The sequence below is a fragment of the Mauremys mutica genome, chromosome 7, assembly GCF_020497125.1.
Source record: "Mauremys mutica isolate MM-2020 ecotype Southern chromosome 7, ASM2049712v1, whole genome shotgun sequence".
Taxonomy (NCBI): Eukaryota; Metazoa; Chordata; order Testudines; family Geoemydidae; genus Mauremys; species Mauremys mutica.
In genome coordinates this window covers 35,169,460-35,457,817 of record NC_059078.1, presented here as the reverse complement: position 1 = coordinate 35,457,817, position 288,358 = coordinate 35,169,460, and the positions used below count along the sequence as shown (strand labels likewise).

At 43.3% G+C, this 288,358-nt stretch overlaps 1 protein-coding gene across 2 annotated transcripts; it reads left to right on the top strand.

Annotated features, from left to right (window-relative positions):
• Positions 1-87,736: 87,736 nt before the first annotated feature.
• FBLN2 (fibulin 2) lies at positions 87,737-288,098 on the top strand. 2 transcript variants are annotated; one of them, XM_045025338.1, is made up of 18 exons: positions 87,737-87,891; positions 138,648-140,111; positions 220,953-221,064; positions 228,864-228,993; positions 234,530-234,716; positions 243,448-243,654; positions 249,302-249,418; positions 249,864-249,965; positions 252,242-252,382; positions 260,360-260,494; positions 264,139-264,276; positions 264,641-264,784; positions 269,017-269,145; positions 269,636-269,761; positions 272,267-272,383; positions 275,239-275,367; positions 285,115-285,238; positions 285,975-288,098. In XM_045025338.1, exons 2-18 carry the CDS (start codon positions 138,725-138,727, stop codon positions 286,330-286,332), a joined length of 3,783 nt encoding a protein of 1,260 aa, XP_044881273.1. In that variant the 5' UTR covers positions 87,737-87,891; positions 138,648-138,724; the 3' UTR covers positions 286,333-288,098. The 2 variants fall into 2 exon arrangements, with proteins under 2 accessions (XP_044881273.1, XP_044881274.1); XM_045025339.1 differs by lacking the exon at positions 252,242-252,382 and having other exon boundaries at positions 87,739-87,891.
• The last annotated feature ends 260 nt before the right edge of the window (positions 288,099-288,358 follow it).

Sequence of the window (288,358 nt, the reverse complement as noted above, 5' to 3'; positions counted from 1 at the left end):
TTTGCTAAAAGGAGATTGAGAGGCAGGCCTTCCTTGCCCCCATGACCCAAGACTTACTGCTTTATAGGCAATGCCTTGAGTTTATAATTCAGGTAAGGAGAAATGTTTGGGGACCAGCTTCCTTGTTTGTTTTTGTTTTTCTGGAATTGGATTACTGTACTCTGGTAAAACTGACTCTCACTTCTCAGGTTCCAGTTGCAAGGCCCCGACAAATACGAGTAGAATACGCACAGCTTGTTATGAACTGTAATTTTTTTCTATCCTTCCTCTATCACATTTAATAAAAAGACAAGTTCCCTGGCCCAAAGAGTTTTAAGTGTGACTAGATGAGCAGGAGTAGGGAGAGGATGGGAGAAGGCAGGACCATGGCTTTAGCAATGAGATTACATGGTAGTTCAAGCTGGCCTGTTCTAAATGGTTGAATTACAAGTTTGTTTGGTTATTAATTATAATTGACTCTCTGCTACAGATTTCAATATCTCTGTCAGCTCTTAGAGCAAACTGAATCTCTGTATTCATTAAAAAACAGAGCAGCCATAGTGCTTCCAAATGTGTGGGACTCAGAAGAGATCCAGCCAGTCATTCTGGGTAGACCCTCTCATTTGAACTCTGCCCCAATACACTTGAGTGGAGGGAGGGACCTCCTAATTCAGCTTGAATGTGGACTCCTGGGATCTCTGTTGCCTTGTTTCCATCTTCATAATAATATAATCTTATTCCTGCCCAAAGTCCAAACCCAATTCCATCTGTAGATTACCTGCAGTAATCCCTATGCTATGTTCTTCTCTTTCCCTGAAACTATCAGGTCTGCTGTGTTCTGACACTAGCATGCTCTGAATGTGGATAGAATGAATGTATATTTTTAGCACTGGACAACATTATTAAAAATTAAATTATTTTGGCATGGCTTTAAGTTGATGTTATAATTATTTCCTCGGGGCTTAACAGTGTATATGAATCTAAAAGATTTCTGGCAATGAGATAGACAGTGATTCCCAAAGTGGGGACCACAAAGGGTTATGCAGGGTCTGTCCTTTGAGCCAGGGCCAAAATGTGCCGGAATAGCATTCTGGTACTTTTTCTGCCTGGAGGATGCTATGTTGTGTGAAAGGCAGTGCTAGTGGGGGGTGTTCTGGTAGTACCAGAAATGAAACAGGGACAGATGCCAAAGGAGTCCTTGTGGGGGAAAAAGCTTGGGAACCACTTAGCTACCGTATGTCACTGCATAAAGTACACTGTATTCTGTACTTATAACCCATTAAAGATATTTTCTGAGCTTTACAAAAGGGGTCTTCTCAATATAATATTTCATTTTCTTTTGTGTATTGGTGCTTGTTTAAATTCTGCTTACAATCCAGGCTAGAATACCATGAGAGAGGTTTTTTTTAAATAGTTCCAACTATACAATAATTCATAGGTTGAGATGAGTGTAAAAAAGCTTGCAGGTATCATGTTTATCAGGTAACTTATTTTAATAATTAGAGCACATAGTCAGTTGCTCTTTTCCTGAAGTAGAAGAGTATAGTTTTGTTCCTGAGGCAGGAAAATATGACAAGTATGCTTTTCTTAAGTTATGGCGAGGAAGGAGGGAATAAGAGATTTCCCATTGACTAATTTAAGGAATACGCGAATTGGCTCCAATATTTAAACAAGCTTCTTCATATATATATATAGCCATTTTTCAGTAGAAATGCAATGCAGTGAATGGTTTTCCATGCTTTATGCTGGCTGGACTGCTGTTGAAGTCAATGGAAGTTTGGCCTCTGTGAGGAACCATCAGTACCTTTGCCAGGTGAAATATATCATTCAACAAAAGCTACTTAAACTCATATTTGGTGAATCCCACAAGCTAATATAATCAAGGACACAGAACTGCGCAAAGCCTGCTGAGCTGTTTGTACAAAAGTAATGCCTTTTACAGCAGGAGCATAAATTCCACAGAAAAGAGAGTGGCTAGAACAATGTGCATGCTATACTATCCTTTAAAAAGCACTCAGCGGCCTGTCTATGTAGACATCAAAAATAAGAATTATAGGACTATGACAATCCTGAAACAAAACAGAGAGGCAGTGAGTTGAAAAAATCTCCCCTCTGAGATTTTAGAGAAGCAGCAGGATGAGTTTATATAAAAGCAAAGTCCTATTCAACCCTAGCCTTACCAAGTGAAACGTTGAGAGGGTAACCCCAGAAACAGCCCTGAGAATATCAAACATTCATGATAAAGTAGAAATTAATGATGAACTATCCTTAGAACTCGAGCATTTGACCTGATGATGGGATTGTGATGTGCTGACTAGGGACTCTTGATAAAGTTCTGCCACCACCAACCTGACAAGCAGGTTGGAATTCTTTCTGATGGATTTAAAACCTCTTTCTGGATATTGATAAATCACCTGTTGGAGATGACTTATCCCTGCTTCTCAAGAGTAGTTTAAAAAACCCCCGAAAAGGGCCAAAGTAGAGCAGCTTTGAATTGTAGACTGGAAGCAATCCGATCTAATGCCCCTGTTCAGGAAAGCACTTAAGCATGTGCTTGAGTCCCATCAGCATAGTTAAGTGCTTTCCATAATAAGGATTAAGAGTTGATCAAAAAGTGCCAATTAATTTTTTGGAGGGAACAGTGCCTAAAAGAGAGGAGGGCCCTCTGGCTAGTCTGGGCTGTAAACCCAAAATGAAGAGAGAATTCCTCTCGCAGTGTGACTCTTGAAATGTAAACTGGTGATCCCATCCAACTGCCTGGCTAATCCAATCACTCACTGTGAGAATGTGGGCACGTTGCTTGTTTTCTGTGTGCCTCTGTCAATACAGATGTAAAACTGGGCATTGAGCAAGATCTCAAAAAACCCACAATACTGCAACAAAGAGAGGCTTTGACAGGCAAGTACAGTTTTTAAAATGTCAGTTTACTCAAGCTGAGCTGCATTACCTAACTCCTCCTAGTGTATGAGTAGTCTGGGGATTCCTGCAATTGTGCACCTAGTCTGTGTATTCGTTTACCCCAAACACACATACAAAGTGGAGAGGCATCACGGCTAGACGTTTAGATGGGTGAATACCTGACTTGCTCACACAACTGTGGCAACTTGCAAGTGAGGCGCAAAATTACACTGTGAGGTCTCCGGGGCAGGGACTGTTTTTGTGTATGTATTTGTACAGTGCCTAGCACAATGGGGACCCAGTCCATGACTCAGGCTCCTAGGCACTACTGCAATACAAATAAGATTATGTGCATTTTGTACAAGGTTTTGGACTTCCACCTTTTTGAAAATTAGACCCCAGGTGTCAAAGTATGAATGTTTATTAACGCTTGTGAGTGGTATTCTCTTGACTAGTGGAATAAGCAGTCTGTCATTGACAGTTACTTTTGCCACACATAAATATGCTTTAAAAGATACTTGGTAGCTAGGATATTCAACCTCAGAGAAGCATGGCCCTGGACAGGCCATATCTCGCTTGCTTTTTTATTCCTGAGAGGAGAAAAGAAGCTCATGTTCTTGCATGGTACAATAGAAATAGCAGTTGCTTTGCAAATACAGATTCACTGTTAAAGGGAAAGCCGGTTACTAAGCCACCTCAGTAGCCTACTTCAAATCTCTCCTTAAACTCTCCTTGGCCATGAGGCCCACAAAAAACTTGACCAGGGCTAGGCAGCTGGTGTGCTGAGACCTTTGCCAACCATGCTGATCATTAGTGTCTCATTATTTATTTGTCCTCCCCTGTCTATGTCTATCTGTTGCCTCTTGTCTTATACTTAGATTGTAAGCTCCCTGGGGCAGGGACCATCTGTTTTTTCTGTGCTTGTACAGCATCTAGCGCAATGGGATCCTGGTCCATGACTAGAGTTCCTAGGAGATCTGGTAACACAAAGAATAAATAATAAGTTACTTTTGCTCTGGTATCTTCGTCCACCTCCAAATCCTAAACAGTATAATGGTAGAGAAATGTGATTTCTGTGAAAAAACAGGTTGTAAAAGGTGGGAATTGTTAGCACAGTGCTAGCTGATTTCAGGACCAATATCTGCTTGATGCACTCCAAGCATCTCCTAATGTAAATGGAGAGGTTCCCTTTTTCTTTCTTACTCATCCTTACTGATGTTTAGCCTACAAATTGTCGCGTGATAAAAAACACCAAGTGACTTGCCAGCTAGGGAGTGCAGATTCCATACTTGTTCTAAGACTTAGTGAATGAAGAGACTGTCTCACACACTGTCACTTTTTCACTGTTTTAGCATTTTGGATGGACACTATGGATTGCTTTTGCTGTCAGCTGTTTCTTTTTGAGTGGATATTACTTTCTGAAGGACCATTTGCCTTTCCTGCAGCCTCTCTCACCCCACTTCCCTTGCTAATGCTGCAAAGGCCTTTATGAGAGGACCTGGTTAAGAGAGAGAACATTTGTGTCACCTAGTTCCTACCCTTCTCCAATCCTGTATTGTCCTCTTGCAAATGTTTCCAGCTATTACATAGTTATTTTGCCAATGGCTTCTTAGAGCAGATGTTACCATCAGTTTACTCCTCCTTCTCTGTACTGGCATTTTTAAACATAAACAACAGATTGCAATCCTGCTGGCCTTCTAATGGAAAGAAAATATCCAGCTCCAATCCTATTTGCTTTCTTTTAATGGTACTTGGCAGCAGTGGTGCATGAGAGCTTGCAACTCTCTCCTGCTCCTGCTGGCGGATGTTTTCTCTGGCCATTATTCTGCAGTCTTTATTTCTCCATGTGCCTGCCTTGTTTGTCTTTCTTCACCATTGCTTACTAACGCAAAGATGAGAGATGCAGCCTCCCTAAGGGATGAGGTGCACATATAGCAGTCAGAAGGATACGGCAGCAACCATAATCTTTCTGCTTACTGCTGTATCTGCCTTGTGCATGCCCGTTTCCTTTCCAGTGGTGATTTTAGGGAATTGTGACCCTAGGAACCCCTGTATTCACACCCTGCACACTACTGCAACAACAGTTGTATACAATATGTCTTGTAAAATATCATCTGAAAGTTAATAACACACTGGTTATTAATATAATTGTAAAATGTATGTTACCCTTATATGTGAAGTTATGAATTCCCTCTGTATGTTACTAGAACACGTATAAGACCAGGCAGCCTAACCTAGATACAGGTGATGAATAGGTCTGTCCTTGACAAAGGAATCTGGGTTTACCTCAGTCTACATATTAGCCATAAACAAAGCAATCAGGCTAAATCAGCAGGGTTTATACTGAGCCTGAATTTGAGAGAACGAATTAACCTGGCTCCTGTACCCCAGAGAGACATAGCAGACTGAATCCCCAGGAGGCCTTCTTGATCCTGACTTGGAAGACAAAGACATCCCTTTGGGCTCATAAGGAGCATAGATGTCTTATAGATATCTTAGATGTCTGTATACTAATGCAAGAAGTATGGGGAATTAGGAGGAAGAACTCGAAATGCTAGTAAATAAACACAACTATGCCATGGTTGGCATCACAGAGACTTGGTGGGATAATACGCATGATTGGAATATTGGTATAGAAGGATCTGGCTTGCTCAGAAAGGACAGGTGGGGAAAAAAGGAAGGGGGTGTTGCCTTGTATATTAAAAATGTATATTCTTGGACTGAGGTTGATATGGCAATAGGAAACAGACTTGTTGAAAGTCTCTGGGTAAGGATAAAAGGGGTAAAATACAAGGGTGATGTCATGGTAGGGGTCTACTACAGACCACCAAACCAGGAAGAAGAGGTGGCTAAGGCTATTTTTTAAACAACTAACAAAATCATCCAAAGCACAGGACTTGGTGGTGATGGGGGAGTTCAACTAATCAGACATCTCTTGGGAAAATAACACAGAAAGGCACAGATGATCCAACAAGTTCTTGGAATGTATTGTAGACATTTTTTTTTATTTCAGAAAGTGGAGAAAGCTACTAGGGGAGAGGCTGTTCTAGATTTGATTTTGACAAATAGGGAGGAACTGGTTGAGAATTTGAAAATGGAAGGCAGCTTGGGTGAAAGTGATCATGAAATGGTAGAGTTCATTATTCTAAGGAATGGTAGGAGGGATAACAGCAAAATAAAGACAATGGATTTCAAGAAGGCAGGCTTTAGCAAACTCAGGGAGTTGATAGTTAAGATCCCACGGGAAGTAGAAAAACAATTGAAGATAGTTGGCAGTTTTTCAAATAGACATTATTAAGGGCACAAGAGCAAACTATCCCACTGCATAGGAAAGATAGGAAGTATGGCAAGAGACCACCCAGGCTTAACTAAGATCTTCAATGGTCAAAAAATAAAAAAGGAGTCCTACAAAAAGTGGAAACTAGGTCAAATTACAAAGGATGATTATAAACAAATAACACAAGTATGTAGGGAGAAAATTAGAAAGGCCAAGGCACAAAATGAGATCAAACTAGCTAGAGACATAAAGGGTAACAAGAAAGCATTCTACAAATACATTAGAAGCAAGAAAAAGACCAAGTTCAGGGTAGGCCCGTTACTCAATGAGCGGGGGGAAATAATAACAGAAAATGTGGAAATGGCAGAGTTGCTTAATGACTTCTTTGTTTCAGTTTTCACTAAGAAGGTTGATGGCGATTGGACGTCTAACATAGTGAATGTCAGTGAAAATGAGGTGGGATCAGAGGCTAAAATAGGAAAAGAATAAGCTAAAAATTACGTAGACAAGTTAGATGTCTTCAAATCACCAGGGCCCGATGAAATGCATACTAGAGTTCTCAAGGAGCTGACTGAGGAGATATCTGAGCCATTAGCAATTATCTTTGAAAAGTCATGGAAGACGTGAAAGATTCCAGAAGTTTGGAAAAGGGCAAATATAGTGCCCATCTATAAAAAGGGAAATAAGGACAACCTGGGGAATTACAGGGTACCCAGAAAGATAATGGAGCAAATAATTAAGCAATCACTTTGCAAACATCTAGAAGATAAGTAACAGTCAGCATGGATTTGTCAAGAACAAATCGTGTCAAACCAACCTGATAGTTTTCTTTGACAAGGTAACAAGCCTTGTGGATATGGGGGAAGCAGTAGACCTGGTATATCTTGACTTTAGTAAAGCTTTTGATGCTGTCTCACATGACCTTCTCATAAGCAAACTAGATGGAGCTACTATAAGGTGGGTGCAAAACTGGTTTCCAGAGAGTAGTTATCAGTGGTTCACAGTCATACTGGAAGGGCATAATGAGTGGGGTCCTATAGGGATCAGTTCTTGGTTTGGTTCTGTTCAATATCATCATCAATTATTTAGATAATGTCATAAAGAGTACACTTATAAAGTTTGCGGACAATACCAAGCTGGGAAGGGTTGCAAGTGTTTTGGAGAATAGGATTATAATGCAAAATGATCTGGACAAACTGGAGAAATGGTCTGAAGTAAATAGGATGAAATTCAATAAGGGCCAATGCAAAGTACTCCATTTAGGAAGGAACAATCAGTTGCATACATACAAAATGGGAAATGACTGCCTAGGAAGGAGTACTGTGGACAGGGATATGGGGATCATAGTGGACCACAAGCTAAATATGAGTTAACAGTGTGACACTATTGCAAAAAAAGTGAACATCATTCTGGGATGTATTAGCAGGAGTATTGTAAACAAGACACGAGAAGTAATTCTTCCACTCTACTCCACGCTAATTAGGCCTCAACTGGAGTTAGGGTGACCAGACAGCAAGTGTGAAAAATCGGGATGGGGATGTGGGGTAATAGGAGCCTATATAAGAAAAAGACCCCAAAATAGGGACTGTCCCTTTAAAATCGGGACAGCTGGTCACCCTAACTGGAGTATTGTGTCCAGTTCTGGGAACCACATTTGAGGAAAGATATGGACAAATTGGAGAAAGTCTAGAGAAGAGCAACAAAAATTATTAAAGATCTAGAAAACATGACCTATGAAGGAAGATTGAAAAAATTGGGTTTGTTTAGACTGGAGAAGAGAAGATGGAGAGGGGACATGATAACAGTTTTCAAGTACATAAAAGGTTGTTACAAGGAGGAGGGAGAAGAATTGTTCTTCTTAACCTCTGAGGATAGGACAAGAAGCAATGGGCTTAAACTGCAGGAAGGGAGGTTTAGGTTGCAGGAAGGGAGGTTCCTAACTGTCAAGGTGGCTAAGCACTGGAATAAATTGCCTAGGGAGGTTGTGGAATCTCTATCATTGGAGATTTTAAAGAGCAGGTTAGAGAAACACCTATCAGGGATGGTGTGACAGGTTGGATCACAGAAAACCCCTTGGGAACTGACAACTGATGTGTTGAGACTACCTCTGCCCCTGTTTTCTTGCCCTGGCAGCTTGGAACTTCAGTGTCCTGCCCAATTTGAGCCAGACACACTAGCCAGCTGCAAACCCAGACCCCAATCTGAATCACATCCCCTAACAGCTGCAGGCTTAACTGAAAGTGGCTTAAGAAGTGTTCCTGTCTTTAACACTCAGAGGCCCAACTCCCAATGGGGTCCAAACCCCAAATAAATCCATTTTACCCTGTATAAAGCTTGTACAGGGTAAACTCATAAATTGTTCGCCCTCTATAACACCGATAGAGAGAAGTGCACAGCTGTTTGCCCCCCCAGCCCTGGTATTAATACATACTCTGGGTTAATTAATAAGTAAAAAGTGATTTTATTAAATACAGAAAGTAGGATTTAAGTGGTTCCAAGTAATAGCAGACAGAACAAAGTGAATTACCCAGCAAAATAAAATAAAACACGCAAGCCTATGCCTAATCCAGTAAGAAAACTGAATACAGATAAAATCTCACCCTCAGAGGTGTTTCAATAAGCTTCTGTCACAGACTGGACGCCTTCCTAGTCTGGGCACAATCCTTTCCCCTGGTACAGCCCTTGTTCCAGCTCAGGTGGTAGCTAGGGGATTTCTCATGATTGCAGCCTCCTTTGTTCTGTTCCACCCTCTTATATAGCTTTGGCACAAGGCAGGAATCTTTTGTCTCTCTGGGTCCCTCCCCCCCGCCCCCGCCCTTCTAAATGGAAAAGCATCAGGTTAAAGATGGATTCCAGTTCAGGTGACATGATCACATGTCACTGTAAGACTTCATTACCCACTTGCCAGCACACAGATATAGAGGAAGACAAGTAAAACAGAGCCATCTACAAACAATTGTCCTGGTTAATGGGAGCCATCAAGATTCCAAACCACCATTAATGGCCCACACTTTGCATAATTACAATAGGCCCTCAGAGTTATATTTCATATTTCTAGTTTCAGATACAAGAATGATGCATTCATACAAATAGGATGAACACACTCAGTAGATTATAAGCGTTGTAATGATACCTTACAAGAGACCTTTTGCATGAAACATATTCCAGTTACATTATATTCACAGTCATTTAGTATATTTTCATAAAATCATATAGAGTGCAACATCACAGATGGTCTAGATAATATAGTCCTGCCATGAGTGCAGGGGACTGGACTAGATGACCTCTTAAGGTCCCTTCCAGGCCTATGATTCTAAAGAGACTCCATCTTTATCCTTTACCTCAGGAGATAAAGAAACCAAGCGATTTGATCTCTGTGATGGATATTGGCCCAGCTGGTCAGTAAAAAGCTGGAAAGGAGACTGTGGGTGAGAGACACCATCTTGAACAAAGACTTTATCTTGCCAGATTATATTTTAGACTTTTATATATGTTTTCAGTTTTATTTGCTTGTAACCATTGCTACCTTTAGTTCTCTTCCTTAGTATCACTTAATCCATGCTCTTTTGTTAATATATTTGTTTTACTTTTACTATAAAGTAGTTCAGTGCTGTGTTTGAAGGGAAGGGTTAAATTAATAAACTGTGATGTACTGACTCTTTAACAGAGCTACAGACTTAATTCCCACTGTGAATGCACAGTGGTAGGGGCTGTACATTGAGAAGAAACATCTCTGAAGAGCTCAGGGGCTGGAGTTCACTGATTATTCTGTGCTAGGTGAGGTCAGGGGAGTCTTGAGGAGTTTGCTGGTGTGGAAGACAGTCTGGTATGGCAGGGAGCTGATATACAGTCCAATTGTCAGCAAAACTCACTTTTGCTGAGGCAGAGAGATAATACAGTGGCTCACGGCACCCTGGGTATCCCCAGCAGCGTGTTACAGGAAGCAATTTTTCATTCCTCTCCTCCTTGCAGATGCCTCTCGAGATGAGAGTAGAGTGTCTTGGAACATGTTAAAACAACTTGCATATCATGGCTTCAGAAATTCATAATGGTACTGAAGAGAGAACATGAACCCTGGTGGGGGGATGCTCCTGCCTTAGATACATTGGTTGGTGGATGTTATCTCACTCCCTGAGGCACCATGTTTAGGGGAAATGATCTGAATATTTTTGAGTCACGTGTGCATAGTCTAGTAGGTTAGGAATCCCACAGCAAGCTCATGTCCAGGGCTGACACCCATGAAGCTGGAATTAAGATAGGAGTATTCTCCTTAAAGGGTGATTGAAACTGGGAGAGGGGTGGGCTAATCTTTTTAGCAAACATTCTTCAATTTTGTGTGATAAAAATAAATCACAGAATTCCATAGCAGCCATAATGATACATAAGTGACAGAATATTGGTGCTAGTTATACCCTGTTTGCATTGGCATTTAAAAAGATGGAAGTGCCTTTATAGCAAGCTTATGCAGGGTTCTCTAGAAAGGTTGATTGATCTAATTTAGATAGATATTGGATTTATATAGTGCTTACCAATGTAGGTGCTTTTGAAAAGTTCCACCCGAAGTGGCACGGGGCACAAGTCCCATTGACTCACTGAGGGGCTTTGGAAAAATCCCACCTGTATTGTCAAAGAGGGCATGACCCTGCACCAGTTAAGTCAATGGGATTTTAAGGCTTCCATTGCTAACACAAATTCAAATCTTAGCATAAACACAGAGCTGAACGTAGACACGAGAGCAAAAAAAAAGGAGCTTTGAAGAAAACAAATAGAGCCCAAGAGCAGCATCGGGACTTTTGGGGGGCCTGGAGCATGTCTTTGTGTTTGTACCAGTGCCATATAAATTTTCATCTCCAGATAAATGTAATATTAATATTTCATCTAGCTCCCAGTGCTGTTCTGTTTCTCCTACAAGAAGTCAACTGATATATATTCTTAACGGGGGAAAGCATACTTTTAAACTTGATTAATAATCCATGGAAAAACAATGTTTTCCTAAGGATTTAAAATGTTTCATGCTCCATCTAAAAGTAGCTTGAAAAGTCTGTATCCCACTCTCTGTATTCATGAATAAGTTATGGAAATTTATGGTTTACATTATGTCTCATATAGCATTATTGCCAGTTTCTTTGCTATCCCATTGCTGAATCAAGAAACAATACTCTTTTTTTTACAGATAATAATGCATACAGATTAAAAAATGACTCTTTGAGGCTTAATTGGATCAATACCTTTCTCAATTCCAGCTATCACAACTCTTGTTATGAATTTGCTCCCCTTTCTTCCTGCAGGCTTCACTACTACAGTGCATGTGCCTGATTCTCTATTAAAACATAAAGGGGTGAAAAATTGGCTTAGCTTTAGTGACTTCATAGTCTCTATATCTTATTGCCCTTTTCCTGAGCAGAAGCAGATTTCAGGGCTTTGCAGTGGGTTAGTTCCCTGTTGGGAGAACAACTGGTGACATAGATTCAGGATATTTTCTAATGTAATTTAGGAATCAAACATTTACAGTCCTTACTGCTTTGGAAAGATGTGGTCAAGCAGCAACAGAATGGCACACAGGCAGTTCCACTAGTTGAAACCCCAGCTAACATCTAACTGGGACAAGATCTGTATGCAAGAATCAGTTCCCTCTTTTTGTCTGTTCCTGGGTTCTACCTGTGCCCTTTGTTTACTTGGGAAACCCTTCAGCCCAAAGTCACTTGCCCTTTGCTGCATAGAGTTGTTTTCTCCATGAGCATGAACTAACTGGGTGGCCTGGACATTGACCTTTCTTTTGTCCAGCTGCTCTGACAGAGAAGGATTTTCTCAGATAGGTTTGGCTAAGCCCAATGCACACTGTAGCTTTTGGCCTGCTAATTTCCTTCTAGGCAAATGCCATTAGCAGGGTTTGAACTGGGGAACCCAAGAGACCAACACACAAATTTCTATTTCTTGAGTAAAAGTAGTGATTCTATTAACCAGCACCCGTCGCAGGCTGTTGCCCTCTGTGGACTAGCTACTGGAGAGGGATGCAACACATTCAGTACAAACATGTTACAAGTGCTTAAACTACATATCCCACACAATGACTGTTTTGGTTACGGTAGTGTTATAAACAGATAGTTAAGGGTTAAGGTCTCTTTTACCTGTAAAGGGTTAAAAAGTGTTCTTAAAATGGAAAAAATCTTGTTGTTTACATAAATAGTAGTATATGTAATGGTGCATGTGTTTTATTAATCTGTTTATTTTAAAGTTCTAGGAAGAAATCACCGCCAGTGTGGTTCCCCCACTGTCTGCAATTTGGGGGGCGTGTCATAAACAGATAGTTAAGGGTTAAGGTCTCTTTTACCTGTAAAGGGTTAACAAGTTCAGTAACCTGACAGACACCTGACCAGAGGACCAATCAAGGGACAAGATAATTTCAAATCTCTGTGGAGGGAAGTCTTTGTTTGTGTTCTTTTGTCTCAGTTCCAGTTCTTTTTGTTGCTTTTCCACTTCCCTCTTGTGGGCAGCTTCTTCCCTGGCCATTTCTGCATTAATTAGTTCTATCCGTCTCCTATGTTCTTTGTCTTTCTCTGCTGCTTCCAGCTTAGCCAGTTCTAGTTGAGATGCTCTCCTGGTACTCATGTTTTCTGCTTTCTGGTGCTGGCCACAGCCCCCTGCAGTCAGTGAATTGACTGTGTTGCTTCAGCTCAGGTTGCTTGGTTTACAGTTTCCTAACCTTTCTATTCCCGACTGAATAAAAAGAAAACAAAACTTTTCATTTGCAAATGTTTTTTTGCTGATGTTTGCTGGCTCACAAGAAACCAGAAAACCTGGTTTGTCCTGTTTCTAGCAACTTGCTAACTACCTTCCAGTTTAGCCCAGCTGGAAATCTCCTTCTAATAATACCTTGTTAGAAAACTGAATACCTCTGCACCCCCCCCCACAGAGATTTGAAATTATCTTGTCCCTTGATTGGTCCTCTGGTCAGGTGTCCGTCAGGTTACTGAGGTTGTTAACCCTTTACAGGTAAAAGAGACCTTAACCCTTAACTATCTGTTTATGACAGGTAGGTATAGACAGTCCTTATGGGGTCTCCTGAGCAAGACACTCTGGATTCAGCCTTATAGAGTTTCATATCAAGTATTATAGTGTTATCGCTTTTCCATAACAACATCATGACTGTGTGAGTGAATGTGCTTTCTGTCTGAGTCAGCACAGTCTGTCTGACAGAGGTTCAGTTGATGGTGTTCATTCTTCAATGTACATTTTTTTTCAAGTATCAGAGGGGTAGCCGTGTTAGTCTGGATCTGTAAAAGCAGCAAAGAATCCTGTGGCACCTTATAGACTAACAGATGTTTTGCAGCATGAGCTTTCGTGGGTGAATACGACAAAGTGGGTATTCACCCACGAAAGCTCATGCTGCAAAACATCTGTTAGTCTATAAGGTGCCACAGGATTCTTTGCTGATTTTTTTTCAATGCTCATTAAAGGGGCACCAGCCTGGGGAGCTGGCTGACCTGGAAGGGAGCGCATGCTGCACCTTTGTTGGTAGATGCAACAATGACTGCCTTTCTCTGAATACCTGGAGCTCCAGGTGGTGCTGTGGCTTCCTGAGCTCCCAGTGCAGAACTGCCCTGCCCTAAACTCAGGCCAATATCGTAGACCAGGGTTTTTCAACCTTTTCCTTTCTGAGGCCCCCCCAATATGCTATAAAAACTCCATGGCCCACCTGTGGCACAATAACAGGTTTTCTGCATATAAAAGCTAGGGCTGATGCTAAGGGGTAGCAAACAGGGCAGTTGCCTGGGTCCTTATGCCACAGGAGCTCCCACAAGGATACATTGCTTAGGCTTCAGCTTCAGTCCTGGGTGGCAGGGCTCAGGGTCCTGGGCTTCAGCCTCATGTGGTGGGGCTTCAGCTTTCTATCCTTGGCCCCAGTGAGTCTAATACTGGCCCTGCTTGGTGGCCCCCCTGAAACCTGCTCACGGCTCCCCCAGGAGGCCCAGACCTCTGGTTGGGAACCACTGCCCTAGGGTATGACTACACTGCAATCTGAGAGGTGATTACATCACGCATATACATGAATCATAGAAATGGCGGGCTGGAAGAGACCTTGAGAGGTCATCTAGTCCATCCCACTGTGCTAATACAGGAAGACGTATACTTAGACCATCCCTGATAAGTTTTTGTCTAACCTGTTCTTAAAAACCTTCAATTACAGGGATTCAACAGTCTCCCTTGGAAGCCTATTCCAGAGCTTCTTTACCCTTATAGTTAGAAATATTGTCCTAATATCTACTCTAAATCTCCCTTGATGCCAATTAAGCTGATTACATCTTGTCCTACCTTTGGTGAACATGAAGAACAGTTGATCACTGTCCTCTTTATAACAGCCCTTATATTTAAAGCCTGCTATCAGGTCCCCTTTCAGTCTTCTTTTCTCAAGATTAATTATGCCCAGTTTTTTAAATCTTTCCACATAGATGAGGTTTTCTAAACCTTTTTTCATTTTTGTTACTCTCCTCTGGACCCTCTCCAATTTATCCATCTCTTTCTTAAAGTATGTTGCCCAAAGTTGGACACAGTACTCTAGCTGAAGACACCCCAGTGCTGAGTAGAGAATGACAATTACCACTCGGTTCTTACATATGATACACCTGTTAATGCACCCCGGAATACTAGCCTTTTTTGCAGCAACATTACATTGTTGGCTTATATTCAGCCTGTGATCCACTATAACCCACGGATCCTTTTCAGCAATACTACAGAGGCCAGTTATTCCCCATTTTGTAGTTGTGCATTTGATTTTTCCTTCCTCAGTGGAGTACTTTATACTTGTCTTTATTGACCTTCATCTTGTAGATTTCAGACCAGTTCTCCAGTTTGTCAGGATCTTTTTAATTCCTATCCTTGTCCTCCAAAGTGCTTACAATCCCTCCCAGCTTGGTGCCATCTGCACATTTTATAAGCAACTCCATTATTCAACTCATGAATAAAAATATTGAATACTACTGGGCCCTGGACAGACACCCTGCGGGAACCCACCAGATATAGCCCCCCAACTTGACAGTGAACCATTGATAAATACATTTTGATTATGGTCTTTCAACCAGTTGTGCAGCCACCTTGTAGTAATTTCATCTAGACCACATTTCCTTAGTTGGGTTATAAGAATGTCATTTGCAGTTGTGTCAAAAAACCTAGTAAAATCAAAATATATCACTTCTGTTGCATCCTCCCACTCCATCCACTAGGCTAGTAACCCTGTCAAAGAAAGAAATTAGGCTGGCTTAACATGATTTGTTCTTGACAAATCCATGTTGGCTAATACTTACCATGAAGGTCACAATTTTGGTGTGGAGGTCACAGTGTTCACGGTAACCTTGAATTGGAATTAAATCTGTGACCCCCACAGCGGTGGCTCCTTTCCCCTCTTGGTATTGCGATCTGGTCCATGTGGTCGCAGCACCACTCAGATATGGTGCATCCATCATTCTGGAGATGGAGGGGCAGATGTGCCAAACCTACTTTGAGCAATGACCCCATGCACTAGGTCACAACTCCAATCACATTTGGCCCTCTGCCCCGTCTACAGAGGGGCTTGCCAAACCTGAGTGGCATTGCAACTATGTGGGCAAAGTTGCAATGCCTAGACTTGGAGCCCAGGCCCACAGGACAGGACCTGCCATTGTGACATGATTGCAAGGTGGGCTAGCTGTCCAAGTCCCCCCATAGGGCCCATCCCCCCACTTTCCATGACATATCTTTGTTTTCCCACACCTCTGACATGAAATTTATTGAGATTTTCCATGAAAAAATCATAGCCTTACTTATCACTCTGTTATCCTCTAGGTACTTATAAACTGTTTAATCATTTGTTGCAGTGTCTTTCCAGGTATCAAAGTTAGGCTGACAAGTATATAATTCCCTGGGTCCTCTTGTTCCCCTTTTTGAAGATAGGTACCATGTTTGCCTTTCTGTGAACCTCAGGGACCTCACTATGAGTTCTCAAAGATACTTGCTAATGTTTCTGAGATTGCTCCAGTTAGTTCCTTAAGTACTGTAGGGTGAATTTTGTCAGCCACTGCTAACTGGAAATACATTTAACTTATCTAAATATTCTTTAACCTGTTTTTTCCTTATTCAGGCTTGTGTTCCTTCCCCCTTGCTGTTAATATAGATAACAAATAACAAAATACTGTTCAAAATTTGTCAATGTTCCAGTGCATGAGATAAAATGGTGACTTCCTAGAGCCCACCTACCTGTTATTAGTGTTCTCTAAGCTGCTGAAGGGTGCGCGGTCTGTTTAGCTTCAGGGGTGTAGAGAGGTAATAAACAACAGAGGTGCAAAGGCAGAAGGCGAATGAGACACTTCAGAGATGAGGCAATTGTGGTGAGTAATAGTGCAAGTCATGAAGTAATTGATGCCTAAGCCTCATGTCTTCTTGTTGACAGAATGATTCATTGCAAAGGGTTTTAAACTAGATTTTCACAGACTTTAACAGTGTAGTTTGGTACTTATAAGATATGGAAGATTAAATACAAAACTGAGTTGGGATTAAAAAAGTCTGTCCTTTCCATAGCATATGTATTTGAAAAAAATTATGTGAATGTTTTATAAACATAAAGGTTTCCTGCTCCACTCCAGGGCAGCCTCAACTCAACGCACCAAAATGGATCTGGTTGGGACACTGCTGATGTTCTCATGCTGCCATTCATCAGCAGACGTGGGCTAACCTAATGCCTAGTGTTTGCATTTGATTTTTGTTTAGAGGTAGTAGGAGAAAGCCAATTGTTAACATTTGGTTCACACAGATCTGTATATTTAAGCTGTGACAGTAGCAAAATGAATTCACATCAACTTTCCCAGATGAAAACAGGTACATGCATCTACAGAACTCAAATGTGGAACCCTTTTTAGAGAGATGCATCGTGTTGCGCTGAAGAACTTTTCTTTTGGACTTTTATGACTACAATAAAAGGGCACCCATGATGTTGATGCTGGTCACCTCAATTTTGAGGACGATGTTGACAATCATAGTTTGCACTAATGGGTCTTCACATGACTCCATAGACCAATTTGAGAAAAACATTTACCGCACTGGCCACAGAGCCATATACTTAGTTGTGTCGATTTGAGCTGCGTGTTGTTTCTATACGTGGTGCTGTGCTTCTAGCTGCTTTATGTGATTTTTCTCAAAGTCATGGACACTCTCCCTTATGGTATAGTGCCATGCAATGCGATCAATCAGCAGTTGGTCAAAGGTTGAGTCACAGGTTTGTGTTTGCAGATTTTGTTTCAGTGTCTTTGAAGCATTTCATCTGCTCTCGTGCTTACAATTGCCAGACTGAGTCCCCAGGAAGCCTTCTTGATCCTGATTTGGAAGACAAAGACATCCCTTTGGAGTTATAGGGAACAGAGAGAGATTCCATCATTAGCCTTCACTTCAGGAGGATCTCTGTGATGGGTCCTGGCCAGGCTGGCCAGTAAAAACTGGAAAGGAGACTGTGGATGAGACAGTCTTTGTTCAAGATGGTTTATCTTGCTTGTTTAAGTTTTAGACTTTAAGATGCATGTTTTCACTTTTATTTGCTTGTAACCATCACTACCTTTATCTGTTTTCATTGGCATCGCTTAATCCATTCTCTTTTGTAATAAACTTGTTTTACTTTTCCTATAAACCAATTCATTGCTATGTTTGAAGGGAAGGGCGTATTTACCCCGGTTAAATTAATAAACTGTGATATACCAATTCTTTAACAAAGCAGTGAACTTAATCCCTCCTGTGGCTGCAGAGTGGTAGGGGCTATGCACCGTAGAGAGACATCTCTCAGGAGCTTGGGGGCTGAAGTTCACTGAGTGTTATTTGCTAGGCAAGGTCGAGGCCAGAAGAGCCTTGAGGAGTGTGGTGGTGAAGACAGACTGGTGTGGCAGGGAGCTGAAACAAAATCTAATTGCCAGCAAAACTTGCTCTCTCTGAGACAGAGAGGTAACATGCAGGCTCACAGCTCTGGGTCTTCCTGGCAGCATATTATACAAGGTGTGCAGTGTAGCTTTGGATCTGGTAGTCACCCCTGTTTACATTTTCCCCCTTTAAGCAAAATGCTCACCTGGCTACATATACCAACATTAATAATTGGGCACAGTTGACTTTCCTTCTAGGGATTGAGGGTATGGGCATTTTTAACCTTTCTCACTGCTGTGCAGGGTGCACCAGACAGGACAGTTGGGTCCAAGATGAAGCAAATCAGGGATGTCGAGCATTTTTTAAATTATTATTAAGAAATGAGACGTCATCCCTGATTTGTCTACAGTGCCTACCACAATGGGGCACCAACCTCTGACTGTGGCCTCCAGGTGCTACTGCAATATAAAAGGAGTTTTCACATGTGCTGGGAAAGACTTTTTGGCCCTTCTAACAGTACAAATTGAATACATCCCTTTATTTTTTACATCATAACTTGAGGAGTCCTCCCACTCAGAAGGTCCCACCGGTCCCACTGCTACTGCTGGAGCATGAGGGATACACTGTTACACAGCTGATAGCTGTGATAATACATTCATATTGGCTCCTAAGCATTGAAAATGGAGAGATCTGTTTCCAAGAGCTGAACAGCTTTGCTGAAACTACAGCACTGAGCTGCCAAATTTGTGGTGTTCTACCACAGAAATGCATGATTTCCCCACAATAAAGAATTTTCTTTACATCAGTAGTGCAACTCCAGGGGTGTGTGTGGTTATTGTGAGTTCATGTCTTTTGAGACTGTGAAATGTCAGGCTGTGCTCAGTGTCTCTGCAGATGTGAGACGATTATCTCATGATTGATAATCACACAAGTCCCTGTTGTAATGTCATTCTTAATAATTTATTCTTTAGGATAATTTTAGGTAGGGATCGCATTGTTTTAAGAGGACCCTGGAGATAGTTGAGGCTCTAAGTGATATTATTAGTCGCCAAGATTCTAGTGCTGTATATGCCATTAAAGGAAGTAGGTGTGATCAGTTCCTGAACTCAGACAAAGTGTGTAACCAGAGACTCAAATAATTTCCAGTTTGATCCTTGGCTGTTAATGTGTAAACCACTAATTTCATTAAGTAGGGTCCTGAGAGATTGACTAAGAATACCCCTATTATCAACCACATCTGGTAATAAATAAACAAAAAGGAATGATATGAATATAGTTATTTGTGAATATTCCTCCCTTAAATATGTGCAACTGGAGGCAGGAAAGGTTGCAGCTGCAGCAGGAGTGGAAGTGTATGGGGAAATGACTCACCTCCCATGGGCTAGCACTGGATTTTCAACCAACCAAGCCACAGGAAGGACGACATTAGTGACGGCATTGTGTTATTTTGGGGATGCATAGCACAAAAACAAAATGTCATGTCAAAGGGTTGCCGCAGGTTGGGTCTAATGTTAATAATTTTGCAGGCTGTGAAGTAGGTGTTAATAAGGAGACACACTTACTGTGTCATTATAAAAGGTCAAGTGTACTAAACATCTGAAATTGCATATCTAATATGTACTGCGGTTAAAATTAATATATAATCTGTATTCGTTTCAGGTAGGTAGACAGATCTAACTGTGCAATGAAGAGTTGAGTGAAGTACAAAAGAAATACCAGAATCGCCATTTCCATTATACTTATTAGAGTGGGCAGGACCTTGAAGTGTCTATGTTGAAACAGTGCCACCCACTACCATGGTGACACATGGTGGCTGCTAGCATGGTTAAATGGGCGAATGTGGACCAGGATCTTATTTTTCTATACTAGCATCTGTGTTACAACAACCTTGTTTATGGTAAAGATCTGTCTAAACAGTTATTAGTATTGTTGAAACCATAATGCAGACAAATCCCTCTCCTACATAAGAATGTCAGACTGAGCCTGAAAGACATTGATCATCCTACTGAGATACCATACAAACCACAAGGTAAGCAAGAAAAAAATCAGATAAAGCCTCCATATTTCCTCCCTTTTCCTCAGCTCCTGCAACTGGGAGTTAAGAAGATGGGGGCTGGGAGTAGCATGGAAGATTCCATACAGGGCATTATTCTCCAGTAGGCCTCCACCCCCACTCATGACCCTTCAATAACTCTGTGGCTTCTGCTCTATTTTTATAACAGCAGACCAAAAAATCCCAGATACCCACACATAATTCACAAAATAATGCAAAAGTTCTCACCAGTTCTCACCATTCCTGAAATCACTCCATGTGTGCACTAAATTTCAGCCCAAAGAGAATTTTTATACCTGACTTATAGGCCGCTGAAATAGGATTTTATTATGGAAGCATGACATAACTTTTATAGCAATGCAAATACACCACTAGACTACAACTGCTTTATAGCTTTTTTATGAGGTGTATGTGTATATATGATGTGACATCTACATGCAAGTGAAGCCTAAGGTAAATCACTTGTACATTTCCAGTGGGACAGCTAGCTCACCACAAACTGTGCCTAATGGCAGAAGAATTGCATTGAGTGTGTTCTTAAATAATAGACTTGTGATGTGCTGTCCTACAAGGGAAAATGAAGTATACTGAAATAGATTAATAGCCTCAGTGATCAAATGCTGCACTTGGTGTGAATGGGCTGGGGGAGAGAGCTTCTAGGGAATTCAGTGGAATGCATGAGCATATGAGAACAGAATTTGACCAAAAAGTCAATTTTTCCCTCTTCAGCACTGAAATTTAAAAATGGCAGAACCATTCCATAGATGCCTCTGTTGCCTGGAACTCAACCTTTAAAAAAGCTCAAAAGCTACAGAACTTGTTCTAATTTCTTTTAGAAGAAAACCAGCCTACTGCATGAAATGGATGAGCCTCTTATTACTCAAAAGCAGCAAAGAGTCTTGTGGCACCTTATAGACTAACAGACATTTAGGAGCATGAGCTTACGTGGGTGAATACCTACTTCGTCGGATGCATGTAGTGGGTATTGCTGCTTTTACAGATCCAGACTAACACGGCTACCCCTCTGATTCTTATTACTCAGACAGATGAATTTTAAATCACACAGTTTGGCAAAGAAGGGACATGAAAGAAAATCTGACCTGTTTGCCAGCCTGGAATTTGAGCTTTGTACAAAGTCCCAAAGAAATACCAGAATTCCTACTGCCATCAGTCATTTTACAAAATGTTCCTGAGCTGGTTCATTCATTTTCAGCGAAACCTATTTAAACAATCTGTGGGATGTCTCCTGTGATCCTTGGGCTATGCTGAGAAAGTGAAAATGGTACATTTGTTGTTAATTCTGGGTCATTGCTGCTAAGGAAAATCTTTTTGTCACATGATTTGTTCATACCCCGAGAGATAGCCAAAGTGAGATTGGAGGAGAAGAAGGGGTTCTTTGTAGGCTAATACTGAAGTTGCAATAAGACATACATAATCTGGCGTAGAGTTTAGTTGGCATATCAGAAAACTTAAAAATAAAGTGGCCATATTTTCAAAATGAAAAAATGGAATATCTTGTGGCAGCATTTTTTTTTGTCATGAATTGTCATAAAGACATGCTTTCTTTTAAAAAAAGCATGTGCAATTGTCATTAGTGCCAGCTTCTGACACTATAGTGACATGAGCCTTTCTTTCAGAGTGAGAGTTTTTTCTAGTTACTTGGTGTTCTTAAGGAGTTTATCCTGAAACACTTAAGTGTCATTAACAGTCACTTTGAAAAAAATAGTTTCAATAGCATCCATGGTCATCTGACTTTTCTCGTCACTCTAAATATAGTTCAACACATTGAACACTCATTCCACTGGACTGTTTGTTCCTAGTGAACATGCAGTGAATGCTACTCAATACAGCATTACATCTTGAATGAACATTTTCTAACTATAAAAAAAAAAAAAGAATGAGACTGATTAAATGAAACAAACAAAAACCCGAGGATGTTTCAGGTGTCCCAAAACAAATTCCTGAGCAGATGAGATATCTTGTGGCGGGGGAAAACACTGTCCTGGGAAAACCAGAATACATGGTCACTTTAGACAGACACATAATACAGCATGTATGGAAAAAATAGAGAAGAGGGTCCAGTTTCAAAACTTGTGTCCAACTCAGCATTTGGGTGCTGTAATGGATATTCGATATTGTTTACAATAGTTATTCTAATAGTCTTACTTTATTCTGATGGTAAAGACTGATAAAACCTATAAACTTTGTATTATAGTTACATTTTTGCTGGATGGGTATGGCACACTGTAATAATACAATTTATTGGTTTTTTTAGTACGTATTGTTAATTAGAATGGCATGGTGTAAAAATTCCTGACTAAATTCCTGAATGATTTATTGCTTTCTTTTAACATCAAAAAACTTATTTTCATGTGGAAAGGTTGCCAAGGGAATACAAGCTGTTAATTATACAAAGGTGACAGCAACAGCAAATATTCTGATTGGTCTTTTAAAAAGATACACCTGTTTTCATACTTAATAGTTCCTTTATGTACGGAACTGAATTTTGAATAGGGATCGTGATGGGGGCATTTGTTAGCCAAGGATGAACAATCAAGAATGATTAATCTGATGTGCTCCTACGAGTTTTTTCTTATTCGTATTCACAATACAGTCCTGGCAAGTTGGTAGAACTTGTGCATACAGAAGGTGAGTAGAGTTTTATACTGCACTGTAAAATCATTTTAGATTCACTGGTATGCTCTGGCTGCTATGTTTTGCTTTGGCAATGCAGAGTAGCTGTGAACTTGCTGAACCAGTCATTTAGTTGATAGTCAAGTCTGGCTGTCTTGTATTGCAAAAACAGCAAAAAGATTCAGGTCTGTACCAATGAATCTTGGCCATTTTCTGATATTTTCTCACAAGTTGTTTATAATATTGGAACATATTATCTAAAAGACAGAGAAAATTTGTGGCAAGTAATTTAACCTAAGAAAGGAGAATGATTTTTTTTTCTTTTGAAGACCATCCAAATAAAATAAATATAAACATTGATTAAGGAGCAAGAAAACATTTTAGATGAATGGTGTGAAAAATCTTTTGGGAAGAATTCATGCTTATCTCTCAACTCCTGAGGCTTGCAATCAGAATTCAGAGGCCAGTGGTACAGATGTGAGGGACTAAAAGTGAAAATAGCCGTCTTGTAGAGCTCTCGTATTCTATAACAGAGCCATAGAGAGGTTGGAAGGAAACATGGCTAGCACCCCCATATGTCCCTTTTAAATGCTTTACAGTCTCTCAATGTGACTAGAAGAACATTGCTAACCACAGCTTTAATTCTTTAGGGGTACAGACCATTCTTTGGAAGAAGTTGTTTAAAGTGAACATGTGTTTCTGTACTCCATAGGGACAACAGAACTGCTAGCAGGTTGTGTCTCACAAATAAAAATCTGGATGTTTGGATCTTTTGGGAGGAGTTTGTAGCTCTGCACTCAAACATATGTATCCACTGCTAAATCAAGGGCTTCTGTTTGCTTGGAAAATCCAAATTCCCAATAAACAATCCAAAAGATATTTTTTGTGATGGATTTCTCCTGACAATGACTCCAGCTTGTATTTTCGTGCTGTATCTCCACTGTCATGAATGAAAACACAGACTCTGATTTGGGAAAAGCTCTTTGGCTAGTGAGCTTTCATTAAAACCTTTGAAGAAAATGAATGTTCTTACAGCATCTGGTTGCATGACATAATTCAATTAAAGTGACTAGAGGAGATCCGCTTTCTAAAAAGTTTTAAGAAAAATCTCATGTCACTAGTGAAATTGGCCCTTTTTAAACAAGTTTTATTTATCCTTTTAATACAAGAATTATGAAAAAACACTTAACACAGAAATGTGAAAGTGTGAAGTGAAGGCTGAATGATATTTTCAACTGAGCCAGGGTATAAAGTTCAGTGAAGATCCATGGGCAATCTTACCAGATGCTGCTCTGCAATCCCTTTCCTTATGGGAAGCACTTGTGTGTTTCATGCATAGAAGTCATTTCAAATAGTCCTTTCCCCAATGCATCGAGTTCTTTTCATACGGAAGTGACTAAAAAGTAAAAATCACTGAGACATCCTGGGCAAAATCTTGGCCCCATTGAAGAAAATGGAAGCTTTGCCAGTGACTCCAGTAGGGCCAGGATTTCACCCAGGATGTTAGTTTTGCTTGGCAGATGTTATCATGTGATCAGCACTTTTTTGCTGGAGCCTTTTTCTATGATGGCAATGTGCCAGACTATAAAAGGTGGTAGTAAACGAACACAGAGAGCAGATCCCTACATCATTAGGTCTACATCAGACCCACAGAATACATGTTTGACTCCCTTGACTAGCGGAAAAAGACCAATGACTGTTGTCTTGTGTTATCCCTTGGTGCTACTCCAAGTAAAACAGATTGTTGCTCCTGAGATTAGCTGATCAATAATAGACAATAATAGTTTGTACTTATTTAGGGCCTTTCATTGGAGGAACTACAGCACTTTTCAAAGGTGGGTAAGTTATATTATCACCATTTTATAATGGGGATGCTGAGGTAAAGAAATGAAGTGTCTTGCCAAGGTCATATATACAGAGTCAGACAGAGTAGGGAATAGCACCTAAAAGTCCTGTCAACTCACAGCACTAACCTATTAACAGCACTGCTTTCCTTTACAACAGTCCTCACCTCTTCTGTAATATTACTATAAACTTGAATGCCTATGCACTACTGAGTTCTGAGGTTTAAGCAGACTTTAAAATACTGTGTTCAGGGGATTCAAAAATTATATGCAGCCCTATTGTGAACTGGATAAAATACCCAGGGGTTGCTTCTCTGACAAAGATTCATAAATCAGGTGAGTTGTACAGCCAGGAATAATATGTAGTAGAAAGCTACTGTCTAAAATTTGGAAGAAATCAAATGTATGCCCTATATATGTTTTTTCACCTAGAATTGTATGGTTTTTAGTAAAGCTACAGAGATTTCTAAGATATTTTCTTTGCTATAGAAAATCTATAACTCATGTAAATTGCTATAACTTTCCTTGAACTATGTTTTCACACATGTATTGGCACAAAGCACTGTAATTAAAAGCTGTTATATTTGAAACAACCTTTGCACCTTTTACTTCAGATTTTAGGATTTTGTTTACTTAAATCTCGCCATATGGGGTAAAGCAAAATACTGTACATATCCTCTGGGGTATTATAAATAATTGTATTTATCTCAGGAGTCTTACTTACTGTGGTGTTAAAGACTCAAACATTATCATTCAAATGATGTTCAGATATTGCACTAATACATTATTTTTATTAAAAAAAAAAAAGACCAGAATGTCTGAAGAAGGTGCACTATATACATCTAGTAGCTTTAGTTTTGCTATTCTTGGATTAATTTCTGTAAGGCAAGATGAATTTGATATGTATGGAAGCAGAGGAAAGGTAGGAGGAGAACAGAAGTGAGAATGAGCATTGTTGTGTGTTTGATAATCCATAAATACTTACAAATTGTAATATGCTTGTATAAATGTTTATATTACAGTAATACCGTAAGTCCTTCCAAACTCACATCAGCAGAATATTTTTTCCAGATCAGATACAAATGCAGAAGGTGACAAGCATCATTGTCTCACTACTTTTCTTTGCTGTGTCTTTCTATGCTGTAGTCTGATAGAGTGGTCCCAGAACACCAAGCTATAATCTAAGGCATCCCTAGCCTTTAACTTCCCTGAAAATTTGAATAACATTCTCCACACACTACAAAACATTCATACCACAGAGGGGCTGCTAACAGGGAGGTGGTTAAAGCTCCCTGATTTTCTGCCCCAGCCTGGTCCCAGAACAGACTATCTGTAACCAAATCCTGTTGATTTTTCATATCTCTATGTTCCCTACTTTCCTCTCTGTCCCCATGGTTAAATTACCTATCTATAATCCTTCCCCTCCTTGACACGTGCAGTCTCCTCTCTGGTCTCTTGACATTCATCTTGCCCCTGTCTGGTCTGTCCAAAATGGCACTGAGGTCAGTTTCACCAGCCATTATGACCCATGCCGCCATCTCTTTGATTCCACTCACAATTCCAACCTGGTCTTTGAACCTGAGTAGCTAGCCCATGCGGCCAGGACTTCACTCCTATTGTTATTCAAGCTGCCTAGATCAAAGCGAGTTAAGAGTATGTCTACACATGCTGCAGACGCACCTCTGACTGCAGAGTAGACGTACCTGAGCTCTGTACCACTTTCTATGCCACCCTGTAGGTCTGAAATACTCTTCCAGAGCCTCTCCACTCAACCACCACTCTCACCTCCTTCAAAGCCAGGCTAGACTCACCTCTTCCACAAAGCTTCCCAGCAGTGAGCTATCTGCAAAATAAAACTTGAACTTTAAAATAGAGAGGGAGAAACAAAACTTCACTAAAGGCTGCACAAGAATCAACTGGGTCTCCACGTGATCATATTAATGTATCCTCGACCTTCCTATAGCTTGTGCTCCCCCTACACGTTTCAGATGATAGACCCTCATCCTGCAGAACCTATTGCATGTGAGTAACTTTATGCATGTGATTTAGGCTCATTCAGCACTATGGTATTACTCATGTACATGCATCTTTATAGGTTTGCAACTCCAGACTGTAAAGTCTTCAGAACAGGGAACTTAGCATCTATTTACCTAGCAGTTCTTTGGCAATGGTATAAAAATAGTATAACAGAGAACGTTCTACAGATGCCAGGTTCTGACTTTGTTATTTACATTAGAGCTAAAAGTTAGATAAATCAAAATATTCAGGAATTATTTTGTTTCCAAATGTCTGAATAGGGAATACTTTTCTCATTAGATATGATTCATTTATAAAAATCTAGCTCAATTAATTATACTTACATAACAAATCTTTTCCCAGAAGGTTATTTAACTAGATAACTATGCAAACCAACAATTATAACATAATTTCTTCTGTTTTTCATAATAAATTTTCCTGTGTTCTAAAGCTTAGCCAATCATGGTTTATGCAACAACTAAACACACAAGACAGAAAAAGTGTTTAACAAAATAATGATGTGGTAATACACCCTGGATGAAATTTTTGCCCCATTGTAGTCAACAGGAGTTTTGCCATTGATTTCAGTGGGGCCAAGATTTCACCCCCCAAAGTGGGTTCTAATATTTCCATTATTTGCCCCTCCCCACTCTTTTTGCCAATGGATTAATGACATTCAAAGGATCCGCCATCCGGCTTGTGTACTGTCTAGGACTCTCTTAGACGCGTATCAATAATACATTAGTAAACAATCTTCTTAAAGTAAAAGTTAATATGAAACTAGTCAACAGTGTTTTTCTAGCCTTTCCTTTCCCCTGAACAATAATCGGTGGGTGGCCTGATTATCTGAGATGTGACCAGACAGACTTACACGGTTAGTCATTTCTTATCTAACTAACTAAATGTCAAATGATCTTTTTCTGACTTCAAGGCACGAAGAACAATACTCCTCTTACTTGTTCACACACTGCTCTAAGGTCACACATTCCAGCATCTTAATTCATAAGCTGTAACACACTGTAACAAGGAGAATGCAGCCTCCTTGCATTAATTTGACTGTATAGACTGTAATTGTTTTGCACAGGCCCTTACTCCAATTTCACACTGATAGTTGGAGCGGGCACTGTAATTGTTTCCAGTGCTGCTACCCGAGTGGACGTCAGGCTCTGTGTGTGTAGGGAAGCTGTAACAGTTCATTATAGTGAGCTGAATCTTAAGGGTAAATGTATTGGAGGCTACAACTGGAATGAAGTTTTCATTAACCTTCAGGGCAATTGGCTAGTCTGTCATCTTGTTCTCTGTTTCTGTCTGTTTACGGGCTCAACATCTAGAATAGCTTTAGCCCATAAAACACAGTGTGTATCCATTCCAAGTCTTATATCCAAGTTATTGGTTGGACTTGCACACCCAGGCTGTGACCAAATAAATTTGTAGTCATCCTTTAATCCATTCCTCAGTGGATTTATATTTTTTTCAGTCCTTCCTCTGTTGCATTTTATGCCCCTATAGTTAAATACTTCAAGGTAGAAGATCTATTTTCATTGTACACAACTCAAGAAATCAATCTGTGTTTCTATGTCTTAACACCAATGCTGACTTTACTCTGTATCCATCCCTAATACAGTCACAACCTAGAGAAAGTTTGCTATGTATTTTGATAATGCTAGATCATGCTAATGTTATAGGGGTTGATCTTTTGATGTATTAGGTACTCTCACAAAAGTGACTAACCAGAACCCTGGTGGATTGCCCTATTAATTGATCACAGCTGAATAAAACAACAAAGCAAAAATGAGATCCCTGCTTCCAGTGTTTTAATCTTGACCTTTATACAGCTAAATGACGAATTACCAACTATAAATGCCCTTTCTTTAAGTCTTTAAGGGCAAATCAGAAGTGTGAAAACAGGACAATCTTTATTCATCTGTCCTCATACCCTATTTTTACAGGTGTTTGGAATGCAAGGGTAAATCATGAATTATTTTTATGGGAATGCTGGCAACACTTGCATAGTGTTATTTCTGTTTCATGATAAAGTCTGAGGTACTGTTTACTGTGAAAACAGTCACAGCAAAGGATTCTGCCATCCCAAGGACCATAAGCCCCAGTCCTGCAAACACTCAGGCACATGCCTAACTTTCAGTCACTGAACTCAGTGTGAGCGCTTGCTTGCTAAAAGAAAAACAATCAGGTTCTTAAAATAAGTTTATTTAAAAAAAGATAAAAGAATCACCTCTGTAAAATCAGGATGGAAGATAACTTTACAGGGTAACAAAAAGATTCCAAACACAGAGGATTTCCCCTCTAGGCAAAACTTTAAAGTTACAAAAACAGGGATAAACCTCCCTCATAGCAGAGGGAAAATTCACAAGCTAAAACAAAAGATAATCTAATGCATTTCCTTGCTATTACTTACTATTTTTGTACTATTAGATGTTTAGTTCAGATATGGCTTAGGGAGATGTATTTTCCCTGCCCTGGCTCCTTGCTGATGGGGAGAGAACAAAGGAACATGAAAACAAAAACCTTCCCCTACAGATTTGAAAGTATCTTCTCCCCTTATTGGTCCTTTTGGTCAGGTACCAACCAGGTTATCTGAGCTTCTTAACCCTTTACAAGTAAAGGAGAGATTAACCCTTTACAGGGTCAGGAGGGATTTTATGCTACCCTTAGCTGTTTATGACATGAATATAGCAGCCAGATATAACTGAATCAAATTAATTGGGGATACCAAAACACAAACTTTTAAAAAAAGAGACTTAGCTAGAAGTGGACGTGATATACCTGATCAACCTCCTTTGAGTTTTGTGTTTTCCATATTTGAGAACCAAATGCCTACCAAGAGCCATCCCTTTCTAACTGCACAAGCTCAGTGATACCTAGGTGGATGGAGGTGCCTTCTCTGGTGTTCAAGATGATCATGCTCAAAACTCCAAGTGAACCTGCCTGCAGGGGTTGCTTTGCTTATAACCCTGTGAACCAAACTCTAGGATTTGCACAATGCTAGACATAACTGCCTCAACTCTGGTCATCCAAAGGGTGAATTGTAAGACTCTTCAAATATAATGAGGACAGAACACTGATGGCTCCCTGCGTGTATCTGCACCAGCAGACACCACTATCAATAGCATCCAGTGCTTGGTGGAAAAATAGATGGTCTACCCAAGTCTAAATAATGTTATGTTGATTTCTTTTCTCTAGAGAGAAGTTTGAAGTTTCATTTCTCCAAAATGTTGTGTACACCTGTTCTTAGCTTTGACAAGAGCCTGATGTGTACTGTACAGCCAGAGTGGAGCACCATCAAAATATACCTAAAAGAACCCTCATTAATGTTGCTGACAGTTCTGAGCTGGTCATTCAAGTTGCTTGGTGTTTTCTGAGTAGCTCTTTTGAAATTTAGTGTTAAATAGTTAAGGGAGGTCTGTGGAACTGCCATTTTTAGTGAGGTTTCAAATGGCCTATTTTTGTGCTAAAACAGATTTTAATAATTGCTGTAAGTATGCTATTAGTCAAAATGAAGCTGAAAGAAACCCAATTATTGAAATAGACTGCTGTGATTGGAATCTATAGCTGATATATTAAAGCTCCACTGTCATGCTTAATAAGTGACTTAGCCCACAGGCAATTTTGGAAAGGAAAATGAACATTAATAATGAGTTAAACTGATCATTATTTCTTTTCTTCATGCTATTAGAACAATATCCTGTAGTGTACCAATTAATCACTACAGTAATTGTATTATGTTCACCATCTGTTTTTTTCCCATGCTCCCCCACCTCCCTGGCACCCTTCTTATATAATTAAGGGCAAATGCTTTTACCAAAGTCCCCATTTTCTGGGCTGGCAGGTGTGAGTGTGGAAGACCCAGGGAACTGTCAAGGTATGTGACTGTTGCTTGAGGTATTTGAGTTTTCATATGAACCAAAATGAAATACTCCAGGTTCAGATGGTCAAGTGCCCACAGGAAAATACAGTCCTGCCCTGATTTCTGATTGCTCTAATCCTCCTGGTTGCTTGACCTAATAATGGCAGAATAGAAAGAATCTCATAGAATCATTGGAAGGGACCTCAGGAGGTCATCTAGTCCAACCCCCTGCTCAAAGCAGGACCAATCCTCAGACAGATTTTTGCCCCAGATCCCTAAATAGCCCCCTCAAGGATTTAACTCACAATTCTGGGTTTAGCGAAAGTAACTAGCAGGTTACTAAATACTTCAGTGAGAAGACCCTCTCTTATTATAACTCCCTGCTACCAGAAATAGGCTCACATCCCTCAGTAAAGTTTGGAGTCTCATTCTCCCCTGCTTTTGTAGGTGGGATGGCTATTAATAGGTTTATTTCTTCTCTCAATAGGCACCAGAGAAGCGTGTGGGTGACCAGCTGGCTTTCCACTGCAGGAAGGCATCAGTTCATAAAGCCTTCTATACAGAAGTCTCCTGAAAAAGTGCCTTGGACAGGTTAGTTGAAAACCCACATTCATCTCCAGTTCCTGTCCTTGACCCTATATACTTTAAGGGGAAATCTTTCTCTCTTACAGGGAGGAGAGATGGACTTGTGGTTAAAGTACAGGATTGGGAGCCAAGAGAGCTGGATTATACTTCCAGCTTTGTTATAGACTTCCTGTGTGGTCTTGAGCATGTCACTTAACTTGCACCTCAAGGTATGTCTACACTGCACACTCCTTATGGCAGCATGTTGAGAACCTACGCTACACCCAGCACAGGTATAAAAGGCAGTGTAGACAGTGAGTCACTGCTTAGGCTAGTATAATAAGGACACTGCCTGAACCCTGTGGGTACCCGTCCCTATTCACCCAAGCAGTGCAGTCTACACTGCTGTTTTTAGCATTATAGAGTCCTGCTGCCCTTTCCCTGCTGCCAGGAGCTGCTGAGGTCTTTCCCCATTGCAGGGAAGGGGTCCAGCAGCAGGGAACGGCTCCAGCAGCTCCCTTCTTTTCCCTGACGTGTAGCTACATGCCACAGTGTGGACACAGCCTGCTTTTCCCTGCAGCATGTAGCTACTCTTGTAATTATCAGGCCTAAAAATTTACTTTTTACAGTTGATCATAAAATTATGTATGTGAAAGTTCATAAGATTTAACAATAACCTACAACATTTTGCCTGCTTGGGAATTAACCATGGAAAACAGGTCAGGTTGTTGTTAATAATGAACAAGTGCAAGAAAATCAGAGGGACTGAATTAATCCAAAAGGCCTTCCCAAGAGGGAGGTCATCAGGTCTTGCTCATGTTGAAAGAACTTTTTTTTTTTTACCTGTGAGTCCTGAAAGTCATCATAGCATTTTGACACCCATTCCTCAGCCCTTTATGGAGATGCCAGCACTGCAGAGATATGTAAAATCCTGTTCTGTCTCCCTTCTTTTTTATATCAGAGGGGTAGCCGTGTTAGTCTGGTTCTGTAGAAGCAGCAAAGAATGCAAGTCATCCGAAGAAGTGGGTATTCACCCACGAAAGCTCATGCTGCAAAACGTCTGTTAGTCTATAAGGTGCCACAGGATTCTTTGCTGCTGCTTCTTTTTTATGTTCTTTTCTGCCCCCTAGTTCTTTCCTTCTATCCTCTCTCTCGCTCTCTCAGTTCTTCATCAAATCCTGAAATCAGTTTCACTGCATCAGCACAGCAAGCTGAGATGGCCATAACCCTGCCCTGTCTAAGGAGAAAGGACCCAACCAGATGATGTTTCAGAATGAATGTGAACCAGAGTCCAAGCATTAGGTGTAGTGGTCAACCTGCAAGCCAAAGTATTCATTCATAACCGACCAACCACCTAATGCTCCAAAAACATCAACAAAAGCTGTATTTCCCCCACCTTTTCTATCCTATCTCTCCTCCAGCTTCTGTCTGCCCATTTGTGACAAACAGGCGAAGTGAATACCCTACACACATCATTACTGAAAGTAAAATTAACCCTTTCCTTTTCATCAAAGAAAGGTTGTTAATGAAAATGAGAGACTGATATTTTGCCTCCAAAGGAGAGACTTTAATAGGTTTTGATTGCTTTGCATAATCATTCAAGTTCTGTTTCAATATATATGCTTGTTTTAATTTCCTGTTGGTTCTTGTGTTTGATCAATAAACTTTCAACTTTAGAATGAATGCTTTTGAGTGTTTGCCTAGAAATTGAGTAAACCAGGGCCTCTTTGAGAGAACAACCCAAACCCATGTATCACTACTTTAATGTTTGGACAGTGAAAAAGAGTTTCACACACCTTTAACTCTTTTGACCCTTGAGATGAACACAACATGGCATATACCCTGTATATCACCACCAGTGGTGTGCAGTGTAGACCTAGCCTCTATTCCCTCATCTTATGTACATGACCCTGTCTCCCAGCACCATTGTATGTCTACAGTGCAATCCTGGGGTGTGATTGCAGCTGAAGTAGATTCATCTGAGCTAGCTTTAATCTAGCTAGCTTGGGTCCTGGAGCAGTGAAGCTGCAGCAGCCTGCACTTCAGCTTGGGCTGTACGAGCCCATCCAGAACCCTGGGTAATTACTTGTGGGGCTAGCCTATAATGAAGCATGTGCTACCATGGCTTCACTGCTCTGGTATCCAAGTTAATTAGACTAAACCTAGCTCAGGAATGCCTACAGAAGCTGCCGTTCCACCCCATGATTGCAGTATAAATGTACCCTACATTTATTAATGTTTGTAAGGCACTTTGTGATACACAATGGAAAGCATTGTACAAGTACAATACATAATCTCAAACTGACTATCACAAAAGAAACTAGCTCAGCAGATTCCAAAGTCTGCATACATTTATGGCAGATCCTGAACACAAATTTCAAAATTTGCTGAGCCAACTCCCCCAGATCTTTTGGGTGCCCCAAAATCTTTGGATAATCTAGATTCTTTGGTGCATTTCCCATTTGGTTGTTTTCAAAAGGAAAACAGTGTTAATCCAAATAGAGAAGACTGATCTTTGTACTGTACAAATATCCATGTTCGCATGCAAGCAAGGGTATTTGAACAAGAACATTAATTATTCGTTATTCACTATTTGCTATTACAATAATATTATTTAGCTCATCTGTAGCACTTTTCATCTATACATCTCAAAGCACTTTACAAAGGGGGTAAGAATCATTTATTGTCAAATAACTGGTGAGGAAACTGAGGCACGAAAGTGCAGTGACTAGCCCAAGGACACAGCACAGGTAGGTTGACTCCTAGTCTGGTGTCCCCTCCACTTGACTGCTCTGCCTCCATTAATAGCTTCACTTAGTATGTTACAATAATTCACAATTAAAAATGTAAAGAATTGTTATAGCAACTTATATAGACAAAGCTACAACAGTGCTCCTCTCTTCATGTTGTTTAAATGTTTTCCCCTCTGCCCTTTCTCTGTGAGTGCATTTATGTTCTGTTTACCCTCTCCCTGGCCCAGTGATAGCATTAGTAGTACTGACCTGTGGCTGTACTCCCTTTTACTTCTTAATTACAAAACAAAATCAAAACTGGAGCTTCATAGCACTCCAATTAAGCTGTGGCAGGTATGCTTCGCCCTGGATATAAGGAGGTGGGAGTGACCTTCTAGGCAAGAGGAAGTTGGATTTGATAACAGGAAGAGCCAAGTCTTAGGCTGATATTTTTACTATTTACATTGTTAATACAGCCAAACCTCAGGAAAGGGGCATGAGTGGACTGCAGGTGGAGGGTTTACTCTTTTTCCAAACATGATGACAAATCCAGCTGCTTACAGGTAAGTAAGTCTGTAATGCAGCTGGATATTTTTCAAAAAGCAAGTGTCTTAGGCCAGATCTCACTGCAAAATTTTGCCAATATTGCTCTGTCAGTCAGGGGTGGGAAGGGTATGATCTGTTACTGATCTACTTAGTGCCAGCAAAAGCCCCTAGTATAACTACAATGATACCTGCAAAATGACTTCACTCAGGAGAGCCAGAGGAAACTCTGCCAGCAAAAGCTCCACACTAGGAGCATTTTGCTGGTATGGTATACTGGTATTGCTACACCGGCATAGGCCTTCTAATGCACAAAATATTATATGGACAAAACATCACAAATATGTTAACTACACTTGTAAATTGGAATCCAAGTGATGATGTGACATTGGCTGTTAATCAGAACTCCCTATTGAAATTCCAGTGCTTAACAAATGATGGCCCCAAGTGCCTCATTTGACATCAGTTAGGTAAACAAATAACCAAGCAAAGCAATTTATCAATAACAAAATTATGCAAAGAAGCAACATGATTATGGGGCCACATCAGAGTTACATGATTCTTATGCCCATAAATGTACAAAGGGAGTACATTGAAGCTACTGGTGAAATTTTTCAAGGAAAAAGAACTTGACAAAATATATCACTGTCTGACCATTTAAGCTAACATTGCAAAGTAGCATGGTTCCACTCTGAAAAGATGGTAAGTATCTACTCCCTGGGTGCAGATCTGTTGACTCTTCTGAAAGGACTTAGGCCCAGATCCTCAAAGGCATCTGGAGTTAGGCACCAAAATACCTTTGATTTGGGTCTTACTGCTTGTTTTTACTCTAGCTGCAAAGCTAATGGAGCCAAGAGCCAGTGAGCTGGATTCAGTTCCTCCTTGTATCTCCTCAGTGGAGTTGGGTATTAACACAGGTGTGAGTGATCAGAAAGTAATGAAAGAAATAGAACTGTACAGGTGTCACTGAGGGCATAATTTGGTCTGAAGAACCTTTTCACTTGTGATGCTCCATATATGAGAAGGAAAGAAACCCAGTCTCAGAGCTTAGGCTAATTCTGCAAAGTGAACAGCCCATTTGACAGGGTAAGCAGTGATTCACAATAAGCATGGAATTCTATCAGTTCCTTTTCTGAAAGGAGTTATGCTTTTAGGGGTCTTATGTTATCAAGCCTCTGACAGAAACTAAATCTCCACCCCTGAGATTGTCCTACAGTGTAGCCACCATTAAACAGAAGTCCTGCTGAAAAAAAATGTCCAGTATGAGCCTTCTACTCCGAACGTGTAGAGCAAGAGATAAAATATAAGAAGAGTGCATAGGGAAGAAATCATGTGGCAACTCGAAGGGGGAAAAACAAGTAATGCTAGTGTTAAAAGATGAGCTTGAAATGTAATGTATTTCTATTACCATAGCTCCTAGGAGCCCTAGACATGGACTGGGATCCCAGGGTGCTAGGCACTGTATGAACACAGAACAAAGAGCTTACAATCTAAGTATAATTAACTGGTTGTAAAAGCCATTTGGGGGTAGTATTTTTATATTGGGGGAAGCTGTGATTCATTTATTAAAATGAATGTTACAATTGTTTAAAGCTCTTTTCCTAGCTTTACTAGATGTTTGTTTTTTCCGAAGTGTTTAAAGCATGCAATGACTCATTGCTGTTGAGGATGTTTACTCTCTAAATGTCTCTAGCTAAATCCCCTGTTGCTTTATGTTTATCTGCCTTTTTTCATATTTAGTGGCAACCTGTGAGAGCAGGTGTGTGTCACAGGAAGTACTGCCAATTAGATTATTCATTTAATTCTAGGTAATGAAAATATGCTTAGAAACATATAAAATCTCTGGTGGGAGTCAATGCGTTAATTTCTTATTAGATTCCTACTGGCATTCCATGTAAATAGTATTCATAATTAATAAAGCAAAATAATAACTAGAAAAGGGTAGAAGCCCCAAAGGGGACAATGCATTCCTTAGTTAATATGGGTTTTAATTGACTGATGCATCCATTGCCTTTGCAATCTGCTAAAAGAGTCCCAGTTTGAGTACTTGACTAATTAGTTCACTGTGCACTTCATATAAGAGCTATAGCTAAAGGAAGATCTAGCTTTCTATTAGATGAGGTGGAGTAGTAATTTCAAATAATGTGTCCGATGAACTTTTTCCCAATCAAAGTTGAATAACTTAATTTTGAGTAAATATCTTCATTAGCAGGGCCGGCTCCAGCTTTTTTGCCGCCCCAAGCAGCGAAGAAAAGCCGCGATTGGTGGCACTTCGGCGGCAGCTCTACCTCGCTGCTTCATTCTGAGGGACCCACCGCCAAATTGCCACTGAAGACCCGGACGTGCTGCCCCTTCCCGTTGGCTGTCCCAAGCACCTGCTTCCTGTGCTGGTGCCTGGAGCTGGCCCTGTTCATTAGTAGACAGATTCATGGATTAAAAATAGATGGTTTGGGATTTTTTTCCTCCACCAATCACTGAAAAATTATTCCTCAACTATTATTTTTTTTTATTATTGAGCCAGCTCTAGTCTGTCAGGATAAAGTGAAATATGCAGCAGTCCAAGAAGAAAATCTGTAACTCTATTAAAATCCATGAGGGCTACTTCTTTCATAGCCAATCATTTGCAAATATAGTCCCCTAACCTGTAAATCCTTTTGCATGTGTCTAACTTATTGAAGTCAATGGGGCTACTCACCTAAGTGAATTTGTCTGTATGTACGGATCCCAGTTCTGCCAGATGCTTGAAGCACATGCCTGACTTTAAGGCTGTGAGTAGCCCTGTTGACATCAATGGGGCTACTAGTGCCTTAAGTTAGCCATGTACTTGCGTACCTTGGTGAACTGGGGCCATACTTGTGTTGGCAGGAACAGTGAAAGAGAGCCTGAGCCTGCCCCTATATTCCTTCAACACCCAAGTTCCTAGGAAGTCAGTGGGAATTTGGGGTGCCCAAAGAATAGGGGTAGGGCCCATCTTCTAGGGAAGAATCTTGCAGTGGCCAAGAGATGGTCTTCAGTGACCTCAACTATTTTTAGCTATAATTTTTTTACTCCAGTACAATGATCTCTGCTTTTTAGAAGCCAGGAGCAAAGGATGAACTGTATAAAATTAAGATTGCTGTTAAGTGTACAAGTGAATAACTTTTCTTCAGTAATAATTGAAACAATGCTAAATAGTTTGTCAAATCAGAGTCTGGGTAGAGATTGGTTTCATCTAATAAATTGGCTAAATCTCATCAGAATGGCTTTTTGGAGGAGTGTTTGGTTGTGTCCAAAAAGACTCATTCTAATTTTGAATTTAACCCACAGCTGTGGAAGCAGGTTCAGAACTTGCAATTCAAATCTGTCTCCTTTGTCCCCTGAAATTGTAAGGGAGTTTGGCCCATTGATAATTTTGAACAGTTTGCCTCTGAGAGCCATTAGATTTTTAATTGTTAATAATCCCATTTTTCTCTTAAGGATCATCCCCCTAATTGCACCGCACTCCTAAGTGTGCATCAGTTTCATTCTATCAAGTCACTCAATATAAGAAAAATCAAATTTTGATGGGTAGGGTTAATGGAAACACACTGTAAATCAATGGCTTCCTGTCTATTGCAATTATTCACTTTCTGATCCATCTGCTGGAAGGAAGTTCTTAAATGCAGTGTATCGGGAGATGAGAATTTCTTTTTCTGTATGCAATCTGAGTTCCACACGTACTTCAAAGATGTATTTGGGGTAAACATGCATAGTATGCACAATTTGTCTCATACACCTCAGAAAACCATTACAGTTGGCTAATCTAGAAGAGGAGATAGACCATGCTGCTATAAAGAATTCCAGCATGATTTCAACAGCTAAGTGAGAAGGAAAAGAGCCAAAGACCAAAAAAAGAAAAAGTGAAACTCAAATGCCTCAAAGATATCTAAAGCTATTTTGATTGTGTAACTTGATCAAAGATGTCAAATGAGGTAATACAACAGTCAGTGTGTTCAAAAGATTATGATCAGAGTAGCATACAAGGAAACTTTTAAGGTAAAATACAAAATTTGAAAACTATTTTACAAAGATGCAAATCATTCCTAGAAGTTCCCCCCTCTCTGGCCCCAATTTGAGAATGAATGATCCCCAGTTGAAATTGTACGGCTAATTCTGGTCTAAATTGTGCTTTCAATCACACAGGCATAAATTCAAAGAAACTAACTATTGAATTCAGTTGAGTAATTCCAGATACACACAGGTGTCACTGAGAATGGGATAGAGCTTTAGTTATGTGATGTTCAATTGAAGAATAACACCTTGTGATTTTTGAACATAGGGGTTGACCCCTAGGTGAGAAGAGCCAAACATCAGACCTAAAAATATATCCAATCTTCTCTCTGTACGTATAGCTTACACTTCCATATTCATTGACTTTCTTCCAGTGATGCCTGCAATGGAGTATTCTGTAATAAATAGGCCCTGATCACTCAGTCATTCTCCATGTGGGCACCAGGCTCTGCTTGTATGGAACCAATTGTGGGACTGGGGCCATAGTTTGTTAATACGACAACCTGGCCATTTGAGGGAGCCAATGCTTCATTATTTCACCTCCAGAAAACCTGTAACATTTTTCCCACCTCATCTCCCAAGTGTATAATTCACATCTTGCTGCTGTCTTTGGCATCTGACAGTCCATGAAATCTTCACAGAGATTTTCGTTTAATTCCTTACAATAAGTCAAGTAGAACACTATGAGATATGCCAGGGAGGCCATGTAGTTACAAAGTATCTCTGCATTTGTATTATAGCAAATTTAAAATCATTTTATGATTTATTTTTTTTAAAGTGACCTGAGTGCATATTTGGGTCTAACATGTTCCTCTACTACTCGTATGTTGAATCTTTAAAAAAAAAAAAAATTCTGGGAACTGAACTTTTCAGACTCTTGAAATGCCATTTCAAATGTGCCATGCTTGGTACCTGGAGCCCCAGGCCTGGATTTAGGGAATGTTGAGAAATACTTTCTACTAGTAACTGCATGATAAGACTTTTTTTCCTCCGATTGCTTTGCTTGACGTACAAATGCTGTCCGCAGCATTCCATCAAAGAAATGGGGCTCTTATCAGCTGGGTGACATCCTGATTCACTGAGTGTCTGGTTTGCAGCTAATTTTTTTTCTTTGCTTTTTAAATGATTGATAAAAAGAAACCCCTCAGTATCTAGAACCTGGGTAGCATACCAATCTTTACACATCTTGAGTGAGTATGGTATTTTGATTCTGTATCCACCTCTAAAGTGTGTACCTATAGGCATGCAGCAATGTCATGTCTTTGCTAGAAGTGGTACTCCTTGGAATGCTGCAAGCATGATGGGTAGCTTCCTTCCTGTTTTTAGATAAAAACAGGATTCATCTAATGTTTTATGTTCTTATAGAGCAGAGGTGCCTTCATATTAGTAGGTACCAACACATTGGGCAGTGTTCCTAGTAGCCTTGTGAAGGAATTTATTTATAAAGCTACTCCATGAACTTAATTTTTTTAAAGTTTGTAGTGCTCACTATTCTGTGTCTCATGGTCCCCTATATGTAAAGGTGGCTGTGAGAGAAAGGATGGCCTTGTGGATGAGACACTGTACAGAGAATTGGGAAATGTGGATTCAGTCCCTGGCACTGCCCTAAACTTACCCAACGTGCCCTTCCCAAGATCCCACAGTATGTCTACATAGCAATTAAATGTCTGCGGCTGGCTCTAGTCTCATGAGTTGGACTCATGACTTGGGCACTTACCCCCCCTATGGGGTCCCAGAGCTTGGGCTCCAGCCCAAGCCCAAATGTCTAAACCCCAATTTTACAGTGCCACAGCCTGAGCCTTGTGAGCCTGGGCCAGCCACTGGCGTTACAATTGCTGCGTAGACATACCCTTAGTCTTTGTGCCTCATCTGTCCAATGGGGATAATACTACTACTGTGATGGGGTACACAAACATCATATTAGGCTCAAAAGGTTTCAAAGGCAATCCTGGGTCCAGGTAGCCATGCCCCCCTGAGCATGTTCTGACTGGCGGAGGTCAAAGATTGCTCAGAAGCTCAGGCAAAGGGTGATGGACAGGCTGCAGGACAGAGGAATCCTTCTTAAGGAAGCCAGCCAGAAGAATGAGCCTGAAATGGGACCACAGAATGGAGAAAGGCCTCAGGCAGAGCCTCCTCTAATCACCACTTTGAAAACTTGCAAGTCCAGCAGGGCCCTCCTCTTGGTTGTAAAGTGCTGGATGATTTAGGCTATATGAGCCATGCCCCAAACTGCATGGATCTATAAGTAGGAAGTAGCTCAAGGAAGTAACTTAGACTCACTGCAGGAAGGACCCTGCCAGTGTTGCTTCCCACAGGGCCCTAGGCTGGGACCTGGTGGAAAGGGAGGGCCCAGGTCCCCCCATCATACCCCTTTAAGAGCCTAAACCCAGATTTTGTGGAGGAGGGGCAGCCGAAGATCCCCAGTTTAAGGTCAGGAACAGGTACCTCCACTGCTCTAAGAGGCAAGGAGCTGGAAGTCGGGTGCTCTAACCACTGAGTCATTTGGCCCTCCAAGCCCCCTATCACAACAACCTTTTGCCCAACCTTTTCCTCTCTTGTCTATTGAGCTTGAAAGCTCTTCAGGGCAGGGACTGTCTCTTACAATGTGCGTGTGTTTTTGGGTGGGGGGGACGTGTGGTTTTTTTTGTTTTTGGTGGAGGTGGAGGGGGAGATACTATGCCTGCCACAATGGGTCCTGATCCCATGGGTCCTTTACATTGGTATACAGCTGCTGTATTGCTGGTGTGCATGCAGACTTGGCTGCTTGTGCAGTCACTGCATACTCACCAGGAGTGCTTGTGTTAGTGCAAAGGGCAGTGCACAAGTGTGGTATCCTAGTATGCCACATGCTGCAGTCTGGCTCGGTGCTTTCTTGGAAGTTTTTGCAATGTGCTCTGGGAAAGAAATAACTTGCCCAGGGATCGCTGGGAGCTAGGGGTCAAGTTCTCAGCATGAAACTTTCTACATCCCATAATACCATCCATATCCCATTTTAAAAAAATCATGGAATTTAAGCTCCCACGAACCTGCGTGACACTGTTGACCATCTGTGACAGAAGCATGGAGCCTACAAAGCCTATGAAGTTCTGTGCTATTCTCATGAATGTTGTGAATTCAGGATATATGATTCTCTCGTACTATCAGAACTGCAACAATGCGGGTCATGATGATTTCTTTCAGGCCAGTTTGTGAAGGACATAGCAAAATACAAAGCAAGGTGATTGGTGGTCATGAAGCAGCTGCAGATGGTGAAGCACTGCTTCTGGGTTGGAGCAACAAGCACTGACTGGTGAGATTGCACCATAATGCAGGTTTGGGACGATGAGCAGTAGCTGCAGAACTTTCAGATGTGAAAGGCCACGTTCCTGAATCTGTGTGCCGAGCTCACGCCAGCCCTTCAGGGAATGCACAGCAGAATGAAAGCTGCATAGACAGTGGAGAAGTGAGCGGCAATTGCACTCCGGAAGCTTGTAATGCTGGATTGCTATGGGTCATTGGGAAACTTTATTTTGGAGTTGGAAAATCTACAGTGGGGGCCATCGTCATGCAAGTGTGTAGGGCCATTAATCCTGTCCTGCTATGCAGGTCTGTGACTCTCAGCAATGTACAGGATGGATTTGCAGCAATGGGATTCCTGAGTTATAGTGGGGTGATAGACATATCCCTATTTTGGCACCAGCCCACTTTGCCACAAAGTACATCAACTGAAACGGCTACCTCTCTGTGATTATGCCAGCTTTGGTGGATCATTAATATCAGTGTGGGCTGTCAGAAAGCTGCAAGCAGGGATCTACTTTCTTGACTGGTAGATTACAACTGGCAATGCTGAAATGCCAAAAGAGATCCTGGGAGACCCAGCTGATCCCTGGCTCACAAAGCTGTATGCTGGCCACCTGGACAGCACCAAGGAAAGATTCAACTACCAGCTCAGCAGGTGCAGAATGATGGTTGAATGTGCTTTTGGTAGATTGAAGGGATGCTGGCATTGTTTACTACAAAATTTGATCTCCGTGAGAACATATATTCCAATGGTTATAGCTGCCTGTTGTGTGCTGCATAATAAATGTGAAACAAAGGGGGGAAAGGTGTCATGGGGTGGAGGGCAGAGGTGGAGTAGCTGTTTGAGTTTGAAAAGCCAGACATGGGGGCCGTTACAAGAGCCAGGCATGGAGCTATGTGGTTGCAGGAGGCTTTGAAAGAGCATTTTAATGGTCAGCCACATGAATGTGCTGGGCTTGGCTGTGCGCTGGCTCTGAAGGTTTGTAGTATACATTTATGCATGTAACACTCTTATAATGAACCTACGAATTATTGTGTTGCTGTAACTATTCCACTGTTTTTCACTGACACTATGAATTATGTGGTGCATGCAGTACACTTACACGCCTGACTGGGTTTTATTCTTGAATATTCAAGTTCTGTGGTGCTGTACACTTACAAGTACTTTGAGTACAGCTATCCATTCTGCAGTATGTGTGGTGAACTAATACAGATTAATTCATTGTTTTTAAAATAGGATTTTATTGACTGACAAACTTGGGGTGGGGGGGGGGGAAGAGGGGAGGAACCCAATGTGCAAATAAAAAAAAAGGACAACACAATACAAAGTTCAGACATAAATTAACCAACCAAAACATTACAGTTAGAAAGGCAGCAAACAGTTCTGATGTAGTGCACAAATGCAGGTCATCTTGGCTGCACCTAGGGGGAGAGAGAGCTCAGTGGTTTGAGCATTGGCCTGCTAAACCCAGAATGGTGAGTTCAATCCTTGAGGGGGCCACTTAGGGATCTAGGGCAAAATCAGTACTTGGTCCTGCTAGTGAAGGCAGGGGGCTGGACTCCATGACCTTTTGGGGTCCCTTCCAGCTCTATGAGATAGGCAATCTCCATATATTATTTATTTATTACCAACCGTGCATCTCATAGGTCAGGGTATAGGGAAGTTGTCAACATGGAGGCTCCAGGAACTGCCATGGGTGGCAAGTCCATGATTATTGGCCTTGTAGGTGAACTAGAGCATGCAGCATTTGTGTTTGCTGCCTGAGAAGCCCCATTATGTCCTGGGGCATCTCCCTTTCCTTCTCCCTTTCCTGATGGGAATCTTGGGTCTGTCTCCATTTTTCTCCTGTCCTCTCTGTCCCTCTCAATGCCATCTGCCATGTTGGCCTGCTAGGCCCTTTGTTCACAGTCTGATGAAGCCCTGGCTTGTAGGATCTCACTGAACATATCCTCCCTACTCCTTTTCTTTCTTCTCTGCATCAGGTTCAGACATTCTCCGGGTATGGAGGGGGTACCCCTCCAGGCCACGACGGCAGCAGCTACAGATAAAACAGACAGATGTAGCATTGTTTTTACAGTCACCGTGGAAAGTGAAAGTTTAATTTCAAAAGTCCCTGTCCTCATTCCCCTAATGATTTTTATTGACACGTGCCCTGTGGAGCACCTCTGCGCAGCACTGCTCTCCAGCCCCAGCCATGGTGACTGTATCTCCCATGAATGGCTGGGGAAGGAGGAGGGCATTAACATTTTTGCTTGCATGAAACAATTTGTTCCCTATTCCCAGGGATACAAGCATAGAGCAATGGCACTGAATACTGGCACCATTTCCTACAGGCAGTGATGACTTTTAGCCGATATCCCACTCCTGCGGGTAACCAAGGCACAGGGAATGCAGCTGCTGCTTGCATCTTGAAGCCACCTGGTACTTTATGGTACTAGCCTGTTTACTGCAGTGGTCCCAGCCAAACTCATTGTGGAGTGGTGTGGGAAAGTGTCCTACCATAGAGGAAGAAATAAGTCAGCCATCCTAGAAACCTTCAGGAGAGGATTGCAAAGTGTCTCCATGAAAGTTTCCTCAAGATCTCTCAGGAGGGTACAAGGGATATTGCTATGTACATCAACAAACTACTCCACATGTCTCCCTGCCACCCCTAGTTCTGCAGTGGAATGAGAAGCGAATAACCATTCTACCTCTATTTGTTATACCACTACCTCTCCTCATACAGGTATAGACTCTTCATTGTTATACTTGTGTCTTGGTAACTTGGGGATGGGATGGTGGGATGGGTGCTACCTTCACATTTAAACATTATAAGGGAAAATGCAGGCACACACTTCCTGAGGTTCTTTCGCCTGCATTGGGCTCATATGTGCTTGGCTAGCTAGACTGTGGAGGAGTCTTGAACAAGTCCTGGCTCGCAGCATGCCTGGATCCCCCTCTGTGCCCCCTCCCCCTTGCTGTTCACAGCAGAGTTCTGTGTTCAGGCTCCACTCAGGTATCCATGGTGCTCTGGTGGGGTTTCCACCAGAGAAACCCCTAACTTAGGTATGTTGACCTAACTTTGTAGTGTAGACCAGGCCTTAGTGTGGTCCACTGAAGTCATGCAGCTTGTGGTAAAACCGACAGGTCTGTGATTCAGCACCAGATTAACTGTTGGTGTCCCTGGCCTTGTGGTATTCCTGCTGCAGGTCCTTCACTTTCATGCAGCACTGATGCTGATCCCTGTTGTACACCTTATCTGCATCCCTGTGCAATCTTTTCATAGATGTTGTCCATGTTTCTATGACCAGTTTGTAACTATGCCTGCACAACCTCTTCTCCCCACTGACTCAGGAGATCTAGTGTCTGCTGTATACTCCGGGGAGGAGCACATCTAGAGCTTGTAGCCCAGTGGTTCTCAACCAGGGGTACATATACCCCTGCGGGTACGAACAGGTCTTCTAGGGGATATGTCAACTCATCTACATATTTGCCTAGTTTTCCAACATGCTACACAAAAAGCCCTAGTGAAGTCAGTACAAACTAAAATTTCATACAGACAATGACTTGTTTATAGTGCTCTATATATTATGCACTGAAATATAAGTACACTATTTATATTCCAATTGAATTTTTTATAATTATATGGTAAAAATGTGAAAGTAAGCAATTTTTTCAGTGATAGTGTGCTGTGACACTTCTGTATTTTTATGTCTGATTTTGTAAGCAAGCACTTTTTAAGTGAGGTGAAACTTGGGGGGTAGACAAGACAAAGCAGACTCCTGAAAGGGGTACAGTAGTCTGGAAAGGTTGAGAGCCACTGGTGTAGCCAGTATGGTTGGTTGGGCATCTCTACTCAAGGGAGAGCTACTAGATGTTCTCACCAAGCTGGGCAGTCAGAAAAAAGTATTTTTTTAAAAATATGCAGGGCATTTTAAGGGTGTATGAGTGTGGGGGGTGGATTCATGGCTTGTGGTCTCCCTTGTTTCTGGGCAGTGGAGTTCACAGTTGTGACCAGAGTGGTCACTGTTGGGCATTGGAGGACTGTTAGGGTCAATATAGGTCACGCAATCTCTACACTTGCACTGTGTTGACCTTTGTAGGTTTTCTATGGATCAGTGCTGTTTGACTGCGTTGCCATAATGGGGCACGTATATCAGCAGTAGACAAATTTGCACGTAGATGTGCGCGTAAATAGGTTGATGCAAGGTGGCTTATGTTGACCTAACTTTGTAGTGTAGACCAGGCCTTAGTGTGGTCCACTGAAGTCAATAAAAGTATGTCTGTTTGCACTGGCTGAGGTTCTAGCCCACAATATTTAGTTTTACAGAAATTAAGGCATTACTGTAGGAGGTATTCTGCAAACACTTATGCCAATGTAGCATATGCTAAAAGCAACAAAAGAATCTCATGCAGCAAAAAACTACCACCATTTCTTCAACAGCAGAGTTGCATAACATTGCATCTTGCTTTTAGAAACATGAAAGTGACTATATAAGAAATGGATGAGTATGGAGTATAGCTAACAAATCTAAATGTATTTCACTTGGTGAAGCATAAATATTGTTTACTATGAAATGTCAAAATATTTGGTTGAAGATGTAGTATATAGCACATATACCATACTTTCCCCAAAGGTTTACAGAACCCTAATGGCCAGATTCTGATGCCCTTACTCCTCAGGTAGCCTTATTGACTTGCCTGGTACCTTGTATGGAGTAAGGTACTATCCATCAGGAGTAAGCATAGCCTCTTCTTATACATCTTAATTTCTCTTCTGCAATTCGACTCTGTAAATAATTTTGGATTTTAGTTTGTATGGCAGACTGAACAACATATAGCTGTACTATAAAGACCATGAAGCACCAGGTGAACTCAGTAAACAGAATGAAAGGCCAACCCCAAAATGAAAATTCTTTAGGGCAGGGACACTTCCTTTGGTGTTTTTATGTAATTACATAAAGGTTCAGCACTCTTTAAGTGAAGATAATCTTAAACGCTTCTCTAGTGAATAATGTCATGGGATCTTCATAACATCCACAAGTAGTTAAGATGTTACCTGTATCCTCTTTCAGATGTGTGTATCCCCAGCAGTACATTGCCCTCTAGCACCAGACTGGAGTAGAAGTCGGGGGTATTTTATTCAGAGCTATTTAAAAGGGATGAGGACAACCTTTTTCTGTTAAGTTTTCAGATCTCTCATCCAACAGACATAACACATTTTATTCATATACTATAGACCACCTGACCAGGATGATGATTGTGAAATGCTCAGGGAGATTAGAGAGACTATAAAAATAGAAAAACCCAATAATAATGGAGGCTTTCAACTATACCTCTGACTGACTGGGTACATGTTACCTCAGGATGGGATGCAGAGATAAAATTTCTAGACACTGTTGATGATTACTTCTTGGAGCAGCTAGTCCTGCACTCCACAAGAGGAGAGGCAATTCTTGATTTTGTCTTAAGTGGAACACAGGATCTGTTCCAAGAGGTGAATATAGTTGAACCACCTGGTAATAGCAATCATATTGTCATTCAATTTACCTTCCTTGGTGGGAGAGGAGAGATACCGAAAAAATCCACAATGGTAGCATTTAATGTCAGAAAGGAGAACAACAAAAAAATGAGGAAACTAGTTAAACGGAAATTGAAAGGAACAAACATAAGGGAGAAATGCCTGCAAGCTCCATGGAAACTTTTTTTTAAAAGGTACTCTAATAGCGGCTCAAATTAAATGTATATCCCCAAATTAAAAAAAAAAAGTAGTACCACCAAAAAATGCTGCCATGGCTAAACAGAGTAAAAAGTGGGTAGAGCAAAAAAGCTCTCTTTAAAAATTGGAATTCAAATCCTACTCATGAAAATAGAATGAACCATAAACTCTGGCAAGTCAAGTGTAAAAGTATAACTAGGCAGTCCAAAAATAATTTGAAGTGCAACTAGTAAAAGACTCAGAATAGACTTATCAGACACATACCCAATTTGTTGAGTCAACACAGCTTTTGCAAAAGGAAATCATGCCTCACGACTCTATTAGAATTCTTTGAGCAGGTCAACAAACATGTAGACAAAAGTGATCTAATGGATATAGTGTATTTGTCAAAGGCTTTCTGAAAGTCTAATGCCCCGCACCAGAGGCTCTTAAGCAAACTAAGCAGTCATGGGATAAGAGGGAAGATCCTCCCATGGATCGGTAACCAGTTTAAAGACAAGAAACAAAGGGTAGGAATAAATGGGCAGTTATCAGAATGGAGAGAGATAATGTAGCCTGATCTATAGATTATGTATTAATTTTAAAAGCAGCAAAGAATCCTGTGGCACCTTATAGACTAACAAACTATAAGGTGCCACAGGATTCTTTGCTGCTTTTAAAGATCCAGACTAACACGGCTACCCCTCTGGTATTAATTTTATTGATTACTTAAGAATACCCAGTTATCACTTTGAGGGTTGATAGTTCTTGTTCCAAGATCAGGCCCAGTATTATTAAAATTACTATATAATTGTATACCCTGATGTGCACCGTTGTGACACTCTCACACTATAGGAACTCTTCTATACTTATATATAGTTTATTAATATATCTAGCAAAGTCAAACACTCTAAATCAGTAAGGTAGATAGAGATAATACAGACTGTACATCTGAACATCCATATACTCACACCATCCCTTGCAGGACAACCTGAAATATTAGCCATCATCTTCCTCATCACCATCACCTTCATCACCAGTGGCCGTAATTCTGGCTCCTCCCAAGGGCTACATTTCTCTCCTACTGCACACAGATTGAGATGTAACTTTTATAATATGTTATGCTGATGCCATTATATCTAATGCATATTCAGTAGGGGTATTTCCCCTCTTCCTTATTTGTATTTCCTCAATTTACTAATGTTGAGGTGTCCTTCTTGTATATGTTAGTATATTAATACATGTAACTACCATTTCAGCTCATGATAATACCTGTCACTTCTTGCTTAAGTGGATTTGAAGTTATTACTTTTATGTTCCTTGCGGTAGCATGTACAGGAACATTCTAACTCATACCAGTGAGCAAGCTCTTCTTAGTTCCCAGAATCTAAAGGTAACTGTTAATCTGTGCCAAGGGTTATGATCTGCTTAACCACACTTTTACATTAGCTGAAGTGTAAGTTAGCATCTTAGCCCTGGTCTACACTGGGGGGCGGGAGGGCTCGACCTAAGATATGCAACTTCAGCTACGCGAATAGCATAGCTGAAGTCGGCATATCTTAGGTCGACTTACCTGGCCATGAGGACGGCAGCGAGTCGACTGCTGCTGCTCCCCCGTCGACTCCGCTTCCGCCTGTCGTGAACTGGAGTTCTGGAAGCATGTTCGGGGATTGATTTATCTGCGTCTAGATGAGATGCGATAAATCGATCCCCGATAGATCGATCTCTACCCACCGAGCCGGCGGGTAGTGAAGACCTGCCCTTAGAATCATAGAATATCAGGGTTGGCAGGGACCTCAGGAGCTCATCTAGTCCAACCCCCTGCTCAAAGCAGGACCAATCCCCAGACAGATTTTTGCCCCAGAGCCCTAAATGGCCCCGGGGGGAGGGATAGCTCAGTGGTTTGAGCATTGGCCTGCTAAACCCAGGGTTGTGAGTTCAATTCTTGAGGGGGCCAGTTAGGGATCTGGGGCAAAAATTGGTCCTGCTAGTGAAGGCAGGGGGCTGGACTCAATGACCTTTCAAGGTCCCTTCCAGTTCTAGGAGATTGGTATATCTCCAATTATTATCTTGCCCCCTCAAGGATTAAACAACCCTGGGTTTAGCAGGCCCATGCTCAAACCACTGAGCTATCCCTCCCCCCGGGATATAGCCTATAGGTTTCTTGTGTTATGGCTGAATATAATGAAAGCAGCTAAATATAATGTATTCAGTGGCTTGCCTTCAATAGGCAAGCTTGCCCTATGGGCTACAGTAAATAGAAGTGTCCTCCAGGGATCTTTACGGGGACCAGTGCTGTTCAACATATTCATAAAAGATCTGGAAAAAGGGGTAAAGGGGTAAAGAGTGAGGTGGCAAAGTTTGCAGATAATACAAAATTACTCAAGCTAGTTAAATCCAAAGCTGATTGTGAAGAGTTACAAAGGGATCTCACAAAACTGGGTGACCAAGCAATAAAATGACAGATGAAATTAAATGTTGATAAATTCAAAATAATGCATATTGGGAAAACATCTCTACTATACATAGAAAATGATGGGGTCTAAATTAGCTACTACCACTCAAAGAGTCATTGTAGATAGTTCTCTGAAAATACTGGCTCAATGTGCAGTGGCAGTCTTAAAAAAAAGTTGTCAGAATGGTTTGGGAACCATTAGAAAAAGGATAGATAATAAGACAGTAAAAATCATAACACCACTGTATAAATCTATGGTATGCCCACACCTTGAATACCATGTGCAATTCATATCACCCCATCTCAAACAAGGTATATTAGAATTGGAAAAGGTACAGAAAAGGACAACAAAAATGATAAGGGGTAAGGAACAGTTTCCATATGAGGAGAGATTAAAAAGACTGGGACTGTTCAGCTTGGAAAAGAGACCTAAGAGGGGATATGACAGAGGTCTATAAAACCATGAATGAGATTGAGAAAGCGAGTAAGGAAGTGTTATTTACCCCTTCCCATAACACACAAAGCAGGGATCACCCAATGAAATTAATAGGTAGAAGGTTTAAAACAAAAGGAAGTACTTCTTCACACAACTCAGTCAACCTGTGAAAGTCATTACCAGAGGATGTTGAGAAGGCAAAAGCTATAACTAGATTTAAAAAAAAAGAAAAAGAAAAGAAATTAATGGAGGATAGGTCCATCAATCGCTATCAGCCAAGATGATCAGGCAAACAATCCCATGCTATGGGTGTCCCTAAGCCTCTGAGTGCCAGATGCTGGGAGTGGCCAGCAGGGTATGGGTCACTTGATAACTGCCCTGTTCTGTTCATTCCTGTTGAAGCATCTGACATTGGCCACTGTCAGAAGACAGGATACTGGGCTAGATGGACCACTGGTCTGAGCCAGTATGGCTGTTCTTATGTTCTAAGACAGGGGTGGCCAACCTGTTGCTCCAGAGCCACATGCGGCTCTTCAGAAGTTAATATGCAGCTCCTTGTATAGGCACCGACTCCAGGGCTGGAGCTACAGGCGCCAACTTTCTAGTGTGCCCCAGGGTGCTCACTGCTCAACCCTTGGCTCTGACACAGGCACTGCCCGCACTCCACCCCTTCCCACCCCCTCCCCTCAGCCTGCCATGCCCTCGCTCCTCCCCCCCTGCCCCCGAGCCTCCTGCACACCATGAAACAGCTGATTGGGAGATGCAGAGAGGGATAGACGCTGATCAGCAGAGCTGCCGGTGGGTGGGAGGTGCTGGGAGGGGGGAGGGAAGTTGATGGGGGGGCTGCTGAGGTATTACTGTGGTTCTTTGCCAAAGTACATTAGTAAATTCTGGCTCCTTTTCAGACTCAGGTTGGCCACTCCTGTTCTAAAACCTGACAAGGTCTCGCCCCTATTGCAATGGCTACAGATGACCCAAGAACTACTCTTTATTTTGGTAGATTCAGGGTCAAGGTGGGCAGCTGCTTATCTTTTTACTCCAGTTATCTGTAAGTTTGGTAGGGTACTTGGGAGTAGTTGTGCTGTATTATAGTGTATGTAATAATACAGATTGAGTTAAATTGGGGATATTGGACATAATCACTATCTAATTCCTTACATGTAATTTAATCCAGTTTGGATTCTTTATATCATTATTTGAACATACTAATGAGATTCTATTTATTGTTGTCTTGATAGGATTTATAGCCCTTACATTAATGAAATGTTGGGATCTGTAAATAAGATTTAAAAAAAAAAACCCTATCACTATACAAAAGTGATTAGAAGGCTACAGTGTGAGCCTCCCTAAATATCTCAGGAATATCAAATAACATTTTATTAAATGGAGAGCAGCCACAATAACAAGTTTACCTTGGGTCACTGCACTCCTAAAGCAAGTGTCAACAAACAAAAGGAAAGACCATGCTGCTACTCAGAAACAGCTGATCACTATCTCCTTTACAGCCCCAAGAGTGTTATAGGGGATATATTTTAATGGGTGATTGATGAAGAGCTGCTAGTATTAGAATATCAATTAGGATAGTTTATTATTAGTCAAGACTTTGCAAATTAAGATTGGCGAGTGTTTGTGTTCACTCTGATTTGCTAAATTAGTTGAGGCAAAATTTAAAATCTGATTTGCTTGGGAGAAAGGAGACCCTGTTCTGAGTTATGGATGACCTTTGAGGGCATTATCTACTGGGGTACAAGCAGCGCTGTATTCCAAAGAGATTGTGAATGTTTGGGAAATGAGAGTTGAAAAAAACAACTAATAGTTGCATGAAAATATATAGAAGATATTAAGAAAAACACCTGATTACAAGAGAATGAAACATCACTTGAACTGTACTGGATCCAGGGACACTGAACAACCCTAAAACGATAGAAAGTCTCTGAGACGACAGGGTCAGAACCCCTGCTGCGTTGCCTTTTAAACTGGCTTAGCAGGTCACTTGAGGGTTCCATACCGCACAGAAGAATGTCTGGGTGGCACAGAAATACCACAACCACTTCCTCATCCCTTGATGCAGGGGCAGGGCCAAAGTAAAGGAAGCATGGTCAGGGTTTGCTATGGCCCTTGGGCAGCCCCTGAAAGACATAAAAGGCTGCTCTAAATTGTGTTGTGGGACTGAGTCAGCAGCTCTGCACCCCCTTCCTTTCTAGTACTCCTTGGACACAACTCAAAATGTGGACTCAAGCTTTCATATCTGATATAAGAAAATATAACCCATGGGCCTGCTCCATCAATATCTGTTCATGCATGTAGTTTTTGCTCAGTGCGATCACTTATGTGAATGACTGTTGCAGGAGCAGGCTCTGCCCTCCCGCATGTAGGCTCTCAGCTACACTCTTATTAGGGAAGGAAATTCACCCCTTTAAGAGTGGGATGAGCAGTTCTAGAAACTTTTCAGAGCACCATTCCTGCCTTTCTTCTCTGTGTAGCTTGAAAGCTTGGACCTTCCAGCTGGTCCACTAAAAGAGATACACACACACACACACGATAGAAACAACAAGGTAGGTGTGGTAGTGTGTGTGTGTGTGTGTGTGTGTGTGTGTGTGTGTGTGTGTGTGTGTGTGTGTGTGTGTGTGTGTGTGTGTGTGTGTGTGAGAGTGAGAGAGTGAGAGAGAGAGACACTTGTCTCAGTGAGCCAGTAGAATCTATTTAAGACCGTCAACATCTGCTAGCAGGGTAGTGTGTTCTAGGCAAACACTGTTAATCTGTTAAAATCCTCAACTAGTCTCAAGTAACATCTAAAACTGGCCCTTTCTGACAATATTAATCTAGTGATCCCTCCTAGATGAGTTTCTCAGGCCACCAGTGATGCTGATTTCTCCACTCACCAAAGAGTAACAAGATACTTTACTGAAACAAAAGTGGAACACACATTTCAGATGTGCAAATACCAAAGAGAGAGACTAACAGAGTAAAAAGGTGAAGTAACGTGACGCTAAGGAAGGGAAAATTTACATTTTTGTATCAGACAATGTGTCCCTAGGGTGCTATTGATTGGCCTGTGACAAGGGAAGTGGTGGCAACCCCATTGCTGGGTACACTTAAAACTGGGATGGACAAATCAGTATCAATGTACAGTCAGGAACAACTATGCACGGACAGGGAAATGGCATAGTATGCCAGCTCATCCTTTTCCATCTCTAGAGCTATGATATCTAATCCAAGCTACCGAACTGAGATCATTTAGATCAGTGATATGAGGTATATATTGACTACAGACCAGGTTCATGATTTAATATGGAAGTCCTTGGACTCAGAAGAAATGCCATCTTTCCTTCTTGTGCCATCTTTCCTTGCTTCATACATAGCCACAAAGGCTTGTACCCAATCAAACCTGTAGTGCTTTGGTATGGCTGAATGCCATAGTATTTGTAACAGGGGCAGTCATGAAGTCCAACAGGAAAAAGATGATTCTGAAGTCCATTTCCAAGTTTACACTTGACTAGAAGCTCTTTCTATCAAATCGTGTTTCAGAGCCATGCACTGAACAAAAAGTGGAGCGGTTTCCCTTTTAACTCCACAGGAATGGGCTGACGTGATTTTTTTGACACTGCAGGAGGATTGGAAGGATATGTTGACATTGTCATTCAGTTCTTTTGTGATTAACAGCCTCAACACCTTTCAGAAAAATCTCTTTAAAAGCATAACGTAAGCTTCCTTTACAGGTTTGTCATCTTAATCGATGTACTAGGAAGTTGATTTTATTTTCCACTTTAAGCATTCACATCTCTTCATAGTTCATGGTTTTGAATGTGTATGAAAACCCTGCCTTGAAGAGATGGCCTGTCAGTGTAACTCTCATCCTATGGAAATGATGCGTCCAAGAGAGCTATTGGTTTAATAGTTTTAGGGTTTTCCTGGTTACTTTTTTTCCTTAAAGTCCAAACCGACTGAGAAGACTCTTACCCACTTTACGTTGCATCACAGAAAAAAATTCATTCCTTCAGACATCAATTTGCAAAACACTGTCCCTATTGCAACCAATTCTGCCAAATAAAATGTTTGTCTATTTACTGATCTAGCAGTCTGGCACTTGGAACAGGCTCAGTGGTTTCAGACCCACAGTATTTATCTTTGGAAATACTAAGGATCTGAAAGAGCATTATAGATGTTAAAAATGCTTCACAATCAGGCCTGGTCTACACTAGGACTTTAAATCAAATTTAGCAGCGTTAATTCGAATTAACCGCTCAACCGTCCACACCAGGAAGCCGTTTAATTCGACCTAGAGGGCTCTTTAGTTCGAATTTGGTACTCCACCCCGACGAGGGGAGTAGCGCTAAATTCGACATGGCTATCTCGAATTAGGCTATGTGTGGATGCAAATCGAACTTAGTAGCTCCAGGAGCTATCCCACAGTGCACCACTCTGTTGACGCTCTGGACAGCAGTCCAAGCTTGGATTCTCTGACCAGCCACACAGGAAACGACCCGGGAAAATTTGAATTCCTTTTCCTGTCTGGGCACTTTGAATCTGATGTCCTGGTTGGACATCGGGGCGAGCTCAGCAGCACCTGCAACGATGCAGAGCTCTCCAGCAGAGGAGTCCATGCAATCCCAGAATAGAAAGAGATCCCCAGCATGGACAGACCGGGAAGTCCTGGATCTGATCGCTGTGTGGGGCGATGAGTCTGTGCTTTCGGAGCTGCGCTCCAACAAACGGAATGCAAAGACCTACGAGAAGGTCTCCAAAGCCATGGCACTCAGAGGATACAGCCGGGATACAACGCAGTGCCGCGTGAAAATCAAGGACCTGAGACAAGGCTACCAAAAAGTCAGAGCGGCAAACGGACGCTCCGGAGCCCAGCCCCAGACATGCCGCTTCTACGAGGCACTGCATGCCATTCTAGGTGGGTCTGCCACCACTGCCCCACCAGTGACCGTGGACTCTGAGGATGGCATAGTGTCGACGGGCAGTTCCTCGGCGATGTTCGCCGATAGGGAAGATGAGGAAGGGTTTGTGGAGGACGACGCAGGCAACAGCGCTTACAATACCGCTTTCCCCGACAGCCAGGATCTCTTCATCACCCTCAGAGATCCCCTACCAACCCTCCCCGGCCGTTAACCCGGACTCAGAATCAGGGGAAGGATCAGTCGGTAAGTGCTATAAACATGGAAACATTTATTTTTTAAAAAACAGGAATAAAAACTATATAAAAACTTTTCCCTATAAAACTGTATAAAAAGAAGGTCCACACATATAGGGATGGAACAGAAATCCTCCTGGGACACTTCCACGAAGCTCTCATAGAGGAGCTCGAAAAGTCTCCGCAGGAGGTTCCTGGGGAGAGGTGCCTTATTTGGTGCTCCGTGGAAGCACACTCTTCCGCGCCAGGCCATCCTAACGTACAGCGGAATCATTGCCTCGACCAGCATGGCAGCATACGGTCCTGGTCTGTGCAGGGATTCTCGCAGCATCCTCTCTCTCTCTCTCTCCGAGTGACCCGCCTCAGGGTAATCTCGTTCGGCGACTGCTGCATCTAATTAGGGCAATTAGTGTACTGTTACTATTGTGAATGCTTGACTTTTACTTTGCATAGCAATGACCTTCGTTTAACAGCCACGTGTTGGAGGCCGCAGAGGAAAAGCATACAGTGATCTTTCCCGGGCACAGCCGCGAGGGGCTGGAACAGGGTCAGACTTTATGCTTTCCAGATTGCCTTCAGCGGGAGGGCACAGCTATCCATTAACTGTTAAGCAGCCTATAGTGTAGTGCTTACCAGGCCTGGCTGCTACACGGATTCAGCTGTACCGCCCCGCTTGTCCGATCTCCTGTGCAAGACCGCAGCCAATGAAAGCGTATTCCGAAATCTCGAACTTGTCCTGAGAGCTCGTGAGACTAGGTGCCCTGTATGGTCTTGTTCACAGAAACTGACTAGACTGTGTTCAGTGTTCGCAAACATGTATCTTTTCAAGGAAATCACTTCCTTTTTCCCATCACACAGCTGCGGCTCTTTCACGAACTGCCCCGGCATCCCCCTCACAGAGGCTGGCGCAGATTAGGCGGCGAAAGAAAAAGACTAGGGACGACATGTTCTCGGAACTGATGGCCTGCTCCAGAGCCGAGGCGGCCGAGCAGAGACAGTGGAGGGAGACCCTATGTCAGCACCAGCGCTCACACAGCGAACGGGAGGACAGGTGGCGGCAGGAAGACCAGCAGGCGACTCAAACGCTGCTTGGGCTAATGAGGGAGCAAACGGACACGCTCCGGCGCCTTGTAGATGTTCTGCAGGACCGCAGGCAGGAGCAGAGAGCCCCCCTGAACTGTATCTGCAACCGCCCTCCCCCGCCACAAAGTCCTGTCCCCCCCTCACCCAAAATCACAAGAAGGAGGGGCGCTAGGGGCTGTGAAAACTGTCACTCCACCCCAGCAGAGCGGTCATGTACCAAACAGCTCTCATGCCATAAATTTTGAGAAGTGCTTCCCTTCCTGGATCACCCAGTCCCAAATCCAAGTTTCATCCCCCCCACTGTGTAGTTGAGTATTAAGAGTAGTTTGTTGTTATTCACTGTTTCCGTCACGTTTTCCTTGTCAGAAGACTTTGTGGAAGGGGGGGGAGGGTTTTTTTAATTGCATAGGACAGCCTCCATTACCAGGGTACAGACTTGGGGGCAGGATCAACAGCAGGACACACACAGACTGCAGTCACTAGGCACCAGGGTCAGTCTGTGAGGTGTATGCTGCCCTGGGTCAGTCTGTGAGGTGTATGCTGCCCCGGGGTCCTAGCGCCTGCCATCCACAAATGGCAAGGCAGGCTGCCCTTACCATGCCCTTCCACCCTAGCCACGAGCCTCTCCGATGCCCTGAGCCCCAGCAAGAGCCCTCATCCACGGACACATACTCACCCTTCCCACACACCCCTCACCCCTTCCTACGCCCCAACCCCCAGCCCAGAGCCTGCATCCAAACTCCGTCCCAAAGACGGCACCCCTCACCCCTTCCTGCAAACCCACCCCTTCCTGCACACCCACCTGCAACCGTCCTCCCCCCAGAGACCGCTGTAGGAGCAGGAGCCTGTCATTCCTCTAGTGTAGAAGCGGTCTGTACATCAGTGCACACCGTACCCACCACAGTCTGCGTCCATGTTTCAACCCTTGAACAGGAATTCATAATTAAAGAAAACTTTGTTAATAATCAGTGTTCCATTAAATTTATTTTAAAACGTGTGTTGGAAGGGGGGAAACCTGGAGAACGGGGTATGTAACCGCAGATCGAAGTCAACAGTCACTGAAACAGGCTCAGGTTCAGCTTCTCTGTAAATCAACTGGAGAGTCATAGGTTACCCTGCTCTCCGAGGAACCTAGCTTTCAAAGCCTCCCGGATGCACAGCGCTTCCCGCTGGGATCTTCTATCGGCACGGCTGTCTGGCTGAGCGTAATCAGCAGCCAGGCGATTTGCCTCAACCTCCCATCCCGCCATAAAAGTCTCCCCCTTGCTTTCACAGAGATTGTGGAGCACACAGCAGGCAGCAATAACAACGGGGATATTTTTTTCGCTGAGGTCCAAGCGAGTCAGTAAGCTCCGCCATCTCCCCTTGAGACGTCCGAAAGCACACTCCACCACCATTCTGCACTTGCTCAGCCGGTAGTTGAAGAGTTCCTTCTCACTGTCCAAGACGCCTGTATAGGGCTTCATGAGCCAGGGCATTAGCGGGTAGGCTGGGTCCCCGAGGATCACTGTAGGCATCTGCACATCCCCAACCGTTATTTTGTGGTCCGGGAAGAAACTACCTGCCTGGAGGCGTTTAAACAGACCAGAGTTCCTGAACACATGCGCGTCATGAACCTTGCCCGGCCACCCGACGTAGATGTTGGTAAAACGTCCCCTATGGTCCACCAGTGCTTGCAGCACCATAGAAAAGTAGCCCTTTCGGTTAATGTACTGGCTGGCCTGGTGGGCCGGTCCCAGGATAGGGATGTGAGTCCCATCTATAGCCCCACCGCAGTATGGGAATCCCATTGCGCCGAAGCCATCTATGATGACCTGGACGTTTCCTAGAGTCACTACCTTTGAGAGCAGTTGCTCAACGATTGCGTGGGCTACTTGAATCACAGCAAGCCCTACGGTAGATTTTCCCACGCCAAAGTGGTTCGCTACTGACCGGTAGCTGTCTGGCGTTGCAAGTTTCCAGAGGGCTATGGCCACTCGCTTCTGCACAGTCAGGGCTGCTCGCATCCGGGTGTCCTGGCGCTTCAGGGCAGGGGACAGCAAGTCACAGAGTTCAAGGAAAGTGCCCTTACGCATCCTGAAGTTTCGCAGCCACTGTGATTCATCCCAGACCTGCAGCACTATGCGGTCCCACCAGTCCGTGCTTGTTTCCCGGGCCCAGAATCGCCGTTCCACACCATGAACTTGACCCATTGCCACCATGATCTCCACTGCGCGGCGTACCCTGCTTTGTGAGAGGTCTGCGCCACTCTGACTTCCTGTCCTCACCGCGCTGACGGAGCCTCCTCGCCCGATTTCTCAGCAGCTGACTGTGGAAGAGGTGGACGATAAGGTGCGAGGAGTTGACAACGGCCATAAGTGCAGCGATGATCGCAGCAGGCTCCATGCTCGCAGTGCTGTGGCGTCCGCGCTGTAACCGACCAGAGAAGGGCGCGAACAGATTTCCCGCCGGCGCTTTCAGGGAGGGAGGGCGTGATTGACGGTTCAATGATGACAGTTACCCAAAACCACCCTCGACACAATTTTTCCCCCAGCAGGCATTGGGGGCTCTACCCAGCATTCCAATGGGCAGCGGGGAGTGCGGGAACTGTGGGATAGCTTCCCACAGTGCACCGCTTCCGAAGTCGACGCTGGCCCCGTTACTGTGGACTCAGACAGTCGAATTAGTGTACTTAGTGTGGATACACAAATTCGACTTCATAAGGTCGATTCCACAAATTCGAGTTAAGTAGATTCGAAATAGTCTTGTAGTGTAGACGTACCCTCAGGTAGAGACAGATTGGATAGTTGCAAAGGGAAAACAGGGGCTCAGTATGATAAATGGCTGAGAGATTTATTTGATGGAACTTGATTAGAAGTAAAGTGGATGCAGAAAGAGAGAGCAAAGGATGAAAAATCCAGAAAAGTGAGTGACAACAGGCATCTTGGGGGGCCAGAGTATAGGCTGGAAAATGACATATGTGGGAGGGGAACAAGGTGGAAGATAGAACCAGAAGCTTCACCTGCCTCTCCTCTATCATGGGAAGTCTTTGTGCATTTTGCATTGCAAATTCATTTAATTTCAGAGAATTTGACAGTGATATAGAAAATTTAGCAAAATGTTCTGATCTTGTGATCAGACATGGATTTTTCATTGCTGAAAGCTTCGTTTGTTTGTTCTTTATTTATACTGCTGCTTATTTTTCTCTTGGTACGTATACAGTGGGGGTTCAAATTATGGTAAAATCCCAATCTTCATTTACTGCACTGTTTTTAAACTAAGTCAATACAGCTCTGTTTCTAGAAGAAGCCAAACCTTGCTAGAAAATTGAGGGTCTTCAAAAAGAGCTAAATCTTCATAGATATACTGTGTGTGTGAATAATATATATAAAATGCCTCCAAGGTCACATGGACATTTCAAATTCTCTCATCACCAATTTTTAGCTGCTGCCAGTAATGGATGTGTATGGAAATAGTACTGGAAGTGAGACTGGAAGACTTTTGTTGCTGGAGCTTGAGAACGTCTCTTCTGTTCTGTTACTTTTTTTTAAACCAGGAAGCTGAGTTCGGATGAAAGACCTGAGTTGTTTTTCAAAGAGGTTCTTTCCTTTACCCACTTTAACAATAAGATTGAGTAAGAATGCTCAATTGACAAATCCTACTCCCATTACCTTCAATGGGAGCTTTGACATTGATTTCACTAGGACCCAGATTTTGCCCTAGGGAAGTAAAAAGATTTGCCACAGATCAGAAAGTAGCACCGTGAGTCAATGGCTCCATTAGCTTGAGATCCACGCTCCTCCTCACTCATAGTCTTTTGCTGTAACTACTAGACCACATGAGCCTCCTTACTATGTTGTAACATTTTTTGCACGTGATTGAAGTCAGTAGGTGATTTCTATAAAATCCTTTAGCATGAGACAGCCTTTGGTGTTACCACAGAGGGCAGGTGGCTGGGGCAGTAAGGTATATGTGAGGATCCACGGGTCTTGCACCCGGGTCCGTGGGTCTCCAGGTAACCCTTGTTGCCCAGCCACCAACCAGCAGCTGCTTGTGGTGGGTGGGCTGGGTGGCTAATGGAACCTTAGACTGCCTACAGGAGTCCTGATTGGAGGACTGTCTGGTCCCACCAAGTTGTCTGGCTGCACCATTAAGCCAGAAAGAGGCACAGGCAATTGTTTATGCAGCTAGGTAAGTTCCCGGCTAGCTGCTACACTGGGCCCAATCTTCTCACCCTGACTCCTGAGCCCTGCTTCACTGCTTTTTCCCTGGTTACTGCTACCCTGCCTTGTTCCAGGGTCCTGTCTTCCTGCCACATTCCTAATTCATGCCACTGTTCTCTGACTCTGGGTCCAGCTCCAACCCTTGGCCCTAGCATTTGGCCTCTGAATCTAGTTCTGACCCTCAGTCCATTTCCCAGGGCCTGACTCCTGCTCTGACCACTAGACATGACTGTCCATGTCCCTATCCATAATAGGGTGGCATGGATAGAACCTTGCCCAAAAGAGCATGGAAAGAAACAATTATTTACCACTGACATAATGGAGAAAGGATGGGAGATTTTAAAATTCAGATTAAAGCATTTTGTTCCCATTCTGCAGGTGAGAAACATTAGATATTGTAGAATCTGTATATTGTCTGACAGAATTAAATGTTGCCAAGTGGCTTTGCAGGAGTATATGAACAGGTATTGAGACAACCAATAATGGATGAGGGGAATAAGTCACGTAAGTGAAGTGGTACCAAAAAAAAAAATAAAAAAAAAAAAGACAAAATATGCCACTATTAAATGATTGTACACTGTCCCTTTAGTTTCAAAAATGTTTTAAAGTAATAGAAAATAGATCCTGATGGGCAACATTTCATAATTAAATACAAGAAGATATTGTTCATGGGGATGTAACTTCTTCAGCAAACACAGAGAAGGGAAAATAGAAGACAAGGTTACAGGAGATAATTCAGAAATGCTGCTAGATGCTGATATGTTAGTTCAGATGACAGTGAATGACAGCTCTGGGCAAGTTACTTTATAACCTTCTATACATGTGAAGTGTGTATGTGAAGTACTTGAATACATTTTAGAATTATCTAAGTTTCAAAAGACGTAAGGCTGTGAATGATGGATGATGTCCAGACAAAATGAATTCACTCAATATTAGAGGGTGGGCCGAATTCACCCCTGGTGTAACTCCACTGATTTAGCAGTGATGAATTTTGATCAAGATCTAAGGCATGAAGGATAAGTCTGATCATGTACTCGGCATTACTTCAGACGGCTAATATTCACTTCCAATATTCTGTGGATAGTTAGTGAAATTTAGATGTTTGGAAAAAAGTTAATTTGAAAGTGTACTGGAACATTTCTTGGACCAGACGACTCTATTACTCATGCATCACTAATCCCTTAAAGTATTAAGGGAACATTTCTTAACATGGGGCCCTAGTCTTTAAAGAGACATTAAGCAAATTGGGTTGTTTTCCTCTTGTTTAAACCATGATTTAGCTGCATGTGCATTTCAGGAATGTTTAGTAAAATGTTACTAATCTGCATATTAGTCAGCAGATTACCATGGAGCATTGGCGCAAAAAATATTTATTTGGAATTGCAATAAAGTCTGAGTATTGGATTCTCTTTCATTTAGACTATATACAGTGTAGTGTATATCTCCATGATGTATTGGTCCCATAATTACATCTCCTAGTAAATACTAATGCGTTTTAACACTTGTATAGGGCTTTTCATCTTCACAGCACTCTATAAAGTTCAGGTTCCATGCTGCATCCCTTGTGCACCTAAATCTCCCATTAACTTCAGTTGGACTTTTGGGTATGCAAGGAAAGCAGAATCACGCTCATAAAGTAAGAGCTTGTCTACATGGTGCAGCAGTGTGCTCTATGGAGATGTGATTTCTTAAGTGTGCTGTAGGTGTGTGCTGTTGGGGTCGCCCCTCTCTGGGGCGGCTGGGAGCCAGGCCGCCTCACTACACAAGTCCGGTGAGTCGGTGAATTAGCCTGGTGGGGCAGGACACAGTCAAGGGCTCAGGCCCTCAGGCAGGGGCGGAGCACAGAGTTCAGTACTAAACCCAGGCCCTGGGTCAGGGCAGGGCAGCAAACAAACAGTTCAAGAGCAAAGCCCAGGCTCTTGGTCCTGAGCGTCGGGGTGAGGGGGAGACTGCCACCCGTGAGTGGGGTGGCAGGGGGGACGCAGGCCCGCCCACTCTACTGCATCCCAACTCAGGGCCCTGACTGCGGCAGGCGACCTGCTGCTGTGTCAGTGGGGATCCTGGCCGCAACACACTGACATCAGCTCTGGGTGTGCCACAGCTAGACTAGAGTCAGCTGCCCCCAGGCTACTTCCGACCTCCCCCTCTAGCAGTACCTGCATCTGGTCAGCATTCTCCACAGCATCGAGCACCATGGGCTCCTCGGGGTACTTCGTGAGCGGTAAGCTGGGCAGCTCCTCTGGGTCCCTTCTCACAGGTAGGCTTACTGGCTTCTCCAGCATCTGGTCGGTGTCTGGCCTCAACAGGTATGGCCAGTCCTCGGGGCGGTCACAGGCAGCAGGAGCTAGGGCACCAGCGTCCAGCATCTCCAGCAGCCAGGCAGCTTCTGAGCCCTGGGTTGGGCTTTTATACTTCCTGTCCTGCGCCTTGACCTCTGGGGGGCGGGCACAGGCTCCAGTGGCTCTGCCCACTTTGGCATCCAGAGGGGCTCGTCCCTCTCTGGGGCGGCTGGGAGCCAGGCTGCCTCACTACATGTGCTAACATATTGTGCACTAATCGGCACATGCAAAATGCACTAGGAAACTTCTACTGTGCACCAGCAGGGTCTACATGGGCCAGTTAGTGTGTAGAGCATATTGCCGCACCTTACAGACAAGCCCTGGAACCATAGCTACCTTAATGAACTTGTGTGTGTGTGTGTGTGTGTGTGTGTGTGTGTGTGTGTGTGTGTGTGTGTGTGTGTGTGTGTGTGTAAAAATAACATTTTCCAGTATAGATTCGCTTGTTTTTCAGGCCTGTCACTGTCTTGTCACTTTCATCATGTTCATTATTGTGATGCAAGAAACGGGGAATTAAAACCAAACCTTGTTTTTCCACTTGATGTATACTGAAACACACTTATTAGGGTTTATCTTGCCCTCTGCTTTATAGATCCAGTTGTGGCTCCTGTGAAACTGACTACAGTATATAAGACACACTAGTTGGAATAAAGTTTGGAATGAAATAGATTTACCGTAGATGGAGACAGAATTTCTGTGGGCAAATGGTAGCTATCCCTCTATGGCAAAGTTGAGCCACATTGGTGCTGCCTATGATAAACCTGTCCAAAAATAAACAAAGGACTTCAGCCTCCAGGCTGTCAATGTAGAAGTTGTCATATACACTAAATGTACCTAATTCTTTGTAAATATCAGTAGCTGATATTTCTTCTTATGTACTTAGTGACACATGTAATGTATTGGGAGGACAAGACTGGATCCCAGATCCTCAAAAGTATTTAGGCACCCAACATCCACCAATTTCAGTGGGACAGAGATACCAAAATACCTTTGTGCATCTGGGCCTGAGTCCTTAAGGTGCCACATTTGGGTATCTGCAAAACTCAGAAGTAGCTGATCATTTCAGTCTCAGTACTCTTGCATCTGTATCCTCATTATCATTCAAATCAATCAACCCCACAGAATGAGCATTTTACAACAAATGTAACCACGTCAGTTAGTTCTTTCCCTCAGACATCCTGTCCTTTGGAGATCACCCAGCTTGGATTGGAAGTAACCCTCTCCTTCCTTGTTTACATCTTGGGGCAGATCCTCAAAGGTATCTTGGTATAAATTGGCATAGCTCCATTGATGTCACAGAACTATGCTGATTAACACCAGCTGAGGCTCTGTTCCCCTTTCCATACAATCTCTCTGTTTTACTAAGTATTTCTGACTTTGCCAATACCAATTTATATTTTTGGCATGTACTTTCTTCCCCTCCCCTACGTTGATCTGTATTTGCCAAGCCTTAATCATAAAAAAGGGCTTTATTCTGCATCACAAAAGTCAATGAGAGTTTTGATGTTGATTTCAATTGCACAGGATCAACCTCAACAGCTGATGTAAATCAGCATAGGTCCATTGAAGTCACTAAGCTGGCTTTAAATGGTACATTGTTCATTATACAAGGGTTATCTATAAAGTAATAATCTTTCCTGAAATAACACTACTATTCTTATTAGATATTAACTAGAAAGATTACAATGTCAAATCCATTTTAGGTCTGATCTATCTAATGTGTAGGGCCCTACCAAATTCATGGTCCATTTTGGTCAATTTCATGATCATAGGAATTTTTAAATGTCATGGTTTCAGATATTTACATCTGTAATTTCATGGTATTGTAACCGTGGGTGTCCCAACCCAAAATGGGGTCATGAGATGGGGGGGGGGGTTGCAGTATTGCCACCCTTATTTCTGTGCTACTGCCTTCAGAGCTGGGCAGCCAGAAGGCAGCTGCTGGCCAGGCACCCAGCTCTGAAGGCAGGGCCACCTGCAGCAGCAGCAGTGCAGAAATAGGGGTGGCAATACCAAACCATGCCATGCCACCCTCACTTCTGCGCCACTGCTGGTAGCAGCGCTGCCTTCAGAGCTGGACTCCCAGCCAGCAGCTGCAGAGCTTCCGGCAGCCACGGGAGGTTCCCAGAGATGGGTCTGACCCAGACTTGGCAGCAGCCCATTCAGAGGAAGAGGAAATCCTGTCCTTCCCTATCCCCTCCAAGACTAGCAGCTGGAGCTCAGCGCTTGGGAGTTAAAGGGACCTTGGGCTGGCTGTGTGTATGTGTGTGTGGGTGACCACTCACTCACCCGTAAGGCCAGCCCTGCCCCCTCCCTTCCACCCCCCAAATACCATGCCACCTCACTTCTGCGCTGCTACTGGCAGTGCTGCTACCTTCAGAGCTGGGCTCCCAGCCAGCAGCTGCCGCTCTCCAGTCACCTAACTCTGTGAAATCTGGTCCTTCCTACAATAGCCAGGTTTCACAGGGGAGATCAGATTTCATGGTTCGTGGGGCATTTTTCACAGCCATGAATTTGGTAGGGCCCTACTAATGTGGAAAGCCATTTTCTGTACTGTACTCTCAGCAGAAATCTAATGGCTGTGGAAAAACCTTTTGAATATATACTTTTTGTGTGTGTGCATGTGTGCTATGGTAGAAATAAATATACGCTAGTCTCAGGACCACATAGGACACTTTCAGTAATGTACTTTCTATTCTTCCATAGCACTTACATCTTGAATGGAGCATTCTCATCTTTGAAGGTCATTTTAAGATGAAACTGACAATCTGTAGTGAAAAGCCAAAGGTCCTTTTAAAATGACATAGGCCAGATTTTGTCTCATTAATTACTACTCAGCTTGTGTAATTCTGCAAGTAACCCATTGAGGAAATGTAACTACTCAAAAGCTGGTCCCTTGTGTATCATTCACTGCAAATACACTTAGCCCCGTGCACTCTGGGTGAAATCCCAGCTCCATTGAAGTCAATGGGGCCAAGTTTTCGCCTTCTGTATTTAACATGCATGGGTAATTGAAGATGGCAATTGCTGATTTGGACAAACCATGTAACTTCATGCTGTTCAAGAGTGAAATTCACCCCTCTAGAGGGCCAGAAGTGCCCTATTAATAGGGCTTAAGCAGTAAATTTCATCCCAAGAGTTCAGTTGCTTCACTTACATTTGCCCTGAGAATTAAGAGGCTGACAGTGATTTAGAACAGCTGGAAACTCATATTTTCCTCTGTCTTAGCAGGAAATGTTTAGACATTTTCATTGGTTATACAGCTTCCTTTTTTTTTTTTTTTTTTTTTGCAACTGGAAATATCTGTGATGTGTAACTGTTTGGTTTATCATTCTCTCTTTCATGGTACTAAATGACTGATCATTTGTGGTCTACATAATGGGTTTCCCTCTTGTGCCTTTTCATAAAAAGGTCTCTTACAGAAAATGGATGAGACTATTTTCTATGGTAAAAAGGATTTTTAAAGAGTGCACGGATAATACATATTATACAGTAGATAAATCTTCAGTGGAATTTGATGTGACTTCTAGAGACTTGTTGATTTGAGGGGTGAATGTGTTTGGGGAGAGGGAATCAAACTGCTAATTAATGTTAAAATATAAATGCTGCTCAGGTACAAAACCAGGATGTCGAAGGACTTCAGGGAGTTTTAAACAAGCACTATATCACCATAATGTATTTTAAATTTAAAAACTTGTCAGAATAAATGAGATATCAGAAAGATAAAGTGAGGCACTCCTGTATGGAACTTGCTGTGTGTTTAACTGTTTGACATCCTACTGCTACTAGATAAGCTAGGAAATTCAATTACTATATTTGCAGGAAGCTTCTAGTCTATGGTATGCCATGTGGATATTAATTCCTTCAAGTTGTGACAACCCTAGGGAGTCACTACTAAGGGAAGAAAATTATAGGCAACATATTAACCACAGTAGGTACTTCTCAGCTGTGAGGGACCACAGGTAGCAATTGGTACAAGGATCTCTGTCATAAGAAAGCCTGGGATCTTGCAGCAGTCTATCACCACCAGTGGTGGAACAAAGGAAAAGGAAAAACACAAACAGAAATAAAGGCAATAATGAAAATGCTTGACATCAAAGAGGTCAATACTGCATTTTTATCAACTGGATTAGGAGTGAAAACTCAGATATGCTTTGAATATATTTGCAGAAATACAGCAAGTCTATAGCTGTGTACTGCTAGTCTCCATGCAACTTGGATGGTTGATATGTGGTAAGTATGCCCTGGCCTGAGCTTAGATCTTCAAATCGCTTTCACAAAACCTGTTTAGTAAAGAGGATAACTGATTTTTCTGCCACATGGTTTTCAATTGGCATTCTCTTACTTTGACTCTATAGCCCTTTCTGTGTGAGGATCTCAAATGTTAATGAATTCAGTTTCACAACACTTTTAGAGATGAGGAAACTGACAAAGAGAACCTCATTTAAATTGATGGCAAAATGTGTTGACTTCAGCAGAGCCAGAATTTCACCCAGAAATATTAGGTGAATGGCCCAAAGTGTCGCTGTGTGAAGTGGTTATGATTGGTTTAAATGGGTTATGCAGAGTATTATGTGATGTGGCTGTTCTCCACCCCTCCCTTACTTCCTGTTTTAGTCAGTGGGAGCCCCCCTCCCACACTCTGTTTTGATGTATTTAAATAAAGCAGCAAGTTCCCAGTCTGCAGCCCTGTGAGCTTACTTTTCTTGCACTGAGTGGTCCTTTATAAAATTGGCAATGAGGAAGAAACATAAGATGGAAGAACTGAAGAATTTAATACAGAAAAGAAGATGTGCAAGCACTATATTGAAAGATTGGGCTACTGTTTTCTTGCAAATGGCAGAGCCTGGAATAGAGCCTGAGTTGTCCACTCCTCAGGCCAATGTATTAACCATAAGGCCATCCTTTCTCTCTGTGTTGCCCCATGTGAAGGCTATGAAATACTGCTTTGCCCTCTTCCCAAATAAGGCTTATTACATCAATGGGTGTCTGTTACTCTGTCACCTATAGAGCAGTGACTAGCTCATAGACTGTATACAAGGTCTGTCTCTCACCGCAGCATGTGCCAGGTTAGGGCAAGGTGAGGTTAGCTAGAAGGACTGCTTCTCCGCTGCCTGGCCTTTTGTCTAGTCACTTAGACCTGTGCAGAGCCAATATAATCCATTAGATTGGAATGAGTATTTTATACCTACTTTGCACTTGGCTACGCATAGTGCAGGATAGCAGTCAAGCCAGCAGCACCCCAGAAGCTATGGTTATTGAAACCACTTTCAGGAAACAATTCCATCTACCCCACCCCAGATTCACAGTTAACTTTTTTTCCTAAATAAGGGGTTTTATCACTTCTCACTTAAATCAAGAGTAAAACATATGGGTCAGATGATCACCAATTGACGTATTCTTGATTATTTAAGCAGCATCAATTACTCACAAAATCCGTAATTCTGGGTATGGACCATTTTGTATACGATTGCAATACATCTAGGCCCTTACTGCAATTAAAAGTTAGAAATCACTCTGCTAGCAATTTGATGAAGAATAAATAAGCACATCATTAAGCTAATGAGACCATATGCTCATACGGTAAAATAAAAATGAGCTAAATGCAATGAAAACCCAAGAAGCAGATGAATGAACCACTGCCTACATCCTTAAAATGCTTAAAATAATGCTTAAAAATGCAAATATTGATATTTGTCACACTTTTTTCTCATGTAAATCATGGCTAAATAAGGCATCTGGTGGAAGAAAATGTATTTCTGCCTTTGAGCTCACTCTCAAATTAATGAAACAAAACTGACTTGAGAGAGTACCTACGGGCTGCGACAATTACTCAAAATTGCAGGCAATCGGCTAGTTACAAATGAGCTTGTCGTCATGATGGAAATTGAGCTGAAAAGCAATTTATACAAAAATCTGCACAAACTCATCTGTTAAACTTTCTCTTAAAGTCTAAGCAGCTGGATGTGGAATTTGGGAAGCTGCAGAGCCCTCCTCTCACAAAAACATTTTGAAAAAATAGGTGCACTCTGACAGTATTTTAATGCCATGGAAACAATATATCCCCCCCTCCTTTTTCTCCCCCCATTTCACTTAAAAAAAATTCATGTATCTTGTTGCTTGTTTGGAGGGTTTGCATGTGGAAAGAGATTTCCCTAGCTTTTGCCTAAGAACTGGGTCTCTTCTTGATGTCTTGAATTAGCTTTTCTGGTGCTGACAGCGCCTGACTGTATTCTGTGCATTACAGTACTAGACTGAGTGATTAGCACATCTTTCTTTACCAAAGACGTCATTTGGAAATGACTTGCAAATTTTTGTTTGCTGAGGACTAGCAACATCAGGCTTTGCTCCAGGAACAGAAACGCCAGAAACGTATTGACATTCCCTCAGTAGGTGCCAGTTTGAACTGTTTGCTCTACCTGCTTGGGTCAGGTTGACTGGACTCCCTGGCCCTTATCCCAAATACATCCTTTTCTGGAAAGAATCTTCATAGACTACTGGCTCACGGCTGCCTTGGCTGAGGCACAGGCGTAGAAGATGTGACTGTATTGCTGACTATAGTGGTTGTTCCTATAATAGCACAGGGCTGCTCATGAGCGCTGGAGCTTATGATTAAGGGTTGGATAGCTGCAGGTAACTGATTTGAGGTCTGTTCCAAAGGCAGCCAAGATTTTCTGGTCTCAGTAGCTAGGGAAGGGAGATACAAGGAACTTTTAGAGCTTCCTGTGAAGCTCAGAGCTCACATGACTCTATCGCTGCATCTCCCCTGCCCCCTCTGCCCTAGATCTCTTGAACCTAACTTGGTTTTTAAATGATCTCTTTTGGTAACTGGGAAAACTCTGAATATTCATCATGCTCAGTTTAATTAATGTTGGCCTCCCGAATGGAAGATATAAATAGCCAGCAGATGGAAAAACTAATGTGTGTCTTTTCCTTCAGGAATTTTCACTTTACAAATTAAAGCTTTCCCTCTCCTCCCCCCCAAATCAGTGAACAGGAGCATAAGCTGTGTTTGGTTCGGAATCTCTGCTACAATTTTTTTTTTAAATTGTAGATTTAAAAAAAAAATTGTAGATTGCCTCTGCATGCAGCCTCAAACTTGCTGCATGAAGCTTGCAGTTGTTTTCCCTTCCCCCTGTAGTGGAGAAAGTAAGTTTAAAAAACTATTTCCCATCATATTTAGGATCATGGAGATGCAGATAAGTGTGTCAAATGGTATTTTTCAAAGGTGCCTAGGCACCTAACACCCATTGATTTCAGTGGGAATTAGGGACCTAGGTTCTCTTGAAAATCCCACTCTCTTGAAGAGACTAAAACCCTTTTATAAAGCTGACCCTGTGATATTAAGAGAGTTAGGGACACACACTGATTTTCACCAGCTATCTCCACATTTTTTAATGGAACTGTGCCAACTAGCTGAGGATCTGACCTTTAACTTTTAAACGTTTCCCTGATTACACACGTTTTACAACTCCAAATCAAAATTCTTTGTCATACCAGCTGCATTATGACAGCTTCATCTGAAAAGTTTGTAACCCTGTCAGTCAGCAGTTGACACACTCTCCCTTTCGGAATGATTTTGTGTTCACTAGAAACACTAATGTACATCAATGGTATGCAAACCTCATACAGGACTAACAGCCAGCACACTAGTTGAGAGCCCATGCTAACCCTAGTGTAAACATACAGCCAGTTATGTGAGAATTGCTCCTATCACAGTGAAGTGTGGAGCTGGGGAGGGTGGGAGGGGAGGGCTGTCTCAAGTGATAAACTGACCTATGTGCATTTTACCACCGGTAAAAACAAGAATATGATTTGACTGAACTCAGATGAAAATCCCTAGTTCCCATTCCTAAATCATCATGACTTAAAGTGAACACTCACTTCATATTATTTGACCTTTTAAAAATGAAAATCTATATTGGTGTATTTCTCCCCAGAAACCCTATGAAGTTTAAGTGCTGTAAAATCCTATTAAATATTCTAATTATATGAAACATGTTGGTTAATCTTTTTTAAAAATAGTGTAACCTTTCCAGTCTCAGCTGGCAAATAAAGGTGACATGAAGGGTTAATTTGCAATGTGCATTATTTTACAATTAATGCAACTCTCTCCTTCAGGTTCCGCAGGGTCTTTTTATCTCTTTCTGCTGGTTTATCTGAAGTGCAAAGGAGAATCATGGAAAGAACATAACTGTCTGAAGACAACAGCTCAGTTCAGATAACAAGTTTTTTAAACTATTATTATAGCAGGGTCTCTAATCCAGTGCCATGTAAATCCCACACAACACCAGAGCATCCCTTTTATCTTTAGGCCTCTACACCAACTAAAGAAGATGCAAGCTATTTTGGGCAATTCTAATTCAGGTCCCCACATGTTATGAAGCTCCCAGTAGTGGAAGAAAAACAAGAATTTGCATCTCAAATAGGCTTACAGCAAATAGCAAGGAAGTCAGACACAAACACAACCCTCTCCTGTCCCCAAACACACACGCACAAGTTGTACAAAATGCTTTGAACACGGCTAAATCTCTTGAGAAACCAGCTGGTAAATGACGGCTTGCAAGCCCAAATTTAACATAAATTCCAGCATCTAAGAATTGCATTGAAAGATTGAAGTTCTGATAGATAACTCTAAAGCTGAAGACGTTCACACTTGTGAGAATGAAATTATTAGTTTGCACTTACACGGGGCCTTTCATTGTAGCATCCCAGAGCACTATATAAACACGAATTAAACATTACAGCTCCCCCAAGAGATAAATAAGGGGGAGCTGATAGCTCAGTGGTTTGAGCATTGACCTACTACACCCAGGGTTGTGAGTTCAATCCTTGAGGGGGCCACTTAGGGATCTGGGGCAAAAATCAGTACTTGGGCCTGCTGGTGAAGACAGGGGGCTGGACTCAATGACCTTTCAAGGTCCCTTCCAGTTCAAGGAGATAGGTATGTCTCCAATTATTATTTTTTTAAGGGGTCACCTGCCTTTGAAATACAGCCACCCCTAAGGTGAAATTCAACAGTAGTCTGCAGAGAAACGTGACATAGCAATTTAGGACAGGATATTAACACTAATAGTGCATCAAGCAGAGATGGAAAGGAGACTTTAGGAAGCCAGAATGGAGTCATTTGAACTGGAATTAGATTAGGACACTACAGTGACTATCCTGCAACAAGTGCCCTGGGTCCTTTATTTCTACACAGCAAGCAGGATTCCACAGCAGCAAGACTCAGAGCCCAGCTCTACAATGGGAGCTATAGGTTGTATTAAGGAAGCTTTCAGGGTGGCACTCTAAATTTCAGGATATTGGAGGACATTAACTGAAAACCTATGAACTATGAATTCCCTTACTTCTCCCTTTAATGTGTGTGTTAGTACAACAGACTCAGCTGGGCTTTAGCAAAGGAAGAACCTTGGCTTAGAATTCCTAGACGGGCCCCACAGAACTAGCTCAATTGCAGGGCAAGTCATAGAGCTGCCCCTCCCACAGCAGGTTTGGGCTTTTCCACTGGCAAACCCCCTAGTGATCAACCTGCCGGAGAAGCAAAGAAAGGGGTGGGGTCACACGACTCATAAGAAACTAAAGCCATGGAGCTGTTTCAAAAGTATTTTACATGTGGAAAAGACCTATCTTGTTACTCAGTCCATCCCCTTTCTCTCCCTCATCACTCCAGGGTCAGTGCAGGATTGCGCTCCACGGCGCTTTCAAGTGTTTTGTACAGCCTGGTTTGAAGTGTCTCTCACTTCTCTTGGGAGACTTGCCCAGCCTATTTTTTCTCCCAGATAGAAAATGTAACTTTTGCTCCCAGTCTCAGCCCCTAGTACTGTCCAAGTTTATTTCTCTCCTCCCTGCAGATATCTGTATTCTGTAATTCTGCCCCCTTAACTTTTTCTTAACTAAACTAAATATGTTCAGCTCTTTTAATCTTCCACCATAAGGCAAACCCTCTAGCCTCCTATTTATTTTTGTTGCTCTTCTCTAAACCCTTTCCAAGTTATCAGCAGGCACCTCATTATCAGACTGAACACAAATGTTCCAGGTGTTTGTCCTATTAGAGGCTCATTCAGAGAGATTATTACCTCCCTCTCCAAGATGTGCTGTCTCTGTATGTGTGGCCCAAAACATCCCAGCCAATACATGTCTAACTTGTTTTTCACGACCACTCCAAGGCCCCTTTCAGCGTTACTGATCTCCAGGTTCTCTGCTTCAGTTTAAGCCTATTTGCTTTCCAAGAAGTATTTGTGTTGCAGAGGATTTTTCTCCAGGGGTATTTTCTTGCTTTTATTCCAAGTTTCATCTTTCGGTTATTTTCTGCCCATATTTCTACTCTGTCTAGGTCTCTTTGTATTGTTCCTCTGTCTTCATTGCTAGCGCTTGCTGTACCTCCCCGTTTTTAATCATTGCAGGTTGCAATGCAACTGCACATACAAGGGAGCAGAGTAGGTTGTTAGAACGTGTCTAATGGCTAAAGAGGCTAAATTTTGGCATATAGCCACAGACCCATGTTAAAGATGTTGTGGAAGGGCACCCCCAGCAGGAGCTCCTGGAGAAGGCTCTGTGCCTGAGATGAAACGCCTTCTGAGAAGTACAGGCTCTTTACCACTGTTATGGGTAAAGTACTCCTCTCCTGGCTGGCTAACATGTGGGGAAGGAGGTGTGTGTGGGGGAGACAGTGGGCAGTGAATCCTCCTTGCTCTCTGTCCAGAATCTAGAACAGCTATGGAGCCAAGAGGAAAAGGCTTATTCTTTCCCTCCCTTGTTCACCTATGTAGGGGCTGAATACAACCTGGACCTAAAAATTCAGGGAAAAAGCCAGAGGTTTAGTAGGCAGCATATGGTAAATGTAGCCTGTCTGCTGAGGCCTTACGTCAGCACCGTAGTAAGCCGGGGGTTGACTTTTTACAGATCACATAAGAATGGCCATACTGGATCAGACCAATGGTCCATACAGCCCAGTATCTTGTCTGCTGACAGTGGCGGGTGCCAGATGCTTCAACAGGAGTGAACAGAATAGGGTAACTTCTCAAGTGATCCATCCCTGTTGCCTAGTCCCAGTTCTAGCCAAAGAAATATCTCAAAAGCGAGATCCCTTTGTGGCCCATCTCCTTTCCCAAATTCCTGATTCCCACACCCCTCCTCTTCAGTGCATTGTTTCTGCTCTAGACCACCAAAGAAGGCTATATGGACAATTGGTGATCCACAGGCCACAGTCTGAAAACTCCTGCTTTACATGAACACTTTCCCAGGAATTGTGAAATGCTGAGGGGAAAGGACCACATTGCTACCGTTTAGCGCTTCACAGTAGTTTTTTTTTTTTTTTTTTAATGACGGCCATAAACCAAAGGGCCACATTTCCCTTCTCTGTAGCGTTATTAAGAAGAAATAAGAATAACTCCAAACTGTTCACATCTCTGTCCTGGCTGGATATTTTCCCTCAGATCCAGCTTTCAGAAGAAAAATTGCTGACAGCTGGTAAGGGGGTGTGGCTCAAAGTCTATTTCACAAGAGTCATCTACTCCCTTTGCTAGAAAAGTGAGAACTGCATCCAAAGCACTAGTATTTCAGCACAGTTGGCCTTTGAGTTGGAATGAGCCAAGGAAGCATAACAGCTCTAATCTTGTTACTTCCTTATACACTCAGGGTTTGTGAATGTCAGCAAAGGAGAATACATTTTAACAGGGATGCCAATTAAGCAGATTCAGATCCAAAACTCTAGTCTCAGCCAGGATGGGGGGGAAAAATGAAGGCAGCTGTTCACACTGTCTGTACTGTGTAATAGCTAAAAACAGAATCACCTGGTTTGAACTCTCAAACTGTATTGTTCTGGCAGTGACAGATATCTCCAAGTACCCTGGGTGGAGTTCAGGAGAATGGATTTCTTGCTAGTGACTTGTCTAGCTGCAAATATGGGGCTGCCCAACAGGGATATTTCATCTCCATAGATGATGTAGTTGCTGTCAAAGCAGTTGCTGCCAAGCAGCACCAAGTACCAACCCACTCAATGCAACCTAGCAGCACTCCAGCTTCCCTGGAAGATTTACCCTTCAGGTGCCCATGTTCACTCTGGCTATTCCTAGCCCCATGCCTTATCAGCTGGGAAAGGACCCTGGTAGCATTTCCTGTCTGGAGCAGGGGCTGTAAGTCCTCTAGCATTATAAGTATCCATCACCTATCTCCCCACAGCAGTGGCCCCTATTTTGTTTAAGAGATCTAGGCTGTTACATGCTGCTCTGGATCAGAATGTATTTTAAAGGTATTGGAAAGCAAATAGAAAGCGATTAAGAATCCTTAGCAGGACAGTTTCTAGTCAAAGCTTGATTTAAAAACAAACAAACAAAAACTCAGTCTATTTTTCTTTAAAAAGCTGCCCTCTGTCTGAAAAGTCTGTTGCTGCTTTTTCTGCCAAAGAATATATTTTGAAAAAGGTTGAGGGTCAGCACTCCCTGGGTGCCCTGGGCTGCTGCAAATAGTTTGGCCCTGGTGTAAATTAGAGCAGCATCAGGGTTGTTCTAATTTATGATGGCTTGTAATAGCCCAGTAGGGCTATCATGCCCCTGATGCTGAAAGGGGTGCATGGAGCCAGCTAAACCAGCTTTATGTCACTGGGAGATTTCCCTCATGCTGGGGCAATATCCAGCTGTCCATTTAGGGCATCTTTTTTTAAAATATTATTTGTATTGTAGCAGGGCCTAGGACACTAGTCGTAGATCAGGACCCCATTGTGTGAGGCACTGTAGAAACAGAACAAAAAGACATTCCCTGCCCCAAAGAGCTTAGAAGCTTTATATCCCCTTTGTGCTGCTATGGTGATGCAAAGACCAAACAGTGTGGAACAGGCTCTGGCCCTTCACGCTTGTTTTACCTATTTATACCCAATGTAAACCAGTGCACAGGCCTACTTTTAGCTTTAGGGTTTTTTAATTCTTTAGTTATTTTTTTATTACCATTATAAACTCCATCTGATGTTTGTAATCTCCATGGTTACTGCTACATAATTTAAAGGCCCAGAAATGCTGCCTGTAGACTTTTTAAAGCTCTATGCTAGTTACCACACAGATGACAATACCCAAAGTCACTGCCTGTGTCTGTTTGAGAGTCTTAGTTCCAGTATGACTGCTACAGAGCCCAGAAGCCCCAGACAGACGTCTGTGGATTTCCTAAACTCTGGACGGACCACTATGATGTCTCTAAGTAATTTATCAGTCATTCTGTAACTTCTGTGATCTTTAAAGGTAACTCCATGCCTTCTTTGCTCTGCAGCGACTGCTAGGGAACCATAAGTTAATATTTCATAGTTGTTTTTTAAATTAATACTATTTTAATAATCTAAGGGCATTCACAGAAGTCTTCCTTAGATAATCCAGTGTATAAATAACTATACATTATTCTAGAGCACATTATTAGAATGATTCAGTTATACACACAAGGTAAGGCGATATCTGTTAAGGTTTCTCTGCAAGCCTTAACTCTGACCCAGTCCTTTCCACCACAGTTTGGGACAATGGCAGTCTGTGGTATATATTAAAGGAAAATGTCACGTCCTGACTTTTGTAACAATGCACCTGAATGGGTCATCTGTGGGGCCTGGAACTGTGAGCTCAGGGTCTAAAACAGGAGTCTCTGCAGCCTGAGTTGAAGGATTGAATCTATTAGCTTGGCAGCAGTAGCAGACTCCAGCCACCAGAAAGGCACAAAGACTCACACTGGGTTAATGAGGGTTCTCCCTTGCCAAGGAAGCTCATCCTGAGCATCACAAAACTGCAGCAGTTCCAATACCCTGGTCTGCATGGATAGAATTGGGAGACTTGGGATCTAAAAGCATGGACTTCCACTGCTTCTTTTATACCACCAGGCCTCTTAGCAAAAGCTGTGATCCTACCATAGCATTTTCACTGGACCACAGTGCCTGCATTTGTAACAGAACTGTTTCTGCCTGCCTCTGGGTTCCTTTAGCTTGAGCCTGGGTACTTGTTTTGCACTAGTAGCTATTTTGGTGGGTGCGGGGGGGGGGGGGAGAAAGGACAGCTGCCCAGCCTATTTGGAGGCATTTCTTTAGGGTTAGATCTGTTTCTCTCAATCTCTCATTTGAGCTGGAATTGCAAGTCCCAGAAATGATCCCGTCTCTACGTAGTGAATCTTTTATGTCTCCAGAGTGACACGTGGATGCCAGAACTCTCAGCTCTGTAATGTAAGCATCTGTTCCTTCTTCTGTTTTGGTGTTTTGGGTTTTTTTTTTTAAAAACCCCAACATATCTTTCTATAGTCTCATTCTGTCTGTGCTCATCAAACACCTATCAGATGCTCCAGAGTTTTGTGTGGTGTTCTTGACAACAGTGTCTCTCTCACTTCTCATCCTTTCCCCCAGTGAGATAGTGTTGCCTTCATTTTTTCATCTTTATCTCCCTTTATACAGGTACAGACTCAGTTCTTCTGTCCATGCCTGTGCAAGGTTTTTGGTCTGGAAATCCAGCATTCCCAGTGGTCTGAGGCCCTCCAAGCTGCTTGTTTGCTCTGTCCTAGGTGCTGCTTTGTTTGCCTGTTCATCACATTCTTCCTTGCTGTGTGTCTCACTAGCCTGACCGCTTCCACCCTGTTTCATGTACTCGTGTAGTAACATGAAAGGACTCCATATTCGTACAACTAAACTGGCTCTTTACTGAGAACTATTTACAGAGGTGACACAACTGTGGCTAGCATTCAACCCATGTGCACACAGACAGGCTTCCTGTTGCCTCCTGCAACCTGTGCTGCTCCCTGTAGGTTCCATGCAGTTCATGGGTGCTGGAACTAGGAGCGCAAGGGGTGTTGTAGCACCCCCTTGCTTGAAGAGGTTTCCATCATATACGGGGTTTACGGTTTGGTTCACTGGCTCTCAGCACCACCCCTGCATAAATTGTTCCAGTGCCCCGATGCAGTTTACTACACCGCCTACTATTTACTGATAACCATGTACCTATTACTTAGGCCTAGATCTGCAAGCTGCTCTGGGTTGGCTGACTCCTGAGCTGGTACTCCTTGGTATTTTTTTTTAATGATACAACTGACATTTCAGACATTTTCGTTCATTTTAAATTAAAAGCATATTTGAGAATCTTAATGCAACTGTTACTCAGAGCATAACTCAGTGCAGTGAAGCATATCAATGGTCACTTTTATCTTGGGTGGGTATGTATGTATGTATTTTTATTACAACCTGCATATAATTTGCTGCACCAAACCTCAAGTGGAATTTAACAGGCTGTGTTACTTAACTCACTTCCAAAAGAGAGCAAGCTTTGTATGTTCTCTGCAAAATTGCAAGGTCAAGATTGGAACATTTAAAAAAAATATAGAGCTTAGATTGTCTTCATCCCTCTCCTCACTCACTGCCATAATTCACAGATACAGGAGTTTCTGTGAGAGAAATTGTGATGATAAAGAGGCAAGAGGAAATTTCAATAGTGGATGGCTGGGAAAATGAAATGTCTGCAGGCTGAATGCGTGTCCCAATGTCAGATTTAAACTGCTGTTCCATAATGACAGGTCCATTCTAGCTAAGACGCATTTGACATGTTCCCCCATGCGGGCAAACTACTTCCTTGAAACTTGCTTCACAGATGCTAAATGTTAGGCAGCTGATCTGCAGGAGGGTCATGTAATATAAGCGGATGAGACTGGGGAAGTGAAAGGCAGATTGCATACCATGTTAGAGCCATTACCTCAGCAGGATCGGCTGGCTGAAAGTTCACTGGATAATTAACTTTTCCTAACATCAAAAAGGTAATTTGACAGATGGAATTCTGCATTTTCTTGTGCCGAATCATCGCTGAGATATTCCCTCTCCCACCCACAAAAAAAAAAAAAAAAGCATATTGGCTGCCCGAGTATCCTCACCATGCCAAAGTTCACCAGCACAGCATTGCAGATTTACTGATTTTGAAAAAAAAAGCTCCAAAACAAAGAGTAGTCTCCACTTAGTCTAATATCAATATTATTTCCCTGCAATGTGTACACTAGAGTCTCTTGTTCTTGGTTTGATATTTTTGCCAGGCTATCAGAACATAGATCACTATATATTGTTGATTATAATTGGTTTTCCTTTGGCAATACATTAAATTAACAGGAGCTGCAAAATTGCTGTAGGGTGCACTCAGTAGCCATACAACAGACTAACCTCTGCCCTGTTCATATATGCAACTTTGTTTCCTTTCAATGGATTGCATGGGTGTAACAGCCAAATTTGGCCCAGTACCTGTTGAAAAAGACGCTTGCTGACAAATGAAGGGTGGTGCTGTTTTCCTCTAAAATGTCCAAGTACATAATTCTCATATTGTACTCATTCAGCACAGTGGGAATCCTCTCTTGTAAGCTGTTTCTTTAACTCTCCGCTGTTAGAGTTCAACCATTTAGGTCACAGCAAATCTTAGCATGCACTGAGCTATCAGAAATTGGGTAACACCCACTTCTTAGCAGAGCCTCCTTCTGCCGGGGTGCTTGGAATAGACTTTTAAAATTGAATGCTTTGGGTGGGGGTGTGGAGAGGGTTCATCTTTAGATCTTGTCATTTTTCTCCCATTTAAAATGTTAGAATAAAGATTGGCATTTCAAAGCAGACGGTGCTGCTAGCATAACTTCAAACATAATCTATAGGTTTCCCCCCCCATTTGTAATTCTGCAGCAACAAAATGCAGACTTCCATCTGTCAGATGATCTTTCTGAATATCTGTTCAAATAGACTTTTTGTTTTCTTTGCTTTGTGACTTCACCCAAAGGTCTAAAGCTGCAGTCAGATGCAAAAAATGTGAAACTATATTTCATTCTGGGTCCACCCACATGTGACAAATGTTCAACGCTGCTCAGTGGTTAGTCAACAAAAGTAATGTTAGTAGAGCCTGGGAGTAAGCTATGTGGATCACACGCAAGAGATGTGGCAACACACACATCTTAACTAAGAATTTATAGCTCGGAGACACAAAACAGCAATGGGTACTTGATGGTAGATCTAGACGTCATATTTGTTTTGCAACTAGTGAATCTTTGGTTATGAATTTGTCTTGCTGCTTCTTGTACAAGGTCAGAGACTGTGGTAAATCTCTCTCTCTCTCTCTCTTTCTCTCTCGCCTCCTAGAAATTTTGTTTGGAAAACCTCCAGCTGCTTAGTAGTGTAGGCCAGATAATGCTTTCGAGGGTGATGCATGGTGAGCCCTCTTCTCCATGCAGATCTACTCTGGACCATGGGAAGGGGAGGTCAGAGAATCTGTAGCACTCTCTCCTCTCTATGGGATCTGGGGATCTATACCTTTGGAGGGGAGGGCAGGGGTCTGGAACTAGGGAGAGTCTGGGAATGCACATTCTTTTAATTCCCAAGCCCTGTGGGGAAGTTTAAAGTGCCGGATAACACAGCTTTTACTGTAATGAGGTGTTGGTACCTAATGGGAAAGGAGCAGGATTTCAGGGGGCTCAGGGGTTGCACAGAGCCCATGACTCAGAGTCCCAATAGAACATACTTGTTGACATATTTAACCTCTAGGAAATAGTCAAATATCTAAAGAATGGGCCCTTTAGGCCTCCAAAACCAGCTTCTTAAAGGAGTATGTAGTGATCCACACAAGAGACTAATGCAGTTGCATATTCTGTGCAGAATCACATGATCTGTCTTGCCCACTCAGTCCCCAAATGGACAATTTTTTTCTGCTTGTTTGGCTTTCCTTTTCAGGAATGATGGATATTTCCTTCTTTTTTGGCTTTATGAAAGCCTAGTGTATTTGCTGTAAATGCATTTTGGAACAAAAGCAAAACACTATAGCGTGCACTTATGCAATGCAGGCCTCTGGAGACCTCTAGACGTACTCAAGTCCACTGGATCTTGAGATTTTTATTTTGGGGCCCCTTGTGTGTGTGTGCCTCTCTCTTCCCCTCCCCACCCACCCCCGTTGGATCAACTATTGCTGAGCCTGATTCTTACTCAGGCAAAAGTCCCACTAGGTGAGTGGAAGCACTGCAGGTCTGGATCCTCCATGTTTGAAAGTAGGGTTCTCATGGTTTTTCTGGCTCAATAGCATAGTGCTCTCCTAGGACATAGACAAGACAGTCCTCCATTAACAAATACTACTTTATGGTGCTATTCTGAAGAATTCATGTGCTTTACAAAATGCCTTGCTGAGGGAGCTATGTACTATTATCCATTTTATAGATGGGGAAACTGATGCACAGAAAACTAAAGTGACGTCCCCCGCCCCCCAAGGTCTTACAGGAAATTATTGGCAGAGCAGGGAACAGAACCAGGTCATCTGTATCCCTGCAGTGGGCTTTAATGACAAGAACAGAAAAGTGGCTTAGAGAGGGGCAATATCCTGTTAGGTATGGGCCACTGGATGCAGACTGAGACCCTGAGACATGGCTTACTACCTTCCAGAAGGGTTGTCTACATTAATTTTTTCCCCCAGGACATAGGGCTACCATCAGTTCAGCTCTACCTGTAGTAGTGACAGTGGACATGCTACCGTGCAAAAGGTGCCAGATACATTTTAACCACCTGCTTTAGAGCAGATCTAGACGCATGAGAGTTAAAATTCTGGTAGTTGCTAGTATCTTGTTTACTGCACTAAAATTCCAACCAGGGCTAGCACTTGTCGAGGCAGCTATAGAAAACTGCAGGGGGTGGCGGGGGAGAGGAGAACCTATTGTAGGGAAAGCCTAACGTAGCCCAAGATGCGACTACTACCCTAGGCTTAACAGTTATTTCTCAGCTCTGCTGCTAACCTATTGGGTGACCCTAGGCAAGGCATTTCAAGGCCTCTGTTTTTGCTCCTGTCTTTTGTCTCTTTAGACTCAAAGGGGTTGTCTACACAGGGACACCAGGAAAACTTAATCTGAATTAACTAAAGGTGTGAATTTAAAATGGATTAGATAAAGTGCAATAAACTCCTGTGTGGATGCTCTCATTTAGAAATTAAAGTGGCCTTAATTCAGTTAATTTTATGAGTTACCGGTAAATTTCCCTGTTTATACAAGCCCTAAATTCTTCAGAGCAGGGACTGTTGCCTTCTATGTCTTTATAGATTACCCAGCACACAGGTGCCATGGTTTTGCTGGGGTCTCCAGCTGCTACCATAATACCAATAACAGAATGAATTACACTCAAGCAACGGTCTCTGCTCTCTGGATATCATGGTCCAAGTTCTGTTTAGATCATAAGTAAAATTATTTTGGTGGTTAGGTGAGATGACTCTTCCCCCTCCCCAGTGGGTGGGTCATTTATACATAATTAAATACAAACAAATCATTTTCCTGATAAGCTTGGCTCAGTACTGGAACAAAGAGGGTGCTGTGATCCAGCACTAAGGGATGGTGGATGGGGATCTATCTGTCTTCTCCAAGAGCAACAAATACACCAAAATATTACAAACCAGATAAGCAAATTCTGCCTAGAAAGCACTATTCTTAGTTTAAGTTAACTAAAGTGTGCATAGTGTAGGTTAACACCTGAATACCAACATCAAAACAAGTGTCAGTAACTTACCTCCAGAGAATACTTCTACGTTATTAGCAGCAGCATGTGACTGTGGCATATGAGAACAGTGACATAATTTGTTTGAATTACTATACTTTGAAACATATATTTATCAGTTACTGTGCTATTGAATTACAGCATTGGGCCTGAGCCTGAGGTTTTTGGAACAAGACATCTGTCCCTGCTCAGGAACTAATTGGTCAATGGTTGTCTGGCCACTGATTTTAAAGGGAGCAGGATCGAGTCCTCAGCACTGGCTCCAGTCATTTTTCCATTGCACTAAATCCTGAACTATTTATTCAGACTTGACTTAGTCCAGGCAAATCTCCCAAAGAAAGAAATAAGAGCTTGGGCTGAACAAAGGACTTCAGCATTCGGCCCACTATTAGCAAGATGCTATTGCTATGATAAAATCCCAAGTTACATCTTGTGCTTTCTTGGACTTGACTGCATTTAATTTTGTTCTGGTCTCTTTCTGCTAGGCTTATACCATTGCCTCTCTTCTGTGTGCCCAAACAGTTAGTTTTGTAATTGGTTGACAGCACTTGACATTTAATGATGAATGTAAACCAGGGATTGACGATAACATAAATGCTGTGCTCACTCCTCAAGTGCTTGAGGCATATCACTTTGGAGATAGAAAGCAATCTGAGTCCTGAGGCCAACAATTCCCCTGCTCTTTCCTAAGCTCTGTCCTTTTCACCTAAGAAAAGATCATTTTGGGAAGGAGAGGGAAGGGGGCTTGATTGTTTCCTCACAACCTCAACAGTAATTTTTTTTTTTAAGTTACACAATCATTTCATATAATTACTCAAGCGATTACCAAGGAGGGTCAGAAAGCATCCTGGGGGCGGGGAATGTTGCACAATAAGGCCCTTAAATGCCTTTTCTCTCCCATTGGCTTGTCAGAGACAGGCATTATTCTGTTTGCCAGAAGCTGGGAATGGGTGACAGGGGATGGATCACTTGATGATTACCTGTTCTGTTCATTCCCTCTGGGGCACCTGGCACTGGCCACTGTCAGAAGACAGGATACTGGGCTAGATGGATCTTTGGTCTGACCCAGTAGGGCTGTTCTCATGTTATTATTCAGAGATGGAAACTCTTACCCTTTTATAGTTGTATGCACATTTCCCATTCAGCAGCACTAAGCTTCTGCCCCCATGGGGATGGGGGTGGAGAAAGCTGGGCAGGGGCCCCTTTGGACCATGGACCCGGTGCCATGGTAAATCCAGTGCTGTGTGGGGAGACACAGGTGGCTTAGAATGGGATCCACAAAAGCCAGCACCTTAGGCGGGGAGCTGCCTCAGCTAGCCAATGGGAGATGCTATTGAGAGGAGGGTGGGCTAACCCCTCAGAGATAGGTGCCTGTCTCTGCACCGTGATCCACAACTGGGGAACCAACTCCTAGAGTCAGGCACCTAAGAGTTTCCTGCAGGAATGAATCGGGCACCTGCCTCACTCCTCAAAAAAGGGCTGGAGAAGGAGGTGGTGGTGCCACTATTTCATTTGCAAAGAGTGAAGTGGAATGCAAGTTAAGTTGAATAAGTGGAACTGTTGTTCTGTCTACCTGGCTGAATTGCTTCCAGCTTAACTCCCCATGTTCCTTGATCCTGTCAATAACAGTTCCCACATGGGCCCTTTGACTCCATTTCCCCGATCGTGACACACCCACCTTAAAACTTTAAATCCAGCCCTTAGATCACTCACTGGGGATGTGGTGGATCCAGCTGCAATCCCCTCTCTACTTGAGACAGACAAAGTATTTGAAGAGGGGCCACCCAGAGCTCAGGCAAGGGTGCTGCTAACCCTCAAGCTCTGGGATATTCTGATGTGGGGCTCCTTCCGTCTCACCTGTTGAAACAGTTCCACTGTGACTAAATAATGAAAGAATGATTAGAGCAGGAGGGACCAGAACAACAGTCTCCCAGCTTCCATGTGGACGCCCAAACCATCAAGCTACACAAAAGTAAGACAGACTCTGTAGTCCAATGGTTAGGGCCACCCACCTCCTTCTCCAATCACTCTTTTATTGTTTATAGGGGCAGGCAGTGGGGAGTTGCTGGAGTCTTTTCCTGCAGTGGGGAAAAGCTCTGGCAGCCTGGAAACCGTAGGACACTATGCTGCTAAAAATAGCAGTGTATATGGGGGAGCCCTGTTTGGGTGTGTAGGGTACATACCCTAGTTTTCGGGCTTGTCTGCACGCTACCTACCTAAGCAGTGCCTCACTGTCCAAACCGCTATTTATATTTGTGCTGTGTGTGCACTCTACACCTCCCCATAAGGAGTGTGTAGTGTAGCTGTCCCCTTAGAGCGAGGGAGCAGAGTGCATGCCCAGAGGCAGAAGTGCAGAGGGAACTTTTAGCCTGAAACCTTAAGCACCAAGTGAATTTAGGGACCTACAGTCAGGGCCGGCTCCAGACCCCAGCGCACCAAGCGCGCGCTTGGGGCAGCATTTTGCCAGCAGGCGGCTCCGGCGGACCTTCCGCAGTCATACCTGCGGGAGGTCCCCCGGAGCCGCGGGACTGGCAGCGCGCCCCCTGCGGCATGCCGCCCTGCTTGGGGTGGCCAAATTCCTAGAGCCACCCCTGCCTACAGTGAGAGTTTTGTGGATCACAGTGGAGCCTAAAATGGGGATTTAGGTATCTAAGTACCTTTGTGGATCAGGGCCACAGAGATTACATTGGTTTGGCCAAGGGGAGACAGGAAATGGCTCCCCTGGTCAATCCGTAGCCAACAGCCAGCCTCCACTGGCTGCCTCTGGAAAGTTGGTTTCAGCTTGCAGTGAGAAATGCGTGGCTGAGTTATCCTGCTTTTGAAGGCTATCAAAGACATTTTCTTGATGGGACATAGCACTATAAGGATTTTGTTCTTTGCCTAAACCTTGTCTTTACTTTATAGCAGCAAGCATTTCTCCAAACAGTCTGTATTTTCACATTAATTTGCTAAGTGGAAGATCTGATGTTAAGGTCAAAATCATCCAATGCTGCAGTCATGAGTTACTGCAAGGAAAGCAAACAGCAGCCTGGATCTCTGCAGTCAGCAGTGGAAAATTAACAAATAAACATAATAAAATCAATCCTTAGCAGAACTTTTAAGCAGACTTTGATTTAACTGACTAAGCTTCTAACCTCGGAAAACCAATACAGCCAGGCAGTTTTGCATGGAACCGTGAGCAAGGTTTGGGGGGAGGGAGAGACGGGGAGGTTGTTTAACTTTCTTCTTTAAAAACCAGGAAATATGATGCAGATTTTCTCCTTCTCCAGGAGAATGTTATAAAACAGACTGTTTCATTGTTTCAATATGTGCAGCTTTCCTCTTGCTTTTTGAGTGGAGGGCGCTACAAGCAGAGGGTCCAGGCAGGCTGCTGGGGATTCACCTCGTTCCTATTAGAGAGAGTAAATATTTCCAGGTTTTTCCCTTTACCCTCCCCCCTTCCCTCACCGGTCTAAGAGAGGGGGGAAATGGCCTGGTTGGTTCCACCTCTGGTTAGGTCTCTCTGGTTAGCGCCTTTGGGGTCTGCAAGTCCTTTCCCCCCTAAAGACGTTTAACTAGCGAGGTGGAAGGGAAGCGAGGCTTTATCCCCAGATAGTTCAGCAGCAGGGCAGCCCGGCCGTCTCCTGCGGAGGGAGGGGGGGTCTCAAGGGCCTGGTAATTAACAATGATTGATGGGCCATCGCCCCTGGGTTTCAGGTTAGACAAACACTTCGCGCAGTTGGTCAGTTTCACAGAAACTTTTGGTCCCTCCCCTCGGGTGCTCCAGGATCCCCCCGGTACTAACCAGCTGCAGCTACAGCAGCAGCAGCGGCGCCCGCCGGCCCCGCAGAGGAGGGTAAGTCGGTCTGGCTTGCGGGAGGGAGCCGGGCGAGCAGCAGCAGCTCTCCGCAATTGAGGGGCGTGTCAGTCAGTGCTGCGGACCGGGGGGGCCGGGCCCCCCACCCTAGGGGAGTTCCGACTCTGCAGCTGTAGCTCTGTGCCAGGTCCCCAAGTTACTCTCCCCTCCTGCTCATCTGGGAGGTCCCCCTCTCCACACACCCTGAGCGCCTGAGCGCAGCAGCCGCGCTCCATCCACTCCCCGGCGCTGCACGGACAGGATCGTTGGGATGTGCATGTTACTGCTGCTTTGCCAGAGCCCCTTGACCCCTCCCGTTTGCGCGGATGGTAGAGCCACCGCCTTGTGTGAACATTTCTGGCTCCTCTAATAAGTCAAAACAACCAGCAGGCATCGCGCTACCCTGTTCAAAAATCCTGTTTTCGTTCTCCCCCCTTGGGAACGTGCACGGAACAAACCCTAGCCCAGTTACAGAGGTTCAAGCTGCTGCTAGCATTGAAGTAATTAAACAGCATGTGGTCCTCCTAAGTGACTGAGTGCACTGGAGTTGTAATGGAATATATAACTCTGCAGTCCTTCAGAATAAGCGATATGATCCAAAAACTGTTTCCTGGCTACCAGGACAAATATGCAAATATGTGCTTACATTTTGGTGGTGGTGGTGTTCTGAAAGTGGCAAATTGTCAAAAAATACTTGAAATGTTTCAAAACTTTTGCTTTATTGAAAACAACTCTCTGAGTGGAGAGAAAGAACTGAGAACAGGCTGTGGTCTGGTGGGGGTTTGCAAATCAAATTACATTTAGAACAAGGGGGAAATTGGCAAACAAACTTTTTCGTGAAATTGTTCTCCAAGTTGTGCAGACTTGCTAGCCTAGTGTGAGCTTAACGAGACCCGAGAAGGCGTTTAAAAGGAAGATTGTGTATATATAGGACAGCTAGGGGAATACTATGGGCTTCTTAATTTTGCTGTGGACTTTCTTGGTATAAATCTACTGTCTAAATAGTGGCATGTGACATGCTCAGCAGATAGGCTGGCTGTGGCAAATACACTGCAGTAGTGAGAAACATCCAGATTCTTGAGGAGGGAGATATGTGACAGATATTTGCTGGGAGGGGAAAGGAAGAGGAATGGGCAGTGGAGGGAGAGATTCCTTCCACTGACAGGAATAATATAAGAATCCTCAACAACATGCTCAGTACTTGAATCAGCCAATCGCGCCTTTTCTCCTACCCGCCCTTTCCCTCCTCTCCTTTCCTCTTATCTCTTCCTCTTTGCAACTCAGATATTTTGCTGGACTCTCTCTCTAGCCATGTCCGGAGTTGAGGAATCTGACAGGTGGGTGGAGGGTGTAATTAGACATGCACATTTGTACCACCTGCTGCAAGTTCTTTTATTCTTATTGGCTCTGTGATAGCAATTGGCCTTTCTCAAATTCTTCAGCACAGAAAGAAAAGATGTTATTCAGTCACTCAGCACCTAGCAAGATGGTATTTGAGAGTATTATTTGTCACTGTGGCTTCTGATAGATCAGCAGCATCTAACTTTTCTATATTGTGAAATCTGCATTCTCCCTTTGGAGGGCTTAATTAGATATTCTATATTCCAGATTGTCTTTCTAGGTTTCAGGGAAGGAGAAAGATTCCAGGTATGATCGATTTTTTTTGGATCAGTATTATATCAGGTGTGTGATTTTTTTTTTAACTGAAATAGCTATTCCAGTACAACCCATAACGTGCAGACATTACTACAGGTATAAAAGTGCATTATACTAGTATAGCTTATTTCCTTTCTTGTATACGACTAGTTGCAAGGCTAGAAAGCATACTTGGGCCACTATATCTGCATCCTCACTAAGGGCTAGTCTACACTAGAAAAAGTTTATACTGCTTAATTATGCACATGCGTCTGACGAAGTGGGTATTCACCCACGAAAGCTTATGCTCCAATACGTCTGTTAGTCTATAAGGTGCCACAGGACTCTTTGTCGCTTAATTATACTGTTATAACAGCAAACTCTCCTACTGTAGGTGCAGTTTATACTGCAAAAAAGTGCTGGACAAAATAAGCTATACAGGCAAAAGCACTTTCCTGTCATTATAAATGTTTCTACCCTGGGGGTGTGTGTGTGTGTAAAATCTCACCACAAAACAAAACCGAAAATCCATATGGCACCCCAAACTGATATTGCTATAATAGGAAAAGTTTCTAGTGTAGACCTGGCTTAAGGTGATTGTACAGTTTTAATTATACCAGTATAATTAAGAAGTACAACTTTTGTATGTAAACAAACCCTAAAATGCTGCGACAAGTACTACTTCAAACTTATCTGGCTGAAGTAGAGCAGAAATGGACACTGCAGTCTGGGAGCATGTATAGATGATGGAGGAATGTGTTTGTAAACTTTTTTCTTTCAGGTTAGCGGAACCCTCCACACGCTTAACACCCCTAGAGATACAGTTTAACAGTTAAGACTCCCACCTAAGGCAGTCGTGACAGAGCTAAATGGATTGAAAAAAGCATTATTTTATTAGCTAGACAGGGCCTTTGTGTTTGTTCTGTGGTGGCATTTGTCTTGGGTTGCTAACTTTGGCATATTGCAGCATGTTCACTGCTTTTAAGGGGTCACTAAAGTGATGTGTTAATGTGAGTTCTAGACTTGTCACTGCACATTCCTGGGTACATGGATACAGCCAAATTCTACTCTGTTGCATGTGCACAGCCCTATTTTCCATCCGTTATATGAGGAAAATGTATCTGCCAGATGTATGGGAGGGGCAGTTGAATTTTAACCTTGCTGCACATAGGTCACTGAGAGTAGAATTTGGCCTGTCACATTTAATAAATGTGTTGAGAAAGTTCTGCAAACACACACATGAATAAATGCACTGAACTACTCACAGGCTTCTAGACATCTGAGGTTGGCTTTTAACATTGCTAGGTAAAGTAAGGGAGGAGATTCATTGATTCCAAGGCCAAAGGGGACCATTGAGATCTAGCGCGGTGGTCCCCAAACCACGTTGTGCCCCCCCATTACTCCTGTCTGCGTCCCCCTCCAGGAGTCGGGGCTGGGAGCGGGGCTGCGGCTCTGAGGGAGGGGAAGTGTGAACAGCAGTAAGGGGGCCAAGGCTGGGGCAAGTTTGGGGCTGGGAGCAGGGCCATGTCTGGGAGCGGGAGCAGAGCGGCGGCTGAGGTCAAGATGCGGGGTGGGGGGTAAGCCAGGGCTGCTGCTGGGGGCAGGGCTGGGAGTGGAGCTGGGTGGCATGTGCTCCCTCTCTGCCCCCATGGAAGCTGATCTGAGGCCTGTTGCGCCCCCTGAACATTCCTCCGGGGGTGGGGGGATGCCCCACAGTTTGGGGACCACTGATCTACTGGATAACACAGGCCACTGAACTTCTCCAAAATAATTCCTAGAGCAGATCTTATAAAAATACACCCAATCTTGATTTAAAAATGGATGGAGAATCCACCACCACCCTTGGTAAACAGTTCCAATGGTTAATTACCCCTCACTGTTAAAAATGAACACCTTTATTTCCAGTTAGAAGTTGGCTAGCTTCAACTTCCAGCCATTGGGTCATGTTATACCTTCCTCTACCTGATTGAACAGCCCATTATTAAATATTTGTTCCCCATGTAGATACTGATAGACTGTAACCAAGTCACTTGTTAACCTTCTTTTTGTTGGGCTAAATTGATTGAACTCATTGAGTCTGTCACTATAAGACAGATTTTCTAATCCTTTAATCATTCTCATGACTCTTCTCTGAACTCTCTCCAATTTATCAACATGCTTCTTGAATTGTGGGTGCTAGAGCTGGACCCAGAATTCTAGCAGCAGTTGCACCAGTTCCAAATACAGAGAGAAAATAACCTCTCTGCTCCTACTTGAGATTCCTCTATTTATGCATCCTATTTAGCTCTTTTCACCACAGTATCACACTGGGGGCTCATATTCAGTTGATTATCCAGCACAACCCCCAAATCTTTTTCAGGGTTACCACTTCCCAGGATAGAGTCCCCCATTGTGTAAGTATAGTCTACATTTCTTTGTTCCCAGACGTATACATTTACATGTGTGTATTAAAACACACATTGTTTGCGTGAACCCAGCCAAGTGATCTAGATTGCTCTGAATCAGTGACCTGTCCTCTTCATTATTTACCACTCCCACAATTTTTGTATCATCTGCAAACTTTATCAGTGATGATTGTATGTTTTCTTCCAAGTCATGAATAAGACTGTTAAATAGCCTAATGCCAAGAATCCATCCCTGCACGATCCCACTGGAAACACATCTGCTTGATGATGATTCCCCATTTACCGTTATATTTTGAGATCTATCAGTTAGCCAGTTTTTAATCCCTTTAACGTGTGCCATGTTAATTTTATTTTGTTCTAGTTTTTCAATCAAAATGTTGTGTGGTACCAAGTCAAAGCCATACAGAAGTTTAAGATGGTCTGTCATGTGTTTGTAAACTAGTTGTCATTCAGCACTGGTACTATGCTTTTTTCAGAGTTTATTTTTGTTTTTCTGGACAGTTCCTTGGCAAGTGGAAGGGGGGCTTCCATCAGGTCTGGGGGATTGTGCTGTGGAACCAGCTTTTCCAGGCAAGATCCATGGATTTCAGCTCCCCTCCGTTTGCAGAGGAGGAAAAGAGCATTCAGTTCCTAGCTTGTGGGTATAAGCCACTTTCTCTTACAGCTTACCCCATGTTGTTTCTCAAATCACTGATCCCTTTCCAGATTTACAGTTAAATGCATTTTGCATTTATTTTTCTGTTTGTGTAGGTGTTTGTACAGTTCTCATCACTGGAGTATCTGCTTCCAGATTTTTTCAAGAAGTGTCTAAGAAATGTATATGTGCATAGGAAGAATACACTTTTCCGCTCACTGTCTTTGTCTTGTGGATATTGAGTATTTAGCTTGGCTATACTGCTTTAATCGAAGCACTGACTGCCTGGTTAGGGGCCTTTCCTCTTCCCTGAAAATAATTAAATAAATAAGCAAGTAAGCAATTGGGGGCCATTTTGTAGTTCTGAGTTGGGGCCTGATCTTGTAGTTCCTACACAGGGAGTACTCCTACAGAAGTCAACTTTATACCTGACTGTCCTTGATGTTTTATTTTAAGGCCTTCTAGTTGGACTAGTTTGGGACCAAAGGGCTGGTTATGGGCTCCCTCTACATATCTCTAGTTTTCAGTCCAAGAAAAAAAAAAAGTCATAGCAGGGTGGCCTGCTGTTAAGGGCCAAGAGGCCTGGGACTAGCCAGCCCTGTTCAATCAGCCCCACCTGTGCCATAATTAGCTGCCTCCCAGCCTAAAGGGCAGGGCTAATTGGGGTGGGGGGGGGAGCCTGAGAATCACCTCGGCCTTATCCAAATGGTGGAGAGAACTCTGGTGGGGGGAGGAGAAGAGAATGGAGTCACAGGGAGTAAGTGGGGCTTGTTTGGAAGAAGCTGGGGACTCTAGGGAAGCAGGCTATCCCAGAATAGGGAAGGCTGAACGGTAGTCTATAGGGGCTGAGGCTACATGCGGGACTCTGGGGAAGCAGCCTGGGAGTTAGTGCTCTATCTAAGAATAGAGAGACTCAAAGGTAGCTTGGAAGAGGTTGGGAGTGGGTCCCAGAAGGAGGGCTGAAGAGGAGCCCACGCTGGGTGGGAAAGCTGTGTGTGTGGATTTTAGTGTTGCCCTAGAAAGGGTTACGTTTTAGTGACTGACTTGGCTGGAGGACAAAGCTGTGGCAACGGCTCCAGCCTGGGTGGGAAAGGCTGGAGGGACCCGCCCTTGGAGGAGGAAATGGAGGCAGGGAGCACCTGCATGCTTTTTATTCCCCCAGATGTTACAAGTCTAGCAATTAACCTCAGCTGATGAGACCAGGAGTTTCCCTGTTAACTTCTTAGTGGCTGGAGTAACCTGGGGTTTATACACCCTGGGACAATACCCTGCTAAAACTTGCCCTGGTTTGGCTATTTTCTCTTTCTTTGTCTCTCTCTGGGGCTGTTTTGGGGGTTCTGAGATAGAAATGCGGTTTGAACTTTTGCTGTGTCAAACCCTCTCTTGGGGCTTTTCCTGTGCGGGGGAAAGAAGTTTCAGCTTGTGGAATAAGAACAAGGAGTATTTGTGGCACCTTAGAGACTAACACATTTATTTGGGTATAAGCTTTCATGGGAAAGCTTATGCCCAAATAAATGTGTTAGTCTCTAAGGTGCCACAAGTACTCATTGTTCTTTTTGCTGATACAGACTAACATGGCTACCAGTCTGAAGCTTGTGGAATGTCCATCTCCTTGGTGTGGGGGTGGGACTGGGGTTGAACTCTTCCCCAGGGAATAAGCAGGGTTTCACTCTCTTCAATCAGCGGCTATCCCAAGCTTGTGGTGAACGTTGAGACCCATTGGGCCTGTGCCTCAGGCTGTACTTTGCCTCACCTGAACCAAGGCCTTCTGGCAGCCTGGGTCCCGAAGGAGCCATGCTGCCATTAGCTGAAACTCCCATAGTTGATGCGGCTCAGTCATAAAGGTGGATTCATGGGTTTTGATATTGCATGGTGAGTGTCCCAATGTAACATCTGCAGGGGCAGCAAGAGAGCATCCTAGGGAAAGGGCTGAGTCGCCCCCTCTTGTTCTGGATGTCCTTTCCAATCAAATATGGAGGCTCATCCACAGAACTCAGGGGGAGACGTGTCTGTGAGATTCCCAAGAGGCAGGTAGCATCCTGCATAGCTGACACTTTCCTCAATTCTTAGTTTACTTTGGGTATGTCTACACTACAAGACTATTTCGAATCAACTTAAGTCGAATTTGTGGAATCGACCTTATGAAGTCGAATTTGTGTATCCACACTAAATACACTAATTCGACTGTGTGAGTCCACAGTAATGGGGCAAGCGTCGACTTTGGAAGCGGTGCACTGTGGGAAGCTATCCCACAGTTTCTGCACTCCCCGCTGCCCATTGGAATTCTGGGATTTCCCCCCAATGCATGCTGGGGAAAAAATGTGTCGAGGGTGGTTTTGGGTAACTGTCATCATTGAACCGTCAATCACGCCCTCCCTCCCTCCCCGAAAGCGCCTGCGGGCAATCTGTTCGTGCACTTTTCTGCTCAGTGACAGCGCGGGTGGCACAGCACTGCGAGCACGGAGCCTGCTGCAGTTATGGCCGTTGTCAACTCCTCGCACCTTATCGTCCACCTCTTCCACAGTCAGCTGCTGAGAAATAGGGCTACTTTTCAATGGTGCTGTGAGCACTGGTGGACCATGGGGGACGTTTTACCAACATCAACGTCGGGTGGCCAGTCAAAGTTCATGACGCGCGTGTTTTCAGGAACTCTGCTCTGTTTAGACGCCCACAGGAAGGTAGTTTCTTCCCGGACCACAAAATAACTCTTGGGGATGTGCAGATGCCTATAGTGATCGTCGGGGACCCAGCCTACCCGCTAATGCCCTGGCTCATGAAGCCCTATGCAGGCGCCTTGCACAGCGACAAGGAACTCTTCAAGTACCAGCGAGCAGCGTGACCTGTGACTGTTCAGTTTCTTTACAGAGAAGCTGAACCTGCCCCTGTTTCTTTACCAAGTTACTGTTGACTAGCATCTGCAGTTACATACCCCGTCCACCCCGCTTCCCCCACTTCCAACACACGTTTAAAAATAAAATACATGTTCCACTGTAACTTTACAAAGGTTTCTTTATTGATGACTTTGGTTAAAGGGTTGAAACTGGGACGCGGACTGTGCTGGGTAGGATGTGGAGTGATGTAAAGACCGCCTCTAAACTCGAGGAATGACAGGCTCCTGCTCCCAGAGCGGTCTGCAGTGCCGGACTGGTTGTTTCAACGGAGCCTGCCATCCCTCCTTTTTGGGACTCTGTGTGCGGGGGCTATGTGGCCTTTTGGCGGGGGAGGACGGATACAGATTCCTCTGCTGCGTGGCTCTGTGGTCCAGGACAGGGACCGTTGCGTGAGATCTGTAACTCCCCCTCCCCCGCTACAAAGTCACGTACCCCACCACCCACACAGAACCTGCAAACCACCTCCCATACCGACCAGGGTGCGTACTGACTGCAGTGTGTGTGTGACCTGCTGCTGATCCTGCCCCCGTGTCTGTACCCTGGTAAAGGTGATTGTCCTGTCCAATTACCAATCCCCTTCCCCCCCTTCAAACACAGTCTCCTCTAAAAGAACATGACAGAAACAGTAATTAACAGAAAAGTATTTTTTATTATCAACTAGACAGTTAGGGGATGAAACTGGGACGGGGGGCTTGGGTGAGGCGGGAAGGAAAGGACTTCTCAAAATTTAGGGTATGAGAGCTTTTGGGTACTTGAGCACTCTGCTAGGGTGCAGTGACAGTTTTCACGGCCCCTGGCGCCCCTCCTTCCGGTTATTTTGGGTGAGGGGGGTATGGGACTTTGTGGCGGGGGAGGGCGGTTGCAGATACACTGCAGGGGGGCTCTGTCCTCCTGCCTGCGGTCCTGCAGAACATGCACAAGGTGCCGGAGCGTGTCCGTTTGCTCCCTCATTAGTCCAAGCAGCGTTTGAGTCGCCTGCTTCTCTTCCTCACGCCACCTCTCCTCCTGTTCGCTGTGTGAGCGCTGGTACAGAGAGAGGGTCTCCCTCCACTGGCTCTGCTGGTCCGCCTCGTCTCGGGAGCACCCCATAAGTTCAGCGAACATCTCGTCCCATGTCTTTTTCTTTCGCCGCCTAATCTTTGCCAGCCTCTGTGAGGGGGATGCTGTGGCAGGTCTGGAGACAGTCGAAGCTGTGTGATGGGGAAAAAGGGAGTGAATTCCTTGCAAAGATACATTTTTGCGAACAATGAACACAGTCTAGTCTGTCTCTGTGAATTCTAGGTTGAGATCCCAGTGCCTGATGGGGCAAAAACCATTTTCGCGGGTGGTTCTGGGTAAATGTCGTCAGTCATCCCTTCCTCCGGGAAAGCAACGGCAGACAATCATTTCGAGCCCGTTTTCCCTGGATTGCCCTGGCAGACGCCACAGCGTGGCAACCATGGAGCCTGTTTTGCCTTTTGTGCCTGTCACCATATGTGTACTAGATGCCGCTGACAGAGGTGGTCCAGCAGCGCTACACATGCTGTGTGAAAGCCAGCACAAACCAGGGGCCTATGCAGCTGTGCTCGGGGAGGCAATGCTCCCTGAGTACCTCATGAAAGCCTGGCGCGGAAAAGTGTGCTACCACGGAGCACCCAATAAGGCAGCTCTCCCCAGGAACCTCCTGTGGAGGCTTTTCGATTCACTCCTGGAGAGCTTCGTGGAGATCTCCCAGGATGATTTCTGTTCTATCCCCATATGTATAGAGACCTCCTTTTCACATACTTCAGATTCCTGTAATATTAAGAATAAAAGTTTACATGTTTAAAGCACTTACCGACTGCTCCTTCCCCTGATTCAGGGTCCGGGTTAACGGCCGGGGAGGGTTGGTAGGGGATCTCCGTGAGGGTGATGAAGAGATCCTGGCTGTCGGGGAAACCAGCGTTGTAAGCGCTGTCGCCTGCTTCGTCCTCCACAAACCCTTCCTCATCTTCCCTGTCCGCGAACATCGCCGAGGAACTGGCCGTCGACACTGTCCCATCGTCAGAGTCCACGGTCACTGGTGGAGCAGTGGTGGCAGGCTCCGTAGCGTCCGTTTGCTGCTTTGATTTTTTGGTAGCCTTGTCTGGGGTCCTTGATTTCACGCGGCGCTGCGTTGCATCCCGCCTGTATCCTCTGTCTCTCATGGCTTTGGAGACCTTCTCGTAGGTCTTTGCATTCCGTTTTTTGGAGCGCAGCTCCGAAAGCACAGACTCCTCGCCCCACACGCCGATCAGATCCAAGACTTCCCGGTCAGTCTATGCTGGGTCCCTCTTTCTATTCAGAGATTACATGAACTCCTCTGCTGGAGAGCTCTGCATTGCTGCCGGTGCTGCTGAGCTCGCCCCGATGTCCAACCACGAAATGAGATTCAAACTGTCCGGACAGGAAAAGGAATGGGCTTTTCCTGTGTGGCTGGTCAGAACATCCAAGCTCGGACTGCTGTCCAGAGCGTCAACAGAGTGGTGCACTGTGGGATAGCTCCCGGAGCTACTAAGTTCGATTTGCATCCACACCTAGCCTAATTTGACATAGCCATGTCGAATTTAGCGCTACTCCCCTCGTCGGGAGGAGTACAGAATTCGAACTAAAGAGCCCTCTATGTCGAATTAAATGGCTTCCTGGTGTGGACGGGTGCACGGTTAATTCGAATTAACGCTGCTAAATTCGAATTAAAGTCCTAGTGTAGACCAGGCCTTTGATACCTAAACCTCCTCATACCCCTCCCCTTCCCAGAGTGTTGAATACACTTTGTGATGTGAATGTATCTTCCGAATGTTGTGTGCATACAAGAAGAGAAAAGAACCCTGAGTCTTATTTAGTCCAACTCTTATCTCATCTTGCACACACCAACAATCCATGTGTTTAGACCAAGGCCTTGATATAGTGATATGGTCTCCCATTTGCTTTAGTTCTTCCCCTCATTTTCTTGCCCTTGCGGAAGTTTGGATTTCCTGCTAGCTCTGGGGCACAATGTTAAACTATTTCTTTTTGGCTGCTTTGAGCCCAAAAATGAGTCGGGCTGGTCTGCCAGGGAGTGAATTGTTTGCGCCTGATTATACCATTGTGTTCTCCATATAAGAAAGTGAACTGTTGAAACAAACAAATATAATGATGTCCTGCTAAGAATATGGTGTGATGATTTTTTTCGGGGGGAGGGATGGCATCTTATCCCACTGCAGTCAATGAGCCATTAAGTTCTGTTATCTTTTGGACTTGTGTGTTACAAACCTATCATATTACTATTCATGAAAATAAAGCTGTACTAATTTAACTTAATCTTCCATTCTGCTTTAAGAGTTTTATACATTCCTATCTGACTGACTTGCTAATGACCTCTCTACATGGATTGCTTCCAAAATCAGACAGAAGTTTAAATATTGCCCTTGATCCATGTACATAACTCCCATTGACTTCAGAGTCCAGATGTGACCTTCGGGCTTTCCAAGTAGAGGCAATTTATGGAAGTATGTTTTTGACTGAGATATGACATTATTTCTGGGTGCGCAAGAAGCTGTGGCTTTCAGCAATGTGATCACATTTTATGAATGGGTATAGGCAATGACAGCTGAGCTGAGCTGTCCAAATCTGTGCCAAGAATACAGCATGCAAGGGATACAGGCTGAAATGTAAGCTTGAGAAACATTTCCATTATGGACAATAGAATAGCAGACTACTATAACTCCTGGTGTGCCTGCTTACTCTGTTGTTAATACAAACTGCATTTCCCTCCTTGAAGGGTAAAGGGGTAGTAGGACAATAAGGCTTTGTCTACACTGGCAACTGAACGGCAAAACTTTTGTCGTTCAGAGGTGTTTTAAAAAAAACTACACACCCTGAAAGACAAACGAAAAGCACTGGTGTGCACAGCGCTTTGTCAGCAGGAGCGTTTTCTTGCCGACAAAGCTACTGCCGCTCATTGGGGGTGGAAGTTTTTTGTTGGCAGGAGAGCTCTCTCCCGCTAACAAACAGCGGCTATACTGTGTGGCACGTCTGTAGCGGCACAACCGTGTTGCTAAAAGCTGTGTAGTGTAGTAGACATAGCCTAAATGTTCCAAAAGTCATAAGCTGAAAATGTTTTGAGGTGTACTTCTCTGCAAAGTGACTAGGTAAATATGTGTACCTTCTGACTTGCTCCCCGTCAGAGTCCTCTTTAGGTCACTGAAGTAAAACTTTTATTTCTTTTTTACTCCTGTTAGCCCTTTGGAGCAACATAACTCAGACAGAATGAGCTGGATTTGATCACTTTTTGTGCATCAACAGAAATATTTAGTAGGGCCTAACTGGTTACACTCAAGGAAACAGGGCTGCACTGGGGTCAGCCAGGGCCTACTTTGACATAGAACCTGTGTACCAGGATGAGAGAAGGAAAAAATGCTGCTTGACTCTTAGGCTTTGTCTACACTGGAGAACTGAAGCCTTAGTTATAGAACTGTAAAAGCAGCAGAGTCCTGTGGCACCTTATAGACTAACAGACGTATTGGAGCATGAGCTTTCGTGGGTGAATACCCACTTAGTCGGATGCATGTTATAGAACTGTCTGTCCTGAACCAATGTAAGCTCAGTTGTTTCAGTGCATCCATGTTCACCGAGCTGGATTGGTTTAAGATGCACCTTGCATCCACACTGGTGCTGTGCTAAACCATTTCAACCAGATACTTATCCCAGTATCCAAGCTGAGTTCTTGGCTCAGCTTTCATTCACAGTGCATTCTGAGAGATAAGATCATTGGTATACTGTGGGCAGCAGTGGGGGGAGGGCTTGGGACCAGTGAGTGCAATACCCAGTAGCAATAAACCAATGCAGACTGAACTAGTTAGTCTTTAACCAGTTATTAAACCTGCTGAAAGGCAGTCCTGGCAGATAGAAAAAACATCTTTTTGTTTTTTTGTCTGAGTATCTTTAATATGAAAATCAGCGAGATCCAATAAGTATAGAACCTTCACTGCTGTTATTACACGGTACCTTTCCCAAAAGAACCACACTTTAAATATATGTCAGGGCCTGGAAAAATGCATTCCTTTTACACATACTAGGGTGACTGGATGTCCTGTTTTTGTAGGGACAGCCCCGATATTTGGGGTTTTTTCTTATATAGGCTCCTATTCCTGCCCACCCCCATCCTGATTTTTCACAGTTGCTGTCTGGTCAGCCTAACACATGCTGATTTAAGAAATTAAAAATAACCATGTAATTCATTTGGCTTTGTTTAGAAAAGAATTGAGTATCTTAAAAGATTAAGAAGTTTGTCTGCTTACAGTGATATTGCAAACGATTGCATTTGCTTATTTAGTTTGTTTTAAGGTTTGCTTTTTACTGGATCATTAAACGTAATGGACTCGTTCCAGCTGACTTGCATGCGTGCGTAACACCACTGAATTTTGCATGCGAAAGGAATGCCAGATCTTAGTTTAGATACAAAACCCTCTGTTTATTTTCTGTTATTTATTTATTTTTCTTTTATATTTAAAGTTATTCTTTCAAAATTTCCTTTACAGCATAAACAATTGGCTTTGTTGGAGTTGGGAGGTGACTAGTGCTAGTTGTATTGTGTAGAGTCACATTCTGCCCTGTTTTTTATACCCTGTGCAATACCATTGATTTGGGGGTTGCACAGGGTGTATGCCAGCACAGATAACGGCCCTTCTAGTGAAGTCACTAATCCAAGGCCCAAATCACACTTTCTGTAGTGATGAGAATTGCCCCAGTAAATGACTCGGACTCGGTGGCTGTAAAGAAGGCAACAAGATCTAGCCTTAGGTGGCTCCCTCCTTCTAAAAAACCCTTTGTAATCAACAGGATCTACCAGCCCAAAACCTTAACAGAAATAGAAAATTAGGGATAATGTGAGTTACATTTTAAACAACGCTGGAAACTTGAAAGGGAAATCACTTGAAACAGCAGTGGATTTTCCTATGCAAATAGCTTTGGTGTTTACCTCTGGATCCTGCATTGATAAGTAATTGTCAATGGATTCATTCAGTAATATGAATTGTAGTATGTTCTAATATGCTGCAATTTGCCTTTAAACATGGGGGGCAAAGCTGTAAATACATTTTGCTTTCTGGAATGCTTTTGGGTTACTGACATGACACCCTGCTTTGATGCTGGAAGAATTTGCCCTGAGGAAAAAGCATGTTTAATCTTTTGGTTTTTTTGTAAAATGTCAAGATTAATATCTGGAGCACATCACTAGAGAGGGATATGTCCTTTTGGGATTTTACATTCATTTCATATTATTTAGGATCACTTTGATTTCTTCCTCATAGAACAGTGTGACAGAGGATGAGCTGAGTGTTTGAAATCTGTATTCTGTTCAATAGGGAACTTTTATGAGTCTCAAATATATAAGACGTGTTAAGGTACATGAGCAATTATATTTACAGCTTCTCTTCTTGGCTCTGGGCTGTCAGTTGCTTGTTTTGAAATTTAGGAATAAAATAGCACTGTCAAGTTAAACACAACTATATACCAATACATTTCCTTAGCTATGTTACTGGTAACAGCTTAGATTGTTAGTGTGTGTTCTTTTTAAATATCTACTTTACTTTTCACTGTTTTCTACAGATCTTTCAACTTAGACCCCTCTTACCCCCCCCCCCCACCCAACACACCAAAAAACCCAAGTCAGTTTCGCTTTTGTTATAATTTTTGGTTAGTTTGTTTTATACTTAGATAACAAGTTCCCAGGGGCTGGGACTGTCATGTGTCTTGTGTAATGCCTAGTACACTGGGGTCTTGGACTATGATTGGGGCCTTAGCTACTACTACAATCATCATCAACTTTGGCAGGTTCTCATGCACTAAAATAATGCGGCAGTGATTACGTTGCAAACTGGGGAATATTCTTTCATTAAAAAGAAAATAGCCTCTACTGAAATTATTTTAAAATAAAATATTACCATGGGTTTTAATTGGTCTTGTAGTTCTGTCAAAACTTGTTGATCTGAATCAAATATGCTGCTATCCATAACATCCTTGTGATAGGAAACTACTGGACTCCAGTCCTACAGTTGATAGGATGTAGGTGGGCTGCTGTGCTTCAGTGAGGATGCCATTTTGCTCAATGAAATTCTGAGTGAGTGCAGCGGTTTGCCCGTGTTTTATAATTGGCAGGATTGGAGCCTGGTGTATTAGGAGTGTGGTGGCTCTTTTGTTTTTGTTGTCCCTTCTCCTCCCCCACCCAGGTCTCTCTGCTCTACTTCCTGATCACTAAATTATAGATGCTTCCATTAAAGGGAACTGAGTTCTAGAAAAATGACTTCTCTGGGTGGTCTCCTGTTTTATTCTCTTTTTATTATTTAGAATTTTAATTTGCAGGAGTGATTGTAATCAGTATAAAGCTACTTACCCCCCTTCCTATTGACATGGATATTAGAGCTGTGAAAAAAGTCTCACAGCCGGCAATACGGGACTGGAAAATCAAAAGTTGAATGTTTTTCTTGAACGTTTTGTGGCTTCTCCTCAAATTCTTTTCCCTAAAACAAAGGGTATTCTTTGTTTTTCTTTAGCCCATTGTGAAATTCTGCCATGTCATCACAGATTTGCTGCTTTTGTGCTGAAAATGGCATGAATACTCTGGAAAAATGGCCCTCTTACCCGAGGTGAAGGAGGAACATTGCAAATTGTTCCACGGTGGAGTTGTGCCTATTTTGGCAATGAAATATCGTCTGCTGGCAGAACTGTGCACTCAAAGGCAAAATGTCAGTTATTTTGAAATTTGTGAAAACTGATGATTTCCCACAGCCCTAGTTTGGAAGATGTCAAGGGTCTGACTTTTTGTTCTTCAGCAAAGCTCCTGCTGAAGCAATGTTTGGAAAAGCAGTATTACGCTTTCCTTTTTAAAATGCCATTGCATGGTGTTAAGTACTGTCCTAAGGTTATCTATGTAGTTTATTTTACTGTGGTATATTTGGGGTCAGATGTAAAATGGATTAATTGTTCCATTAAAGATCAAATGGGTCTTTCCTTAAAGATTTACTTATTTGCATTGCAGTAGTGCCTGGAGGTCCCAGCCCAATTGTACCAGGCATTGAACAAACATTTAACACAAAAAGATGGTCCCTGTCCCAAAGATCTAATAAGATGAGACAACAAGGGGCTACAGCAAACAGAGGGGGGAGAACAAGATAATAATGAGGCAATTCAGGTCAGTGTGTTAAGCAGTGGTCACAGCACACTAGACTCCTGACTGTTGTCAAGTCATTGGGTCTAATGTAGGCATCATAGCAGAGGTGGGATTTGAAGGAGGACTATATAGTGACTTTGTGGATTTTTATTGAGAACTCTTCTCAGGCATTAGGGATGGCATGAGATGGAGCATTGAAGGTGCTTGTTGGGGAAATTTGACAAATAGGCAATGAAGACTGTCGTCATTGACTACCATCCTCCATTCTGCCAATGTCCCCATTGCGCAGTAGAAAATGGGTAGGCCATGAAGGGCCTCACAAGTCTGTAGTGTGTTGGCATGATATGGGCACAGGCAATTACATTCCAACTAAATTTCTCTGGGACTTTCAGCTCATTGTGTTTTTGTTTTTTACTTCTGTGAAATTAGTTAAATAGCTGCTGATTTCCACCCCAGAACTGACTGCATTTTGGTGAATCCTCAAGTATCTCTTAGTTACTCACAGAATTAATGTGAAAATTCATCAGCTCATACACTGCTTTGAGATCCTTAGATGAGAGGTACTACAGAAGTACAAGGTAAGAATCATAATTTCAGCAAATTCTAGTCTGGCACAAATGGCTAATAAAATTAAGCATTTCTGAATTATTAAGTGTGAGTTTTCTAGATAGGATGGTGATCAGACTCTCTCTCATGCTCAACAGCTTATTGATTTAAACTCTGTCCTGGAACTACAGCAAAAATGAAACCTGAAGCTAGTAGGGAACAAGCTGTAAGGTCTTCACCGTGTCTGAACTTGGCCCTTAATACTGTAGGCCAGCAAAAGTCCCCAGGGAGTTGTACTCACAAATACCAGATCTGAACTTGGCTCTAAGAATCTATTTTGACTGTCAGCCATTCAGAGCAGGCTGACTTTAGTCTATTTCAGTTTGTCGAGTGCCTAGAACGGTGGGCCCTGATCCTGACTGGGGCCTTCAGGCAATATCAAGATGTGAATAAATAATCATAATAAACATGTTTGATTCTCTCTGATGCCAGGAGAGGAATGTGCTCCAGCAACAAATAATAGAGAACTGCTGTGTAAATGAACAGTAAAGGAAGATGTACCTAGTACAGTGGAGTTGCATCTTACGCGGGGGTTAGGTTCTAAAGTCAGCGTGTAAGGCAAAAATAGTGTATAGCCAAAATTACCCTTAAAAATCCCTTAAATCGCACATAAAGTACAGTATACTGTACATGGTTTTGTGTATACAACCCTGTACAGGAATATGTATATTGTGTACAGTAATGTACATTATATAATAAAGAGTACATATGCAAAATATAATTTTACAGTACTGTATTTTTAATTACGGGGGTAATTACAGGGGGTAATTAGGGCTTGATGTCGATCCAGGAAACGGAAGTGATGGACAGCTTGGGTGACGGAGAGCGAGTTGTAGATGAAGTGGTTGGCTCTGGTTCAGCTCGAGAAGTTGATTGCGTAGGCTCATCTGCTGCTGGTTGTTTTTCCTTGAAAAACATGGTGATTGGCAACTGTCGCTGTTGTCTCTTGAGCTGGTCAAACATTTCTTGATACAGTCTCAAGTCGTCCATTCCATTCAATGAAATGAGGTTTCATTCCATAGAGGGATCGTATTGAGAAATTAAATCATTCAGGTGTTTCGCTGCTTGGAACACTTCAGCACATTTATGAAGATTCCAACTTGCTGGCTCTTCCTGTTCGTCGTCGTCATCTTAATCTTCTGTAGACGATTTTATCAGTTCCTCTAACTCTTCGTTAGTCGATGTTTCTCTATAGCTCTCAATTCCTTAATTTCTTCCTTAAGGATGTCGATGAAGCCATCACCACTCACTTGCCTGGCCACCTGAACAATGCATTTCACTTCTTTGTCAATGGTCAGGAAACTCTTAAAATCATTCACACATTCTTTCCATAGGTTTCGCCAGCATGCATTGACTGTTTTAGGCTTGATTGCATCCATTGCCTGTTTAATATAAGTGATGCAATCAGCAATGTTGAAGGACTTCCAACGCTCCATCACATTAAGATTGGGATCAGCATCCATAGTGCTACGTATCCATGAGAATGTAAGCCTCGCGTACATGGCCTTGAACCAGAGAATCATGCCTTGGTCGAGAGGATGGAGGTGGTATTGGGGGGGAGGAGAAAAATGACTTCAACGTCATTATGTGCAAACCGGAGTGCCGCAGGGTGGCCAGGCACATTGTCTACAATCAGCAACACTTTAAAGTCAAGTCCTTTCTCTTTGAGGTACTGCTTGACCTCCGGAATGAAACACTTGTGAAACCAATCCAGAAATAATGCTGCCATCACCCAAGCCTTTTCATTTGATTGCCAGAACACAAGCAGGAGATTTTTGTTCTTGCCTTTTAGGGCACGGGGATTTGCAGCCCTGTAGAGCAAGCCCGGCTTTATTAACTGCCCAGCCGCATTGCCACAAAACAACACAGTCACATGGTCTTTAGCTGCTTTGAAGCCAGGGGCTTGTCTTTCTGATTTTTGAAATGTAAGTGTGGTTGGGCATTTTTTTTCCAGAAGAGCTCAGTGTCGTCAGCATTAAAAACTTGTTCCGGAAGATAGCCCTTTCCTTCTATGATTTTCTTTAATTGTTCGGGGTAGGCTTTTTGCTGCCTCTTCATTGGCAAATGCAGCTTCACCAGTAGTCTGCATGTTTTTGAGATTGAAGCAGTTCCTAAAACTGTTAAGCCAACCTTGGCTGGCTTTGAATTCCTTCTCATCAGAAGGCTGTCCCTCTTCGGCAGGAGGTTTGAACAGCGCGTAGAGGGTAAGACCCTTTTCTCGCAACGTGTTGCCATTGATAGGCGCACGTTTATGATCCATGTCTTCCAGCCATACGTTTAATGCCTTTTCAGTCTTCGCTAAAGTCTTATCATGCACCTGGCTCATCATCTTAGCAGTTGTTGGAGCACTTGATGCCACGGCTTGACGAATTCCTCTCTCTCGAATCTTGATGGCATGGATGCTAGATTTGTTGTGGTCATATTTACGTGCCATGTTGGAGACCGACATACCATCTCTCAATAAGTACAACACAGCCAGTTTTTCCTCCAGCGTTAGAACAGATCGCTCTTTCTTCAGTTGAGCATCAGATGAAATAGTTGGCTTGCGTTTAGGGGCCATGTTGTATGAAAAATATGTATCTTTAAACACTAGAATCACACTCAGCACGGCGAGATGCTCATACTATGAGAGGCATGTGGGAACTGAGACCGACTGAGGGAACAGCAGATTCATGTCTCCCATCTCACACTCACTCTGGGGCATATGCTCATTGGGTGGAATTGCCCGCACTATTTACAGGTATCATGTTTTTCTTTTTTTTTGCCGAGTGCGTATAGTTGAATTCGCGTAAGTTAAATGCGTGTATCATGCGACTCGCCTGTATGTGCAGCAGTGAAGGTGAGTATTGTGCCATTAACATTATCTAGCGCAGAAGGAGTTAAATTGTCATTCTGTGGCCCTCTAAGTAAACAGTGAACTCCTTGACACTGGGGCACTCCACAGCTTGGGTTATTGGTTACACAATCTGGATCCTTCTAGAGCACTGGTTGAGACACGGAGCGATCCAGTGGCTAAAAGTGATTATCATGTGATGGCTGCTAGGCAATTTGAGACATATACTGGTGGCTTCAGTAAAGTTCTTAAACAAGCACTTACATCCCAGAAATCACTGATTACTTGTGCCTTGCTGGTCTCTTCTAAGCAAGACTGAGGCATGTTGGTAGAGTAGCAAGTTGCTTTTCCTGATATGTAGATTAAAAATGGATTTCTGTTTTTAGAGATGTCTATTTGTAATTATTCCTAAGCACGGAAATCCCTCTGTCTACTCCCTTTTTTGTTGCTTTGTAGCCTATAAATCATTATGACTGAGCAAGATAAGAATTCTTGAATGGTGATATAACTCTTAAATCCATTATGGAGGGTTTCTACAATTGTTTTTTTTTTCCTGAGCAGCACAAATAAGCTAGTTAATTAATCAACTGGAGGATCTCCAGTCACACACAACTAACGCCTTCACTTTAGAACAAATCGGTTTCTCTCGGTAGGCTATAGTATGAGGAGCTGGGCAGAAGGGAAGTGAGTTCATATGTTACGTATATGGCGCTTCAAATTATCTTATAAAAAGCAGGTGTTACCACCAAGCTCCATTAAAAATGAATGACAAAAAAATTAAAAGCAAGCAAATCCCTAGTCATAATTGCTTTGCTTTGCTCTATTCTGGCCAAGAGTTATTGTTCTCAGAGTTTTTATATTTCCTGTTTGTTCCGTCGCCTTGATGTCTCGGATTCTCCTTCCTCCATGATCTCTGACTGTTGCTCTCCTTTAATCTTCTGTTGCAGCTGTTCCTTGGTGAGCATTTCAAAGATGATACAGCTTTCCCTCCATGTCTCACTGTCTTAGCCTGGCTGCGAAGCCTCCACCCCTTTGCTCGTGAATTATTGCCAGATAGGGTTGTATCCTCTTTGCTTTGCTTGTGTAATTTACTTGAAAATGTATGAGCAATTGGGGAGTGGCAGGGTGAAAGTGATATTGACAGTGGATTACTTTACATGCTATTTTTTTTGCAAGTGTCTTTCTGGAGCAACGAGATCATCAGTTTCTAGTTCTTACTCTTTTCAAGATATCTAGGTTATGTATTCAACCACACAGCGGCATCAAATTTTCATAAAATTATATGGGCTTTAATTCTGTGCTGATTATGACCATTGTTGTTTGCTGGATTAGATGCCAAGGAGGGGTTATTTTGAAGTTCCAATTTCACTGATCTCCTGTGCCTGCTTTGTGCAATGCGGGCAATGTGAAGTAGTCATCAATCCAGTTTATTTGACCAGTTAAATTGGGTTTAGGACTCCTTTACATTGCTGGAGTGGAACAAAACTGCTGGAACATAGCAGTGAATGTGGTCCCAGATTATTAATGTGAAGAGACAAAAGGATGTCTTATGACTGTATTCTCCCACTCAATGACAAAGTGGTAAGAAAATGCATCAACATGGAGTTTTCTCAAGACACTGAAGAGGGGTAAAGCTACTGTGCAGCATGCTCCCACTTTCCCTCCAGCGTACTTGTTGGTGGTACCAGGGGATAAACAACGTGTGATTTGCAACATGTCATTTGTAGGTGGGATAGTCCCATGTACCTTCTTGGTGTAGATGGGGTCATGGGGCTGATGAAGCAGGTTTTTTTTCCTTGAGCTATTTCTCGTGTAGTTCTTCCCTACTCATAGAGTTGCCTATATATTGAGGTACGCTATCTTCCCTACATATATAGGTGTAGCTCCATACTGAGGTACGTTATCACCCTTAAAGAGGTATATGGTCGGAAAGAGCTACGTCCACCTCTCCATAATTCTGCTCTACAGGCATTGAATCATTTATACTTGATTTTTGACTATTTTAATACAAAGAGAATCAAATACAAAAAAGAAATGTAATAGAAAAATGTCAACAGCCAGAAGAAAGTGGCCTGATTTCTCAGCTAGAATGTTGCCAGCGTTTGAAGAGTCCATTGATAGTATGGCTCCATTTTGCTTTTACTTCCAAAATGCACAGGTAAACTGATGCAAAAGGAATTACAGTCGAACCCATTTATCTCGACCTCGGTTAACTTGCCAATCGTATTAAGTCGACGTTTTAGGAGTGGAACCGCCAAACTCCCTCTTTGTCTTATCGGTTTCTCATCGGTTATGTCGATTCTTTAATCTCGCCGAACCCTAATATCTCGAGCACAGAAGAGCGCCGAATTTGCCACTTACCGGTAAACTACTAACTCCGGCGGTGGCCCTGCCCGGCTCCTGCCGCATCCCTCCCCGGCCATGCGACTCCTGCCCTGACCCCGCGTCCCCGGCCGCCCGGCTCCCTCCCCGGCCGCCCGGCTTCCGCCCCGCGTCCCCGGCCGCCCGGCTTCCGCCCCGCGTCCCCGGCCGCCCGGCTCCCCAGCCCCGGCCGCCCAGCTCCCGCCCCGCGTCCCCGGCCGCCCGGCTCCCGCCCCGCGTCCCCGGCCGCCCGGCTCCCGCCCCGCGTCCCCGGCCGCCCGGCTCCCCAGCCCCAGCCGCCCAGCTCCCCGCGTCCCCAGCCGCCCGCTCACCGGCCGCCCAGCCCTGCATCCCCAGCCGCCGGCCCCCCGGCCCCGGCTCCCCGCGTCCCCGACCCCCGCGTCCCCAGCCGCCCGGCTACCCGCATCGCCGCCCGCCCGGCCCCACTTCCCCGGTCCCCGCCCGGCCGGCCGGCCCCGCTTCGCCGCCAGCCCGCCCGGCCCCGCTTACCCGCTCCCCGCTTCGCCTGCCGCCCGGCCCGCTTACCGGGTCCCGCTTCTTTGGCTGCCCGGCTCCGGGTCCCCGTCCACGGCCGCCCGGCCCCGCTTCCCCGTCCCGCTTCGCCGGATCCAGCCACGTGCAGGCAGCGCGGTAAGGGGGCAGGGAGGGGGTGTTGGAGAGAGGGCAGGGGAGTTCAGGGCTGGGGGGGTGGATAGGGGTTTATCTCGATCATCGGTTATCTCGACGCTTTTTGGCAAACCCCTAGGCCGGCGACATAACAGGGTTCAACTGTACCACCAAAGGGCTATGGGTGCTACTGGAGTCAAAAGGCCAAAGTTCATTATAGAGGGTGAAATTATCACTGTCTTTAAGTTGGTAACCCAGCCGCTTGTGCTCCAGGCATTCAGATACTAAGGTGATGGGCACAAGTTCAAAACCCTAAGATAGAACATGGGGGCGGGGGGGGGTGAAGGAGGGGAGATGTGCTGTGCTTCCTCCACTCCACACATCACCAAAGAGTGCTGGTCAGTGTGTGTTGAATGTCTTCCTGTTTGTCCCATACACAATGGATGTGAGTCTGTTTAAGCTCCCACCTGTAGAGCCTAGATTTTTAGTTCAAGCTATAAAGGCTTGTGCTGGTAATTTAGGGTCCCCAGTTCAATCCTTAGTGCTGGCCAAGCTGATGATTGTCACATTTACTCTCTCCTCGAGCAATAAGTTAGCCCTTAGGCTGCTAATAAGAGTTGGTTTCTTCCAGGCTGATCCTGCAAGCCCCCGTGTGGGGACCTCCTAGAGAAGTCCGTGGGAGTTTTGCATATGGGAGGACTGAAGAATCAGGCCCTGGGGAAGTTTATATTAAAACTATTGTAGTTTGTAGTAATATCAGTTTCTGACTTCACGATGCCAAATGAAAGTCTAAACTACCAGATACAAAAGTACTGCCTCTCATTATACCTGGATCGACAGGACAGAGAACAGTCCTTTGAAACTCAAAGCTGTTTCCTTACAAATCACAGGGGGTAAGAAGTGAATTAACCATATCATAGGCACATGGTACTTCCCTGCTCAGATTACACCACAAAATCTGGGCAGTTCCTAGGATAGAGCTGGGAAAGGGAACTTGTGAGTGTAAGAAACACTTGGAAACAGAGCACTAGTAACATGACTGCAGACAAAAGGTTATAGGAAAATTTAACTGCATCTACAGTCCTGCACATCTACAGGTTAGCAGAAATCATGGTTAACTAGATGCTTGTAGTGAATTTATTGTGACTGGTATGAAATAACTTGGCTTTAGCTTTAGTTTTGCTTTATATTATCTGTTTTGCTTGTAGTAGAGATTATACCTTACTGTGTTATCCCTTAACTTTGTACTGACTTTTTGTTCTCCAGATTTACTTTCTAAATGTTAATCACAGTTTTAAAGCTATTGTTTGATACAGTAAAGACTTCAGCAGACTTGGAAGGATTTACTATTGTTCTTTTAGCAGTGTATTAACTAAAAGCTATGGCTACACTGCACATGAACAAAGCTCTTTGCAGTAGAATTTACTGCAAAATACTTCATAAACAAAATGTGTGTGTTTTGTATTTTAGTCAGAACTCAAGTGAGCTATTTTTTTCCGTTCCTCACAAGTGAGCGTCTCAGAAAAACAATTATTTCTAACACTGCTTCTGGCCTTTTGACTGTGAATTCAGAGAGGATTTTATCTCACATACTGAAGTGAAAATTAAGTTTTGTTTTTGTTTAATGCAAGTCAAGAAGTAGTCATGATTCAGTGTGACAGGCTGAATGTAAGCCATATGAGCTGAGCTATATAAGCATAAAGGATGATTGTACTGCAGAATACCTCCAAGTAATTGTAGATTTTTGACACATTTACCACTTCACAAGTTGTGTTTTAGTCTCTCCACCTCCCCCCCACTCTCAAGAACCAAATATCTGATGTGATGAAAAATGTCTGCATTTTTTTGTGGGAATAATATTTTGGTTAAATTTTCTCTGCTACAGTGAATTTCTCATAGGAATATGGAATTTTCTCCCTAAGATATAATGCGAATGGAGTAATCCAGTATTATATGTACGTGTCCTGCTTTGCTTAAAAATGACTTTATAGAAAACTTGACGTGAATCGACCTCTGATACTAATCATTATCACTAGATCAGGCTATTAGCTGGAGATATGTCAGTAGTTTCCTTGACTAGCTTTTTTACATGTAGTGATAGGGTACATGGCAGTCTTTGGTTATTAAGGATTACATTTTCACTGTGGCATGTGGTGCGTAGCTCACTCGACTCTCATTAATGCCACTAACTGGAGTTGCATGTTCATCGAGATCGATGTTTGTCCCTAGGAATCCTGCAACATCAGGCAGATTTCCATAGCTAGGCTTTGTGTGTGTGTGTGTGTGTGTGTGTGTGTGTGTTTTTAAAGGGCCATCTATTTTTGTCTTTGATATTTCTTCTATATTTGTATAATATATCACTGTTGTATAGATGACAAATGAAAGACCGTTTTAATTCTAACTTGAAATATTTGGGTTAGTAACAGAATTGTTGATTTAGTCCTATTACTGGTAAATCTCTGTATCTCCTAGCATTTGTGAAGGTAGCTGATCATTTTGTAACCTAAACATTTCAGCAATGGATACAAGTTAAGGTCCATTTATGAATTACAGGCTAGTGCTTCTTTCAGATGTTGTGAATGGTGTGTGTGTGTGTGTGTGTGTGTGTGTGTGTGTGTAAAATTGTGTGTGTGAAATTCATATAAGAACAAGTAGCATAGATTAGAATGTAGTAAAAAAATTGATCAGCTTAATCTACAGGGTCAAATTCTGCTCTGTTACATCAGGGTGACTCTATCCAAGGAGTTCTCTAGATAAACACCAAGGTATATATGAGAGCTGAACTTGGCCCAGATTAGTGGAATAGTTTAAATGTCACTGGAGTTAGTGGAAAGCCGTTCCATTGACTTTGATGGCAACAGGGTCAAGCCCATTATGATAGAAGGTGGTCCAGATCATGGTGTATTTTTTGCTGCTTAACGTTGTGTGTTAATACATATTGGATACTGTTTTGTTTTTTAAGGCAAATGCCAATAAAAAGTCTATTGTTAGGCTCCAAATTATCCCTTACTCCACTTTCACAATAAACTAGCCAATATGTGCTCTGAATAGATGGAATGTTAAATAGTTTCTGGCATTAGTGTGCCCTTGCAGGAAGAACAGATGGTACTTAAAACAAGTTTTGCTATGGGATAAAATGTTCCCAGTCCCTGACAGATCGTATCCATCTGCAAGGAAGAAACAGGATTTGTGTAAAGTAAACAGGGTAGATTCAAACTATTTGAAATCAGCCTCAGAAGGAAAAACAGGTTTTGTGCGCTGCTGTGGCGGAAGCACATTGCTGTATTTGACCAGGTGACACATATTATTATTTTTTATTTATGTATTATTTGTATCTACTATAGCATCTAGGAGCCCTAACTGTGGACAAGGATTTCACTGTGCTAGGTGCTGTACAAACACAGAACAAAAAGATGGTCCCTGTTCCCAGGTGCTGTTTATGTTCTCCAGAATGGGGTGTTGTTTTTTTCAGGTGGATCTCAAATGGGTGATTGATTTATTTATTAAAGAAATGGAAGACAGTGCTCAGTCTGTAACAAAGTAGTTCCTAGAAAACAAGAACATCTATATTTATTATCAAATAGGTATTAAGGGGGATATGATCCTCTTTGGCCATAAAACCGTGTGGAAGCGGGAAGTATCAGTCCTTGCAGTCACACAGCTATTCTTGGCCAGAAGGTGGGAATAACATCAGATGAGAGGGCTTGGGCAGTAGATTGAGTGAAAGAATGAGAGCTGCATAAATGAGGGCAGTTTCTGATGGTGTCAATTTATCCAGGCTCCAACTGCTTGCCCCTGGTATAGTCCACCATGGTTCTTCCTCCCCTACAGTACGAGTATAGCTTTTTGTCACCACCTCACCAACTACCTTTCACAGACCCCTTCACAGTTTGGAAAACTGTTGGGGAACCAATGTTAAGAGGCTTTTCTTCTATAACCCTTTTTGGTACTGTAACTTGAACTGCCTTCGGAGGGGCATGTACTTTGTAGAATGTCCTAGATTTTCCACCCTTCCCTCAACTTATGCCTCTCTGGCTATACAGAGCTGATCACCCACATTGGAGCCACCTAAGGACTAGATGGGGGTGTAGTTGTAGGGCTGCTGTGTGGCTGCTTTTCCTCTCCTTGTACCCAGATTGCATTCCATGTACATGGGTCTCCCTCTTACTTACTCAGCTGTGGGGAGCATATGTACCAAAAAACAATATGGTGGGTCCTGATCCTGTTGTTTCCATGATTGGACTATCCTTATAATAACCCTGTGAAGTAGGGAAGTGCTGCTGTCCCCATGTTGCATATGGAGACAGGTGCAGAAAGACTGATTTGCTCAAGGTTACACAAAGTCTGTGGTGGCGCAGGGAATTGAATCTTGGATCTCCTTAGTCTTGAGCTATTGCCCTTAACTACTGGACCATCCTTCTTCCCTTTCTGATATCTCTACCCAATTCAGGACTGACCTGGATTTTCAGATGCACCTATGGGTACGTCTATACTGCAGCTGGGAGCATGCTTCCCAGCCTGGGTAGAGCAAGATGCTTTATCTCAGCTTAAGCTAGTGCACGAAAAATAGCATTGTGGTGGTTGCAGGACAGGTAATGGCACGGGCTAGCCACCTGAGCTTGGACCCAGGGGGTCTGAGCAGGCTGGTGCTGTACAGTGGTTTCCCCAGGAATTGAAATTGGGGGGGAGGTTGAATTTACAGGGTGGGGGGTGTCAGGGCCGATAAGGAGTGAGACTGAGGGTGAAGGTGGGCTGTATGGCACCATAGCAAAAACTGAAAAATGTTTCATGACCATTTTATTAGATTTAACTCATGTTTTTAAATCATCACACCAATTAAAGTTGGCTACTCAAGCCTTCTATGAAGCACTATGTCTACATCCTTCTTGGTTTCTTGTTATAATTTTGCACAACTCTGTTAATGAACTTCTTGAATGCAATGCGTTAATTTTTGGTGGCTTCTCGTGTGTCCGGTACTTCCATTCCTTCAGCTGATGTGCTCATCAGTTCATTCACATGATCAGGCAGAAGCAACTTTTTTCAGAACACAAAATTCTATTCAGTGATGAAAAAGAACGCTCATCTGTAGCTGTTGTGACTGGGAGTAGCAAGAGATGAATTTCTACTTCTTTCATCCCAGGAAACAGAACACAAAGATCGAGTCGAGCCACTAGTGATAAAAAATAAGTTGAAGTCAAATCTTCATTCATTCATCGTATGATATTCCACTCAGTGTTCAAATTCTCTAGTCTGTCCTGATCACATGGCAGCCCCATTGCTGGTAGTGCCTCACTCCACTCAACTGTTGGTGTTTTATAGGACAGGCATCTGTAAAAGCTACGTAAAGGTTGAGTAGAATCTAGAAGTCGCTGTAGTAGATTTTTTAAGAATCAAGTCTGTATACTTTTTCAGTTGTCTTTACAAACACTTCTTGTCGTCTTCACTTAAGGATTCAATATAAATGCCTTCATTAGTCAACTTCTGGACTGAAGTCTTTGCTTCTTCCAGTACTTTTTCAATGGATAGCTCTCTAATTGATCCAAATGTAGCTTCTATTGCTGGACAAAGATCTACTACTGTTGTAGCAGATGCCTGGATGGCATTGTTTAATGACCCAAGTGGTTTCAACAGTAGACTTACAAGGGAGAGAATGGCAATCGTCTTCTCTGAAGTAGTAGCAAAAGTAATCCACCAGCCTCACTACTTAAATCCATCCCATCTTGGTAGATACTTTCCAAAGCCAGTAATAATGGCTGGAGTAATTTTAAGACAACAGCCAAGGATCGCTCATGAGAAAGCCAGCGGGTTTTCCCAGGTTGGACTAATTTGAACTTCAGTCCCAGTGTATTTTCTGTATTTTCCAGGATATTCAGTCTTTTTGGACTCCTTGCTCAAAAAAGAATATAACGAAGACATTAAATTTATAGCTTTTTTTAATGTCTTTTGAAGATTCTGCAGCTCGTGCTAGTTGGAGTAGATGGCCTCTGCAGTGTGTATAGGAGAGATTAGGGTTACACTTTTCTCTGAGCAAAGCTTATACTCCACCATGCCTTCCAGAGAAGGTTGCAGCTCCATCAAATGCACAAGCAGCCATCTGTTTGGGGTCCAATTGACAAGCATTTAACTCTTCTAAGATGTGGGTTGTCACAGGTGCAGCCACTGTGTCTTCTATAACTTGAACACCTAAAATGTATCTATTGGCCTACCCCTGTCATCAAGATAACGTACACAATGACTTAATACTTGAATGCACCAATGCAAATGGGCATCATCAGCCATGTATGCAAATTTTTTGAATGTGGTGAGAGAGTTCTTAACTTTTTCAACTGTTGAGTCTTTCACTGTTGCACCGCATGCTTCTAGCCAGTCAGTTGAGTTTCTTGCAGAAAGATAGTGAGCATTTGTTTGTTTCATACAAAATAAAGTCAACCCATGGAACTCTTTGCCAGGGAATGCTGTGAAGACCAAAACTATAACAGGGTTAAAAAAAGAACTAGATAAATTTCTGGAGAATAGGTCCATCAGTGGCTATTAGCCAGGATGGGGAGGGATGCAACACCATGCTCTGAGTGTCCCTAGCCTGTTTGCCAGAAGCTGGGAATGGGCAACAGGGGATGGATCACTTGATGATTACCTCTTCTGTTCATTCCCTCTGAAACATCTGGCTTTGACCACTGTCGGAAGACAGGATACTGGGCTATATGGACCATTGGTCTGACCCAGTATGACCATTCTTATGTAAAAATTATTATAATAAAAATGTTTAGTACAGAAACTCCCCAAAATAATGACCTCTCAAGATAGCAACAATGTGAGGAGATAACCTTGGCAAATAATGCATTTTTAAAATCTTGGCCTACTAGGAAATATATTTATATAAGTTTCCATTCCCAGTCACAAATCTAGCATTCTGGAGCAAAGTCACTAAAATATAGTCTAACAAACAAATGTTTATTTAACGTGCCCCTCACTTTTCCCTCTACCGCACCTCACTCACCGGTGTTGTCCTTGGTCAGTGGAGACTCAGAGTTCAGAGTTGCTTTCACATGAGTACACCTCCCAGGTGGGGGGTAAGAAGGCACATTGTTCGTTCCTCCAGCTGCTCACTGTTCACTCTGGCCACTGCTGTTTGTTGTGCCACTGTTCACTCCACCGCTCTGTTGCCAATGGCCCTGCGCGGTCACTCTCTGCTGCCACTCTGAGCTCTGCAAGTTGGTCTCTTGAGGTTCCACCAGCTCTCAGTGATTTCAGCTGAATTTTCAGTGGAGGAACCTCGCTGCTAGTGCAGTCTGGGCTGTCTCTTCCACAGAAACACTGTCCCCACAGCAGGACTAAGCACTTAAACCTGATTATCAGTAATTTCAGCTGCAGTGGTTACTTAACAGAACAAAAGACTATCTAAGGAGCCTAATCAGCTCTGTCTTTAAACAGTGGAGAGGGACAGGTCCCCACTCTCTCTCTTGATGCCCTCAATCAGCATAGGCTAAGTATAGTTCTACTGCCCTTTATTCATACAATAAGAACAACATTTCATTCCCCCGCCCCCCCAGCATTCAAGTGATTTGTAACTGAACCCCAGCCAAAATCTATCACTTGGGCAATGCAGCTCTGTTTGCTGGATACCTAGGGAGATTAGGGGTGAATGTAAATACAATCTGCTCCTGAAGCCTTCCCCACCCCCAGCCCCAGCTCATCACTAACTGTCAGGGAGAGCTCATTTAGACTTTGCTTACAAACCATCATTTGAAATTATTAGGTTGGCCAACATCACCGAAATGAATGCACTGACATTGTCATAAAAAACAACAGCTGTATAAGGAAGCTAGTCTATGTTCATACTTTTCAAATCTATTATACTTTTTCAGATACACGTATTTTATCATACACTGTATATGCTTTTAAAGTGTGTATTAATGTTTCAATTTCAATTCAAATTTCCAAACAGTCACTAAATTGGTATGTAACTAGTTCGCAAAACTGGGGAGGGAGGGTGTTGGGGAAATTCAGGGGGGGTGCTCATGCAAGTCTTTCTACCCCAGCTAGTAGGCACGCTCCCCGCTGCAGTTTCAACAATGCCCTTCATTGAGTGCTGATCTAGTAGACAACCAACACTTCTTGTGTGGTTGAGGGCACTTGGTTTGGGGTTTATGCCTCAAATGGAGGGCAGGTACAATGGCACAACTTTTGTTTGTGGCATTGTCAACACAATATTTCCCTTAAACTTGTTGTGTTTCTGGAGCCAGAGTGTATTATAGAGTCATAGGACTGGAAGGGACCTCGAGAGGTCATCTAGTCCAGTCCCCTGCACTCATGGCAGGAATAAGGATTATCTAGACCAGGGGTTGGCAACCTTTCAGAAGTGGTGTGCCAAGTCTTCATTTATTCACTCTGATTTAAGGTTTGGCGTGCCAGTAATACATTTTAACGTTTTTAGAAGGTTTCTTTCTATAAGTCTTTAATATATAACTGAACTATTGTTGTATGTAAAGTAAATAAGGTTTTTAAAATGCTTAAGAAGCTTCATTTAAAATTAAATTAAAATGCAGAGCCCCCCAGAGCGGTGGCCAGGACCCGGGTAGTGTGAGTGCCACTGAAAATCAGCTTGCGTCTGCCTTTGGCACACGTGCCATAGGTTGCCTACCCCTGATCTAGACCATCCCTGACAGGTGTTTGTCTAATCTGCTCTTAAAAATCTCCAATTATGGAGATTCTGCAACTTCCCTGGGCATATCTCTATCCATAGTTTGGTTCATAACCACCTATATACGCATGTCTCTGTCCACAGTTTGGGGGTCCAGTGTATTATCCTCTCTGTACTTGGCTTATTTAAGATCACAATGTCTAAACTCTTGTCTCAGTTAGTTAATTTTTAGATATGATTGTGGAAATAATGTATGTTTCATGTTGGTTTAAAGTTTTGTAAACCTCTTTTTCTTCCCCCATTGAACATTGTGCCCACTGGATCTGAACCTGTGACTGCACTACATACGTGTGAAAACTCTTGCGGGGTAGAGGAGGGAACCAGAGGATGTGTCTCAGTAGCAGAAGGGTTCTGCACAGGGATGTCCCTTCCTGCAGGCAGATTTTAGGAGATCTTCCAGTTTAGGCGGCTGGAGGGCAAATCTTGCCTCACCAGTGGGGAAAAATCCAGGGAAATTACAAGATGAAAAGGCAGGGGGCATACTGAATTTAACTATAATGACTTGAGGTGGCATTTCTGTGACATAATGGAAGATGCATTTTAGCCATAATCACTCAGATTTATTTCTGTTGAGATCTGGCTCTGTTTCCCATCCAACTGCATTTTTCTCTTTTAATAGAAATAGGGCACTTTCTCTCTCCAGGGACTCCTGCACATCATTTATTTCTGTCATATTAGTTTTATTTCCTCTATAGTCTAGTCCAGCATCACAATGTGGAATTAGTGTGGACGCACTGTATATATTAGTTCATTCTTGTTTTCTTGTATTAATGGTTTATTTTCTCTTGCGTAATTCCTCTTATGTTTATAATTTTCTTTTACTGGAAAATAGAAGGAAAGCTACCTCCTATCAAAGGGAAAAAACATTGACAAAAAGTTTGAACATTTTATATGGAGACTATCAAATTCAAACGATTTGCATTCACTAGTCCATAGCACGCTTGGAGTATTGTTAATTTTAATGAAAATCAGCCTTAATTTACTATATGGCTTATTTGTTCAACAAAAACAAGATGTGGACAAAGAGAGAGGAGCATTCTCATTATTTAGCTACATATGAAGTAAAATATTTATTGAAATGATCTTTTTCATTTGACGTTAGTGGGAGTCAGTCTGTATATATATATTTGCAGAAGGAGTAAAGCTCTGACATATCTAATTATCCTGGCAAGATCTAAGATTCTGGGCTCTGCACCACCATAGCACCAGCATCTTTATTTGGCGTAGTATGAAAAGGGAAGGTTTTTATTCCATTTTTTCCAAAAAATTCCATAAAACTCAGCTATTTTTATTTAGTTTATTCAGGAACTGACCTATTCCATGCAATGTTGGGAAACTCGGGCAGAATAGCATTGTGCTAAGAACCAGAAAGTGAAAGTCAACAGTAAAATTAAGGGGAAAGAAAAAAAAGTTGGAGAATCAAGTTTACTTGTGAAAGACAAAAAGTAAATAGAGAACAGGAAAGGAAGGGTCTAATTCTGACCTTTGGTGATCTTGGTGTTATGTGAGCAATTTAAGAAAGAAAGATTAAAATAAATGGCTATCTTAACACTGCCCTTTGATTATGAATTTTCAGTTTGTTACCAACTTAGGGTCAGATGTGAGGACACTTACTTTCCTGAATCTGAATCTTATGCCAAGTAGTGTCCCCATTCAGGAAAGCCTTTAGCCACATGTTTAAGGCCCACTGAAGTCAATGGGACTTAAGCATGTGCTTAAAGTGTTCTGACTAGGTAAGGACATAAGCACACGATATATCTTGATTTTTAGTAAGGCTTTGGCACTGCCACATGACATTCTCATAAGGAAAGTAAGTAAATGTGGTTTAGAGGAAATTGCTGTAAAGTGGGTGTGACAGAATACAATCCTGTGTTCACACCCTACACACTATTGTAGTAATTTTTGTACAAGGCATGTCTTGTACAGTACAATTTTGAAAACTCATGATTTGCTGGTCAGTATCACCCTGATAAAATATGTATGGCAACATTGTATGTAAAGTTATAAGAGTTCCCTGTATGATGTTACTCACACATGTTCCAAACCCCACAGCCCTGCCCAAACAGAAGCTAGATCTGTCCTAAACAAAGGTATGTGTGCTCTGCTTAATTTGCATTTAAGCAGTAAACAGAGTCTTCAAGCAGGAAGGGAAGACAAAGGAAGTTCAAACAGGTGAAAAATCCAGCAGAGAATATCCTTCCACATAGACTCTTTGACACCTAGTGCCCATATGGAAATGGTTTTCAAGAAGGGGACTGAAACTATAAAAAGGAGGGACAAACACCACAAGGCACCCCATCCCTCTCCCTGCCTGTTGCATTCACTGCCCCTGAAGAGAAAAAGAAAGCAATTGTTGGACTTTGAAGGAGGGGCCCTGACTGAGGGAGCTTGGTCAGTAGGACTGCTGAAAGCAGGTGGTGAAAAACTTGTCTTGAATCTGATATAGATTGTTAAATTAGACATTAGTAAATGTTTTTTATCTTTATTTTTCTTGTAATCGTTTCTAAGTTTTATGCCTCCTTATTTGTACTCACTTAAAATCTATCTCTTGGTAGTGAATAAACTTGTTTTACTATTTTATCTAATCCAATGTGTTTGTAACATGGAGATATACCTATCTCATAGAAATGGAAGGGACCTTGAAAGGTCATTGAGTCCAGCCCCCTGCCTTCACTAGCAGGACCAAGTACTGATTTTGCCCCAGATCCCTAAGTGGCCCCCTCAAAGATTGAACTCACAACCCTGGGTTTAGCAGGCCAATGCTCAAACCACCGAGCTATCCCTCCCTCAGTGTCTGAATAACTATTTGAGATTATTCCCTTTAAGGGCTAATAGGCGTACAATATTTTGTACTGTTCAGAAGGGGTCTGGGCCGTACAGGACATACATTTCTGGAGGGAAATCTCAGTGTGGGGGCATGTTGGGTTACACTCTGGCTCTCACCAGTCTTGGGTATACTGCAGGGTGACCCCAAGTGTGGCTGGCAGGTTGCAGTCACGTACAGACGTTCAGGGCTTGTATGCTGGAAGGCTGTTTGTTAGCAGCCCAGTTGGGAGTTACTTCAGCAAAGCGTTGTAAGGCACCCAAAGTTGCAGGGCAGGGTGGCACAGCTGCTCATTAGTCTGGATTGTACTCTGGTATGTGACAGTGGGTGCACAACGGGTTGACAAACCATACTCGAAATGGAGTATTCAATGGCTCACTGTCAAACTAGAGGGATGTATCTTGAGGGTTCCCACAGGTGTCTATCCTAGGTCGGCACTAGTCAATATTTTCATTAATAACTTGGATGATGGAGTGGAGAGTATGTTTATAACACTTGCAGGTGACACCAAGCTGGGAGGGGTTGCAAGCACTTTGGAAGACAGGATTAGAATTCAAAATAATCTTGTTGATTTCAGATCAGTTTCCAATTTGTCAAGATGAAATTCAATAAAGACAAGTACAATGTGCTACACTTGTACATTTGATTTTTCCTTCCTAACTATAAAATGGGGAATAGTTGGCTAGACAGTAGTACTGCTGAAGAGGATCTGGGGATATAGTGTATTGCAAATAGAATATGAGCCAACAATTTTTATACAGTTGCAAAAATATCATTCTGGGTTGTATAAACATGACTGTCATATGTAAGACACAGGTCGTAATTGTCCTGCTCTACTCAGCACTGTTGAGACCTCTGCTGGAGTGCTGTGTCCCAGTTTGGGCACGACACTTTAAGAAAGATGTGGACAAATTAGAGAGGGCCCAGAGGAGAGCAACAAAAGTAAAAAAAGATTTAGAAACCTGAGCTATAAAGGTTAAATAGTATGGGCATGTTTAGTCTTGAGAAAAGAAGATTGAGGGGGAATCTGATCACAGCCCTTTAATGTATTTGAAGACTGGTATAAAATGGATGGTGGATAATTGTACTCTGTCTGCTGAAGATACGATAAGGAATCGGCTTAATGTGCAGTTAGGGAGATTTAGGGTAGCTATCAGGACAAATTTTCTGACTATGAGGGTAGTTAATCTCTGGAACAGGCTTCCAAGGGCGTCTGAGGAATCCCCATCACTGGAGGTTTTTAAGAACAGGTTGGACAAACACCTGTCAGGGATGGTCTAGGTATGCTTGATCCTGTCTCAGCATGGGGGGATGGTCTAGAAGATGATCTCTCGAGTCCCTTCTAGCCCTACATTTCTATAGTTGTATGTGCTTACTTGCTGCCCTGGCCCTAATACACCAAGGTACTTAACCACATGCCTAACTTTAAGCATGCGAATAGTCCCATTGAAGTCCAATGAGTCCACCTATGCCTGGTAATAGCTGTTAATGGGATCAGACTTTTAGCTTTGTTAGTGTGGTTCACTTGTACTTGCTAATAAACTTAAAGCAAAATTCCATGCAGGATTATAAGCTACATATTATTTATGTAAAAGCCCACAACAGCTTCATGAGGTAATGAAAAAATATAATGTATAACTTGAAAAGGAAACAAGCCTAGATCTTCTAACACTAGTCTGGTTTGTAAGGTAAACATGGTACCAGACCGCAAGCTCATTATAAAACTTGGAGCCACATGCATGCATCCAAGGGCAGAATTTGTCCATAAATATTGAAGACTAGAACAAACCCTATATTTGTAATTACTGTATGTTAGTAGCTGATGATGTATAATAGACAGGAAAAGACACTGTCCTTGTCCAGAGGAATTAATCATCCAAATTCAGGATACATCTCAGACATTTTGGGCCTTGTCCAAAACCCACTGAGGTCAGTGGAAAGAGTCCAGGAGCCAGGCTTCCGTGCGTGTGAAAAGATGAAGAGGTCACAGATGGCAGTGGTCTTTTCATACATGGAGCCAATGTTCCAGAGGGAGTAGAAGAAATGGAGGAGGGACACTGGGGATAGATGTGCGTCAGAGGGTCCAGTGGAACAAAGGTAGTGACAAGGAAGAGTGTGGGAGGTGGAAAGGATGGGATAAAGGGAGAGCTGGAACTGGGACAGATGTCACTGGAGAAGCAGGGAGAGTAGTGTGCATGTGGGTTATGGATTTGTGAGTGTGGGAGACTGAGGAGGGGAGAGGAAAAGACAGATGTGGTGGGAACAGAAGGGAAGGTTCAAGGGAACAAGAGATGGTGCAAGAGTTTGAAGGAACAGACTGTGATGCAGAGAAGGGATGTGGTGAGAGCCATGGGTGATTAATGGCTGCCCGTGATGAATAATGGTGATTCAGTGGGGAACTCAGTGATTTGGGCAGTGCAGTAGATTTGACTAAGATCAATAGGAATGGAACAAATAGATTGATACAACTAAGAAGGTGAATGGTCGATAATACAACATCTACAGTACATAGAGTAACCTAGATCCAAGGCATACAGCAGGATATTGAGTTCTGAGAGAGGGGGCAGGAAAATGGCTGTTTATCTCAAAAGATTAGGATCTGAGGTAAAGATAATTAGGATGTAAATAACAACTTGAAAGCTACAGACTGGACAAATCCTTTGTTACCATATGAAACATTTTCACCTAAGGATGTCAAAGCACTTCACAGAGATCAGTGGCCAAGATTTTTTAAATGGACTAGTAAGTTTGGGTGCCACAATTGTGGGTAACTAACTTGAGACATTTTAAAGGGGACTGGTTTTCAGAGAATAGATGCTCAGTGTTCTCTGAAAATCAGGGACTTAAAACATTTCAAATCAAACAACTTGAAAATTGTTGCCACTAAGGATTCGTTCCTCCACCTCTAAAATGGGGCTGTTGAGACACAGAGAGGTTAGGGCCCAGATCCTCAAAGGCAGTTAAGGAACTAACTGCCATTGATTGATTAAAATGGGAGTTAGGCACCTAAATGCCTTTTGAGGATCTGGGCCTAGATGACTTGCCCATCTTTCCTGCTGTGCTATAGATCAGTTGAGTAAACAGAGAGAGAACTTGTCTCTCAGCCCCATGCTCAATCCATTAGCCCAAGAACAATTTAATTTCCAGCCCAGAGAGTCATGTAGCAACTGTTCAACTTCGCTTTGACAGCTTTTTATAATCACTGTAGTTCACTGAAAAATAAACACCGGATAGAAGATGGGGAGGAACTGTGAGAGTAACTTCTAGTAGCTACATCTGGCAATATAGTTTGTGAATGATAGAAATTTAGACAAAATAGCAAGGCATGCATCTTTTCACATTTCTGTATCCAGCAAACAAAATTAATTCTATTGTCTTTTATGGAAAGCTTGTGTAGGAGCTGCTTTGATTGATGGATTACATCTGCAGTTGGAGACTCTGTAAGGGGATGATAGATTCAGGCTTCAGTTACAGGGATTTCACTTTTCATCATGAAGAAAACTGAAGATTTCTTTCCAGTGCATTTTATTTTGGCATTAGAACTTTGCAAAGTGCTCCACAAATGGTGGGCTTTGATTTCCACTTGTTTAAAGTCAGTGGTAATTAACATTTCTTTGAGAACATTCTAATCAAATGTTTTAGTTTTGTCCTCTATTAAAATAATAATTTTTGCTCTTAGCTCAAAGATGTTAATTAGTGTTGATAATAATCCCATTTGGAAGTATTATTGTCATCAGTCTGAGAGGGGGAGCATGTTGTTTGGGTGCAATTGGAGACTCACGAAAGATACGGAAAACTTATAATTAACATAATATGTCCAGTAGACCTGTTTCATCTGCTGTGGATAATGCTTTGTCTTCAGTCCATTGTGTACTTGCAGTTTTTTTTTGTTTTTTTATTTGGAGGGGGGAAGAGGTGTGCATGGGAATAATGAAAAATTCTCTTCCGGCCCTGCCCAGTCTAGTAAACATATTTGGGCAAAAAGATGACAAATTGACACCTAGATTAAGGAGGCTGTGGATGCTAGGTGGCAAAGCTGGATCATCTTACCCTTTCCATGAGGAAGGGGTGGGTGTCAGGACTCTAGCTCATCTTGCCCTTCCTGATCTGAAGTGGATGGCCATGGAGATTTGAGGAGAGAGCTGGGGACGCAAGAAGGTGTAGCAAAGGAGGAGACTATCCAACTCCATCTCCTGTGTTGTGTTCAGCTTTCCATATGGAGCGCCAGAGATTATACAGCTAGGGAGCTCTATAATCTCCCTTTAGAGCCCATCCAGGGTTGCTCTGTGCAGTATTAAGGAACGGTCCAGTTGAAGGAAAGGCAGCTCCTGCAGAATCTACACTGCCAGTGTGGTCAATGGCCTCTCATTCTTTGCTGAAGGGAGTCCCCTTTCCACACACAGAACCAGAGATGACTGAGGTTTGAGAAGGCTCAGCCTGCAAATCTACATCCCCCTCCCTGCTTTCTCTCACTAGAAAGACCATGCAGAAAAATCTCCCAGAATGCTCCTCTCCTCTGATCCCGTTCCTGTGTGCTTTTCTACTAAAAGGCAATCCGTCCATGAGGCTGTTTCTTCAATAATGCCAGCTACTCTTCCCCCCGCCTTCCCTTGTAGGAAAAGCCTGTATTGAAATTAGATCACAAAACCCAACCCAGATTACTTCCAGGATCAAGAGAGTACCCAAATCCTAAGAAAATTGCAGTGACTGGCTCTTTTTTTGTTTTGTTTTTTGAAACCAGTGGAAAAACCTGCCCTGTGACGAGCATGCATCCAGTATGTTGTGTGGAGCCAAGAATATCCAGAAAATGAAAACTGCTTTAAAACGCCATGTAAATAAAGGAAAGGCAGCAATTGTAATGACTGAGAAGAGGGGGCTAGTTCAAACCAGGGAGATGAGGTGAAGAAGGTTGCAAGGCTGGATGGAGAAAGGCTTTGGAAAATGGAACAATTTTGTATGCTATTGCAAATTTGCTCCTGTTAAATATGCAGAGCTAAAAGTTAAAATACCATTTATATTGGCACCTAACTTGTTGAGGCAATCTAATAGAGCCCTGCAGCAATCTCTGAAATCTGTGTCTGAAAACTTGGAAAAATGCCTTATACCAAATGGAAAGATAGAATAAAGCAACAAGTAAGAGAGCAAGCCAATGCAAAGCACCTCTGGAAGGCCCTGGAAAAAGCCCATCAACTGCCATGTGCAATAGCCTGAAGAATTGGAAGGTGAATTACAACAGAATGTTGACTAGTGGGAAGATATAACAATGAATGAGAGAGTGATGAGCTATTTAGCTGGTACACAAGTTTGGAATATGCTTCATTTATTTACATTTATGAAGTCAATGGGAGCCTTGTCTGATAGGGACTGTAGGGTTTGGCCTGATCTGTATTACACTTTGTTGTCATCCTCTAGCAAATTTGTACAGCTTTAGATTCACTTTTTGTGTGTGTGTGCTGCACTAGAGCAATTGTCTAAACTTATTCATCATATTTTGTTGTTTTTTCTACAGCCACGGTGCATAAATCTTTTTGTATTAATTAGACTGGGTGAAGGGGGTGGTATTTAGAGCTTCCTGGCTCCCTTCCTTGTACATCCATGTGGAGGGAAAAAGATGTGCCAAATTTTGTTGGAGCAAGTAATGAACAATTGCACCATAGTAAACTCTTGGAATCAAGTGCTATAGGGTCTGTCAAGTGGAGCAAGTAGCAGAGGAAGAAAGAGAAAAGGGAGATGAACCAAGGCAGAAAAACCTGTGGAAATCCCGTGTCCAGTCCATTCTCTGAGGGCCTGACGAACACTATGGGTCTTCAATACATGTCTTTTAGAGGACTGTCTTCATGGCTACCTTCACTGATGTGACATTATGACAGATTTATTTTTATTGTAACTGTGACGACATGATCAGCTCACGTGTTACCCTGTGCATTCTACAGTGTCTGTGTTCCTGTCATCTGCACTTGGAAGTTACCAGTGCTCTAAGAAGAATTAATGTGCAATAGTATTTACCCCATGTTGTCCAGATTGTTCCTAGGACATCCGCTGAGGCTGATGGTTGCTGACTCTTTCCCCGCCTTGCTTCTGCCCCATATCACATCAGCATGCAGTGCTCATGTCATGTACTCTTGTCTCACTGTAGCAATTCTCCTGATCAGATCAAGCTGACTTTGATGATTCTGGTCCGGATTCTGATACCATGCTGAATAGTAAATCACTTAATGAATGGTCCCATGGAAGTCAGTGAGAGCACTTGTAGAGTAAAGTACCACCCAGCATGTGTAAGGATATCAGAATCTGGCCCTTAAGCTTTATATCTTACACCCTCACACACTGGGTGTGCGGACTCTCTTCTTGTGGAGGCGATGGTAGTAGCTCACTATATACTGATGCTGTGTCTGTGCCATGCAGGTGATTGGAGAATATGACTTTTGGGGTAATAATAAGCAAATGATGGAACAAGAATTGCAGTAGATACTCAGACAAACTTTCATTGACTTCAGTGGAAGTTTTCTTGAATGAGGACCCAGTCATCCTTTCATGGGTATTACTCCTTGCAGAGGTTCCCTTGAATTCTCCCAGCAGGGACAGGATCCATGCAGCCTCTTGAGAGCATGGCTTTCACAGAAGACTTCATACTAGGGCCTTGCTTGACGGCAGCTCCCTACCTGTCATAACCAACCTCTAAAGGGAGAAGGGTTCTACACTATGGAAAGGAAAGCAGCACAAATTACTGTGAACTCTGTTGCAGTAACTTACACTATCTTGTCTCAGAAGCCAGAATCCAGCAAAGACCTGCTGGCCCATCTACTCCCAACCCCACAGTGCTAGCTTAGTGGAAGGGAGATTAGGCTGTGAAGCTGGCTTTCCCTTCTCTCGTTGTTCTCCCAGCCAATCTGCAGGCGTAGACTCCCCTCTACTTATGGAACTAGGAAGCTCATGATCTGGTCTGATATTTGTAAGTATGACATATTGCCATGCCCGCGTTTTGGCTTTACACAAACTCTTAGCCAAGCATGTTCTGAGAGAGAAGAAATTCATATTTTCTCAGCGATGTGTAGGAGAGTGCAGCTGAAGAAAGACATCAGTTTGCTGCTACAGTTGATTCTTGAAAGCAGCGTTTAGTCTCTGGAGAACTAGGTTTGAATCCTGTTGAGAAAGAAAGTAAGTTTGATCTTAGATTCTAGTGGGCGTTTGCTACATTACAAAACCACCATGAAATAGGGGAGAAAAACTTTTGTGATTGGCACTGTATTCCCAGGAGAACCCAAGATTGCAGTCTGCAGGCACATGTGTTGCAGATGGACATAGAGGTACATTCACAGAGTTGTGTGCGTCTTGCTCTGTTTACTGGAATATCTCTCTCTCTCACAAGTATGGAAAGTCATGGAGAAAACCAAAACAAGAAAGAGATTGATGTGGATAAAATAAAACTTACTGTGCAATTAACATGTTACAATGTATTGCAGTGGAAATTCAACATTAATCATGAAAATGACTGTCTAGACAAGTTTGACTGATTTATTTACCCCAATAAATATTAGACTATAGTGGCAAGATTTATTTTGACACAAATGACTCATCACTCTTTAAGAGTCCATTGTCAGAATGAAATGAAATCGTGTCTTTTTACTTCGGGGATCTAATGCTAATAGAATATACAAAACTCTGGATTCTAACTTGAAGATGAGATGAGCCAAGAGAGAGACCTACTACATTAACTGACTTTGAAGCATTTTTGCCTAGGGAGGGGGGCGTAAATCTGTGATAGCATACATAGCTGTTCCGCTTCAGTTTTTACCCAGCAGGTACAGTTGTTAATGATGTTGAAACACTTCCTATATAATCCATGGGGCAGGGGACCCCAGAACGCCACGGAAGAGTCACTTACTGTATTTTCCCTCAATAAAGTTAAAAACTGTTTCCCAATATAGCTAGAAAGAAACTAGACAGGTTTTCATCTGATGCTTATATTCAGTTTTAAAACAACATGTTCCCTAGTGAATGGAGGTGGTCTCCTGCATCATAGATCCCCACATGCTTAGGGCTGTTAGGTTCAAAATGCCTTAGGTGTACTGTACTGTTGCCATTTTAAATCCTTTCATCTAAGTATTTTTCAAAGAGTGAGTTTTAATTAGCACTGTAGTAATTTTAATTGCTTGGGGGCGAAACTCTGAAAACGTGCATGCCACAGTCCATGAGATCACTGCTGCTTTTTCTCTCAAATTTCTGATGAAGAGAATGACTAGAAACTCTTTGTGTGCCTGCTGAAGGAAGAGAGAGGGAAGGAGACAAAGACTTTGTATCAGAGGATGATCGGAGATTGAGAGGGGAGCAAAGGATGAGCACCACAAAGAACTTTAGAAGTGCAAAATCCCAAAACACTTCCTACGTGAACAGGAGTACAAACGCCTGTGTCCTGGCCAAATTGAATAACTTAATTTTGCCTACCAAAACAATTTCCTATATGGTCCAGTCCTCCTGTCATTCTTTCTCAGGCAAAACTCTGGAAAATTTGGCCCATAGTTTCCTGAGTGTTCTAAACTATTTTAGTTAATCTATATGCATTTTTATACTACACTCCTCACAGTGCTATGTGAGTATCATCTTGGTTGCATACACACCTACATGCATGGTGTTGAACGAATTTTGCATGCTTGTTATGCCATCTGTGTAATAAGTGTTGTCAAATTTGCACTGCCTACATATAGTAGAATATTCTGCACATGTGTTGTGCAGTCGGAGTCTGTGTGGTGAGGAGTTTCTCTTGAATTTCATGTGCACTGTGAAAGCACAGTAGTTCTGTTTGCTTGTGGAAATTGTACTGGGACGTTCTGAGCACAGAGAAGTTTGTGTTGGCTGTGTTGGCTGCATCTTGTCAAATTTGTTTTTATTTCTTCCAGATTTGTGTGTTGTGGAATTAGAGGGGTTTTTAAGTGCAAATACAGTGGTCTTCAACTTTCTGGACTGGATAATTTCTTTCTTATAAATTTAACCAATTTATTTTAATTTCAAAGATGAATAATGAAGCAGATTTCTTACGTAACAGAGCTGACTAAGTACCTGGCCAGGTTGTATGCAATGATGTTCCAGGATATAATACAGTGGTCCCCAAACTTTTTAACTTGCACCCCCTCTTACCCTGTCTATGCCCCTCCCCCCCAGTGTGGTTGGGGGCAGGGCTGGACTGGGAGCCAGGGGCTGAGGATGGGGCTGCAGCTGGGGGCGGGCCTGTGGCTAGGAGGGGAGTTGGGAACAGAGCCACAGCCCGGCCGTGGTTGGGGCCTGAGGCTGGGGCGGGGCTGGAGCCAGGGGCTGAGGCTGGGACTTCACCTGGTGGCGGGGCCAGAAGTGGAGCCATGGCGGGGAACTGGGACTGGAGCGGAGCTGGTGGTTGAGCAGGGCTGTGCGGTGCTTCCTCCCTGCCCCCAAATGTTCCTCCGCACCCCACAGTTTGGGATCCACTGATATAATGTATCCAGTGGGTTGTATTCGGGATGCATTTGTGGGAATTTGAATCTTGGTCATCTTGTTAGGAACTTTGTGTTTCATTGGTTTTGTAAAGCACAATAGCCCCATTTCAGAAAGGCATGTGTTTTAGTGCTATCCTGAACAGGGAAGTTTTCCTGAGTCAAGACTCATGTGGTCTTATGCTTCTATGAGGAAAATCCAGTTCTGTCCATCTCCCCCCCCCCCCCCGCCCGCCCAAACTGTATAGTTGGAGAGGTCCTCATAGCATTGGAATTAGTGTGATTCAGCTGCACCCGTTAGCCCCACGACAACTCCTTCCCTGAGCTACAAATCACCCTGGTGTGCTGGGTGACAGGGAGTTGAGGCAGAGCCCAGCTCCTCCATCTGCACAGCAGGTGTGGTGAGCATTTGTCCCCCCACACCCATCACATATGTACACATTCCTATGCAGGTCTCTCTTTGCAGCTGCCCATTATCCCACATGAGTCCCTTTTTGGATTTGCGGTGCTGAGGATTTTCCACGACCCTCCAGTGACAGGTGAATTTCTCTATATGTGAGGCAAATACTCATTTCATTAATTTGGGTTGAGTTGCAGAGAGGGGAAGTACTGAAACATTACACCTGAGCTGTGGCTCACAACCCCGCCACCTCACCCTCTCCTACGGTATATTTTGGGCTGGGCTGCTTTTCACTTCATGACCGCAAACACTGCTTCCAAAGCTGCACTTCCTGGAGAAGCATCATAGTACAGTCTAGCAAGTGGTTGATTAGTTGTAATACTTCGCTACAGGTTTCCAAAAACTTGGTTTGAGGGACCCACCTTCCTCTGAAATAATTTGGCCCACATTTGGTTGACAGGCAGATAGTAATGCTGATCTTGTCACACATTCCTCTGAGCATATCAAAGCACTTTAAAAACATTAATTAAGCACCATAACATCGGTACAAAGTGGGTAAATAATTACAGTAGATAGTGTGTTGTCTGGTTCTCTTTCTTGGAATCTACTCTCAGTTCTGCTTTGCATGTCTTGCACCTTAACTTTCCTCCCACTTTTAATATCTCCAGTGACCTAAGTTATGTCTACACTTCAATCAGGAGGTGAGACTTTAGCATGTGTAGCCATATCCAAACTAGTCTTGATCCGCCTAACTCAGAGGTGGGCAAACTACGGCCCGTGGGCCGCATCTGGCCTGTGGGACCCTCCTGCCCGGCCCTTGAGCTCCCGGCTGGGGAGGCTATCCCCCGGCCCCCCACAGCCTCGCCATGCTGCCAGCGCTCTCAGTGGTGGGGCTGCGAGTTCCTGCCAGGCAGCACACCTGTGAGAGCCGCCAGGGATGTAGTGTATTAAATTGCTCCCTGTAGGAATGTGCTACTTACGGAGCACCAGGACTGGCAGCAGTAAGTACTACACCGCAAGTAGCACATTCCTATGGGGAGCAATTTAATACACTACAGGCCTAGTGTATTCCCCGCCTCCTTACCATGTCGTTCAGAGCCAGGGCCGGCTCCAGAGCCCAGCGGGGCAAGCACCCGCCTGGGGCGGCCCTTTCCCGAGGGGGGCGGCAGGGGGGGCCGGCGGACCTGCCGCAGTCATGCCTGCGGGAGGGAGCAGCGGACCTGCCGCAGGCATGACTGCGGAGGGGACGCTCGGCCGGCGGCTCCAGTGGACCTCCCGCAGGCATGCCTGCGGCAGCTCAACCAGAGCCGCCGGACCAGCGAACCGCCCGCAGCTGCGGGAGGTCCAGCCGAGCCGCGCGACCAGCGGACCCTCCGCAGTCATGCCCGCGGGAGGTCCGCTACTCCCGCGGCTCGGGGGCGCCTCCCGTGCATGACTGCTTGGGGCGGCCAAATTTGTAGAGCCGCCCCTGTTCAGAGCAGCAGGCCTGGCAGCTGTAAGTAGCACATTACTACGGGGAGCAATTTAATAAACTAGACCACCCCTCCATACAGTTTCAGAACCCCAATGTGGCCCTCAAGCCAAAAAGTTGACCCACGCCTGGCCTAACTCAAGTACTATTAGCAGAGAAGCCATGACAACACAGGCCCTGCCTGCCCAGGACGCTGGGTATATACTGCTGTAGCTTCACTGCTATTGTTACTCAGGCTAGCTTGGGTATATCTACACATGCTGCACTCCAGACTGCAGTATAAACATATCCTTATTCGAAGCTCCATAAGGCTTTCAAATGTTCTTCCTGTGTGGGTTAACTGCAGTATTGCTAAGCCCATGCATTTAAAAATCATGAGTCAGGCCCCAAACAATTGTAAGTGGCTTAACAAATCATGAGATTTTTGCTTTTTTAAAAGATTTTTGGGATGCTAATTTTGGAGCCGTTAGGTTTTAGTTGGGTCACGATTTTAAGCTTTTCTCTGCAACCACCAGGGCTAGAAACATATGTCTTTTTTTAAAAGAAAGCTGAGCCTCTCACCTAATCATAGGCCCCCAGGAGATGGGGCTTTGAGAATAATTCCAAATATCACAAGACTTGTGATAAACTCATGACTTGATGACAGTGTAATTGCTAAGTACAAGGCATGTTACTTTCAATAAGAGACAGAACAAAGCTACAAAATTTGGATCCAGATTTTTGTTGGGGTTTCACACCTCCCCCAAAGTTCACGGTTCAGATCCACCTCAAGTTTCAGTAGTTCCAGAAGGAAAGGGCTAGTGTTTTGTATACTGTATGTTATATAAGAGAACTACAACAAACATTTATCCTGCCATTCATTCATATTTTGAATAGTCACGAATTCTCTCTTGCAGCTTTTGGTGAGATCACAAGTTTCTAGAGGGCGAGTGTGTGAAAGGAAGAACTAATCCTTTAGCTGGCACAGTCTACTCAGGAGCAACTGGATTCAGGGTTGTTCTCCTCAGGCAAAAAAAAAAATTTTTTTTCCCCCAATTATTTTTTCATCCTTTCTTGCATTTAAGGGATAGTATTCTTAGACTGATCTTTCCCTCCTCATTTTCTCCTGCTGTTTGTGTTTCTGACAGCTACCAATTTGACTGCCAGCAGTTGAAGCCAACAAGTAAGAGGTATAAAAGTATATAGCATATGAAAACACATTTAGACTTCTTGTATAGTGCTTTCCAGATTACTGCACCTTTTTGAATGCTCTTTAAAAAAAAAATTAATATCATGGTTGGATGCTCTGTTTATTCACAGGCCATGGGCTATGGCAGTACAAGTTTTTATATGCTGCCCAGTCAACAGAGCACATGAGGGAAGGACAATTATTTCCAAACCTGCCATAGGTAATAGATAATTTCATAAGTTCCTTTAGGATGAAAAGGGCTGTATGCCAATTGAACAGCTCTTAAATCCTCAAAGTACGGCTCAAGTGGGAATTAAGGGATGCCATAAGCTGTGTGCTGGCCCACAGCATAGGGGTGAATTTCCCCTTTAGTGCATGTATATCATACAGTTTTTTGTATCTATATGCTGGCTATACTTCTTTCCAATAAAAACATTTAAAAGCAAGCCCTTGATCCTGCAGCACCGTATGCACCCGAGTAATCCTTTTGTTGTGTGTAGCCATATTGCAGTCCATGGGACTACATGCATAAGTAAAAATTACTTGTATAAGGAAGCCTCTTAAGGAATGGGCCTCCTGTCATTTGTGGGCACCTTAAATAAACTGACTGGCTCAAGGTTACAGCTGGAGCTGATCTACAAATTTTCGACAAGACATTTTCAATTTGTTTATTATATTGTCAGAATGAAACACTTTTGCTTTGTTGAAATGAAATACATTTAGAATATTTAATGAAATGAAAAATTCTGAGATTTTGTCTTCGTCCTCATTCAGGAGGAAACATTTTGAACTCTCAGATTTTCCCACATGATGGAAATTCTGTGTTTTGACCAACTCTAGTTATAGTTTCTACTGCATACTGACATTAGCCTTGAATGTCCTATCTTGGATATCTGTCCATCTAGTTTGCTAACTCAAAAGGCTCTTCTGTCCTTCTCTCCAATGTCTAATGCTTGTATATCCCACATGTGCACTTGCCTTCCCTCTCCCCACCCCCACCCCCAGTATACCTTAAAATGTCTTCATTCTTCCTTTGTTATGAATTTGAGGAGAAAAAATGTTACCAGTATGAATAACATTCTCCTGCCAAAAGAAACATTTTCTTTAAGACTGATTTTAAAATAATGGAAATGAATCTAAGTTATTCTTTTAGTGCTTAAATTGGTAATATACTTGAATGTCATTTTAAAATCCGAGACCTCATGAATAGTCCATTGTTTTAGTTGGGATGGTGGGGGATTAGTCTCTGAGAGATTATATCCATGCTGCTCACATGAGCTCATTCCTTTTGCAAAAATGGCCACCTTTGGAATGTTGGGTTATTGTGGGCATTGCCCTATGTTATGAGGCTAGGCTGCTTTTGATGGGCAACTCAACCCCTTGAGGTTTCAGTCTCTCTCATAGTGGAGTTACTCCAACTCTCACCAGTGTAAAAGGAGAATCAGGTCTTTGGTGCCCATATTAACTGGGATCTTCTTTATGTGGTACTCTGTGCGCATTAGCATGGCAACCCAGGTTCTGTTCTGCCTTTTGCCCAGTGCAATCCCATTGTAGCCAATGGGTCTACATGGAATAAAAAATCAGTGCAGAATTTAGATCTGTAAATTAATAAATTTCACAAAAGATATATTTAAACAAACAAACAATACCCAAGCTTTCTGGGTCATGAAGCGGTGTACAAGCCGGTGGGTGAGATTTGGGTGGTTTTGCTGCAGAGTTGTGTGAAGCTCAAATACAGTCATTGGAGGGATTTTTGTTCATGTGTGTGGGGTTCAATTAGTTCTGACATCCAGTCCAAACTCTGAGCAGCAAATGTCAATGAAGTTAATAAGACGCAGTGAAAGATCTAAATGGGCCTGATTCTCTCACACTTACACTAAGGCCCCTCTCTAGTGCACTGGCTGCAAAAAGGGGCATTTAAGTGAATGTAAATACAATCACAGTTGTGGAGAATAAATTATTAAAATCATAAAGTAGTTGTAAAAATTCTGAAAGCCTCACACCCACTGAGATGATGCAACTTCTCCAGTCAGTCATGACACCCTTCTACAGGTAGAGTGACCAGATAGTGAGTGTGAAAAATCAGGGTGTGGGACTGTCCCTATAAAATCAGGACATCCTGTCACCCTATCTACAATAACAGCATGAGATGCATTTAAACTAGTTGCCGTCTCCACAACACAGTTTGTCTCCAGGAAGGGCTGAGTTCCCAAAGCAGTTATACACAAACTCCTTAGGATTATATACGGGATATGCACCCTTTCTTTGGAACAAGTGTAAGACACATTTTTCCCAGCTGAACAAAACAGACATGAGTCTGTGTTTCATTCAATGCTTGGGTTCGTTCTCTCTCTCTCTCTCTCACTCTCTCTCTCCCACCCCACCCCCCCCGAGATGCAGAAGTAGAGACCTATCTGGTATGGGCAGGGGGGAAACCGATAGTTAGCCAACAAGGGGAAAACATAAAGAGGATTTAGCAGCTTAAAAGAGCGAAATGAGATGTTTAATCTGAAAGTATTCTCTCTCCAGAAAGACACAGAGGGATCAAAGAGAGAGACTGGGCCTGGGTGATTGGGAGGATAATGTGGTTACTGACAGAGGATTTCAAAGGGGCAGATAAATTTGGCTTTAACCAACTTGATATGAGTGTGTGGGATGAGAAATCAGTTAGAAATGTGAAAGTGACTAGAGGGGGAGGAGTCAGAGTGATCATGGACACAATGCTGTGATTGGATAAGAGATGAGAGGTTGTGCTCAAGAGATAAGGTGTAAATGGGGAAGAGAACTAGGGACAGAACTCTGAGGGACCCAACTGAGGGGGAAAAGGAATCATTAATGGGAAGGGAAATTGAAATATCTTCTGAAGTGGCTGGAGAGTGAGGAAGAGAACCAAGAAAGCACTAAAGCCAGGAAAGACCAAGGCGCAAAGAGAACAGCTGTGTCACAGACAGCAGATAGCAAAGGAGACAGAAGAGCACCTTAGGTTAAGATGGGACTGTAGGGTTTCCAGGTAGGATCAAAGGAGATTAAGTGAAAGAGGGGAAAGTAGACAGCAAGGGAAGGTTGGAGATGGAGACAAGTGGAGTCAAGAGGTTTTCTTTTCCGGGAAACTGGAGTGTTTTTGAAAGTTATAGAAAGGAGCCAGGTCAGTGAAGATGACCATGCAGGAAGAGATCCACTAATAGTTAATGCACCACTAAAGGATTTATTAGGCATGCTGGATATGAAGTACAGCTAGTTTTGTGCTACTCACTTAAAAAAAAACAAACTTTGTGGCCTCTCGTTGGAGGGTCATGTAATGCCTGAGAGGTGAGCCTGCTCATATGCTACATTTGAGAGGCCGGAAACAATGGACAGCATATGGCGAACGTTATACTGCACTGGCAAGTCACACTGTGTGATATTCGCTAAGCTTTCCAGCTCCATTTGTCATGTTTAATATGTTGGTGCAACAACTATAAATATGTGGTTGCTACACAAGTATCATTAGTCATTTTAATATAAGGCTGAAAATATATAAGCACAATACATCTTTTAATGCAGCCTGAGGGATCCTTTATTGTGGAAGCTGAGGTGAATTTTAGTGCTGTTACAGGGGTCAGACTGACAGCCTTAGTGAGTAAAGTGTTTTAGATACTCTGAAGGACAGGTGACTGCAGTGTGTATCTCTTGACACTGCTCTCACCAATCTGCTTCAACCCTGATTTGGAGAGACCAGCTGTAAGATTTAGTTCTTCATTGCTTTACTGAGATTATGAACAAAAGTGCTCGTTAGTGCTTATTGTTTATATTGGGTTTGGAGGGAATAAGGAATGTAGAACACTCTTCCTCCCCTCCTCCCCCACCCGCCCAAAGGGAACTGGAAAGGGATACAGTTCCAGTGGAAATTCCAGTTTCAGGTAAGTCAGTGTAAATGGTAACAACTCTTGGTCACAACATAGCTGCACTGGTTTTCAACCTGATAACTTAGAGGTGAGAGGCTCTCTATTCCCTTATTAACCTCCCGACTTATCAGCCTTACTGTAGAGTGATAGGACATCCCATGCTTACATTGGTACCAATATGGCATTGCATGATTTGCCTTCTCTGGACCAAGAAACATTTGAACATAGAAACCCTGCCTTCAATAGATTGGCCCAAGTTGAGAAGTTATGACTTGACACCCAGCTGCCCCAAAGTTCAGCAGTGTGCTTGAGACCATCTGTAAAGTTAGCCTTACGTTAGAGAGGGGGAAATGGACCATTGTGGAGTGAGTATATTGGCTACCAGCAGAAAATTTGGCCTGATGACTTAAATGTGCTGAGGTGTTATAACCTGGATATTCCACTGTAAGAATCTGATAACTAGAGTTCTGTCCTTAAAGCCTCTCAGTAGTGGCTTATCTTTAATTCTCCTTCCATGTATTACTCCGCAGTCTAAACCAGACAATCAGTTGCAAATTCATATTACCTGAAAGAGCTGCCGAAAGAGCAGAGCAGGCTTTATATATAAATGATGAAATGGTTAAATCTTATGAACCCAGTTTGAATTCATTCAGGAACTGCATAGTGAATACTCTACTACTTATTCCTGTGTGTCCAAGGTTGAAAGTGGTTCTCAGTAAATGGATCTCTTATAATACAATGGTCCACTTTCTTTCTATTTGTATTTTTCATTGAATCACAGTAACGTCCTTTGTACCATTACTGAATTCATATCATAGCACTGGAGTTTTCACTAATTTGACTCAGAATTATTATCATATTAATGAGTAATGTAGTCTAGCAATTCAAATTGTAATACAGAACTACAGAAAACTCTAAATATAATAAAAGGTTCATATCTTATCAGGACAGGCACGCTTTTCCCACATTTTGGCCAATTTCCAGTAGTACCTCTGAGCTGACTTGCTGGAAACCCAGTATAAATGGGAGAAATAATCTTTTGAATTTTTTATTTTTGGCAGAATTCCTGTTTTCTGCTTGGTTTATTATTCCTGGTGATGCTGTGAGTGAAAACTTTTCCCCCATCAGACAACTTTTAAAATAAAAAACATTTTGAACCACTAATTCCACTAATCAAACTAAAGTCAGGTTTATTCTGCATTATGTTACTTCCCATGTTAACCATAAATAATTTTGTTTGTGTGGTTTGTGATTTGACAGCAGTTGATTTGCTTTGACTTTTAAATTAATCATTCTGCAGCACACAGTGTCAAAATTATTAAAAATTTCCAATGTGACATGTTTATTTTACTAATCATTAATAGGTATTAATGTCTTAGATTCAAATGCTTTACATGCTGATTACTCTAGAATGTTTAGTTTTAAAGTCACAAGAGTCCAGATCCTCAAAGGTATTTAGGTACCTAATGCTCATTGGTTTCAAACCATTGAGGAGCTGAGCCAAAGCCACTTGGGCGCTGTCACAAATAAACTACATTGCTACACATTGTAGCAGATCCTCAGCTGGTGTAAATTGGCACAGCTTCATTGAATTCAGTGGTGGATGGTTATTTACACCAGCTGAGGATCTGCTTTTGAGTCTTAGGCTTTCAGTGGCTATTTACACCAGCTAAGGATCTGGCCCCTAATATGATAGGTACAACTGGGGTTTATGTATGCACAATTGATAATGTGATGTTTACACATAACTGCAGTGACATGTAATGCAAGTTTTATGTCTTGAATTTTATAAGCATTACAGAGACAAAAGTATCGTTGTCAGCAAAATGTCACTGTATTTAGTTAATGGAGAAAAACCCTCACATTAAGGGTTTACATATACAGGGACAAATCCAAAAGTCCTTAATCAGGCAAAGTTTTGCCTGAGTTACATCTCCAGGATTTGATCCTTTGTAATTAAAACAAAAAGATTCTATATCTGAAACTGACATCTGCAAAGGAAGAGCTGTGTATTTGCTTATTATCTGCCCAAAGTATCTTACCTTTATTTAGCCAGAAGAAATGACATGACTTAAAGCCCACTGAAGTATAAAGGGCTATTTTTTTTTAATGTTACTCTGTTTTTTATGAATAGATACCAAAGGAAAAAAAAAAGCAATCTTGGATTTTTCTTGAGAGAAAGAAAAACATGCAACTTGAAGCCTAGTGCCTGAAATGCTTGGAAGACATTATGATTAATTTTATACTTGAGTTTCCAGATGTTGGATTGTATCCCAACTTTTAAGGATTTCTAATGTTTAACAGGATATGTGCTGAGTATAGCATTTAACAGAGTTTTCTTTCATAAACCTAGGATCTAGGAGAAAAGGAGAATTCAGGAAAATATTGCAGACTGAGGGCTGAACCAACAGTTCTTCCAGAAAAAATAGGATGAGCAAAACTGGACTGGTGCCTTATTTGTTTAGAAAGACTATGGATAGACACACAGTCCCTCATTTGAGCTGTTTGTGCACTGTCCTTTTGGTGCTCATTTGGAGTGGCATCTCACATGCCCAGAAGGATTGTACAGGAGTGGAGTGCCAGCAACTGGAGAACTGTATTGAAGAGGTGCTTGAGCCTGGTGAATGCTGTGCCTCTTGCTTGCAACATGGTTGTACTTGTGAAGGCTACCAGTACTATGACTGTGTGAACGTGGGATTTATGAATGGCAAAGTACCTGAAGGGCAATCTTATTTTGTGGACTTTGGAAGCACTGAATGCTCGTGTCCCAAGGGAGGGGGCAAGATCAGCTGCCAGTTTATGCTTTGCCCTGAGTTGCCCCCAAACTGTATTGATGCTGTACTACCAGCTGATGGCTGCTCTCAGTGTGGAAGAATAGGCTGCCTCCATGAAGGTCAGAAGTATGTAGCAGGCCATACGTTCCATATTCCTCCATGCAAGGTTTGCCATTGCCCAAATTCTGGAGGTGAACTCATGTGCTACCAGCTCCCAGACTGTGGTGCATCCACATTAAATCCTCAGAGCCCAACGGATACTGAAGAGAACGAACCGGAGAGGCACTATGATGATCCGTACAGCTATGACCAAGAGGCACCTGAAGGAGACGCCACTCAGGTGGAACCTCCGACAAAACACAAGAACTCTGCAGCCCATACAGAAGAAGACAGCATTGGCCAAGAACAGAGTGAGGATTATGAGTACCGCACAATCAGCGTTACTTCCCCACCATTGACTCAACCTGTTACACACGCTGAAGAAGCTGCTGTAGCAGTCAACACACACACTCCTATTCCCCGCCCTGAACTTAACAGTGCACTGGAACAAGAAGAGGAAAAGAGAGACCCAAGCACCACAATGACACCCACAGTGCAGGTTTTGAGTGAAAAAGTAACTGTGACTAGCAGTGCTCCTGAGAAGCAAACAACTGCTACGACGGAGATGCCCACACAAGCGGTAGAATCAGAGAGAAAATCAAAGGGGAAACAAGGGGAGAGAGGGAGACATGAACAAGAAGGATATGCTCGCCCTAAACCAAGAAAACACATGAGAAAAGATTATAAAGAGCAGGGGGGTGGTATATCTCCAGCTCTGAAAGAGACAAATATAACCATGTCACATGGTTACAGACCTTCCCATGAAAAGCATGGAGGAAATACTTTCCCCAAGGTCAAATTTAGTCCCACAACATCCCCTCCCATTGCTCTGAAAGAAGACCATAGTCAGGCATCCCAAAAGCAGTCCCAGACGCTTTATCGTTACCAACCTGAAGAAGACGGAGACCCCAATTCTATTCATGCTGCTTCCAGGTTACCAGAAGGTAAGGCCTCTTTTTATTTATTTATTTATTTTATTTACAGCATAGATGTTTTGTTGAGAATATTGAGTCATCATATAAAAATGGCCCAGAAACATTGTTCTCTCCTTCTCACTAATACATATATGCATGAAATCAAATAAATCTCCAGTCTTCTTTTGTCTTTCTAAAAGAAGCAAGGATTGTTATCCCTTTAATTTGGCAGACTAGGTAGACTTCTACTGTTGTTTGCCTTACTTTAATTTCAGAGACTGGACAGTGTTTTTTCTGGTGTTTCAACTGCATTTCAGATTAGGCATCGTTCATATACAACCCTTTCCCTTACCCCACTCATTACTGATGTTGAAATGACTTACTATGCAGAGAAGGAATCAGACATAGCTGGTTATTTGCCTGATTTGATTATCCACCTAAACAAAATCTTAGCTTTGACCATATTGATAAAAATCAATTGTTCTAGTATTCCTTGAAGATAAAGCAGGTATTAATACAAAGAAGTATTTACGGTAGTTGCAGCATGTGATGCTAATTTTTTAAATGTTGTCTAAACCTATTAATGCAAGAACTTTATAAATACGCCAGAATATATTGCCATGGAAGGAAGTAGTAGGAAGCAAAAGAAATACTGCATCTTTCTTGTCGTTTTTGGGCTAGAAGTTTTATGATGTTTTTGATCAGGGCTGGCAAGAGCACGTATTTCCTCTTTGCCTCTGGGTTCCTTTTGACATCTGTAATAAACGTTGATTATAAGCTTTATGCAGTGCTCATTACAGTAATGAATGCAGACTCCACTGCTGAAAATCAGTATGAATGCAGCTCACATTTCTGATTCATTTTTCATCAAATCAAATGTAACATTTTTTTCATGATGTGGCACCAAATATTCTCATAATGGTTTTTAATGTTCTATTTCTTTGTTTCTTGTAAAATATCTGTAGTACAGGTAAAGAATGCTTATTAATCTGGGCCATAGTTTTCATGGAATCATAGGGTTGGAAAGGACCTCAGGAGATCATCTAGTCCAACCCCCTGCTCAAAGCAGGACCAATCCCCAGATTTTTGCCCTGGAACCCTACATGGCCCCCTCAAAGATTGAACTCACAACCCTGGGTTTAGAAGGCCAATGCTCAAACCACTGAGCTATCCTTCCCCCCTCTTCTTCATGTCATCCAGGTAACGTGCTGAACCACCTCTCCCTACTCCGATAAGAGGGGAACTGAGATCAGATCTAGATCCTGGGTTGAAACGGACATTGTGGCACCTGTCCAAAATAAACTATATACATGATATGTGAATGGGCACAGTAGCCTCTCCCTTTCCTGCCAATCTGAGAACCCAAGTACTTGCATTTTTCCTTTGTTTTTATTGCAAATGCTGATTTAATTGACTTAATCAGAGTGGGACCTTGTGTTTTCAAACTTAGAATAATATCCTGAACAACAGCAGTAGGCCAAAGGTCTTGTTCTGTATAAAAATCTATACATTGGCACCATAGATAAACACTTAAAGTGGCTAAATAAACATAACACCTACAGAAGTGAATGCATAGTACATAGCAGCAGAGTAGTATGCAAATTTTTAAAGGCACATCATTAACTTCTGACTTTAAAAAGTGATTTTGAAAGTCATTTCAGGTGCTGGGCCCACCTCCCAGTGCTCTGGATTTACAATCTCATTGTCTTTTTCTTTTCTTTTTAAAATTTTTCTGAATGATCAGAACCCACATGGGAATCTAGCTGTGACCCTCTGGGGGAAGCTTGAAACTGCCTGTACAAGACGTACCGGCCACTGTGCAAATTAAAGATTGGGAAAGTAGAGCACAAAGTGGAGAAAGAAAAAGCATTAATTATTTGTTAGTTTGGGATGAACTGTATAAGTCACTCCCAGCCAATGTAGCCATCCAAAAATTCATGCCAGTAAAACTGACACACCACCCTATACTATCATGTATTCTTTTGATAATGTTCATCAGTATAATACTTTTTTTCCTTGTTCCTCTCTGTCTTCTTGCCAACACATCTCAGATGTTATGGGTCTGAATCTCTAATGTTTTTCCACCGTGTGTAGCCAGGTACATCTGTGTAAAGTGGAGTAACACACTATCTGATCTCAATGGTAGCCTCTTTGAACAGGTGTAAATGATCATACAAGGTGCAAGGCCATAAGAAATCAGACCCTACTGTTAAAAGATTTCTGATAATAAACAAGGGGCATAAACCCAACTCCCTTTCTGTGCACAGCTTCAGGATCTAGGTTTAAAACCCAGCCACTGCATTTCTTCCATCTCACTCAAAGGAGTTGTAATGGATTGATGACTTTAATATCCTTGGATCTGAATACAAATGCTCCATTTTTATGGTCCTGACTGAACATTGGAGCCATTTGGCATTTTGTCCCTGCTACAAATCCTTTCTGAAGAAAACCTGAATGTGAATCCTAGTAATAAAACTTCATCTATTATCAGTTACTTGTAGCCTAAGGCCAATTGTTTTTGCAGGCTCAAACTAAAACTTCAGCAGCAAGCCTTACTCCCCCACAAAGTGATGTTTCGCCAGCCCCAGGCTCTGCCTTCAATCTTTCAAAGTCCCGTGAAGAACCAAGAGTCTTACAAATTTAGGTTTGAATCTCCCCACAACCTTCCATAAAGAATCTTGTGGCCTCTCCCACCAGAACATTATTCTCTTTTCGTCCTTGTTGCTGTCTTGAGAGAAGTCGCAATGCACACACACGTACGTACATATGTATGTATCTGGTACCATAGCTGTATGGTGGCCAGCTGCCTGTGGAGGGGTTTACCATAACTCTCAGGAGGCCAGTATGGCTAACTGCTTCCTCAGGTGATTTTATTTAAACACATGTTTCAATAGAATTGGCTGAATTTGAAGCCTGGATGTGGCTGATGGGGGAAACAGTTAATTTGCATGACATGGACAATATGGATATAATATCAACAGAGAATTTTCTAACCAAAGTAAGGAACATCCTAGCAGGCCCTGAATATTCCGTTCAATGGGGAGGTGGATGGATACGTTCAGGTGACGCTTGGCCCTTAAGTAAATTAGTATTCCTCTCAAGATTTTGAAGTAGAAATATGAAAACCAGGAGTCTTTGTTCACAGCCCTTTTTGTTCAGATATAAATGATGCACTTTCATTGAGGTTAGCAGTGCTGAATTTGGCTCATGGAGTTGAAGCAGTTGCACAGATCCCATGTTTGTGTCAATAACCTAAGAATTTTCTTAAGACTAGTGTTAGGCAAGGCACAGAAGGCCAGCTGTTTCATGTTTCCCATGATACTAGGTGATAGGAACATATTTCTACAGACCTATTATAAAGCTGACACTGTGCACAACTGGGAATGTCATTCGTCATGGTTAGGACCAATGTTATTGCCTGGGAACTGGGTTTTTTGTGTGGGTTTCTTTTGTTTCTGTTTTTTGTTTTAATTAGGATAGGTTGTGACTCATGAGTGTAGCAATGTGTTTTGAGTAATAAAATACATATGTCCTATATTTTTGTTGACTCTTGAGCTAGACTGGCAAATAACTTAGCCAGAGCTTGAAAGAAAATTGAATTTTGCATGTGTGTATAGAATGGAAACTTGAATTTGTTAGGTAGACTTGTAAATTAGTATAATCTGCCAGAACTGTCAGCTAATCTTTGCCTTTTCCCAGAAATCAAAATAAATTATGCTGACTCCACCAATCAGATAATCTTGTTTTGAAGGGTCAATTTAAAAACTGGGAGACAGATTAGCTGATTCCAAATTAGCTGCCACTGAAATCAGTGAATAAAGCAGTGCCGCAAATACACTCACTTCTGCAGAGATTCTGATTCCCACATGGATTTTTATGGAACCTGAGCCCTAGTTGGATTTCTCAGGAATTTCTAAGCCTCCCATAGATAGGGCCAGATTCTCAGCTGGTATAAATTGGCCTAGTTCCACTGAGGTGAGGATGTGGCCCATAGACTCTTGTGGAGTTTAGAAATCATTGGATTTATTGAAAGCAGAATGAGGACTGTCCTTCCATATCTCTTCCAGCACATATGCAAATGTTTGACCAACACCACATCACAACTCTCTTCAGATATAATCCCTCCCCTACACCACCTACAGAAAGCTATACTTCCTCCTGGGCATTTCTACACCACATAGGGACTCTTCTGGAACATCTAACGCCCCAATGGGGACTCCTCTGAAATCCTTAGAATCAGCTTAGTTAAAGAACTTTTTAAGGAGGCTTTGTGTTCGTAGACCTAGTGGAGTTGAATCTGCTGGGCTGAAAGATTTTAAGATGGCTGTCTGCTTTATCTAGTATTGAAGAAATTTTGGTGAAGGAGATTGAGATATGCTGATTAACACAGATGAGTTAACCTGATTCCCAAATGAAAAGTGGGTAAATTTATCCACTTCTTTTAACCACTACACCACTGGTGGAGAGTAAATGGTTTCATATGGCAGCAATGCCAATACTTTCCCTTGACAGCACCACAAAAACTAAGGAAATTCCCAGATGATAAACTTGAAGGTCAAGTTAAAGTTTTTAAAATTTGTATTAACCACTTAAAGAGAATTTTTTAAAAGAAGCAATAGACCTAGAAAACTTAGAAAATTTATAGAATTTTTAACAAAAAAAATTAAAAATATGGAAATATTGTTAAGGAAGCACCAAATAAATTTAACCTTAGTCTGCCACCTACATAACGTAGAGTCATGTCTAGAACAAGTATTACAGCTAGTTGGCATCTTAAATGCCACATTTCTTAGTGGCTGGGAACATCTCAATTCTCTATATGGTTTGCCTATGTATTTAAAGAAGTTGTGAACATTGTTTCCAAAGTCCCAATCATTTTACATAGCAAGCTACACATAGTTCAAGATCTCCACCCATCACAGGGAGCCCAGATGAACCAAATAACAAAATACTGCAGTGACTTATAAATACCCATTGTCTAACATGGGCGGGGGGGAATCCTAAATTAGGAATGTGGGATGGAGACTGGATACCAGAGGCCTGAATCACTAATATTCTGAATATTTATTTACTCTGACACAAAGTTAGTGTAAAATCCTATCATTCTGATTTGGTAATATTTTATATCCACCTTGCACTGTGTAAATGATTACACAAGGTGAAGGTTAACAATGAATTGTGCCTTGTATTGAGACTGTGGGATAGAAGCTGGTTGGACTTGGGTGTATATATGAATGTGTAGTATGCGGTTTTTTTTCCAAGTTTGTTAACTAAAATTTCCCATGTTCACAATCTGCATGTTTGTTTTGAACACACTGAAGTAGAAACCAAGGTGTTTTTCCCTTAAAGTTATTGATATGTAACCTTAATGTCAACTAATTTACTTTTTTTTTCTGGGAATAATATTTATTTACTTACATAAGTGAAGCCAGTGAAGGATACTGTCATAAACAGATAGTTAAGGGTTAAGGTCTGTTTTACCTGTAAAGGGTTAACATGTAGTACCTGGTGACCACCTGACCAGAGGACCAATCAGAGATAAGATTTTTTCAAATCTCTGTGGAGGGAAGCCTTTGTCTGAGTGAGAACTGTTTTTGAATCTAACAGAGGACAGTCATGTCTCCAAGTTCTCCTGGAGTAGTTTCTACTAATTAATAGTGAGTATTAATTAGAAAGGCAAATTAGTCTTATGATTTGATTTCTATATTTGCAATTGTGTGTTTGCTAAAGGAAATGCTTTATTCCTGTTTGCTGATATTGCTTTTACTGAGAAAAGGGGGAGAGGGGATTCTCTCCAGAGATTGATAAGGTTATACCCTATGAGTGTCCAGCTTGGATTCATAGAGATTCTGTACTTTCTTTTTGTTCTCTTAATAAATTCTTTTCTTTTCTTTGGACTTGGTTAATTCCTTCCCTTGGGGAAATTCAGGGGAAGGGGAGGGGGAAGTGGGCTGCTTCCCTGTGTGTGTGAGATTCAAGGAGTTGAATCAGGGGGGAGGGGGAAGGTTCCTCCTCTGTGAATTGATCTGTGTTCCCAAGGGGGGAAACAGGGGTGTCCCGGCCCACGGAATTGACCGGGTGGTGGCAGCCGAAGGGGAGACCTACCCTAGGATTTTGGGGTGGGGGGAAGACATGCGGGTCCTCACTTTGAAACCGCCCAGTTTCAAGTGAGGGTAGACTCCTGACAGATACATTAAAAAAAATTCTCATGCTTACAAGCAGGGCTTTGGAGCTGTGCGCTGGCTCCGCTCCAGCTCCAGGCAAAAACCTGCAGCTCCACTGCTCCGGCGCTGCTCCGCGCTCCATCTCCGGGCTCTGCTCCAAAGTCCTGCTTACAAGCAAGTCCTGATATAAATATATTCTTGGGGCTTTTTCCAAGAGCCCAGAAATTTAAAGGCGGCTTCACAGAAACAAATGTTTCTATCAGTTGCAGGACAGTGTGTGAAGATGATGGAAATAAGTCTTAAGAAGTTGAAAGCATTTGGTGATCTTTCTGTTCTTCCTATTAACTGCCTCCAAATAACAGAATTCAGTGATGGCTGATTTCCTGATGCCTTTGGTTAAAATTTTGGCTTTACTACTTACATTTTTTAGGTCTCAGTTTGGTTTTATATGTAGTTTACTTTTCATGTCCTGAATCACTGCAGCCTCAAATGTAATCTCAGTAAGTACTATTGGTGAAAATAATGTGGCCTATTTTGTAATTTGCTGGTCAGAAACACTCTGGTTTTTGGTTTGATTCTTGTTCTTTTTTCACGCTTCAGTTGTTCATCTTTCTTTTAGTCTGAAATTTTGGTTTTAGAACACAGTGTCCCTTCTCCATGATGAAGAGTATTTGGCCACAGGGTGGAAGTGCATGGTCCTAGCTCTCTGTAGTTTCATAGTTGAGCCATTTTGTATCTTATTTCAAAAGCATTCCTGTCCTAATTGTCTGTGGTAAGACCACAGTGATATTGATTGGCCTAAAGTACTAACTGTAGCATGCAGACAAACCAACTGCAAACAGATAATAATATAAGATATAACATTGCATTACATCTGTGATTTGTTAGCTGGCATCTTTTAGGAGATGATTTACTGCATGTAATTGATGGGATTTTTATCCATGTGGTTGTCATTTAACTCTGTATGCTAATTTATTGGTATACTGGTTCCATGTTACTGTGAGATTTTGGTTAGTAAACTAAAGATCATTGTAAAGAACAAAGAGGTTTATTGACTACCATACAGCATTACAGAGATAAGGTGGGTGAGGTAATAACTTTTATTGGACCAACTTCTGTTGGTCAGAGAGACAAGCTTTTGAGCTTACACAGAGCTCTTCTTCTGTGTAAGCTCAAAAGTTTGTTTCTCTCACCAACAGAGGCTGGTCTAATAAAAGAGATTATCTCCCCCCACCTTGTCTCTCTAATATCTTGGGACCAACACGACTAGAACAACACTGCATACATACAGCATTGCCAGCTATCCACCAGGAAATGTATCAGAACTCTCAAAATATCCTGACACGGTATAATGCATCTGTGGACTCATTCATAGAGAACCACGTGGTATTAGTGTAGAACCCAGGACCTTTGGTTCCATAAACACAGGCCTGGAATGCTTCAGCTAAATAAGGTCTTTTGGCTGTTGTAAGTCATAGGGTTTTTAATCCTTGGTAGGTCTTTTTGCTCACTAGAGGGCAGTAGTAGACATACACGTGTATTATAGAGGGATATCAACTGTTTTTGTGAGTGTGAAACCAAAATCCTAGTCAGCAGATAATTCCAGGGTATTATACTAGCCTCAACCACTGGAGAAGAAATGTGCTTTAGGAGTCAGAACAGGGCTAGGAGTCTGGTAGTCAGGGGCCCTATTTCTAGCTCAGTCATTAACTTACTATGTGATCTTGGGCATTTCTCTGTACCTCAGTTTTCCCATTTGCAAAGCAATCAGAATGACACCAACTTTGGAGTGGTGCAAATACTTTGATAATCTGAGGTGAAAAACTTTCTGAAAGTGCAAAATATTATTACTATTCGCCCACCTTCAAAGAGTCTGTTAACATTTTGCTTTCTATGGCATTGTTTCTATAAATTCTTGTCTATGCTGCTGCCACTTCTCTCCTGGATTTTTTTTTTTTTACTCATCTCTGCGTATGTTGTGTCTCCTTAGTTTATATTCATGATCCATTCTTTCTTCAGCAGTATGTTAGACCTTCTGCAGTTCCCCTATCAAATGCTAATTAGTGCATTCCAGAAGGATTTCTTGGGAACATTGAGTGTAAAATTCAAGTAACTACTCAGCTCAGAAAGTATAAATTAATTACTCAAGCACTTTTACAACTAGTGGGGAGGAGGAAAACAGATTTTCTTTGGACTGTATCCTGCACAAAACATTTAACACTGATTTAGTGCTGTAAGTTACTGTGATGGTAACCTTCTCCCCCCCCCCCCCCAAAAGTGTTAATGGTCTCTTGTCACATTTTCTGTTTCCTCTTCCTCCAAAAGTTATGTACGCAGGAGGGTGGGATAAAACATCTTAAAAGCTATTGCTGTCAAGTTTTATTAATATTTTTCCAGTCATTTCCATTTTCCTACTTTTTCTGCGAGTAGAGTGCTGGTTTTTGAATAAATGTAGCTCAGGTAGCAAACACCCTTGTTGTGAATGTTTTACGATATTTTTTTTTTTTTTTTTGTTTTGACAGTCCGCATAGCAACTTTTGCATTCAGTTGGAACCAGCATTTTTCAGACCATGTGCATGTCTCCATTTTAACCTCTCTTCCCCCCTCCCTCCCCCCGATTATGGATGAATTTATTGTCATTCCTAAAAATTTAACGATAGTTCAAACATAAGAATGACCATTCTGGGTCAGACCAATGGTCCATCTAGCCCAGTATCCTGTCTTCCAACAGTGGCCAATGCAGTGTGCTTTAGATGGAATGAACAGAACAGGTAATCATCAAGTGATCCATCTCCTGTTGCCCATTCCCAGCTTCTGGCAAACAGAGGCTAAGAACACAAATAGTTTATGTCCATCTGTAGAAAACTGCACAAGGTAAATATTTGTAAGGCAAGATCTTGAGATGAAAACTGCATACATTGTATACAAATTTTGGCCAGTTATGAAATACTAGCAAGCATCTTTAGGATAATGCCGGGATAGAAAAGGTGCAATAGAGGGGCTGGTGGAGAAGGTGTTAAAAATCAGGAAGAAAGATGGATTTGGCCTTTATAGCTAGAGCCCGGCCAATCTGTGGCTATCCGTGGATCATTTTTGCAGATCGGGGATTGAATGCAGATACAAATTTTGTATCCGCGCAGGGCTCTATTAATAGCTAAAGAGGGTTGGGTCGAGGGAGGAGTAGTAGATTATATAAAATAAAGACTGCAACAAAACCTTCATGAAAGTTTTATAAACATACAAACCTAACATTTCTAGTGCTAATTTATAGAACCAGCAGTTAATAAGATTGAGTGGAGGTGAGTGAATACTACAAAATGGGTTTGCAAATATGAAATCTAATATTGTAACCAATTTGCTTCACTGAATACCAGATCATACTTAAGGAATGAAACTTTAGCATTTACATTAATTATTTTGGGCCTAATTCTGCAATCTTTGCTCACTAAAAATTCTCAGTGATTAGAGGAGTTCTCCAAGTTTGAGCCCTTAATTATGAAAACTAAGGAACACAACTTATTATAAAAATAAGCAAAATCTGCAGGCCAGATCTTCAACTGGTATAGATCAATATAACTCCATGAGGCTGTGATTTTAAACAGTTATTTCTCAGACTAGATAGGATTTTGAGATGAGTTGCCAGGTAAGGTCATTGAAGAAAATATCATCAATGTGTTTAAGAGACAGGTTGACATATTTATAGAGAGGAAATTAGATTGAGCTACTATAAAATTAGAGGAGGACCTCAAGGAGGGCAGGCACATTGGTCTAAGTGGTGTTCAAAAATTTATGCTGGTGATTTAAGAGAGAACTGGATGCAGTTAGCAGGGAAAAAGGAGAAAAGGAAACATTTTCAAATGCAAAAATGCCATATACTGTAACTATTGGCTGTTCCTATGGTTTCAGTTAGTGCATAGTTCTATCTTTCCTGCACCTCCATAGACTCTTGCCTTAGTTCTCCTACTGCAGATACCCCAATGTACAGGAGTGCCCAGGGAGTATAGCAACTTTTACACAAACCCTCTCCACAGCACTGGAGTTGAGGAGATTATTTTAACTTCTTTTTATTAGCTGCTCTTGTGCCTTGTGACCCATGAGATGAACCAGTCTTTCCACCTCCATCTGTCTGTAATCCTTCTGCCCCTCTGAGTTGGCAGCAACAAGGGCCGGGTTCAGTATCCAGGGGTTCCATTTCAATAATGCAATAGGAGGCAATACTTCCCCTCTTGCAAGCACAGAGTCTGAGTGTAGCAAAATCCTTTTAATAAAGGAGGGAAACAATGTGGCATTACGTTGGGGAAACACCACAAACAGGATTCATAACACAAACCATGAGCAAAAGACCCACCTCCAAGTAAGTTTGGCAATGTCCTTTTCCCCTCAGGGTCTTAAGTCCAAATCACCCCAAAGTCCAACAACCCAAAAGTCTCTGTCCCTGGTCAGTGCCACCCCAGAGTTCAAAAGTTCATCTGCAGAGTTTTACCCCCCCCAGCCTGGGTGGAATTGGGGGGGGGCTCACGGGGTGTTAAGGGGCACCTTACGTGGGTGAGGCCGATTGCCCCGCCTCTCCGTGGAGGTCTGCTGCAGCCTTCACCACGAATGGCTCTGCTCCACCAGCCGCTCCGCTCTGCTCCACTCCGCTCCTTCAGCCGTCCTCGCAAACTGCTCTGCTCTGCTCCACTCGCTGTTCCGTGGGCCGCGCCAACCGTCCCACAAGCCTCCGCTCCACCAGCTGTCCCATGAACCACTCCAGCTGTCCCCACAAACTGCTCAGCTCCACTCCGCTGCGCTCACTGCTCCAACCGTCCTGCAAACTGCTCTGCCAGCTGCTTAGCAATATATCTTCAGGCTCCACCACTAGTTAACACAGCACTCAGTGATCTCAGCTCAGTAGTTTTAACTCTTTTAGTGGTTTCAGCTCTTAGTGATTTCAGCTTATAGTAGGGGAGCCCCAGTGTTGGTGCACCATTGGCCCAAAGTGAATTCAGCTCAGCAGTCTCTAGCTAGATTCCTAATGGAATCAAAATAAGCTCTGCTATTCAACAGTGGAGAGAGAAAAGGGAGTGCTATTGGTGTGCCAGGCCCTCAAAGGGGGCCCATACCAGCAGGTACACACACCTGTCCCCAACCTCTCTCAATTCACTGGGTTTTGGAATCCATGTCCCTTGTCTAGCAAGTGCTACTTAGTTGATGGTGAGACCCTCTGTCATAAAACCGTCTCATAGTCCTTTGTTCACATAATCAGGGTAACAACACTTTATTCCTCCTACCCCAATAACCAAGAAATTGGGGATCACACAGCTGTCAAAGTGACCATTTGGGGCTGCTGTGGGCTCATACTAGGTGGAGTGGGAGTGCATATGCAAACAAGATCAGCCCCCTAAGTTATTTTCCACACTCGCCATAATTCACCACCTGATGTCAGGGTAGAACTCATCCTGACTCTGCTTACATGTCTAGTGCCACGTTTCTTGCTCTGTTATATTCTGTTTCAATGACAGAGGCATCTTTCTCAATCATTTTTTGTTTAAATACGTCCTCTGTTGTCCTCCCCTTTTCCCTCTTCCACTGGGTGGTATCTAATCAAGGACTTGTCTAGGAATACAGTTTTTTGGCATCCGTACAATGTGTCCAAACCACTCTACTCTCTTGTCTCTACTCTCTGCTGGCCATTCCTTTGTAACACAGCAGGGTCGGTTACCAGTGGATACTGAGTGTTCTTTGCAAGCATCTCTGATGGAATGCATTTAGTTTCCTGTTGTGGGTTTCTAGCATTTGTCAAGTTTCAGAAGCATATAACAATGTGAGTATCACAATAGCATTGTATAATCATAGAGTCATAGGACTGGAAGGGACCTCGAGAGGTGATCTAGTCCAGTCCCCTGCACTCATGGCAGGACTCAGTATTATCTAGACCATTCCTGACAGGTGTTTGTCTAACCTGTTCTTAAAAATCTCCAGTGATGGAGATTCCACAACTTCCCTATGCAATTTGTTCCACTGTTTAACCACCCTGACAAGAAATTTGTCCTAATATCCAACCTAAACCTCCTTTGCTGCAATTTAAGCCTCTTGTCCTATCCTTAGAGTTTAAAGAGAATAATTATTCTCCCACCTCCTTGTAACAACCTTTTTTGTACTTGAAAAATGCTATCACATCCTCTCTGTCTTCTCTTCTCCAGACTAAACAAGACCATTTTTTAAAATCTTCCCTCAAAGGGCAAGTTTTTTCTAGACCTTTAATCATTTTTGTTGCTCTTCTCTGGACTTTCTCCAATTTGTCCACATCATCTTTCCTCAAATGTGGCGCACGGAACTGGACACAATACTCCAGTTGAGGCCTAATCAGTGCAGAGTAGAGCAGAAGAATTATGTCTTGTGTCTTGCTTACAACACTCCTGCTAATACATCCCAGAATGATGTTTGCTTTTTTTGCAACAGTGTTACATTCTATACTCATTTAGCTTGTGGTCCACTATGACCCCCAGATCCCTTTCTGCAGTACTCCTTCCTAGGCAGTCATTTCCCATTTTGTATGTGTGCAACTGATTGTTCCTTCCTAAATGGAGTACTTTGCATTTGTCCTTATTGAATTTCATCCTATTTTCTTCAGAACATTTCTCCAGTTTATTCAGATCATTTTGAATTTTAATCCTATCTTCCAAAGTACTTGCAACCCCTCCAAGCTTGGTATCATCTACAAACTTCATAGGTGTACTCTCTATGCCATTATCTAAATCATTGATGAAGATATTGAACAGAACTGATCCCTGCGGGACCCCACTCATTATGGCCTTCCAGCAAGACTGTGAACCACTGATAACTACTCTCTGGGAATGGTTTTCCAACCAGTTTTGCACCCACCTTTATAGTAGTTCTATCTAGGTTGCATTTCCCTAGTTTGTTTATGAGAAGGTCATGTGAGACAGTATCAAAAGCTTTACTAAAGTCAAGATATACCACATCTACTGTTTCTGCCCTATCCACAAGGCTTGGTACCCTGTCAAAGAAAGCTATCAGGTTGGTTTGACATTATGTGTTCTTGACACATCCAGGCTGACTGTTACTTATTTGGACAGTCAGGAGGAGGAGGAGGAGCCAAAGCTCATTGTGCTCTGGCTACACTCAGTTGGCTGATGGTCATTTAGGGATTATTGCCAGGTGGCACAAATTAGAGCAATTCCAAGGCTGCTGTAGACTGTGCTAGGGCAGAGAATGAAGAAGCGGAGTGCAACAGAGAATCTGATCCTGCTTCTTTGTAGTTTTGAAGGCAGTAAGACCTAGAATGCAAGTGTCATGATCGTTTCTCCTCTTTCCCCTCACTTGCCTTCCCTGCCATAGCTGAAAATTGTCCAAGAATGTGAGTAGGGGCTGATGATCGATAACACTGCTTGTAGGGTGACCAGACAGCAAGTGTGAAAAATCGGGACAGGGGTCGGGGTAATAGGAGCCTATATAAGAAAAAGACCCAAAAATCGGGATTGTCCCTATAAAATCGGGACATCTGGTCACATTAGCTGCCAGTGGCAGGAGAGCAAAAGAAATGGCCAGCCCTGGAACGAAACAACCCTCTGCACAGCGTGGCGCACATTAATAAGCCAAGTATTTTAAAGTGCCTGTGTGTAACGTCGACAGACCCCCCGGTTGTCGGCGGGCGGGATTGAACCAAGGACTTTTGGAGCTTAGTGCATGAGCCTCTACTGCATGAGCTAAAAACCAATGGGCTTTTGCAGAGTACGTAGCCAGCCGCTGCGGACACTGCCATCCATTTAATGTAAGTATGCAGGGTTGTCTGCATCCAGAAGGGCGCAATTCCTGCCAACAAAAAGTGTTGCCCTTATATTTGGCTGTTTGGATATCTCGCTACGTCATTTGACTGATTGCTTTCCAACTGGCCTTGGTCAAACTTTCCCCTCAGAGTTATCTTCAACATGTATTTTAAAACAATAACATTCAATATATTTGGACACCTTCCTCCATCTTTGAATTCAATTTTTATGAATGCTCTCATCTGTTACTGGCTCTGTTCCATTCATCCCATGCTGCCCCTTTTTCTCTTTTCCGAACCAGAGTCCCTGGCTCTGTATACAATATTTGAAATGAGTAGGATGCATCATTCGCAGCTTTACCAATATGTGCTTCGCCCACTGTGATGTGCAATACCTTCACCAGGGTACATTGCTTACATTATCAGACACCCTCAGGTTTCTAGAGCAGTAACCTGTATGGAGAACGTGCTGGAGGATTTCCTCCTGGAGATAAGGGTGGTCTAGTGGCCAGGGCCCTAGCCTGGGACTCAGGAGACGAAGGTTCAACTTCCTGCTTTGCCACGGACCTCTTGGGTGAGTCACCTAGGGTGTATTTGCAAAGGTAGGTACCTAAAGATGCAGATAGGTGTCTAGTGGGATTTTCAAAAGCATTGAATTTCAGTAGGAGTTAGGCGCATCCCCTGCTTACATGCTTTTGGAAATGCCATTAGGTGCCTATCTGCATCTTCATGCACCTAAAGATCTGTGAAAATCTGGCCTTTAGTCTGTCAGTGTCCTCTGTAAAATAGGGATCATAGAACTTACCTGCCTCACAGGGGTGTTGAGGATAAAAACATTACAGATTGAGGCATTCAGATACTGTGACAATAGGACCCTACAAGTAACTCATGTGTAAATTAGAAGATGGGACACATATGCTTGCTTTGTACCTGTTCAGATTCTTTGTAGCCTTGCCTTGGTTAAATTTAGTTTCAAGAGCAACTTTTCTCTTAGCTATCAAGTTGATGTGATGTAGTCTGACTTGTCATCCATTGGTAGATGTGTACACATTTGCATAGAGTGTATTGTCCTCATTTCAGTTCAAGGAGCGAATATTATTCATTTGGCTGGAGTTTTGTTATATGGAAACTCACTTCGTGGTATGTGTTGGTATCGCAGGTAATTGCAGGGAATGCCTAAAGAAAAAGGGGATGAGACACAGAATGGAATATTCAGAAGGAACTGGGAAGTTTTACTTCTGTGATACCTAAAACCTGCGTTCTTCAGTACAGACTGTCAATGTCATCTAAAAATGCTGCTGCTGGTTGGAATTCACCCCTGTGCAAAGGACCATCACATTTTGGTGCATGAGAATGCACACAGGTGGCTAGTGGGACTTTCAGAAGTACCTAAGCAATTTTAGAGGCTTAACTTCCATCTGTTTAGGCACTTTGTAAATCTCACTAGGAACCTAAATAGCTCTTGAAATCTGGTCCCATGCCCCTATTTTGAGAGCTTAACTAGGCCTTCTGCATGGGAGTGGATTTCATCCATAATGAATACACAGTCTGCAAGAGGCACATTCAGGTTCTAAAGAAAGAAGCATAATTTGAGCTGAAGGATATGGATAGAAGTAAACTATGAAAATAATGAGATGATGAAATTTTGTTGTAATAGCAAAGTGGCCAATTAAAAAGAAAGTATTGGGCTTGTCATGTTTCTAGCTTCCTCTTACTCTGCCTTTTTCATATCCATTTATAGTGTGTATCTGGGAGAGACTTACTTTGATACATATATTTTAAGAAAATAGTATTTAAATATGATGTGATGTAGTATTCGATGTGGTGTATTAAAATCAATCTCTGAGAGTTTAAAAATGATCCTGAGAAGAATTCCTTACAAGGAACAGACTAATGTAACTAGTATATTGTGATGTGAATTTTGTGAGACAATAACTTTTTGAACAGTTTCAGATATGTAGGCCAAATAAACCTAATATGCTTAATCATGAAAGGTGCTGTAATTCTGTTACCCTGGGCCTCTCAGAGAGCGATATATCTTACTTAAGAATCCCTGAGAGGTAACAAGCCAGCAGTAATTGGAATTTTACAAGGGTCCTCAAGTGTGTGCGGGTTTCATGTTTTATTTACTATCCCCAATGTGTCTGGGTTCTCCCAGAAATGACCAGTTGCTCTCCAGAGCCACCTCAAGAAACCACTGGTGTCGTTCATGGCACTAAGCCAGAGTCCTTAGGGGAAAGACAAAGTAATTATGTTATCATTAGGAACAGCAAACCTCCACTGCCCGGTATCCCCTTTCCTGCCTTTGTCTAGAGGTACTGGGAGCCATTGTTATAGGGCATTAATTCTCCCTGTGTGGAATACATACAAGTAGATGTTCGTGTTTGATTTACATTATGTATTAAATGGCAATGACTCAAACAAGTTAAAAAAATTGGCTGCACATTTTGCATGAGAGCAAATAAACTTGAAAATAGGGATGCCGTAGAATCTCTGGGATTGGGGGTTATTCCCCCTAAACTTTAAATGAAATTCATAGGATGTTACTTTAGAATGTATAAGTGGGACATATTTTGTTCATTTCTTTAGTCCTACAGGAATAATTTCGGTCTTAAATGGCGTCTTGAAAATCTTTACCCCTTGAGCAGTGCTTAATTTGTAATGAAAGAGGTGCCAGGGCTCAAGCAATTAGGTGCCAGGGCTCAAACAATTGTTTTTTACTTTAATAACTGATGTGGCAAGTCCAGAGATGCTGGGGCTATGAATTGCCAAGCTTAGAGGTGCCATGGCAAGCCCTGGCACAAATTAAGTACTGCCCTTGAGAAAGGAGCCTTTCTGTAGTAAGGAAAATATATACGACAATAGTCAAAAAAGCAACCACTTCACATAACAATGCAGGGGGAAGACTCTGTGTTGCAGACCAAAGTGATGCTGACTGTAATTATAGGGGTTCCAATTTTTTTTATGACCATGGTTTTGAATTTCTGAGTGCTAAAATAAATGCGCAGGGCTCCATTAACAATGGACTTGAAACATATTAACAATATAAACAGTTTCATAAGGGGGAAGGTTTTCCATCAATTTTTTTTTAAGATGTCATGAAAGTTGGTGGTGGTGAAAACTGGAGCTGCAGGGTACCAAGCAGATTGAATTTCATTACTTGTGTCTACCTGAGCCATGGTGGGTGAGACGTTTAGCAAAGAAATGTGTGTGTGTCTTTCTGTTAAAATTATTTGAACTGGGGATGTGAATGTGCCCCAAGGATAACAGGTAAATTAAAGATGCCCATAGCCAGCTTAATTTTGTAGGTCGTTTTAAAAAAAAGTTTTCAAGGAGATGAATGTGTGTAGCTTTTTCATTTCAGATTGTTATAAATGGTTTCCCCCAGCCCCTATTTGCAATATCTCTTTCCTCCACTGCTTATCTTATGTTTCAAGAGCATTAGGGGTTGGAGGAACGATTTTCTAAGGTTTTGAGTAGCGCTGGAATGAGCATCCCCTAAAGGTTAAAAACAAACCAATAACAACAACAACAAAACAGTGTAGCCTACACATTTCTCAGAATTAACTCTGAAGATGCTAGCTAACTATTCCTATTCTCTCATTCTAGTAACAAAGGGCAGAACCTGCCCGTTAGCTCACCTTCCACCTTCTGTTACAGTTTCTATGGCTGGAACAGGGTACCATCTGCATGACTCCTGAACCTTAGATTTGAAGTCAGTGACTGTCGGTAGCAAAAAGAAAAGAAAATGCCACTAGTAAGAAGAAGATGGGGGTATATCCAGAGAGGCAGTAAATGGTAACATGTTGGTAAATAAGGCCATGATACAGAAATATACTTTTTTGTACAAGTCAGTGAGCGCAAAGAGAAAGGAGGAAACTGATGCAGAGAGAGGTTTTAATATGTGATGGTAGGGAGTCCAAGAAAAAAGGATTGATTGGTAACAGATGAAAGGAATTGACATCTTCTAGGAACCTCATGCACATTCTCCTGAAATTTCTCAGACCTCTTTACCCAGTGTGTCAGGGTTTACTGCCTCACCAAGACACTTTTGATGTGCTATGTGGGTGAGCAAACTAACAAGCACAATCTGCCAAATGAAGGCCAGATTCTGACACCCTTCCTGAGGCTAAGTAACACCTTACTCCACAAAGAGTCCCATCATTTGTGCATTAATAAGGTGCTGCTTATGGTGAGTAAGGGTATTGGAATCTGGCCCTAGATGATTCACTGAAGTGTGAATGTATACCACAGAAAGGAAAATGAGTGAGTGCTCATTGTCACGGACCGGGTAGGAGCAGCTGGACCTACTTGTAGGAGCTGGGGTAGTTAGGCCTAGTGCTTGGAGCTGGAGTCAGGGCCCAAGCAGGACTAGGAACAAGGCCAGGAGCTGGACTGAGCAAGGCCGGAACAGGAGAGATAACAGCTGTAGGCATGAGTGTTGAGCAGCCTGCTGCTGATGAACTTTAAATGCAGATCTGTAGCCTTCTTGCAGCCAATTGGTTCAGCTACCAAATCAGGTGATTCTGTTGCAGCCCAGCTGGGCTCATTAACTGGACTGAGGGCTGAGCCAGCTAGATGCAGGTTCAGCTGAGGGAACCCAGGCCCATAGTTCCTGACAGTTGCAACTTTAACGTCTGGACATGCCTCAGTTCCCTTTTCATCTCACCTCTCACTAGTCCCATCTTAAATGGTTTCCTGCTTATGATATTAAAAATGTACATGCTTATTTGCTTAAACATCTCAAAAGCTGCTCCTTACTGCAGTTGCTTGCTGACCACAAGTAAAGGTGGTGAATACCATATAAAGGTCTGTCGCATCTTATGCGCATTTAACATGCGTAATTTCAGTTTTACGTGGTCGGCAAAAACAAAACAAAAAAGAGAAAAATAACAATTTTAATACCGTACCTGTAGTGCGGGCGATTCCGCCCGCCATTCAACTCAGTGTAATTGTGACTATACGTGGTTTTCGTGCTAACTGCGGAACGGAGCCCCTGCGTAAGATGAGACTCGCCTAGAGTCTTTTATGTATTTACAGTATTTGTACTGGATTTGTGCAGTCTTACCAAGATGTAGAAAATAATTCCAGCATTGAGATCAGAATATATCAAAATCTTACGTGAAGAGTTGGGATTGTATATTCATACTGAACCCATTGTGCATACAGTGCATGTGCACATGAATTCCAGAAAACAATAAAAGCCATGCCCCACACTTAACAAGACTTAACAGTGAGAAGCAAATACTGAAATGAAAAAGACTAGTGGCATCCAGATCCCGTCAGAAACAATTTTTTCCCCTGCAATTCTTTTTTATATAAATGAGTTGTTTTGCCTAAAATGTGTTTAAAACTATTTCAGCTTTACATTAAAAATTACAAATATTTGGGTTTAAATGATCAAAAACCTGGAAATGTTTGTGGAAAAAAAATCAATTTTCATTTTAAATTTTAATCAAAAATCCATATTCCATGGGGGAAAAATATCATCCTGCTTGATCATCATCTATAGAATCTCCTTATGACCTTGAGCAGTCTTTGGAAACAGAGACCACTGTTAAATCAATCCATTATTTGACTGGTAATATTGATGCAAGGCTTTCTATCTCCTCCAAACACTTTCAGTAGCAGGTAAATTGGGCTATCTATTTACAGAAGGTATTTCAACCTATCTCTAATTTCAAGCTAGGCCTGTTGCTCTACTTCATTTGTTTAGATGCCACAGTGTATTGAAAATATTATTATTAATAGCCCATCTTAAGGCTAAGGATGCCACAGTTCTTCCTTTTTTCCCAGAGTTCTCCCTTGTAATATACATCCATTTTCAACCTCTTGGAATCATGTCTTGCACAACAAAACTATTAGCACTTTTCATTTCCTGATTCAGAACTGTAATGCTGTGGATTAATTATTTTGTAAGATGTTTGCTATGAGTTACGTAAGGAACTGTTTTTCATCGGAAATAACTTAAACTCTAGGTAATGCCTGATCTATTGATAATAGTTTTGTGCTTTTATTGGTTCTGAATCAAAGCACATAAACATTGGCTTAGTGAAATTCATGGCAGTTTAAATAAAAAGAGAAGCATGGCAGATGTGGGCTATTGCCAGGTTTTGAACTCATGAGTTACATAAATGAGTAAGTGCACAGTTATCAGCCTGGATTGACTACAATCACTGGCAGATTTGAGAAATAATTTCACAATCTTATTGTCTCATTTAAAGGCAACATCATCCAGGTTCATAATCAAGTAATTTATCTTGGGAAATTTTCAGGGTGAAGGAGGTAGAAATCCTAGCATATGGCCAATAAATTGTGCCTAGCAAACTTTATCACATTTTAAATAGCAATCTCAACAGGTTTCTTAATGTTACTTCAGTGTTATATAATACAGAGTTTCCTCTTATCCATTGCAACAAATTAGTTGTGTTACCAACCCTTTTTAGTTTTTCTTCATATGCACATTTTAAACATCAAACCCTTTTATTGATCGTCTTCTGGATTAACTTTCTACTTCAGAAGATTTCTTTTGAGCATCAGTATTATCTAGTAGTCTTGGTGTCTGTGTGTAGAGCCAGCTGGAACTCTGATACCTGTGAACAGAACTAATTTTTATCCCATTCTCTTCTGTTTAGGAGATTCCTCATGCTTTATAATAGTTGTTTTGAGGCTTCAAAGAAAGAGCTGTAAGAATAAATCACAATGGTGGATGTTCTCTCCGACAGGATTCACTCTTTTCTATTAGGCACATGGCTAATTCTTCAGAGGATCCATATTGATTGTATTAAATTACAGTACATAAAAAGATATCTCACAAAAATACTGTATTTACAGAAGGGCTGTCATGCAGCAGTGGCCCTTTTTAAAACTTGCCAATTGCCTGAAATACCTTGGATACTGCAATATCATTTAGTTAGTAAATTTGGGGATGAACAAGGGAGTACTGTAGATATCGAAGACTTTATCTTTGGTTAAAACAGGTTTCTAAGGGTCCTCATTATTGTATTTGAATTTTAACATTTTTCAGATATAAGAAATGCGTAGCAGAGATTTTTATTTTTCTTGATGCATCTATTTACTTTGTGAATAAATCAGCTGCACAGTATCTCACAGATGCCTCCACTGTCCACATTCATCTAAGAAATGCCAACATGAAGAAATGCTATAGTTTTCTTGTGAAAGGGTGTTGCATCTGAGGAATTTGCACCTTACCCTCACCTTAAACCCACGGTAACGTGCAAATTCTTGAGACTCACATTATTTATATATAAAATGAGGATGGGGAGAGAAATCTAGAACATAAGAGCCTAAAAATCTACACTATGCACCTAGAGTTCTAGATCTATCAGCAGAGCGGGCAGTGCAAACAGGAAACAAAGAAAATGGAGAGGGAAAAAAAGCTATAATCCAAGAATGAGTGTTAAAGACCATTTTAGAGAGGGTCTTCCAGTTGCTAGGCTCAATTATATGCCTTTAAGGTAGGGGTGTTGTGTGTTTGTGTGCATGTGTTTGAGAGAGATCCTAAATTCTTTAAATTAAGTAATTAATGGGGGTTAGTCTAAATTTTAAGCAGCTGTTGGGGATGAATTTGAAAGGAGAGCAGCAGTGGCTACCATCAGCATTGAGGCTGGGTACATACGCTGGAATTGTGCTGCTCTTTAAAAAGAAGTTACAGTTGAGTCAAGTACAGCTGTATATACCAAGATGAAACTTTGGGGGTTGATTTTTGTCATGATGCACCTGTCTGTGCGCAGTCTCAGTGCTATGATATAATGGAGTTTTAATCTTGCCCACAAAGCGAGTGCAGTTACTTACTAGGGCCCTCTACAGGCTAACTTCTCTACCTGGAGCTGGCTCACCTCACCAAGTTGGTGATGGTGTCTGAGCTACAGCTGTGTCCGCGCCCTGCTCATTTGCTTCAGGTTGGGGCAGTAGCTGTGTGGAGCCTGTTGTCCTCCCTGCATCTGTACTGGCAATTGGGACCGGTTACATGAGGGAGCGAGAGAAGCCTTGTGGTCTCTGATTGCCCTGTCTGTCTGAGGGCTCAGTGGCGATTTAGCCCTAAGAATGTATGTAACAATCCATGTATGTGTGTCTTGTTTCAATGGATACCATCAAAATGTAGTGACTTAGACCTGGGTGAATATTTACCTCTTGGGCCAATGGATCTTAATATTCTCTCCAAAAAAAGTTGAAAACTGCTTTGTTATGAGGGTAAAAAGACAACTGCAGAGCAGTCTCTATAAATACACAGGAATTCATGTGCATTCTTTCTTTGGGTAGCTTCAAAAGACATAGAAGTTAGGTTTTAAAAAATGAGGTGATGACAAGGAAGGTACAAGGGTAAGACTGTCAGTCCATCCTTTATGCTTCTTTGTGTCTCTAACGATTGCAGTGCTTATGGTAGAATCATATGCTGATTTGAGACCCTAAATCTTGTGACAGAGGTGGACTTGCAAAGTCTTTTTTTAAAAAAACAAACACAACCTACTATAGAGCTGTTAACTCCTATTAAGTGAATGAATATTAAAGAATTACTGAAATATGAGTTATTGACCCAGTGGGCTGTTCTGCCCTTTGGCGTGATGGTGGCCTATCTTGTCAGTCCTTCTTAGCCATTGTGCTCTGTGCTGTCAATGCAATTATAACCGTATGCATTAGGGCCTGATCTATAGCCCATTGAAGGCACTGAGAAAAACTCTCATTAGCTTCAGTGGACTTTGGGTTAGGCCCTACATTTAGATAGTAAAAAATTAAATGAAAAGTTACTGTATTTGCTTAATGGATCCTTTAGCTGACAGTGCTCAGCACTGTACTGTACATGTGGGGGGACACATTCGCCACTGGCTGTTTTATAGCACTCACAGTAATGCAAAGCAGCCATAAGCCTGATTTAACCAGCTGATTACAATGAGTTTAAGCCACTTTGCGCTGTTGGAGTGTGCCAGTTAAATTTTCCCAATAATTTAGTTGTTTTGCACTACCCTCCTTTACAGAAGTGTGGAAAGTTTTCATTTTAAATTCAAAATTTATTATCTTTTTAAAAATTCCTGAAACTATTAATTTCAAGAGGGACTGTTTGTTTGTTTTTTTAATTTTTTTTGTTTATTTTATTTTTTAGCCTTTTCCCCAAAATGTAAAGAAATCTAGGTTGAGAGTTTTTCATTCAAGTGTCACTTCAGAGAACCATTGGCTTCAGTGGATTGAATTTTTTGAACTTAGATCACACCAGCATGTGATAGAACTAACAAACAGTGCCCAGCACATGCTTAACTTCCAGCATCCACATAGCCCTGTTAACTTCGAGGGACTTTGAGGACTTGAATCAATGGCACACCACGTGGTGAGGCACGGCATGGTGACAAGTGTCTGCCTGTGTGCATCTAAGTGCAGGATTGGGACCTCACTGTGTACTTGGGCAAGATTGCATCTTCTTTCACTGAAGGGACTTTGTGCAAATTCGCACTCTGGCTCTGATGTTCCAAAGAGCCAGCACTCACCATTGTTCAGGGTTAAATAATGACACAAGGTTCTCTTGAAACAAATCATGCAGGCTAAATTCTATCCATGTTTAATGCCCAGGTAGTTAGAGCTCTCTGAATATTGGACTTTTCAGTTTGTTGGCCATTCCAAAAAACAAAAAATTGTTTTGGGCGAAACAATGTTTCGGTCCAATTTTGAGCATTAAAAATGTTTTATTTGTTTATTAAAATAAAATTAAAGCACATTTAGAAACAAAATCATTTCATTTCAAAAATGTCAAAAGGAAATGTAAGGGTTTTTAATGGACTTTTAAAAAGGTTTTTAACTGAAATAATTTGTCAAAATCAACACAAATGCATGAAATTTTAGTGTCACAGAATCTACATTTTTGCCTGAAAAAATTTTGAATAAATTTTTTTGCTGAGCTCTGCATGTAACCCACCTGGGTATAACTGAAAAGTAGAATTTACGCCTCTGTCTACATTTTTCTCCTATTTTACTGTAAAATTCCAACTGGCACCTGCCATAGGCTTGGAATTATAAAAATTAAACAGGATCTTTCAAAAGCAATATGTTAATAATCCGCATTTTATATTACTGGATGTAAAGCAATTTATCTAATTTTTAACAGTTTTCTTTTCAGCAATGAGAACCTCATTAATGTGTCTGTTCTGTTCTACCACAATCAAAATTAGTTCTTCCAGTCCTTATGGTTAATTTATAATTAATAAATAAAGATATCATGGAAATTCGGGGTAATTATGCAGAAATATTATTATAGCCATTTGTCTTGTGTTTGTGAATTGCAGAAATGAAATGTCTGTTACAGGTAAAGCTAATTTACAGAGAGAGGCAGAAGATAATGTCGACTAAGTGTACAGTGAATTAATCCCATGGTCATTTCTAGAGAGAGCTCACTAGCTGAATTTAATGAGTTGAACTCCCTTTAGAATGGCAGAACTGAGGCATTTGATCCTTCATGGCTAGGCACAGTTAGCAGTATTTGCTCAGAAAGAAATGAGTGTTGTTTGTTAAATATACTTCCCCAGGCAACCAGTAGATGGAAGTTTGTGTTTCCCCTGCCTGGCATAGAAACACCCTTATTCATCAAGATTATTATTATTTATTTGGATTATGATAGCATGTAGGAGCCCTACTCATGGACCAGAACCCCACAGCACAAATAAATACTTAAGCTCATGGTCAGTTTTTGCAAACTTAAGCAGTTTTGTCTTTTTAAGGCGTTAAAATGGCAGAGGGACATATTCCTCTCTATTACACTAGAGTAACTGCATTGATTTATTTCCAATAAAAGTTGCTGTCTCTGAGACCATCTTTGAGTTCAGATACCTTCGGTTCAGAGAGGAGCATGGACTTCTATGGGGCAGTTTACGACTTAAACCAGGGTCTGGTCTAGGGTTGCCAACTTTCTAATTGCACAAAACTGAACACCCTAGCCCCACCTGTTCCCTGAGGCCATGCCCTCTGCACTGTCCCTTCCCTGAGGCCCTGCCCCCTGCTCACTACATTCCCCATCCCTCATTGGCTCACTTTCCCCCACCCTCACTCACTTTCACTGGGCTGGGATATGAGGTTGGGGTGTGGGAGGGGTGAGGGCTCTAACTGGGGGTGTGGGCTCCAGGGTGGGGCTGCGGATGAGGGGTTTGAGGTGCAGGAGGGGGCTCTGAGTTTGGGGGGCTCAGGGCTGGGCAGGGGCTGGGGTGCAGGGGAGTGAGGGCTCCATCTGGGGTGCAGGCTCTGGGGTGGGGCCAGGATGAGGGATTTGGGGTGCAGGAGGGGGCTCTGGGTTTGGGGGGGACTCAGGGCTGGGGCAGGGGGTTGGGGGCTCAGGGTTGGGGCGCAGGTTTACCTCTGGCAGCTCCTGGTCAGTGGCACAGTGCGGAGGCTAAGACAAGCTTCCTGCCTGTCCTGACTCTACGCTGCGCCCCAGAAGCGGCCAGCAGGTCCAGCTCCTAGGCGGAGGTGTGGCAGGCAGCCCTGCGCGCTGCTCTCACCCTCAGGCACTGCCCCTGCAGTTCCTGTTGACTGTGGTTCCCGGCCAATGGGAGTGCGGAGCCGGTGTTCGGGGTGGGGGCAGCGCACGGAGCCCTGTGGCCTCCCCCGCCTATGAGCTGAACCTGCTGGCTGCTTCCAGGGCACAGCATGGAGTCAGGACAGGTAGGAAGCTTGTCTTAGCCCCCGCACTGTGCCACTGACCAGGAGCTGCCAGAGGTAAGCCTGCGCCCCAACCCTGAGCCCCCAACCCCCTGCCCCAGCCCTGAGTCCCCCCCCAAACCCAGAGCCCCCTCCTGCACCCCAAATCCCTCATCCTGGCCCCACCCCAGAGCCTGCACCCCAGATGGAGCCCTCACCCCCCTGCATCCCACAAACCCGGAGCACCCTCCTACAGGACAGGTAGGGACTAGCCTGCCTTAGCTCCACAGTACTGCCGATCAGACTTTTAACAGCCCGGTTGGCGGTGCTGACTGGAGCCACCAGGGTCCCTTCACCTAGTCAAAAATTGGACACCTGGTCACCCTAGTCTTGTCCAAACAAATCTCTCTGGGATTTCTTCACATCGCTTTCATACTTGAATGAGTGACAACTTCAAAGGTATGAACTTACAAAAATTCAAGGCACCAAAGTCCATTTCCTCAAAAGCCAAGCATTTTTGCTTTGCTGACATGTTGCCTGTTTGTCCTCTTCAAAGACAGAAGGGTCTCAGAAACTTGCCTGTCTTTTGGCTAGGCCCATGCTGCCAGCTCCTTGAAATGCTTCCTTTGCCACTTGAAACTGCTCCAAATCCTTTCTAAACATGGAAGTTGCCAAGGCTGATGACAAACAATAGAGAGTAAACGTTTGCACAAAAGCAAAGAAAAATGAAAGCTGGCAATGATTTCGAAGGTGAATTATACCCCAATCTACCAACAGCTAAACTGTGGCTTTGCCAAAGCCCCATGTGTAGGCTAGTTCCTTGTGATGCCCTAAGCATGGGAAACAGAAGAGACTGAGGGTATGTCTACACTACGGGATTATACCGATTTTACAGAAACCGTTTTTTAAAAACAGATAGTATAAAGTTGAGTGCACGCGGCCACACTAAGCACATTAATTCGGTGGTGTGCGTCTAGCCATTGAACGCCGATTTTGGGCCCAGGAAATAAGCACAGACTGGTGGGACCACATAGTTTTGCAGGTTTGGGACGATTCTCAGTGGCTGCGAAACTTTCACATGCGTAAGGGCACTTTCATGAAACTTTGTGACTTGCTTTCCCCTACCCTGAAACGCCAGAATACCAAGATGAGAACAGCCCTCACAGTTGAGAAGCGACTGGCAATAGCCCTCTGGAAGCTTGCAACGCCAGACAGCTACCGGTCAGTCGGGAATCAATTTGGAGTGGGAAAATCTACTGTGGGGGCTGCTGTGATGCAAGTAGCCAAAGCAATCATTAAGCTGCTGCTACAAAAGGTTGTGACTCTGGGAAATGTGCAGGTCATAGTGGATGGCTTTGCTGCAATGGGATTCCCTAATTGTGGTGGGGCGATAGATGGAGCCCATATCCCTATCTTGGCACCGGAGCACCAGGGCACCCAGTATGTAAACCGCAAAGGGTACTTTTCAATGGTGCTGCAAGCACTGGTGGATCACAAGGGACGTTTCACCAACATCCACGTGGGATGGCCAGGAAGGGTTCATGACGCTCGCGTCTTCAGGAACACTACTCTGTTTAAACGGCTGCAGCAAAGGAATTACTTCCCAGACCAGAAAATATCAGTTGGGGATGTTGAAATGCCTGTAGTTATCCTGGGGGACCCAGCCTACCCCTTGATGCCATGGCTCATGAAGCCATACACAGGCAGCCTGGACAGTAGTCAGGAGTTGTTCAACTACAGGCTGAGCAAGTGCACAATGGTGGTAGAATGTGCATTTGGCCATTTAAAGGCGCGCTGGCGCACATTACTGACTCCCTCAGACCTCAGCCAAACCAATGTCCCCTTTGTTATTGCTGCTTGCTGTGTGCTCCACAATCTCTGTGAGAGTAAGGGGGAGACCTTTATGGCGGGGTGGGAGGCTGAGGCAAATCACCTGGCCGCTGATTACGCACAGCCAGACACCAGGGCGATTAGAAGAGCACACCAGGAAGCGGTGCACACCAGAGAAGCTTTGAAAATGAGTTTCATCACGGGCCAGGGTACGGTGTGACTGCTGTGTTTGTTTCCCCTTGATGGAACCCCCCCCCTTGATTGACTCATTCCCTGTAAACAACCCACCCTCCCCCTTCGATTACAGCTTGCTTAAGGAAATAAAGTCACTATCATTTAAAAATCATGTATTCTTTATTAATTCATTATAAAAAGAGGGAGAGAACTGACAAGGTAGCCCGGGTGTGGTTTGGGAGGAGGATAGGAGGGAAGGAAAAGGCCACTAAAATAATTTCAAAGTAATGACAGTCTTTTGGTTGGGCTGTCCTCGGGGGTGGAGTGGGCGGGTGCACGGAGCCTTCCCCCCACGCGTTCTTACACGTCTGGGTGAGGATGATGTGGAACATGATGAGGGGAGAGGGTGGTTATACAGGGGCTGCAGCGGCACTCTGTGATCCTGCTGCTGTTCCTGAAGCTCTATCAGACGCCGGAGCATGTCAATTTGATCACGCAGCAGCCCCAGAGTTGCATCCCGCCACCGCTGATCTTCCTGCCTACATCGCTGATTTTCCTGCCGCCACCTCTCATCTCGAGCATCCCTCCTGTCCTCACGTTCACTGGCATCTTTCCTGTAATTTGATACCACGTCCTTCCACTCATTCAGATGAGCTCTTTCATTGCGGGTCACTTCCATGATTTCAGAGAACATTTCGTCTCGCGTCTTTTTTTTTTCTGCTGCCTTATCTGAGAGAGCCTTCGGGTTGGAGTAGGGAGGCTTGAAAAATTTGCAGCTGCATGAGGGAGGGAAAAAAGGGAGAGAAGTATTTAAAAAGATACATTTTACAGAACAATGCTTATACTCTTTCAAAGTGAACAACACTATTCACCTTACATAGCACATGTGATTTCACTACAAGGTCGCATTTTGCATCTTAATATTGAGTGCCTGCGGCTCTGGTGTTAGAGATCTCACAGATGCAGGTCCGGGCAGCAGAATTCGGCTTGCATGCGGCCATGGTAAGCCATTGTCTTCTGCAGCCTTCATATATCCAGCGCCCTCCTTTACCAAATAGCAAGCAAAGCCCGTTCAGTGCTGCTTCTTTCCTGTTAACATGCAGCAGCAGAAACCACCCCACCATCCAATTCTCTGGGATGATCACTTTACCCCTCCTCCCACCGCGTGGCTGGTATCATGGAAGATCACTGCTAGCCAAATGAGAAAAAGCTCAGCACCAATCACCCACCCCCCTTCCCCCCCTGCTTGGCTACCTGCAAGGAAGGATTTCTTTTAAGCAACAGGCAAACAGCCCAGTAGGAATGGCCATCTCTGTCCCCTTAATTAAATTCCGGAATTTCAACCAGGTTACCATGAATGATATCACTCTCCTGAGGATAACACAGCGAGATAAAGAACGGATGTTGGTTCAGTGCCAGCAAACACCGGGACCATACGCAGCTAGGCTTTGTCATGCAATGATACCAGATTACTTGCTACATGCATGGCGTGGTCAAGTGTCCTACCATGGAGGACGGAATAAGGCTGCCCTGCCCAGAAACCTTCTGCAAAGGCTTTTGGAGTACCTCCAGGAGAGCTTCATGGAAATGTCCCTGGAGGATTTCCGCTCCATCCCCAGACATGTTAACAGATTTTTCCAGTAACTGTACTGGCCACGAATGCATCCCAAATCCTCAGGGCAAATTAATCATTAAAAAATGCTTGCTTTTAAACCATGTTTTATATTTACAAAGGTACATTCACCAGAGGTCCTTTCCATGGCTTCATTGTGTGGGGTAGTGGCTTGGGAGGGCTTGGAGGGTAATTCCGTCATTGTGAGAAAAAGCTCCTGGCTGTTGGGGAGAACGGAGTGGTGTGTGCTCTCTGCAAGCTCGTCCTCCTCTTCCTCCTCCTCTTCTTCCCCATCTGCAGAATCCTCAGCCATGGCTGAGATTGCCACCCCCACCTCGGAATCCATGGACAGGGGTGGGGTAGTGGTGGCGGACCCCCTGAGAATTGCATGCAGCTCAGCATAGAAGCAGCATGTTTTTGGCCCTGCCCCGGACCTTCCGTTTGCTTCTTTGGTTTTCTGGTAGGCTTGTCTGAGCTCCTTAACTTTCACACGGCACTGTACTGAGTCCCTGGTGTGGCCTCTCTGCATCATGGCCTTGGAAATTTTTTCAAATGTTTTTTCATTTCGTCTTTTGGAACGGAGTTCTGTTAGCACGGAATCCTCTCCCCAGACAGCGATCAGATCCAGTACCTCCCGTGCGGTCCATGCTGGAGCTCGTTTTCGATTCTCAGAGAGACTGCATTGTTACCTATGCTGATGAGCTCTGCGTGGTCACCTGTGCTGGTGAGCTCTCCACGCTGGCCAAACAGGAAATGAAATTCAAAAGTTCGCGGGGCTTTTCCTGTCTACCTGGCCAGTGCATCCGAGTTCAGATGGCTTTCCAGAGCGGTCACAATGGTGCACTGTGGGATACTGCCCAGAGGCCAATACCGTCGAATTGTGGCCACACTAACCCTAATCCGACATGGCAATACCGATTTCAGCACTACTCCCCTCGTCGGGGAGGAGTACAGAAATCGGTTTTAAGAGCCCTTTATATCGATATAAAGGGCTTCGTTGTGTGGACAGGTGCAGGGTTAAATCGGTTTAACTCTGCTAAATTTGGTATAAATGCGTAGTGTAGACCAGGCCTGAAAGAGTCAGTGTCTGTCTCTTGTTTCCTTGCTGATCTGGGAGAGGAGGCAGACCTTTTACCTGGGGTGGGGAGTCATGGAATGGAGCCCAGGCTTTGCCTATTCCGCATCCCCACCTGAATTAATGGAGGAGAAGTGGCTGTGGAGTGAAGGCTGCTTCCTCCTGCCCCTGGAGCTGCTATCTTTTATGTGGGTAGCAGGCTTAGGGGAGTGGGGTGACTCTCTGACTCCTTGGGCAGATATGCAGGATGGGCCACAATCTGCACCCCCAAAATTCAGGTAATCACAGAATTATCAATGGATACATGCAATCACAGGATGTATCCATCCCTACACAGATATAGATTCTGAGTGTATATCATGCATGATATCTTACCACAGATGTGGAGGTGATATTGTGACAAACTATGAAACCATGTGATAAACAGTGTTTAGTAACTGCTTTAAATTGTTTGCCTCTCTCTTCTAATCCAGGCATAGCAGGACTGCTACTCACATTCCAAACTTCTGAGCAGCTTCAGGCAACCTCTATAACTTTTAAAAAATCAACCTGCTGGGGAAATATTTCCTTTCTTGTCCTCAAAATTACACTGGTGCAAGTGTTAGGATAAGCAGCGTCAGTCCTACACCACTAATGGATTTAAGGCCCAGTATCTTACCTCCCTACAAAACTGGAAATGGGAGTTTCACAACATCCGAAAGGGGAGATTGCCTGACTGTTTTATGTGGTGTTATATACAGATATAGAACACTCCTATATGTAAATAGTAAAGGTGCTAGTAGATGGCATTCAAGAATATGTAAAATTGCTCCTGGGTTTTGTAAAACTTGTACACTGCAAATTGATTCCTCAGTGCGGCTCGTTACATGAACTCTGAATATATCAGTCTGATATATCTGAATTCACATTTACAAGTTTTCTCATAGCTCTAACCTCAGTCAGTTTTTTTGCAAACAGTCGCTGGTGAGAAGTTACACAGTCTGGGCAAAATGTTGGCTTTTGCAGCAAGTAGTGCTGAGGGATGGATAGAGTGAGATTGTAGTGCTGTGTGAAGTCGCTCTGAAGCATTCTGCCTCATGTGGCCCTGGTCATCGAATGGCATGTTTTACACCTACTATAGAAATACACAGCATGGGCTCCATCTGCATATGCTTCCAGAGGCGAAGGGAGTAGTGTTGCCAACTCTTAATGATTTTATTGAGAGTCTCACAATATTTGCTGTTTTTCAAAAAGCTCCATCTTTTGGAGTCCTGTAACTGCATTTGAATCTCAGCTTTCATTGCAAAAGAGTAAGCTTCTGGCCCTTAGGATTGCAGAGAGCAGCTTGAAAATGTAAACCCTAAAGGCTCAAAAACCAGAAGATATAAATAAAAACACGAGTATTATTTTTGTAAAGATCTCATGATTTTTGAGCCTGACACGGTTTTTGACTGGTTAGGTTGGCAATCCTGAGAGATGGGAAGAGGTAGTCGCCAGTTAGCTCTGTGACCTACCAGTGTACACTCCAGACTAATGAGCAGCTGTGTCACCACTGCCCTCTAACCTGGGGTGCCCTTTGTAATGTTTTGATGCTGTGGCCTTTAGTCTGGACTGCTCACAGACTGCCTCCAGCATGCAGGTCACTCCCAGCTATGCCTGCGTGTGTGCTGCAGCCAGCCAGCCACACCTTAGCTCTTACCAGCCTTGGGTATACTGCAGGGTGACCCCAACACACTGCCTATCTTAGATTTCCCCTCCGGCAATGTGTGTCCTGTACTGCCCAACCCTCTCCTGCACCATACAAGTTTATATAAAGTCCGTTATTGCTTTAACAGAAATAGTATGCACACAACTTGCCACCCCAATGGAGTTTCCCAGATGCTTCTGTTTAAACACACTAGATTAGATAAAACAATAAAACAAGTTTATTAACTACAAAGCGAGAGAGATTTTAAGTGAATTAAGGTAATGAGGTATAAAAGTCAGAAATGTTTACAAGAAAATAAAGTTAAAATGCTCTTGGTGCCTAACTTGACAAACTATATCAGATTCAAGCAAAGTTTCTCACCAGATGCTTTCAGCAGTCTTACTGACTGAACTTCAGGTCAGGACCCCTTCTCCAGTCAAATGATTCCTTTGTTGCTTCTGGTGCCATGAATATGATGGGCAGGAAGAGAGAGGCAGTACATCAGGATGGTTGTCCCTCCTTATTATAATATCCAGCTGAGATTCAGGAGGCAGAGGCAATATAGAAGGATGTTCCCTACTGCTTTTTCCTCACCTGTTCGAGCATCCTTTGTTTCCGTTACTGCTTAATGACTCTGTTTACTGCTTAAATGCAAACTTAAATGCAAAAGCACCCATTCCTTTGTTTGAGACAGACCTGTTTCCTAACCTCAGTTTGGAACAGATGTTAATAACACCATACAGTGGAGTCTTGTAACTTCACATCAGGGGCGGCTCCAGACACCAGCACGCCAAGCGCATGCCTGGGGCGGCAAGCCATGGAGGGCGCTCTGCTGGCCGTCGCGAGGGCGGCAGGCAGGTTGCCTTCGGCGGCATGCCTGCGGAGGGTCTGCTGGTCCAGCGGCTTCGGCGGACCTCCCGCAGGCGTGCCTCCGAATCCGCAGGACCGGGGACCTCCCGCAGGCAAGCCGTCAAAGGCAGCCTTCCTGCCATGCTTGGGCAAAATACCTAGAACCGCCCCTGCTTCACATACAATATTGCCACACACATTTTATCAGGACAGTAATGACCAGCAAATTATGAGTTTTCAAATGATGCCTCACAAGGCATGCACTGTTCAAAGATTATTACAACAGTGTGCAGGATGTGGACACGGGTACATTGTCACAAGATCCCAATCCTGCTGGCCAGCCCCCCTTGGGGTAATGAAATACCCCTGAACATACTGTCAGTCCCACTGCCCTTAGCTTCCACTCAGTGGGCAGCAGGAATACATTGTCTGGCCCTGTAGCAGGAGTGTAAGGGATAAAGAGGGCCCCTGCACCTACACAAGGTGAAGCTGCATATAACCTGCTGGGGAAACAACAGACATCAGCAAATGTGAACCTTACCTTGTTTGGCTAGGATGCAGAGCTCCGATTCCTTACAAAGCTGGTCTGGTTGCCAATCAGCTCTGGACTTGACCGCATTTCCAATGGGATATGTTGGCATGAAGAATCCTGCCCCCAGTGTAGGAGCAGGATTTTATAATGTCCCATATGTAAGAGCAGGATTTTATAATGTCCCATGAGAATTATTGTATGATTTGATTTCATCCTGTCAGCCACCCTTTTTGAATAGCAGAAAGGAATAACAGACCAGAACAACTGATTATGGTCACCCTTTTGTTTTAGGATAAGTTATAATGTCTACTATAGTTTCCTATCTATATTACAAATTATGCACTCTAGTTAAATATACATTTCTTTGTTTTAAGGTTTTAGTAAGTAAGAGACAGGATCTTGTATTGTATCTATGTTAAGGAGATTAGAGGAATGTTGGAGGCCTGAAGCCCCAATGTGAATTGTTTGTTATAAGATTTAGCAAGGCTTGATTTACAATGTATTCTGCTGAATATAAAATACTGCTGTTTGTATACCTTTGAAGGTTTCTGTAAGAGATTGTTTGTGTGAATGAGGAATACATGCATCAGGAAAAGATAAGGTGTGAAAGCCATCACAAATGTCCAGATGGTCAAGAAGAAGTGAGAGACTTGGAAAGACCAGGAGACAATCAGAAAACATCCATTGTATCGGATGCTAAACACGTTAGCAGCACTGACGACCTCAGGGGTGAGGCAGGCACCTCCGAAGCCTTTGGAGGTGAGACAACAAATAGGAGATAACGCTGGGAAGCCCGACAATAACCATCAAATGATAACACCACTTAAGGACTAATGATTACAGGATGACATTGCAAAATGCATGGATTCAAATGGGAATTTACAACTATAAAGCTGGGGTATTTTGCCATGGAACTCTGGGTTCAGTCCTGCAAAGCCTCGGAGTATCGGATCTTGACCAACAAGAGCCCAGCTCCACACTCGTGCTCTAACTGGCCATTAGATTGACTCGAGCTACAACAGACTGGTAACTATAAACATCGCTGGCAGGACTCTGTCTCTGTGTGTGTGTGTGTGTGACTGAAAAGCATATGCTAACTGTTGTATTTTCAATAAATGCTGCGTATTTGCCTTCCTCTATAAAGATCCCGTGTGCTTTGTATGAGCATAACACCAGCTCTCAGTCTGATCAGTGATTGTCAGTCTTTACTTGCAACTTCCTGCTCCTTTCTCCCTCCTCATTTGTACTGAGGTTCCCTTCCACCCTTCCTAAGACTTGCACTATGCAGGCAGTAGGGCAGGGGTGGGCAAACTTTTTGGCTTGAGGGCCACATTGGGGTTGCAAAACTGTATGGAGCGCTGGGTAGGGAAGGCTGTGCCTCCCCAAACAACCTGGCCCCTGCTCCCACTTCCCACCCCCTGACTGCCCCCCTCAGAACCCCTGACCCATCCAACCCTCACCCTGCTTCTTGTCCCCTAACTGCCCCCTCCTGGGACCCCTGCCCCTAACCGCCCCTGGGATCCCACCCCCTATCCAGCCCCCTGTCCCCTGACTGCCCTGACCCCTATCCACACCCCCGCCCCCTGACAGGCCCCTGGGACTCCCACGCTTATCCAACCCCTCTGTCCCCCATCCCCTGACCACCCCCAGAACCACTTCCCCATCCAACTGCCCCCTGCTCCCTGTCTCCTGACTGCCGCCTGGGACCCCCGCCCCTTATCCAGCCCCCTGGCCCCCTTACCATGCTGCTCAGAGCAGCATGTCTGGCAGCTGTGCTGTCCAGCCAGAGCCAGACACACTGCAGCTCTGCTTGGCAGGAGTGCACAACCCCTCCACCCAGAGCACTGCCTGCGCGCCAGCGTGGCTGCGGGGGATGTGGGACGGGGGGAGGGGCCGGGGGCTCAAGGGCTGGGCAGGATGGTCGTCCCGCGGGCCGTAGTTTGCCCACCTCTGCAGTAGGAGGTGCTTCAGCATGGGTGGGATGCTGAGGTCTGCTCTCCTCCCAGGGCCTACGCCCAGTCTTTCTGAGCGCCTCTGTCTTTGGAATGCCCTGTTCCTACTCCAGAGAACACAAAAAGGAATCCCACTAATAGGAGTGAAAAGAGCCCAAAGGGAAATGGACAGGCAGTTCCAGAGAGTGGGAGAACCTCTGAGGAAATTCCCTTGGCCCCAGGGGTAGAATTGACGGAGGGAGTGGAGTGGGGGAATCCCTCAGCCCTAGTGACAAGTGTGGTTGTAGAAGAGACAAGGAAGCCAAGACCCATGTGGAAATATCCTGCTTCACAATGTATATGGTGAGTTATAACAGGAGGGCTTTTTTTCACCCTTCTCCACCAATGTCACCATCTCCTAATTTTATGTGAAAGTGTCCCAGAACAGTGTGCTTTAACGTAGAATCCAGGTCACCATGGAAATGTGCCCATTGAAAATCCAAGTCTGGATTGAATCTGCAATATACCCGCCAAAGTAAAACGTGGACCTGCTGGGTGAAACCTGAGCAGGTTTGAAGAGTCCTGCTGAACGAAGCTTGTTTTGCCATAGTCAGTGACTCAACTTTGCTGTGATGGTTGTGGCTGTGTTTAGCTGATGTCATTATGCAGCTACTGCAAGAGTTCATGTTGGCGGAGAGTCTCTGGGAAAGGAAAAATCCTTCACATTTCGAAAGTTTTCCTGTCTTCTGCCCCAGGGAGGTCTGTCGAGCTTGGAAAAACCCCATGGAGTGCTGCTTTCTTAGGGAATGGATTTGAGTTTTTATTTGAAAATGGTATCGCTGCAAAAAAGGCAGCAGAGCATTAAAACTCCTTACCTGGAGGAAAGCATTTCTTGGATAATGTCTTCAGTTCAGAATATGTGTCTATTATAATAAATATGCCAACTTTGCCTTCATTTTCTTCCAGCATAATAGATTATGAAAAGAAAACACTGCTTGAAAAGCTTTTGGCATGATGAGACGAGACTACCCTGAAGGATTTGGTTAACTCAAATTTACCCCATTTTTGGGGAATTGGAAACACTTGGCTGCACCTTGTGTTTTGTAGGTGGGTGGTATTGTTTCATGACAACTACAATCAACTTCTGAAATGCTTCACTTTGAGATAACAATCCATGGCTCTGCCTGCAAAGGTTTCTAAGTGGAGTTGTCTTAAGGAGAGCAAATCTGTAGAATGTAGAAGTCTGGGACACAGCTCCTCAGCCAGTGCAAATCAGCATGTCTCCTGTGAAGCCAGCAGAGCTACACTGAATTTACATCAGCTGAGCATCTGGCCCATGGAGTGTATAGTCTAGTGTCTTTATTTCCTCTCCAATTTCTTCCTTTGTAGGTGGTACAGAATTGCTCCTTAATTAATTGCAGGCCATGGACAACAACCAACCACATAGACTGTTTACATTTCTGGATAAGACTGTCGCTGAACATTCTTTGTGGTTAAATATTTCTCAAATTCCATAGAAGACTTTATAGCTCTTGCTAAAGAGACAACAGCATAGACCATATTGAGAGAAAAGAAGTTTGTTTCCAAGAGATGCATACATATGGGTGTGTTTTCTTGACAGACAGATCTTTCTGAACTGTGCAGTAATAAATTTTTTCTGTAGGATCCAACAGTCAGAGAGGTCAAAGGCCAGATTCTGCTCTTGGTTACACCCTTGCAACCTCATGGGTTTAACTAAACACAGAATTGGATTCAAAGTCTGAATGATAGAGCTGGAGTTTTAGACTTGCTTAGAGTCAAGGATAGAAAGCTAAATAACACCATGTGAATAAAGGGAAATCTTATTGTATACAGTATTATGTAGATGCGACACAGAAAATTCCTCTTCTAACAGGAACAATTATTTGTCACAGGTCACTTATTGGCACAGAGATCCTCTCCTCACTCCCCACCCGGCACATCTTAGCTCAAGCCCTGCTTTTTCTCAGGCTGTCCACATAAACCCCACTTCTTTGTGCCCCCAACATCCCTGCTTACTCCCATAGCTTCCTACAACTCCATATTCCATCAGAGATTTCCCCCATACCTCTCTCCCTTTTCCCCTCCACTGCAAACAGCCAGCACTTACTGGCTGCAGTTGAGAATTTAGCCCCAGTCCAGGGAAAGTCACATACTTCTACACTTATTTTGAATGTCCATTACTTTTATTCACCTCCTATCGGGAGTACCCCCTTTGAGAAATCTACACACCTCAAAACTTAGGCATCCAAAATTAATAGACATTTTCAGACACATAGGCCTTGCCTATGCCTCAGTCTCTTTATCTGTAATGGAGATACTTCCCTTCTCAATGGTTTCTTATGAGGTTGTGACCCTAAGAGCCCCACTGACAGAGGGCCCACTATACTGTAACTCATATCAGATCTGACACACTCACTACCCCTAACACACTGTTGTCATAATATGTATCTAAAAGGTGTTTTGTCAGGCTTCATGTGTAAATTGGTGAGATGCTGGTCTGGAAAATCCTTGCACAATGCGAGTACGGGTTGTGTATAAAAAGTTATAGACGTGTACTACAAATATGTTCTTAAAACGTATTTGGGAGGCAGAGCATGAATCTAGCTGGCCTAGACAAAGGAATGTGGATTCACCAGTCTGCCCAGCTTGAATACAGGCAGAGGACAATGAAAATACATTTACATATAAGATAAACAAAGCTATCAAGCTAGCAAGTAACAGAGAAATGAGCTTAATGAGCTCACTGGGGGTCCCATGATATCCTCCTGGCTCTTGAGTCAGAGACAATGGACTTTGTCTTTTTGCTACCCCCTTATATTTTCCATTCTAGTTACCATCACTTATGGAACAAAAGTGGCCAGAGCTATTGAAATCTGGGAAAGGTAGATCCTTCAGGCATGTGAGTTGAAGTCTCTGGGAACTGACTGTGGATGAGAAATTGCCTGAGATCAAGATTGTAATCTATTAAGCTTTAAACACTAGAAAGCATGTTCTATTTTTGTTCTGTTTGTAACTATACTTGTCTCTTTTTCTGTTTAGTATCACTTAAATCTGTTAGTTTTGTAATAAAAGAATAAATTTATTAATAATTATCTCAGGGCTGTGTCTTATGTGGGTCTTCACCTAACCTAACACAATGGTGTATGCACTCTTTGGAGGCAGGGAATTTAATAATTTCTGTAAAAGCAGCAAAGAATCCTGTGGCACCTTATAGACTAACAGACGTTTTGGAGCATGAGCTTTCGTGGGTGAATGCCCACTTCGGATGCTTGCATCTGACGAAGTGGGTATTCACCCACGAAAGCTCATGCTCCAAAATGTCTGTTAGTCTATAAGGTGCCACAGGATTCTTTGCTGCTTTTACAGATCCAGACTAACACGGCTACCTCTCTAATAATTTCTGTGTGTGTCCTAGTGAGAAGGACTGGCCATTGCAGAGAGATGTCTTTAGGGAACTCCGGAACTGGGGTTCACTGATTGTTACCTCCAAGGCCAGGTTTAGGCCGGCACAGTCCTGAGGAGTTTGCAGGTGAGGTTAACAGACTGATGTGGCAGGGATCTGACAGAGACTAATCTCCAGTAAAGCTCTCACATGCTGAGGCAGAGGTGTAACACAGTGGCTTATAGATCTGAGCATCCGGAACAGAATGTCACAGAGGCTTACAGTAATTTGCCAATAGGTGAACAACTTCTCTGAGCAATAGGACAGCATGTGGTCTGTCTATCATATAATTTCAGTTAAACCTTATTTTGTGGGATTAAATGGGATTTAAGCGATTCTGAGGCCCTGTGCTTGCTCTCTGCACAGGGGTGAATTTCATTCTAGTTTTTGTAACAGCTTAGAGATACTTTTATCATAGATAACATGTAAGGGCAAAGTGTTGTTAATAATGTGAGTATTTTAGGAAAGGATCTGCCACTTAAAAGCAAACAAGCTTTTTACTGCATTTTTTTTAACAATCTATTTCTAGATCCCAGTGTGGAGAGAGCAGAAAAACAGCACATTTATTCTGAAGAAAAGCTATTGTGTATCCAATGCTTTGCCAATTTTAAAGAAAGGGCTTAATTGGCCCACCTGGTTGTAGTGTGTAGGAAAAGAGTATTATCCTTTTAAATAGTTGAGCTCTCTAGCGGTCCTTACTGCATTCTGTGTTTTACAAGCTGTTCCAAACAAACAAGAGCAGCAGTTTATATGTGGATAGGCCTTGCCTGTTTGTTCATCACTAGTAAAGGTGGTTATTTGGGACCCAGCTGTGCCCATGTGGAGTTGTTTAAAGATTAAAAAACCCGAATACCATTGTGCTGTGATACATGGGTCATTACACACATTGACTCTATTTCCCCATATTAAGTAGCCTCACACCTTCTTGTCAACTGTCTAAAATGGGCCATCTTGATTAACACTACAAAAGGTTTTTTTTTCTCCTGCTGATAATAGTGCATCTTAATTAATTAGCCTCTTACAGTTGGTATGGCTACTTCCACTTTTTCATGTTCTCTGTATGTATATATATATCTTCTTACTATATGTTCCATTCTATTCATCTGATGAAGTGGGCTGTAGCCCATGAAAGCTTATGCTCAAATACATTTGTTAGTCTCTAAGGTGCCACAAGTACTCCTGTTCTTTATATGTAGAATGTTTTACCCTGTGCCATTTATAGCTAAATTTTTAAATGCTCACTCTGCATTTTTTTGGGATGCAATTTGTGCCAGTAGAAAAATTAAATACATTTCAGTATCGTTTATAGTAGTTGCTTGTCAAACTACCTAAATGTAAGTACAAATTTTTAAGACTGGCAATTGATAGGAGAGTACTAATAAAAATGTTTGGTCCTGCAGCAATGTAATCTACAGGAGTTTTGACAGGAATTTTCTCTGGGTGGCAATGATGTCCCTAAAAACAGGGAGCCACGTCTCTACTCTACCCCACCCCATAATTCCCTGCCCCGGCTCAATATTATTAGACTTTGGTTACCTGGTCAGGATACCATATTGATTAATATCATAGAATATGCTATTTATCTGTATCACCCTGATGCTCTTTTGATCACACTGGAAACTTGTACTGAATGTGCAGATGCATAGCACTGCAGATGCTCTGTTTTATTTTACTGACTCCTGATACTCAAGACATGCACCCTCTCAACTGGTCTTTATAGGCCTTGATCCTGCTCCCATTGAAGTCAATACAAAGCCCCCCTTGACATCAGTTGTGTAATACTAGTCCCATACTGTACGACATGCAGTACATAACAGGAGGTCCTAATTTATTTAATCAGTTTTCCTATTGTTATTAATTATTATTTTATTGGTAGTAAAACTTTCTAGATCAATTCAGTTAGAGGTTGGTTTCCGTGCTGAGAATTGAAGTAAAGACAAGTCTTAGAGTTGTTAAGTGGAATCTGTTACCCGTGTGTCCTCTAATGAGTGATGGTTTGCAGAAAGGTTTTGGGATCCTGCCATTCTTTATGTGGATTGTTCTCAGATAAATCTGTCATTTGAGGTGGTTACCTCAGCTGTCAGTCTCTTGGGAGGTATACAGCTTTTAAATTATCTCTCTTTCATGTGGCCAAAAAGTGATTCAGTCCCTTTACTTTTTGTATTACTTCAAGCTTCTGGTATTTATTACACATGCAGTCAAGAAATTAAGAGTCAGAGGTTCTCTAAAGATTTATTTGGGTATGTTTAATACCTATCCACTTCGTAGCAACTTGGCTGGACAGAAAGAGAAATGACTGAGGAATTTCATCTGAACCTCCTTTAGTGTGCAGTTAAGTACTTTTCTACATTTTCTTAAAAATGTTTGATTTGTCACTTCCTGTCAGCATTTTTACAGACATAATGGATCATTTCTCCCCTTGATATGAGGCAGATTGTTGCAGGTAACTTCCATTAACTAAAATAGAAACTGGGTGTAAATTCACCCCATGAACTGAAAGGAGAATAAAGCACCCTTTTGTAGAATGGGTATTGCTTTTGCTGAGTTTTTAAAATTTGCTTTATATTTGGCACTGCACTGTTACATATGATTAAAACTGAAAATAATTTCCAACTGTATAAAAGGCTGGATTATTTTTGTTATTGGTTTTAGGAGTCCGAGAGAGACATGTGGGAAAAATGTTTGACTGTCGTTAGCTTTATTTTCTAAGGAGTTACTGCTACAGAGTATGGCCCCGAGAGGGGGCACATGGAATGTTGTGTACAGTTTGAGGCCCCATGTACCAGTCAGAGGTCAGAGGTCAACAAGTTGTGGCAGAATTCAGAGGGGAAAAAAAAAGGACAAGCAGGATGAGAAGAGTGTAAAGGAAATAAATATGTACATTTTAGCTAAGCAAGATCTGCAATGTCAAGGAGAAAGAATTTCTTGGTCTTTCCAAAACCCGAAACCTACAACCAGATAGAGAAAAGGGCCACTCAAACTGCCCCCAAGACCCAGTACTGGTGGACATAGGGTGAATAAGGTCACCCAGCCTCTCCAGAGTATCCAAGGCCTTTATCTAGATACAAAGTGTATGCGGTGGGGAGTGGGGGGAGATGACCCCTTGGCCTCACACAGAGACCTGCTTCAGAGGGAACAAGCCATAAAACCTGTGTCCGAGAGGGGTAAGAGGGCCACCAAGAAACTTCCCTTCCCTAAAGAATTCCTGTTACTGCTGGACATGGAGAGTAGTGGTGGTGTGTCTGTGGGCAGAGTCTAAGGGAATCTTCAGAAAGTTCTTGCTCAAAGGACTAGCTGGGGAAGCTTTGAGAGGCGCCACATAGGCGAGTATGTGTTATTTTAATTGAACTAGTTCACCCCAGGCAAAATAATGGAATGGCTTAAAGAATTTAAGTAAGGTAACATAATTAATGCCAATCAACATGGGTTTATAAAAAATATCTTGTCAAACTAACTTTAATATCTCTTTTAAATGAGATTACAAGTTTGGTAGATAAAGGTAATAGTGTTGATATAACAGATTTCTGTAAGGCACTTGACTTGGTATTGCACAACCTTTTTATTTAAGAAACTAGAATGGTACAAATTCAACACACGCATTAAATACACCTCTACCCTGATATAACGTGACCCGATATAACACAAATTCGGATATAATGTGGTAAAGCAGCGCTCCAGGGGAGCGGGGCTGCGCACTCCGGTGGATCAAAGCAAGTTCAATATAACGCGGTTTCACCTATAACGTGGTAAGATTTTTTGGCTCCCGAGGACAGCGTTATATCGGGGTAGAGGTGTAGGTTAAAAACTGGCTAACTGATAGATCTCAAAATGTAATTGTAAACAGGTAATCATCATCAAGCAGATGTAACTAGTCGGATCCACAGAGATTGCTCTTGACCCTACACAGTTCAACCTTTTCTTCAGTTACCTGGAAGAAAACATCATTTCATCACTGGTGAAATTGCAGATGATATAAAGATGGGGGAATGGTAAAAAATGAAGTGGACGGGTCACTGATACAGAGCAATCAGGATTGTTTGGAAAACTGGATGCAAGAAAACAATGTGTTTTAATGAAGCCATAAATAAAATCATGCATCTAGGGACAAAGAATGTAAGTCATACTTACAGGGTGGAGGACTCTATCCTCAGAAGCAATGACTAAAAAACACTTGCAGGTCATAGTGGATAATCAGCTGAACATGAACTCCCAGTTCAGTTCTGAGGCCAAAAGGCATAATGCGATCCTTGGATGTATAAAGAGGAGACTCTTGAGTAGGAGTAAAGAGGTTGTATATTACCTTTGTATTTGGCATTGTTGAGACTGCTCGTGGTATGTGTGCAGTTCTCTTGTCCATAATTCAAGAAAGTTGTTAATAAATTGGAGAGGGGTCAGAGAAGAGCCATGAGAAGGATTAAAGGATTGGAAAACAGATCTTGTAGTGATAGATTACAGGGCTCAATCTATTTAGCTTATCAAAGGTAAGGTTAAGGAGTGACTTGATCACAGTCTTTAAGTACCTACATGGGTGATAGCAGGGCTGTCCTTACCCATACGCAAACTACGCAGCTGTGTAGGGCACCAGGAAACTTGGGGCACCAAATTGCCCGGTGCCCTACACAGTTGCGTGCTGCTCCAGCGGCCAGCCCGATCCCCCGGCTGGCTAAGCCGTCCAGAAAAGCTGCCCCCACTCCTGCCCTGCACCCACTCCACCCCTCCCCTATAACCCCCATCTCTGCTCTGCCCCGCCTCTTCCCACCCCATCTCCGCCCCAGCCCTGCCCTCACTCCACCCCTTCCCCAAAGCCCTTGCCTCTGCTCCACCCTCGTCCCACCTCTTCCCATCCCTGCTCCATCCCCAGTCCTGCCCCCGCTCCATCCCTTCCCCTGAGTTCTATCCTGGGGGACTGCAGCAGGGGTCGGGTGCACCCTGCACTCACTGGTCCGCTGGTGAGTGCTGGGGGGAAGTTCCCTTCTGCCCCCCAAGTCTGAGAGCCAGGGGAGCAGAGCGGAGCGGGCTAGGGCCAGGTCACTCTACTTCCCGCTGCCCTGTGAGTGCAGGGTCGGGCCTGCCCTGCAATCACCAGGCGGCAGGAATTGGAGCGACCCAGCCCCAACCTGCTACGCTCTGCCGGCTCGTGCTAGGAGGTGGTTTCCCCTCTTACCCCCACAGACCTTGGGCGCAGACCCTCCCCTGCCGTGTGTGTGGGGGAGGGCTGCGTAGGGCACCACAATGTCTAGGGATGGCCCTGGGTGATAGACTGAAGAGCCCTCTTTCAAATTTCTATCTCACAAAGCTATAAATAGATCCAGTGGCTGGAAGTTGAAGCTGGACAGGTTTAGGTTTGAAATAAGGCAGAAATATTTAACAGTGAGGACAATTAATCACTGGAACAACTTACTAAGGGTTTTGTTGGATTCTCCATCATTAGGACTTTTAAATCAAGATTGGATATTTTTCTAAAAAGATACGTTTTAGTTCAAACAGGAATTAATTCAGGCAACTCCCATGGCATGTGTTTATGCAGGAGGTCAGAATAGATGATCTCAGTGGTCTGGTCTGTCCTATATTATATTAACTCATTGCTTGTAAATACAAAGTCCAATATTGACTTCAACTCTGGCAAAAGCACATGCTGCTATGTAGCTGCAGGAGTCCTTTGTCGCTGAGATGTTTTAGTCTCTCCACTGCAACAATATGAAAGGAGTCTGAATGATAAATCTGTTGTATATATTGTTATATTTGGAATTGCAATAAAAATATCAGCCTACGTAGTAGTATTCTGTCTTATTCAGGTTCTACTGCTATGATATCTGTGACAGAAACTCACCTTGAGACTGATCCAAAGCCCATTGAATTCCAGTGGGAAGGCAGTGATTGACTTCAATAAGCTCTGGACTAGGCCTTATATGCATGACTATCTTACCTCACCTATAGTACAGATTGTGTTATAATTTAGTATTTTTCTTACAGCAGTGGCCAGATGTTCCATAGTGCTATACACAGTACATACATAAAGTAAGAGGTAGCCCCTGCCCTGCAGAGCTTATGATCGAGCTAATACGAGACAAAATAATTGAGTGTAACAAATGAAGGGGGGGGGGGCGGGTATGGGTGGAAGAGGAGAAGGGTAATGGAAACTTCTGGTTACATGGATTAGCGATGCATATTATTAATGCTTAGCGGCCCTCCACCTAGCCATTATCATTTGGCAGTTTACCCTAGGCAGACAGGAAGGGCATTCCACAAGTCAGAGTGGTATAGAAGAATATGCCATATACCTACAGCTTTATTTGGCATTGCAAAGGGAATTCATTCATAAGAAACTCCAAATACAGTTAAATAATGAAGGTTTTTTCCTTTAATCTCCTCTTTCTATAAATTCTGAGTCCATTCTTTGTATCTACTATGCAGTTTGTGTTGGTCTCCTGGGGCAAAGCTGTCCTGAGACTAGTGGATCCAGACAGGACGATTACACCTTGCTTTGGGGAAATATCACTTTCCCTTCCTCCCAGCATAGTTGGTGTGGCTAGGAGACATGGGCCAGTGGCAATTTATGGTTTGGAGGTCATAAAATTTGGGGAGTAGAGGGGCAGGAGGAGGAACTATCTTAAGATGGCCTATTGGTACCCAAGAACAGTAGGCAAGTAATTGCTGGTAAATTTTTATTTTACAGGTCTTGAAATATATCTTTCTAGTTTCTGCACTGTACTCTAGAACCAGGATGCACACAGGACAGTGAACAAGACTGAATGAAATTTACTCCTGAGGGCATTCTATGCCAAAAAATTAAAAATTTGGTGGGCAAGAGTTTGCAGAGCTTCCTGCAGCTGGGGGAGAAATCTGAGGAAGGATCTGACCCGGCCCCAGATGCCATGCAGGGGAAGAGGAAGTCCCATCCTCCCCAGCCCAGCCAGGACTAACAGCTGAGAGTGGCACAGGGTAGGAGTCACTAACTGGATCTCCCCTAGTCCTGCCCCCTGCCTCAGTGATCTACCTCTCTGCCCGCTGCCCTGAGTACCCAAAACATACTGCTGGGGAGGGTCGCATGACCGCTCTTGTGGCTTCTCTTTGCTTCCCTGTCAGAAAGGCAGTTTTCTGCAGGGAAGCAAAGAAATCTGGGGACATAAATTTTTCACATGCACAGTGGTGCAGAATTCCCCCAGGAGTAGACATTGTGGTTTATTGTATTTTTGCATATAGTTTTAAGGAGACCAGGGAGAAGCTTCTTATTTCACAATTAGTCTATCCTTTCCTGTTTGTTTATTTCCAAACCATCCCTTTTTTCATGTTTCAGTTTTCTCTAATTATAGTTTGATGTTTACAAGAGTATTCCTTGGGAATATTATTCATATGCTACATATTGCATGCAAAGATAGATATATGTCCTTTTTATTTTTCTTGCAGTGAGGTTTATGCTATGGAAAGTGCATATTTTCTATATAATAGGACATATGGGCATGTCCCATTATATGTAAAATATGCTTTTTTTTCCTACTGAAGTAAATCATAGCTAACTTAATGTTCATGTTTGTATGTTAGATTTAGTTTAGTCAAAGTCTCTGAGAAGGAAAAAAGTGTTAGAGTACTAGTGAGTCAAATAGGCAATGGAAGTAGGTACAATGCATAAATTCTTTCTTTCTGTTTAGGAAAACCAGTGTCTAAAAACTGCTAGAGGCCATGGCTACACTTGCAAATTTGCAGCGCTGCAGCAGGGTGTGAAAACACACCCTCTCCAGCGCTGCAAATTGCGGCGCTGCAAAGCGCCAGTGTGGTCAAAGCTCCCAGCGCTGTACGTTATTCCCCACAGGGAGGTAGAGTACGGACAGCGCTGGGAGAGCTCTCTCCCAGCGCTGGCGCTTTGACTACACTTAGCGCTTCAAAGCGCTGCCGCGGTAGCGCTTTGAAGTGCAAGTGTAGCCTCAGCCAGAGAATTTCACAAAAACATGAAAACTTAAATGAACTCTTCACTTAAAAAATAAAAACAAAAACCAGGATCCTAGGATTGATTTTTTTTTCTTTTCGTCAGTGATAACATTTGTATGATTAAATATTGGGGCATTAATAATCCATGTCAAGAAAGCATTATCTTCCAGTGATGTGGAAATTACTTTTTAACATTTTTAAAAACTCCATTTCTTCTACTGATTTGATGATATTCCTGTAAAGCTGTGTGAGGAAGGGTTTCTAAATGCACAAAGCTGTTGTGCACATCTTAACAGTTTCAGTGCTGAATGACATACCAGCGCTGTGCAGCTCAGATAATTTTCTAATGTAGATGAAAATGCTTGCCACTATTGCCAAGCAGTAGGTAGTGTTTAGGACTTTGCAATAGCTCAGTTTGTCTTTCAATTCCAGATATTCCTTCGAGCCAGTTTTATTCAGAGGGAGTGAAATTCACTGCTGTGGAGCGGGTCAGTACAAGTCCACATGAGCCTTACTGTGAAGATTTAGATGGTGCGTAGACCTTGTTCTGCCCCTCTGCGCAGAGGTGAAATGCACCCAATATATACATGCATCCTGTTTGCCTTGAACAAAAGGCAACAAATACAGCAGCAAGGCTGTCCTCATGTCATTCCATTTGCACAGTCTCAAATGACCAGGGCTGCCCAGAGAGGGGGGGCAAGTGGGGTAATTTGCCCCAGGCCCCGAGCTCTGCAGGGGCCCCCACAAGAACGGCCGAAGCTCCCTCTCCAGCCCCAGCCGGACCCCGCCTCCGCCCCTCTCCCAGAGCCTCAGCGCATCCAGGAGCGTCCTTGAACAGCTGCAGCATGGCTCCGGCGGGACCCCAGAGCTCCTCCCCGCTCAGAGCTGCGTGGTAAGGGGGTGGGGCTGCAAGCTCCACGCCGAGCGGAGGGAGCTCAGGCCCCGCTGGCGCTCGCAGCCCCGCCCCCTGACCACATGGCTCTGAGCAGGGAGGAGCTCAGGGGCCCCGCCGGAGCCACGCTGCTCCGCTGTTCAGGGACGCTCCTGGATGCGGTGCGCTGAGGCTCCGGGTGAGGGGGGAGCCGGGGGTAAGGGGCCAGGGCCGGGGGGGGGGGGGGTTGGATAAGGGGCAGGGAGTCCCGGGGACAGGGAGGGGGCAGAGGTGGGGGGGGCGGTCAAGGGACAGGGAATGGGGGGGGGGTTGGATTGTGGGTGTTCCGGGGATCTGTCAGGACTTAGTGAGGGGGCGTGGATAGAGGTCAGGGTAGTCAGGGGACAGGGAGCAGGGGTGGGGTCCCGGGGTGGGGGTGGGGGTGTCTCTGGGGGATGGTGAGGGGACAAGGAGCAGGATGGGTCGGGGATTCTGAGGGGGGGCAGGCAGTCGGGGGCAGGAAGTGGCTGGGGGTTGGATAGGGGGCAGGGCCAGGCTGTTTGGGAGGCACAACCTTCCCTACCCTAAAGCTCATTCAGCAGTTTGAGGCTTGCAGAAGAGCCAAGCTGTTAGCTTTTCCATTAGATAAATGCGTGGAGGTTAAGTCCATTAATGACTTTTAGCCAGGATGGGTAAGGAATGGTGTCCCTAGCCGCTGTTTGTCAGAGGGTGGAGATGGATGGCAGGAGAGAGATCACTTGATCATTACCTGTTAGGTTCACTCCCTCTGGGGCACTTGGCATTGGCCATTGTCAATAGAAAGGATACTGGGCTGGATGGACTTTTGGTTTGACCCAGTATGGCTGTTCTTATGTTCTAAGCTAAATGAACCCAGAGTTATGGAGACAGATATGAGTCAAGGAAGCCAGCAGAGTATCAGAAACCTGGAAAAATCTCTGACTGGATGGGCTCAGGCGTTTGGTCACAAGCTGAGGTGGTTCAAAAGTTTTGGATTTTCTTTTAAGCAGAATTTTTTTTATTGTTTCTTTAAACAATCAAACACAGCAAGCAGCAAATATTTGGCCACACACTTCTGAAACCCCAAACCATATTCAGGTTTTGGCAGACTAATTTCAGCTTTTCAATTAAAAAAAACACAACAAATTTTGAAGGAAATCAGACGTTGTCTGTGATTTTTTTTTCTGCTTTTTAAAAACTCCCTAGTTTTCGATCCAAAAAAAGTTTTGACGGAAAATATTTGTCCAGCCCTTTTAATGAGCTTTAGTGCCTTTTAGCACTAGCTGATGCTGGGAACCAGTGATACCTTGTAAAGTTGTTTTCTCAAAACTGGGTTTGTGCCGAGATGCGGAAGGTTTATTTTTCCCAGGACCGCCCGTGGTGGGGGGAGCAAGTGGGGCAATTTGCCCCGGGCCCCACAGGGGCCCCCACGAGAATATAGTATTGCAATTTTTTTATGGAAGGGGCCCCCAAAATTGCTTAGCCCCAGGCCCCCTGAATCCTCTGGGCGGCCCTGCACATGACACTGCATTGTCCAGCTTCTTTTTGCTAGAAACTTCCTTCTCTGAGTCTAGCCCTTTTGCCCCATCTTGCGCCTTCAGGACTCTGGCCCCTATAATGTCACATGAAAACCTCTCACTATCAGCCCTATCTCCCCACACTCCCTGGCCTATTTTATTCTCAATACTGAACATAGTTTGGTATAGTCAGGTTACCTGATTTTTTTGTATGTCTATAAAAATATGTATACAGTGACTGTACTTACGTTTCTTTCTTTTTTAGAAATATTACCAGTTCCACTGGTATTTGCCACTTTAAGCACAGGGAATACATCTCCAAACTGATAGGGTCTTTTGGAACAGAATGAACTCCATCAGCGATGCCAATGTAGAATATATGAGACTTGTACATATATTGTCACTGCCATGCCCCTTGTATATTTTTGTCATTGGTGGGGGTGGGAAGAAGTGGGATTAACACACATGACTGTCATCACACAGATAACTTTGCTTCTGTTGTGCATTTGGTTCCCCTTCCCTTTATCTGTTCCGTTTTCTTTTAGATCATAAACTTTTTGGAGCAAGGTCTGTGGCTTCCTGGGGCTCCAGTTCTGACTGGGGCTTGAGTGAGAGTGCTATTTTAATCTAAATAATAAGACAAAACATTGCTCAGACCCATCCTGAGTACCATTAACATTGCATTTGATGAGAGTGAAGCAGCCAGCTCATATCAGACACGATGAGGTCCTTTGGCCAAGGTTCTCTATATTCAGCCCCTTACCCAGAATTTCAGAACAATAATTCAAATACATACATTTTATTGTTCACTGCAACAAAAGGCAATAAAATACCTGACGTTCTAACACCTGATCAGATGTTTCATATAAAACTACTCTGACACAAGCATGTAACATTAACAATTGAAGGTGATAAATACCCTCTTATTGCCGTACATAGAAGCATGTATCAATAGATAGGAAACATAGGACTACACTGTATTGTGATTGTTTTCTGTCCCATAATTACATCAGCGGTCTGGCAGTCAGTCACAACAGAAGAAAAATGTATCCTACATAGGCACACTAAAAGCAGCATTGGATACTTAGATTGTGTTTGGGACATAAATTCAGTAATGGAAAATTTTCCTGGGGTTGGGCAAGGAGGGAAGATACTAAAAACTGCTTTTGAAGAGGAAGTGCAAAATAAAATTGTTGGAGCTATGGAGTATTACTCGAAACCCTTGACTCAGACACCCTGGTCCAGTACTGTTGAGCTGCAGAATGTGTAGTCTGCAGGAGACTTGAATTTGATAGTGATCTTGGAAGTCTTTGAGCCAATGTTTTGGGGAGATGATGCACCATGTAGTTTAAGAAGCGTTATGGGTGTTATGGCTTCACCACTAAATAAACTCCCCTTCATATGTGTTGATTGAAAAGGCAGCATCAACAGCAGTTCTGATGGGAAGAAAGAGTGGTTGCTCCAGTGACTGGTAGTGAAGATCACTGCCAATGCGGGTGGTGGGGGCGAATCTTACCATAATGGTAGAAAAACTCTCATGCTAATTCTAGTTCTTAAAAAATTACCTTTTATAAAGTGTTGTTGGTAGGTAATGGGAATGTACACTATGCAAAAGACAAACTTCCAGCACTTGAGAGTTAGTGCAATTCCCTCTGGGATGTCAAAGGGAGGAAATGGTCATATGAGTGAGGGGCCTTTACCTATTCCATGGTCTTCTCTGAATAGAAGATGATCTCAATAGTGATAAACGTGCTGCTTTGTGTGTGAAACCATATAACTTAGTAACCAAAACAACAGAGATTCTAAGGGCTGGTCCACACCGAAAACACACGTGGGGATAGCTACGTCTCTCAGGGCGAGGAGTGAAAAATTCACATCCTTGAGAGAGAGCGAGAGAGCTATCCTGACCTAATCCCCTGCATAGACTGAGCTAGGTTGACCTAGCTACTGATGGGCAGGGAAGTGGATTAACTACAGGAACAGAAGAACCCCTCCCGTCACTGTACTGAATGCCTACAGTGAAGTGCTATAGTGGCACAGTTGCAGTGCTGCGGCTGTGCCACTGTAGTGTTTTAAGTGTAGAGATAGCTTAAGCAATTTGATTTGTGATCTCCAAAAGAAGAAAGTGTTCCAGGATACGTAGACAGAGGGATTATAAAAAGTATATGTTTGAAATGCAGTGCCAAAAGTTTTATGGCCAGATCCTCAGAATGAGTTCTCTACACTGATTTACATCAGCTGAGGCTCTGGCCTTCAGAGTTTTGAAAACCAGTAAGCTAAGAAATTCCTTCTCACAGAAAATAGGTATAATCGTGTAGGAGCAAATCCTGAGCAGCACTGAGCAATCACAGACCTGTATATGTAATTGTAATCAATAGTTCTTGCTGGTACTCCGCAGCTCTCTGGATTTTTGCCCTTTGTCAAATCCAGATCATTTGCACGCCTGTGGCAGAATCTGATGTATGGCACAGTAGTTCAGAAGTTCAATGTTAGCCCCATTTTCCCATGCTGGGTTGATTTGTGAAAATATTACATCAAGAATTACAAATGTTCAGGGTTTTTTTAACATATGTCATTGGAAGTCAAGTAAACATATCAAATTTAATTGACTCTCTTTTTTAGAAGCATGAAGTAATTTGGAACTGTTTCATGGAAACAGCATTAGAGAACTTACCTGTCGGTACTGTTTTTGTTCATGTTGGATCTCTGTGTTGTTGGCAGGACATAGGGCTGCTTGGACTCCAGCTTAGACTGGGTTTGTTTGAAGCCAGATGCTGAGGAGCAGGAGTTAATCTGATCTCCCAAATTTAAACTCCAATGTATTTTCTTCTTTTTGTAGTTGTTACGTGCCAATCGACTGTACACATGTTTGCAAAATGAATTCTTTGTCATTCATGCCATGAACGATGTAACTGCCACCAACCATTGGGAAGCTGGAAAATGCAAAATAGTTTGCCCAACCCTAGGCTATCCAGAAATTAGGCAAATAAAGCAGAAAAAATATGTGGAGGGAAGAGGGTATTTATGGGGAAGGAGGATAAAATAGAAATTAAGTTTTTGTTCTGCGTGCAGCTTTTTTTCTTTTCCTGGTTTGTTTTGTTTTTGTTTTTAATTTTACTTCCCCACCAGATTTCTTTAATGCACAAATCAAATGCATACAGCTGCACTAATCATTACGTTAACAGATGATGGTGTGGAAGAATAATTAGTTTTGAATAACAAATTGTTATGCTATGCCAGGCAGTTTTTTGCTTTATACTTGTAGTCATCTTAATATCATTATGAATTCATGAAACCATTAACTCAGATTTCTACATTCTCTCAACTTTCTGAAATATTATTCATTCAACTACAGTGCCAATCAGTTCTTGTCCAGACAGTAGAAAATAAAAACCATATAAAAGTCAATTAACTGCTGCACAGAAATAAAATATTTTCCAACAGTACAGATGCAGTACAAATATCACGTTACTTCCATTTTATCCACTGTGTCTGATGGGTGATTTCAAACCACGAACCACAGTTGAGTGGTGTACTGAAGATATACTTTGCTGTAGTTGTTGCCAGAAGTGAATTGCATGGCTGTTCAGATCTTCTCTTCTTATATATTCATAACCTACTGAATAAAAAAATCAATGGAAACAGCTACATTATTATTATTATTATTATTTATTATTTATTATTAATTCTTATTATTTGTATTAAGTTAGTGCTAAGGACCTCAACTTTTTTCAGACCTCTCCCTTCAATGTCCCCTCTCCCTTCCTTTGTCTGCTTTTTCATCTAATCCCTTCCCAACAATACCCGCCCAATAAATAACAAAGCGCCACCAGCAAAAATTGTGGCACTAACATGCCATTTGCTGAGCATCACTCTGCTTGTAAGTTATATCCCTTCCCTCCCAACCTTTGGTCTGCTGGTCTATTCCAACCTCTGAGTTCACTCCTCTTATGGATACCTTGCTACGATATATTTTATTTTGAAAATCTGTGTTTTAAATGTATTTGGCACTGCCCCTAGAGCTTGAGATAGGCATAACTGGCAAATTTGAATAAATAAATGCAAAGCATACTTAAAAACTGGAGCTATATCATTATTTTAAAACTGCCTAAGAGGCCATGTATGATGCATCAGGAGTCCTCATTCTGCAGGATAGTTTGTAAAATAAAAACAGTTGAGTTTGTTACCTTAATGTAGCTGAAAATGAAAGTAGATTGTCACTTATGGGACAGAACTGGACTCTGTATCCTGTAAGTGATACAATCATATAGTCATTATCTGCTCTTTTATAGTTCTTGTCACAAAACGAATTTTAGAATTTTGATTGCTGATATGGTCTGTGAAGTATGGTAATATATGAATATTGCCTTTTTCAGTCTTCGTGATTGGACCGTCTATTTGCAATTATTAAGTCTGTAATCAGAGAAAGAACAATATATTTAGCCTCAAAGGCTTAGTGCTGGGATGTAAAGTCTAATGTGTACCAGATTGTTGCACTCTAACTGCCCCCTACCCCAGAACTTTTAGTGTTAATTGTAGGGAACTTTGAATGTACACCAGCAGAGTCCCCACTGGCCAGTTAATGTGCAACATGCTGGTGCGTGTTGGAATTTATGCCCTTCTAGTGCAGACTAATGCGCTTTGTAGACAAGCCCAAAAATACTTTTTTTTTTTTTTTTGAAAGAACAAACTGCAGTTGGGGATTTACTTTCAAATGTCTCAAGTGTTAAATATCGGACATTGTAATCTCCCCAATACCAACCAGGTCTGTGATCACTCCCTCAGACTGTTTCTGAGAAGCAGGAGGAGAGCAACTATTTTAGCTGCAATTTCAGTGCAGGGATAAACTGAGCCATGGGTATGTGCCTTTTCTTTTCAAATAGTTGTCTCTATTGATAACTCTATTGGTATAGGGATTGGAGAGGGAAAGGATTTTTGAATGCTTGCCCAATTGACAGAATGCATAAATACTGAAATCACTGAAGAAAGAAAATAGATCCTGAGAATGGATAATGAGATATTTACTAATGAAAAGTTAATCTAGTCACAATAACTTTAGGATTGCATGTTTCCTGGGCTGGGTTTGTGTGTATTTGGTTTGTTTTTTTTTCTGTGTAGTTTACAGGAGGCACAAGTTGCTAGATGGTTTCTTGGAGCAAAAGTGTATGTTATGGTGCTATCAGCCAAGTGAGGTGATTTCTCAGACAGCTGCTGGCCAAAAGAGTTCTCTACATTTCCCATGATGCACTATGGCCAGGGACTCCGATGGTGCACTGTGGTGGCACATCAGTAGAGGAGACTGTGGTGCATCATGGCAGATGTACTCTGGCCAGCGTGCCAGCCCATAGAGGAGAATGGGGGTTGAGGCAACCCAACTAGAATTGTCATGAGACACCACAGCAACATTTCTAAATCAAAGTTTTCATCTGAAAGGTTTTGTCTGAAATCTTCCAGTTTTGTGCTGATAGTAGTAATTAATAATTTGTTTGGAGGTTTTATTTTCATCAAAACTTCAAAATTTTCAGTGGGAAAAAACAAACCTATTTTCCTACCGGCACTAACTCTGTTATATCTGACATGTAATTCACTGCAAAACTAACATTTCTGACTAAGCTTTCTGGTAACTGCTGCTAATTCCCCTGAAGCATTCAGAACATCAGCAGCAAATCGATATTTCCCACTGTGCTTGTGAGGAAGAAAAGGAAAAATATAGAAAGCTTATTTATTCATTATTTGTTGACTAAAAACATCCCAATGAATTGTAATAGCAGTAACAACTCTGATCCAGGCACTTCCTGGAGAATTAAAACCTGCTTGGGGTTAATGGATCGAGGCAAAAACCATGGGCCATCAGCTTTTCCAGCCTATCATTAATCCAGGAAATGCCTTGAGCGGTAATCATTATTGCTGAAATTCTTGCACAAACACTGATTACAGAATTTATTAAAGTAAGTGAGGGAGAAGCCAAAGGAAATGACTGGGCTCACGTGGACTTTTCATGTTTGTTCTCTTCAGAACATCATATGAATAAACAACATAATTTATAATTATAAAACTGACAAGGACCAGTATGATGTGTAGTATGAAGTCCAAATAGGGAATGCTGAAGTCCGACCTAGAGGGTCTATTCTACAATACTTAAGCATCTCTACACCCTAGTCAGAAACTAAATGGTTTCCTTCCTCTACTATTCAGTTCTATTAGTCAAATATCCTGTCAAAACAAGATCTGAGTGCAAATATTTATCTGGAATGTAGTGTGCTTCCATGGCACGTTATGGGTGGGGGTTGCTAACTGATGCAATCTTGTAGCCCCATATTTTCTCGCTTTTGCAAGGTGCTGTGCAAGACTGCTGGGCACTGGTTGCTAAAGCCATGCAACTAATTATTGTGTTTGTTATGAATTCTAAAAAACTGGAGGAGGGGAATAGTTTTGGGGTGTAATGAAACATTTTGTTTAAAACAAAGCATCTCATTTGGATGTCAAGCATTTTAAAATACTTTTATTGATTAAGATCAAAGAAAATTTCTAAACAAAAATTTGTTTCATTTTGACTTTTTGAGCTTTTTTCAACAAGAACAATTCAGGAAAATTGACATGAATTTATAAAACATTTCAGTGGTGCTGAATCTGAATTTTTTGCGAAAATTTTGTCCAAAATATATTGCCTAGTAACTGTCTCTTTTGTAGTTTATTGTAATGTAGCTGGGTAAAGTAACTTGAAAAAGTGTATTGGAAAATATACTATAGGGAGCAAGCCAATGCTATCAGGGGTATGGACCAAACGATTTAGTAGGTCTTTTCAGTGTTTCTATGGTGGTTGTGATCAGAGCTGAGTGTTTAATTAACAATGAATAACTCATTTGATTAATTTCCCCTTTCTTTTCTGTACTTGAAATGGCTGTGAATGAACTGAGAAAGTCTCAAAAAAAATTTTTTTTTGTGAATTTCCTTCCTGCAAATATTTGGGCTTAAAACCCAAGTGCCCCAGTGGTCACAAAAGTAAATGTGAAAGGTTAGTGAACTCAGTGAAATCAAAATTTGCTTTTGAATTCAAATTAATATTCATGGCAAATTTCCCCTCACTATTTTCTCACCTCTAGCTGTGATCCAATTGGATCTGAATAGAAATATATGTAATATATACACTTCTGTCTGGTGTATTTTTGTATAGAAAGTGTGACTCTGGTAAAAATGCAGTTCCTCCTCTCATGGTTTTAGAATCAAGGATAGCTTCAAAACAAGGTGGTTTCTATTCTATCTAATTATTTGTTTCTGCAGTTTGCATGGCAAAGTTGTAGCAGTAGAATTCCAAAACACACACAACTTCACCTCGTTTTGGTTGCCATTACTAGCACAAAAACTCGACGGTTTTCACTGATGTGTTCTTGGATCTTTTGAGAAGAAATATGGCTTTCCAGTATATTCATTTGAAATTTATGAGCTCGGATGATTACCTAGCCACATCTACACCAAAAGTTAGGTCATCCTAACTACAGTGCTACAGGCACAACATTTTCCATTGCCCTGAGTGATGTAACTGGGTTGATCTAATTTTTAAGTGTAGACCAGGTCTGAGAATTGCATATCTGTAAGCGTTTTCTAAATGAGATGGTCACTTACTGACTGACTCTTTTAAACAAATAGATATACCATACTCTTTACTCAAATAAATACATAAATAAATGCAGTGCTGGTGAAAAGGGTTGGATTGGTATCTGTGGAGATGAAGATCTAATTAGCCACACAATAGGCATATGTATATCTTTTAAACATTCAGGCTGGATTCTCATCTCCCATGGGTGTAACTTCTCTGGCTTCACTGGAGTTGCTCTAGATCAGAATTAGACCCTCTGAGTCTGAAACAATTTTTACAGTATCATAAGTATAAATATAATCTGTGAAGTAGGAAGGGAAGGAAGGCCGAGTAGATAAATATGACTGAGAATGTGCTGAAGGACAAGAAACATTATTCCTAGATGATTTCTCATTGTAACTAATAGAAGTGTGATTGTGCAGGAACTGTTTCACTATATACTCACTTGACAAAAGGATAGATTGACAGGGGACAATCTATAGAAGGCAAGAAAAATGGCTTAGGTTTTTAGTCAGTGATAAAGGTGAAATTCTTTATTGACTTAATTATTTTTGTTGTTTTTTCCACTCTGACCTGGAGCTAATAAATGGTGCTGTCATGAAAACAGAAAAGACCAAAGTTAGGCTAAATTAGTTGACCTCCGGCACAGGAAATGCAGGTTTTGACTTAAAATGATTATCCAGCACGAAGACCAGAGGGGATATTAGTTTGCTGTTCATTCACACTTAGAGCAAAATCTGCCAAACAATCCAGGCTTGGGGGTATGTTGGTGTATGTCTGTATTGTACAGTGCATGACAAAATGCGAACATTGTTTGTTTTATCCAGTGTTTCATTGTGCCTTTGGGGAGGCATAAATGTTCTGTTTTTAATTTTTGCCAGGGAAACCAGCCTAAGGAATTTATGAAACAAAGAATAATCTATTAAACAAAGACAGCATTATCAGGTAGAGAAAGGAAGCAGATGCCTAGCAAAGAGCATGGGGCAATATTGTAAGAACTCATACTTTTAAAAAGTCCATTTGTTTATTTATAAAGCATCAAATGCATTATAGGGAGTAGAAGAAAACAGAAAAGTTATTTGAAATATACATCCCCTTCTTCCAGTGCTGGCAATGGACTGTAAGTGTTGTGGAATTTACTGTTCTTCTTCGAGTGCTTGCTCATATCGATTCCAATTAGGTGTGCGTGCGCCGCGTGCACGTTCGTCGGAAGATTTTTACCCTAGCAACACTCGGTGGGTCAGCTGGGTCGCCCCCTGGAGTGGCGCAGCTATAGCGCCGAATATATACCCCTGCCGACCCAACGGCCCCTCAGTTCCTTCTTACCGCCCGTGTCGGTCATTGGAACAGTGGAGCGCGTCTTAGCTGACCTCCACTTCCCTAGCTACTCATAGTTCTCTCATTAATTCTTGTATATATAGTTCAGATTTATATAGTTGTAGTTAACTTTATTTGTTTATAGTATAGTTAGTGTATATAGTTCAGAGGGGTTCGGGGATTATCCCCTTCCCCACACCCGGTGCCGGGGCCTAAGCCCGGTTCACCGGGTTTCAAACCGTGCTCGGTCTGCCACAAGCTGATGCCGACAGGAGATCCCCACGACTCCTGTCTTAAGTGCCTCGGGGAATGTCACCTAATAGATAAGTGCCACATTTGTAAGGCCTTTAAGCCGAGAACAAAAACAAGGAGCGGGACTTTCGTCTCAAGCAGCTCCTGATGGAGGCAGCTCTTACTCCTCCGCCCTTGGCACCGAGCGCTGGACAGTCTTCAAGAAGCGCTCCCTCGGCACTGGATCGCGCCGGTACCGCCAAGGCCTCTCGGCACCGGCCGTCGCCGGCACCAACGTCCGCTCGGCACCGATCCCTCTCCCCGAGGGCGAAGAGGCACAAGACTCCTGCTGCGTCCGCACCGCCTGCTCCGCAGCCCGAGCGCTCTACTAAGTCGGACTGCCCGGCACCGATACCTGCCGTGGCACTGACAACATCGGCACCGTCGATTCCGGCCACGCAAGAGCCGTCGAGTCCGGTGCCTGAAAGCTCCCTGGTGCAAGCCGTGGTTGAGCTTACTATTCCCTCCACGCCAGAGACATTTTCCACGGTGAGGGAGTTGATTGCAATGACGGAGTCTGCGCTGCCTCAACCCCCGGCACCGCCGGTGCGGGTTATACAGTCGATTGGCAAGCCTGCCTTGATCAGACCACCCTCCGTCGGCACCGCAGAGCGGCACCATTCACAATCATGGTCCCGCAGACACTCTCGGTCCCGTCGCCGATCCAGGTCCCGACACCACTCGCAGTCCCGGCACCATTCTCCATTTCGGTACCGGTCGTACTTGCAGCACCGGTCAGCATCCCGTTTGCCGACCCGATACACTCGGCACTGATCCAGCTCCCGGCACTGCTCCAGGCACCATGACTCTCGTAGCCACTCCCGTCGTCGAGCCTCGAGATCTCGATCGACCTCCCAGCACCTCTCTGGTCACAGGTCCCGATCTCACTCCCGGTACCGGTATGCCTCCCGGTACCGATCCCCGCTGCCATGTCGAGCAACGCCAGCTAGAGAGGGAGACTCTGCCCAGGGCTTTTCAGCTCCTCCATGGCCATCCAGACATGCATCAGTGTTGTCCCACGTGGGCAGTTCATACGCACAGGACCATGATTCGGATGTGCCCACCCGAGTCTTCCAGGAGCCCCAGGCCCAGGACCCTGGCCCCCATCAGTGGTCATTCTGGACACCTTGGGCATGCCACCAGGCCCAAGGCGTACCTGTGATCCCATCCCGCTCTGTTCCATCAGAGCACCGGGTGCCAGAGGCGACAGTCAGCCATCCCCCTGCGACCGGTACGGAGGAAGCCCCGATTCAGCCACCGGACTCCCAGATCCCACTGGAACAGGAGGTCGTCCAGGAGCACGAGCCCGCACAGGACCCGCTTGTCCCCGGCCTTTCTTCTTCCTCCTCCCCAGATGAGGCGGTGGCAGGAACGTCTTCCTCGGGCCCTCCTCCAATCGACTTGAGGGCCCATCAGGACCTCCTGAGACGGGTGGCACTCAATATGAACCTCCAAGTGGAGGAAGTCTCGGAGATAGAGGATCCGGTCGTAGACATTCTGTCGGCTGACGCCCCCACTAGAGTGGCCCTACCGTTCATTCGGATGATCCAAGCCAATGTGAATACCATCTGGCAGTCTCCAGCCTCTATCCCGCCCGCGGCCAGGGGAGTCGAACGCAAGTACATGGTACCCTCCAGGGGGTATGAGTACCTATATGTACATCCTCCCCCTTGCTCCCTTGTCGTCCAGTCCGTCAATGAGAGGGAACACCATGGCCAGCAGGCACCAGCCCCTAAATCAAAGGAGGCTAGGTGAATGGACTTACTGGGCCGTAAAGTGTACTCGGCAGGGGCCCTGCAACTCCACGTAGCAAACCAGCAAGCCCTTCTTAGCCGCTACAATTACAACACCTGGGCGGCGGTGGGCAAATTTACGGAGTTGGTTCCTCAGGACTCCCGTCAAGAGTTTGCTGCCCTCCTGGAAGAAGGGAAGAAAGTGGCGAGAACTTCACTCCAGGCCTCGTTGGATGCAGCTGACTCTGCTGCCAGAACTCTGGCCTCGGGTGTTGCCATGAGGCGCATTTAATGGCTCCAGGTGTTGGGCCTTCCCCTGGAGCTGCAGCATACTATACAGGACTTGCCCTTCGAGGGAAAAGGCCTGTTCTCTGAAAAAACTGACCCTAGGCTACAAAGCCTAAAGGATAGCAGGGTCACTATGCGTTCTCTTGGCATGCACACGCCGGTGACTCAGCACCAGCCTTTCTGTCCCCAGCCCCACCACCCTTACCCTGCGCCTAGACAAAGACAGGACTTTGGCAGGAGGCGTGGCCGAGGCGGTCATAGGCGTCAGTCAGGGCCCCAAGGGGGCCAAAATCAGGGTCCCTCTAAACCACCAGTAGGGCCAAAGCCAAACTTTTGAAGGCATGCCCGAGGACGGCGTACCAGTTATTACACAGGATCCGTTCCCTCCCTTTTACAACCGCCTCTCCTTTTTCCTCCCTGCGTGGTCCCATCTAACCTCAGATCGTTGGGTCCTACGCACAGTGGAACTTGGGTACCGCCTCCAGTTTATTTCGCCCCCCCACTTCCCACTCCCCATTCTCGTCCCTCTTCAGGGACCCCTTTCACGAGCAATTCCTCTTGCAAGAGGTGCGGATGCTCCTCGCCATCGGAGCTATAGAGGAGGTACCAAAGGACGAAAGGGGCAAGGGGTTCTACTCCTGCTATTTCCTAATCCCCAAGGCGAACGGAGGTCTCAGATCTATCCTAGACCTGCGGGAACTCAACAAGTTCATGATAAAGCTGAAGTTCCGCATGGTATCCCTGGGGACCATCATCCTCTCCTTGGATCCCGGATACTGGTATGCCGCCATCGATATGAAGAACGCGCATTTTCACGTCGCCATTTATCCTCCACACAGAAGGTACCTCCGGTTTGTGGCCAACCGTCAACATTTCCAGTTTACGGTCCTTCCCTTTGGCCTCTCTACAGCCCCAAGAGTATTCACAAAGTGCATGGCTGTAGTCGCTGCCTCCCTCCACCGCTGTTGGATACACGTTTTTCCGTATCTAGACGATTGGCTCATTCGAGGGACCTCCGAGGCCCAGTTACCCATCATGTGGGCATCGTCAAGGACCTATTCCTGCGTCTAGGCCTGATGATCAATATAGAGAAATCCACTCTGATTCCCACACAGAGAATAGAATTCATTGGGGCCATCCTGGACTCCAATCTCGCCAGAGCCTGCTTACCTCAGTCTCGGTTTCAGGCGATGGCAACAATTATACAAGGTCTACGGAACTTCCCGACAACTTCGGCTTGCACTTGCCTAGGTCTCCTGGGTCACATGGCTGCCTGCATGTTCGTAACCAAACATGCCAGGCTTCGCCTCTGTCCACTCCAATCGTGGCTCACCTCGGTATACCACCCGAGCAGAGACAGCATACACATGATCGTCACGATTCCCCCGAGCATCCTAGGCTCCCTCGACTGGTGGTCGACGCCCTCCCTGGTGTGTGCAGGGATGCCGTTCCATCCGCCTCACCCCTCGGTGTCCCTGACGACGGACGCCTCGTCTCTCGGCTGGGGTGCTCACCTTGGTCAGTTTCGCAGGGCCTTTGGTCAGCTCAAGAGCTGGCCTTGCACATCAGTGTCAGAGAGCTGAGAGCAGTCCGCCTTGCATGCCAGGCGTTTCAGCAGCACCTACAAGGCCGTTGTGTCTCAGTGTTCACAGACAACACAACGGCTATGTATTACATAAACAAGCAGGGAGGAGCACGATCCTCTCCTCTTTGCCAGAAAGCCATCCAGCTCTGGGACTTCTGCATAGCCCAATCGATAGACCTGGTAGCGTCCTTTCTCCCAGGGGTCCGGAACACTCTGGTGGATCGCCTCAGCAGATCCTTCTTGTCTCACGAGTGGTCGATTCGTCCGGATGTTATCCATTCCGTTTTCCGGAAGTGGGGCTTTCCCCGCATAGACCTCTTCGCTTCTCGCGAGAACAGGAAGTGCCAGACGTTCTGCTCATTCCAAGGACTCTCCCCGGGCTCGATCTCGGACGCTTTTGTGATGCCGTGGACAAGCCATCTGCTGTACGCTTTTCCACCATTCCTGCTGGTTCACAGGGTCCTGCTAAAACTCCACAGGGACAGAGCGCACCTGATCATGATCGCTCCAGCGTGGCCCAGGCAGCACTGGTACACCATGTTGCTAGACCTGTCGATAGCCAACCCAATTCCCCTGCCTCTTCGCCCAGACCTCATAACGCAGGATCACGGCAGACTTCACCACCCAGACCTGCAATCCCTCCACTTCACAGCATGGCTGCTGCGTGGCTAAACCGATCCGAGTTACGTTGCTCTGCCTCAGTACAACAGGTACTCCTGGGTAGCAGGAAACCTTCCACTCGGTTAACATATCTGGCCAAGTGGAAGCGTTTCTCCTGCTGGTGCGAAACACACAATGTTACTCCCACCGAGGTCCCGATCCATTCCATCTTGGACTACCTCTGGTCTCTCAAACAGCAGGGCCTGGCGGTGTCATTATTGAGGGTGCACTTGGCAGCCATCTCTACCTTCCACCCAGGGGAGAGTGGCCGCCCCGTATTCTCACACCCTGTGGTTTCTAGGTTCCTCAAGGGCTTGGAGCACTTATACCCCCAAGTTTGCCGCCCCGCCCAAACCTGGGACCTCAGCCTGGTTCTAACCAGACTTATGACTGCTCCATTCGAGCCGCTGGCAACCTGCTCACTGCTATACCTGTCCTGGAAGACAGCTTTCCTCGTAGCCATTACATCGGCCAGACGAGTCTCTGAGCTTCGGGCTCTCACGGTGGACCCACCGTATACTGTGTTTCACAAAGACAAGGTGCAGTTGCGACCACATCCGGCCTTCCTCCCTAAGGTGGTGTCGGCCTTTCATATCAACCAGGATATCTTCCTTCCGGTCTTCGTTCCGAAGCCACAGTCATCGCAAAGGGAGCAACAATTGCACTCCCTAGAAGTCCGTAGGGCGCTCGCATTTTATATCGAGCGGACAAAGCCCTTTCGTAAAACGCCCCAACTCTTCGTCGCAGTGGCAGACCGAATGAAGGGTCTACTGTCTCCTCACAGAGGATTTAATCTTGGGTGACATCGTGCACCCGCACCTGCTATGACTTGGCCCTTGTTCCATCAAGCCACCTCACTGCACATTCCACCAGGGCTCAGGCTTCTTCTGCTGCCTTCCTGGCTCACGTACCCATCCAGGAGATATGTCGCGCAGCTATCTGGTCCTCGGTCCACACCTTTGCCTCACATTATGCACTGGTCCAACAGTCCAGAGATGATGCAGCCTTTGGCTCAGCAGTTTTGCATTCTGCAACATCTCACTCTCACCCCACCGCCTAGGTAAGGCTTAGGAATCACCTAATTGGAATCGATACGAACAAGCACTCGAAGAAGAAAAGACGGTTACTCACCTTTGTAACTGTTGTTCTTCGAGATGTGTTGCTCATATCCATTCCAAACCCGCCCTCCTTCCCCTCTGTGGGAGTAGCCGGCAAGAAGGAACTGAGGGGCCATTGGGTTGGCAGGGGTATATATTCGGCACTATAGTGGCGCCACTCCAAGGGGCGACCCAGCCGACCCACCGAGTGTTGCTAGGGTAAAAATCTTCCGATGAACGTGCACGCAGTGCATGCACACCTAATTGGAATGGATATGAGCAACACATCTCGAAGAACAACAGTTACAAAGGTGAGTAACCGTCTTTTAATGCCTTGCTTTTGTATTGTTGGCTATGATGACAAAGAATATGTCTCATTAATTACATGATTGTTGCTGGTCCAGGAAGAATGGAAGAGAGGATACAAAAGTGGAGGAATGATGGCTTTGTGGCTAGGGCACTAGACTGAAAATGTGCGTTCAATCCCCATCTCAGTTACAGACTTCTTGTTTGATCTTGGGCAAGACACTTAACCTACTTCATCCTGTTCCCCATCTCTAAAATGGGGGAGAGGGAGAAACTTCCTCACCTGACAGGGAAATACTTAAAATAATAGAATCATAGAATGTGGGACTAGAAGGGACCTTGATAGGTCATCTAGTCCATTCCCATGTACTGAAGAAGACTAAGTTTATCTAGACCATCCTGACAGTTGTTTGTCTAACCTGCTCTTAAAAACCCAAGCAATGGAGATTTTACAACCTCCATAGGTAATTTTATTCCAGTGCTTAACTACCCTTACAGTTAGGAAACCTAAATCTCTCTTGCTTACTGAAATTTAAACCCATGACTTTTTGTCTTGTTCTCAATGGTTAAGGAGAATAATTTATCACTCTCCTCTTTATAACAACTTTTTATGTACTTAAGGACTGTTCTCATGTTTCCCCTCAGTCTTCTCTTCTCCAGACTAAACAAATCCAATTTGTTCAATCTTTTCCTCATAGGTTGTTTTCTAAACCTTTAATCATTTTTGTTGCTTTCCTCTGGACTTTCTCCAATTAGACCCCATCTTTCCCAAAGTGTGGGGCCCAGAACTGGAGACAATACTCCAGTTGAGGCCTTACCAGTGCTGTGTAGAGTGGAAGAATTACTTCTTGCTTACAACACTCCTGCTAATACATCCCAGAATTATGTTTGCTTTTTTGGCAACCATATGAATATATGAGAAGTAAACCATGATCAGTCCACAAATGATGTGCTAACTCAAGGCATTGATTCAGGAAAGTGCTTCAGCACAAGCTTAACTTCAATGGGGTTTAAAGTTAAGCACATGAGACACTTCCAGGATTATGCAGTAGTCTCCACTCTGATTTCCTTTCCCACAAACACATGGTACAAAATAAATACTCTGCTGTGTATTCATTATGCTTATTCCTTGGGATGACATTTCAGGAGAAAACTTCAGAACAGTTGCTCTGAGGTAGGTGTAAATTCAGTTTCAAAGTGTAGGTATCTAGTTTCTGTGTCATCATCACTTTCACCTCCCTTTCCTTTATCTATTCCAATTAAAATGTGTTCCTTGCCTTTTGAGATAAAGTAAAGAACATGTTATTCCACATATCCAAGTAGTGCTATGCCATGAGTGAATTTAATGAAATCTCACCCACTACTGATAAGAAATGACAAATAGTTTACTATGGGGAAGAGCTACAATATTCAAAGTATCCTGTTTGTTTATGCTTTAAATGGGGAAGGGAATAGAGCAGATAAACAAACCTTATTGAAAATAGACCTTTTCAATACCTTAAGGACTCCACCAAGTAAATGTCGTCATTTTGTTCATTTTTTTTTATTGTTATTACTAATAAACCCTAGGGAGCATGAAACCATACAATTTATTTCCTTGTCAAATATATTTTTTCTCCGTAGTGTGCAAACTGTTCTTGTTGGGGGAGAGAGGGGGAGGAAGCACCTGACTTCTGAGTCGCACCCATTGCTGACTGTGCTTGTTTAAAAAAAAAAAACTAGCCAGATAAAGAGTTGGTTTCTGCAAAACAAAACACACACACAACTGTAAAATTTTCCCGTAGATAAAAAAGGGGTAGAGAAAAAAAGAGCCCTTACTCTGCAGCCCTGCACCTGGCACATGTGGACCTGGTCTACACGGGGGGGAGGGGGGCAGGGAGCGGGGATCGATCTAAGTTACGCAACTTCAGCTACATAAGTCGACGTACTTAGATCTACTTACCGTGATGTCTTCACTATGGTGAGTTGACTGCTGCCGCTCCCCCGTCGACTCTGCCTGTTCCTCTCACCGAGCTGGAGTACAGGAGTAGATGGGAGAGCGCTCAGGGATTGATTTATCATGTCTAGATTGGACGCGATAAATCGCTCCCTGTTGGATCGATCGCTGCCCGCCAGTCCAGCCGGTAGTGAAGATATACCCTTGGTGTAAACGTCTACCATTCTTTGTGCTGGTGTAAATGGCTACTACACGAGGTGTAGGGCAATCTGGCCTATTAGAACAGATGTTTGTACTCAATTGTTGGGAAAGGGAACTGGCCTAAGGCTGGTCACTATGTCTCGGAAGCCATGCTTTCTGTTATGCTACTTGGGAAACCCATTATCTGTCCTGTCTTTGTCATTTGGGAGGTTCACTAATACCCTTGAAGCTTGCTTTATTAGTCCTATCTACTACTATAATTTTTTACCCAGATCTTGAGCTAGTATAAAGTAGTGTAGCTCCATTGAAGAGAATGAAGGTGCTGATTTATGCTAACTGAGGATCTGGCTCCAGGTATAAAATGTAATTTCTGAAATTACTGAGTCAACTCTGGATTAACGTCTCTGACAATTTTTGTGTAGATGGATGATGCCTAAATTGACATAACTCAGAACAAAATAGTATCTGACACAGAGTGCTAATTTTCTTAAAGGACTCAGATCAAAAGTAATTTTAACTCATAAACTAACAGATTTACTTGCAAACTCTCAAATAATTGATTCAGTACTCAGAGTAAATGCTGTGATTTTGGGGAAAATACAGTGTTCTTTACTTTAAGTATAAACCTCAGCTCAACCTTACCTACAGAACTGTGAACAGTGACTCCAAAATATGAATGAGTAAGTGAAGCATCAGCATTTTACAGTATCATTAGAACTCTAAGATGCAGTTGCAGCCTTGCAGCTGGGATTTGACCATACATTGACTTACGTGAAATGTAAATGCATTCTATGAAATCTGTCATTTATCTGTAGAAAAAAAAATCCATATTATCTCTTCTCCTTAAGTTATTCACTTTTAAAAATTAATATTCTGTTGCATTGTGATGGGGTGTCCACCCCACACAGGATTGGAAGGGGTTAAGATGGCCAGGCAGACCAATTATCTCCACAGGCTACACCTGGAGCAGGGTCCAGGGAGCAGGGAACTAACTGAAAGACGGCTCAGCTGTGCAGGAAAAGGCAAGGCCTGTATAAAGCCAGGTAGCTGGCAACATGCAGGGGCTGCTGGGGAAGACTGCAGGAAAGTAGGCAGCACTCACTCCTTGGGAAGAGGGTTTGGGGACTAGTACACCCACAGAGAGAGAACAGGAACCAGGTATGATAGGAAGCAGTCCAGGGAAAGAGCAATGAGGGCTGAGAGAGGAAACCCCGGAATTGCTGAGTTGAGGGTCCAAGGACTGGAATTCAGAATAGAGGGTGGGCCTGGGTTCCCCTACCAGCCTTTGAGGGAGTGGCATCGAGTCAGTGAAAGGGAAGACTGCTTAGGACTGCTAGGGAGAAGGGGGGAAACACTGAGTGACCTGGCTGGATGGCTACGTCACAGAGAGGACACTGTGGTTCCTGGGAGGTGAGGTGGCTGCAGACCAGAGGGAGAGATAGAGAGAGCAGGAGGAGGCACCAGACCAGTAGTGAGTGGTGCACCCCATGACATGTACTTCTCAATTTTAAATCTGTGGGGTAAAATAAAAATGGTTTCAAGTGTAATTATTAAGTGCCTGCTCCAATGTAGGTTGGTTTTACAAGTATAATGACCTGTAAAACAATATCCAATGCATTTGGCCCAAGTATAAAAAGCCCCTTTACAGTACTTGGGTCTAGTTCCATGGATATAATTGGCCAGTATGTATTTAAATTAATATTGACTCTTGTGGTAGAATTGGGGTTTGTTCCAGTGCATTATGAATGTGAATTTCCAAAAGGACTGAGCATGATGTAGCACAACACAATAGTTGTGCTAGGTGCTCTCCAGTTAGAAGAACACACAGTCCCTGCTCCAAAGACTACACAATTTTAGAAGACAAACACAGACAGTGGGAAAGGGATACAATACATAAGCAAAGCAGTTAAGGACATAGTCCTGCCAAGTGCTCAACACACTCTGTCCAGTATCTTTAATGGGCCTTGAGGGCACTAATCATCTCACAAGAGGCACTTATGTAACACTGACAGACCCCGGTCATGGGCAGGTGGCATCATACCTGGGACCTCTGAAGCATAATGTATGAGCTAAAAGACACATACTACTTAGTGAAGGCTATAGCAGACTCATCAATCTCTAGACAGAATACGTGCCACTAGAAGGGGAAAGAGTGCCACACCCAAGCAGGTATGAGTTACCCTTGTGCTAAGTCTTAACTATGTGCTAATGCAACGGCATGCAAAATGGCTAACTACAGGACTTTCAAACTGGCAGCATCTTCACTAGCTTTCATGGTAAGTATATGCACCAAATTATTCTTTGGGCAGAATGTTATTTGTGATTTAGCCTGTTTTCTGATCATATTGTCACTATGTATGGGGCTGATTCTCATTTATATCAAAGCCCCTTTACACCACTCTGGGGCCTTTAAAGTGGGTATAAATTACATTCACACCTACTTCTAGACCTCTCTGTGTTGCCAGAATAGTGTAAATGGACCTTAGTATATACCAAAATCAGGCTCTATATTAACTGGGTGAAATCGTGGCTGCATTGAAGTCAAATGCCAGGATTTAATCCATTAGTCATAACTTATTGCTAGGACAGAACTTGAACAAAAAAGTTTCAGCCTATGGGGTGTTCAAAAGCTGTTCCGTTTCACTACTTGCTATTCATTATTCATGTTGTGTGATTAGTCATCAAAGTCACGTTATTTTCCTGATTTAGGTGTCTGAAACATCTTAAACAAAAGAATTAACAAATAAAATATGGCTCATAGCAATGTGAATACATGTATTTATGCAAATAACAGCCATTCAGTAAATAAAGGTGTAAATTAAAAATGAACTCCATGAATATTTGCAGATAGCAAACAAAGACTAAATAAACTGGTTGACTCAAATAGCATTTTGGTATTTAATTGAATGTTTGCAAGCACTGTTTTGCAGTATTTGACCAGGTGAAATAAATAATGTATGCACTTTGCTGTAAAGTCAAGGATATTAACCAGAACTCATCAAAACTTTCTGAATTTTGAGTTTGACAAAATGTTTCATCAAAAATTTAATTTTTGACAAAATATTTTGTCAAATTTTCAGGGTTTTGACCAACTCTAGAGCTTTCAATGACCAAAAATGTTATTGAAATTTCATCTTTTAAATTTTTTTATTGAAAAAATACACTTAAATTTTTTTGAAAAATTCCCAGAAAAAATTTGGCTGATTTCATCATTATACAATCATAGAATATCAGGGTTGGAAGGGACCTCAGGAAGTCATCTAGTCCAACCCCCTGCTCAAAGCAGGACCAATTCCCAACTAAATCATCCCAGCCAGGGCTTTGTCAAGCCTGACCTTAAAAACCTCTAAGGAAGGAGATTCCACCACCTCCTTAGGTAACCCGTTCCAGTGCTTCACCACCCACCTAGTGAAAAAGTTTTCCTAATATCCAACCTAAATCTCCCGCACTGCAACTTGAGACCATTACTCCTTGTTCAGTCATCCGGTAACATTGAGAACAGCCTAGCTCCATCCTCTTTGGAACCCCCGTTCAGGTAGTTGAAAGCAGCTATCAAATCCCTCATTCTTCTCTTCTGCAGACTAATCAATCCCAGTTCCCTCAGCCTCTCCTCATAAGTCATGTGCTCCAGCTCCCTAATCATTTTTGTTGCCCTCTGCTGGACTCTTTCCAATTTTTCCACATCCTTCTTGTAGTGTGGGGCCCAAAACTGAACACAGTACTCCAGATGAGGCCTCACCAATGTCAAATAGAGGGGAATGATCATGTCCCTCTTTCTGCTGGCAATGCCCCGACATATACAGCCCAAAGTGCCGTTAGCCTTCTTGGCAACAAGGGCACACTGTTGACTCATATCCAGCTTCTCATCCACTCTAACCCCTAGTTCCTTTCCTGCAGAACTGCTGCCTAGGTGGATAGAAAGTCCCTAGTCTGTAGCAGTGCATGGGATTCTTCTATCCTAAGTGCAGGACTCTGCACTTGTCCTTGTTGAACCTCATCATGTTTTTTGGCCCAATCTTCTAATTTGTCTAGGTCCCTCTGTATCCTATCCCTACCCTCCAGCATATCTACCACTCCTCCCAGTTTAGTGCCATCTGCAAACTTGCTGAGAGTGCAGTCCATGCCATCCTCCAGATCATTAATGAAGATATTGAACAAAACCGGCTCCAGGACCAACCCTTGGGGCACTCCGCTTGATACCGGCTGCCAACTAGACATGGAGCCATTAATCACTACCCATTGAGCCTAATGATCTAGCCAACTTTCTATCCACTTTATAGTCCATTCATCCAGCCCATACTTCTTTAACTTGCCGGCAAGAATACTGTGGGAGAACGTATCAAAAGCTTTGCTAAAGTCAAGGAATAACACATCCACTGCTTTCCACAGACCCAGTTATCTCCTCATAGAAGGCAATTAGGTTAGTCAGGCATGACTTGCCCTTGGTAAATCCATGCTGACTGTTCCTGATCACTTTCCTCTCCTCTAAGTGATCCGGAATTGATTCCTTGAGGACCTGCTCCATGATTTTTCCAGGGACTGAGGTGAGGCTGACTGGCCTGTAGTTCCCCAGATCCTCCTCCTTCCCTTTTTTAAAGATGGGCACTACATTAGCCTTTTTTCCAGTCATCTGGGACCTCCCTCGATCACCATGAGTTTTCAAAGATAATGGCCAATGGCTCTGCAATCACATCCACCAACTCCTTTAGCACCCTCAGATGCAGCGCATCCAGCCCCATGGATTTGTGCTCATCCAGCTTTTCTAAATAGTCCCAAACCACTTCTTTCTCCATAGAAGGTTGGTCACCTCCTCCCCCTGCTGTGCTGCCCAGTGTAGTAGTCTGGGAGCTGACCTTGTTCGTTAAGACAGAGGCAAAGAAAGCATTGAGTACATTAGCTTTTTCCACATCCTCTGTCACTAGGTTGCCTCCCTCATTTGGTAGGGGGCCTGTAACGGGTCGACTCACCCCTGCGGCGCCTCCTACTGGTGACTCTGGGGAATTAGCTCAGTCCCCAGTCCGGAGCGCCCTCTGCAGGCCGGTGATACACCTGTTTACTACTGGCCCCCGTGTCCCTCCCAGGACCCCAGTGCACCTTTAACTGGGTCTCCCCCTCCCAGGGGAACCCCCACCCTACTATCCCCACTTCTCCTCAGTATTAGCTACTGCCCAGTCTCTATCTAGCCCCCGTTCGCTGGGGCAGACTGCAGTATCCAGCACTCATCACCGGCAAAGGGGGTTTGGACCTGCTGCCTTTGCCTACCCCTAGGTTGCCCCCTGCAACCCCCAGTACCTTTTGCCCTGTGCTAGGCCGCAGCCTGGGGTTTTCTAGGCTGGAGCTTCCCCAGCTCCTCAGCCTTTCCCCAGCCCTGCTTCACCCTAGGTACCTTGTCTAGCTCCATGCAGCCAGCCCCATCTCCCTCTAGAAACAGAGAGAGACTGACTGGGCTCCTGGCTCACAGCCTTTTATAGGGGCCAGCTGTGGCCTGATTGGGGTGTGGCCCAGCTGCAGCTACTTCCCCAATCAGCCCAGCTTTGAGAGCAGCAGCTCTCAAGCCCTGCCAAGCCATTTTTAAACTCCTTCAGACCAGGAGCAGGGATCCACCCTGCTACAGGGCCCACGCCTTCCTTGACTTTCTTCTTGTTGCTAACATACCTGAAGAAACCCTTCTTGTTACTCTTAACATCTCTTGCTAGCTGCAACTCCAAGTGTGATTGCTTCCTGATTTTACTCCTGCATGCCTGAGCAATATTTTTATACTCCTCCCTGGTCATTAGTCCAATCTTCCATTTCTTGTAAGCTTCTTTTTTGTATTTAAGATCAGAAAGGATTTCACTATTAAGCCAAGCTGGTCGCCTGCCATATTCACGATTCTTTCTACACATCGGGATGGTTTGTTCCTGCAACCTCAATAAGGATTCTTTAAAATACAGCCAGCTGTCCTGGACTCCTTTCCCCCTCATGTTATACTCCATGGGGATCCTGCCCATCAGTTCCCTGAGGGAATCAGAGACTGCTTTTCTGAAGTCCAGGGTCTAGTTTTTATTTGAAAAATCAGAATATTCAACAATGCAAAAAATAGATGAAGACTTGACTTTACCTTTTTTTTAACCTTTGTAATATTTGAGATGTAACTTCACTGTTCTGAAAGATGTACAACTTACAAAAAGTTATGAGTTCATGTCAGAAAGACCAATCTTATTTGATGGTAGTAAATAAATAATATTTGGGGAAAAAAGACTTCGGGTCTGACACAAAGGCTGTTCAAATTAATGCAAGGATTCCTGTAGACTTCAGTGAACTTTGGCTCAGATCGTTAGCTGTAACAACTTTTGAGATGGAAGTCACAATCGAGTGCTAGTCAAAGTTCTCAGGAAGGAAACAAGTGTTTCTCCAGACATTTTAATCAGGTTCGAAGTGTGTCTAAATTACAATACATGAAATTTTGAGAGCTGGCCAAAATATAGGCCAGTTCCTGTCTTCAGGTTGATGTAGATTGATAATTGCAAGACATAAATTACTAAATTGAAAACAAGTTAGGAGACATGTTGACATTTCATAGTACAGACTATGCGAACGACTCAGCTATTACTGTATGTCAGAGTGATCCATGAACGATCAGAGGTGCACAAAGGATAATAAATAGAGTATGGTGTTAGCAATACCATATGTGCATGTTTTCATGCATATTGCATAGCAATAAATACATGCATAACTGTTTTTAAATCAGTCATTCAATGTTATGAAAGATGAAAGACAAAAGGAAGCAAGGCCTGCTGGAAATTAGAAGACTTTCAGATATCTTCTATCACATGGAACACACTCTTTCCATCCATCCAGTTTAGAGTTCAGCTTTGCTATCTTCATTTATTAGTCTCGTGCGTGTGAGACACATAGAAATGTATGTCAGAATCTCACAAATTCACACAAATGACTGGGGAAGTTATTGTGAATTATTCAGTTTTGCAAATTTCTGATTAAGAAATCAAATACAACATTAAAAAGCAAGGATAATGCATTGGAACATGTTCATTTATTCTGATACCTGAAATTTACTTTTAATTATTCATGAGTCATAATGAAGCATAATGTATTTTGTAAATATGACAGCTTAATAACACAGCATCTCAGTACAGCACATTTGATATTGAGTGTTTGCTGAGCTATGGGTGTGGACTACTAATTTTTGTGTTTATAATTTATAAATTTTGTAAATTGAAGTGTAGGTTAGTGAGTTCTACTGTATTCGTGTATATTGAAACTAGAAATACCATGCTAACCAACAATGTGTTTCCATGCTTGGTTTTATATAGATATATCTATTGTGACAGACCCCGATCAGTGCAGTCACGGGTGGCTCCATGCCCCAGCACGCCAAGCGCGTGCTTGGGGCAGCAAGCCGCAGGGGCGCTCTGCCGGCGCAGTGAGGGTGGCAGGCAGGCTGCCTTTGGCGGCTTGCCTGCGGAGGCAGCCTGCCTGCCATGCTTGGGGCGGTAAAATGCCTAGAGCCGCCCCTGAGTGCGGTACAGGAGTCTGGTAGAGGGCAAATATACTAGTCACTGGGTGAGTAGTTTTCTGTTCCCTGAGTGACCAGAGCAGGGGCTGCACTAGAGTAATCAGGAACCTGCTAGAACTAATTAAGGCAGACAGGCCGATTAAAACACCTGCAGCCAATCAAGGCAAGCTAATCAGGGCACCTGGGTTTAAAAAGGAGCTCACTTCAGTTTGTGGTATGCGTGTGAGGAGCTGGGAGCAAGAGGCACAAGGAGCTGAGAGTGAGAGGATGAGGATGTGCTGCTGGTGGACAGAGGAGTACAAGCCTTATCAGACACCAGGAGGAAGGTCCTGTGGTGACGATAAAAAAGGTGTTTGGAGGGGGCCATGGGGAAGTAGCCCAGGGAGTTGTAGCTGTCATGCAGCTGTTACAGGAGGCACTATAGACAGCTGCAATCCACAGGGCCCTGGTCTGGAACCCGGAGTAGAGGGCAGGCCCAGGTTCCCCCCAAACCTCCCAACTCCTGATCAGACACAGGAGGAGTTGACCCGGACTGTGGGTTCCACCAGAGGGGAAGATCTCTGAGGCGAGCAAATCCGCCAATAAGCGCAGGACCCACCAAAATAGAGGAAGAACTTTGTCACACTATATATCTATCTATTTATAGATAGAAATTCCATATATATTTTATATATATCAGGGAGTAAGGAAAAGGTAGACTTAAAAATTTGTATTACATCAGTGTCAAATATTTATCTGGTACCAACTTTAATCTGCTGTGTCATTTAACTGTGAATACAATCCCTCTCATGTCTTATGATAACTCCTATACATAATAAAGCTATCAAAACTCAAGTATATTTTAACATAGTTAACATAATGCATCAATTGCAGATATAATGTAGACTCTGCAGTTTGGTGTAGTTTTTCAGGGTCCCATGCTCTCTTTTGTGTCTGCACAAATATTGGAGCCTGATTCCCCTTTTATTTACATCAGTATAAAATTGGTGACTTCACTGGAGTTACTCCCAGATGCAGTGAGAGGAAAATCTGGCCCGGTCTAACTGATCCATAGGATAGTTTAGACATTCATGCAATTAAAACAGGTTATCAGCTGAAACAAAAAGTTCAGGTAGATTTCAATTGCCTGTTGGATGGTTGTAGGAAGCTTTCTGCCCCAGCTCACACAGCTGTAACAAGACAAAGTCACATCACATGCCACCCTAAATAATTCCACTTCTTCCTTGACATTTATTAGAGCTGTCTGGAAAATGGGGTATTTTTCTATGAAACATTTCAACTTTTTGGTGAAAAGTCAAACACCAAAATATTTTGGCTGAAAACCAAAATAATTCAATTTGGAATTGTCACTGTGGTGCCTCATGTGAGTGCCTAAAACTCCCATTCTCCTGAATAGGCTGGTTTAGTGCCTGGGTGAACTAAATCTCCCAGTCTACACCGCCCCTTTTGCTCATGGTGCAGCATGTGAGATGAAGTCTGCCTGGGAAGCCTGGCCCGTAGAGGAGAATGGGAACATGATGCAACCAGACTACAACTCTCCTAAGCACTGTAGCAGTATAACATTTAGGAAGAAGTTTGAGCTAAATCAAAATAAACCACTCAAACTAAAGTATGAGAGTCCTCTTCGTCTTCTGCACCAGTTTTACTGTCTTGATTTAAGACCAAATTTTGAATTTAATAAGTGCAATTTTGTTGGTGCTGAGGCAGATTTCTAGGAATTGTTTCATGCTCTGCTCTGCTCTGCTCTGCTCTGGACTTTCACATGAACACAAGCCTTCTTCTCAATTTACCATCTCATGAATTATATGTACTGCTTGATTATTATGAAATCATGTTTCAGCTGGCAACCTGACTTGCAAACGTTGCTCGGCCAAGTCAAACTTACTTGTGTTTACCAGGATCCTCTATAAAGTATGTGAAGTGAACCCCATCTGATGGGTGAAAGTGCACAAAAAGGCATGAAATTTGATTATTTTCCTCCCTTAGGATTAAATCCAATAACTGAACATTCAGGTTCTCTTATTTTCTCCCTGTCTGTTGTTATCTTTATGATGATTGAAATGTAACACTCTGGTAGATGGTCTCAAAACCAGCATTTTAAAGATGGCTTGGGAGTTGAATTTGTTCTGCAGTGCTATGTACAAGCTGAGTATGTGGACAGAAACCCTAAAGTCAAGGAAATCCAAGGAATCCAACTTTGTGAACCTACAGAATGGCTGTAAATGAGGATCTAATATTGAACATCACCTAAAGATGGTTTTTAAGATTTTATGTGCCTTAGATAATTAAATAAGTGTTTGGAGTGAGATAACCTTAGGATTTGCAGTATTAACGTTATTTCCTGTAGTAAGTGTGAAGCAGTATAAGGGAATAATGCTGATATGGAGGAGGGTCTGTTTATTTCTTGTAGGTAAAACTGGCACCTTTTGTATGTACGCACTGTAAACTGTCTAAATGAAATGTAGAACAAATGGATATAAATTGGCAGTCGGGAAGTTTAGGTTTGAAATTAGATGAAGATTTCTAACCATCAGGGGAGTGAAATTCTGGAACAGCCTACCGAGGGAAACAGTGGGGGCGAAGGACCTCTCTGGCTTTAAGATTAAGCTTGATAAGTTTATGGAGGAAATGGTTTGATAGGATAACGTGATTTAGTCAATAGGTCAATAACGTGCCGCTACTGGTAATTAGTACTGAGGGTCAATGTTGGGATATTGAAAGTCTTTTTCCTGAGTGTCTGGCTGGAGAGTCTTGCCCGCATGCTCGGGGTTCAGCTGATCGCCATATTTGGGGTCAGGAAGGAATTTTCCTCCAGGGTAGATTGGCAGTGGCCCTGGAGGTTTTTCGCCTTCCTCCACAGCATGGGGCAGGGGTCGCTTGCTGGAGGATTATCTGCTACTTGAAGTCTTTAAATCAGGATTTGGGGACTTCAACAGCTGAGTCAAGGGAGAGAATTATTTCAGGAGTGGGTGGGTCAGCTTTTGTGGCCTGCATTTTGCGGGAGGTCAGACTAGATGATCATAATGGTCCCTTCTGATCTTAAGTTCTATGATTCTATGAACGGGTGTTTTTTATCCTTCATGTTCTTGTTACTTAGCATACATGCTCTGGAGCTATATAGAGTTCTCATGTTATCAAGCTAAATATTTTACAACTGTGGTCTATATAGTTGCACAAATTCTGCTTAATACACACTCAAATGTATATGATAGAATGGGCTCTCTGTTCTATAGACCTACTTCATTGTTAATCTTGTGGCATATATATCCAGATGTTTTGAACTCTAGCCCTTGATGTCAGTGTCTGTCAATAACTGTAAATATTATTACATTTTAGAAGAAGTATAGTATGGCTTGACACAGTACACTAACCAGAGACAGAACCCTTTTGTAAACTTGCAGACAAAAGGATGTCACTTTACTTTTTTCAGCAAACTCAATATACTGGAATAACCACCATCTAACATTACAGCTGACATGCAAAAAACAAGGCACCAACACTGAGATTTATAATAATGAAAAACTATATAACTGAAAAATTACAACTTGTGAGTCATATTCTTGGTTGCTGAGCACAACAGACTATTAAATGGAGTGCGTATTGAATCATTCTTACTAATTAGATTGTAATAATGTAATACACCAGAATATTGCAGGTCTCTAATCAAGCAAAAGCTCAATTTCTTCCATTTTTGTTTCACATCCTTTGACACTTTTAAAACACTGGGCCCCTAATGAGTCTTATTGTGATTCTAGAGCAATAAAGTTGTTGATAATGCCATTATAGAGCAAGAAGTCTTGATTTCCCTTGTTCCTGTATAAGTATTACTCACCTGAGTATTGATAGAGAAGAACATAAGAATGGCCATACTGGGTCAGACCAATGGTCCATCTAGCCCAGTATCCTGTCTTCTGACAGGTGCTTCACAGGGAATGAACAGAACGGATAGTCATCAAGTGATTCATCCCCTCTTGCCCATTCCCAGCTTCTGGCAAACAGAGGCTGGTGACACTTTAGAGCATGGTTTGCATCCCTGCCCATTCCTGGCTAATAGCCATTGATGGACCTATCCTCCATGAATTTATCTAGTTCTTTTTTGAACCTTGTTACGGTTTTGACAAATACATCCCAACACTTTTTGAAGTGATGCTCAGGATTTAGCTGCCTAACTTCCATTGCCGTCCATGAAAGTCCCACATTTCAGGAGCCAGATAAAATTGTGGAATGCTTTCATCCTATTGTTTCCATCTGTAGGTAACCCCCGGTAATTAATTAAAACCAGAATTTGGCCTGAAAAGGTTAACGAGGCGTGGAAAGCATTCTCAGTCTCTGTGCAAATTAAGCACTTAAAAAGTATGGTTTGAAAAATAATTTGGGTATCATTTTTTAGCCAAAGAAAAGGACAAGATGTGCCACTGTTCAAGCTGGATAAAATTCCACTATCTCTTTTCAGAACTCTTGATTTTGTTTTAATATGCTTTGCTTGCAATTTTCATCAGCATGTTTATCAGAATTCTAAACTCATAACACTGGAACCTTTATAATGTATCCTTTAAACCTCAAAATCCCACTAAAAAGTACATAGCTGGTCACTTTCTTACCTAGGTAGGTCCCATAGCCAGCGCAACAGCAGAAGTGCTACTTGTTGCTGCTGGCTTGTTGGGGATCATTGAGTTGACTAGGGAGGTGAGTACCTGCTTGCACCCTTTGTTGTTTTTTTAAGGTGGTAACCCACTGCCCACTAGTCAATGCAAGGACCTTCCTAATAGACGTGGCACGCCAATGGCCAGCAGGTGTCAGGGGTTGGGGCCAGTCCTCAAGTTCCAAGCCCTGCAATCTAATACCACTTTGATGACCAGTATTAATACTATTTTGTTGTTTGCATTACAGTAACACAGCAAGACCCCAGACATGGGCTTGGTGCTGTACAGACACAATGAAATACTGTCCCTGTCCTAAAGAGAGTCCTCCCTCTGTATTTTATAAAATCGTATGTTTGATACGTTGAAAATTTGCTAGTGTAAATTGTGTTTCACTTATTCCTCCGTGTTACTGTTTAAATGTTAATCCAGTAGGGAAAATGTATGAAATAGCGCAATGTTCCACACTTCCATGTTTTTTATGACATCTTACACCTGTGTTTTACATCAGCTAATCAGCTGATTCAGTGCTATGTCTCTCAGGGCCTTTTTATTGTGTCTTAAACCAACTAAAGCATCAAATTCAGCTCTAGGATTATATTCCAGGAAAACGTCGTATGAGCAAAACTTTAATCCACTTTATGGAAACGATTTCTTAACGCTTCATCTGTCAAAATCTACAGAACAAAACCCTTGCTAAATCCTGTTAGCTTCCAGGGACCATGACAAAGAACATTTGTTCACAGTTTGTTGTCACTATGTCTTTTTACTACTTGTATGTTAAATTTCATTCATATCGTATAATTCAATGAAACATAGCAACACAGAGGCGTGCATGTGCAATAGGTCAAGGAAATGCTCATGCATATCTGTTATGTAGTGTTTATGCACAAGTTGTAATGGATCTCCTCTCCCAACTACTGAAGGGGGAGTCCCCATTACATATAAACAGTTTAGTAACAAACTAAACCCATCTGAGAACTTTGAATCAAATGTGATTTTTATTGTGGTCTTTGGATATCTCAAAGATGGATTTATCTTCAAACAAATTATGGCTTTCCTCCCATTTAAATCTTCTAGTTGTCTCCTTAAAAGAAAATGTTGTGTGCTCCAATATGTCCAATCATGCTGGATGATGGAATGTTCACCCCTTTCTTTGTCTTATCAGACCAGGAATAGAGCCTGTTACTACGTAATCCTGCCTGTGTTCCTTATTAATATAATACAAAGAAAAGTATATTGAATTAGTATGCAGTAAATGATCTACTTATAGGTTATACAAATCTGTCCTCCCAAAATGTCCATCACATAGTGTACGTACCAGAACACAACCAGCTAGGAAACAGAGTATACCAGTGGAGATGCATCTTTACATAAATTTTAAACTGTTGAGGGCTTGGTACATACTTTGTTTTGTGTACCACTAAATATCTTTGGAATGATCACTCTCTAAAGATATTCATTTTCCAAAGATAGGTTTAAGTACAACCTTTGATTAAACTTTGGATGCTTTGCAGGCATTCATTGCAGAGCTATGGAAACCATTTAAAGATAGACATAGGACCAGTTCCTGCTCCCATTTAAGTCAATAAACAAAGTCCCAGTGACTTCAGTGGGAGAAGGATTGAGTCCCGAGAACTAAATTTGTACTGTTTTTTTTACAGAATGAAGATTGCTGTTTCTGTGTTGTCTTCTAAATGCTGAAAACCCAAATGACACCCCGCTCCCATCTCCCTGGGGAGGAAGTTTGGTCAGACTGGCAGTAGGATAGATAGACCAGAAGGAAGAGGGAGAGTGCATGCTTGGGAGTGTAGGGCTGGGCCCCTTCACCAAGGGCTCACCATCTCCTATTAGCCATGCAGAGGGGTGCTTGAGTACTGATTGGGCCCCCTTGCTCTCCCCCATTAATTTAAATCTATTGGGGATCTTTTGTCCCCTTCAGCTGCCCACCCTCCCTCTTTCTCTGTAGTTGTAGTATGGACACAGTGTGTTCGGGATGCTGTGAGTCTGACCGATCGCTTACATTGGGATCAGGAAGAAGTTTTTCCCATTGGGCCAAATTAGCAGAGGCCCTGTATGAGTGAGTGAGTGAGAGAGAGACACACACACACAGACACCATCATCACAGAATCATGGATGCATAGTTCGCAGACCCCTTTGGTACCTTTTTACTTCCCTCACGGGAAAAAGGGTGAAAGAATTCAGAAGTTAGTTGAGTCCTAGGTCAGGGAGGGTCTACCTGCATTATGCGTTATATGGTGAGAGCCCTTTAACCACACGTTAGACCAGGGGTGGGCAAACTATGGCCCGGGGGCCACATCAGGCCCTTCATACATTTTAATCCGGCCCTCAAGCTCCCACCGGGGAGCGGGATCTGGGGCTTGCCCCCGCTCCATGCATGCTGTGGCTCTGCGTGGCTCCCAGAAATAGCGGCATGTCCCCTCTCCGGCTCCTATGCGTAGGGGGAACCAGGGGGCTCCATATGTTTCCCCTGCCACTTAAGTCCATCCCTATGTCTATCTTCATTCATCTGCGTGTCTTGATCAATGAATTTTCAAGCTGTGCATTTAGCCAACAGAAGATTTTAAAAGTCCTCTTATTTGAAACCTATTTTCAATTAAAAACAAAAACTCTCCTCACAAAACCATCCCATGTTTCTCCTTTTTTTCAGGTTCCACAAAGGACTTAATTGAAACTTGCTGTGCAGCTGGACAACAGTGGGCTATAGACAATGGGGAATGCACAGAAATCCCAGTCAGTGGGACTGATGGTGATATTTGCAGGTACGTAAACCAAAAACAAAGCGATCCAGGGTCATTCAGTGAGCATTGCTTTAGAGGAAGCCTAATGATTGCATGAACTGCCCAATCTCCAGGGAGCTGGAACCAAGTCCATCCTCCAGATTAGACTGCTGGCTGACTGGCAATATGTCAGGGCGGAATGAGAAGAGTTTTTCCCAAGATCTAGAACCTAATGTAAACAGGTGTTTTTAAAGTACCTGCTGCTCAAAAACAAAATCCAGTGTTTAGCTTCCCTGTTGAACCCAGATTGGTGGAGTTTTTAGATTTTAAGACAGTGCAGCCGAATGTTCTTTACACTTTTTTGACAAATATTAAATTACATTATTTTCCTTACTTTTTATTAAATGGTAAACTTGACAACTAATCTGGTAGATGGGAAGATACGTTCCAAAGGCTAAGTTCTGATGCTCTTGCTCACCTGTAATAGCACACCACTCATCCCAGAGCCCCATTGGAATCAAGGGAAGTGCTTGCCACATTAAGTACTACTCTAGGTGATCTCATCCCAGTGTGGAGAAGAAAAGGATGGCAGTTAAGAAAAGAGCGGGGTAACATGGATAACATGTTAACTTAACTCCATTTCATACCTTCTCTCTTTCTAGTCTGAAAAAGAGGCAGAAGTAGAAACAAAATAATTTGAGTGTCAAATATGAAATCCATGTACATTCTTTAAAGTGATTTCAGCATTTTAAGATGCTGGTCTTATTTCTGAACTTGTGCAGGTGGAAAGGAGCAGTAAATCTATTGAAGTCAGAGGTGCTACACTGTTGAAAACCAATGTAAGTGAGATTAAAATCCAGTCCATTGGGTTGTAATATAGCAGTATTTACCCACAACAAATATATGAATTGGAAAACATAAGCTCCACATCTGCACTTGCAGAATTACAACAGTTGCACTCGTACACGTGTTTTAAAGATTCAAAAACTTCACGTAACAAATGCTAGAATCTGTATCCTATAAATCAATCAGATGCTATGATGATGGGCACAGTATGAAAACCTGGACAGAAAACCATTTGTGCCCTTTAGGAGCTGTTAAAGCAGGCATAGTTGTTTTGCACCTGCATCATACAGATACACATATAGGTGTTCTATTTGTAAGTCAAAATGCCTGTAAGTACCTTTGGGCAACCAAGTACCTGCAGAGAAGCAGCTAACTCAGTTCTGTTGGTATCCAGAAAAATACAGGATGACATAGACTCTACAGGTTAACTACTATTGTGTCCAGGATAGCAAATTATTAACAATTAGAGTTCTTTTTTTGCAAATGATCAAAAGTGCACTTGATCTTCTGTCACATCTGAAAGATGAAAGTGCCAGATCTTCAGCTGGGGCAAAAGAGCACAGTTCCATGGGGCTGATAGCTATGCCAATTTACACCAGTTGAGGTGAGCCTAGAATGTCCCAACGTTAGTGTCCCGTAGCACTGTGCTGGGGCATTAGATCAGTACAGATTTTCAAAGGCTGTGGTGCAACTAACTAAATCACCCACACCACCTCTTGCAGCACCTGGGTTTTCCTTGGATGTTTTCTATTCATCTACCCACCAGGCCTAACTTTTGCTTGTTCCATGATGGAACAATTCCTCTAGGTGGGGAATGGAAAATATATGAATTTAAATTATTTTTATTGATGTGAAGTTAAGGTTAGTATAAAGTTTGCCCAACTTTTTGGGGTTCGTGCCGCTCATTGGGAATGATGTGTGAAATGACACGCCCTGCCCTCTGTATAGATAATACAGACATGGTATTTAGCTCGGCCAGACAGTGAGATTTTTCTTACTACGTCCAGGAGTCACAAGTTTAAAAACAACCCAAAACTATAATGATATACATTTTTCTTCCTTCCTCCTACCCCCAGTCCTCATTTTAAGCAGTAAATTAACCGTTGTTTAAAATATGTAAGATCTTTTTAGGTAGTTTTGACTTTTCTCATTGACATTATGAATATAGTGTTGAATGTACCCCAATAATACCTGTGTCAAACTGGCTGCCAAGAAATGACAGCAATAAATTAACAAGGAGTGACTGCTAGAGCACAGAAAAGTTCTGCTGAAGACCTGTCAACATTAAGGAAATTTCCACTGGGATAACTTCATCAATGCAGTCAAACCAATACAAACTCCTAATATAAATGCACAGACCTAGAATAAAGCAGGGCTTACACTCATCCTGTTTATATTGATAAGAAACTAAAGAATGGCCATATTGAGTCAGAAAATGGTCCATCTAGCCCAGTAGCCTGTTCTCTAACAGTGCCTGGTGCCAGATACTTCAGAAGGAATGAACAAAAACAGGACAATTGTTGAGTGATCCATCCTCTGTCATCTAGTCCCAGCTTCTGGCAGTCAGAGGTTTAGGAACACCCAGAGCACGGGGTTGCATCCCTGACCATCTTGGCTAATAGCCATTGATGGACCTATCCTCCATAAACTTATCTAATTCTGCTTTGAACCCAGTTAGACTTTTGGTCTTCACAACATCTCCAGGTTGAATGTGCTTTGTGTGAAGAAGTACTTCCTTATGTTTGCGTTAAACCTGATGTCTGTTAATTTCATTGGGTGACCCCTGGTTCTTGTGTTATTTGAAGGGGTAAATAACATTTTTTATTCTCCCCATTCATAATTTTTTAGATCTCTATCATATCCCCCCAGTCATCTCTTTTTTTAAGCTGAACAATCCCAGTCTTTTAAATCTCTCCTCATATGGAAGTTGTTCTATACTCTTAATCATATTTGTTGCCCTTCTCTGTACTTTTTCCAATTCTAATGTATCTTTTTTGAGATGGGACAACCAGAACTGCAGTAAGTATTGAAGGTGTGGGCATATCATAGATTTATATAGTGGTATTTATATTTTCTTTCTTAATATCTAGCCCTTTGCTTATGGTTTTGCTTTTGACTGCTGCTACACATTGAGCAGATGTTTTCAGAGAACTATCCATGATCAATCCAAGATCTCTTTCTTGCATTGTAACAGCTAATTTAGAACCCATCATTTTGTCTTCATAATTGGGAGTATGTTTTTCAATGTGCATTATTTTGTACTTATCAACATTGAATTTAATGTGTTTTGTTGCCCAGTCACCCAGTTTTGTGAGATCCCTTTGTAATTCTTTGAATTTAACTATCTTGAGTAATTTTGTATCATCTGCAAACTTTGCAGCCAGTTTGACCCTGGGTATTATTGGGGTACATGCAATATTATATCCATAATGTCAATGAGAAAAGTCAAAACTAGCTAAAATGTCTTAAATATTTTAAACAAAGGTTAATTTACTGTATTAAAATCTTTTCCAGATCACTTATGAATACGTTGAACAGCACTGATCCCAGAACAGGTCTTTGGAGGACCTTGCTATTTACCTCTCTCCACTGTGAAAACTGTCCATTTATTCCTACCCTTTGTTTCCTATCTTTTAGCCAGTTACATATCCCTGAGGGGACCTTCTTTCTTATCCCATGACATATGTTACCTGTTGAACTGCACTGGTTCAAGTGGAGCATGTTTATATTGGAGACTTGCACCAATTTAATACATTGATGTAGTTACACCAGTGTGAATTTTTGAGAAAGGCCCCAGAGTCCAACAATCGATCTATGTAGCCGTCTAAGAATGGGTTTGTGAATAGGAAATAAATAAGAGTACATAATGTAAAGCTTTTATCTGCTGAGCTAATGGTTCAGTGGTACAGTACCCAAAATTAAACCATCTTGAAATGTCTAAGGGCTTGTCTTCACTACCAGGGTAAGTCAACCTAAGGGACGCTACTCCAGCTACATGAATCATAGGAATGGAAGGGACCTTGACAGGTCATCCAATCCAGTCCCCTGCCTCATGGTAAGACTAAGTATTATCTAGACCATTCCTGACAGGTGTTTGTCTAACCTGATCTTAAAAATCTCCAGTGATGGAGATTCCACAACCTCCCTAGGCAATTTATTCCAGTGCTTAATCACCGTGACAGTTAGGAAGTTTTTTCCTAATGTCCAACTTAAACCTCCCTTGCTGCAATTTAAGCCCATTGCCTCTTGTCCTATCCTCAGAGGTTAAGAAAAAATATTTTTCTCCCTCCTCCTTGTAACAACCTTTTATGTACTTGAAAACTGTTATCATGTCCCCACTCAGTCTTCTCTTTTCCAGACAGAACAAACCTAATTTTTTCAATCTTCCCTCATAGGTCATGTTTTTTAGACCTTTAATCATTCTTGTTGCTCTTATCTGGACTCTCTCCAATTTGTCCACATCCTTCTTGAAATATGGTGCCCAGAACTGGATACAATACTCCAGCTGAGGCCTAATCCACTGGAGTCGACATATCTTAGGTCGATTTACCCCGGTATCTTCACTGTGCTGCATTGACACAAGATGCTCTCCCATCGATTTATCGTAATCTTGTCGGGGAGCTGGAGTACAACTGGTCAACTGGAGAGCGCTCTGCAGTCGATTTAGTGGGTCTTCACTAGACCCACTAAATGGACCCCTGATGCGTCGATTGCAGCAGCGTTGATCTCCCCATAGTGAAGACCAGCCCTAAAGAAGTTACAAGTATAAAAATGACCAATTTCAATTCCAATAGCACTGGATCACCATTGTCCTCTTTTTTTGTATCAGAAAGGAACTTTTCATGGCAAAATGTTCTATTTCTGAGGAACGTTAATCCATGAAGACTTTGGCCTTTTAACACCAGCTAATGATTTTTGGATTGTAGGTGCTTTACATCCAAAAAACCTACTTCATTCAGTGTTAGTCTCTTGGACGTTTTCAAAGAGCCATAATAGCCATCAATAAAATTTCAGATGTCCTATGATGGCAATAAAAAATTAGGTTCAATCCTCAAATATGGTTGGACATTAACCACTAAAATTTCAAACAAACCACTGTTTTTTTCTAGTTATCAATTCACAGTGAAACAAGAAGCAAACATTACTGGAAAAACAAAACACAAAGGGGAAAAAGGACCTTCTTCCTTTATTCAACCACAGACCAGTGATTAACTGATAACACTATTCATACATTGTTTAGCATGTAAATATTAACTTAAACCTGGTGCGGCTGGCCATTGACATTTTAAGTGTGAATGGCCAATGGCCAAGTTGCAATCACAGGCTAGTTTGCGCAGGAATATGAGACATCTCCTTACAACTCTTTTTTTCAAGCATCAGGGGAAAAAATGAATTGGAAATATTTTTTTCTCAGGGAGACTTGTTTCTTTGTTGTAATAATCATACATATCGTATTGACAACCATTTTTGGCTTGGAACTTGCTGTCGGTAAAGGATAATTAACTGGCTATTAGCCATTTGCTGTTAAAGAGCAACATCCCTTATAACCAGTGTATGTTTGTGAGACTGCAGGTTGGAGAAGATTGAGCTTATGCCCTTTGGGTGCACTGTTACCAAGATGCCCCCTATTGGACAATTCTTGTACTTTGTGGCAGGCACTGGAATTGGCTGTCACCAGCAATAAAGGGTTATGCCCGGAGAAAGTAAATCCTTTCCCTACTTCCCTTGTATCACCTCAAAATGGGTCCACCACAAAATCATAAAGTTAAGAACATGAGTATAATACTATATGTCAGTGGTGGGCAACCTGCAGTACGAAGGCCGCACGCGGCCCATCGGGGTAATCCCCTGGCGGGCTGCGAGACAGTTTGTTTACATTGACTGTCCTCAGGCACGGATGCCCACTGCGTCCAATGGCCATGGTTTGCCGTTCCTGGCCAATGGGAGCTGCGGGAAGCGGCAGGGTCTGGCTGCCACTTCCCGTAGCTCCCATTGGCCAGGAACGGCAAACCACAGCCACTGGGAGCTGCAGGCAGCTGTGCTTGCAGATAGTTGTGATGTTGCACTCTATATGATTTTATGACAATATGCTAGTGTAACTGAAATATGCTTCATGCAAAAGGTTTCTTGTAAGGTATCATTACAAAGCTTATAATCTACTGAGTGTGATCATCCTATTTGTATAAATGTACTACTCTTGTATCTGAAACTAGAAATATGAGATATAACTCTGAGGGCCTATTGTAATTATGTAAAGCGTGGGCCATTAATGGTGGTTTGGAATCTTGATGACTCCCATTAACCAGGACAATCGACTGCAGATGGCTCTGGTTTACCTGTAAGTCTTCCTGTATACATGTGTGCTGGCAAGTGGGTAATGAAGTCTTACAGTGACATGTAATCATGTCACCTGAACTGGAATCCATCTTTAACCTGGTGCTTTTTCATTGAGAAGGGTGGGGGGAGGGAACCCAGAGGGACAAAGGATTCCTGCCCTTATGCAAAAGATACCACCTGAGTTGGAACAAGGGCTGTACCAGGGGAAAGGATTGTGCCCAGACTAGGAAGGTGTCCAGTCTGTGAAAGAGACTTATTGAAACATCTTTCAGGGTGAGATTTTATCTGTTTTCCGTTGTATTACTGTATTAGACTTAGATTGTGTGTTTTGTTTTATTTTATTTTACTTGGTAATTCACTTTGTTCTGTCTGTTACTGCTTGAAACCACTTAAATCCTACTTTCTGTATTTAATAAAATCACTTTTTACTTATTAACCTAGAGTATGTATTAATACCCGGGGGAGGGGAGGAACAGCTGTCCATATCTCTCTATCAGTGTTATAGAGGGCAAACAATTTGAGTTTACCCTGTATACGCTTTAAACAGGGTAAAATGGATTTATTTGGGGTTTAGACCCCATTGGGAGTTGGGCATCTGAGTGTTAAAGACAAGAACACTTCTGTAAGCTGCTTTCAGTTAAGTTTGTATCTGTGAGGCAAGTAATTCAGATCCTGGGTCTGTGTTGGAGCAGTTGGGCGTGTCTGGCTCAGCAAGACAGGGTGCTGGAGTCCTAAGCTGCCAGGGCAGGAAAGCAGGGGCAGAAGTAGTCTTGGCACATCAGTTGGCAGTTCCCAAAGGGGTTTCTATGATCCAACCCCGTCACAACGGTCAGTTTAAACAAACTGTCTCGCAACCTGCCAGCAGATTACCTTGATGGGCCGTGGGCGGCCTGCGGGCCACAGGTTGCCCACCACTGCTATATGTTGAATGATGTTTAATCCATTGGTCTACACTATTTATATAGTGCCAGGCATTATGTTCTCTGAATGCTGATTGATAGATTATAAAGTCAGAAGAGATCATTGTGATCATCTGGTCTGCCCTCTTGTATAACCAGGAGGCCACAGGACTTCCCTGAATTAATTCCTGTTTGAACTAGAGAGAGAGAGAGAGAGAGTGTGTGTATTTACAATCTTGATTTAAAAATGTCTAGTGATGGAGAACCCACCACAATACCGGAGTAGTCATTCCAATAATTATTTACTCTCAAGGTTAAATATTTGCACTTTATTTTGAGGCTGGATTTGTCTAGCTTCAACTTCCAGCCATTGGCTCTTGTTTATATCTTGGCAGGCTAGATTGAAGAGCTTTCTACTATCAAATTTCTATTCTCCATGTAGGTACTTATAGACTGGGATCAAACCTTCTCTTTGTTAGGATAAACAGATTGAGTTCCTTAAGTCTTTCGTTAAAGTCATGTTTTCCAATCTAAGATAGAATTTAATGGGTGAAATCCTGGTTCCATTGAAGTCAATGGCAAAACTCCCATTGACTTCAGTGGCAACAAGCTGTCACCCATAGGATCCATGTAAAAAAAGGTCATGGAATGCATATATTTCTGTGTCCAGTGACACACATTCTTACTGTATATTCTTGCAACCTGATGGCACTACCTTTTGAATGCCAGTTAACACTTAACCCTGTTCCATCTTTGCAGAATTGCTCAGCAGCAGTGTTGTGTCTCATACTTAAAAGAAAACAGCTGTGTTGCTGGCATGATCGCAGCCAAGGAAGGAGATCTGTGTGGACCCGATGAAAGCGATACATGTGGAAGATCTTTTTATAAGGCAAGACCCTTTGGTACTTTTGCAAGTCCTATTCTGATGCAGATTTATTGAGTTTTGTGCACTTTTTTTAAAGGTGCTTTATATTTGTATCATGGAGTTTAGTTATTTATAAAGTTGCATGGGTAAGGCATGGAAATCATACTTAGCTAAATATTTTAGTAGTTTGCATTCAGGCTTAATTGTGCCCGAGAGTTCTAAAACTTTGTAATGAGGTAATTTGTATTGTTTCTCTCTCATTGTTAAGATTAAACTTGCTGTTTTATTATTGCTTCCTCCATTTGGAAGAGGGTGGGAGAAGTTTATTTCAGTTTTTATATCTGCAGTAGTAGATTTTAGAAAATGATAGGAAAAAGCTTAATCAAAGATATAATTGGAAAGGCCCATTACTGAACAATTTATCAGCTTAGACACATTATTGAATAGCAGTTTAATTTACGAGCTAAACAAAAAATTTGACAAGAAACAAATATTTAGATTCCTATAGCGGCTTTTTCTCATAAATAAAGATGGGCTCTTAACTGGTGGGTTGAAAAATGAACCATGTGCCAGAACCTCAGCCAGTCTAAATCAGCTTAGCTCTATTGAAGATAAAGGAGCTAAGCCAGTTTACCCCAGCTAAGGATCTGGCCTCTTATCTGTTATGCACGTTTCTCCAGTTTGGGTCTGAAGTGAAGGTTTCAGAATTCCTTAAACACTGATCAGAATTTACGTAGGTGTTTGTATGCTCAAATGTAATATTCCATTGTGTCATCAGAAAACTTATTAGCTCTGTCTGTTCTAATGCATCCAAGAGTCTTGCAAATAACTTGACTTGTTGGTAAGGAAAATATAAGGTCATCCACTGTGTAGTATAGGGTTTAATTAGGTATGCAGGCTTATCATTTCTAGGGGATGATTAAGTCTTCAAAATCATATTTGTTTAGAGCTAAAATTCTGCGCTCAGAAACATGCAGAGAAATCACTGAAACTTTCACGGCTCTATTTGTGGGTAGATTTTGGCCTTTAGTTATTTCAGAAATAAGGCAAATATGCTACTCTTAGATCTGTGTGTGGGCATCATATATGCAGTGCAGAGCACTATTGCTGTACTGTGCTTGCTTCACATACAAGGAACTCTCAATGAGTAAGGCCAGATTGATGTGGGGGGTGGTTTCACTCTACCAGTACAAAGTGCACTTTGCAGCTTTGCCAGTATAGTATTCCTATGCCAGTGTAGGGTGACCAGATAGCAAATGTGAAAAATCGGGATGGTGGGGGGTGAGGGGTAATAGGTGCCTATATAAGAGAGAGTCCCAAATATCGGGACTGTCCCTATAAAATCGGGACATCTGGTCACCCTATGCCAGTGGAGCACTCCTAGTTTAGATGTAAGGCAAAATTCTCCTCTGGACTATCATTTTGTATCTTAGTTGTAGTAAAACTTGCAATCCTCAGCACTGTGAATCCATGCTGTGCAGATATTAATGTAGTGCTTTCATTCAAATTAAGTGATTTTAAACTCTGGTCTCTTCAAGGCAGGGGCTTTGCCTTTTTATTCTGTCTGTACAGCTCCTAGGATATAGTTGCTGCTAACAGGAAGAAAAATGAGTAATAATAGTAAATCACATATCTTGAAAATTAAGATGTTTCAACAATATTATAATCAAACACCTCTCCTTTCATTGGTGGCGTCATAGAAAATGCTAACGGGAAAACTATATAATTATATCTTTTTTCGTTCCATTATGGCTATTGCTTTTTAACTGTTCTAAGTGTAAGGACTTTACAGGGAATCTAGAAAAGATCTTGCAGTCTAACACAATTAACCAACATTTCAAGACACTGTATTTCTGGAGAGGAGCAGAACATGAAGCGATGAATAGAGCTGGGTGACTTTTTTTCAGCAAATAGTTATTTGCCAACAAATTCAGTTTTTGTAGAGACAAAACTATTTGCAAATTTATGCCAAGTTTGCCAAATAGTTTCAGCCAGACAAAAAATCAAAATGTTTTGTTTCAGCCTGACTCAAAATTTTTCATTTTGATATTCACATTTATGGAAAAAGCAAATGAGGACTAGATTCCTTGAACAGACTGGGGAGAGGCAGCTTCAGTGGTGGGTTAGGGAATTCACCTCTGATGTGGAAGACCCCGCCTGATCTAGAGAAGGGATTTGGACTTGGGTCTCCTACATTGCAGGAAAGTGTCCTTGCTATTGGGCTATGGGCTATTCTGGTATGGGACTGTCTCAGCCTCTACTGTTGAAGCGGTTCTACTGTTTATAAATAATCAGTCATAGAGGCAGAGATTTGGACTTGGGTATCCCATATGCTAGGTGCATGGCCTAACTACCTGGCAGTAGAGTCATTTTCACTCCCTCTCCCTGGCCCCATAACTATTCATTGTCATTCAAAGTCATTAATAAGGGTTTTGTTTGTTTTAAACAAAACATAGAACGTTGCTAAGAAAATGAAAGTCCGTTTCAGTTGAAAATCCATTTTTGTTGGGAAACAATGTTTTGACAAATACTTCAAGCAGCTGTAGTACCAAAGGCTAGTTTGTCAATGGCAGGAGTAGGGCCTGCAATTACAGATTGGTGCCTACACAAAAAAATGGTGTCAACAGACTTCACTTTAGAAAAGGTGGCCCAATCCATCTTTTTGGAGTTTTCTCTGTGGCTGTTAAATGTGCAGCTGTGTACAGTGTTTGATCATCAATTAAATTTTTGAAGCTCTTACAAATAGATAGCACTATAAGCCACATTAGGACATGCGGTGTGCTAGAGCAAAGGCTGAGAAGACAAGGGAGTAGAGTGAGCAAAGAGGGGGAACTGTTTTGTGGCCTGAACATCAGGTGTGAAATATGTAGGCTCCCTGAAACTGCAGTTTTGAATCTTCACAGAGGCGACTCAGCCCTTCATTCTTCGGACCCAGAAAAACTGAGTTCCATGCCGTGCATTTTGTGAGTCTTTTGGAGGAAGGCCTAAAAGCCGAAATTCTCTGTTACTGCCCTGTCCATAGTGGAAGCAGTGCTGGTGAAAAGTCCAAGTTTGACAGGGATGGTATGTGAATGGGCACAGCATGACGCTGGGAGGAAACCAGCCTTTGACAGGAGATTGGTTTGGTGCGACCAGCTCTAGAAGAGAGAGCTTAGTTCAGTTTTCAACCCAGTCAGTTCTTGGAATTTCTTCTGACATTGTCAGCCTGTGCCAATTTAAATGTGGCTTCTGTTCCATGCTGCTGATTGCTGTCGGCAGCTGAACTAGACTGAAATCATTGGTCTTAGTTCATATGGGCAGTCTCAGTGGGGTTGCAGAGTTATAAATGAGTACTAGACATATTGACTCTCATCACTTTTCTGGAGGAAGGGAGATTCTGAGTGCTGTCAAGCATTTTGTAACCATTCACTATGAATGTGGGCATCTAAATGTACTTACTAAGGTGTCAGGTCAGCTATTTAATATTCACATCATGGTGGGTATCTTCATTTACATATGATCTCCCGATGGTCTGTGTAGCAGGGTGAGTTAGCTCCTCCACTTCCTTGCTTGATTAGCTGCTAATTATGCCTAAACATGAGTGATGCTCAAAAAGGACTCTTAAACATGTATAGGATTCGGTGTTTGTCTAATGCACTTGTATGACCTGATTGTGGAAACTGCATATAGCCCTGGGTAAAGGGCAGTACTATCACCCCACCCCAAGGGAAACTCCAGGAGGGATGTGCCCCAGGAAGGAATGAGTCCTCCCCCATCTCCCCAGCATGGAGGAAAATCACACAATCTGTATTATCCCTTTTAGATGCACCCATGGAAGGGGAGAACGGGTGCAATACTTAGCAGTGCATTCTGGGCTCTGTTTCCTAACCCCCCTCTCTGCAGCCGTCAGCTATGTGGGCTCGTCTTCAGGGGAGTCAGGGAATACCAAATCCAGAGTCCATTTGCTGGACAATAGGTGTCTGGAGGGAGCAGTCTCTGTTCACCTGAGCATTCCTGGTGCTTTTGCAGAGTGCTGCAGGAGGACAGGCCCCTTTACCCTCTTCTCATACTGTCAACCAATTAAGGGCCAGGGACAATCTAGCCCTCAGTAGTCTCCTACATTTGTGGACCTCGTAAGTACAGTGCTCAGTGTGTTGTAGTGAAGTTTAGGGTTTTGCAAATGGGATCATAAATTGAATGCCATGGAGTAACTACCATCACCTCCTGCGATAAATGAACGATCTTATTGTGAAAGGAAAAGTTGATTATATGAGCAGTGCTGTTCTAACCTTATCTCAAACTAGCACTTGGCTATTTGTGCCCTTATTAACAGCTGGCTAACTTCTTGTGTAGGCTAGTGTGAAGGATTCATTGCAAAAGACTGGGTAGTATGGTGACGTAAATATTAATTATGTGATAATGATAAATTCACTTCATTTGGGCATTTGTGGGTTGCTATTATCTTTAGCGATTGAAGGCTATAAAGTATTGCACAATGTGCAGACTCCAATATGCGTTCAGTCATTTCCCCTCCAATGTATTTAGATAGCCCAAGCTGTCACAGAAGCACTATTTCATTTACTGTTGCTCCTGCAGTTTTGTCAAAAATCCAACATAAAGACAAATCTAATGTGAGACCAATAAAACGGTAACTTGTTCTATGAAGCGTGGTACTTATAAAAAGAAATCTGATAATGTATTAGACGGTAACTGGGGCAGTGTGATTACTTGTTAAGGTTCTTTATGTTCATTTGAGATTGTCTTAAAGAACCTACAAGTTTTCAACATCTAGTCTATGGTGTATTAACATATATCCAAAACAATGACTAATGTATGCAACGGTTGTGAGCAATGGTTCCTATAGCATTTGCCTTCTGCTTCCATGCGAACAGTAACTGAAGTCCACATTGCAGCTAAATTTTAATATTCATCCAACTTCAGTTGCCCTCTTTGTACTAGACTGGCCAAAATAAGCAGGGAGTGAGGATCCCATTTCTGTAATTGGCTAAATCCTATCCTGGGGTGGGCAAACTTTTTGGCCCAAGGGTCATATCGGGGAATAGAAATTGTATGGTGGGCCATGAATGATCACAAAATTGAGGTTGGGGGGCGGGGGTGGGTTCAGAGGTGGGGCTGGGGATGAGGAGTTTGGGGTGTAGGAGGGTGCCCTGGGCTGAGACTGAGGGGTTCGGAGGGTGGTAGGGGGGATCAGGGTTAGGACAGGGGTGCTGGAAGGGGTGCAGGTTCTGGCTGGAGGTGTGAGCTCTGGGGTGGGGCTGGAGATGAGAGGTTTGGGATGCAGGAGGGTGCTCCGGGCTGGAATCGAGGGGTTGGGAGAGCGGGAGGGGGATCAGGGCTTGGACGTGTGGTGCGACTTGTGGGCTGGCTTAAAACGGCTCACGGGCCGGATGCGGCCCGCGGGCTGTAGTTTGCCCACCGCTGTCCTAACCATTAATTCAGACATCCTTGCTCCAGGGAGAAGTTCAGAGCAACTCCAGTTCTGGGGCTTGGGTCCACCTCTATTTATATATAACCCAGGACACAAAAAACCTAGGTTGCTAATTGTCTCCTTCCTTTATAGCAATGTTGTGATTGCTGCACTGTGGGACTGAGAGTAAAAAGTGAGGGGCAAACCTGTGAGTCCAACCCAAATCTCGGCTATCCCTGCAACCATGTGATGCTATCCTGCTGTGAAGGAGAAGATCATCTTATTCCTCCAGAAATAAAAAGACATCCCGAACCTCTGCCAACAGTGACACCTGAGAGAAGTAGGTTCCCTGGTTTTAATTTACAGGCAGTTGTACAGATGAGCGGTTTCTCCATTCCACCCCACCCCCCCCCACCCCCCCCCACAAAATGTGATACTGTGGAAGTATAATTGGTTTCACTTTCAGTCGAAAATAAAGCGCTTCCTTTGGACCAGAGATGGACTGAATTGGGTCAGAAATTTTAGATGCTTCTGAACTTGGGATACCCACTTATCTGCTGGTATTTCATTAGCCACCAGGTTGGACGATGCAGCCTATTAGATTATCCAGAATGGTTACCCACAAAGCTTTCACTGAGCCAAATAGGACTGACTGTTCCTTTCTGTGTGCAGGAAATATTTACTAATGCTTAGGGCTTGTGTACACATGAAAGTTAATCTGGAATGAGATAGGGTGTGAAAGCAGATTAACTCCACTATATTAGGCAAATCTGGAGTAAGACACTCTTATTCTGTAATAACAGCATCTACACATGGAGTTAATCAGGAGTAACTCTCCATGCCAACAAGGCCTTAACCAAGCTCTGTCCTCTTTCTTCCTTATTGTTTATCACAACATTGACGTAAGGCCAAGTAGTTTCTACAGGGTGTGCTGAATAGTTTCACTGAAAAAGGACATGCCTGTTCAAAATTCACATTTAGAGCAACACTAGCAACATTTCCTCCCCATCCACTCCTCTGAGTCCATCTTCAGCAGAAGCAAGTAACTCCCTACCAAATGGTGTTGAAGAGGCTGGGAGTTCCTGTCTCTCAAGCTCAGTAAACGTAATGGTAGCAGCAGGGCAATCTGTTTACTGCCTTTTTGCCATAGGCAGATTGGCAGCTCTGAGCCCTCAAATGATCCTTTTAAAATTGGCGGGTAGCAGCCATACCAAAATACCAAAGGAGATTGGTGGAGCTGCCTCTCAGTGCTCCCCAGAGTCACTGGTGCTGGAATGGCTGAAAGTCAGTGGGTCATTTCCATGGAAGACTGCAAAGGTAAAGGTGGGAGTGAGTGCCTTTTTATAGGGGTAGCAACTCATAGGCTCTGCACAAAACAAAACTGAGGGCTTGTCCACATGAAGACAGTGCATGGCAAGTCAGGGTATAAATCTACATCATGCTAGCTTGCCACGCACTAATTGGCCTTTTGGACTCTGCTACCATGCACTGCAAGCTCTGCAGTGCACTTTTACTGAAGTAGGTCAAAGCTCACTACAGGACATTTAATGCACAATAGCAAGGTCCACATGGTGACTTTGTGTGCAGCAGGTTTGTGCACTGTAGATTTATACCCTTGAGTCCCCATGTGGCCAAGCCCTGAGTTTGCTCCAAACAATCTGGCCCCTGGTTATGGTGCAATCAAAACCTCTTGAATAAGGTTTGCAAACTGTAAATGAACCAAAACTGACACATATTGGACTATCCTTATTTTGCATTAAATACCACAACACCTGTCAGTCAGGGACTCAAGGTGCATTACAAACATTAATGCAGCCTCTTAGCATCCTTGCAAGGTGTGTAAATAGTGTTGTATCCATTTTGCAAATGAATATACTGACACCAAACAGTTAAGTGAATTTACCTAAGGTCACACAATGAGAATTGTGGAACCAGGGAATAGAAAAGTAGAGTCAAGATTCGTGTTCCCTTTCTCTAACCACTAGATCATACTCTCTCCAGAATGATGTACCAAGCACCTGTTACACATAAGTAACAAGTAATTGTCCCTCTGGATAGCCATCTAGCATGCTGGATTTCAAATTCTTGCCCATTCTCTTCTCCCAACTTGTATGTGGGATGATTCTGTTTTAAACCAGTGTAGGGATTGGGTAGCACAGCTAGTGCTGTGTTATATACACATTTCTGACATACAAAAGCTTTGGAACTTCAGTAAGAAACAGAAATCTAGAACACACAGGCTTTTATGTATTTTCTCTTTAAAGAGTGGAAAGCTTTAAGATGTCATTTCCCCCCAGAAATCTTTAAAACATTACAACATTTGTGTACATTTTCACCTGGGGCAGAGGACAGTGGATTGTTCTCCACTTGATTTTTTTTCCAGAGTATTAGCATATAGTATGGAAAAAAATACACAGAGCTTTTATTTCTAAAGGAAGGCTAAAGATGTACATGGGAATTTAAAAAGTAAGACTGTATAAAATGTGACCCTGATGTTCTCAGAGTTTTCATGTGAAAGCCTTCAAAGCTCCTAGAAATTCCAACCAAAAAACCTCCGAAAGTCTCGCCTAAAGAATCTTGTTTGCTGTACGGCATATCAGAAGTAGAGTGAATAAGGAATTGTGTACCAACGTCTTTAATAATCATTTCATATTTTGTTAGGAATGCCCAGAACAGTCACACTGATGCAGCAATAGTTTGATTCTTCAGACAGTTACAGCATGTGAAAAGTTGCAAAAATCCATTGCATATTTTTAAAGTATTTGGGTCTTGGCCAGATCCTCTGTTAGAATCAATGGAGCTACACTAATTTATAGCAGCTGAAGATCTTGGCCTTTGCCTGTGCCATGCTGTCTAATCAGATCAGCTGTTTTCCCTTGAGGTGGTAGTAAGGTATCACTAGCTTTATCTTGCTAATAAAGATGTGCAAAATATTTGTAACAGTTTCCTGAATAAGTTCGCACTTTTTTTTTTTTTTTTTTTTTTGCGCATTTCACTTGGTACTCAAACTGAGCTGTTTTTGAGGAGGAAAAGTCATTCTGGTGAACTCATCTTTGGAGTGAAATTTGGCTGGGTATGGGCATATTTGAACAAGAAGTGGTCCCTTCCAAGTGAAGAGAGCTTCAAATCTAAACCGCAGAGAAAATTAGTTTGTTTGTTTTTTAATATGGAAATAGCCATCCCCTACAGCAGGACTGGGCAAAACAAATACAACAAACCTTTGTGCACAGATAGTTCCCCCAAATGAACCCTTTTGAATTTTGCACCAATCTAATTACCAGTCCATTTCTTTTAAAAGCTGTGGCTCTTGCCAGCAATAGACCATTGGTAGAAGGACGAAGCTTTGATTTGTTCTGTACCTGAAGCTCCTTACCTGACAAAAAGTCCCCTGTTACTTGTAAACCCCTCACCTTCACTTTGAGTTCTCAGGATCATGTGACCTAGGGTGACCATATTTCCCTATGCTGAATACAGGACACCTGGTAAAATAATTTATATTCAAGCAAGTTCAACGGCAATCAATCAGAACTACGCAGTACAAACATTCAAATTAACTTCAAGTTGACTGAGCCCCTGTTGAAAAGAAATATTGCAGAGTTGGATTCTTTTTATTTACTTTCTTATCTTTAAAGCTTTAGGGTTCACACGGAGAGAGGTGACATACACACTCCCGTACACCTATCTCACATGGGAAGGTGACTGACCGACCTGACCCTCGCTGCCTGGTGCTCTCCAACCCTCCATGCCTGGCTGGGCCACCGGGACAGACCCGCCTCTCCTGGTACCTGGTGCTGTGTCTTCCTGAGGCAACACAAGGAGAGAGGGGCATGCATGTTCACATACCCCCACTTCCCGGATTTCTGCAGGGTTCACACCAGAATGTGGCCAGCAGCTGCCTTTCGGCACTGTTCAGGAGGGAAGGGACAGGAGTTGCTTCCAGCCACAGGGGAGGAGAAGGGGAAGGGATGTCCTGGGTGTCTTTGCAGAGCTCATGTTTTCCCCCTGGCCCCACCATGTCTGGAAGCAGCTCCCATCCCTTCCTGTCCACAGAGTATCAAAAGGCAGCTAACTCCTCGTCCAGGCTGCTGCTGGCCACTGACATAACCCAGCCACCTCCTGTCCCCCTGCCCCTCTGCTACAGCACAGGCAGGAAGGGGTTAAGCCCTAAGGATGCATTGTGCACCAGGGCCCAGGGAACCTGCCTGCAGGGGCTTCAGTGAACCCAGCCAGAGAGGTGGCTCAGCAGCCCCACAGAGCAGCCTCACGCTCCCTGGGGGGTAGGTAGAGGTGGGGGTGAGTGAAGAGGGAGCTAAGTCCCTGTCTGGGGGTGTGTGGGGGGCTGTTGTGGAGCCACTGGCTTGGGGCACAAACAGGCTGGAAATTGCTTCTCCCCCCTGCCACTCCAGAGCTTAGCTGAGGGGCAAAGAGGCTTCTCTGTGCCAGTGCGGTGTGGGGCTTTGGCTCCTTCTGGCCAGCACACTGGGCCAGAGGATCTTGGGCTTTTCCGGGGTGCCAGCCCAGCCAGAGGTAGTGGGGGAAGGAAAGAGCCTGCCGGCCAGGCTGTTAGTGACACAGTGCTGGGAGTGGGACGTGCCCTGCTGATTGGGGCGGGGGAGGGGTCAGGGAATATGGATGAGCAGCGGGGCTGGGGGCGGGGGTGAAGGGGCAAAGCAGGGAGAGAACAGTGAGAGGGGGAGCATGTAACCGGCCAATGGGTGGGCAGCAGAGGTGATACGTGACCGGCTGCTGCCTGGCACCTGCCCAGACTCACCAGCCACCACAGAGAGCAGCCAGTGCTGGCCAGAAATGGGACAGGGAGCGAGGCCCTGCAGACCGAGAGCCAGCATGCAGCAGGGGCTGCACTGACAGACCAGTAGAGGGAGCGGCCGGCCCCCCGCGCTGCAGCCTTGCCCCGCCACCAGGCTTGCACACCCACTCTCGTTGTCGGCTACTGGACCCCCCCCCCAGTCACTAATGGGGGGCAGGTAGCTGGCAAGCAGGGATCCATCCAGCAGCAGGACCCACCAGTACTGATGGGGGGAGACAGAAAATATGGCACAATTTTCCCATTTTTAAGAAAATCGGGACACCTGCAGGAGGACTGTCCCTTTAAAAACAGAATGTCTGGTCACCCTCGTGTGATGTCAACTTCTGTCAACCCGTGTGTAAAGTAGAACTGGCAAGACTTGGCACCTCTAGCTATGAGGGGGGTGGGAACGCTACTCCTTTGAGGCCTCTCTGCTGTAACTGGTGCTGTTTTAAATAGTTACATGTTTGGATTGTTACAATAGAATTCATGGGCGGGGGGGAAATCACAGATTTTACTATAGTGTAATTCACAGTTGCCCCAGCAAAAGTCACTGTGTGGCTGAGGGGAGGGAGCAAGGAGCTTTCCCAGCCCTAAACACATGGATGTGTATTTGGCAAGGGCTCACTGCTGGTAGGGCAAAATATCCAGAGGCAGATGTTTGGAGGCATGCTATTGTCCCTGTCCAGCCCCTGCCCGGCACTGGACAGTATCTGTGCCCCAGTTCAGCACAGCACTTAAGCACATACTTAACTTTTAAGTCCTGTTGATATTAATAGGGTTTAAGAATGGTGAAAGCGAAGCACACGCTGAAGTGCTATGCTAAATAGGGATGGTTTGCTGAATCGGGGTCTGGAGAGCTGCATTGGGATAACAGGTTACATTTTTTCAGAGGTGGTAGATGGTGTACTAGTGAGCATGCTGCCCCATCGCTCCTGGACCCGTTATGTCTGCACATGTATTTGTAGGCATAAGGCTTCCACGTTCAGTCTACTCAAGCTCTGTCTCTTCTTCTTAATTTGGGCCTGATAAGTGTAACTGAAGAATTACCATATTTTACTTTAATCCTTCATAAATTATTCTTTTAAAATGCATAAAATAATTAACATGGCATTCAATTTTTCTGACATTTAATTAACTTTTACATAATGGAAAGCATAGTAATGCATTTTAGTGGAACCGGCTTAAACAAATACTTGGTAAAGAAATGGACCTATTGAAAGGAAACTCCTTTTCTAAGCACCAAACCAAAACTCATACAGAAATACAACAAAACCTCTTTAAATCCTTAGTAATGTTATACTCTACACCAGGGGTAGGCAACCTATGGCACGGATGCCAAAGGTGGCACGCGAGCTGATTTTCAGTGGCACTCACACTGCCCGGGTCCTGGCCACCGGTCCAGGAGGCTCTGCATTTTATTTTTAAATGAAGCTTCTTAAACATTTTAAAAACCTTATTTTCTTTACATACAACAATAGTTTAGTTATATATTATAGACTTATAGAAAGAGATCTTCTAAAAACGTTAAAATATATTACTGGCACACGAAACCTTAAATTAGAGTGAATAAATGAAGACTTGGCACACCACTTCCGAAAGGTTGCCGACCCCTGCTCTACACCTATTAGAAAGAGAGGCACTTCCAGTCAACAAGTGGAAGTGGCCTGGCGAAAGAAAACATCTGCTAGATAAATATGTTGTCTGTGTAATAAATTAAAATATCTTCCACAAGCAGAAGGCTCATAAACAGTTCCTCTTTAAAGGGACACACCTGTTAAAATAGTAGTTTTGATGCATTAGGATTATCTGTTCAAACTATTTGCAGGATTTTAGAAAATTCTTTTCTGCTCTTGCTTCTTAGCAGGGCCCTTTTTAAAAACTCTGGCTCGGCACGTGAATAGTTGCTTGACTCTTTGCTCTTGCTGTTCGCTCTCAGGCACTTGATCCAGCCAAAGCAGTTTGTAAGCGACAAAGAGGGAAGAATAGGAAAAAGCATAGGAGACCACTGGTTGGGCACCTACTGTAGGTACACTAAGCTTATCTGAAGCAAGCATATTTTTCCCCCCTTTCTCATTGGCTTGAAGCATCCCTGCTTTAGTGAAATATGGGAATTGTCTTATTGTTAAACTTTGTAGGCTGAGGATTTTTGATAAAATAAACTATGAATGGTGTTGCCATTAGACACCATTCTTACATTTCTTTACTGTTGCTAAGGATTCAGTATAATCACTGATGCTTCTTATTACAATACCCCATAGAAAAAAGTTTTCAAAGAGTCGGAAATAAGTGATTTTAAAAGATAAGGTGCTAGGAACAAAACAAGGTGTTTGTTTCATATTAAATACTGTTTCTTACTACTGACATGACATGGAACACTGCATTGAGTATCTGAGCACACACGAACATGCATTAGAATCTCTCTAGGTTTTCTGAATTTTATTTTTGCCAAACCACAGAGTAAGTTACTGAAACTTATGTGATCCAAAAGGGAATATCACTGCAGGTTTGCTAAGGCCTAGACCATGATCTCTCCAGGGGTAGCAAACAGGAGCTTTCCAGCTTTATAGAGAGTTCTCTGGACAAATCAAGCAATATAATCAAGACATGGGACAATTCTGGAGGATTTGATAAGTGGCTGGGAGGAGGCGATGACCCTAAATGCAGCTAAAGACCCTTGATCACAGATGCATATTAATCCCAAAGAAATACTCTGACTCATGCTCAGCATACTGCTATAACATGATTTTTTAAATTGTGTGGGTCATTTTCAATTGGTACTATACATACAGGGCATGTCTACAGAAGTAATTCCTTGAATAGAAGCTGCTCTGATTACTCTAATCATCTCTCAATGTTTGTTTCTTCTTAAAGTTATTAGTAGATATATGGATAGATGACTGAAGAATAGGGAATTATTGATAGTATTCTTATGAATACTGCATGCATATCTGTGGGTTTAGAGGTTATCTTTGGCCAGTTTAGAGTTAAGTCTAGCTCTTCCCAACTATCTAGGCTTTTAATTCAATTGCCTGGGCTCAGAGGAACAATACTTGGTGGGTGGCTACTGCCAACCCCTTATGGAGAAGCATATAGACCAGTTTGAACCAGGTGCAGGGTCCCAAATCAGACAAAGGAACTTATAGATTTTGAAAAAAATAATGGCTAAAAAGCCAGTGAATTAACGAGAGAGACACTGACTGGGGAAATCAGAGGGAGAGGTAGATGCTTCCTGGGCAGTCTGCCTCACCTAGCCCAATGCTGTGAGCCTACCTAGAACTGGCAAGGAAAGGCCAATGCAGGATAATGCATTTAGGCTTTTATCATTTTAACCCTGGTCACTGTACTTGTTATATTCCTATGGATAAATAAATCATGTGTTTTGAAAAAGCTGTCATAAGTCACTACATTCGTCAGCTGATCACAGCTCCTGGAGAGAAATGTATAGCAAAGCCTGAAACCCAGTGGGCCTGCCGGGATAATATGATCGGGGAGACTAGGTATTGTAACCTGGTGATACAGTGTAAAAAGTGGCATATACCACAGAGTTCCAGCCTAAGAGAAGTACACCTAAGGGCGTGGGGCTTAGAAAGAGTGCCCACGAGAGAGAGAGAGAGAGTGGGGTCAAGATATAGCACCCGCCCTAGAAGCATATCCGTAACTTTATCCAAGATTAAATTATAATGGGTAGGGATAGTCAGCATGGAGCACTGGACTGAGACTGGATCCTATTTCCACTTTTCCCCACTGACCTTTTGTTTTTTCTTGGGCAAGTCACTCTGTTTCTCTGAGCTTCTGATTCCCTTCCCATCTTTTGTCTGGCTTGTCTCTTTAAATTGTAAGCTTTTAGGACAGGGGCTGCCTCTTACTGTACGTCTGTACAGAACCTAGGACAGTCAGTCCCCAGTCTCAGCTGGGGCCTCTCAGCACTACTGCCATACAAATAACATAGTGGCCCTTGCAAACAGAGTGAAGGTGCATGAAGGACCATCCAAGAGGTAATTCCCTTTAGTCAGTGGCCACTTTAAAGAACTGCGTCCGCAAAGCTTGCACAACAATTCTGATTGCCATTTAGTTAAAGAACCACCTCTTTAGGGCAAATATTTTTTTAATCCCTTGAATAGCTGCTTGAGGTGGGGTTTCACTGTGTCTGCTGGTGTTTTTTTCTTCATGACCTAGCATAGTGTCCTATACAGCAACAATGACAGGACATGCAGTATTCTCTAGGCTCTTATCTTTCTTAATGACACTATAATGTTGATAGTTTCAGAAATTGAGGATCACAATGAAGCCTTGTCCATCAGTAACGACGCTGAACTGTCTAACAACTTACCTGGAGATGACCTGGATGAGTGCCTTGTTTATCCTGGGGAGCTCTGTCAGCACCTGTGCATCAACACAGTGGGATCTTACAAGTGTTCATGTTTCCCAAGATTTACTCTGCAAGATGATGGGCTCAGCTGTAATCCAGGTGAGAAACATGGACAGGAAACTAATAAAGAAAAGTCATCCCATACATGACTAGTAATGTCCCCATCTTGCCATCTTTACTGACCTGTCCAGCTTTAATCTGACTTTTTATTTAGTCTCATACTATCTAGAACAAAGAGTGTGAATTAAATGTTGGGGGAGAGGGGAGAGAGTTTTTGCAAGGAAAATAGGAAATCATCTCAACTAGATAAGCAGTATTATTCCCTCAGATATGTTGTCTAGTCTTTATCAGTTTAGTCTCTCTCTCTCTTTAAGTGACCCAAGCAATGGAGCGTCCACCACTTGTCTTGAGTCTGATAATTCTCAGTCAGGGATCTTTTCCTGATATTGGTTGAGAAGCTTTTCAAAGTTATCTACAGGGGTTAGATATGCATCTTCCACTAAGAATTGAAGGATCTATTAAGAATGGAAGATACACATCTTAATATCCAAGATTGCTTTGAAAAATTTCAGCTATTCATCCTACACTTTCTTGTGCTGGATTTCCTTAGTACCAACTCTGAACAATTCTTTGCAGGTTCCAAGGGAGTTGTTGAGAGTAAAATGCATCTCGTATTGAATTGGGGAAACTAATAATCTGAACCAAACCTGATCCTTCTAAAAAGATCCAGCCTGATGTTCAAACTGAGGATGTGACTAATTTCTTCATTTCCAAACTCACATGTCCTTAGCAGTTATAATTTCAAATTTTGTTTTTATCATGAATATGATTTTGCAAATTTAGCATTATGACTTCACATCAGAATACAAAAGCAGAAAAGGTTGGAGTGTGAGCAAGAGGAGAAACCTCTTAAAAATGTTCCTGCAACTTTTGAAATGTGCATACATTTCAGGAAAAAATGTGACAAATGTAAAAGTAAATGCAGTTGGGATGACATTTTCAAAAGATCCTAAAGGAGGAAGGCACCTTTAGGATCCTTTGAAAAAAGTAAAGGATTTGTAATGATCTGCATTTGCAGAGTGTCATGTATCATGAGGTATTTTGTATGTCATGGCTACTTTTCCAATTGAAACTAATATTTATTAAGGTCAAACACATGGTAGTGCTTCCTGAACTTGAATTTTCTCTGCAATCATTGACTTCTGTCCAGTGATATAAAATATAACATTACCTAATGCAGTGGAAGGCTTGTAAAGAAAGCCTATTGTGTTGTAATTGTTTGGATGTCTAAAGTTCTCTAATGGCAAGATTTCAAGTCAACTAATCTGAAAAGTTAAAACTTTAGGTTAATTACAAGTGCTTTTAATTTAGACATTCTTTATTTAACGAGCAAAAGAAATGTTGGCATCCAATGTTTGCCAAACCTTAGACTCCAAGTACTGTCAGCCAAATTCAAATAGTGAGTTCTTATGATATCATTCTTCACTATGATTTTAAGAAAGTTACATCAATGAGGTATTTTTTGATTATGCTCTTGCTACAGCTGTCGGCTTTTTTGTTTATATTAAATTCTGTGGTGGGAGCCTGATATAGAAGTGGTAATAGAAACAGTTCTGTACTTCAGCCTTGCAAAATTTAGTTCACCTTCTCACCTGGATCAAATTTAATTGTTTGTGTGTTTGTTCCTGCCACCAACACCATCAGAAGCATGTGGTGGGGTAATAGATTTTGTGTCTGGTGGTAAATTTTCATGGCAGTTTTGCAAGACTGCTGTACATAAAGCCACATCAGATAAGTGCTGCTGTGTGCAGAATTGGTTCTGGGTTCTACTTTCAATTCTTTTTTTTAGATCTTGGGTCTGTAAACTTAGATTTAGAAAACTTTTGGGGATGAACTTTCCAGAAATGGTTCGTACACTTCATGAGGGTGTTTATGCTGAAGCTGACCACCTGCGACTTTGTGGTCAATTGTCCTGGTAGCTGAAATGATCAAGAGTTTCTCTGCCACTGAGGTGTGAAAACCACCAATGAAACCTTGTGAAAAGACCATTCCGGTCATCCAGATAGACCATCTCAAGGACCGAGCTAGAGATTGATCCAGGTGGTGCTCGATCTGCAAGGAGGCTGTCTCCCTTTGGGATTTGACTTGATGATGGGTTCTTATAAGATTTATGTATCAGAGGGGTAGCCGTGTTAGTCTGGTTCTGTAGAAGCAGCAAAGAATCCTGTGGCACCTTATAGACTAACAGACGTTTTGCAGCATGAGCTTTCGTGGGTGAATACCCACTTCTTCAGATGCAAAGAAGTGGGTATTGCATCTGAAGAAGTGGGTATTCACCCACGAAAGCTCATGCTGCAAAACGTCTGTTAGTCTATAAGGTGCCACAGGATTCTTTGCTGCTTCATAAGATTTATGGTGATCACTACTTCTAGTCAGACTGCCCATAAAGAGAGAACAACTTCTCGTTGGTGCTTCCAATCCTGGCTGAAGCCCATAGGGTGACAAAGCTCTGTCCTTGTCTCCAGAGGCAAGAGTCACAGCCTACTGAGCCATTTTCATCATCAGCCGGCAAGGGAGGTGAGGAGAAGCTACCCTCCCTTGCACAGTCTCTGTTGTCTCCCAGTCTCAGTGATTAATCAGGGGGCAAAAGGGGGATCCCAGGCCCGCCCTCTACTCTGGGCTCCAGCCCAGGGACCCTAATAGTATCAGATATGGTAGCTGACTTTTTAGAAACAGGATGCATACAATTCCCTGGGCCACTTCCCCACAGCAGCCCCCACTTCCTCAGGATCCACTTCACCCTTACCCCAGGGCCTCCTTCCTTGTGCCTGTTATGGTTTCTACTGCTCAGTCTCTCCAACAGCACAGCTTCCTCCTACAGCTCCTGACACATGCACCTATCTGACTAACTGGGAGGCTTTTAACTAGTATCAGCCAGCCCCTGATTGCCTTCAAGTGTCTCAATCAACCTAGCTGTCCTCCCTGCCTTCTGGAAAGATCTTAATTGGCCCCAGGTGTCTTAATTGACCTGGAGCAGCTGCCATTTGCTTATCCTGGTAACAGGGATTTATTTAGCCTGTGGCTAATATATCTGTCTCCCATTACTTTACTATAGCCATCTGGCCTGCCCCGTCACAATAAGTATATTAGGAAATATGATTGGTGCTGAGTACCCACAATTTTGAGTGAAGTTCCTCAGATCAAACCTTAGTGAATATAAATGAGATGCAATGGTGAAAATAGTTGAATGAATTTTTGCTAATGTACTCTAAATCAGTTTGTTTGGCGCTTTCAGTGAACGTTGGTGGATGGTTCTTTATATTATACAGTAAATAGTTTGCCCATATCTATTCAAGAACAGTAACACATTTAATATGCAAACCACTTCCTTGCCAAATCTTTTTTTCTGGCGCTTCTATTTTAAAGTGGACTCTTCTTTAAAATGTATGTGATCAAATTCAGTGTCTATTTAACTTATAGTTTTAATCGTAACCAATAAAAATGCCCTCCGAGAAGTGGGAAGTCCTATATTGGCATACCGTTTTCCAAACATCATTATTTCCTCATCAGTGACTTCCTAGATGATTAGAAGGAAGGCTTAAAATAAATTAAGATGATATGTAAAATCTACAAAGCACTGTAGTCATTCAGGTTAACGTTTTCAAATGTGTCAATGTGATGTAGGAGCCAAAATCCCATTTTCAAAAGTGACTTAGGCAAATAGGACCAGATTAATGAAGGTATTTAGGTATCTAAAGATGTAGACAGTTGTCTAGGCACTTTTGAAAATTTCACTAGGCACCTATCTGCATTTTAGGTTCCTAAATACCTTTGAAAATCTGACCCTTAAGATCCTAATTCTCACTGAACATCAATGGAACTTAGGCTCCTAAGGGCTTAAATCACTTCTGAAAATGAGATTAAAGTTTCTAAGTCACTTAGGTACTTTTGAAAATTTTACCCTCAGTCCAGGATGATATAATCTTCAAGTTCCTAAGGGAAGGCTGGGTCTGCATTAGGCATGCAGTAACATTAGTTCCATATGCTGGTCAATGCTAAAAGAGCCCCAGCTGTGGGACACAGAGATGGTCACAGGGCCTCTGCACCAATATTCCATTCAGACTGCTGCACTGTAAGCAAGATTATATTGCTCCTCTCCACGTTTTGCATGAGTTTAGGAAGACTGCTGCGTTGCCCTGCCAGGTTGCAATGCACCACCAGATGTCCTGTTGGCTGTCTAATAGCCATGGATGGCATCCTCCTATTTTCTCTTTCTGGCCATAGTACCCGGTGAATACCTCCTCATCCAGAACTACACATGTCTTTTTTTCATGCTGGGCAAGGGGAAGATGTAGTGCATGAGGCAAGGGCCTTGCATTACACCTGGCTACACAGCAAGAAGAGACATGCCTGTAGTTGGATAGACATCTCCATTCTTCCCTGCCATAGCTCTCAGTGCTCCTACTGGAGTTCTTATTTCTCCTGTTTAATATTTCCCCCTGACAAGGTGTCTAACAGACCCATCATGTTTTATATGTCTGTCTCCTCTGTCCCCCCAGTGGACTCTCAGGTATGGATAATCCCACTGAACTCTCTGCAGAACCCTCGCTTTTTTTTTCTTTTAATTTACATTTTCCTATTAATACTTTGAAAAAAGAAAATCCCTGTTTTTACAGAGTGTTATTCAGTGACGTCTTAGTTCAGACAAAATGTGCCTTTTATTTTTCTTAGCTGAGTTCTGGCTTACTCTCATGGCAGGAAATCTAGCTGGATCAGACACCTCTGTATCTCTTGCCTTATTTTCTGACACTGGGAAATCTAATTGGGACATACCACATGAAGTTTTCCTGCCCTTGCCTCATGCCTCTGCACCTTTCATACCTGTGATTTTTATGGAAAATCCCCATGCAGTAATCCTGGTCAGTCATCTCTCATTGCCATACACCCAGTGGGTTATATTGTGTGCTCAGATGTGTGTGTACCATTTCTGCTGAAGCCAGCAGGAGTTGTAAATCTCAGGGCAGAACTGAGCCTTGTTCAGCTTAGACACAAAAAGATGACACACACACAAACTGGATTGCTCCTGTTGATATAATGGAGCAGAGCACTAGTTTAGATCTGCTGTAATTCCTTTAAAGGTTTTTTAGAAACTTAAGGGAAATGATAGATGTTAGTCACAGATGTTAGTCACCAAAACTCCTACTTGCCTGTTTTAGATGTTATTCTCTTGCATACTGTGCCTACAACAGTGGACGTATTATTTTCAATTACATTTTAGTAGAATATACGACATATGTTTGAAGACCACGTATATTGACCGTGCAGTTTACCCTAGGAATTAAGACAAGAACATTGGCTTCGTGGCAGGGCAACAATCCAAGGCTTAAATCATAAACTGTTATGTGTTTAATTAGATTTTGACACCTACAAGAAAAATTTAACTTGGTGGAAGAAATTTACAGCAGGCAATTCTGCCTGCTAATTCTGGAGCATATCCATTTATGCATACAACCCTCTGCATGTGTGTATGCTACATGGACAATTGCTTGTACACAATATGTTTTAAGATCACAAATATCAACTCAGCGCCTTCATAAATTTTGCAGTAGAAGTTATGGAGTCATCTGAAAATGTATCTTTATATATTATAGAAAGTAGCATAAGTGAATGAAAGATCTGACTTGTAATCTTTGCTTCTGGCACTTGAGAGATGTGGTGTAATATTTGTTTTTGTACATGTTCACAGATATTGATGATGGCCAAAACACTGACTTAGGAGTGGAAGCCACCATTGCTCCAGAAGCCTCTAATATTCAGCCTGCCACTATTAAGACTTCACAAGTAGAGCAAAATAAGTGCAAAGGTATGTATGACAGACAAGCTGGAGACACAGATGGTTTATGAATGTTTACAAGGCTGGAATGAAATTCCAAAGCTCCCTTAGCTGATTTCATTTCCGTGCACGTCCATACATAAGTTACCTCCTGTATTAGCTTGGGGAGTTTAGAGGATTGTCAGGAGGAATGTGCTGGGGTAATCTGAGGTTAGACTCTAATTTCAAGGTTATTACACACTTGCTATTTAGGTTAGTTTAAGCAGAAGAGCAGTGCAGGATAATTTAAGTAACACAGGTAGGAACCACACAGGTGTATTTGAGTATAATAGAAGGATGGTAAGTAGTTATTAAGGTTACCAGAAGAGATTGTTCATTTACATATTTTATACCTGGGATTATACTTGGGTGAATAAAGCTCTTTAAATGACTTTTGTGTTGAATTTTAAAATGTTTGAAACTTTGCTTTGTCTAGATAATGGTCCCTGCAAGCACATCTGTAATATTGAGGAAGGAAATGCTGTGTGCTCTTGTTTAAGTGGATATGCTCTCATGGCTGATGGCATTTCCTGTGAAGGTGAGTAGGTGTTTAAGGTGTTTCCACTGAGATAATAAACTAAAGACACATTATATGGGTCCCATTAGTCTTGGGGGCCTCATGGACATTTCTCTAAGGGCCTATTATTTTTTATATTGTTAACTACAGGTAGTAGTAGAGTCTTAACTTTACTGTACTTAAAACCAGATCGCACTAGGGATGCTAAAAGTGTTTGAGCACTTCAGACGTATCACTTACAACATCTGTCAGGTCATTTGAAAAATTGCCTGGTTAGCCATTTCCTCTGTGGTGTTTAAAGATGCATTCCTTGACTGCGCACATGGCAAAGTAGTTAAGATTGGTCAGACCATACCTGTTGGTAAAACATGAGACCTTATTACTATCCCTTTTTCACTAAATGTAAAATTCACCTTTTGCTTTACCTAAGTCTTGTATTGGAGTTGTTCAGGTTGGAGGAGTGGGGCCTGTACACGCTTTGCATGACACTGGAGGGGGTGCCTCCAAGCAAAAGCAGTTGGGACCTGGGCCAGGGGATCTACAACAGCACAAATCCAGTGGCCCTGACATTCTGCAATGAAGTTGTGAAGTGGCAGAGGCTACCGTTCCAGCCTGTGAGCTAGCATGGAAGCCAAGAGAGGCTCTGCTGCAAATCTGCATTCTTTCTACAGGTGGAGGAATGAACTCCATCCTTCAAGCCAAGTTTGTATGGAAGGGTTATTTTCACTGTGGGGAGTTATATAATAGAAGAGGCATATGTAAATGTCTGAAATGGGTTTTAGAGAGACAAGGTGGGTGAGGTAATATCTTTCATTAGACCAACCTCTGTTGGTGAGAGAGACACACTTTTGCAGTAGAGTGGCCCATTAACACCTCTGCAGTCATAGGACAAAAAGAGGGAGATAATGGATTACAGGTTGTTGTAATAAGCCATAAATCAAGTGTCTATGTCTAGTCCATGATTTTTAGGCTTTGTCTACAGTAGCCCTTTTGTCAATAAAACTTTTGTTGGTCACGGGTGTGAAAAAACACACCCCGACCAACATAAGCTTCACCGACAAAAGCACCAGTCTGGACAGTGCTATGTCAGCAGGAGATGCTCTCCACCCCACCCTGGAACCCATATGGGGTATCATCAAACAACTAAAACAATCTGTAACCCACTACCACCCTCTTTTTGTCCTATCAATGAAGAGGTGTTAATGGATCACTCTACCTTGATTGGTCCCTTACAATATGTACCAACTACTTATGCTAAACAACCTATTCCACCTTGCATTTTGCTGTGATGCTAGGAATTCCTTCCCCAGACCTGAAGAAGAGCTCTGTGTGATTCAAAAGCTTGTCTCTCTCACCAACAGAGGTTGGTCCAATAAAAGATATTACCTCACCCACCTTGTCTCGCTGATGTCCTGAGACCAATACAGCTACAACTACAATGCATATGTGAAATGGGTTTTGTCATGGTTGGTGCTAGGCAAATAGTGGGGCGGGGGAAATCTCTGAATATTCACCTGAATCTTTAAATGAATTGTCACTGGTCTTTTTGTGCTTGCTGTACTGGAACACTTGAATGATCTGAGTTGCACTGGCATAAATGGCCCAGATCTTCAGATTATATAAATCAGCACAGTTCCCTGGACTTTAAACCATCTGAATAATCTGTCCTAGGTATTTACAAACAGTGAGTTTCAAAAGTCCAATCATGATTATTCACAGAATCTGAATTTTAAATTTACATATCTGAATATTCACATGGAAGCGACACAATGTCCTGTCTTACCTTCCTTATCAATCAATAATAAATATCTGATCAATCATAACTAACCAACTAAGGTCGGATAGCATTTTCTGAACTCTCACAGAGAACTGTTCCCAATCAATCCACAGGGTTAATATTTTAAAAACATAGATTCTCGAACGCTATTGATTATCAGTTGACTCAGCCTAAATCAAGGAAGCCCTAGAAATTCTGAACAAAAACAAGAGGTTAAAATCCTGGGATAAATTATTCCCTATGAATCCTTATTTAAATCTAGTCATGATGGAGATCAGCTTGTTTCACCAATGTCAGTGTTGAGATGATTATCTCTAGGCAACCATGGTAAAATTTGGAATTTTAATTGTATCCTTTGCACTGAACATAATGCTCTGCTTAAATTGTAATATGATACTAACATGGTAGCTCCAGCGCACTGTATTTAAATAGCTCCAATGTGAAAGAAATATTGTATCATTTCAGGAACAAAGCTAATAGAATTCTATTTTTCCCTTTTGGTTGCAACATGTTGATATAGACCTGGATGAGTGCCTTACAGGTGCTCACAGTTGTTCCAGAAGCCAATTATGTATGAACACATTGGGATCATTCTACTGTGTCAACCACAGGGTGATCTGTGCAGAGGGCTTTATACTCAACATGCATAGAAAATGTGTTGGTAAGATGATAGGTGTAAGCCATTCACTGAAGCATCATAATTCTTCATGCTGTGCAATGCATTTAAACCATTTGTGCTAAAAGGCTCTCTGGCCATCTTTGCATATGACATTTCAATGTGAGTTAGTAAAAACACATGTGTACCACTCACTCAGTGATTTTTACCATTGTGTGTTCTTGTGCTATTTGACTTTTCCCCTAACAATACATTCTCAGGATGCATATTATTCAGCTGGAAAGCCATAGAAGTTCATGCAGTTATGAAAAGCAGATATTCAGTTGACAGTTAAATTGGACTAACATAGCATACAATGGTCTTGCCCTTTCTGGACAGGGTGAATTCTGCTGCTTTAGGTTTGGGGCTTTGGCACAAGAGCTTGATAAATTTATCTCATGAAACGTGTGAAAATCCAGGCAACAAAGCTTCTGTAGAAAATGCATTCTGAAACAATGGAATTTTTGATACTCAGATTAACCCACAGATCTCCCACCGATATTGTAAGAATAAAAGACAGATACTTCAACATCTTTTAACATCCCTGGTTTATAATCTTCAGTGGGACAATAATCAGTTTTCACCACTGTTCTGTCATTTATTCGGGTTTTACTTGCTTACAAAAGGCTATGGCCTACATTTTAAAAAATGACTTGATTTTCATATACCAAACTAGAGACATCTCAGAGGCCTAATTTTCAGAAATGTTGTGCACTCAGCCTCTGCAAATTAGACCCTCTTAAGGTGTCTAGAGTTAGGCATCCAAAAATTAAAGCTCTGGAAATCACTAATGATACTTGAAAATCACTGGTTTCAGAGTAGCATCCGTGTTAGTCTGTATCCGCAAAAAGAACAGGAGTACTTGTGGCACCTTAGAGACCAACAAATGTATTTGAAAATCACTGCCACCTGTGACTATAATATCACTTGTAGACATGTCATTATTTTCCTTCTCTCTTCCCTTCCTTGACTGCCCTGTAATCTTGTTTATAGCATCATGTACTGAATCAGGTTCAACCCTGCAGCATCACAGCTTGCTGTTTTCCTTTCCTCTAGTGCTTGGTGATCTCATTTTATTACTGAGCATCATGTGGCATGAAGCAGGAGGGAGCAGGCAGGAAAATGACCCCAATAATAACCATGTCAAAGTTCAGAACAGGAATGCAAACAAATCTACTTCCATCCTGGCTTTTCAAATGTTCAGATATGGATTTTTTTTAAAAATACTCATTTATTTATCTAAATATAATAATAGTTTAGATTAAATAATGAAATGATTAGAACAACATCACTGGGAAGGAAGGATATTTTAGGGTTAAAACTCAGAACTGGGAGGCAGATGTTGTTCTGTGCTTCACCAAGGAAAAACTCATTTGTGAAGCAAAAAAACTTCCCTTGTTCCCTGGCTAAATAATGAAGTGCTGTATTTCTCTGCTACAGTTCAGATAGCTACAAGTACCATGGTTAAAGACACAAGGAAGTTTTGAGACTAGTGAAACTTTGAATAGGTAGACATTGAATATCTGCTTCCTGGACTTGCACACATCTTTACTGTGCATGCATGGAGAACATTTGCCATATTTAATATTTTTCTAACTTTTCTAGTCCAACAGAAAAGCCACAAATATATTGTGGTTTCTAATTTGTTGAGCTGCCATTTCAGCCTCCCGCTACTGCCATGTTTGCCTAAAGAATCCTTTGCAAGCTAACTGCTTTTGTGTTCCAACATGAACTATTTGGGACAAATGAACCGTATATTTAATACTGTGTCTGATAATTGTTTTAAATTTTTTTAATGTCAATATGTATGTATATAGGGTGACCAGACAGCAAATGTGAAAAATTGGGACGGGGGTGGGGGGGGTAATAGGAGCCTATATAAGAAAAAGATCCAAAAATTGGGACTGTCCCTATAAAATCGAGACACATGGTCACTCTATATGTATATCAGGGAGGGGAGGGACTATCTGTACGCTACAATAGAACAGCCAATAAATTTTCTCTTGAATTTCCGTGAGTCAAATTGTAGCAGATTAAAATTCCAGGTGCCTTCAAGAGCAGATTTCCAAAATTCCTGAAAGTCAGTCAGGAACAGAAAGAGTCACCAGCTGTTTAAACAGCATGCAAACACCTCCTCTGTGAAGCTTGTTTGAATGCATATTATAATTTCTTTACTCGAGGTCTTTGCCAATATCACTTTGCAGCTAATGCAGCTTCTGGGACACAAGAAACAAACACAGTAGTTCCAGGGAAAAAAATAAGTGTTTGTCCTATGACCACATTATTCCAGATTTTACTGACCTGCAGTAAAGGATGGTGAGACTAGCTACACACACAACTTTGCATAAAGCTTCAATTTACTCAAGAGTGTTTTGACTGATGACAAGAATACTGAATTGTTATTGGTGGCAATGCAAACCACTTCTCTGTTCCTAGCCCACAAACACATTTCAACAATGCTGTGGATCTCTGAAAGAGCAAATAAATAACTCTATCGGTCTAATCTTTTTCTCGCTTTCTTTGCAACTCTCTCTCTTTCTCCCTTATTCTTGTGGCTGTGAGGTTTTTTTCCTCCTCCTGTTTTTCTGACAGCTGCTGACTTAAGCTGAGTCAATATTTAGTCCAACAGCAGGAATTAATTTTATTTAATTAGTGAAAACCTGGCTCAGATTTTCTGGTGCTAGGTCAAGCACCTTACAGAGGTGATGAGTGGTTCTCAGAGGACTGAGGAGAGCAGGGTTATCAGCCACCCCTAATTTTATAGATAATCCATAAAGAAGGCGAGATTGGCCTGGTCTAAAGAATATATTGGGCAAGATCCTTGTGACCACTCCATCTGTTTTGCATCATTCTGGTAGCAGCAACCAGTGTTAAAGCTGGCTTAATCGTCCCCTGGAGGATTCCCCCAGGGAAAGTGAATCTTTGGGTGGTACAGAACCACCATAGCAGCTCTCTTGCTAGCCCTGGTGCCAGAGGGCATGTCTGCAGGAATAGCAGGGCAGGTGCGTGGTCAGGACATACTTATGCCAACAAGCCCAAAATGCCAGAATGACTTGGGAATTCTGGGGAGTTCTGAGGCTTCTCTAGGTAGTGCCAGCATTCTGGGCCTGTGCAAATTGGTCTCAGGATTCAGAAGCAACAAACACACTACCCATCACTACCCCTTTTCCCCCTCTGTATTTGCATGGAGCGTAGCTCAGCTGTTTTTCTGTAACTCCCGTTAGTATGTGGGGCTTGATCCCTCTCCGTTCCCACGCAAGTGAGATGAACAGATAGGACCTTGTTTGTTGAGCAGAGTGGAGGATGACAATTCTGTTTTATCATGGTTTTGAATTTTTTTTATTCTACATCAGAACAAAACCCAACATTGTAAACATCTTTGCAAAAACAGAATTTTCTGAATGTTGTGGGCATTCTGTAACCTGGTAGTTAGCAGTCTGGCTTGGGATGTGGGAAATCCAGTTCAAGACCCTGCTTGGCCAGATTTAGAGCAGAGTATTTTATGCCAGATCATGCTGAGCGGGGATTACCCTGGCTTTCCTTCATCCCAAGCCAGGGACCTAACCACCAGACTGTAGAGCATAAGTATCTCTCTTAAAACAAACAAAACAACTTTTGATGAAGACTTGATCAAAACCAAAATGTCTCTGCAAAATGTTTTGGCTTCAACAAAATTTCATTTAATTGACAATATTCCAGCGAGCTCCACTTGTTTGTCCAGGGCAGGGCCACCCGAGGGGTGGGCAAGTGGGGCAATTTGCCCCGGGCCCCGCAGGGGGCCCCCCGAGAGTTTTTCGGGGGCCCTGGAGCAGGGTCCTTCACTCACTCCAGGGGCCCCGGAAAACTCTCACGGGGCCCAGGCCCCCGGAGCTTCTTCCGCTCCGGGTCTTCAGCGGTAATTCGGCGGCGGGGGGTCCTTCCGCTCCGGGACCCGCTGCTGAAATACCGGGTCTTCGGTGGCAATTCAGCAGTGGGGGGCCCCAGCCGCCGAAGACCCCAGACTCCCTGAATCCTCTGGGCAGCCCTGGTCCAGGGTTGAGGAATTTAAAAAAAAAATTAATTTGGACAAAAATGGGGGAGGAGGAAATAATATTTTGCAGAACACTTTTTTTGGCAGAGCCCACCGAACCCTTTCCTCAGAGGAGTGACACCCGCTAACTGTGTGGAGTGTTTCAAACATTGCCCACCTGCTACTCTGACATTTTTGTCCTTTAACAATGTGTACAGAAGTAGCTACAGTCACATGATACAGTATGATATCGTCTAATGTGTTTATGAGAGAACATTTTCTTTGTCTCAGAGAAACTGTAGCAAGTTAAGGGCCCAGATCCAGAGCCCACTGAATGGAAAGAGTGATTGGATTTGGCCCTAGAAGTTACATGCCATCAATGGCTGTTCGTGGGAATAGTTGTTTAAAATTTAAAAATCACATCAAATCCATTCAAGCAGTTTTGGTTTTTTTTTAATGAAGTTTTGTGAAAATGCTGAAGCCTGTCAATGAAGTGCACACAGGAAATAACTCTGTAAACCATGCAAGCTTGATGGGCCTAATCCTGCAATCCCACTGTATGCTGAAGTTGCATTGAGCTCAGAGGACATTCTGCATGCAGAGGGCTTGCAGGATTGTCAAAAGGGTGCCCAGTTGATGGTACATAACTGCAGATGCATTGTTAGGGACTGATCTCACTTTGGAAAGTCAGCATGAAGCACTTGAAGAATAACAAATAAAAACATAAGAAACAAACAGAGAAACTCCAGTGAAACTAAGGCCCTGCTCCTGCACAAACTTACACATGACTAACCTTATGCACATGAACAGTTCCACTGGGGCTGTTCACAAGTGTAAAGTTATGAACAAGTGTGCGCAAGATTGGTGTCTAAAATTTTTGTCTGTGGCCCTCTTCCGCTGCAACCAGAAAAATCAGCTGTATAAATTTTGTAATATCTGCTCAGGTTTTGGGGCTTTGCAAGATGGTGGTGTGACCCATGCTATACATATCTGGGAACCAGGCTCTTTCACCTGAATTTTTGAGACTTCATTAATACAGCGCTAGTTCTGTTGCATGCTGTGAAAATAGCTGTGGGCAGAGAAGCGTGGTGACTGACTGTAGCTGATGTGTTCATATTCCTGTTTCGTGCAGCTTTTAATTAACTTCATAGTTTTAACTAGAACTGTGTGAAAGTTTAACATCTTGGGGGGAATTTTGCATGAAGATTTTCTTCCTTTGTCTTTCCATTCCATTTTGTTACTTAGGAATGTCTTTTCTTCATGAAATTTCCAATTTTCACTTTTAACATATTCAGAAATCAAAATGCACGTTTTTCAGTCTGAATAGATTTCCATTAAAAATATGTCAAAATGTATCTGTTCGGAGGTTGCATTTTTCTTTCCAAAATAGGTACCTTTTTAATTTGAAATGATCCAACATTTAAGTGAAAGCATGACATTTTCCTGTTTTATACTTCCTCCTCATGAAGGCTGATCACTTGACATTAAAATTTAAAAGCTTTATTTCAGCCTTTTGGATTTTCCTCTTCCCTGCCCCATATTTTCACAAGATTCTTGTTTATAAAAAGTGTTCAACTTCAGTAGGCGGGGGATCCCCTATTCAATGTTACTCCATTAGCAATGTGAATAACCTCAAAACACAGTCCCTGCTACATGCATGCAGCTGTGGTATAATTGGCATAAAGCAGTAGGATTCAGGGCCGGCTCCAGACCCCAGCGCGCCAAGCGCCCGCTTGGGGCGGCGTCCCAGCGGGAGGGTGGCAGGCGGCTCGGGCGGACCTCCCGCAGGCATGCCTGTGGAGGGGCCGCTGGTCCCGCGGCTCCGGTGGAGCTCCCGCAGGCAGGGAGCTCCACCGGAGCCGCGGGGCCAGCGGACCCTCCACAGGCACGTCTGCAGGAGGTCCACCGGAGCCGCGGGACTGGCGACCGCTAGAGCGCCCCCCGTGGCGCGCTGCCCTGCTTGGGGCGGCGAAAATCCTAGAGCCGCCCCTGGTAGGATTGATAACCTGAGCTTTGAAAAGCCTTTAATGAGCAGGAAGTCTGAATCCCTTTCTTGTTCTGTTAGACAGGGGTTTCAAGCCATTAAATGTGAAGTTCTTTATCTAACCTCTACTGGCTTTGGTATCTAATCAGTTCTGTCCACCCCATGTCCTTGATCAGGGGTCTCAAACATGCGGCCCGTGGGCCGCATGCGGCCCGCGGAGCTCTTCCCTGCGGCCCGCGGAGCTCCCCAGGGGAGCTCCGCAGGGGCCCCCAAGAGAAAAGCGGAGGCTCCCGCCTCCGCCCCTCTCCTGGAGCCTCGGCGCATAGAGCGCCGAGTCTCCGTCCGAGCGCCTGAGCCCCGCCCCGATCCGAGCCGCGTGGGGAGGGGGCGGGGCTGGGAGCTCTGGGCTGAGCGCTGCGCTCGGCGTGGAGCTCCCAGCCCCGCCCCCTCACCACGCGGCTCTGAGTGGGACCGCCGGAGACGCGCTCGGCTAAGGGGGGGGGGGGAAGCGGGACCCGCCGGGCCCGGGCCGGGGGAAGGGAAGCGGGACCCGCCTGGCCCGGGCTGGGGGAAGGGAAGCGGGACCCGCTGGGGCCGGGCTGGGGGGGGAAGGGAAGCGCTCAGGGCTGGGGCAGAGGATTAGGGTGCGGGGGGATGAGGGGTTCATGATGTGGGGGCGCTCAGGGCTGGGGCAGAGGATTAGGGTGTGGGGGGATGAGGGCTCTGGCTGGGGCAGAGGATTAGGGTGCAGGGTCCTAGTGCCTGCCCTCCGCCAGTACTGGCAAGGCAGGCTTCCCTTACCCTGAGCCTCTCCAACCCCAAACCCTCAGCCCCAGCCAGAGCCCTCATTCCCCCCGCACCCTAATCCTCAGCCCCAGCCCTGAGCACCCCCACATCATGAACCCCTCATCCCCCTGCACCCTAATCCTCAGCCCCAGCCAGAGCCCTCATCCCCCCGCACCCTAATCCTCTGCCCCAGCCCTGAGCGCCCCCACATCATGAACCCCTCATCCCCCGCACCCTAATCCTCTGCCCCAGCCCTGAGCGCCCCCACATCATGAACCCCTCATCCCCCCGCACCCTAATCCTCTGCCCCAGCCCTGAGCGCCCCCACATCATGAACCCCTCATCCACAGCCCTCACCCCACACTCCAAACCTCTTCCCTAGCCCTGAGCCCCCTCGCATCATGAACCCCTCATCCACAGCCCTCACCCCACAGCCCAACCCTCTTCCCTAGCCCTGAGCCCCCTCGCATCATGAACCCCTCATCCACAGCCCTCACCCCACAGCCCAACCCTCTTCCCTAGCCCTGAGCCCCCTCGCATCATGAACCCCTCGCCCTCAGCCCCACAGCCCTCACCCCTGCACTCCCTCCTATCCCCAAACTCTGTCCCAAAGCCTGCACCCCCACCCCCTGCCGCAGCCTGGAGCCTGCATCGAGCACAGAGCCTGCATCCAGACCCCCTCCCCCACCCAAACTCCCTCCCAGAGCCTTAGGCAGTAAATCTAAGTGCGTGTTTTGTCCTTTGAGTGAGGTGCATTACTGAGTGTATATATTTATTAAAACTGCGCGCGCTTAGGGGAGGAGGTGGAGAAGAGACAGGGCAGGGGCGGGGCCTCATGGAAGGGGTGGATTGGGGGTGGGGCCAGGGGCAGCAAGGGGGCGTGTCAGTGATGCGGCCCTCGGGCCAATGCACTAGTCCTCATGCGGCCCTCGGGGTCATTTGAGTTTGAGACCCCTGTCCTTGATGAACACATCACTCATTGTGAATTCAAAAGGGAAATAAAAAAGCTACCTATAATTTTCTTGAGCTGCTCTACAGCAACAGGAAACCCTAACATAAAATGTCCTCAGTCAAAATACTGAAGCACAGTGCTATGTAAACTTGCTTTTGGAAGAAAATTTTTTAAATGAGCCTTTCCTAAAGAGAGCAGGAAAAGGCAGCTTTCTTGGTGTATTCTGAATGCTCTAACTGCTTCTTCTTGTAGATATTAATGAATGTGTCACAGAAGCGCACACCTGTAAGCGAGGAGAACACTGTATTAACACAGTTGGATCATTTACGTGTCTCCAAGAACTCAGCTGTCAGCCAGGCTATGAATTTAAGGATGGCGAATGTGTTGGTAAGGCAAGCACTTTTCAGTCTTCCGTTATGTTTGCTGCTTAACTCTTCTCATGTAAGACCAGGGCTTCATGCCCTGACTGAGGTTATCAGAATCTGGCTGGTAGATATTTATTTTTTGCAAGCCGCTAACATCTAATTAGTTGTAATTATTCGAAGGGGAGAAAAGGGGGGTATGAATAATTTTTATGGATGCTGCTTAATATTAAATAGATGAGAGAGAAAAACAGATCACCAAAAGATTGTTTATGTCAGAGGCAGGTAAAGCCAATTTCCCAAAACACTTTGGGTTTTTTTAAACTGCTGTTCCTAAAACAGGTTCATCCCATGGTTTGTAATGGAAATATTGCTGCATTGCCCCATAGCCTGAGTCTTTGTTGTATCCTCCCACAGGAAAACCTCTGAGAGGGGGACGGGAAGGAAAACACAGTGAACTAAATTTTTCCAGGGGTGTGGGTGGGACGGGGCAGGGTTAATTACATCCCCAAAGGCATAGATGGTCAGACCACACCTTACAGATCCCCTAAGATGCATAGGGTGTCTGTGCGCTAACTGCTAGTCCCCTATGGCTCTCCAGTGGAACCAGATTATTAGGGACTTCTCAGCTGAAGGCTGCCCCTGGCTGGCATCTCCAAGGAAGTGCAGTCCCCAACACTCAAGGGGCTCCAGAAGAAACTTAATATCTTAACTGAGGAGTTGATAAAACTGTGGAAGGGATTTAAAACCTCATGGTTCAAGGCTTAAGCCAGCCTCTGTTAGGGATCAGGATGAGTCTTCCATGGGGAAAGATTATCCCGCTTCTGCCTACTGTGGGGTTCTAGCACCTTTCTCTGATATATCTGGTGCTGGTCACAGTCAGAGACAGGATACTGGACTAGATGGACCATGAGCCTGATCCAGTATGGCAATTCCTATGTTGATGCAGCCTCTGGCTGTATTCAGATTTTTGGAGCATTTTCCATGGGGGTGAGAATGATTTGGGTTCTTCTCCTTCCCACTCCCTTCTCCTTGTCCAACCCTATATATGGCGGCCCAGACCAATGAAAGCTCCACTAGAGTCCCAGGTCAATGGAGACAGTGCAGCACAGGTGGCTGGTGTGTGTGTGTGTGTGTGTGAGAGAGAGAGAGAGAGAGAGAGATGTGGGGGATCTCTCTCTCCTCAATGCAAGATGGTAGGAGCTGTGTCCCCACCAGTGTTCCCTCTAATTTTTCCCCCACATGTGAGGAATGAATTTTGTTATGTGCACCAATATGGAGGTTCTGTGTGACGTATCATCTTCATATCAGTGCACATAACAAAATTCATGGGGTGGGGGTGGGGCCGAGAGGTTCAGAGTGTAGGGGGCGCTCAGGTCTGGGGCAAAGGGTTGAGGTGCAGGGGTGTGAGGGCTCTGGGGTGGGGCAGGGGATGAGGGGCTCAGGGTTGAGGCAGAGGGTTGGGGTGGGGGTGAGGGCCCTGGCTGGGAGGTGCAGGCTCTGGGGTGGGGATGAGGGATTTAGGGTGCAGGCTTCCCCGGGGCTACAGCGGGGAGCGAGGACTCTCCGCAGCAGCACCTGGGCTTGGGGGGAGAGGTGCCTCTCCCTGCTGTGGCAGCTCTGGGGTTGGGGCCATGTGATAGGTGCCCCTCCCACAGATGCAGCACGTCTGGGACTGGGTTTGGGCTGGGGGAGGAGCGCCCCTCTCCTGGCCTTGGCACGTTGGGGGCGGGGCTAGGTTGGGGCTGAGAGAGGGGCACCTCTCCCCCAGCCACAGCAGGTCCCGGCTGAGTTGTTCCCTGAGTGCTTGCACCGCACTTAATAGGCTGGCATACAGGGAACTTAGGTCCCCACTCCATTTTTACTCCTGCAATTTCCCAATGACTTGAATAGCAGTTGGCCTTAGTATAGACCTGAGAATTTGGCACATAGCAAACATTTTAAGTGACTAGTAACTGAATTCCTACGCTGTAAGTGAACCAGATATTTAACTGTAGGTAGCATATGTTTTAAAAGACTTAATAAGGGCTAGATTGTGGAGTCCTTGCTCACCTCGAGGGAGCCTTAGCTCCACTGTTTGGTCCTAGCATTTATTAGCCTTATAAATTAGTTACTATTTATTTATATGACTTCTTAATGGTTTATAGAATGTATAAAGCAGGTTTTTAAATGGCCCTTTAAATGTGACTCCCAAGGGCTAAAATTCCAGCATCTCTGTAAGAATTCATGTCTAGATATTGCTACAACTACTTTACTTTGCTTTGGCAGTTAGTTTTATGCTATGAGATACTGAGTCTCCATTGTTTTTTGGTACTTCATCTTCTTTCCGTGGTAGAAAGACTTGACAACATAGTAGCTTCTGGAAGATTGACAACTTTAACATATGAGAGAGACAAGATGGTATAGTAATGCTTTTTATTGAACCAACTTCTGTTGGTGGAAGGTACAGAATTTCTAGCTACACAGAGCCCTTCTTCAGGTCTGGGGAAGGACCTGAAGAATAGCTCTGTGTAGTTTGAAAGCTTGTACCTTCCACCAACAGAAGTTGGTCCAGTAAAAGATATTGCCTCACCCTCATATCCTGGGATAAACACAGCTACAACAACACTGCAAACAACTTTAACATACGTCTCTTGCTGATACTTACAGCTGAGGGAATGCCTCCAAAGGTTCTGCAGGCTTTCTCCTACTTAGAACATGGATTTTGTGTTTGTGCCTCTTTTTTTTATTTTCTGCTTTCCTGGCAATATTCTAGCAAACGAGTTCACCAATAGGAATCTTCACAGAAGCAGCAAATTATAAGCTAACATTAGAAAATACTCACCAAAAATGAGTTTTGAGCTTGTGAATGTGAGTATTTACACCAGAAACCTCATTATACTCATCCAGTCAGGGAAATGAAACAATGCCATGCGATCTGTATCCAGTCAAAACTGACCAACACAGCTTGAATTTTGAAGATTGAAATCTCAGAATAAACTGCTAATAAACAGACCAAAAGTTAAATGTGGAAACTATTTGGCAAATCATGTCAGGTAAGTAATAAATTGGAGAAAATTGTTAGCTGCTCATAGACCGCAAAAGGCAGCAATAAATTATTGGCTATTTCTTATTTGTTCAGTTGTGTCACACACACTCTCTCTCTTTCTCCCTCACACACACATGCACACACGCTGCAATCCTGCCAATGAAATCAATGGGAGTTTTGCCACTGACTTCAGAAGTGTCAAGATTTTAGCTACAGGTTTTTATTCTGTAAGAAGCAGAATGTCCATCTTGCTTTAGTAATGGAGCTACTAGTCAACACAAAACATACACTACATCAATGTTTCTGTGGGTCTCTTGGACCCCAATCCTGAAATAGGATCTACACTGGTGACTTCAGTGGGACTCTGGAGATTGTGGGGCCTACTTGCATGGATCTCATTGCAGAAATGGAGCCTAAAAAAATGGAGCTGCAAGATTCTGAAGCCTGTCCATGGGCAGGAACAAACAACTGTACTCACTGATTTTACAAGCACATTTTTAGAGGCCTTTTGAAAATCTGATACTTCATAACCACATTTCTGAAAAAGAGAAAAAAAGGAAATGAGTTACAAATTATTTAATAGGATTAGAAAAAAATATGGCAGAATTGATCACATATTGTTTCTTTATCTTTATTAATAGACATTGATGAATGTGTGAGAGGAACTCATAGTTGTCAAGTAAACTTTGTATGTCAGAATACAAAGGGATCATTCTATTGTGAATCAAAGCAGCGATGCATGGAAGGATTTTTACAAGACCCGGAGGGCAATTGTGTCGGTAAGTGTGATTACAGCAATACATTTCTAATGTGTGCAGTAGCACTGAACAGACTCCTGATTGTGCAGTAGCACTGAACAGACTCCTGATACTGTTACACTGTTCAGTGGCTGTACATTGATCATGTTTGATGTTCTTTAAATTTTCACTGAATTTTACCCAAATGTTGCTGCTCTTTTAAAAATGTTATATATTGGATTTGCATACCATGAAGTTTTAAAATGCAGTCATAACTGATCCTCATCAGCCCCTATGTAGATTGCATAATAAATCAAAATCAAAATGAGGGAAAAGAAGTGACAGCTGGAACGGAAAGAAGCAGATTCATTGAATAGCTAATACTAATACACTTTCTCTTCCACAGATATTAATGAATGCACTTCACTTCCTGAGCCATGTAAGCCTGGATTCAACTGTATCAATACTGTTGGATCGTACACTTGTCAGAGAAACCTGTTAATGTGCAGCAGAGGCTATCATTCCAGCGAAGATGGATCTCGATGTATCGGTAAGGATCAGACTCCCATCTGCAATTGGGTGCTCTGCTAGGGGAAAAAGCTTATTTCAGTTCCAAAATAGTTTTAGAAAACTTTAAATTGTTATAACTGCATTCCAGGAGTAGGAGAGTTTAAAGATTGGCTTGATGACGATGTGGTCAGTACTTACTATGTTGTTATATTATGTCAGGGGTCGGCAACCTTTCAGAAGTGGTGTGCCGAGTCTTCATTTATTCACTCTAATTTAAGGTTTCACGTGCCAGTAATACATTTTAATGTTTTTAGAAGATCTCTTTCTATAAGTCTATAATATATAACTAAATTATTGTTGTATGTAAAATAAATAAGGTTTTTAAAACATTTAAGAAACTTCATTTAAAATTAAATTAAAATGCAGAGCCCCTCGGACCGGTGGCAAGGACCCAGGCAGCGTGAGTGCCACTGAAAATCAGCTTGTGTGCCGCCTTCAGCACGCGTACCATAGGTTGCCTACCCCTGTATTATGTTAATGCCTGAATACTGTAGTTAGTTCCTTTTGGTGACCTTGAGTGAACTTGGTTTTGGTTGCATCTTGTACCTACTAACTTTAATTTTAGATTCTGTTTGACTCAGTGGTTAGTCCCAACCTGACAATCAAAAGCTTCATACTCTGTTATTTCATAGTATCTCACTGTGGACGGATATGGTCTCGGGTAATAACATACTGCATAAAAGAGACACTGTGAGTGCATTCATCAGAAAAGATAAATGGGCAGATAGTCTTTACAGCAGTGCAAATGAAATTGCTAGTTATTTTTCTGTTGTCCAAATTCTCAGAATAAGTCCAAGTCCTGACTACTTTGTTTAAAGAAGTGCACATATACTCAGGGCCAGATTCTCTGTTGTGCTGCACCTTGTGTAGTCACTTCCACCAGTACAAAGTGGGCGTACAGTGGTATCCAATCAGATTCGTAGGATTTTAAACTTATTTTTGCATTCTACATGAGATGCAAGAGAACAAAGACAGGCCTACAGAGTTCAAACAAGAATGAAGTTGTGTCTTTATGAATTAAATATATTTTGTAAATGTAGAAAATAGGAAACTATATTTGGAAAGAAATGAACCAGTAAAAAGAACAAAATCAGCCTTTCTGTGAATTTAGGGGAGGGATGGAAAGAGTAAAGTCCCATTCATTTATTTTCTGACTTTACTCATAGCTAATGATTTAATAAACTGCAAAAGATAAAGAGGCTAAAAAAGAAAAAGGCCCATAGCAGAGAGCAATGGTGTGGGTACAGGACATATGTCAGATGAGCTTCCCACCTTCAGCATTACACATTGCCCTACGTCACCACCACATATCTCACTTCTACACTACTATCCCCAGAGTGTCGCAGACCTCTTAACTCCTCCAAGTGAAGAGATGGGCAAGTTTTGGACTCAGCCTATAGACTGTGACTATTAAAAATAACTAGATGATGATAAGGTTAAGAACTCTTGTTGGTACAATTGTAAAGGGGGATGAGTTGGCTGATCTTGATGAAAAGATGCACTCATCTTTCATCCGTTATCATTTAGCAAGCAGGGAGATACCCCCAATGGACATAAAGAGAAAAGAAATGCTCCTCTCTCTCGCAGTGGAAAGCATCAACACTCTAGGATGGATCCTCAGCTAGTGTAAATCAGTGTTACTTCACTGAGGTCAACAAAGCTGTTTCAACTTATACCAGCTGAGGATCTGTCCTGGCACTAGTCGTTGGGACCATGAAAGCTAGTATCAAAACAGGACAAAGGCTTTTCAGACCCTAGATTAGAACAACATGTCATTTTTCTACAAGGTGACAGCCTTTGACAGGCAGCTCCAAAGTCCCAGCATTAGTTTAAAAGGTCTTTGTTTTCAGACCAGTATCAAAGTTGACTTGTGATGGCTAGTGCTTCTCTATCTTTTGAGTTTTCAAACAGCTGGCCTGAGAAAAATGGGTCATTTTCTTTTCTTTTCTTCTTTTTTTTAAGGAGGAAAAAAACATTACTCATACATGGCTGGGTTGTGTGGTTATAGGGATGAGATAATGTAATACATTGTAATTACAGATGTTACTCCACATTTTTAATTTAAATTATTGGCACAGTTTTTAGGTCCAGGTACAAGAAAATTCATATGGTAGCTTGCCACATCTAGAGAGTGTAGGAATCTGCTTTTCTGTTTGGTTTAGGGAAAGAAATGTTTCATGTTAATATGACCTATGCCACATGCAAGCTCTCTGCCTCCGGCTAAGTGAGGTGCGCCTCTGTTTTCAGTCTAAATGTTTTAGTATGGTTGCTTTAAATAAGGAAAGAGTATGTAGAAGAAAAAAGAAAACCATGTGGTTCCAATTTCCCCTTTCTATGATAAAATCTATTTCTTCAGGGCATTGTGATGGTTAATTGGACTTCAGATTAACTCATAGTAATAGAAATAGATCATCTGGACATGTTTCTGCAGCAGAACTGAGCCTGTGTGGTCGTCTTCCTCTGTTTAGAGACTTTATCCTGAATGTGTTCATTCTTTCTAATTCACCAGATCAGTTAGTAGCAATGCAAGTAACCCTTACATTTAATTGAAAAGTATTGTAACTATCTTGAAATACATACCTCAGACTGAAAAAAGTTCTAGACCAAATTAAGGGCAGGGACTTATACATTGGAATATACAGTTTCTCACAAATGAATGAAATAATGGCACAAATGAATTCACTGCAAATAAAATTGCTAATTTGCTGATTTAAATCTTTATTAAAAACTCCCTTTTCCTAATCCTTGCTCTGCTCTGAAAGAAAGTGGAGAGGCAGCATTTCAGCAGAAATCTTTCCCCCTTCCAGGAATTCTTTCCTGGATAGGCTTTTCCGCAAATCTAATGCCTGTAGTCATTAGAAACGTGTGAATCTGTGCTAAATAAGAACTGAACCAAACATGAAGCCACATCTCTCACCACATCCAAACCAATCTGAAGTCTGTATAAGTAACCCTTGTTTGCTCTTGGCTCCCAAGAGACCTACCACAGCAAGCATCCATGCAGAGGCTCAGAAAATGTCAATTTTTTTTCCTGAGCAGATTTGCTATCTCCAAATTTTAAAGAGCTGGGTGGAGGGGGACCATCCATCCTTGGGTCCCTCTGGAGTAGTCCCAGAATCTGTGAATTTGCATAGAGCAGCCAACCATAGCACAGCAAAGAGAGTTTCAGATCTTAGACTGCCCTCTGAGATGATGTTAAACAAAGCCAGCCCTATTGGCTGTTGGGGAGAGGGAATTAGGATGCCAGAGGAATTGAAGAGGTGGGTATGGAGGAGGGGGAAAGATCTGATGGGATGAGAAGAGGCAGAATTCAAAAGGTTCAGATAATCAAAAAGCTCTTAAAATGTTGGAGTGTTATCCAAACCAAACTGCTGAACCTCGTCCATCCTAGAGGAGAACAAACAGATGTCTGTTTGATATGGCTTCATCTTTACTTGCATTGTCGATCCCATCAGCCTTTTATCCTCATCTTGGAACAGAATGGGAGTGGGGAGAGACCGAGATTAGTGACCTGTAAATTGGGAAGGGGTGGGCAGGTGCGTCAGGATTGGATTTTGTATCAGATGGGGATGGAAAATGGGGGAGTGTCAAGGATTGGTTTGGGTCATAGCAGAGAGGAGGATCAGGTTGGGGAAAGAGAAGAATGTAGAAAATGGAACTAGAGTTAATAATGCAAGTAGAGGTGGGAATTTATCTGAACCAAAACTTAGGTCTGGCTTGGCTCAGGAGATGAGCAGAAGTTTGAGCTGGTTCTTATTTTGCTGTAACTGATTTGCTATAACATGCTGACTTGTAATATCAACATGGATTGATATAACAACATCGGAGAATGTCAGTATAAAATGCTGTTGATAAACAGGTTTAAATGGCATGGTTTGTGCACAGTAACCAGAAATTTTGCTTAGAGCTAAATGTGGGGTAACATGGGAGGTATTCATGGTGTTTGCAAGCATTGTTTTCTTTTCAAACAATGTATTATTTTGCAAAAGTTTGATTTAGAGGAGCCTGGCCATACATGAAGCCACCTCTGAGAATAACAGAGCAGAAAAAAATGATTATTTTTCCTGATACAGTTAACAGTGTTTCTGTTCCTTTTTATTCTTTTACTTGAAACTTCTCTCAGTGGTGTGGCATTTCTTAAACTGTGTCATTTAGTGAATGTCCACCACTTTCACTCCCCATATTTAAAGTAATTGTTTTTTCCTGCTATAGATGTTGATGAATGTCAGACAGGCATACACCGCTGCGGAGAGGGACAGATTTGTCATAATCTACCTGGAGCTTATCGCTGTGACTGCAAGATGGGCTATCAGTATGATGCATTCAACAGAGCCTGCATTGGTATGTAAGGCACAGAGCAAGCAGAAACTACTGATTGATGATCCTTCACAGTATTTAGTGCTGTTGTTTAGTGTGTAGTTATTAGTTCTGCTGTACAGTAGCTCAGAATAGGTAATAGGATTGCTCCCCCAACTACCTTTATTCATTGTGACCAACTTCCACCATTCTTCTGTATCATTATGGAGCAGACGTCCTCAGTTTAGCTCAATGGTAGGTTATTGATTGAGGTCATCTGCACAGTACTTTTGTCTGGGTTAAATATCTTCTGCTGCAGAAATGTACCTTTCTGAAAATCTTCACATGCACTGGGATAAAGCTTTTTATATTTTATCATCACTGTTTGCCAATTAGAGTACAAAGCCAGACAATATAAAAAACCAAGGTTGCAGCATTTCACACTGTAGAGATCGATCTCTGGCATCTTTAAAATATCCTTCCATGTCTCTCTCGAATCCTGTGTTTTCCCATTGTTTGCTTGTTTTGCTGACAGATATAAATGAGTGCTGGAATTACCCAGGACGGCTGTGTCAGCACACCTGTGAGAACACTCCTGGGTCCTACCATTGCTCTTGTTCATCTGGATTCCGCTTGGCCTATGATGGGAAGCACTGTGAAGGTACCAAACTGCTTTCCTTTCCTTTTAAGACAAAGTCTGCATTGGAAGAAGAAAGACTATAGGGAAGGAAGTTTGGGTGGCATTTGATACAAGAACCCATGATTCATGAATGCTCTGAGGCTTTGTAAACACTAAAATTTCACATTCCGAGCATTCTTAGAATGGCTCTCAAACTGCAATATAGTTAAGCTATTTATTAAACTTGCAATATGTATGTAAAGCTTCTCCAGCATCATTACATCCCATACACTCTATCACCAGGGGTGGTAGGCAAGGCAGGTCATTTCTACTAAACAAGAAATGAAATGCTGAAAAGCCATTATATGATGACGACATAGAGCGCCTCTTTCTTGTGGCTTTCACCTTTTTCTCTCTTGTCTTTCCCCCACCTTGTCAACTTCTTTCATAGCCGTGTCCCCCGTCTTTGTGGTTACAATATTTGCAGGTAAAGAAGCAAACTGACTTGCAGTTGTGAATCTGCCTTTGTTTTTTTAGCAGCTGTGCTTCCCAACTGCCCAGTAGCAGTTTTCATACTATTTCAGTTAGTTTCAGTAACTTTCACATTACGATCTGGGAACACGTAGCAGCACAAGAGACCGGGAATATCATGTTTCTAATGCATTCTGAGAAGCTCTTCTAGACTGAGTGAGCAGGATATCTCCAGTAGCTGTGCATGAGCTTGACACATTGTGTTTATAGAGCTAATCTTTTCAGTTAGAGTTGTGCAAATAACTGATTTTTTTTCAGTTTGATGACTGAACTGCAAAAAATGTTGCAGGTCAACACGAAAGAAAATTGTTTCATCAAACTGAAAAAGTAAAAAACAAAATTCTCTTCAGGTCAGACTAAATATTTTGTTTGACTTGTAGAGTCTAACTGATGGATTGATGTGTTGATTATTGATTAATTTTGTAGGTAGCAGTGGCTGATAAAAGTTCAGTCTTCTGAGTGGCTACAGCGTCAGGAAGATTATTATCAATGTTATTAGAATGGGGGACCCAGGGAGCACACAAGAAATTGCTAATTATCACAAGTCCACTTATTAACAAATCCACTTAGCAGATAAATAATCCCACAACCACTGAAATACAGCCAGAGATAGAAAGAGAGTACAAAGTGTTTAGCCCTCTTACTGGTATCACTCACATCTCCTACTGGGGAGCCCCAGAGTCTCAGTAATCATCTTACTCCTGCTCATCATCACCATCTTCACTAGTGGGTGTCATCCAGGTGACTCTCAAGACACGCAGGCTGGGACACAACTTTTATGATGTGATATACTAACTCCCGCTGGCATTTATACCATTTATGAAGGTTTCAACCCCGTTTTCGTTATCTGTACTTTCACTCCCCACTAAATCTGGGGTGCCCCATTTTTCATAGGCTAACTTTCCCCTTCTACTCATTAACATTTATGTTCCTCAACCATCATAACGACTTGTGGATAGCACAGTGCTGTCACCCTATGTCTGCAAAAATCCCCAAAATGTTACAACCAGTTTTAACTGGCATCTTACAGTGTTAGTGGATACATTTCAGTACATTTTTTCCCAAACATCAGCACTTAGCACAATTTCCCATACAAGGTTATTCATCAGTCAACTAGTTGATGTGAGGCCCTGTTTGGGCTAAGCTAAATATCTTACTGGCCGAAGTCCAGTAAGCCCCCATATTACAACATTAATTAATACTTATATTTCACCTCTATATCCTGGTATAGCTGATATATTTTATTCTTTGCTACAGAGACAAACTTAAATGTTTCATTTTCTTTTCGGGGGTTTTAACTTTTTAAAAATAATATAGAAGCAAAATTCAAACGGAAAAGCCATTTCAAATAGAAAATTTGAAATGCTTCATTCTGAAAATGTCAGAATGTAATGTTTTGATTTTTTTCACAACTTTTTGTGATTTGTCTGTTTCAGATGAAACAATTCAAAAAAATGAAAATTTTCTTCCAGAATTTTTTGGATCATTTGAAACTTCCAAATTTTCATCAAAACAAAAAAATTCAAATTGAATCAAAATAGAAAGGGTTTGGTTTCCATTTTCTGATCTCTCCTCCCTCTCCCCACTTGTTTTCCTTAATCCCTCTTTTCCAGAGGAGAAAAGGGGGAATAAAAGGAGAGGGGGGAAAAAAACCAAAAGAAATGAAAACTTAACTCTTTTTGTTTAGATTTAAATCAAAATGTATCAAAGCAAAGAATTGTGCAATGACAAAACATTGAAAATTGTTTCATTCCTTTGAATTATTTTTATTTATTTATTTTGCAGAAACTAATTGGCCTTTTTTCACCAACTCTAATGTATTAATTATATATTATTATGGAAGTGCTATAGTTCCTCACGCAATTATGGAATAATCTGCTCACAGGAGAAATTTTCGTCTAGCCCTCTTTGCTAGTGATTGGCTTATCTGGTTCTAGCTGCTGTCAGAGGCAGGAAACTGTAGTAGATATTGTTCTGCTCCAGTGTAGCAATACCTTTGTTTATTTTTGGATACAGATGTGAATGAATGTGACAGCACTCCATGCAGTCAGGAGTGTGCCAATGTCTATGGTTCCTATCAATGTTACTGCAGGCAAGGGTACCAGCTAGCAGAAGACGGCCATTCTTGTAAAGGTACGGATGCTGTTCATGTCGTTTGTACTTTTTGTACATTGCAGGGAGTGTCTAAGGCTCTGAATTTTATGCCCTGCTCCAGTGGCCGCAAAGGGTTGTTCCAGCCGCTGGCAGTTATTGGAGTGTAGCAGTGCACTGGGCATGCCTCCAGTGCTGGGGGCTGTGAGAAGGGGATGGCGTAAGGCCAGAAACAATGTATGTATGTATGCTATTGGGGAATTCCCGTGCAAAGGGAAATGTCAGCTGCCCACTTAGACCAAATTTAAGTCTGCTTTGCTCCACCAGAGCAATACAAATCAGACTTCACAGGGGCCAGGATGTATAGCCTTGGTTTGCTGGAGGAACCTGTGCGTGACTGAAGAACTAGTGAGATTATTGCCTCACAGTGGCAAGAGACTGAAGTCTGAGCAAGACAAGTAGGCGGTTTTAGTCAGACTGTTTTTCTAAAACTCTATCATCCAAACAGTGGCTCTCCAGCTTTCCAGACTACTGTACCCCTTTCAGGAGTCTGATTTGTCTTGCAAGTTTCACCTAAAAACTACTTGCTTTCAAAATCGGACATACAATGTCACAGCACACTATTACCAAAAAATTGATTACCGGTACTTTCTCACTTTTACCATATAACAGGCCTGCACAACATGCGGCCTGCGTGGGCTCGCTGTGCGGCCCACGGGGTGTGAGTAGGTGGGCTCGCTGTGCAGCCCGCGGTGGGGTGAGTAGGCAAGCGGCAGGTGAGGGAGGGGGGCTGAAGGGGCGGGTGGGCAATGGCGGGGGGTGAGGAGGCAAGCCGTGGGGGTGGGGGGGGCTGAGGCAGCGAGTGGGCAGGCAGTGGCGGGGGGTGAGTAGGTGAGCTGGGGGGGTGGGGGCTGAAGAGGCGAGCGAGGAGTCAGTGGCTGACCTGTTCTACTGATCTGGTCTGGCTCCCATCCCCTCTCCAGGGATTGCAGCTGTCTGGAGGTGCTGCCTTCCACGCCTTCCTCAGTCACACCTCATTCATTCAACAGGGCAGTTGATTACAAAGTGCGGGGGAGATCTTATTCTACTTCTAGCAAAAAGACATTTTTCTTTTACCTTAATTATACTACCTTAGGGGCTCGCTATAGCATATTACCAAGGTTCAATACCGCTGTTCCAGTGGGGCAGTGCTGGGCAAGGAGGGTTTGTTTCCGCGGGGCGGGCGGTGCTGGGGGGCGGGTATTTCAGGGAGGCTTGGTGGTGCTGGGGGGGGGGGGGGTTCAGCCCTCAGCTGTTTTCTTTAGAGTAATATGTCCCTCTCTGCTTTACGAGTTGTGCAGGCCTGCCATATAATTACAAAATAAATGGACTGGAATATAAATATTGTATACTTATATTTCAGTGTGAGACGTGAGCCTATTTTTCACTTGCGAGTCTTGTCTGAAGCCCGAGCCTTGGCAGCGGGGCTGAAACATGTAACTTAGCTTCGCTGAGCCCCCTGTGGAACTCAGTTGTCCTGCTTGCCACCCCCTAATGCCGGCCCTGCACTTATGACTAATGCTAGGATACTTTCACAGAGGTTGCGGAAGTGACTCCGTGATTCCATGACTTTCCACGACCTCCGTGACTTCCACAGCGGCTGGTGCGGCTGACTTCAGGGCCACCCGAGCAGCTGGTCCCACGGATCACCTGAGCAGCGGTCCTGGGGGCAGCCCCAGGGAGCGCCCAAGAAGCAGTCTGGGGGCTGCCCCGGAGCCAGCTGCACAGGCCACTGCCCGGGCGGCTCCGTGGAGCTGGCTCCGGGGACCGCCGGAACAGTTGCTGGTGTGGCTAGCTCTGAAGAGTGCCTGAGCAGTGGTCCTGGAGTTGCCCTGGGGACCTCCTGAATAGCAGCTGTCCCAGGGCGGCTGGAACAGCGGCCCAGGGCACCCAGAGGCTGTCCAGAGAGTGGTCCCCGGGAGCAGCGGCCAGTGGGCAGTCAACCCTCGCTTATAGCCTTACTTATAGTCTCCCTAAAACTGTCCTGTGACACCCCCACCCCCAGGAACTGAAACCTCCAAGTTGAGAAACACTGATCTAGATGAGTTGAGTACCCCGAGGAAGACCTCTGAGTACCCCCAGGGGTACACGTACCCCCTGGTTGAGAACCACTGATCTAAAACCTCTGCAGTACCATAGCTGAGCATAAGGCCTGCTCTGACGTCCACTGGCTGTAATGGTCCCCTTGGAGCTGTTATGCTATTGTGGATCACCAGAGTGCATCATATTTTGGTCATTCTCCCAGCTTGCTCTGACACCAAACTGCACCAGAAGTCAGGAGCAGGTGATGTATGGGCAGTTTCCAGCTGCACCTATAGGACAGCTTTCTGGGTTGCTTTGTGCTGTCTGAGGGGATGAAGGATCTGAGCCTTTGGGTTTTGTTTGCTAAACAGGTGTTTAAAAAACAGACACCTGACAAATACTTGGGAGAGAATCTCTTTTTGTTTATGAAGGAGTCAAACACCTGATTCTTTCCGTTAAGGTCTGAAAAAGCTCCCCTAAAAGTTCTAGAGGAATTCTGAATTTGGAAAGCTACAGGAGAGTTTAAACCCAGACATATGCTTGGTTTATTGCTGCTCTGCATTACTTTTAAGGTGTCAGATAGTAATTTTCAAACATGTAAGGGGAGAGCAAGGGGGGAGCTTTGCACTGAACGCTTCATAAAACACCATGAACGGCCCTACAGCAAAGTCAGACTTTCAGAGTTGGGCGCTTGTTAAATAAAACCTATTATAGATGAGATGAGGGATTGCATCTGACGTCACCTGTATCAGAGCCATCGGAATTTCCTTGTGTTCCAGTTTCTCTTCGTTTACAGCTGTCACTTTTCTAATGCTTTTGTAATCATTTAATTCCAGATATTGATGAGTGCACACAAAGTGCGGGTATTCTTTGCACTTTCCGCTGTGTGAATGTTCCTGGTAGTTACCAATGTGCTTGCCCTGAGCAGGGATATACTATGGCAGCAAATGGAAGAACATGTCGAGGTGAGAATAAGATTAAGGGACTGGAAAGATTGTATCTTGATGTCAGTTCTGGATATGATATAGAACTTTAGGATTATCCAGTCAAACCTCTATTTTATACAACGATCACCATAAAATGGTCAACACGTGGCAATAGTCGCCACATATCGGTATCAAAGGGGTCAGTTTTCCCCCTATATTTGGAGTAAGAAATAACTATGTATTAACTATTTAATCCACTTTTTAATGGAAATCACTGTATTATACAAATTGAGGTAAACATTTTCACTTAGGTACCTGAAGTTATACATGCAGGATAAATCCATATTTAATCACTTAAGTAAGTGGGCTGATTTTCAGAGGTTATGAAGCCCCAAATCTCTAACTTCAATGGAAGTTGTGGGAGCTCAATACTTCTGAAAATTAGGAGACCAAATTCAGAAGACTAAATATGGACTTAAGGGCCTAATTTCAAGTCATACACATTTGAAAATGTTGGCCTAAGAGCTTGTCTACACTGGCAATTAACAGCGCTGCAACTTCCCCACTCAGGGGTGTGAAAAAACACCGCCCTGAGCGCAGCAAGTTGCAGCGCTGTAAAGCGCCAGTATAAACAGTGCCCTGGTGCTGGGAGCTGCGCCCCTCGTTGAGGTTGTTTTTCTGGAGCGCTGAGAGAGCTCTCTCCCAGCACTGTGCCATGACCACACAAGGCACGTTAAAGTGCTGCCAGTATAGACTAGCCTTAAGTAACCAATAAGATATAAACCACACTGGACTAAATACTCCCATAAAATCACAACAATGTATTTAAGATGGCTAATGTTTTCACCTGCAGCGTAGCTGTACATGATTGAAGTTAAAATCCTCCATTTCAAAAGATGTGCTTGTCATGTAATGATGTTTGAAGAGCTGATTACTTATCACCCTATATGCATTAGAGTGGTCAGTTACACTAGCTATCAGGCATTTACTGTGCTCCTAGTTTTTCAGGGCATCTTCAGACTTTTTAGTTGCACAACTCAACTCTTAGGTTCTGATTCTTCTCACCAGTAAAACTCGGGCATAACTCCTCTGACTTCAGTGGAGTTAGAATGGGTAAAAACATGTATGAGCTCTTGCATGGAAGTCAGAGGAAACATTTATTTTGCCCATCTACAGAAGCTTTAATGATCCTCTCACCATTTCTGTTATGTGCTGACGACATGATCTGAGGCTGCCTGTATGACAGCTGCTATCGTTGTGAATGCTGGAATTTGAACCAGGTTACTTCAGACTTAATAGTATGAGTCACTAATGCTGAGCTGAATAGCCAGGCTCTCTGTAGCTCAGAGTTCTAAGAGACCAATATCCTCTGTGGCTCAGGCATAGAAGGGGATGCGTAGCACACACTGACCAGTGAGTTACACTTGCAGGTGTCACCCTCTTTTCAAGTGCACCCTCTTTCAACCTGCACAGCGGAAGCCCAGCATTGTGTGGATTTCCCACTGAGTGAACTATATAGTGATACTTTCGAGGCAAATTTTTTTAAGGTTCTGCAAAAAATGTACTCTCTTTATTTGCAGCTATACAACCACATATCTGCATTGATGTTTGGACAAATATACGGGTAGAGGCCACCATGTATTCTTCTTCGAGTGATTGTTCATGTGCATTCCACGCAGGTGTGTGTGCACGCCAGCCGGAAGATTTTCCCTTAGCAATGTCCGTAGGGTCAGCCCTGGCGCCCCCTGCAGTGGCGCCTCCATGGCACCCTATATAGGGGCCCGCCAACCCTCCACCCCCTCGGTTCCGTCTTGCTGCCGGTGACGGCTAGCTGGAACTTTGCTCGCTCTTGCAGCAAGCCTAGCAGTGTCTTGTCTAAGTGTACATAGTTGTTTCCTCTCTCATAGTTTAGAGTTAGTGTTAGTTGTAGATAGTTAATAGTTGTTGGGGGGCTTCCCCCCCAACGTACTCGTTGCCCCGCTGGGGCATGCCCAGGTCCCCAGGGTTTAAACTCTGCATGGACTGCGGGAAGTTTATGCCAAAGAGTGACCCACACTCGTCCTGCTTGAGGTGCCTCGAGGAGAGCCACCAAAGAGACCGGTGCAGTATCTGCAGGGGATTCTGTCCCAGGACTCTTAAGGACAGAGAGCAGAGACTCAGAGTGCTCCTGATGGAGGTGACCTTACGGCCACACTCGGACCCTGAGCCTGCCAGACTGCCACCCAGCACCTCATCCTCGGTGTGCAGCGCTCTGGCACCACTAACAAGACAGGAGGCCCAGTCTAAGACCTCTAAGTCCCGGCACCGGAGAGAATTGGGACATAGAAAATCGGCTTCCATGCAGCACCGATCACCATCTCCGGTGCCTGCGAAAAAGAAGAGGCCAGTGACTGACCGATCACCCCACCAGGACCTTAAAAGGCTGGCGGCATCCACGACTGCGATGGGACAAGCCAAGCCACAACCACATCCTCCCAAGGTCCCGTTGACTCCCGCCCTGGAGGGGGTGCAGTCGAGTCCGGACCGCTCTAGATCCTCAGAGCTCAGCAAGGATGTGCGTCTCCCATCCACGCCGGAGGCATTCAAGGTGGCCTCTGACTTATTAAGCCTCTCGGTGCTGGCCTCCCCACGCTGATGGAAAGAGCCGCCAGACACGGCCCGACCCCCAATCCAATCAAGGGACAAGCCGGCCATGATGTCACCCCAGTCCATGCCTCGTGCCATTCCGGCGGCACCGGCACAGAAAGCGCGCTCCCCGGCCTTGCGGCACCGCTCCCTGACAACAGTGGGCACTGCTCCCCCTTGGTCCTCCTATTCGGTGACCTCGGACTCGGAGGCAGAATCCTACTGCTCCAGTAGATCAAGGAGCAGGAGGTCGGCTTCTCAGGCAAGCCAATGACCTTACCTAGCACAGTGGCAGCAACAGTGGCAACCACCCTCCCAGTGGCCGTTCTGGACTCCCTGGGCCTACCATCAGTCCCTGGGACAGGCGCACGGCCCACGATCCAGGTCTGTGTCAGTCTCCTCGACGTTGGTGGCTCCGGCACAAATGCCTCCACCACCAGCACCGCTGTCCGACAGGAGTGTGCCACAACAGAACCTGGCACCACCTAGTCAGACACTGGCACTGACGGGGATCATGTTTCCGACACCGCAGGCACCGCCCAGCAGGCCTCGTCATTCAGCATCGACCCTGGTACCGGCCGTGGTGCCACATCCTACATCCACACTGGCCATGCAACCAGAGTACCGTGTGCCGCAGAACCCTGGAGAGGCTGTGGGTACAGAGGAAGGTCCTTTGCAGGTGATCTCCTCCTCTTTCTCGATGGATGAGGCGGTTGCGGGAACTTCAGCGACAGCGGCCCTAGAGGACAGCCGGGTGCTTCAGCAGCTACTTAAGCGTGCCGCTCAGAGCCTGGCGATCCAAGCGGAGGAGATTGAGGTGGATGTAGATCCGGTAGTGGGCATCCTGGCCCCCTCAGGCCCATCTAGGGTTGCCCTACCATTGATCAAAACGATAGCTGATACGTCCCTCACCTTGTGGCAGACGCCAGCTTTGTTGGCCCCTACGGCCAAAAAGACAGAGAGGCGCTACTATGTACCCTCCAAGGGCCATAAGCACCTATATACCCACCCTCCCCCAGACTCTCTGGTTGTGGATGCAGCCAACCAAAGGGAGCGTCAGGGGTTCCAAGGGTCTACACCAAAGAACAGGGAGGCCAAGAAGTTGGACCTCTTTGGTAGAAAAGTGTACTCAACGGGGAGTCTGCAACTACGTATAGCCAACCAACAGGCTATAGTGAGCCGGTATGGCCATAACACGTGCTTGGCCTTGTCCAAGTTCGCTGAACTCCTTCCCCAGGAATCACAAACAGAATTTTCTGCTCTGGTAGAGGAGGGGAAGCTAATTTCCCGGGCATCCCTCCAAGCAGTCCTGGATGCAGCAGGTGCAGCCTCCCGCACGCTGGCAACCGGGCTGGTCATGCGGCGGGGAGCCTGGCTTCAGGTCTCAGGCCTTCCACATGAGGTCCAACAGACCATCCAGGACCTCCCCTTTGAGGGGCCCATGCTCTTCTCCGGGAAGACGGACAAGAGGCTCCATAGCCTAAAGGACTCAAAGGCTACCTTACGCTCGCTAGGCCTGCACACCCCAGCCACCCAACGCAGGCAATTCAGGCCGAAGCCAGCTCCACAACCGCCCCAGTACCTGCCCCAGAACCGCCTGGAGCCCTCACATAGGCAAAGCAGAAACGACAGAAGGAGGCAACAACAGCCCTCCGGCCACTCGTCCGGCCAGCCACGGCCTCCGTCAGGGCCTAGACCCCAAATTTGATGGTGTGGTCAAGGGCGACCTACCAGTCAGGACTCTGGATCCTACCAACCCTACCTTTTCGTCACGTCTGTCCCCCTTCTATCGTGCCTGGTCCAGAATCACATCAGACAGTTGGGTGCTCCGCACGGTGGGGAGGGAATATTCTACCCAATTCTCCTCCCCACGCCTCACCAGCCCTCTTCCCTGTCCCTCTTCAGGGACCCCTCTCATGAGCAACTTCTAATTCAGGAAGTGCAGTCCCTCCTCGTAGTGGGGCAGTGGAGGAAGTTCCTCAGGAACTCTGGGGCAGGAGTTTTTACTCCCCGTATTTCCTAATACCGAAGGCGAAAGGGGGCCTCAGACCCATTCTGGACCTGCGGCGTCTGAACAAGTTTGTAAAGAAGCTCAAGTTCCATATGGTATCCCTGTCCTTCATCATCCCCTCCATGGATCCAGGAGACTGGTACGCCACCCTCGACTTGAAGGATGCATACTTCCATATCACAATAATCCCTCAGCACAGATGTTATCTCAGGTTCGTAGTGGGCAACACCCATCTCCAGTTCGCAGTCCTGCCTTTCGGCCTGTCAATGGCTGCAAGGGTCTTCACAAAGTGCATGGCAGTTGTAGCAGCTTTCCTGCACAAGCACGGAATTCAGGTGTTTCCCTACCTGGACGATTGGCTCATCAGAGGCCGCTCCAAGGCACAGGTGGAGGCTCAGGTGGTCTTTATCAGACAGACCTTCCTCGAGCTTGGTCTCCTGTTGAACGAGGCCAAGTCTACCCTGTCTCCTGTCCAACGGATAGAGTTCATAGGGGCAGTTCTGGACTTGACGCAGGCCAGAGCATACCTACTGGAGGCCAGGTTAGGGTCCATGTCTGACATCATCCTCGGTCTCTGCCGTTTCCCGACCACCACAGCGAGGAACTGCCTCAAGTTGCTGGGACATATGGCTGCATGCACCTATGTAGTGAGCCATGCCAGGCTCAGGCTGCGCCCTCTTCAGTCCTGGTTAGCGACTGTGTACCGACCAACCAGGGACACGCTGGACACAGTGGTGACGATTCCTCAAGTGGTGCTGGATTCCCTCCAGTGGTGGCTCGACCCACGGTTGGTCTGTGCGGGAGTACCCTTCACCAGCCCTCAGCCATCCCTTTCCTTGGTGACAGATGCGTTGGATCTGGGGTGGGGGGTGCATCTCGGGAATCTCAGGACTCAAGGCCTTTGGTCCCCAGAGGACCTCTCCTTGCACATCAATGTTGGGGAGCTATGGGCTGTTCGCTTTGCCTGCCTCACTTTCAAATCTCGCTTGGTGAGCAGGTGCGTTGCAGTCCTCACGGACAATGTTCTATATCAACAAACGGGTGTGCACGCTCCTCTCCCCTGTGCCGGGAAGCCCTCGCATTATGGGACTTTTGCATACAGAACGCAATTCACCTAATGGCATCCTACCTCCTGGGGGTGCAGAACGGCCTGGCGGATGCCCTTAGCCACTCGTTCCATGGCCACGAGTGGTCCCTTCGCCGAGACCTGGCATGCTCAATCTTCTGTCTCTGGGGTTATTCCCAGATAGACCTGTTTGCCTCAAGGGACAACAGGAAGTGTTGACAGTTCTGCTCCCTCATGGGGCGCAGTCCAGGGTCTCTAACAGATGCCTTCCTCCTCTCGTGGGAAGGTGGCCTGCTTTATGCCTTCCCTCCGATCCCCATGGTCCACAGGGTACTCCTCAAGATACTCAGGGATCACGCTCACGCCATACTGATCACGCCGGCGTGGCTGTGCCAGCATTGGTACACGTCACTGATGCACATGTCCATACAGGCACCCCTCACATTGCCTTCTCCCGGACCTGATCACGCAGGATCGGGGCCACCTCCGCCACCCAAACCTGGAGTCGCTCCACCTCACAGCCTGGATGCTCCATGGCTAAACCCGGTGGAAATGCAATGCTCACAGCAGGTCAGACAAGTCCTCCTCGGTAGCAGAAAACCATCCACCAGGGCCACACACATGGCCAAGTGGAAATGTTTTTCCATCTGGGGTGAACAGCAGGGACAGGCTCCATTGTTTGCCCCGATCTCTCTCATCCTTGATTGCCTACTCCAGTTGAGAGAGCGAGGACTTTCCCTCTCTTCAGTTCGGGTCCACTTAGCGGCCATCTCCGCATTCCACCCAGGAGCTGAAGGTGGTTCAGTCTTCGCAAACCCATTGGTTTGTTGCTTCCTCAAGGGCCTGGATAGTCTGTTCCCGCATACTCGACAACCAGTCCTGGCTTGGGACCTTAATTTGGTCATCTCCGCCCTCACGGGGCCCCCTTTCGAGCCACTGGCTATGTGCTCATCTCTCCTATAAGGTTGCATTCCTCGTGGCTATCACCTTGGCCAGGAGAGTATGGGAGCTCAGAGCGCAGACGTCCGAGCCTCCATACACTGTCTTCCACAAAGACAGTCCAACTCAGGCCACACCCGGCATTCCTTCCTAAGGTGGTCTCCCAATTCCACATGGGTCAGGACATTTTTTCTCCCTGTGTTCTGCCCTAAGCCATACTCCTCCAATGCAGAGCGTAGGCTGCATTCCCTGGACGTTCTCAGAGCCCTGTCATTCTATATTGAACGAACTAAATCGTTCAGGAAATCAACCCAACTCTTTGTAGCTGTGGCCGACAGGATGAAGGGGCTCCCCATCTCTTCACAGTGTATCTCCTCGTGGATCACGGCTTGCATCCACGAATGCTACAGTCAGGCCAAGGTGCCTGCCTCGCCAATCACAACCCACTCCACAAGGGCACAGGTCTCCTCGGCGGCGTTCCTGGCTCAGGTCCCGACACAGGAGATATGCAGGGCTGCCATGTAGACCTCAATCCACACGTTCACGTCGCACTATGCCATCACGCACCAGGCCAGAAACAATGCAGCCTTCAGCAGGGCGGTGCTCCAATCTGCAGTGAACTCCGACCGCACCACCTAAACTCAGGCTTGTGAGTCACCTGCTTGGAATGCACATGAACAATCACTCAAAGAAGAAAAAACAGTTACTCACCTTTTTGTAACTGTTGTTCTTCGAGATGTGTTGTTCATATCCTTTCCAACACCCACCATCCTGCCCCTCTGTCAGAGTGCCGGCAAGAAGGAACTGAGGGGGTGGAGGGTTGGTGAGCCCCTATATAGGGCGCCATGGAGGTGCCAGGGCCGACCCTACAGACGCTGCTAAGGGAAAATCTTCCCACTGGCGTGCACGTGGTACGCACATACCTACTTGGAATGGACATGAACAACACATCTCGAAGAACAACAGTTACAAAAAGGTGAGTAACCGTTTTTTTTGTGCGTGTAAATTGGCACTTAACCATGCAGCAGAAGTAACTGTGTGACGAGGTGCTTGTTTTCTTGCACAGATGCACACATGATGATTGCATGAGCAAATGCAGATTTCTGAGCAACGCCAAGTGGGTGCACACAGAATTTTGCAGGCTCATATATAGAGGCCTCTTTGAAAAGATGGTCTTATGCATTTCTTTCTAGAACAGTTTAAATTCAGGACCAAGTCCTCTGTTGATGTAAATCAGCCTTAATCCAATTAAGTCAGGTCAGTTTACAGCAGCTGAAGATCTGGGCCTGAGTGTTCCTCATCTTCTCTATCCTTATACTGAAAGCCACTAAAGTATTGTCCCTTGTATCATTTCTTTGCTGGCATTTTCATTGCACTGTGAATTCAAACAGAGGAGTTGTAGGCAGCTCCTCAACATATAGAACATTTTTAAAAAGCTGTGCAAATTTCACGCTATAGCCAAACTGGTGAAGTGAGCCTTTCATGACATTGGCTACAACATAGAAACATTTTCTGTTTTTACCTGGGGCCAGTTTTGAGAATTAATGAGGGACCTAATTTACTTTAATTCACTTTTATTTCGTATGGTATATATATTTTGCTGGGCTTTTAAACCAGTCAATGTTGCCTGCAAGATCAAGTCTCATCTCTATGGGGGATGGCTGTGGTTTTCCTTTAAGAGTGTGTTTCCTCTATGACGATTGGCAGAATCACAGAGCACTACACAGTCCGTGTGGTTTGTCTGTTAACATTTATTTCATTTTAAAACCCTCTTATGTTGTCTAGACAGTTGAGAAAACACAATGTGACTGCAAGATGTCTGCCAATCTTTTTTGCTCATGTTGGGTCCCTGTGATTGCATCTGGTTTTCAGCATTTGAGGACCATGGTTTAGTACTATGCATTTTTATTATTCAAGTAGTCATGTTTCTGCCCAATGACTTGAAACATCTTTGGATTTTACTTTTCCTTAGAATTCTCTGTTGCTTTCTGCAATTTTTGTCACTAGTAGAGGACTTTTTTTAGATTAAATACTTAGGATCAAATTGTCTTGTTTTAAACTGTTGTTCATGAAGTTCCCAGATTCAAAATAACCATGTAGGGAGCTCTTTAAAGAGTCGTATGCTGACATAATCTACCTTTCTGACCCTGTAAAAATCAGTGAGAGGGGACTGTTTGTTGTAAATACTGGCTGGTTATGTCCTATGAGATTATTGCTAGTGACAGCGAGGAAGCAGACTAAAATAATTCTGGTTCACTATATTGTTCATAATGTGGATCTGCTGGCACCTCATGAACAACAGAGATGACTAACCAACTCAGAAGTAGTTCTGCCCAAATCATTGTTTCCATTTTGACCTTGAAATGTTTTGTTTGATTACAAAGAGCAGTGATATGATAGCAGGATCTTTGGTTTCAAGAGTTCATTTTCTTCTGCTGCTTATTCCCCACTGAAAGTTAAAATAATCCTGGGTTCCAGCAGATTTACTTGCTGTGGAGTAAGAGCAGCAGAACTTAGCATCTCAAAAGATGTGAAAATATTTGCAAAATGCTCAGCAGTGGCAGGCGCATCTTGGCAGGATGGTTGGAGTCTGCCAAGTCACCTCAGTGGGAGACCTGGCAGTCAAATGATAACGAGGGAAAGATTGCAAGCTCCTTAGATCAGGAACCCTTGTTTCTTGTACAGTGCCAGGCATGCTGTCTGCTTTTGACTAATAATAAATGACAATACTAAGAGGGAGGTAAACCAGTTTTTTTCACAACCTGTTTTAATATGCACTGGAATTTTAACATAACCTAAATGAACATACTTTATTCCACCATTCCAAGAACCTGAAAGCTACGTATCTGGATATATGTACTGGAGATGAGCCTGACCTACAAAATTTGGATCTGGATTTCAAGTTCTGCATGTTGACATTGTGTTTGTAACAATCCAGGCCTGCAGGCAACAGTCACTATTGGTAGGCAAACTCCCAGCCACAGAGAGTCAGGATGCGAGCCCTCGTCCTTCAGATCCAAAAGCACAGGCCTGCCTCTCTTTTTGTGTATATCACACACGCGTACATCTGTTCAGGTTCATCTCTCATGATTGCACATAGTACTTTGTAGATTTACTGCATATTTTCCCCATTTTCCATTGCCAGATATTGATGAATGTGCAATAGGAACCCACAATTGCTCAGCTGCAGAGTCTTGCTACAACATCCAGGGCAGCTACCGATGCCTGTTGTTTGAGTGCCCTCAGAACTACAGAAAAGTATCTGACATGTAAGTCCTCACTGGTTATCATAACCAACTCCCTTTGGCTGCTCATTTTTTTTCAAACTGTTTTAGTCTTATGGTATTTGTAAAGTGCACCTTGCTACCCTGCTGTGGCTTCTGGGCTGTCTGTCCAGTGAACTACTGCTGCTGCTGTTTTAGAGCTCTGTGCTTTAATATTCACGTTAGGGCTGGTTGGAGATTGTCCAAGGGGACCGTTTTCTGTTGGAAAATGCTGCTTTCTCCCACAGAACTGACATCAGCAGCCTAGCAAAGGGCTTCCAGGGTCCCCAGCTTGGAGTCAGGGCTCCCAGTTCCTCAGTAGTCTGGAAGTTATGAGAGCTTTGGCTCCCCAGACTGTTTCGGATTTCATAAAACACAATCCCAATCTTGCACTTTGATGATTCACAGATTCCTCCTCCAAGCATTAGGCTACACACAGTATGATTTTTTTCTAGCTTTCTCTGTATGCTCATTGTGGAGCTTTCAAACAGGACTCTCCATGTGGAAGATATTTTTGGTATGCTGTTGTACTCTGACAATTACAGCATTTACAAATGTTTTATGGGGGCTGTAAAAGCAGAACCAAGCAGCTGTTAATTACACAGTTGAAGCTTGGGGCTCTGCTGCATATCTGTCTAACACATGCCAAAGGCTTCTTGTGACTTTGCAAATGACTGAAATGTACATCTTCTAACTCACGGTTACTGTAAATACTAACCATTTCTTGTTTTTACTCTCTCAGGAGGTGTGAACGCAACAATTGCTTTAATTATGTGGATTGCCAAAACACCCCTGTGCGAATTACTTACTATCAGCTCAACTTCCAAACCAACATCGTAGTCCCAGCTCATATTTTCCGTATTGGACCTTCACCTGCCTATGCTGGAGACAACATAATCCTTACCATCAACAAAGGAAATGAAGAAAACTACTTCAGCACTAGAAAGCTTAACTCCTATACGGGCATTGTCTATCTTCAGCGACAAGTGAAGGAGCCTAAAGACTTTTTGTTAGATGTTGAAATGAAATTATGGCGTCAGGGAACATACACAACTTTTCTTGCCAAAATTTACATATTCATCACAGCTCATGCGTACTGAGGCATGTATTGACATTGGAGTTTATTGGTGCTATGCTCTTTTAATATTCTACCAAAGCTTATTATGGTGGAACTGGTATTTACTGTATCTAGCCTTTATAATAACTTTCTATCATTGCTTCAAACTATTTTATTGGGTTGTGTAAATTAACTTAATTTGTACTGACTTGTCTTTTTGAAGGAAAGATTTTAAAGGCAGTACATTTGTTGTGTACTGAAACCTTCTTTTACAGTCGCTCCAGTGAATTCCTTTGGTTTAGTTACATTTATAAGATACTGCACTAGAAAGAAAAACAGTTCACTTGGGGGCTTTGGTTTGTGCCACTGATTAGAGAAAAAAATAACAGCAATTTCTCTTTAGCACACATTGCACAAACCTAAAGTTTTGCTTAGCCAAAAATTTCACCAAGGTGTGTCTGCACCCAGATGCTATGGTGATGAAGGCCATATAAGTACAGACAGACAGCTAGTGCACCTCATATAAAAGGATTATTTTCCCCCAACTTTCATAGTATATTGCCTCTAACAATAAATACAGAAAATATACAAACAAACCCTCCCCACCAACAAACAAACATAAACTGTAATCATAGGCTTGACTTTAAAGGGACTACTCACATACCGGTACTTAAATTTAAGTACTGTCCAAGTATTTACAGGACTGAGGCCTTAGAGTTATGTCTTGCACTGCCAATTAAAAACTCACACTGCAGTTAGAAGCATTTGTCTTGTACCGTTTGAACTCAACTCTATACAAATCCATTCTATTCAGGTAGCTCTGCTTATAGATTAGATGTGTTATAATTCTTAAAATGAATGCCAAAGAGGAAACATGTAATCAGTTACCACACCTAATTCAAAAGCCTGGATGTGCAGTTAGATTAATAGATTGCAAAGTTTTATTTTCCAAGAAAATGACCTCAGTTATGCTACCTTCATGATGCAGAGGAAAACGCTAGATAAATTGGCAGTTTGTATTATATCATTATGTTACAGCACAATCTCCGTTTCAAAGTGGATTTCCTCTTGTCTCATAGGAAACTGGATGAGGTTCCAAAGCTGAGGGCGAGGTGTGGTATGTGTAGTGTAATCCAAGTATTTGTTAGAATTTAGAGGTGAATATCAGAATTTTTTTTGTAGATGATCTTTTTAAAAAGTTCCAGTGCTGTAATCTTCTGAGCATTCTTTGACCTAGTTATAATTATTCTGCAAAATGTTCTTAATGAAAATCATAACTACAATATATAAATATTTACTACACTGTAGTTTAATAATCCATTCTATCCTACAGTAGATCATATATTGACCAGTGTGCATTGTATATAAAACAAGAGAGAAACCAAGTCCTATGTCTTTTTATACAGTAATAATTAACCATTTGATTATCATCTTTTTGTAAAATATTAACTTGTTTGTACTGTGGATTAAGAATATGTAAACGCTATCTATGGGTGAAGGGGGAGATGTACTGTATTCATTATATCCCATGGCCAATTCTACCATTTCAAATAAGTCATTTTTTTAAATTTGGACTTTTTCCAGATAATAAAATATAAACCTTTTTTGTACCTAACTTTATACATATCCATGACTGTAGAAAATGAATTTTTATACTTTAGTTGTAAATTCTTGGACTATCTATAGGTTGCATACTTCAAACTTATTCCTGTTGTTCTGTCAGAATCCTTTCTGTAAAAGTGATCTTTCTTCCACGTGAGTTCTGTTTTCTATAGTTAATGGTCTTAAGAACTTACCAGTAAAGTACCAATCAGAAACAATGTGTTTATGCAATTTATCATTTCAAGTAAATGCATATCTGCAGTGCTAGGATCTGCAAGATTAAGAGGCAATGCCGCAACGAGTACAAAAGTCTTTCAGATTCATTATGCAGCTTGCACATTAAGAGGTGATAGAGTTCTCTGTGCCCCAGCAGGGCACATCAAGAATCACTGAAACCCAAAGTTCTCCATCAGCATTAGTATTTGATTGAGTGTAAATGCCATTCAAGCTCCAGCAGTCTGTCCTGT

Coding starts and splice junctions, on each gene's coding strand:
- FBLN2 (XM_045025338.1), top strand. CDS start 138,725: ATGAGCAAAACTGGACTGGTGCCTTATTTGTTTAGAAAGACTATGGAT. Junction 221,065..228,863: donor ACTGATGGTGATATTTGCAG/GTACGTAAACCA, acceptor CCATCTTTGCAG/AATTGCTCAGCAGCAGTGTT. Junction 249,966..252,241: donor TGATGGCATTTCCTGTGAAG/GTGAGTAGGTGT, acceptor ATGTTGATATAG/ACCTGGATGAGTGCCTTACA.